Source organism: Schistocerca serialis, chromosome 8 (genome assembly GCF_023864345.2).
Source record: "Schistocerca serialis cubense isolate TAMUIC-IGC-003099 chromosome 8, iqSchSeri2.2, whole genome shotgun sequence".
Classification (NCBI taxonomy): domain Eukaryota; kingdom Metazoa; phylum Arthropoda; class Insecta; order Orthoptera; family Acrididae; genus Schistocerca; species Schistocerca serialis.
In genome coordinates this window covers 469,445,275-469,733,632 of record NC_064645.1, presented here as the reverse complement: position 1 = coordinate 469,733,632, position 288,358 = coordinate 469,445,275, and the positions used below count along the sequence as shown (strand labels likewise).

The 288,358-nt window shown below is 43.5% G+C and overlaps 1 protein-coding gene and 1 pseudogene across 1 annotated transcript; both read left to right on the top strand.

Annotated features, from left to right (window-relative positions):
- Positions 1-141,355: 141,355 nt before the first annotated feature.
- On the top strand, positions 141,356-142,240 carry LOC126417075 (piggyBac transposable element-derived protein 3-like). Its single transcript, XM_050084970.1, has one exon. It carries the CDS (start codon positions 141,356-141,358, stop codon positions 142,238-142,240), a length of 885 nt encoding a protein of 294 aa, XP_049940927.1.
- Positions 142,241-191,753: 49,513 nt separating this feature from the next.
- LOC126417926 (5S ribosomal RNA) lies at positions 191,754-191,871 on the top strand (annotated as a pseudogene).
- Positions 191,872-288,358: the final 96,487 nt, after the last annotated feature.

Here is a 288,358-nt window from a genome sequence, read left to right as displayed (position 1 = left end):
ACATATGCGTGTTTCCCTTGTTTCACGGTAACACAAAACTACGTGCCTTTTCTTGAACTTTTTCGATGTCCTCCGGCTGGGAAGTATTCCATACCCCACAGCAATATTCCAGAATAGTAGACGTGCTGCATCTTTTAAATGTTCTGCCAGTAAAATGCAGTCTTTGGTTTGGCTTTTCCATAAAGCTATGTGTGTGTTTGTTGCAGGTTAAGTTGTTCGTAAGTGTAATTCCTGCGTATTTAGTTGAATACATAGCCTTTAGATTTGTGTGATTTATCGTCCAACCCTAACTTAAAGGAATCGTTTTTGGTAATATGTGAATGACTTCGTACTTTTCATTATTTAGAGTCGGCTGACTCTTTTCATACCTTACAGATATCTTGTCTAAATCACTTTGCGATTAGTTTTAAACTTGTGACGACTTTGCAAACCGGTAAATGACAGCATCATCTAGAAACCATCTAAGAGGGCTAATCAGATCGTCTCATAAATCGTTCATACAGTGCTTCATTAAGGTGTCATTTCTTAAGGGTAAACCAAATGTACCGTATACCGGGATAAAGCGACACAAAACTATTCCAAATCCACCGTATCCATATTTTAATGAGACTGGTAGGTCTGTTTTCCAGATCAGAGTTTTTAAAAATGTAGCGCGACATTCGAAGTGGTAGCTCCATGTTCTGAGTATTTGGCACAGCGAACAAGTAGTTGCATAATAATATTAAAGATTCTTCTCGTTTCACTCTCGCATGGGAGTACGATTTTATGTCTGCGTGGCAGCTATTATTTGTCTAATTTTATCTTCGCGACCTCTACAATAGCGACAGACTCAAGAATATTTGCAGTTTCCGCCCTGAAATCCGGTTGCTCGAGTTTTCTGAGCATGTTTCCACGATACATTGTCTTTCTTGTAGTGCCTTTCAGTTAAGGACTGTCTCCGGTTAGTGTAGCCTAGGACCATACGCACCATATTCTTATGTTAATGCTAGATGTCCTCTAATAGTATGAGCAGATAAGGATCACACACACTTGCGTAATATTCCAGTAAGTTGCTTCTTTCGTTGGCAAGTTGCGGTTTCCACAGTATCTTACAACGAAATCGAAAACTTACACTTGCTTTACCTCCAACTGAGCTTGTGCGATCTTTCAAAGTGTTCCCCTGTTCTTCATGGAAGAAGTTATTTGCTGTGAGATCAAAGTTACCGATGTGGATCCAAATTCTTAGAAGCTGCTTGTATACCGATGAGACGTGCAGGTCCACACAAAGTTAAATTTCTCTGTAGACAGACGACTGACGACTGCTCTGAGGAAGACATTCGTGCTACACTCTGCGACGGACCCTAACGTTTGCTGCTAGCGTAGTTGCTCTTCCAAACAGCATTCCATACGCGCAATTTCCGTCTAATTACCTGCAAATAATAACCTGTAGGTGTGATCCTGCAGTCAAATCGTCTGTGCACTGGCTAGAATTGCGAACTAATAAAATACACAGAAATTCGAAATAAAAGTTAAAGGAATAATTCAGTGACAAAGATCTTATTGTAACGTGTGCACTTGATGTAGACAACAGAGAATTATGTTGAAAAATGTCTGCCGGTCCGTGTGGCCGAGCGATTCTAGGCGCTACAGTCTGGAACCGCGCGACCGCTACGGTCTCAGATTCGAATCCTGCCTCGGGCATGGATGTGTGTGATGTCCTTAGGTTAGTTAGGCTCAAGTAGTTCTAAGTTCTAGGGGACTGATGACCTCAGAAGTTAAGTCCCATAGTGCTGAGAGTCATTTGAACCATTTTTGAATCAGTAAAGTTACGTTGAGAACGTTACGAGAATGGTAGCAAAATCCGCAGACTAAAGAGTTATCAAAGATACGCCAAAAACTAGCAAAATCCCCAGACTAAAGAGTTATCAAAGATACGCCAAAAACTAAGTCCATTTCGTAATCACAGAACACGAAATATTCACCAGCTCATCACCAGTTAGGAGTTGAATATGACGATTCACAGTTTAATATACGCGATACAAAGAACATTAACTCATATTCTGTCTATGCTTAATTCCGTGAATCAAGCTGCAAAAGTTAAGAGTCCTACCCTGCGCACATTCAAATCTCTCAAGTTGAAGTATACTAGCGGCCGTTCACCACTCAGAATCCATCACCTATACCACTGTATCGCTCACGTCATTCTAGACAGGTCTGTCTTCTTGCAGAACTCACCACCAAGTGTCCAGAATCGATACCTTGAGCTCTTCACTCGAAAAGTCCCCATTTCCGCTTGACTCCAGCAGTGTTCCACCTCTGTCCAATTCTCACTGGCTGAACGCCATCCCCATCAAACATAAAACATACATCGTCCTTAAGCTCTATATACATTATCTGACTCAAGCTGACCACTTCCAGGACTAAACTAATATATTACATCAATATTTAAATAAAGAAATCTCATAAACATTGGGCTACACTCAGATCGTTTTCAAAAAATATAAATAATAGTTGGTTTATAAATAACTAAGCTGTCATTCTTGCGCAAGTGTTCTCTCCATAAATGCCAACAGATTTTCGCTAATTGCTGTGTAAATGTGGAGAATACGATGTTCTGGCAAACATTTGCACAATGGAAAAGATATAAAAGATGTCGTGAATCAATAAACAAAATAGATGCAGATACTTAGCTTTCAGGGATGATAGCTGTAGTGCAATGCTATCAGCTGAGATAATGTTGTTCGAAATCGCATGAAGCTATTACACTACTGCTGGCCGGAGTGGCCGTGCGGTTCTAGGCGCTACAGTCTGGAACCGAGAGACCGCTCCGGTCGCAGGTTCGAATCCTGCCTGAGGCATGGATGTGTGTGATGTCCTTAGGTTAGTTAGGTTTAATTAGATCTAAGTTCTAGGCGACTGATGACCTCAGAAGTTAACTCGCATAGTGATCAGAGGCATTTGAACCATTTTATTACGCTACTGGCCATTAAAATTGCTACACCACGAAGATGACGTGCTACAGACGCGAAATTTAACCGACAGGAAGAAGATGCTGTGATATGCAAATGATTAGCTTTTCAGAGCATTCACACAAGGTTGGCGCCGGTAGCGACACCTACAACGTGCTGACATGAGGAAAGTTTCCAACAGATTTCTCATACACAAACAGCAGTTGACCGGCGTTGCCTGGTGAAACGTTGTTGTGATGCCTCGTGTAAGGAGGAGAAATGCGTACCATCACGTCTCCGACTTTGATAAAGGTCGGATTGTAGCAAATCGCGACTGCAGTTTATGGTATCGCGACATTGCTGCTCGCGTTGGTCGAGATCCGATGACTGTTAGCAGAATATGGAACCGGTGGGTTCAGGAGGGTAATGCCGAAAGCAGTGCTGGATCCCAACGGCCTCGTATCACTGGCAGTCGAGATGACAGGCATCTTATCCGCATGCCTGTAACGGATCGTGCAGCCATGTCTTGATCCCTGAGTCTATAGATGGGGACGTTTGCAAGACAACAACCATCTGCATGAACAGTTCGACGACGCTTGCAGCAGCATGGACTATCAGCTCGGAGACCATGGCTGCGGTTACCCTTGACGCTGCATCACAGACAGGAGCGCTTGCGATGGTGTACTCAACGACGAACCTGGGTGCACGAATGGCAAAACGTCATTTTTTAAGATGAATCCGGGTTCTGTTTACAGCATCATGACGGTCGCATCCGTGTTTGGCGACATAGCGGTGAACGCACATTGGAAGCGTGTATTCGTCATCGCCATACTGGCGTATCACCCAGCGTGATGGTATGGGGTGCCATTGGTTACACGTCTCGGTCACCTCTTGTTCGCATTGACGGCACTTTGAACAGTGGACGTTACATTTCAGATGTGTTACGACCCGTGGCTCTACCCTTCATTAGATCCCTGCGAAACCCTACATTTCAGCAGGATAATGCACGAGCGCATGTTGCAGGTCCTGTACAGGCCTTTCTGGGCACAGAAAATATTCGGCTGCTGCCGTGGCCAGCACATTCTCCAGATCTCTCACCAACTGAAAACGTCTGGTCAGTGGTGGCCGAGCAACTGGCTCATCACAATACGCCAATCACTACTCTTGATGAACTATGGTATCGTGTTGAAGCTGCATGGGCAGCTGTACCTGTACACGCCATCCAAGCTCTGTTTGACTCAATGCCCAGGCGTATCAAGGCCGTTATTACGGCCAGAGGTGGTTGTTGTGGGTACTGATTTCTCAGGATCTATGCACCCAAACTGCGTCAAAATGTAATCACATGTCAGTTCTAGTATAATATATTTGTCCAATGAATCATCTGCATTTCTTCTTGGCCTAGCAATTTTAATGGCCAGTAGTGTAAAAGTTGTTAATTCAGAGGGTCATTATGAAAACGTTACTCGCTGTGAGATATTAACTTCTGTAGTTTAAAGGCGTAGAAATATTATTATGTCAATGGATTCAATTCATTTTTCTGAGACTGAAAATGGGTTCAGATTTGCTTTAATATTTGATGTGAGCTATTCTAGAATCTCCAAGAGCTGCAATACTTGATGTGAGTTATTCTCGATTCTCTACGAGCTGCAACTCGGCCATCTTTACGAATGTCTGCCATTCCGCCATTTCCTGGAGTATATTCTGCACAAAGTCCACTCGAGCACCAGCCGTCGAAATTCCCAGCTCTGGGATTTCCCCGTTTCCGGTGACGCGCTCATTGTCTCTGCACCTGGATGACCGGAAAAGGTCAACTAGTCGGGCTGACCACGGCGCGCTGTGTGCCCTGGATCCACGAGCATCAGCAGTGCAACAAACTCACTTTACCTCGTACTGATTCTAGGCGGCCGTTAGCTCGCCTACAGACGCGTTACGCTACGTCACGCTAGCGCGGCAGATAAAACAAATGTACGACGTGGCTTTTGGCTGCACATAAGACACGTTAAATACAAGAAAACAATGCAGAAGTTGTATGAATCGTTGTGCTGTTAGGTAGTCTTCAATCCGAAGACTGGATTTATGCTCTGTGCATCTCTCTACCCTGTCAAACTCTCTCCAGCTCTGAACAACTCTTCCACCCTAAGTCCACTTGAAGCTCCTCACTCAAGTGACACCTTAGATTGCTCTACAATTTGTCGTCGTCCCCCCCCCCCCTTCACTCACACACACACACACACACACACACAAACACACTGTAAATACTAGCGCCACCACATAACCAAAGATGACCGCCGCCATAGGTTATCGATCGTGAAAATTACTAAAGGGCGGATTACGTTAGCATTATCTTTGACGTTTTGTTTGTTTGAGACGGGAGAGAGCAATATTCTACGCAGAATTTGAGTAAAAGCCTCCATCTCTATTTACAAGATTACTTGCTAATTTGATTCCAACTGCTTTCTTAATGACACTATCTATCCCAATAGATGGAAGTACGTGCCAAATTCTCCGTCCTGTTATATTCCATAGGATGGCTAGCGCCAGCGTTCTGCAGTAGACTGCCGATATGCTCGGCTGTTATAAGTGTGCCTGACGCTTATGCTCAGTACTTCGGTCTTCCACGGTCCTGGCAGTCTGACCGATGTATGACATGCCACAACTACAAGGAATACGATAGACACCCAGCTTACGCAAACCAGCATCATATTTAACGGGACCTAAATGGACCCTAATCTTAGATAGAGGTGGGAAAATACATTTCACATCATATTTCGGCAAAATACGGCAAATATCGATGGAAATGCTCGATGCGTGGGGGCAGAAAGCCTGTACGGTTCGAAGCGCGTCGCCGAAGTGGCGTCAAATCGAAAGATTTGCACCCGGCGAACGGTCTACCCGACGAGAGGCTCTAGTCACACGACATCACTCACCCGGTGCACTTCTGGTCGATAGTGCAGCGCACGTCTGCTCTGTCTTTCACTATATCCATTCTGACGAATGGTAAGCTCAAGATCGGCTAACGCAGCTGACAAACTATCAGCGTTTACAACGACTTGGGCCCTGTGAACCAAAGTACGATGTACCCCTTCACACAGAGCCGGGTGGTGACAAATATCAGTATGTGAGTAGGGGGGTTGCTATAAACGTCATGTCCCAACATACCATCAACCTTCCCTCTGACCGAGCGAGATGGAGTAGTGGTTAGCACACTGCACTCGCATTCGGGAGGATGACGATTCAAACCTGCGTCCGGCCATCCTGATTTAGGTTTTCCGTGACTTTCCTAAATCGCTTCAGGCAAATGCCGAGATTGTTCCTTTGAAAGGGCACGGCCGACTTCCTTCCCCATCCTTTTCCTAACCCGATGGGATCGATGACCTCGCTCTTTGGTCCCCTCCCCCAAAGTAACCAACTAATCAACCTTCCTCCTGACCAATACGTCAAGGAAGGGAAAGCAGCTATCCTTTTCCACCTCCAGCGTGAAACCACTATTGGGGTATACTGAATTGAGGTGTTCTAAAGAAACTGTTCAAATTCTCACTGGCATGATGTAGGGTGGTTTTGGTCATCCTATGGAACATAACAAGGAGATTCTGGCATCCACTTCCAGCCATCGGTATATATATATATACATATTAAGGAAGCATCTGAAATTAAAGTAGCAAGTAAACTTGTAAATAGAGGCGGAGGTTTTTGCTTAAATGCTACGTGGAATCCTGCTCTCTCCCTTGTCAAAAAAAAAAAAAAAACAAAAAAAAAAACAAAACTGAGGGACAGAACTGATGCTACCTGACCCGTTTTACAGTAAGTTTCACTATCTATAACTTATAGCAGTGGCGCTAGTGTTTACAGTGTGTATGTATGCGTGTATGTGATCTTTCCGGAATTGTTCTGCAAACCGATGATTTAAATTCACTTGCGCGGCATTTAGTTGCTGCAGTTTTGCGTTGAAAAGGACAGAGTGGTCACCTGTAAAAATATTGGTGGTTGTCGACAACCTCAACCAGCTGCGTACCCGTTAAATTATTTGAAGATTGTATACGCCTGGAGAAACATAGGTCTGACAATTCCTTGTTGCCCTAAGGGTGTGTCCTATCAACTGATCCCTTCGTTTATTCAAGTTACGCCATGAATATATGTTCTCCTCATTTCGATTCAGTATCTCTTCGTTCGTTATCCAATCTACCTATCTTACCTTAAACAGTCTTCTGTATCACCACAAGTCACCGCTTCGCTTTTGTTAATTCAGGTCAGTGCTGAGGTGCTGCTGCCGTCGGAAACTGCGGTCGCATTCCGCGAGTTGCCCCGGCGTTCTCCGAGGAATTGCCGGGCCATCTGCTGCGGTTTGCCCGTCTCTGTAGAATCGCTCCACCCCCTGATATCTCAGAATAAACGGCTTGTTTTCCAATTACGCACAGCGCCAACCATGTAGTCCGCGGTCATCTGTTAGGAATCTCCGTCTGTGTGGAGTAACTATCAGTTTAACGTTTCATAGTAACGGAACTACTGAAGAATTCTCGGCATTCGGTGTACGCGTGACGACCAGCCCCATAGCGTACCTGCCATATTTAGTTGTGTACCGGCAGTCTGCTGTTCTCTCTGTGGAAAAGAACGAACGAGTTTCTTTTAGGAGGAATGCAGTATCCGCCCTTTACCAAGATCACACGACTGCATTTTCCCGATGACTTTGTTACTGACTCGCGAAATGGGTGACGGATGGGCTACGATCTGTCTATCAGACATTTTACAATCGGAGCGTTCGTGAGGACGACGGTTCAGAGCCGCGTCCGACCATCCAGATTTACGTTTTCCGTGATTTCCGTAAATCACACCAGGAAAATGCCACGACGGTTCCTTCGAAAAGGGCACGTCCGATCTCCCTCCCCATCCTTTCTAAATCCGAGATTGTGCTGCAATGACTGAGCTGTTGATGTGACCGTTAAACTGTACACTGACGTGTCAAATGTAATGGGATACCCCCTAATATCTGGCGGACCTCGTTTTGCCCAGAGTAGTGCAGCAACTCGACATGGCGTGGACTCAACAAATAGCTCGAAGCCCCTGCAGAAATATTGAACCATCCTGCCTCTATGTTGCTGTTGTGGTCTTAATCCCTGAGACTGGTTTGATGCAGCTCTCCACGCCACTCTATCCTGTGCAAGCTTCTTCATCTCCCAGTACCTACTGCAACCTACATCCTTCTGAATCTGCATAGTGTATTCATCTCTTGAACTCCCTCTACGATTTTTACCCTCCACGCTGTCCTCCAATTCTAAATTTGTGATCCCTTGATGCCTCAGAACATGTCCTACCAACCGACCCCTTCTTCTAGTCAAGTTGTGCCACAAACTTCTCTTCTCCCCAATACTATTCAATACCTCTTCATTAGTTATGTGGTCTACCCATCTAATCCTCAGCATTCTTCTGTAGCACCACATTTTGTAAGCTTCTATTCTCTTCTTGTCCAAACTAGTTATCGTCCATGTTTCACTTCCATACATGGCTACTCTCCATACAAATGCTTTCAGAACGACTTCCTGACACTTAATTCTATACTCGATGTTAACAAATTTCTCTTCTTCAGAAACGCTTTCCTTGCCACTGCCAGTCCACATTTTATATCCTCTCTACTTCGACCATCATCAGTTATTTTGCCACAAATAGCAAAACTCCTTTACTACTTTAAGTGTCTCATTTCCTAATCTAATTCCCTCAGCATCACCCGACTTAATTCGACTTGATTCCATTATCCTCGTTTTGCTTTTGTTGATGTTCATCTTATATCCTCCTTTCAAGACACTATCCATTCCGTTCAACTACTCTTCCAAGTCCTTCGCTGTCCCTGACAGAATTACAATATCATCGGCGAACCTCAAAGTTTCTATTTCTTCTCCACGGATTTCAACACCTACTCCGAATTTTTCTTTTGTTTTCTTTACTGCTTGCTCAGTGTACAGATTGAATAATATCGGGGATAGGCTACAACCCCGTCTCACTTCCTTCCCAATCACTGCTTCCCTTTCATGTCCCTCGACTCTTATAACTGCCATCTGGTTTCTGTACAAATTGTAAATAACTTTCGCTCCCTGTATTTTACCCCTGCCACCTTGTTTCGACTCAGGTCATTCAGTGCTCTGTCAAACTCTTCGCGCAGTATCATATCTCCCATTTCATCTTCATCTACATCCTCTTCCATTTTCATGATATTGTCCTCAAGTACATCGTCCTCGTATAGACCCTCTATGTACTCCTTCCACCTTTCTGCTTTCCCTTCTTTGCTTATAACTGGGTTTCCATCTGAGCTCTTGATATTCATAGAAGTGGTTCTCTTTTCTCCAAAGGTCTCTTTAATTTTCCAGTAGGCAGTATGTATCTCACCCCTCATGAGATAAGCCTCTACATCCATACATTTGTCGTCTAGGCATGCCTGCTTAGCCATTTTGCACTTCCTGTCGATCTCGTTTTTGAGACGTTTGTATTCCTTTTTGCCTGCTTCATTTACTGCATTTTTATATTTTCTCCTTTCATCAATTAAATTCAATATTTCTTCTGTTACCCAAGGATTTCTACTAGCCCTCTTCTTTTTACCTACTTGATCCTCTGCTGCCTTCACTACTTCATCCGTCATAGCTACCCATTCTTCTTCTACTGTATTTCTTTCCCCCATTCCTGTCAATTGTTCCCTTATGCTCTCCCTGCCTCTATATCTGACCATAATTGCGAAAGTGTTGCCGGTGCAGGAAGTTGTCGCCAACCGATATCTCGATTATGTCCCATAAATGTTAGATGGGATTCATGTTGGGCGATCCCGGTGATAACCTTCCCTTGAATTGTCAAGAACGTTCTTCCAATCAATTGCATACATTTGTTGACTGGTCACCTGTCGCATTGTCATCCATACGAATACCACATAAACACAGCTCACACCATTAGGTTGCCACCACCAGCTTGTACAGTGTCTTGTTGAGAGCTCGGGTCCATTGCTTCGTGGGGTCTACGCCACACTCTAAGGCTACCATCAGCTCTTGCCAACTGACACCGGGACTCATCTGACCAAACCACGGTTTTCCTGTCATCTAGGGTCCAACCGATATCGTCACGAGTCCAGCAGAGGCACTGCAGGCGATGTCGTGCTGTTAGCAAAGGCACTCGCATCGGTCGTCTGTCGCCATAGCCCATTAACGCCAAATTTCGTCTCACTGTCCTAGTGGGTACGTTTATCGTACGTCCCACATTGGTTTCTGCGGTTATTTCACGCAGTGTTGCTTGTGTGTTAGCGCTGGCAACACTAAGCAAACGCCGCTTTCTCGGTCGTTAAGGGGACCCGAACGACCTATACCTCCAATGTTAAATGTAAGGAACATTTTCTTATGAACTATTAACACCAGAATGATGAAACTTTTACAGTATAATATTACATATATTTAATACCATGTACGATATGGATTTTAATTTATTGGTGTTTTTTGGGAAGATATTAATTATTTTGTTACTGAAAATAATTGACACATTTTTTGGTATATTATCTTTGAAATAAAATCTGTTATCATTTATGTATCACAAAAAGGCTATGAACAAGGTGTACATTGGCATTGGTTACATTCCTTGAAAATTTTAAGTCTTTATCTCTAATAGTTTAGCAGAAAATGTTCCTTACATGGCAAAAAAGTGAGCTTGTGGAAAACGAGTTTCAAAGTTTCACTAACATTTTAGTGGAGTCCAGCTCCATAAGAGGGGTTTTCACTGTCACTAGACATCTCCCCATCTAGCCTTCTTTTCACACCTTTCATTCTTTTTCTGGCTTGCCTCTCACACTCCTTTTCTTTCCTTTCAGCATCCCGTTTCCTCTCATTGTCTATCGACTTCATTGCACTCACCGTGTACTTTCCGGGCATCACATCCAACTTATGCATCACATTGCACTTTATAATGTTACCTTTGTTGTACGTAGCAATGGCATCATATACTCCAAAATGAAGAGTATGAATTTCCGCAAACACATTCTTTGGGATTCTGGTCCAAATTACATTATTCACACTCTCATTTTGATTTTGTGTACGTCCATGGAGACATTTCTTCAAAAGTTCAGTTGCAGAAAGATCTCTGAAAATTGGTTTTATAGCCTGCATGACAGTTTCTGGTAGACTGTGATGATGCTTGTATACACGTTCAGATCCCTGATATTTGTTGTACTTGCACCAGGAATTGGGTCGCTGTGGGCATAGTCCATGTAGTGGTTCCTCGTCAGTCGATAAGGTGTGTTAGTAAAGTGCCATTACAGCCTTTTCCATTGCATCAACACTGTGAGTATTTTGTCTTATTGCCACTCCATAGTCTCTCTGAAATCTGTTGATTACCTCGTCTGTCAATCTTTTAGCTTCACCCAAGGGTTTTCCAGCACTGAGTACTTGGCCTTTCATTTTGGTCTTCAGTCGACGCAGTCTTGTTCCCATACGTTTCTGAACGTGACCTATGTACTCCTGTTTAGTAATGGTAACATCATTTCCATAAGGTTTCAGCTCAGATACAGCAGCAAAAGACTTCGAATCACCGTCATCCAGGAACTGTAGGTATCTGACCTTGTACCACAGAAGAGAGTGACTGAAAATGTCTTTCACTCCAGAAACTTCCATGGTCCCACTAGACCCACTCTAATCCCTTCGACAGTTTTCTGCATGCTCATCCTTCACTCTTTTAGGACACCTACAGTGCTTGGGTTTAATTACAACATCTATAACTTTTCTAGTATCAGCACTTGTTGCCGTTATTACCCCATTATGTGAAGTGTTCAAAAATGGTTCAAATGGCTCTGAGCACTAAGCGACTTAACTTCTGAGGTCATCAGTTGCCTATAACTTAGAACTAATTAAACCTAACTAACCTAAGGACATCACACACATCCATGCCCGAGGCAGGATTCGAACCTGCGACCGGAGCGGTCGCTCGCCTCCAGACTGTAGCGCCTAGAACCGCACGGCCACTCCGGCCGGCTATGTGAAGTGTGCCCGCGCTTCTGCCACGTACCATCTAGTGCAACAGTCAGGTCCCGAGGATTCTGAACATCTGTAATTTCTTCATTCACCGCCACAGCCTCCTCCATTGCTTCTTTCATGGATTCTTGGGCAATATCTTCAACACAGGAACCAACAACCTAGCTATATTTTGAGAATTTCGTTGGTGGTGGTGGTAGATTCATTACACCACAAAACATTTGACGAGCCGAGTATCCCTTACCGATTGACCTTAGAGCATAAACACATCTAATATATACACCATAGTACTTCCTTTTCTCACTATCAGTTTCACCTTGGCCTATTTCGACATACTCTGAGTTCCAAAATGAATCACTGTAATGACAACTAGTACAATGGAGACAGATTTCTGCTGCAAGTCCTATGTGTCGCTTGACATTTACTGACATACTCAATTTGCAACATTCGTTACACAGTACTGACTCTCAATCACATTTGAGAGGAATGAAATGTTAATTATTTCGTTCACATTATCCTCACTACACTTCTCCAATAAACTGCAGTATTTTTCAGTTGATCCTTGCCACTTCTTGTTTGTGCTAGAGACAGGAGTAGATTTCACTTTATGAATAAGCTCACTGTTTTCAGAATCATTTCCCAAGGTCGCAGAAATTGTCACAGTTCCACTAGTGTACCTCGGAGGAGGCTTCTTCCTCTTGTATACTCTGTTACTAAATCGAGGCACATTTGATAAGTTCCAGTTACGCAATAGAAATACGACACAAGTCGTGCAATAACCACCAAATGCTCAATGTAAACAACGGTATCCAAAGACTACAATACGCAGACAAAACAATTGCCTATCACATCGTGTTGCCAACATAATGTAAAGTCTTTGGAAAGACCGGAAGTTTTGAAAAATCATGTTTTCAATGAACATGTATCCATGTAAATTCGATGTCGCGACTTGCCCTCTACAGCACATTATTGAAAATAATATTTTCAATACTAGGAGTTGAGCTACAGGTAAGATTAATATGTCATTTTAAAGAGGAAGATCTGTATTATTTTATTTCACAATAAACTGAAAACCCAAAATTTCATCATTTTTAAGTACCGGGTTCCCTTAAGTGAAGGCCGTCGGGCACTGTGTTGTCCGTACTGAGAGGTAATGCCTGAAATTTGATATTCTCGGCACAGTCTGGACGTTGTGGATCTCGAAAAATTGAATTCCCAAACGATTTCCGAGATTGAATGTCTCAGGCGTATAGCTGCAACTGCCATTCCGTTTTCAAAATTTCCATCGGGCGGCCGTAACATACTCACGTCGGAAACCTTTTCACATGAATCACCTGGTACAAATGGCAGCTCCGGTAATGCACTACCTTTCTATACGTTGTGCACGCGATACTACTGCTACCTGTATGTGTGTAAATCGCTGCTCCATGGATTTGTAGCCTCAGTGTACGAGGGTGAGTCAAAAGAAAACCTTAAATTTGTAATAACAAATCCAAATTTCACGCCATTATCCTGTAAGTTGGTAAGCGTGCAACAAACAGTGTGCAGAATGGCCTGTAGGTGGCAGCATAGTGCAGATGCACGCATACCGTCGCAGTATCAGTATAAAGACGGCCGCCCCACTTGCGACTTGCACCAGGGAAGAACAGCGTTCTGTTATTCGGTTTTTGCGTAGTGAAGGTGTGAAACCTATTGAAATTCATCGACGAATGAAGGTTCAGTATGGTGATGCATGTTTGTCACAGCAGCAAGTCTACGAATGGAGTAGGAAGTTCACAAATGGTGTGACTTCAGTGGAAGAAGCTCCTCGTCCAGGTCAGGCACAACGAGCTGTGTTGTGTACATAGTTCCGCGTAGTCAGCGCGTACACAACTTTCCCACTAGAGCGCGCTCTGCTAAGCACAACAGCGCAGACGCAGCGCTCGTCCATCTCCGCACTACGAGATGGCGCTGCCTTAGAGACAGACCGAATTCTGCTTCCGCTGATCCATGTATTATTATTTAACGCAGCCAATTAGATTGCTGCTAACGTAGAACCTTTTCTCCTCGCGGATCACACTCGCGCAGTGATACATGAACACGCGAGGTATTATAACGAGTGTACAGACCTCCGATTAGTCAGTCTGCATTAGTCTGCACCAGTCTGTACCAGTCTGCATTAGTCTGTACCAGTCTATAGTCAAGTTTCAGTCTGCACCTAAGAAGATTATCATATTCCTGTACATAGCCATGAAGATAAATGTATAGACACTTTGTCAAGTATCAGAGATATGTGAGAATAAGGTTAACATACAAAGACCAAAGGAACTTCAGATTGTCAATTGTAAACAGCATCCAGAATTAAGTTATGTAATGCCTATGCTTTTTATTATTTTAATAAATGTGTGTGAAAATTAATCAAGTTTTGTTTAAAGTTGGTCACCATCAATCTGCTTCTCTAAGCGTGCAAGTGGCATTTCTATCGTCTGACCTAACGGCAGAAGATAAACACGCCATGATAAGACCACGAGACATACTGCTGACACTCCCCTACTTCGTTAGAGCGACAAGTCAAATAATCAGATGGTGTGTGTACAGAAGGTCTTACAGTACCCACACCACAAGCTGTGACTCCACAGAACATTGCAGCAGTTGAAGCCATAGTGAAGGGAAACCGCCGAGTGACACTGAATGACATTGCAGCATGTTTGCAGATTATTCATGGGTCAGCACACAACATTGTGCATGATGTGCTCCAGTTTCACAAAGTGTCTGCAAGATGGGTGCCACGGCAGCTGACTCCTGAAATGAGAGAACGACGTGTTGATGCTTGTGAAGAGCTTCTTCGGCGCTTTGAACCAGAAGGTGATGGTTTCCTTGCTAGAATCGTTACTAGGGACGAAACCTGGGTTCACTTCCACCAAACGGAAACGAAGAGAGCCAGCAAGGAATGGCGCCATTCCTCATCACCAAAACCGTAGAAGTTTCAAACAGAACCATCAGCAGGGAAGGTTACGCTGACTCTCTTTTGGGACGAAAGAGGCGTCATTTTGGAGCATTACATGCCTAGAGGGACCACTGTCAGCAGTGCATCATACACAGATTTTCTAAAAAATCGTCTGCAGCCTGCAATCAAATCAAAGCGACGTGGATTGCTGTCGGCAGGTGTCCTTCTGCAACATGACAGTGCAAGGCCCCACACTGCCCGTACAACAGTTGCAACAATCACAGGCCTGCATTTTGAGTGTCTTCCTCATCCACCATACTCACCAGATCTTGCGCGAAGTGATTTCCATATGTTTGGAACACTCAAAGACGCAATGGGAGGAAAAAAGTTCCGTTCTGATGAAGAGGTACGCCACGCGGTGCATGAGTGGTTTCGCGGACTACAAAAAGAATTTTTTTCTAAATTAATTTATGCACTTTGTAAGCGCTGGAGGACTTGCATTGAGCGTGGGGGAGATTATGTTGAAAAATGATACAGCTTTGTACCACTTCAACACAATAAATAATATTAAAAAAAATATTTAAGATTTTCATTTGACTCTCCCTCGTATATTAAGCGTTTCACTTTTTTTCTCTAGAATTATTTCCGGCAGATCCACAATAGCCATGGGTGACGGTGTAATATACAACTTCCTAGGCGAGGCTGTGTGCTCGGCCTGTGGCTACAGTACACGCCAGAGCCGGTTTCCAATACCTGGGGGAATGGAGGCGGTGAGCTGCACTTCCCTCAGTTCCCATAAACGGTTAGTGCTGGAGACCGACAAGGCTGGCACAAGGGTGAATGATTTTCCCAAGATGACGGGTGTTTCCTAGCACCTGTTGGGGAATCAAGTTTTGAAAAGCCCTGTCAGCAGGTAGCATTTTGTAGTGGATTCTTGTTAGCGCGAACGGGAAATGGCCGATGAAATTGCTTGCACGTGGCTGCTCCGTCCGATCGTCTGAAAGGCCTAAATATTCAAACATCCGTCGTAGAGTTGTATGGATCCCGCGAGGAATTCGATCGGCAGCCATCCTGTGTGTTGCGAACGTGAGCCTTCTGGTGCTGGTTCTAGAGTGGAAATTTTGGAATGTTGTGGTAAGATCTTAAGGGACAAAACTACTGAGTTCATCGGTCCCTGAGCTTACACACTAATTTATCTAACTTAAACTAACTTACTCTAGGGACAACACACACACCCATGCCCGAGGAAGGACTCGAACCTCCGACAGAGGGAGCCGCACGGACCGTGACAAGGCGCTCCAGACCGCGCGGCTACCCCGCGCGGAGGTTCGAGTATATTTCGGGTTTGGAGATTTAGTGATCCGCCGTTATCCGCGAAGCGTCCTGTGGTGACTAAACTCATGGGGTAGCGATATGTCCCTATACAGACAGTGGTAGTCTCGTGTATACATGGTATAAAAAGGCAGAGCATTGGCGAAGCTGTCATTAGTACTTGTCAGCTGATTCATGTGAAAAGGTTTCCGACATGATTATGGCCGCACAACGGGAATTAACAGACTTTTAACGCGGAATTGTAGTTGCAGCTAGACGCATGGGCATTCAGTTTCGAAAATCGTTCGGGAATTCAATTTTCCGAGATCCACAACGTCAAGACTGTGCCGAGAATATCAAATTTACCTCTCACCACTGACAACGCAGTGACAGACGGCCTTCAATTAATAACACAGTGCAGCGATTTTAGCTTAGAGTTGTCAGTGCTAATCGACAAGCAATACTGCGTGAAATAACAGCAGAAATCAATGTGGCACGAACGACGAACGTATCGGCCAGGACAGTGCGGCTATGTTTGCCTTTAATGAGCTAAGGCAGCAGACGACTGACTCGAGTGCCTTTGCTAATAGCAAAACATTGCCTGCAGCACCTTTCCACGGTTCGTGACCATATCGGCTGGATACCTGACGACTGGAAAACTGTAACCTGGTCAGATGAGTCCCGATTTCGGTTGGTAAGAGCTGGTGGCAGGGTTAGAGTGTGGCGCAGACCCCACAGCTAAGGAACTGTGCAAGCTGGTGGTGGCTCCACAATGGTGTAGACCGTGTTTATGTGGAGTGGACTGTGTCCTCTGGTCCAACTGAACCGATCATTGACTGGAAATGCTTATGTTCGGCTACTTGGAGACCATCTGCAGCCATTCATGGACTTCACATTCCCAAACAGAGATGGAATTTTTATGGATGATAATGCGCCATGTCACCGGGCTTCAGTTGTTCGCGATTGGCTGGAAGAAAATTCTGGCCAGTTAGAGCGATTGATCTGGCCACCCAGACCGGCTGACATGAACACCATCGAACGTTTATAGGAAATAATCGAGAGGTCGGCCAGTGCATAAAATCCTGCACCATTAGTGGCTCTGAGCACTATGGGACTTAACTGCTGAGGTCATCAGTCCCCTAGAATTTACAACTACTTAAACCTAACTAACCCAAGGACGTCACACACATCCATGCCCGAGGCAGGACTCGAACCAGCGACCGCAGCGGCCGCGCGGCTCCAGACTGTAGCGCCTAGAACCGCTCGGCCACTCCGGCCGGCGCACCATTAGTAACTTCACAATTATAGATGGCTGTACAGGGTGGTCCATTGATCGTGACCGGGCCAAATATCTCACGATATAAGCGTCAAACGAAAAAACTACAAAGAACGAAACTTGTCTACCTTGAAGGGGAAAACCAGAAGGTGCTATGTTGGCCCGCTAGATTGCGCTGCCATAGGTCAGACGGATATAAACTGCGTTTTTTTTAAAATAGGAACCCCCATTTTTATTACATATTCTTGTAGTACGTAAAGAAATATGGATGTTGTAGTTGGACCACTTTTTTCGCTTTGTGATAGATGGCGCTGTAATAGTCACAAACATATGGCTCACAATTTGAGACGAACAGTTGGCAGGTTTTTTAAATTAAAATACAGATCGTAGGTACGTTTGAACATTTTATTTTGGTTGTTCCAATGTGATACATGTACCTTTGTGAACTTATCATTTCTGAGAACGCACGCTGTTACAGTGTGATTACCTGTAAATACCACATTAATGCAATAAATGCTCAAAATGATGTCCGTCAACCTCAATGCATTTGGCAATACGTGTAACGACATTCCTCTCAACAGCGAGTAGTTCGCCTTCCGTAATGTTCGCACATGCATTGACAATGCGCTGATGCATGTTGTCAGGCGTTGTCGGTGAATCACGAAAGCAAATATCCTTCAGCTTTCCCCACAGAAAGAAATCCGGGGACGTCAGATCCGGTGAACGTGCGGGCCATGGTATGGTGCTTCGACGACCAATTCAATGCTACTCAATACCGCATAAACCGTACGCGAGGTATGTGTCGGACATCCATCATGTTGGTAGTACATCGCCATTCTGTCATGCAGTGAAACATCTTGTAGTAACATCGGTAGAATATTACGTAGGACATCAACATACATTGCACCATTTAGATAGCCATCGATAAAATGGGGGCCAATTATCCTTCCTCCCACAATGCAGCGCCATACATTAACCCGCCAAAGTCGCTGATGTTCCACTCGTCGCAGCCATCGTGGATTTTCCGTTGCCCAATAGTGCATATTATGCCGGTTTACGTTACCGCTGTTGGTGAATGACGCTTCGTCGCTAAACAGAACGCGTGCAAAAAGTGTGTCATTGTCCCGTAATTTCTCTTGTGCCCATTGCAGAACTGTACACGACGTTCAAAGTCGTCGCCATGCAATTCCTGGTGCATAGAAATATGGTACGGGTGCAATCGATGTTGATGTAGCATACTCAACACCGATGTTTTTGAGATTCCAGATTCTCGCGCAATTCGTCTGCTACTGATGTGCGGATTAGCCGCGACAGCAGCTAAAACACCTACTTGGGCATCATCATTTGTTGCAGGTCGTGGTTGACGTTTCACATGTGGCTGAACACTTCCTGTTTCCTTAAATAACGTAACTATCCGGCGAACGGTCCGGACACTTGCATGATGTCGTCCAGGATACCGAGCAGCATACATAGCACACGCCCGTTCGGCATTTTGATCACAATAGCCATACATCAACACGATATCGACCTTTTCCACAATTGGTAAAAGGTCCATTTTAACACGGGTAACGTATCACGAAGCAAATACCGTCCGCACTGGCGGAATGTTACGTGATACCACGTACTTATACGTTTGTGACTATTACAGCGCCATCTATCAAAAGCCAAAAAAGTGGTCCTACTAAAACATTCATATATCTTTACGTACTACACGAATATGTAATAAAAAATGGGGGCTCCTATTTAAAAAAACGCAGTTGATGTCCGTCTAACCTATGGCAGTGCCATCTAGCGGGCCAACCATAGCACCATCTAGTTTCCCCCTTCAAGCTAGGCGCGTTTCGTTCTTTGTAGTTTTTTCGTTTGATGCTTATTTCGTGAGATATTTGGCCCGGTCACTATCAATGGACCACCCTGTAGAGGTAGCATGGTTCAATATCTCCCCAGGGGACTTCCAACGACTTGTTGAGCCCATACCACATAGAGTTGCTGCCTATGCTGGACGAAAGGAGGTCCGACACAACATTATTAACTATCCCAAGACTGTTATCATCTCAGTGTATTTCTTCCGCCGAGAAAGGTTTCCGAGTTAATTTGCGGGGCAATAAGTCGCGTAATTTCTCCCCACCACTCTGTGTGTGCGTGGATTTTTGCCTTGGCCATCAAATGAGGCTTCTAACGACGTCACGGGAGCTACGACCACAGGGATCGTTTCAACGATTCAGTGGTCATTTATCAGATGGGTGGTGCATTGCTTTTGGTGTCTCGTAACTACTGGGTACATCTCTAATTGCTCGTGAATATACAACCAAATGACTATTCAAGCTGGTGTGTATTATCTATGAGTCTGCAGACGTACCATCACACTTACTGGAAAATATGGTCCATACATTGCTGAAGATAACACGGCAGATGAATGTGAGAGGTATAGCATAATCAGCTTAACGGCTCATACATCCAGGTTGCTGACAACAAGTGCATGCAGAAGAACTGAAAAGAAAACTGAGGGTCTGTTACATGATGATCAGTTTGGGTTTCGGAAATTTAGTAGCAACAGACGGGCAGTTCTGGGATTGTGAGTGGTGTGGAAGCAAGACTTACGAAAAACCAAGGCACGCTCTTAGGATCTGTTGAACTGGAAAAAACGTTCGACACTGTAAAACGGTGGAATATGTACGAAATTCTGAGAAAAATAGCAATAAGCTATAAGTAACGACGAGTTATATACAATGTGTATAGGAACTAAGAGTAAAAAATAAGAATGGAAGACTAAGAACGAAGTTCTCGATTGAAAAGGGTGAAAAACAGGAATGTACTTCTTCGCCCGTACTGTTCGTTCTATATATCACAGAAACAATGATGGAAATAAAAGAGAGGTTCAAGAGTGGACTTAAAATTCTGAGTGAAGGGATATGAACAATAAGATTCGCTAACGACATTAGTATCCTGAGTGAAACTGAAAAAGAACTACAGGACTTGTTGAATAAAATGAACAGTCTAATGAGTACATAATACGAACTGACAGTAAGCCAAAGAAATACGAAGCTAATGAGGAAAAGCAGAAATGAGATTAGCGATGAATTGGGACCCAAGAGTTAGACAAGTTAAGGAATTATGCTACCTTAGAAGCAAAATAACCCATGACCGACGAATCTAAGAAGGACATCAAAATCAGATTAGCACAAGCAAAGACGGCATCCACGGCCAACAGAAATCTGCTAGTACCAAGCATCGGTTTTAATCTGAGGATGACATTTCTGAAACAACACGCTTGAAGCACAGCATTGTGTGGTAATGAATCATGGACTGTTGGAAAACAGGAAAAGAAGAGAATCGACATGTTTGAGATGTGATGCTGCAGAATGATGTTGACAATTAAGCGTATTGATAAGGAATGAGGAGTTTCTATGCAGAATCAACGAAGAAAGGAACATAGGAAGGAAGAAGCCACAGAACGATAGGACGTCTGTTAAGATTGCAGCGAATAGCTTTCATTGTACTAGAAGGAGCTCTAGAGGGTAAAAAAGTGTAGAGAATGACAGAGATTGAGAACATAAGGTGCAAGTGCTACTCTGAATGAAGAGGTTGGCACAGGGGAGGAATTTGTGGCGAGCCGCATCGAACAGTTAGAAGACTAGCGTTTAAAAAAACCGCTCGCTGTGCGGAATGTGTGGAAAGGTTACGGTGTAAATTTCCACCATCCCAAGCTGGTAACTCCTTTTAAATGACAAGCGAAGCATCAGAGTAACGAACATTCCTTCTGCTGCTATTGTGTGTTAGCAGTCAGGCGAAGATGAAACATTCTACGACAGTATCATTTAAAACAGCCTTGTGGAATAGGAAGGGGCCTCGTATTACATAGTCTTCGCTTGATTAGTCATTGTGACCACCGAACTAAAAGAAACGTCAAGATTGCATTCCTTCTTTCTGCGCAGTCAACTGCACTTAAGGCCGTATCTGTAGCGAATCAACAGAAGAGCTCTTCAAAGAGGCATCTAGGACAAGGCTGGAGCCGTTATCCCGAGTAGAACTATTCACAACAGAGGGTGACCCCAATAACAACTACCTGTTCCGGTGGCTAATTGTTAAAGCACTCTAAACACTTTGCACTTATTTTTATAGTCTTAGAATGCATACATGAACAGTAGCAAGACAAAATATTAGGGAGGAGCATTCATCTTTTCCTTCACCAGTACCTAAACAAATGTCAAGCAAATTAAATTTCACGCCCTCAATGCCACGAAGCCATGAGACTAACACCCGTGCCTACGAAGTAGTAACGTCTATCAAAAGAGACGTATTTGACAGCAATAAACCAGGGATGGATTCAATTGGTATTTATTCAAAGAGAAATAAGACATTGGAATTCCAAATCCAAAATATAATATTGATCGCCGGCCGGAGTGGCCGAGCGGTTAAAGGCGCATCAGTCTGGAACCGCACGACCGCTACGGTCGCAGGTTCGAATCCTGCCTCGGGCATGGATGTGTGTGCTGTCCTTAGGTTAGTTAGGTTTAAGTAGTTCTAAGTTCTAGGGGACTGATGACCACAGCAGTTGAGTCCCATAGTGCTCAGAGCCATATAATATTGATCAACAGAAAGTTCTGAACACAATTAAAGACGTTACCTATAATGTTCTCATACACTCCTGGAAACTGAAATAAGAACACCGTGAATTCATTGTCCCAGGAAGGGGAAACTTTATTGACACATTCCTGGGGTCAGATACATCACATGATCACACTGACAGAACCACAGGCACATAGACACAGGCAACAGAGCATGCACAATGTCGGCACTAGTACAGTGTATATCCACCTTTCGCAGCAATGCAGGCTGCTATTCTCCCATGGAGACGATCGTAGAGATGCTGGATGTAGTCCTGTGGAACGGCTTGCCATGCCATTTCCACCTGGCGCCTCAGTTGGACCAGCGTTCGTGCTGGACGTGCAGACCGCGTGAGACGTCGCTTCATCCAGTCCCAAACATGCTCAATGGGGGACAGATCCGGAGATCTTGCTGGCCAGGGTAGTTGACGTACACCTTCTAGAGCACGTTGGGTGGCACGGGATACATGCGGACGTTCATTGTCCTGTTGGAACAGCAAGTTCCCTTGCCGGTCTAGGAACGGTAGAACGATGGGTTCGATGACGGTTTGGATGTACCGTGCACTATTCAGTGTCCCCTCGACGATCACCAGTGGTGTACGGCCAGTGTAGGAGATCGCTCCCCACACCATGATGCCGGGTGTTGGCCCTGTGTGCCTCGGTCGTATGCAGTCCTGATTGTGGCGCTCACCTGCACGGCGCCAAACACGCATACGACCATCATTGGCACCAAGGCAGAAGCGACTCTCATCGCTGAAGACGACACGTCTCCATTCGTCCCTCCATTCACGCCTGTCGCGACACCACTGGAGGCGGGCTGCACGATGTTGGGGCGTGAGCGGAAGACGGCCTAACGGTGTGCGGGACCGTAGCCCAGCTTCATGGAGACGGTTGCGAATGGTCCTCGCCGATACCCCAGGAGCAACAGTGTCCCTAATTTGCTGGGAAGTGGCGGTGCGGTCCCCTACGGCACTGCGTAGGATCCTACGGTCTTGGCGTGCATCCGTGCGTCGCTGCGGTCCGGTCCCAGGTCGACGGGCACGTGCACCTTCCGCCGACCACTGGCGACAACATCGATGTACTGTGGAGACCTCACGCCCCACGTGTTGAGCAATTCGGCGGTACGTCCACCCGGCCTCCCGCATGCCCACTATACGCCCTCGCTCAAAGTCCGTCAACTGCACATACGGTTCACGTCCACGCTGTCGCGGCATGCTACCAGTGTTAAAGACTGCGATGGAGCTCCGTATGCCACGGCAAACTGGCTGACACTGACGGCGGCGGTGCACAAATGCTGCGCAGCTAGCGCCATTCGACGGCCAACACCGCGGTTCCTGGTGTGTCCGCTGTGCCGTGCGTGTGATCATTGCTTGTACAGCCCTCTCGCAGTGTCCGGAGCAAGTATGGTGGGTCTGACTCACCGGTGTCAATGTGTTCTTTTTTCCATTTCCAGGAGTGTATATGCTCTCGGAGCAGGAAAAGCACCCGTCAAACAATTTTAATGAGAAAATATGACGCTTTTAAGCAGTCACACAATACTTTCCACACGAAGCGATGCGGCGCAGTGGTTAGTGCACTGGCCTCGCATTCAGCAATCCTGTTTTACGTTTTCCGTGATTTTCCTAAGTCGCATCAGGCAAATGCCGGGATGGTTCTTTTGAAAGGGCTCGCTCGATTTCCTTCCCTAATTCGATGGGACCGATGACCACGCTGTTTGTCCTCCTCCCCGAACCAACCAATCAATACTTTACACAATGAATAAAGGGTTGGAAAATTATGCATGATGCTTTCTTGTAGGTTTCACTGGCGTAGTTGTAAAGTGGTAATTTTTGTGTAGAATTCAGAAAATCAGTAATGCTCGCAAATCAGGAGGAGAAAACAAATAAGTCGCCAGGCCCAAATGGAATTCCAATTCCATTTTACAGAGAGTATTCTAACGTATTGACCCCTTACTTAGCTTGCGTTTATCGCGAATCTCTCACTCACCACAAAGTCCCAAGCGGGTGGGAAAAAGCGTACATGACTCCTGTATATAAGAGGGACAAAAGAACGGACCAGAATAATTACAGACCAAGAATTATTGAACATATTCTGATTTCGAATATAATAAATTTGTTTGAGTCTGAGAAGCTTCAGTACAGAAATCAGCACAGTTTTAAAAAGCTTACCCTCTTCTCACATGATATACTGCGAACTATGGATGAAGAGCTATAGGCAGAATCCTTATGTCTAGATTTTCGAAAAGCATTGACACGGTGCCCCACTAAAAACTGTTAACAAAGGTACTAGCATAGGAAATAGGTTCCCAGATACGTGAGTGCCCCGAAGAGTTCTTAAGTAATAGAACTCAGTACGTTGTCCTCGACGGCGAGTGCCTCAGGGAAGTGTGATAGGGCCGCTATTATTTTTTATATAAATAAATGATATGTCAGACAAGGTGAGGAGCAATCTGCGGTTTTTTGCTGATGATACTATGATGTACGGGAAGGTATCAAAGTTGAGTGACTGTAGGAGGTTAAAAGATGACTTAGATGAAATTTATAATTAGTGTGATGAATGGCAGCTAGCTTTAAATGTGGCAAAATGTAAGTAAGATGAACAAACCCATTATGTTCGGATAACACACTTGACACAGTCACGTCGTTAAAATATCCGCGCGTAACGTTGCAAGCGATGTGATATGGAACGAGAGTGGGACGATTGTGGTAGAGATGGAGGATGATTGACTTCGGTTTATTTGAAGAATTTCGGGAAAGTGTGGAAACCAGATATAGGATGTAAGTGCGACCTGTTCTCGAGTATTGCTCGAGTTTTTTTTTGCTAATAACTTGGTAAAAAAAACGAAATGTCAATTAGTCATGTGCAGCAGTGCAAAATCTTTTTATTCTTAAATAAGCTGTTTTTAAAGAACGAGTAGTTTTCATTCGTAAAACTTGCATTGCTTTGAAATATTGTGTTATTATGGAAAATGTGAAAAGCGATCAGTGCTATTTTAATAACAATGCCGACAGAACGAGAAAGAAACACGTGGCATAAGAATTGGCATACCACTGCTGAGACAATATTTTGCCTGTTACCCTGCCGCGTGGCCTATTAGGTGGTATGCATGTACTCGCACATGCGATGTTCAAGATTTGTTCATCTGGTCCATGTGGTATTTCCTCACTGTCCTCGTGGATCATCAGTTGCATTACAGAATGGCACCATCTCCAGACTGGAAATATTTTACAAAGTGCCGTATCAGTGAAGTACAATGATCCATTTTCTTTAAAAGTTTAAAAGCAGGAGGAGCCACAACAAAATTGTAACACAATATAAGAAGAAAGCTTGAAACTTAACACTTCACTCATAGTTTATGATAAAAAATAGAAAGCAATGATCCACTGCCTGTAGCTATATAACGTTCCCTTATCTGCTTGTAGCCCTTGAAAACGGCGTCTTCAGTAATTAAAACTTCCGGGCTAAGAGGCCGTGGTCCAATAGTAGAAATGCTTCTCCCTGACGTTTCGTTGCCAGCTGCAGTCGTAGACTCACCTCAGATGATGTTGCCCGCAGCTGGCAACTAAATGTCAGGGAGAAGTATTTCTACTATTGGACCACGGCCTCTTAGCCCGGAAGTTTTAATTACTGACGAAAAATACATTTCCTTAATCTCAGTTTGCACTCTTTAGCATTGACTATTCGTCGTGTCAACACAGTTGTATGATTCCCGATTACACTATGACTTTTGAATAAGTTTAAAAACATAGTGCCACTAAGAGAATACTGTTGATATTTTGTAGTAGTCAACCTCTTATCCAGAACAGCAGCGAACGGTGGAGGGACCAACTTTTCTTCTATTTCTCTATTTAATTTAATATTTTGATTCTATATATCATGAACTGAGGGAGTCAACTTTTGTCAGTCTTTCTTCGATTCCTACGTTTGCTACAGGAAATACCAGAAATAAAAAACCGAAAGTCGATCATTTCAGAAAAGGATTATTTTGAGCGGCTTTAAGAGTCCGGTTCAACTGGCGTTGAAAAAATCGATTAACCGAAAACCTGTTTTTTCAGTGATAATCGCCATCCCTATGGGGTAGGCGACGTTCTATTCGAAGAACACTACTGAGAAAACATAGAGAACCGGAATTTGAAACTGACTGCAGAACGCCGGCCGGGGTGGACGAGCGGTCCTAGGCGCTACAGTCTGGAACCGCGCGACCGCTACGGTCGCAGGTTCGAATCCTGCCTCGGGTATGGATGTGTGTGATGTTCTTAGGTTAGTTAGGTTTAAGTAGTTCTAAGTTCTAGGGGACTGATGACCTTAGAAGTTAAGTCCCATAGTGCTCAGAGCCATTTGACTGCAGAACAATCATACTGCCGCCAACGTAGTATGCGCATAAGGACCAAGAAGACGAGAAACGAGAGACTAAGACTCACACGCAGGCATACAGATGGCCGTTTTTCCCTCGCTCTATCTGCGAGTGGAAGAGGAAAGAAAATCACTAGCAGTGGTAAAAGTACCCATCGCCACGGACCGTCCAGTGGCTTGCGCTGTATGTACTGTATGTAGATGTAGGTAAGTGTCTGCTCTGGTGTCACGGCCTCAGTTACGGTTCAGATAAAGATAATGCAACATTCGGAAATGCGCACCATAGAGCGAGAACATTAAGTTGTCGTGTGATATGTTAAAAAGAAAGAGGAACGGAAGACGGTAGATGGGAAGGGGAGGGGGGGTTCTGGCTGGCTTACCGGGAAAAATCACGTCATCAGCCTCAGCTAGAGAGGACGAATGTAATTAGTCTTCTCCGCGAAGTTCAAAGAAATCTCTTCTCGAGGTCACAAAACATTAGTATTTCTTTTTTAAAGAAACTCTTCTATGTGTCTTACACGAAATTCATAGTTTCGAGAATAGAGAGAACAAATTGTTCAGGCTTTATTGTCTAATTAGCCGTATGCTGCCGTGTAACTTCGTTATCAAAATTGTAGGACGTTTTCAAAACTATGGTGGCTATCCAAAGCTGTTGATTTTTGTGAACATGCAACCTCTTATTGTCAGTAGTGTAGTGATATGTTATAACGTGCGTATTTCAGATTGAGCTCTGAGTCATAAACTGGCAACTCCACGCCAGATGTGAAGTTACTTTCATTTATTTAATCGTCAAATACACGCATCAAAAAAAGTGCAGAAAATTGGAATAGAGATCAACATAAACATCATTTCCGCCCTTTTTATTGCTCATGAAAACCATACATTGCATGTTGTACCACCATACAGCGAGACCCTCGGAGGTGGTGGTCCAGATTGCTGTACACACCGGCGCCTCTAATACCCAGTAACACGTCCTCTTGCATTGATCCATGCTTGTATTCGTAGTGGCATACTATCCACAAGTTCATCAAGGCACTGTTGGTCCAGACTGTCCCACTCCTCAACGGCGATTCGGCGTAGATTCCTAAGAGAGGTTAGTGGGTCACGTCGTCCAAAAACAGCCCGTTTCAATCTATCCCAGGCATGTACGATAGGATTCATGTCTGTAGAACATGCTGGCCACTCTATTCGAGCGATGTCGTTATCCTGAAGGAAGTCATTCACAAGATGCGCACGATGGGAGCGTGAATTGTCGTCCATGAAGACGAATGCCTCTCCGATGTGCTGCCGATATGGTTGCACTATCGGTCGAAGGTTGGCATTCACGTATCGTACATCCGTTACGGCGTCTTCCATGACCACCAGCGACGTACGTCGGCCCCACATAATGCCACCCCAAAACAGCAGGGAACCTCCACCTTGCTGCACTCGCTGGACAGTGCGTCTAAGGCGTTCAGCCTGACCAGCTTGTCTCCAAACACGTCTCCGACGATTGTCTGGTTGAAGGCATATGCGACACGCATCGGTGAAGAGAACGTGGTGCCACTTCTGATCGGTCCATTTGGCATGTTGTTGGGCCCAACTGTACCGCGCTGCATGGTGTCGTGGTTGCAAAGATGGACGTCGCCATGGACGTCGGGAGTGAAGTTGCGCATCATGCAGCCTATTGCGCACAGTTTGAGTCGTAACAAAACGTCCTGCGGCTGCACGGAAAGCATTATTCAACATGGTGGCGTTGCTCTCAGGGTTCCCTCGAGCCATAATCCGTAGGTAGCGGCCATCCACTACAGTAGTAGCCCTTTGGCGGCCTGAGCGAGGCATGTAATCGACAGTTCCAGTCTCTATGTATCTCCTACATGCCCGAACAACATCGCTTTTGTTCACTCCGAGACGCCTGGACACTTCCCTTGCTGAGAGACCTTCCTGGCACAGAGTAACAACGCGGACGCGATCAAACCGCGGTACTGACCGTCTGTTGAACTACAGACAACACTAGCCGTGTTCCTCCTTCCTGGTGGAATCACTGGAACTGATCGGCTCTCAGACCCGCTCCATCTAATAAGCGCTGCTCATGCATGGTTGCTTACACCTTTGGGCGGGTTTAGTGATATGTCTGAACAGTCAAAGGGACTGTGTCTGTGATACAATATCCACAGTCAACGTCTAGCTTCAGAAGTTCTGGGAACTGGGACGATGCAAAACATTTTTTGATGTATTTATTAATTTGGGATCTAGATCGACCATGTTTTGTAAAAATCGTGTCCGTTGGCAAAGTTACTGCATAATTCAATAGCATATACTCTCTGCCTCCACGCAAACTTCCTTCTCTTCACTGGTTCAGAAATTAATTTTGAAAAATATCGTTGCAGGTTCTTGTTTTACTGACACGAGAGAGAAAATCTGGCAGGAGATTAGCGGGGTGGACGACAGTGATTAATTTCTTCATCTGGTACTGTTAACACAAAAATCCGTCGCCGATCGACAAAGAATACATATTAGATAGGTGCTTCCAAAACCTCACATTAATAAATACCTTTCCTCACTCGACATATGATCAAACTCTTCTCAAAACCAACCATCACTTCCACTTAAAATGTTATTCGCAATATTAAAAATTTTTCCGATGATCTATCATGTAACTGCGCAGAAATAATTATCGCCAACTTACGACCAACCTTTAACTTTTATTCGTATCATGGCTCAATAACTGAATGAAATACGCGCATCAAAGTACAACAAAATATACAAATTCATTGCTAGAAATAACATTTCTCAAGCTTCAACAACGAACGTAACATCCGAGGACAATACGCGAACGCTTCTCCGAGGAGAGACGGCCTTCGACTCGTTGGATCTAGTGGTTAGCCCCTCGGAGCATCTCGGCCTTGTGAGGTGTCATATTCTCCCGGTAATCGCCAGTTACATGAAAAAGAAACAGGACACAGTGCTGTGTAGTTACAAAAGATACATACATCTGCTTCGAAAACACAATAAATCGTGTTAAAAACCGTAATACATACACTTCGTCGGCTCAAGCAGTAAATGAGTGCTGCAAATGAGTTTGTGATACTACAAGAGTCAGGGCTGCAAAGATAATAGCCGGCAACAAATCTGGTAAATATGGCAGCGAAGCATTACATTACAGACCCATACCACTACTTAGTGTACTTTATAAACTACGAGAAAGAATGCTGCTAAACCATTAGTTGACTCAGTAACTACACTGCATGAAGCTGGTTTTCGAAAGAATCGCAGTCGCTGTGATCAGGTATCGGCACTAACATCTTTCATAGAAGCAGGGTTCCAATGCAAATTAAAGACTACAGTAGCATTTCTTGATCTCGCACTCGCATTTGACACCGTATGACACCATGGCCTGCTACTTAAATTTGCAGAAATCATATGATGTAAAACGTTGGTTAATTTAACGGATACCGCGATCAGCAACGGACGATTTCAAGTATTCCTTGGAGACAACGGAAGCAGATGGCGAAGGCTGAATGATGGACTACCGCAGCGCTCTGTGTTAGCACCAACCCTTTTTAATCTTTATACCAGCGATTTGCCCGTGACTAGCACTAAAATGATATAATTAGCTGACGACCTAGCACTAACTTATCAAGCAAGAAAACTGGAAGGCTGTGAAGCATCTTTAACCACAGATTCACACATAATGGAAGGCTATTTCAATAACTGGAGACTAAAGCCAAATCTGTCTAAAACAGAGGTAAAGACACCACCTTAGTAACCGTGAGGCAAATCGCAAGTTTAATGTGGTCTTCGAAAATGTCGTCCTGGAATATAGCCCATATCCAAAATACTTGGGTGTCATTTTAGACTAGGGTCTTACCTTTAAGAACGATTTAGAAAAAGTTGCAAAAAGAAAAAAGTGAACACTAGAATTGATATTGTCAGATATTTGGCTGGGTCGGGATGTGGTGCAAATGCAGGTATTGTTTGTGCTGCTATATTGGCATTAGTTTACTCCACTGCAGAATAATGTGCTCAGTATGGAAAAATAGTGCACCTGCATGCATACTTGACTTCAAATTTCATCAAGCAATGAGGATTATCAGTGGCAATACTAAATCTACATGACTTCCATGGCTGTCTGTATTACGTAATATTGCTCCACCATCAATAAGACGAAAAGCAGCAGCAATAAGAGAGTTCCACAAGTGTTTCACACACCTGAACTCACTTATACATAATCTGCTACGGAGTACACCTAGCAGCAATTCGACTAGAAAACCACCCTGGCCAACGCAAGATGCGCTTCTTTTATATGAGGGATGTCAAATCAAACACCTTTCACCTGTCTAGTTTCCAAACTTATTTTATTTGGCTACCAGTTTCGACGATTTACTACGCCATCTTCAGGCCCCTAACCGACGTGTAGGAAGATTCCATCTACATCCACGTCCATACTCCGCAAGCCACCTGACGGTGTGTGGCGGAGGGTACCTTGAGTACCTCTGTCGGTTCTCCCTTCTATTCCAGTCTCGTACTGTTTGTGGAAAGAAAGATTGTCGATATGCCTCTGTGTGGGCTCTAATCTCTCTGATTTTATCCTCATGGTCTCTTCGCGAGATATACGTAGGAGAGAGCAATATATTGCTTGACTCCTCGGTGAAGGTATGTTCTCGAAACTTCCACAAAAGCCCGTACCGAGCTACTGAGCGTCTCTCCTGCAGAGTCTTCCACTGGAGTTTATCTATCATGTCCGTAACGCTTTCGCGATTACTAAATGATCCTGTAACGAAGCGCGCTGCTCTCCGTTGGATCTTCACTATTTCTTCTATCAACCCTATCTGGTACGGATCCCACACTGGTGAGCAATATTCAAGCAGTGGGCGAACAAGTTTAGTGTAACCTACTTCCTTTGTTTTCGGACTGCATTTCCTTAGGATTCTTCCAATGAATCTCAGTCTGGCATCTGCTTTACCAACGATTAATTTCATATGGTCATTCCATTTTAAATCACTCCTAATGCCTACTCCCACATAAATTATGCAATTAAGTGCTTCCAGTTTCTGACCTGCCATATTGCAGCTAAATGATAAAGGATCTTTCTTTCTATGTATTCGCATCACATTACACTTGTCTACATTGAGATTCAATTGCCATTCGCTGCACCATGTGTCAATTCGTTGCAGAACCTCCTGCATTTCAGTACGATTTTCCATTGTTACAACCTTTCGATATTCTACAGCATCATTCGCAAAAGGCCTCAGTGAACTTCCGATGTTATTCACAAGGTCATTTATATATATATATTGTGAATAGCAACGGGCCTACGACACTCCCCTGCGGCACACCTGAAATCACTCTTATTTCGTAAGACTTCTCTCCATTGAGAATTACATGCTGCGTTCTGTTATCTAGGAACTCTTCAATCCAATCACACAATTGGTCTGATAGTCCATATGCTCTTACTTTGTTCATTAAACGACTGTGGGGAACTGTATCAAACGCCTTGCCAGAACCTCGGTTCTGGTCAAAACAGGGGCCTGCAATATTGGTATTAGTAGATTTATGCTTGCAGCAAGCAGAAACCTACTAATACCAATATTCGAATGCCGGCCCGTGTTTTGACCAGAACCGAGGTGGAATCTTCCTACACATCGGTCAGGGGCCTGAAGATGGCGTAGTAAATCGCCGAAACTGGTAGCCAAATAAAATACATTCGGAAACTAGACGGCTGATGTTTGATTTGACATACCACTCAAGATGTATGGGTGTTGGAGGCCAAGGGAGCTGGTGTCCACTCCCTCGACTGAGCCACAGGCTCTGAACTGTGACTAGGGCCAGGATCTGGAATATCGTCATCGTCGTATTAGGTTCAAAGTTGCCTGTTGACTCGGCATTTTCATTTCTTCCCGTTATATTTTGCTTTCAATAGATCCCGATATTTATTCTTGCAATACTTCACGCGTCTCTGCTATTCTCAACTTCGATTAACCGATATAAGCACTGCGAGCAACCTGTTTGCATGGTCGCTGTACGTTTTTTCGCATTTCTGGGAAGCCAGTTTTGTTTCGACCAGTGGGAAGCCTCCATGGGTTGGAAGCCACGAGACGAGCCCAATTTGAAAGAGCATTCGGTGTTATTCTGGTTTCTGGTGCCGTGTTTGGAGGGGTCTTGTTCAGTGTTCCGTCTTTGGAAGAAGACAGCATATGTCTGGTGACGATCTCTGCTGGTATCGAGATTCTACAGTGATGAAAGAGTTTGGTGAAATCATTTCAATTATTTTCTGTGATGTAGCTTAGGCAAAGTGGTTACAATGTTTCGCCATTGCTTGGTCACGACTGTTCCGCGACTACGGAGGCAGTAGTGCGCTTGCGCGTGGCAAAATGGAAACGTGAAGGTTTTTCTTACTTGATTGAACGGAGTCTGATTATAGCGCTGTATACCACTCTTTCAGTTTGTTGTGCTGTACATTCAAAGTTAAAATAGTTGTTTCTTTGTTCAAAGTCGTGATCTCGGAACCTGATGTTCCGATCACTTGTCGTGAATTTTAATTTTATATCTGTTGCTTTAAGGGCCCATGTACGGTTGTAAACGATTTACCGACGTATATTATTATCGGTCTACTTCTCCCGGAGTTATTTCGATATAACCCATATCAGCCCTTGTTACAGTTGCATAATATAATGCCCCGTAGCATGGCCACCATCTTGTTGTACAACGTGCATTTGGCTCACAGTCGATGACTCTTCGGGCGTATCGGAAACCACATAATGAGTCGCAGTCGCAAAACATTATTAATAAGTAAGTTTTCTTTGCAGCTGCAGATAAGGTAGGTCGACAAATGCTGTTTCGGCGATTGCTGCTTGCTAGATATTGTGCGGTGTGTTCCCGCACATTAAATGGTGTTACGTGAAGAAGATATCCACCGCACATTAAATGGTGTTACGTGAAGAAGATATCCAAGAATTATGCGTTAAGGCTGAGAGTTTAATTATTCTGTGTATTTTAAGTCGGGAGCGAAAAGCTATTTACGATTTGTACGGAAACCAGATGGCAGTTATAAGAGCCGAGCGGCACGAAAGGGAAGCAGTGGTTCAGAGTATTCAATCTTTATTTTGAGCAAGCAGTAATGGAAACAAAAGAAAAATCTGGAGTGGGAATTGAAGTCCAGGGAGAAGAAATAATCATTTTTGAGGTTTTCCGATGATATTGTAATTCTGTCAGAGACAGCAAAGGATTTGGAATAGCAGTTGAACGGAATGGACATTATCTTGAAAGAAGGATATAAGATGAACATCAAGAACAGCGAAACGAGGATAATAGAATGTAGTCGAATTAAATCAGGTGATGCTGAGAGAATTAGATTAGATTCAAATGGCTCTGAGCACTATGGGACTTAACTTCTGAGGTCATCAGTCCCCTAGAACTTACAACTACTTAAACCTAACTATCCTAAGGACATCACACACATCCATGCCCGAGGCAGGATTCGAACCTGCGACCGTAGTGGTCGCGCGGTTCCAGACTGTAGCGCCTAGAACCGCTCGGCCACCCCGGCCGACAATTAGATTAGGAAATGAGACACTTAAATTAGAAAATGAGTTTTGCTGTTTGGGAACAAAATAACTGATGATGGTCGAAGTAGGGAGGATATAAAGTGTAGACTTACAATGGCAACGAGCGAGGTGGCGCAGTGGTTAGCACACTGGACTCGCATTCGGGAGGACGACGGTTCAATCCCGTCTCCAGCCATCCTGATTTAGGTTTTCCGTGATTTCCCTAAATCGTATCAGACAAATGCCGGGATGGTTCCTTCGAAAGGGCACGGCCGATTTCCTTCCCCGTCCTTCCCTAACCCGAGCTTGCGGTCCGTCTCTAATGACCTCGTTATCGACGGGACGTTAAACACTAACCACCACCACCACTTACAGTGGCAAAAAAAGCGTTTCTCAAGAACAGAAATTTGTTGACATCGAGTATAGATTTAAGTGTCATGAAGTCCTTTCTGAAAATACGTGTATGGAGTGTATCCATGTATGGAAGCGAAACATGGACGATAAACAGTTTAGGCAAGAGGAGAATAAAAGCTTTTTAAATGTGGTGCTGCAGAAGAATGCTGTAGATTAGATGGGTAGATCACGTAACTAATGAGGAGGTACTGAATAGTATCGGGGAGACCTGAATAAAAGAAGGGATCGGTTGGTAGGACAGATTCTGATGCATGAAGGGATCACCAGTTTAGTACTGGAGGGACGCGTGGGGGGTAAAAATCCTAGATGGAGACCAAGAGATGAATACAGCACGCAGATTCAGAAGGATGTAGGTTTCAATAGTTACTCGGACATGAAGAGGCTTGCACAAGATAGAGTAGCACGGAGAGCTGCATCAAACCGGACCACAACAACAACAACATTTAAAGTCAATGACTACAAAACTGAGGAGACAACTTCATTGCACAGCTGTCCGCTATAGGCAGAAAGCTAACACTTGTTCGAATTTGGATGAAACATTACTCACTAGACAGTATATAAATTGTAGCAACGCAAGCCCATTTTTTCAGTTGCGCTGAATTATAAAACTACATTTGTATTTGGTTATTGCTGTTAAACTTTACGAGTCAGATAACGCTTCCAGATAGTTTTTTTGGCTTAAATATTATACTTCTTGCTTAGCTTGAAGGTTTCCGTGCTTAACTGTCAGTAATTATACTTTTTAAGACAACACGTCTTTTAAGGAGTGGATTTCGTTACTGTGTTCGCAAAGTTTGATGACATGCCAATGGGTGGACTGTTCAAACTCTTTTTCCCAGCATACTGATATGGCGGCGATCCCAGCGTTTCACATTCCTGGATCTTCTTCTCCCATATGAATACTGTCCATGTCGGCGAACGAAAAGAGTTCAGTGCAGGGTCATTCGCAAGGTCTGGCGTAATGCGGTGCCCTTCCGCCCGCCCCATAAGTAGGTTCAATATCAGAAGCGCATATGTCCAAACCTCAGGCACCAAAAGCATCTCATAAGTAGGGCAAAAATGGTTGTAAGCTATAACTCTAACCTTCTCGGTAAAACATCTCTGTCGAAGGTTAGGGTAAATAAATCATTGTGCATTCTAGTATTTTTAGCGGCGAACGAAACGTACCGTGCGCTGCTGTAAATTAGTGGACCGTACATCGACTGCTATGTCTGGTCGCGATGGACATCAGATCATGATCCCTGCTGACGGCGATTGGTATATTTGCAAGCAGGCCTGAAGTGCCTGTGATTGGCTAGCACAGAATACCTCTATCAACAGGGATCAATTTCTCATTTCCTCTACTGCAATGGCTATGACTTAGTTGTTACAAAAGGCGTACCCAGAACTGGTTGAACTGTCCCCAATTTCTCACCGCCTGGCTTTCACACAATGGCGTGCCAAAAGAAGAATTGCATTGTGATAAGACGTCCATGTTGGGGCAGCCATCGGATATGGTATGGATGAGTTTTATCTGTTTCACTGCGGATCGTCCGCCCTGTTGCCAGTCCTTCCGCCACAGCAATGTCTACCTGGAATAGTAGCCATTGTCTGGAGTGTCAATGTCCTGAACTGAACGGCCATACGTGAAAAGTTTGCAGCTCAGTCGTCAGAAGCGAGATCCCTAAATTGTCATGGACCGTGAAAGTAGGCCACAACCTCTCGCTCCATGACGGATTCATACCGCAATGGATTTCGGGTGTGAACATAAATCCACTCGAATGAGAGGTGGATGGGATCTTCATGCACAGCGGAAACATTAAGCACCATGTAAGACGTATCGCCCCAAATGACTCGCACTTACTGAAAAAAATGGACCATAAGTAATTAAGCGAAATAGCTGAGAGTGATTTAGTAAAGGGAGTTAATGTAATACCCTAGGTTGTCGTGAAAATAGCCGTCTCACAAACGCGATAGCTCGACTAGGGACAGAACGCCATTCGGTCAGCTCTTACGACAGAGTTACGACGAGTCTGTTCTAGCTACCAGTCTGGCAGATGGGAAATGTAGAGAATTCACGCAGTTCTTACTTGCAGCACGGAAAAAGAAGTAGTACCGCGAGGGATGAGACCTCGTGTTTACCGGTGATGTGGTCACAAAAGAACCATCGGAACCTGGAAGGAGAGGAGGGAAGGGGAGGGGGGGCGGGGGAGTGTCGCATGATAGTTGTGAAGATGTGCGTTGTAAGTCTTGCAATTTAGCATTTTCCATTTTAGCTGGAAGTGAAGTGAAATATTAGTAACATATTAAAAAATTTTCTCAACCACATAAAATTCGTGCTAGAAGAGATCGTCAGACAGCGTGTTTCGAGAGCAGGCTCTCTGATCTTCAGACAAGATAAACAGAAGTATTCTAAAAAGGTTAATACTTTAACAGCCAAAAGACAGTAAAATTGGGTAATTTGGCAGTCTCCGTCTTGATTTACATTCACTCGTCTGCATATAGATTCGCAATCGTTGAAACCCCACACATGTTTCTTGCTCAACTTGGTCTTCTCACATCAGCTGGCACAAGCATTTCCTATCGCTTGTAAAAACACCTCACTGACAGTAACCCTAGGTTATTAAACTCTTGCAAAATTTAAGATTGCAGTATGTTGTAAAACAGAACATGTGGTACTTAATTTGGTATGTAACATACCATTGTAGATCTAATAATATTAATTAACTAATGCATGTCTTCCTATGAATAAAATGTGGAGTAGTAAATTTTACGATGGCTTAGTAGCAGTGTAACTTTCCCCCCTTCAGTGTTCTTGGGTTAATGAACATTTTCCACGATCATTGATTTGCACCAATTCTATCTAGAGGGGCGAATAAACTATCAGTTTATCTGACAGACATCCCTGTTCTATTCTTGGACTGTGCTTACTCTTTTTACATCATCCCAAGGCGCTGCCATAATAACAAGCAGCTCAGTATTGCTCGACCACGATATTATTGCACATGGGAGTGATGGCGCTTCGGTCGGCTTATCGTGAGTTTTTATCGTGATATTTCAGGAAGGCACGCTGACCCACTTGATAGTATACGCCCAGCTGTCTCGAAATCAACAGCACGATGCTCTTTCCTTAGTCACCGGCGTACTTGTTTACTGCAAGTTTTTCCGATAACGGCCATTGAAGGCCAAGTGCAAAAATATTGTGGCAGTGTAGTACGTTGCTGACACGTGTCGTGGGTACACCAACAAACACGAAGCAGAGCAAGCGATACGAATAGGTTGTACCGCTCGATGTGCAGGAGGAGCAACGATGTCAGTAGAATTTGAAGAGGACTGAAGTTAAAGCAAAACGGAAACTGTTTTGTCCAACGGTTTTAATTTCTTTACGTTGTTAAAGTGTTCGCCTGTTTAAAGATTATTGTACATTTTATCTCATGATTAGAACCTGCTCTTGAAACACGTTGTGGTACTTGTAACCTTATCACGACTTTTGTGTGGTCGTGCCAAAAATTTTATTACTGTACTAAGTTTTGCAATGTAGTACTAACCACTGTACAGTTAAGAAATGTAACTATAGTACAGTACAGTGGCTCTATAATGGAGCCGAAACGAGCAGTCAGACACAACAAATGATTGCAGTTAACCACCACAAGTGTTACTAATATAAACGGTTTTAAATTTAAGAAGCAGTTACCTATTAGCTGTGCATGTCGAGACCTGATACCTCATCATCAGGCTTTGCTTCAATCAAAACTGGCCAGGAGCAAGCAGAACACACCCACTGAGGATTGCGTACAAACTTAATTATGTACATACAGACAGTTCATCCATTCGGAGAATCTAGAAGCTCGACGATTTTTGCTGTTCTCGACATCGATACTGCCAGGATATCGGTCCCGCGGGTTCCAAGAATTTCGAGAATGTTTTAATTGTTTTAATTTGAAGTTTAATATCGGATAACAAATGACCAATGAGATATTTTTTCGTATAATAGAAATATAAATTAACAAATTCTTGTTTTCTTTTCTTTCACTTGTAGTGTGAAACCTTGGTCTGTGCCAAATTTTATGATTCTAGGTCAACGTGAAGAAAGCTATATGTGTTAATGAAAGAGTTTACGAGAATCAAAATGTGTGACATAAATGGCCGTATCTATTGAATGCATTGGCTTTGAAGCTTAACGTTTTTGTACAACAAAGATACCATAGACATCAGTATGTGACATAAATTTCAACTTTATACGTCTACCCGTTCCAGAGAAAAGGGGTTTTCAACAACCGGACAGATAGGCAGACGGATAACAAAGTGGTCTTATTGGGGTTCCGTTTTCACCGATTGATGTACGAAACCTGTAATGTCCCCACAGGAAATACCTTCTACCACGCACCAATTAATCATTTTCAATCAAACCATCCACATTCATTCACTTTGGAAAAGTTATGTGATCTGATTTTCTCGTAATATATGCGGCGACAGCTTGTCGACGCCAAAGAATTTTCTAGGGCATTTATTCTTTGAAATAACAGAGATTCATATATGCATTCTCCATGGTTGTTAGGGGGATAACTAGGACAGCTTCTGGAGTATCTGTTGAGGGATTGACGTGTTTCTGAGAGATACATATTCTGCTTTTCTTCTCGCTAAAGCGAGCCAGTTAACATTTGTGCCGCTAGCGGTTTGTTTTGAAGAGAAAGAGATTGTAAAAGGAAAATAATTAAGGCGTGGAATCACCGGAGATCTGGACATGTAATGGAGATGGATTTAATACACGATTTCCTCCATAAATAAGGTTTGTGACTTTTTTATTCTGGAGTGAATGAACGAATGAGTTTTTCCTGAATCATTTGTTGATCACGTTGGTCCTGTAATTAGTGGGGAAGTTTCAGCTGTGTCGAAGAGAGCCTGCAATCACTGAGTCTATGTTAAATCGTCCAAAAAGGCTTCGTACACATCTGGAATTCGCAATCTGTCGTAAAAGGAACAAATTGTCCAAACGATTGATTCTCCCGACTGACTGCAGTGTTTAACAGTAATAATAAATGTAAAGGTCTCTTATAGCAAGCCAGCCGCTGATTACCAAGACGGAGGACTCCACCAAAGATTCTATTTGGCTAATTCTTTTTATCACTATATCACGTAATGAAATCTCATATCAAAAACTATACATAGATAAAGAAGAGAAAGAGAGAGAGCGAATGAAAATAGAGATAATACTAAGAATCCTCCATTAGTCTAATTTTTCGCCTGTCTTATCACGGATCAGCCAAGAACTGGGAGGGCCTTACTTTACTGTATAGATTTATGTGTGAAGGTGAAGGGATCTTAAAGACAACAGATACACGTCTATACAGACAAGAAATTACACAGAGATGGCGGCTAGCTGCATTGATCATCTATTCTTAGATTAAAGAGACGGCAACTTATTATCCGAACATTAAAATGTTAAAAACCCTAAAAATGAAATAACTACAACAATACTTAATATGTGTGAATCGTAGCGTCATTTTGGTGCTGTCAGTAGTTTAGAGAGAATTCAGTGATATGCTGCATGTCATCTGTGTGGTAAGAAACAACAGAGTTGTTAATGACCAGATGTACCAACGTGTATATCCTGTACTACTGCTCTGTTCTGACCATAAAAAATTATCCACGTACTCTTTTTTAATATTTCAATAGGAGCTGCACGCAGATGTAACTAAGTACCTTTCTAAATACTGAATGCATCCATTGTCGGCGGTACATTTAATATTCGTTGCAAAAGAACTCATATGTTATGATTACCTCGACTTCACATCCTTCTCAAATTTGCACTAATCAACACGACGTAACATGGTACATTAATTTTGCTCTTACCTAGAGGAGAGTAAACTACACAAAATGAACGCAGGTGGGGCCTGTCAAACATTTACAGCCCCATTTCACTAACAGATCAGTGAGTGTGTAGTAGTTAGTAGGGTCAAGGACACAGAATGTTCAAATGTGAACTGTTGAGAAGCTCCATACGTATAAATGTTGCACTACGAAATTATCTCATTAACCTCGTGAGAACGACTCAGGTAGTGGTTTGAAAATGAAAAAAACAGGCTTGAAACTAGTCACCATGAACTTAAATGAGAGCGCAACAAAGACAGAAACTTAAACAAATAGTAGTATTAAATAAAACTGCTGTTCCTTCTGCCAACGCAGTGGCGGAGTTCCACAAGTAAATTGTCGTACCAATGTAGTGCGTATCTTCGTTATGAAACAATCTGCACCCTTATTGTTGAGACTGCTATTCAAGTAGATGTACTTCCTCAGAAGAAAGACAAGCATGACAGTAACAAACTGCTTCGCAGTATTTAGTTGCTATATCTATATTAGTAATGCATACACTAGTTTCATAGTGATTCTCATCGTGCACAAACGAACGAATCTGACATTAGTCATCTTTCACCTTCAGATCGCACTGTGTTCATAACACGCACATATCCCCACATCACGTGTCACACTGCTGTACTAAATGAAAAATTCAACACAACGCCCCGTTGCGACTCAAGGGATTGTTCCTGTCCTTTGCTTTCTGGAGAGACATAGCACTTTGCTGGAGATAGTAATACTGTATTTTACTGTCGCTAACAACAGGGCACTACGTATAAATGTTAGTGACGAGATGATTATGGAACAAAACTCGCGTTTGCATGGGAACTGCAAGGCCAGAGACGCCTGCGTGGATTCTATAAATCGCTTGAGGCAGGTGTGGATCGATGGTAACTTTCAAAAGGACACGACAGATTTCTTTCCGCACGATTTTCCTCTGCGAACTCGTTGTCGCCCTTTATTGGGATCATAGTCGACATGTCATTATACCACAGTTCTCCATCCTCCTACATCTCTTCTTATTTGCATTCCACTTAGGTGTTGAGCAAATTGACGGATGTTGTGCTGCTCCACGGTGTAGAATGGATCAGATAAAACGCTTTTCAAGTCATCACTCTTTATGCTGATATTATACTGCCTCCGTCTGCAAGCCGTCGCTTGCCTTAATCATAAATATAAGTCCGTGTGATGCTAAATCTTATTATCTTTACGTAAAGATAAGTATTATCTTCTCAATAACCTTCAAATCGTGAGCTACACCCTAATTTTTATATATGAAATTAGCGAATTTATTCATGGCACTTTTGTTGCCTATGCCTGTGGTCACTTTCAGAACTCAAACTAATAATTTAATTAATTAATTTAATAAGATTGAACATTAAATTCCTGGTGTACTCATATACCACCACAATAAAATAAAAACAGTGAATAGTTAAGGGAGTGTGAGTGAGAACAGTAGCATATTTAAGTTTACAAAATAATGACAACTTTTATTAATCGTTTTCTAGCTGCAACTAGCTAATATATCTTATACAAAAATGACAAACACAGATCAGAAAAAGGAAGGGTGTTTGACTGACAAAGCACACGTTGGGGTGGAAGCTATACAAATTCTCCCCTGAATTAATCCCTTTTAAAAAGCAGTCTGACTTTGCTTACATGAATCCACCACGAGGCCCAACTCTGTTCAGATGGAATCAACTACGATTAAGTACATCACAAGCTATGGTTCACGGGAGAACAGGGAGCTGTGAATCTCATTTAAGAACCCTACGCTGGTGCAGCAGTATTTTATCCTTTCACCTTGACTCCGGCGCGCATTGTGCGAGGAGCGGTGCGCTGCGGCAGCTGAAATATTCTGACGCGCCCACGAAAATTTGCAAACTACATGAACTGGCGTTCTGATTATCAGCATGTGGGGAACTTCCCTCTCAGAGCCCTGAAATCCCGGCAGATTTCAGTGTGAGGTGCACCCGTTTGCTGGTATGCGCAAACCAATTTGAGTCACAGGCACGGCGGTGCGTACTAGAATTGTCAAAAGTCAGACAGCCGACTTAAGACCAATAAGTTCACTCTCACGACACACGATATGTCCGAGATGACGTGCAGTTTCACAGCTGTACAGTTGGAAACTGCCACTGGCAGATTATTTGCAGTTCCATAGCTGTACAGCTGGAAACAACAGCCAATCCGTTTTTCCGCAGTGTATTTTCTTCTAGGAATGCTAATCTCAGAAGGTATGGAGGAGAATTGTGACGATCGAAGGTTGGAGAGAGATGTTGAGAGAAACGAAGCTGTGAGTGCGGGTCGTGAATTGTTTCCAGATAGCTGCGGTGTTGAGAGAATAACTACGAATGGCAATGTGCCGGGTTCTAAATCTGCCAGTATGTTTCCAACCAGTGAACATTACGCTGCAGAGTTAAATAGTCATTCAAGCTACAAAGGAAGCCGGATGCAGTAGTTACGCAGAGATGAAACGATTAACGCAAGCCAAGAAAACGAGGAGAATAACACTGAAGCAGTCGAGAAGCTGATGACTTTAAATAAAGCAGATAGATCAGAAACGAACGGGATTTCAACGGTCTAAGAGTACACATCCGAGTTATGCTCTGCCACAAAGTTTTAATTTGCCAGGAAATTTGATGTATTGTTGCTGATTACTTGACTAAGTATGCACTGAAAAAAAAAAAAAGAGGAGAGAACTAAATGGAACGTCAAAGATTGAGAAGGTATGTGATTTTATTTCATTGATTACAACATCGAGTCAAATTTACAAAAAACTTCTCGTTGGCTTTCAAGCCGCTTCAATTCGAATACAATTCTTGAGCTTTCGGTGACCATCTCTGCCATCGTCGTCAGCAGTAAAACCACTGACTGTCTGGCTTCTCTGCCACACCGTGGGACAACGAGCAGCAAGTTAGGACGTGTACTGCACATACGTGGACTGAGTCTAGGTTTCCGGCCCGCCCCCAAGATACGAGATATGCTGCGCTCCGTTAAAGGCTGTGTGTATTGTGTCGCTTGAGAATGCGGCAGCATCTATACAGGCCAGACAGTTCGCACAATTGCAGAGCGTTGTACCGAGCACAAGAGACATATTTAATAATGGGAACTTGACAAGTCGGCCTTAGCTGAGCGTTGTCTGGAAAGCGGACCCAAAATACAGTTTGAGAACACGAGAGTCTTGGCTCATGCGTCAACATACTGGGATTCCGTTATAAAAGGGACAGCTGAGACTAGAATGAACAGCAACAATTTCAACAGAGGCCAGGGGTACACACTGAGTAGGGCGTGGGAGCGGGCTTTTGAAGGAAGCAACGACGGATACTTGACTCATGTAGGTTAGCAGGAGCGGCAGTTTCGAACGTGGCGCCGGCCCCTCGCACCACCTGACGTCACTCGGTTCCGAGGTGGGTCGGAACTACTATGAGCTGCCCAACTCACGTTCTGTGCACGCGTCGTTTCGGCCCTCTCTTATTGGTGCCAGCGGCCTTAACGTGGGTATATAAGAGAAAAACCATTCCAGCCCTGCCAGTCAGTAGCTTTACTCCTGATGACAATGGCGAAGATAGTCTTCAAAAGTTCGAGAACTTTATTCGAACTGACGCGGCTTGAAAACGGAGATTATTTTATTTAGACATGCCACCATGAAAGATTCCGAGGCTACAAAGAACTTGCCAGTATGAGGCAGATTATCAGTATCACGCTGCACCCCCTCTGGGCCCAGACTCGGTTGGGCAAGGAGTCATAAAGCATTTGTATCCACACCTGAGGCAAGTGACCTACAACTGTAGTAACTGGTCCGTGATGTGCTGAATGCTGGCGCTGGGGCGGAGCTGACGTCCGACCTGGCCGCATACATGATAATCCAACACATGTTCTTTTGGAGACAGATCTGGGGAACTTCATGATCACTGGAGGAGGTCAATAACATGTAGAAAATTCAGTGAGATAAGAGCCTTGTATAAAAGAGCATTGTCCTGTTGCAAAAATGCATCACAATACTGTGTGGTGAGGGGTGACACTTGACGACGGAAGATGTCCGTGATGTATAGTTGTGCCATCAGAATTCCCTCAGTCACTGCCAGCCATGACTTCAAGTCATACCTGATGTCTGCCCACACCAAGACGCCAGGAGTAAGGCGGTTGTGCCTCTCCAAAACATTGGAGAATGGGATCTCTGCCTGGGCCGACGCCATACTCGCTGAAGATGGTCACGCAGGGCAGTACAGACTTCCAATTAGTTGCTGAGAACAGTGCTACGCCATTCATCGGCGGTTCATTTTTCCTGATTACGACACCACTCCGAATGCGGCCGTTTCTGTTGTGCTGCTAACAGTACCTTAAGTATGGGACTGGAACTCCCTAGTCTGGCTGCTACTAATCTCCAACCAATGGTGTGAGATGACACAGAATTTTTCAGGGACTCCATAACTTCTTGTCAGATGGCAGGGTGGAGATGAGAGGGAGTTACAGCGTGTTTGGCGCACGACGTGGCGAGCCTATCTTCCGTCGTCGACTAGAACCACGACGAGTATCACTGGCCTCAAGTTGCCACGAAGTCCACCATCGTTCCTCTGTTACATGCAAATGCCCCACAATTCTGGATATTACACAATTAGATCACCCTGTCAAATGGAGACCCACAATGAGACCTGCTGCAAACTCTGTTAGGTGCTGATAACGCTGTAAGAGACGAGTCCACAGTGGGGCCTGGTGGTCTAGCAGTAAAGCACTTGACTGGACACCTAGAAGTCGCGGAATTTGGATATTTCACTCTGCGTTTTAACTCAACCTTTACCTCCCAGCAATTGAGTAGTCGCCAGTTGCAGAGTCATAAAGCATTTGTATCTTCACCTGAGGCAAGTGGCCTACAACTGTAGTAACTGGTCCGTGATGTGCTGAATACTGGCGCTGCAGCGGATAGGCACTTGGTGCAGGGAGTGGCAACTGACCCTTAACATAGACAAATGTAATGTATTGCGAATGCATAGAAAGAAGGATACTTTATTGTATGATTATATGATAGCGGAACAAACACTGGTAGCAGTTACTTCTGTAAAATATCTGGGAGTATGCGTGCGGAACGATTTGAAGTGGAATGATCATATAAAATTATTTGTTGGTAAGGCGGGTACCAGGTTGAGATTCATTGGGAGAGTCCTTAGAAAATGTAGTCCATCAACAAAGGAGGTGGCTTACAAAACACTCGTTCGACCTATACTTGAGTATTGCTCATCAGTGTGGGATCCGTACCAGATCGGGTTGACGGAGGAGATAGAGAAGATCCAAAGAAGAGCGGCGCGTTTCGTCACAGGGTTATTTGGTAAGCGTGATGGCGTTACGGAGAAGTTTAGCAAACTCAAGTGTCAGACTCTGCAAGAGAGGCGCTCGGCAGGTATCGAGAGGATGCGTTTCTGGATGAGGTATCGAATATATTGCTTCCCCCCACTTATACCTCCCGAGAAGATCACGAATGTAAAATTAGAGAGATCAGAGCGCGCACAGAGGCTTTCAGACAGTCGTTCTTCCCGGGAACCATACGCGACTGGAACTGGAAAGGGAGGTAATGACAGTGGCACGTAAAGTGCCCTCCGCCACACACCGTTGGGTGGCTTGCAGAGTATAAATGTAGATGTAGATGTAGATGAACGACACGTGGTTCGGATTCGACATTAAAAAGTAGGTGTCCTTTCCCCAGTTGGATAAGTGGAGTGGGTTAGGGTCACCCAATTCGCCGAAGTAGCGTCCATTTGAAAGACTTCCACCAGGTTAGTGAATCACACGAAATTACAAAGCGTACACAGCATGTCTGAGTCCTTCACAGCGATCACCTAACATATGACGCTGTTCACGCCCCTTCCATACCCTAACAGATTTCGAAAGACAACACTATAAACAGACAAGACCAATCCACTCTGGTGACCGTTCCACGTGTCGCAGGGCGTTCTAACTCTAATCTTGTAAAGACCTGGCAATAGTGTGTGCTTTTACGAAATTAGTGTCATCTGACCATCTCTTCTGGGTGCTTCACGTTTTTTCTCAGACAGTGAACATATTGCTCATTGTACACTAAAAACTAAAACTAAACTCTGCCCCAACAGGCCATATGGGCCCAGCGGTACCCACAGGCCTCCATGTCATCCTTAGCCCACAGGCATCACTGGATGTGGATATGAAGGGGCATGTGGTCAGCACACCGCTCTCCTGGCCGTATGCCAGTTTACGAGACCGGAGCCGCTACTAACAATCAAGTAGTTCCTCAGTTTGCCTCCCAAGGGTTGAGTACACTCCACTTGCCAAAAGAGCTCTGCAGACTGGATGGTCAGCCGGCCGGAGTGACCGAGCGGTTCTAGGCGCTACAGACTGGACCAGCACGACTGGTATGGTCGCAGGTTCGAATCCTGCCTCGGGCATGGATGTGTGTGATGTCCTTGGGTTAGTTAGGTTTAAGTAGTTCTAATTTCTAGGGGACTGATGCCCTCAGCAGTTAAGTCCCACAGTGCTCAGAGCCATTTGAACCATTTTGAACCATCCAGGTCACCCACCCAAGTGACAGCCCAGCCCAACAACGGTTGACTTCGGGGATCTGCCGGGAACCGGTGGTAGCACTGGGGCAAGGCGGTATTCATGGTACACAGCCATAAATTTATCAAATATGTCCGCGTAGGTTGTTTTTACTTACACTTCTTCTTCGCAACGCAGATAGTTTGTACTTCTCAAGCCATTATGCAATGTTCAGTTAGAAAAACGTGCCGTACGTATAAAAGTGGTAGTAGAAAAGTGCCGCTTTTGCGAATATGATGTCGACGGCAGTGGTTTGGCCCGTGCCCCGTGCCTCGGACCGCCTGCGCTCCTGACTGACCACAGTAACTCAGCAGCCTCCGGCCGTTCGTCACGCGGGCGGCCGCGGCAGTGCAGTGGCGCTGTGCTGCTGTCAGTTCTTGCCCCGGCAGGCGGGAGGCCGTGTTATGGTAATGCAGGGCACGCTGATGGGCTGCACCGCGGCGTGTGGAGTGCCCTATAAGGCGGCGGCGGCGGCGGCCGCGCGCTGCCCGCTGGCGGGGCACTTCCTGGCCGCCACCGGCTGCTGGCTCGCTGGTTCATTCACTGCGAGCACCAGGGTCGCCGACCCGCGCGGTCGCCGCTCCAATCACTGCTCTGACAGCCGCCGAACGTGAGCCGTATAAGACAGCACTGCCAGCGAGGGGGCACTCCCCAAGCTTGTTTCTCAGCGTAGCAGAATGTTCACTCTTCGTCAGTTTACTTCATTAACCTTGTTGTTCTGTTCGGGCCTGTATGACCCAAAATGGCTATAAATTTCGTTTCTTATTATTTAAACATCAAAAAACTTTATGAAATTTGCTCACTTTGTCTGAAAATGCAAGGGCAGTATGTGGTTCAGAAATTTTTAAAGTATTTTAAGTCATCTGATGATAAATCTCAAGAGTTACATACGTAATGATCGGATCATTGTGACCCGACATTAATATGAAATATAGTTTCTGGTTGTCCTATATTTTATAATAGTAATGAGTTTCATTGTTCGTACTTACTCTCAACATTCAACAAGTCAACAAAGGCTCTACCTTCACAACAGTGGACTTGTCATTACGACTTGTCAGCTGTTCGATTTATCCATTGTTCCTGCTCAGTTTGTATTCTCTATCGTTTGTCATCAGTCTGAATTGTGACATCATGGCGATTACATCTTTGACTGACGCTGAGTTGGAAGAATGAGTAAATAGCTCAACAGACGAAGGATCGCTTTCCGAGTTCTAAGATCATGTCAGTAATGCATCTGAAAACGAGTGTTCTGATGACAATGACGTCCGCCCCCGGTAGCTGAGTGGTCGGCGCGACAGAATCTTAATCCGAAGGGCCCAGGTTCGATTCCCGGCTGGGTCGGAGATTTTTTCCTCTCAGGGACTGGGTGTTGTATTGTCCTAATCATCATCATTTCATCCCTATCGACGCGCAAGTCGCCGAAGTAGCGTCAACTCGAAAGACTTGCACCCGGCGAACGGTCTACCCAACGGGAGGTCCTAGTCACGCGACATTTACATTTACATGACAATGACGACAGTCCACAGCCTCTTCAAAGTGGTGTACAGACTTCTATTTCTAAAAACGGGAACACAGAATGGCAGTTGCAACCAGCAGCACAACACGGCCACCTACCTGCTTCGAAAGTCATCAGGACTACCCCGGGAGATACCAGCTATGCAAGCAGCAGAAGTTCATATGGTTCAAATGGCTCTAAGCACTATGCGATTTAACATCTGAGGTCATCAGTCCCCTAGACTTAGAACTACCTAAACCTAAATAACCTAAGGACATCACAAACATCCATGCCCGAGGCAGGATTCGAACCTGAGACAGTAGCAGGAGAGCGATTCCGGACTGAAGCGCCTAGAACCGCTCGACCACAGTGGCCGGCTAGCAAAAGTTAATTTGAAGTATTAATTTCTACAACATTTCAGAATGAAATAAAAGAGATGTCAAATATTGAGTGGCAACTAGTTTACTGTAAAGAATTGACAAACACTGATGATTCTCCTTTCCAAGCGTACTTAGGACTTATCTTCCTTGCAGGTGTATATCGCTCACATGGGAATGTACAAAAATTTTTGGAATAAGGATACTCGTGGAACAGATTTCCAGCAGCCACGTCCCTAGACACATTCTGTAAAATATCGCGCGTCTTGCAGTTTCATAAGAAATCCACAAGATAGGAAAGACGACGTACTGATAAACTCGCAGCAACTCACAGTATTCCTGATACTGCGAGTGGTTAGAAGCCCTTCCTGAACTCTATAATCCAGGGAAAAATGTAACCGTCGACGAGCAGCTGGTAGCATTTAGAGGCCGCTGTCTAGTCAAGCAGTATATCTCAAGCAAACCGGAAAATGTGGGGTCAAGATATGGACTCTGTGGGACAGCAAAACTTCACATGTACTGAAAGCCCAAATTTATACAGGAAAGGAGAGTGCAGCGGCACCTGAAAAAAATCAAGGCATGAGAGTAGCTGCTGATCGTTCCTCTGCTTTGCGAGGTCAGAATGTATCATATGATAATTTTTTTACGTCATACAATTTTGGACAGCTGCTCCTCAAGAGTAAACAGACAATTTTAGGGACCACACTTAAAAATAAGCCAGAGCTAGCACAAAATGTGACCAACAAGGAGGTTCGACCATGGTGGGGAAATAAGTGACAGAGCTGATAACAAGTCAAAAATGATTTTAGATTATAATTCAACCAAAGACACACTAGATCAGCTAAAAGTTGCATACACATGCATCATGGCCTGTGATAGGTTTTTGCAAATTTCTTGATGTTGCTGCTTATAATGCATATGTCTTGTGGACTTAGACTGGCCCTAACTGGAATGCAAGAAAATTGACTGGATCGAGAATATTTTTGGAGAAACTTGGAAAGTCACTGGTTGCAGAGCACATTGTATCAAGGAAGCATTTTCCAAGAACAGCTGGTTGCAGAGTACATTGCATTAAGGGAGCATTTTCCAGGAACAGAAGGTTCTTTGAGAGTGATAAGGAGCATCCAAGACCCTGAAGGAGTGGCAGGTGTGGCTAAATCAGTAACACCCTGTAAGTTCTGTCCTTCAACCAATGACAATAAAACAAACATGTTGTGTCGAAAGTGTAATAAGCATGTATGCAAAACACACGTAATCTACTTGTGTCCAAACTGCAATGAGTAAGAAGAGTGATATGGGCAGACGGATGGATGGTTGTTGAAAATGACTTTTTGGTGGAAATGTCTGTTGTCCCTAACACATCCTGCATGAATATTAAAATAATATTTTTTAATGAAATTCTGAGTATTATTATTATTGTCACCATTACTGTTATCGCTATGATCATTAACAACATACTGTAATATAACAACAATGGACATAGTTCTTGACAGGGTATGTGACCATCTTGGATGGCAATCATGCCATCTACTAGGTGCATCCATGCCAGCCATAAGGACGACATGGAGTTTTTGTGGTGGGGCGTGCCATTCCTCCACTGCGGCGCTTAGCAACTGCTAGATGCTAATTCGTACAAGTGAACGTTCTGTCATACGTCTCCCCAACACATCCCAAACCTGCTGGATGAAATTTACGTGGAGGGGACGGGCAGGCTAGTCCATTCGGCAAATATCCTCTCGTTCCAAGAGCGCCTCCAACTGCGCTGTTCGATTCGGTCGCACATTGTCATCCATAAAAATGAAATCAGGGCCCATGCAGCCCTGAGAGGACGAACATGGGGAAGGGGTACCGTGTCACATTTACGATGACCGGCGACTGTATTTATTTACTACCAAATTGCAGACCTGTTCTCTGATGTTTCAAAACAGGTCGTACATCTTACAGCCTTCGTTTTTCATATTTTCTGTAACTTTATTTTTTTCTTATCTACAACAGTTTACAAAGAACAATACTTTATGAAATAACGAAAGAAGGATTTGATAGAGGGGAGGTTTACCATTACTGATTGTGACAGGCTGTAAATACCTCGGAAAGGTTTCTTAGAGCTGCTGACCATCAGTAAAGTAAAAAAGGTTTGTTCGGCAGAAGAGAAACAGTATTGCTAATTCCGTGTATTGCTAATACAAAATATTAACTTTAGGTGCTGATATGTACACAGCATTTGTGCTTTCTTGGCTAGATCGCCAGTATCTTATGCTTATTTAATGCCACATCTCGTCTTCCTCCTATTGTTCCTCTTCAGTGTCATTGTTTTCTCTGTCCCTGTGGACGTCGTCGTCCACCCTCTGGAGATTCTTCTTACGTTGGTTATAATCATGTCTGTTATGTCGTGTCTGCAGGTACACTTCATATATTGTTTTTGAAATACTATGCGTCAATGTGTTAAGTTCTTACCATTGTTCTTCGTCCCTTATTGCTGTGTATATATCTATGTTTCTGTGTAGTCTAAGTGTAGTGTATGTCAATGTTGCGCATGCTGCCCGCAGAAAAAACAGTGTGTTCTGGGAACTCTTCTTCCCAGCATGTGCATGTATATGCCTGTCTGGCCGGTGAGTACACCATTTTCCAAGATTTGGAGGTTAGAGTTAGCACAACCATGCGAAATTGTGCCTGCCGACACCACAGAACCTGGACCACCAAAACGATATTGCTGGACCATGTTCCTGGGTGAATTACGTGCTTCCATCTCTCTTGATACGAGGGTACGTCCAGAGTCACTACTCAAACTCAAATCTGCTCTCGTCAGAGAAGAGCACGTGACCGCACACCACGGTCGTTCGGTCTCTATGTTATCACTAATAATAACAACAGACAGAACCAACATGGAGTGCCGTCGCGTGCTCTTCTCCGATGAGATCTGAGTTTTAGTAGTGGTTCTGGACATACAATCGTATGGCGAGAGTTAGGGAGACGTAATGCACCTAAAAACAACAATAATATTAAAATACAACAACAGTAATAAAATATTCGCAGCTGTCGGATCCAAATTCATACTGAACCGTCTGTCTAATAAACACACTAACCAAGGTCCATGAGATGCTCTTGTGTGGCCGCCTGCATGCATACAGTCCCCTTCGTGTCCTTTGCTCGCAACCATTTGGCTTCCGGGAAGGCAACTCAGTCGATGACGATTTAAACAGCGCAATCACAATAGTCTCAGGAGCCACACGTAAATATGCAGTTGCAATAACCGTAGACATTGCAGGCCCCTTTGACAGTCTCTCCTGGCCTGCAATGTTCGCGAGACTTAAAGAACTGGACATACCTTCACCCTTCTTAACACCATCATTCTTGCCACCATAGGCGTCTCCAACGGGAGGCAAGAGGAGTCACTTGTCACCTCCTGGAATCTGGGTACTACTGTAAGTAGGCTGTTTATGTTTTCTCTATGTAAGTAGGCTGTTTAGGTTTTTTTATGGTAACGCCACCTCTGTATGAAAATCACTGGCTGTGCTGTGTGCAGTCTGCGGCTGCTTTGCATTGTTGTAATACTCGCCATTGTAGTGTTAGGCAGCTGGCTGTGAACAGCGCGTAGCGTTGCGCAGTTGGAGGTGAGCCGCCAGCAGTGGTGGATGTGGGGAGAGAGATGGCGGAGTTTTGAAATTTGTCATGAACTGCTATATTTATATATGATGATATCAAGGTAAATACATTGTTTGTTCTCTATTAATATCTTTCATTTGCTAACTATCCCTATCAGTAGTTAGTGCCTTCCATAGTTTGAATCTTTTATTTAGCTGGCAGTAGTGGCGCTCGCTGTATTGCAGTAGTGGGAGTAACCAAGATTTTTGTGAGGTAAGTGATTTGCGAAAAGTACAGGTTAATGTTAGTCAGGGCCATTCTCTTGTAGAGATTATTTGAAGTCAGATTGCGTTGCGCTAAAAATATTGTGTGTCAGGTTAAGCACAGTCATGTATAATTGTTCAAAGGGGACGTTTCATATGTCGACCCTTAGCCGAGGATACCTCACTGGAATCTTCTGATTTTTTTCTTGTAGTTTGTGTAATTAGTGTAGCTATTGTTTATTGCTAGCGCGTAATTGTAGAGAAAATCTCCTTTGTAGTTGCAGTCTTTCATTGTTGTACAGTGAAACAGTTGTCGCATGCATGTAGATTTGCACCAAGTATTTCGCAGCTGCAATTAACTAGATATTATTTTCAGTGCTATGTTAATGTGTTCTCTTATTTTTGATCTTCAAATTTTGTTTTTCTGTGTTGTCGTGTGAAATACTGTGACAACAATGGCGTGCGAAAAACGTAATACTAGGCTCCAAAGTAAACTGAGAAATGACAGTGAAAATGAAAGCAGTGTGTTAGCGCCACCGAGTAATGAATTAACTGATGTTCAAAGTAGTAATTTGGTAATTGTGCATAGGGAAATGGAGCGGGCTGCAAACAATGGTGTAGACAGTAAACAGGTAGTGAACAGGGAAGCATTATCGATCGATCGGTCGGCAACAGCTCGCCTCAGGAATCCGAAATGACAGGACACAATTTCGCAAATACTGTAGATTCAGGTTTTGGGTCATCACCGTTTACTCAAATAAGTCAAGACACATTTTCTGCTTGTCAAAATGTGAATGTTGCCGGTGCAAATGCACTGCCGAAAAGCGTAGAGAAACAGATTCCAGACACTAATACATTATTATTGCAATTAATGCAACAAATGGAACAAAATCAGAGACAAACACAGCAAAAGCTGCAAAAGTTAGACACAATGGAACAAAATCTTAAAAAGTTAGACTCATTGGAGCAAACTATTGAACAAACACGTGAGGATTTAACTACTGAGTTACATAACATTGAATCGAAATGTCAAAAAGTCTGTAATGACGTAAAAACACAAATTTGTGAGCATTTTCAACCTATTTTTTCGCGGCATGAAAATGCATTACAGAATCACGAAGCAGCCATAAAAGAACTGCAAGCCATTGTTCATGAAAATCATGAGACCTTGTGGGCTAAAATTGACTCAGTTGCATCTACCGATTCGGTTACGCAACTTGCAAAAACTCAGGAAAACTTAAAGGACACAGTAGATTCGATTTCAACACAAATGGACACTCTGAAACTTGGTTCAGAAAAACACACTGAGGAAATGTGTTCACTATCGGAGACAGTAGCCGAACTTTCGGATCAGGTCACTAACTTATCTACAGAGGTAGATGATGATCTGAATGACACAAGACCTGTAGCCTTCACTGACACAGAAGAGTATGAACAAATTAGAAAATTCAAACAGAATCAAAATCAAATCAATACACAGTACAAAAGAAAAATCCGGGAAGTACGAGATCAGCTGACACAGGTAAAGAAGAATTACGTATTTCAGAGGATACTCGCGCCCCAATACGGGAAGAGGGACACAGAAATACGGAGCAGCCACAAAATAATAACACAGGGCATTTTGGAAGTTATGAAAGAAATTGGCAATGTGCACCGAATTTTGATATGGAACGGCCGACACGACCTAACAATGACCGATATGCGACTCGCCGACATGATGATTTTGACTATAAGCTGTTCATTACTACACGTAAATTCAAAACATTTAAGAATTCTGGCAACGACATTCATCCACAAGCATGGCTCCATCAATTCTCGCATTGTTTTCCTCCCAACTGGTCGTTAGAACACAGATTAGAATTTATGTGTGGCTACTTGGAGAATGAACCAGCTGTAAGAATGCGATCGGTAATTCACGATTGCCACAGTGAAGGAGAGTTTTACCATGCCTTCCTCTCAGCATATTGGTCTCAAGCTACACAAGACCGAGTAAAACATAGCATCATAATGATGAAACGTTTCGAACAATCTGAATTTTCCAGTCTTATGAAATATTTTGAAGACATGTTGCACAAGAATCAATATCTTTCAAACCCATACAGCCCCTCAGAACTCATCCGCATTTGCTTAATCAAACTGCCTGAACATTTACGACATATTATTTTAGCAGGACGTTGCAAAGACGACATTGAAGCTTTTCAGGGACTGTTACAAGAATTAGAAATTGACACAGACAGTCGCGGGATGCAAAAACAGGAAAACAATCACTACAGGTCACATCCGTCACAATTCCGTGACGACAGAAATAATAACTGGACCCGACAAGCCTATTCTTACAACGTAAATCGTGACCAAAACAGACACCACCCGTATGACTACCATTGGCAGAGCAGTAATAATTACAGGGAAAGATCACCTCTCCGCGGTAATGACTATCACAGAGACTATCAGAGAAACAGGCAATATGGGAACCAAAATAATTATTATCAAGGGAGACAGAATAACTTCAGATGCAACGGTCCAGCGCGCAGTTACGATTCAGGGAGAAATTCTCCACCACTTAACCGACAAGAAAGAAACTACAGGAACTACTGACATGACGACAGACGATATATTCGTAACGACAGACCTGAATTGCATCAGAACTGGCGGGATTCAAACAGGGCAGGGCCTTCTCGTCAGAGTGAATATGTAGAAGTTAGGTCTCCTAATCCCAATAACGGCGCGCGCCAACAAAGAGACAGACAATGACTCGCACAGCAGGCAGCCGCGTGCGCCCACTGGCTCCGAGAAAAATAACATAAGACGCTAGCCTTGAGAAAAATTTTAGCATTCTTTACCGATGTATACAACATGATAATTGCGTTGAAGTTGAAACTCTGCGTACTAGGAAGAGTAAAGGTTTACACCACATTTCACATGTAAAACCGTTTATTGAAAGATAATCTGCTTTTTAACTTTGTCTTTGCCATAAAACTTTTCACTTCACATTTCTAGTATGCTTTGTCAGATTTAGAATCTGTTAACATGTAACAATGTTTGAAGTGAAATATCCAGTCAAGAACTAAGAGAACTTATTTAAACAGAAATTACGAATGCATTGTTATAATGAACAGACAACACAGTGTTGTTAATTGTACATTCTTGCTTGTTAGTTGCACGATTACGTAACGACTATCAGGCTTACATACTTAGGACACATACTGGTACTGCTAATGAGATTTTAATGCAACTTTTGCTTTACTTGAAAATACATGCTGGGTTTAAAGTACTTTCTGTGAGATACCAGAGGACACAGTGGTTAGTTTATGTGACAGGTACACGATGTTATCATGACGCTACTAATGAGTGACAATTCACAATGTTGCTTTTGCAGTGTATCTGTTTTATATCTGCACAATTTTCTGAATTCTTCTAGGAAGAAAAACATGTTTTAGTAGTAACTTTTATGGTATAGCAACAATGAGACAGCCTTTTTTGTGGCATAACAATACGTTACTGTACAGTACTTTCTTCATCACGCCAATAAGCATAATAACTACGATATCTATACGCAAAGCATTTCACTTTTGTTTATCATGTGCTAAGTACATTGACTTCTGCAGAACTTAGCTTTCGGAGGACGATAACTACGACACTTCCACAGAGATTATGTTGCGACAAGATGCACAGTTTAGCGCTACAGTACACGCATTTGAGTGATTAATCTTATACTTAAAACACTTATTTTTAAAGATTTTTTTTAATTACAAAGAAAGTTTTCCGTGATACATTTCATTCCATTGCTGTAATTTGTAACACCTGGGAGTATAATTACATTTATCCTCAGGGGGGTACATGCTTACTTTGTGTACCATGTGTGTGGCAACCACAAGGAACCCTAGCTAATATGGTATTTGCTTATACAACTTTACACATCGGTACCATATTTCTCTAACACACAAATTACACATCTATCTGATCATTTAACTGAGAGATAAACTTTTTTTATTACATCAGTGACATATGTTTACGCAATTACAGAGTTGGATTACTTCACACTTACGAAATTGTATTTTGTCTGTACTGTGTGAACTGTTCATATTTTTTTTGGAACCATTGTGATACTATGAGAGCTTTGAATGATGTATTTGGTATGGATTCATGATTTTTAAAGTACGTTTGAGGCAGATGACACTTTTGACATGAGCAGAGAATTTTTTTTAATTATTGGAGGAAGCTACGACGATTTTGAGATTTGACTGAGGTGTTACGATATTTTTACGACGACGATGTGTATTATGCTGCTGAGGTATGTTTATGATTAATAGGCTGATGCTATATGAGTTATTTGATTATGATACTTATCTGTTATGATGCAATATTGAAGAAGTGTCGACGAATAAGGTAAGGAGTAATGAATAGTGGTTAGGGATGCTGACTTGTGAAAAAGGATGTTGGAAACCAAGAATCGTACTTTAGAATTATGAAATGTGTGTACATGTGTGAATGTATTACAATGCTGACGAAAAATTTTTTGGACACTGTTATATTTATAGGGTTTTGTTTCTACAGATTTGCAACGCTAATTCTTGACCTGTGAAATATTTTTATGTGAGACTGTCACTGTAGCGGAAACTGCTGTCGTAAATATTTCCGTAAGAAAGTTAAGTGACCACCTGCACGTAATGCGTCGCGGGCATCCACCTGGGCGACAGCCGCCCGAAAAAAAAAAAAAAAAAAAAAAAAAAGAAAAGCCATTAGCCTTTCAGCGGCACAGGTAGGAAAAAAAAAGGGGACGCCATTAACCTCGCTTCTGACATTCCTTTGTAGAAAGCATCGCAAAAACGACAGGGTCGAACTTGAAAACATATGATTACACTAGCTCTTAATTTATGATATTTACTGAAATGCCTAATGAAATGACGAGAAATATTTTTACATCTGCACACCTGATTATGACAAGCGTCTTTCTACGAGAGTTGAGAGAGTTTCTACTGACTTACGAAATGCCACATGACTATTGAATGATATTTTTATGCTTTGGTTTGCGTAATTGCTTATTTCATTTGATACCTGTTTTCCAGCTGTGTTACAGCATTAGTTTTATAAAATGAACTTAGATGCATTTGCTAATGTGAACACTTTCTGTCAACAGATCTATTAAATGATAATTTTGTGATCCACATTCTTTAAAAAAAAAGGAGCACTTGGAAAGGAAAGAACAATAAGAAGGGACTAGTAACAGTAACTGGACACATAATTTTCTTTTCAAGTACATGGTAATATTTTTTTTACAATAAGTTGTTGTGGTGCACCACTTTAATTACTTAGACATTAAGATGTGATTATACATTTCCCTTATCTGCATTGTTATCTTTAGTGTACTATTTTTTCTGCTTGAGCTATGTCATGTTTAGATATAAGCTGCTGTTTGCCAGGCATAGTGCTACTGAACTTTAATTTGTGTTACTCTGCTAAGCCAGATTTATTTTTTGTTTGCTGCGCATTGCCTCATATTAGTTGTAATGTTAAATTGCTTGGTAATTTAGATTTACTGTAGCTTGTTTTGCAATTTTCCATTTTTTTTATTGCTGTTTATATTAATTGTTTTATGTGCTGCTGCATTGCCTCGTTCCTTAGTTTAGCATCTGAGCTCAGTAGATTTAAGTTAGCTTAAGAGGAGGTAGACTATATAAGAAACTGAATATGGACAATATGAAAAATATTTGGGCCAAAATGAGTATTGTACACTGAGAAATAATTATATTGAAAGAAATATGAATAGAATACAGAAAGCAGGTATAGATAGGACTTTTTGGGAATAATGATGAATGAAGGGAGATCTCCAAGAAGTAAAGAAAGTTTTGTTTGCAAAATACTGCAGTACAGCAAACCCTGTCCTTTCCTTTTGTGTTATCCCACTATATGTTTGTGTACCCTTGTGTATTTGTTTTCTTCCTGTCTCTGTGTAGTTTCATAGAATTTTTTCTTCTTTTAATATTAAGCTACATTCACTATGATGAGGAATACTGTTATCCTCGAATATAATTGGCATTAATAATATGTTATTTACTTTGTAAAGATGTTAGACATTATTAATTCCGTTCTGTTTAATGCTCACATGTGAAGGTGATGTTTCAAAAGTTCTTGTGATCTTTATGTATTTACTTATGTCATAATTCCTGTAACACTGATGTATATGTCTATTTCTACTCTTTTGTAAAGCCTGTACTACAAATGTTATCTGTATTATTATGTTCTTTAATGATGTATTTTGTACCTTTGTAATTGTATTTTCATGTTGTAAATTTATAAAATTGTAATTGACACCAGTTCATCTTATTATTAACTTGTAAGTTACATTTCACTGCACACGTTTCTGTTGGTCATAGTATATGGACAATATGTGAGAAGTAGGGACTGTTAGTGTTTGCACGTGTGTTAATAATTCAGCAAGGGACTGGATAACAGCATTGCTGGTTCTAAGGACAATTCCAAAAACTTTGTGAGTGCACAAGTGGTGGTTATGGACTTGCTATATTATCCGCAAGACTCTTCAACGGTGATTGTGCACCTGCACAGTCACAACAGATGGCTGCTGGCTATCTCTCCAAGGACTACAGTGGGTCTGCATCTTTGATGACCCACCAGTACCATTATCTCTACAAGGACTGCAGTGGGTCTGCACCTCTGGTGGCCCACCAATACCGTAATCTCTACCAGGACTACAGTGGGTCTGCTCTGTGATGACCTACCTACCAATACTCTTCAAAATTTCGACTGACTCTGCTGTGGGTTTGCTCTGTTGTGGCCCATTACCTGTCTGCATGTCGAGAGTCAGCACTGTCTTTCCATTGGAAGGACAACACTACTTCTTCAAGACTGCATGGAAATCCACTACTTCTGTGTGCATTTTCTTTTACTGCTCAGACTTTGAGAAAAACACTGCTATTCTCCTGTTATGTACGATTAGGACTATCTTTATGGACTGTGAGAAAATTTTAGCTTTTGACCAACATTGTATCAATAAGTGTGTGCATTTTATATCTTTGTTACTGTAATTGTGAAAAATTTTTGCCAAATCTGTATTGGCCAGTGCCCAACACCATTTGTAAAAAATTTTTTGTGGGGAGCATGGGGGCTATGTAAGTAGGCTGTTTATGTTTTCTCTATGTAAGTAGGCTGTTTAGGTTTTTTTATGGTAACGCCACCTCTGTATGAAAATCACTGGCTGTGCTGTGTGCAGTCTGCGGCTGCTTTGCATTGTTGTAATACTCGCCATTGTAGTGTTAGGCAGCTGGCTGTGAACAGCGCGTAGCGTTGCGCAGTTGGAGGTGAGCCGCCAGCAGTGGTGGATGTGGGGAGAGAGATGGCGGAGTTTTGAAATTTGTCATGAACTGCTATATTTATATATGATGATATCAAGGTAAATACATTGTTTGTTCTCTATTAATATCTTTCATTTGCTAACTATCCCTATCAGTAGTTAGTGCCTTCCATAGTTTGAATCTTTTATTTAGCTGGCAGTAGTGGCGCTCGCTGTATTGCAGTAGTGGGAGTAACCAAGATTTTTGTGAGGTAAGTGATTTGCGAAAAGTACAGGTTAATGTTAGTCAGGGCCATTCTCTTGTAGAGATTATTTAAAGTCAGATTGCGTTGCGCTAAAAATATTGTGTGTCAGGTTAAGCACAGTCATGTAGAATTGTTCAAAGGGGACGTTTCACTACAAGCTTTTTATTCATTATTGCCTTCTCGCACATGATGAGAGAAAGGTACCTTTTATAGTACTCCTACTTTCAGCAAAACATTCCTCATGTTTTTGTTTGTCACGCAACTTCTAACCCATGCTGCAATTAGCAATAGATGCTCTCCTGATATCACCGTCCAGCCGTTAATTTATATACAAGTGATGCCCATAACGGAGGCGACGAGTGTGTCCATTTTCTGTTGGTGAGCGGCTCCAATACAGATGCAGAGTGACTCTTTACTTCCAGCATGCGAAGACAGGACCCAGCTGCCTCTCTAGGGTGCAAAATACGACCTCTCTAAGTTTCTTAGCTTTGGAAACTCTGCTTTTTGGCACCATACTGGCTTTTTTAAAGCGCTCATTAACCCAGTATGGTGCGCCAAACAACACACCCTTCATTCAGTAAGACAAATAAAGTGGTTATGGATGCAGAGTTTTGTCTCTCAAAGTGTCTTGACTGGTAGTCTATCAGCATCTCGCGAAAATATTCTGTCTGAATCCCATCGTTCAAGGCCATAGTTTTAATCTTTTCCAATATTAAAAAGGAAGGAATGTTAGGATTTATCGTGCTATCGACGACGAAGTGATTAGAGACAGAGAACAAGCTCAGGTTGGAAAAGGATGGCGAACGAAATCGGCCGTGCCCTTTTCAGGGAACCATTCCAGCGTTCAGGTTAAAAGATTTAGTGAACTCAGGTGGAAGCTAAATGTGGATGTCCGAACGGGCATTTCAACTGCTTTCTGCCCATGTCCTACAATCGCGCTATCTCGCCCGGTATTTTCAGTGGTGTATGTACGAGAGATCGTTCAACATGTAAATGCCTCAAAAAAATTTTACAGCCATATATATATAAACTTCCCTTTAGGTGTACCAGACTTGATGTTTTTTCTGTACAGGTGGGAAGCTTCGAATAATTCCGACAGATGGAAGAGTCGCAGTGAACCATCAAAATGGCGTCTACGCAAGATGTCACAAGCAAAGTGCTGTAATTTAATTCTTAGCTGCGGAAAAAGAAGCCGTGGCGAAAATCCATAAACGTTTGTTACTGTATATGGTAATGACGCGGTTGACAGAAGTACTAGGGGGCTATAGGTAAAGAAGATTACATCGTCAAAAAGTGCAGAAACTGAACTCCATGATTGTCCACATGGAAAAATGCACGAATGCCATTATTGGTGGAGTCTGGCGCGTCACGACTCAACAGTTGGCTCTGCCGCTATAGATGAGCACTAGAAGTGCGTCTGTAATGATTGAGATTCATGGATATTCAGCAAATATTCGCGACAGACGACAAGATTCAGAGAAAAGCCATTTCGGTTGAACTGTTGGAGCACTTTGAGGCCAGTAGAGAGGCCTTTCTGTCACGGATCGTTATACGTGACGAAACCTGACTGCATCAGTTTCCGCCGGAAACAGAAGGGCAGTCACTGGAGTGGCAGCAGCCGCAATCGCTAAACAAGGAGAAATTCATTACAGCTTCAACTGCTGGCAAAGTCATTAGCACAGTCTTTTGGAAAAATTATGCTTTCATTCTCGATGGGCCGGCCGTTGTGGCCGAGCGGTTCTAGGCGCTTCAGTCCGGCACCGCGCTGCTGCAACGATCGCAGGTTCGAATCCTGCCTTGGGCGTGGATGTGTGTGATGTCCTTAGGTTAGTTAGGTTTAAGTAGTACTAAGTCTAGGGGACTGATGACCTCAGATGTTAAGTCTCGTAGTGTTCAGAGCCATTTGAACCATTTGAGCTGTGGTATCCAAACTAATTTGGAAACCAAATCGAAGAATGTAAAGGTAATTTCTGGAGTACCACAAAGAAGCATTGTAGGGCCATTACTGTTTACAGAATACAGGGTGTCCCAGAAATGTTGCGACAAGCTTCGAGGGTTTGTAGAGGGTATCTTGAGGAAAACATTGAGGATAAGAAATGGTGTCTGGAATTGATATACAACGACGCTACAGAGCATCGCATTGATAGGCGCCGGCGCCTGCCACTAGGCTACCCCTTCGGCAGAAAAAATGACTCTGTACAATGACGGACTGCAGGCGGGACATCTCGCAGTGTTGTTTTTCAGTGATCCCGACTGATTGACACATAGCCAGTGAAGAAGATGGAGCTAAATGCTACAGAGAGACGCCTCATCTCCTATGAATGCGATGTGCTATTCCCTTGGTGGATGACAGTTTCGGGTATGGGTTTCCATCTGCAGTTTATTTTCTTCCCATATACACTCCTGGAAATGGAAAAAAGAACACATTGACACCGGTGTGTCAGACCCACCATACTTGCTCCGGACACTGCGAGAGGGCTGTGCAAGCAATGATCACACGCACGGCACAGCGGACACACCAGGAACCGCGGTATTGGCCGTCGAATGGCGCTAGCTGCGCAGCATTTGTGCACCGCCGCCGTCAGTGTCAGCCAGTTTGCCGTGGCATACGGAGCTCCATCGCAGTCTTTAACACTGGTGGCATGCCGCGACAGCGTGGACGTGAACCGTATGTGCAGTTGACGGACTTTGAGCGAGGGCGTATACTGGGCATGCGGGAGGCCGGGTGGACATACCGCCGAATTGCTCAACACGTGGGGCGTGAGGTCTCCACAGTACATCGATGTTGTCGCCAGTGGTCGGCGGAAGGTGCACGTGCCCGTCGACCTGGGACCGGACCGCAGCTACGCACGGATGCACGTCAAGACCGTAGGATCCTACGCAGTGCCGTAGGGGACCGCACCGCCACTTCCCAGCAAATTAGGGACACTGTTGCTCCTGGGGTATCGGCGAAGACCATTCGCAACCGTCTCCATGAAGCTGGGCTACGGTCCCGCACACCGTTAGGCCGTCTTCCGCTCACGCCCCAACATCGTGCAGCCCGCCTCCAGTGGTGTCGCGACAGGCGTGAATGGAGGGACGAATGGAGACGTGTCGTCTTCAGCGATGAGAGTCACTTCTGCCTTGGTGCCAATGATGGTCGTATGCGTGTTTGGCGCCGTGCAGGTGAGCGCCACAATCAGGGCTGCATACGACCGAGGCACACAGGGCCAACACCCGGCATCATGGTGTGGGGAGCGATCTCCTACACTGGCCGTACACCACTGGTGATCGTCGAGGGGACACTGAAGAGAGCACGGTACATCCAAACCGTCATCGGACCCATCGTTCTACCATTCCTAGACCGGCAAGGGAACTTGCTGCTCCAACAGGACAATGCACGTCCGCATGTATCCCGTGCCACCCAACGTGCTCTAGAAGGTGTAAGTCAACTACCCTGGCCAGCAAGATCTCCGGATCTGTCCCCCATTGAGCATGTTTGTGACTGGATGAAGCGTCGTCTCACGCGGTCTGCACGTCCAGCACGAACGCTGGTCCAACTGAGGCGCCAGGTGGAAATGGCATGGCAAGCCGTTCCACAGGACTACATCCAGCATCTCTACGATCGTCTCCATGGGAGAATAGCAGCCTGCATTGCTGCGAAAGGTGGATATACACTGTACTAGTGCCGACATTGTGCATGCTCTGTTTCCTGTGTCTATGTGCCTGTGGTTCTGTCAGTGTGATCATGTGATGTATCTGACCCCAGGAATGTGTCAATAAAGTTTCCCCTTCCTGGGACAATGAATTCCAGGAGTGTAGCAAAAAACGTTGGAAATTTTACAGGTTTCCAGGAGAAAAAGAAAATGGGGATAAAAACCTGTGTCTGAACCCGTCACCTACCAGGGCAGAAGAGTATTACTACATTCATAGGAGACAAGGCCTTCCTACGCAGCAGCTAGTTCCATATTCTGCTCTGGCGATCGTGGCAATTAGTCACGATCACAGAATAACAAAAAATATTGCGAGCCGTTCTGCCTACGATCTGTCAGTACACAAAGTCACGTTTGCTGCCAAAGGGCTGGCCTGGTGGCAGGCGCGAGCGCCTATCAATTCGACGCTCCGTAGCGTCGTTGGATGACGTTTCCGGACACAGGTTCCTATCCTCAATTCGATCCTCAAGACATGCTCTACAACCCCTCCAAGTGTATACGAATTTCCAGCATGCTGGAGTGGCTGTGAGTCAGCAACTTTTTTTAATCAACAGACTGAAAAACCAGTTCGAAGTGACAAATTTTACTTTTTTATTCATTCGATGACTAATTTCGGGCTGAGACTCATTTTCAAGTCATGACCCGAAATTAGTCATCGAGTGAATACTTCAGACTGGTGTTTCATTGCACCCTCTAAGTGTATCGCAACATTTCTGGGGCACCCTGTACATAAAAAATCTGTAGGATAACGTCGGAAGTTCTCTGGCGCTGTTCAGAAATGATTCAGTTGTCTATAAGAGGGTAGCAATGTTGAAGATAGTAGTGAAGACCTGCAGAGGAGTGGTGATTCATTCAGGGACTGGTAGTTGTACCTGGGTCCGCATCTCGTGGTCGTGCGGTAGCGTTCTCGCTTCCCACGCCCGGGTTCCCGGGTTCGATTCCAGGCGGGGTCAGGGATTTTCTCTGCCTCGTGATGGCTGGGTGTTGTGTGCTGTCCTTAGGTTCGTTAGGTTTAAGTAGTTCAAAGTTCTAGGGGACTGATGACCATAGATGTTAAGTCCCATAGTGCTCAGATCCATTTGAACCATTTGAACCTGCCTAGAGTTGACTGGGTGTTGTGTCTTCTTCATCATCATCATTCATTCCCATTACGGTAAGAGGAAGGAATTGACAATCCACGTCCGCTAGGACCTTGCCTAGCCGGCGTTGCGGGTCTCCCGTATCGTCCTCTATGGTCCTCGGAGTATGGGGACCTCATCATCATCATTCGTTGGAACTGGACAAAATGAATTTGACTTATTGCTCATAAGTAGGAGAATAATTCGACTACTATACGATTTAACTATAACTGAGAAATCAGTGGGAACAGTAACTACAGTAAAATATTTAAGGATAACCACCCGCAACGACCTGCCACTGCTTTTGAAATTGTATCTGAGTGTTCATACACTGGGAAACTTACGCAAAGCACAACGACAGAAGAAAAAGCGGGGGTGGGGAGTGGGAAGGGGGGGGGGGGTGAATTCAGGAGAGAGAGAACACTGAGAAGTAACATAGCCGAGCTTTGAACTACAAGCGTCTCTGGTTTGTGATTTCTGGACAGTTGAAGTCGCCGGCCGCTGTGACAGAGCGGTTCCAGGCACTTCAGTCCGGAACCGCGCTGCTGCTACGGTAGCAGGTTCGAATCCTGCCTCGGGCTTGAATGCGTGTGATGTCCTTAGGTTAGTTAGGTTTTGATGTGTCGACAGAAGTGCCGACACAGTGTGGTTTGAGGGGACCGCAATGCACGCTATAAGCTCACGAAGGATGGCGTGAGGTCTGAAACAGGATACGTAATGAATGCTATAAAGAAAAGTACGTAGCTGCTGGAATACTTAACTTTAATCCATCCTTGTTGTACATCGCTATTGACGATACCAGTGAGACTCTGTAGATTCAGGCAATGAACTACTAATGGCGCCTTGCTAGGTCGTAGCCATTGACTTAGCTGAAGGCTATTCTAACTATCTGCTCTGCAAATGAGCGAGGCGTCGTCAGTGTGCGTCGCTAACTACGTCGTCCGTACAACTGGGGCGAGTGCTAGTCCGTCTCTCGAGACCTGCCGGGTGGTGGCGCTCGGTCTGCGATCACTGACAGTGGCGACACGCGGGTCCGACATGTACTAATGGACCGCGGCCGATTTAAAGCTACCACCTAGCAAGTGTGGTGTCTGGCGGTGACACCACAGGTTTAAGTAGCTCTAAGTCTAGGGGACTGATGACCTCAGATGTTAAGTCCCATAGTGCTTAGAGCCATTTGAACCATTCTCGATGGTACGTTGAGCGAGAGGGGCAACCATTAATTAGAGATGTATGTGAAGACTCTGAACAAATTTAAGGACTTTTTCCGAAGTGTGCGGTCTTATAAGAATCCAAATGAAATCTTGCTCCAACACGACAATGTACGCCCACACGCAAGTTTCAGAACCTGGGAAAACGTCGCCAAACTAGTTTGGGTACCACTGCTCAAATGGTTCAAATGGCTGTGAGCACTGAGGTCATCAGTCCCCTAGACTTAGAGGTACTTAAACCTAACTAACCTAAGGACATCACATACATCCATGCCCGAGGCAGGATTCGAACCTGAGACCACAGCAGCAGCGCGGTTCCGGACTGAAGCACCTAGAACTGCTCAGTCACAGCGGCCGGTGATACCACTGCCTGATCCACTCTATCAGACCTGGTTCCCTCGGACCTCTATATGTTTGGGCCACTTAAAAATTGTTCACGTGGGACACGCTTTGGGGATGATGCGAGCGTAATGTTCGCAGTGAGAACATGGCTACCGGCACAGGACGAGAGCTTTTAACAATAGGGAATACCTGATCTTACATAAAAAGCTTGCGTGAGGGTAGAGAACGTGATAGAGACTACGTAGAAAAATATTACATGTAAAAGAAATGTCGATTTCACCAAATGCTAACTCTTAAGGATAAACATGTTTTAAGAGAAAGAGTTGTGGGTCGTTATTAATTGAACGACGTTTGCACTTACACAGTGATGGCTTGCACATTAGGGTGTGTCAAACGGAACCACTCGCAGTACAAGATTAAATAGAATTGTCCAGACTTCTGCCTTTGACCTTCTCGCTAAATACATTCTAAGACAAAAGAAGACGCACCACGAAGGCATTATCCGAATCCCTTTGACTGGAGTAGAACTGTCCTCAGTGATGAGATCCGCTTCGAATAGAGCCTTAGAGACCCGCGAAGAAGTGTCTGGAGACGCCGCAGACAGCGATGGGGTACCAACACGCCTGTCGCCCGACAACCATGAGTGGTGGTCTGTGGTGCCATTTCATTTCTTAGCTGGACGCTTTCGGTTGTCCGCCGGCGTCACCATTACAGCACATCGGTACGACGACGATATTCTACCCCTGTTTTGTTGCCCTTCATGACAAGCCGCCCTGGGCTTACATTTCATCGAGCTTGCTGAACCAAGCAAGGTTGCCGGATCTCTCCCCAACTGAGAACGTTTGGCGTTACGGGCAGGGCCCTCTAACCAGCTTGGGACTTTGACGATCTAACACGCCAATTGCACCGAATTTGGCACGATGTCCCTCATGAGGACATCCAACAATTCTATCAATCAGTGCCATGCGAAATAACTGCTTGCCTAAGGGCGAGAAGTGGACCAACGTGTAGTTGACTTGCTTAACTTGTGAAGCTCTTTCTCTTGAATAAATCATCCAGTTTTTCTGAAATTGTGATCACTTGTTTTTCTCTACATTCGGATAATTCCTTCATGGTGCATCATGCATTTTTTTTCTTTTTTTGCGTGTAGCTGTGACAGATCTCGGTAAACTGTGAAGCTGTGGCCTTGCAAAGCGGGTGACGTAGTTGCGATGTCGCGGAGCCTTGGGAAAGAAATCAGTGTATGACTGGAGCGACGTGGGAACGGAGCGTCCATTTTTAGAAGCGCCAGGTTAGCTTGCGTGCTTAAACGCGCGGGAACTTCCGCGATTTGTCACTGGCGCGACCGCACGTTTTGTTGCGTGCGTTGTGTGTTACGGCAAAGGAAGCAGCGGCCGACTCAACCACTTCCTGTTGATTTGCGGGCAGGCTGCTGGGGGCCGATTCATACACTGACCTTAGACGCTGGCGAATTTTGAAATAGTCGTATTCCGGGGAACAATAGCGCAAGAATATCACAGGGAGACATGAATCAGACAGCCATACTTGTAACCAAGATAACTTGAATGTTCTATACATTACCAGACCCTGGTGTCTACCAGCGTATCCCAAAGTTTTAGGGTCAAGGATCCGATCTGATTCCACTGAGATAACGAACTACTGGTCGGAAACGAATAATTTTTTTACATAAAAAATAGTAGATTGGGAATCAGCAGAAGTCGCTGTAATGAAACAAGGGCCCAGAATATGATGGAATCTCTCTTAAATTTTATATAGAATTTTCGACTGAGTTAACTTCCATTGGTTCCTTGAACGAAAAAACTGTGCTTTGTGGTTGGGAGAAAACACGTCACACACCCGTCTCCAACAAGGGTAGCAAAAGCGATCCACAGAACTACCGTCCAGTATACTTGACATCAACTTGTTGTTGAATCTCATAACGTATTCTGAGCTCAACCATAGTGCCGTACCTCGAACAGAATGACCTACGTCACGGCAACCAGACTGAGTTCGAAAACATCGATCATGCGAAAACCAACTAACATTTTCTCACATGACATCTTGAAAGCTCTGGACCAAGACAGCCGGGTAGATGCAGAATTTCACGCCTTCCGAAAAGCATTTGACTGAATACCACATATACGCTTATTATAAAAATTAGGATCATGTGGGGTATGAGGCAAACTTGGTGACTGGACTGAGGATTTCCAGATAGCGAGCGTATAGCATGTTATCTCGGACGGAGAGTCATTAACAGATGTGGGAATAACTTTGGGTGACCCCCCGGAATTTCGTTGGGTCGCTTGCTGTTCGTGTTGTATATTGATGGTCTTGGGGACAATGCTAGCAGTATCTTCAGGATTTTTGCGGATGATGCTGTCATCTATAATGAAGTTCCGTCTGAAAGAAGCTGCATAAGTATTGTCAGATCTTCGTAAGATTTTAAAGCGGTCTAAAGATGGGCAATTTGCTTTAAATGTTCAGTAATGAAAAAGTGCACTTCACAAAACGAATAAACGTGGTATGGTACCACTATAACATCAATGGAACGATCGCAATTGCTAAACCGTGGATAAAGCTGGTAGCAGACTTCGGTTAATTGGTAGAATAGTGGGTAAATGCAGTCAGTCTAAAAAAATGGCTCTAAGCACTATGGGACTTAACATCTGAGGTCATCAGTCCCCAAGACTTAGACCTACTTAAACCTAACTAACCTAAGGACATCACATACATCCATGCCCGAGGCAGGATACGAATCTGCGACCGTAGCAGCAGCGCGGTTCCGGACTGAAGCGCGTAGAACCGCTCGGCCTCAGCGGCCGGCTTCAGTCTACAAAGAAGATTGCTTACAAATCACTCATGCGGCCAATCTTAGAATATCGCTCAAGTGTGTGCGACGCGTAACACATAGGACTAACAGAGGATGTTGAACGTATAGTGAGAACGGCAGCACGAAATGTCACACGTTTGTTTGACTTGAGAGAGTGTGTCACTGAGATTATGAAAGAACTGAACTTACAGACTCTTGAAGGTAGACGCAGAGTATCACGAGAAAGCCTAGTTATAAAGTTTCAAGAACCAGCCTTTTTAAAGGATAGCTAGTAATATACTACGATTCCCTATTTATCGCCCACAAAGGGTTCGTGAGGGCAAGATTAGGCCATAATAACTGGTACAATGAGAAGTACCCTCTGCCACGCACTTCAGTCGTTTTCAGAGTACGGATGTAGAGGTAGAAATGGAATGATTGGGTAAGCTCTGGTAGGATTCTCTGGTAGGACACTGCGAAAACGCAACTGCTCTACAAAGGTGATTGCTCACAAAAAAGTCACTCGATCTATCCTAGAATATTGTCGAAGTATGTGGGATCCGTGCTCATAGGTGGTATAAATAACACCTTATACACTCTTCTAGTTCTAGCCCACAAATTGGTAGACTACCGTTGTTGGTGATCCGAGACAAGTGTCACGTGGGGGTCTTCAGCACTCCAGGTATGGCTACTGCAGATTTTGAAAAAAACCATTCCGGTCGAAAGAGGGCTCGTCTATGAACAATATATGCTGTAGGAGTTTCGACTGTGACAGTGATACTGCGCTGAATAATTCACTGACAACGCTCAACTCTCGAAAGCAGTTGGTACTACTCCTTACGGGCTTTGTTTATAATGGGGATATAATTTGTATAACTTCTGCACTGGATTGTTTGAAATATCCACTTCACAAGTAAGTTGGCGACTTCTTATTCATGAATCATCTTCTCTGCGAATAATTCTTCTCGAGAGCCTGCGCGCTGAATGTCCCAATTTCTTCTAAGTTTTTGTCCGTGGCGATAAATTTCTTGCATTTGGGAGCATTTAGTTGAGCATTTATTAGGTTTCTCGGGAAACACGACGCGGTGCAACTGCTATGTCCAGTGTTGTCGCTGGAGGCTCCAAAGTTTGCGGGCCTCTTTCTGGGGACAAGGCAGGCCACAATGATGGTTGCGTTACCTTACAGTCCATTGTGCTCCACACCACCAGGTGTGAGCAACATTTCGAACGGATTTTGATACCTCAATACATGCACAAACCCCAGAAAAGAACATGCTGATGGTGAGAGACGTATATGGGAAATTAATTGAGTGAAAACAAGGGTACAGTATAGAAGAGAAATATAAAGACTGTGACTGGCTGACAATATGGCAGAACATAAATCGAAATCTTCTGACCTAAATTAGAGCTCTGTGGTTCTGCGCTGTGAACATGAAAATCACAAGTAATTTAAAGGTGAGTGGAATGCAATTCTTGAGATCAATGAGGCAGTAAAGAACAAAGGAATGTGGGACAGCGTCCCGAAAACTATATGGAACGATAAATAGAACTAGGCCCAACACCATCAGGCCAGCACACTTCTTAGGTCCGAACAAGAAACCTCATCCCAAGTCAAAAATGAACGGTGTGAACTGGATGAAGGGGCACATAACCTATTACATTCTAAAAGAAGAAAGCGGAAGTACCTGATTTATGATGCTACATAACGTGCCAACACCATAACGTGACAAACTGCAAGAAGATACATGCCTACTTCCTTAATGGGAAAACTACATCAAGTAGGCCACAAAACTGTTACGCAGCTATTGAACGAAATCGTTGCCTTTGTTATGCTGTATTTAACGTCAAACTAAGATTTTTTTACTGTCTGTTGTTGAATACATTCAGTACTTGCTGAGAAAAAGTGTTGTATGGTGAAAATCGCAAGAAAAAGAGGAAGAAGCACTTACGTGAACAATAAGCGTCGGGAAAGTGGAAGGAAAATCAGACGACATGAACTATGCTAATAGACAATTCGCGCCTAGAGGAAGCAACAGAAGTGATAGGAGGACTCCTAAGACAAGTCGCCAATCCCAGGTACAAAGGAAGAGCGGAAAAATGGTTCGACTCAGAGTGTTACAGTCTAAGGAAAGATGTACTAGAAAGCCTACATCAAGTAAAACAGTGCGCTGAGAACCCTATACTCCTGAGAACTTACGCCGAAAAACGAAATACCTATAAGAAAATTCTAAAAGAAAAGAAGAGAATATTCCGGGCAAGAGAAGGAAACAAACTAGTGGAGGAATCCTCAAAAGACCCATCTATTGCTCTATGACGCTGAAAACGAGCTAAAACACATTGCCTCGATATAAAATATGGGAGACGCACTTCGACAACTTACTGAACCAGAAAGGACTAAGAAGGAGACAGAGGGCAGAGAGGGTACAATGCCACAGACAACCATCGAATGGGTCCCTATAGTCACAGAAGAGATCAGATATCAGAGATGTCATTAAAAGCACTAAGGACAAAAAGCTGCTGCCCTGACAGACTTTTTAGTGAATATTTAAGACAGTACCCAAATACTAACGCCAATGGGGAAGAGACTGCAATAACTGCACAGAAACAGCCTCCATTACAGAACAGTGGAGACAGTCAACAGTAAAAGTGTTATACTGTATAAAGGGAATGGAGACCCCAAGGACCCTAGCAAATAGAGGGAAAACTTACCTTTCAAAGGGTTCACAAAAAGTAATAACAGAAAGAATAAAGAAAACAATAATAACGAACACCTTCCCGAAAGCCAAATGGGATTCAGGAAGCGAAGATCAACTGTGACTGCAACAGAACTCCTGCTAAAGAGCGCATGGAAAGCCCTTGAAGACAGAGAATGGTTTTATGTGCTATTTATAGGTATCATAAAAGCCTTTGACTTATAAACAGAAAATTAATGACCAAAAAACAAGAGGAAACCATAGGAGAAAACAATATATGGACACGAATCATAAGCGCAATACTACGATGGAACGAAATAAGGATCTCAGACAAACTCTTCCAAGCGCAATACTACGATGGAACGAAAAAGGATCTCAGACAACCTCTCCCTGTCGGAGCCGATACTCCAATCAAACCGAGTACTACAGGGAGACCCACTCAGTCATCTGTTATTTAGACTTGCAGCGGAAGAAATTGAAAGAATACCTCAAATGGAGGATGTAATCTCATATGTATACGCAGACGACATTGTAATAGGCGGAAAGGACATTGCAAAGTTACGAGAAGCGATATGGAAGATTGGTGTGTCGAACACGGCTTGGAAATAAATGTGACGAAAACAGAAATGATGTTACTCAGAAATGGAAGGAGAGCACGTGCATCACCTGATATCTTTACACGGAAGAGAAAACAGAAGATTGTACCAGGCTTCAAGTACCTAGTGGTCACAATACCAACAACTGCAAAATGTTTCACAAAACATGTAACAGAGAAAGCAATGCAAGCAATAATGGCAATCCATAAGATACAGTACATCAGATCCGTTAGCCTAGAGGCTGCAGTGGCACTATTCAGAACCAAAATCTTCCAAATACTGACGTGCGGCATAGAAATTATCGGACCATATCTTACAGTGAAAAACCTAACGACACTAGAAAGAGTGAAGGCGACCTATGCAAAGAAAGCAATAGGAATATTCAAAACAACACGACCCAAACTTGTATAACTGTTGGCGAGGGAACCCTTCCTCATTGAAGACCTGCGGACAAACCTGATGCTACCCATCGGCAGCTCTTTGGAAAGTCTACTTAAAACATTGAAGGAGAATAGGGAAGACGTACCTCCAGAATTTTACAGCACAGGCGCCATGATTGACCGGACATGGACAAAGGAAAACTCCGAAATAAGACACGTGATCACCAGAATGGCAGTCCATGGTTTCCACCATCTTGTTTGCAACAACACGTTATATCACGAACTAAAAGCAATATGTGAGTGTAACCCGTGTTATCAAATATACAAACGTTACCATATAGAACTCTGTACCGAAAGATCATGGTCAATAAGTGACCATGCAAATGCCAATATGTAAAATTTCTAATTTCGTTCATTATTATTGAGCTTTGAATTTGTATGGCTGTTTGATTGCAATAAACTTATTATTATTATTAAAAAGTCTTGTCGCACTGTTCCTGAGAATATTTGTCTCGCAGCAAACAAGTCCATTTCCTTTCTGAAGATACACGATGTGGCTGTCCGGTCCTGCAAGGCCGAGCGAACAGTATGTCTGCCTTCTCTGGCCCCAGTCACGTCTTGCATGGCTCTGAATACGGCGTTCTTGAATCCATCGAGTGTCATGCAGACCAATGCTAACGCCAAGAGAACGCGGAACAATAAGCTCAAGTATCGATAGGTCACGATCCTGATGCTGTCGAAATCCGACACTTAGTGTAGATGATTCTCCTTTCTACACAAGCATGCTATCATCTTCTCACAAACAAACAACATTCAGATGAGATTTATGAGGGAGAAATCCGCTGGGTGATCGTCCGTTACAGTTATAAGGATGCAGACGGCCTTGCTGCTACCTATTTTGTGCAGCTGTTCTTAAGCAGGCCTACCATTTACTCGAGTATCCTAGCATTTGAGTATACAACCAGTTTAACGTATTTTGAATGGCGCCTTGGTGGAGTTGCAATGTTAATGACCATCAGTGTAGTAGGAATGCATAACAGGAGACGGAAGTGATAACAGCATCTTGAAATGGGTGGTTGCGGCAGCGTGGATAATCTTTACCGCCTGTTTCTTGACCAGGTGCCGTTCGCTAGCGTCAAGGGGCGTGTCCCCTACGCCGCCCCTCTCCCCCCCCCCTCCACGCTGAAAGTTGATACACTGACCTGTACCTCATCGTTGGATATGAAGGACACACCCGAAAGCATAAAAAAAATGGTTGAAATGGCTCTGAGCACTATGGGACTCAACTGCTGAGGTCATTAGTCCCCTAGAACTTAGAACTAGTTAAACCTAACTAACCTAAGGACAGCACAAACATCCATGCCGGAGGCAGGATTCGAACCTGCGACCGTAGCGGTCTTGCGGTTCCAGACTGCAGCGCCTTTAACCGCACGGCCACTTCGGCCGGCCCGAAAGCATCAGTGGAGCATTAAACTTGTGCTTCACGTTGATAATAGCGATCTGGTGTCATCATTGGATATGAAGGACACTATCGGTTAAGATTAAAGTTGTACCTTTAGCAGAGGGACCTCACACACTGTTAGTGACATTGCTGAATGAAACGGAACTGTGTAAACTTTGGCCATAGACTTCTAGCCATTAAAACTGCAGTAACATGAAGACGATGTACAACAAATGGCAAATTGGCATGAAGGAGATGCAGATGATTAGCATTTCAGCACAGCCGCACAGATTAGGTAGGAGGAAAGTCATCTGCAAAGATTACGCAGCGAGTTTTCATAAATCCTTTTGAATTCTTGTTTATTTGCGAGACGATCGCGTTATGCCTCGTGTAAGAAGGAGAAACGCCTACCAACACCTGTCGCATTTCGACTGTAGATCGTCGTTCGTGACATGAATTCTGGCATCAGTCGGAATCGCACGACTGCCATCTAAACACGAAAACTAAGGGTTTAGGAGAGCCACACTCAATGTCACGAAGGATCTCAACGGGCGCCCCCAACTAGCGCCCGAGAGGACAGATATATCGTTCGCTTGGCCGTGCAGGATTCTACAACCACTGTCTCGAGCCAGGAAATGGGGCATGGTTTACAGTCATGCATACGCCACATCATCTGGAACACCATGCAGCTGTCAGCAGGGACACCATTGTTACGGCTAGCTTCAAGGCGGCAGCAGAAAGAGGCACACCAACTTTGGTGCAGAGTGCGGTGATGCAGGCACGAACACTGGACGCAGGAGTAGCAGAACGTCGTCTTTTGAGACGAGTCCCATTTCTGCATGCAGCATCACGATGGACGTATCTGCGACTGGAGACTCTGACGGGATCATACAAAATCCCCTGTTTTGGGTTTTGTATTCTCTGCCCAGATAACTAATTGTGGGAAGGCCACTTCCTTAAGATCTACACAATTAAGCGCTGCAGTAAACAGAATTTTACGAAAGACCAGCCATGCTATTGTGAAGGAGAGGATACGTCATACCAGGTATGAACTAGACATGAACGCTCGCCTGTTATTTAGTTGCCATTTATTTCTGGCCGAAGTCCTCTCACCATTGGACTGGGAATGGGTGGATATGACTTTGGCGGCACACCAACGAGCCAATTTAAGCAGGACTACGGCGAAACAGGCCGATAAATTTGAGCGGCTTAACCGTGATCAAGGAACTACTGGGTCCAACGGCATGCACCGCACTGTTATCAACTTCTCTGACAAGGAACTTGATGAAGCTACCATCTCGGCTCTCAGTAAAGGATTGAACTTTGCCCCAGCTCCACGTAAGTTACCGGTGGTTGAGATCATTAGTGGAGTGGAACAAGCAGTTCGTCATCTTCCTCAAGAAGCAGCGAATGACGTAAGGCTTGCTACTAGCCGGATTTTAGCGACATCCAAGCCGCCTAAGTCAAATATCAGCAGAGAGGAGAGACAAGGACTGAAATTGTTGCAGAAGGATGAAGATCTAGTTGTTTTATCTGCTGACAAGGGGAACGCCACGATAATCCTCAATGCTACAGATTACCATAAGAAAGTTGGATTATTACTGGAGGACAGCACATACCGGGTTCTCAGACGGGATCCCACATCGGCGCTCAGCAGGAAGACAAGGGAGCTACTAAAAAACTCTGGCCTCTCCGACGAACTGGTGAAGAACTTACGGCCGAGAGAACCTAGGCCACCAAGACTGTACGGTTTGCCAAAGGTTCATAAGGAGAACGTCCCGTTGAGACCGATTGTTAGCGCTATTGGCTCTCCTACGTACAAGCTTGCAAAGCACTTAACTAAATTGTTGGCGCCTATAGTTGGTCACTGCCCACATCATATTAAAAATTCAAAAATGTTTGTTGATATCATAAAACAGATGAAGATAGGCCCAAGTGATATCATGGTCAGCCTCGACGTGGTTTCTCTGTTCACCAAAGTACCTGTGGATGTCATATTACAATTGTTGTCTGCTCATTTCTCCTCAGAAATTTTGAAGTTGTTCCGGCATACCTTGACGACCACTTATTTTTTATACAGTGGAAATTATTATGAAATGACGGATGGAACAGCCATGGGTTCGTCACTGTCACCAGCAATAGCGAATTTTTTCATAGAGGACTTTGAAGAACGAGCCCTGAGCAGTGCTCACCTCCGCCCATCATGCTTCTACAGATACATCGACGAGACTTTTTTAATCTGGCCACACGGCAGCGACACGCTGCAGCAGTTCGTCGAACATCTGAATGGTGTACATCCAAACATAAAATTTACATTGGAGGTAGAGAAGGAAGGGAAGTTACCTTTTTTAGATGTGTTGGTAGAGCGAAAGCCGGATGGACGACTGGGCCATTCTGTGTACAGGAAGCCAACCCATACAGACTTATATCTGCATAGCCATAGCTTCCATCATCCGTCTCAGAAGAGAGCTATGCTGAATACTTTAGTACACAGAGCCAGGACTATTTCTGACAAGGACCACCTCGGTCCCGAGAGCAACCATTTGACGACTGTTTTCAAGAGGAATGGTTATTCTGCCGGTGAAACTAAATCAGTATTGTCCAAGAAAGTAAGACACGATGCCGGCCACATACAAGAAGAGGACCAACACATAGCGCGGCTTCCTTTTTGCGGTGCTACAACGAGCAAGATAGCCAGAGTCCTGAAGAGGCAAGGAATAAAACCAGTTTTCCGACCACCTAGGAAAATTAAGGAAATGTTGAGACCAGTCAAAGATAGTCTCGGCTTAAGAGTGCCGGGAATTTATACTATTCCTTGCGAATGCGGCAAGAATTACGTGGGCCAGTCTGTAAGAACCGTTGCCGACCGCTGCATCGAGCACCAACGCCACCTGAAATACAGGTATTTGGAAAAATCAGCGGTGGCTGAACATAGCCTGCTTAACAAGCATAAGATTTTATTTGAAGAAACCAGAGTAATAGCCCACACATCGAATTACTGGGACTCTGTGATCCGGGAAGCAGTCGAAATTAGACTTAGCGATAATAACTTTAATAGAGACAACGGCTATGCACTTAGCAACACTTGGAAGAGTGCACTGGATAAAGAAAAATCGCAGAGAAAAACTTCCCGCACTTTACCTCCTGATTTAAGGGATGGCGCTGCAAGCAACGCGGGATAGCAACTACATCTATGGAAGTAGAGGGCACCACTTCGCTACGCGCCATATCGCTGACGTATTCCAGCCAATAAGAAGCCGTCCTTTGCGTATAAAAGTGGGAACCTCGCTAGTTCACGACAGTCAGTTTTAGCCCTGACGACGACCATGGAGGTAGTGGTCGAAAGCTTGGAGATTTATCCTGATTTGACGCGGCATGTACACCGAGAAATTTTTACTCAATTAATTTACTTGTCCGCATATTTAGGTGAATGGCGCGATTTTTATAAGGCCCTAGCCATAGGTCTGTGCTATCACGTATCTATACCACCCCACAGGCGTCACAGCAACGGAATTGCAAGTTTCCATCTGACTCCAATAGCAGTCGCGCGGGACCTGGTGGACCCAATGGTGTGTGTCGGCTGAGCCACGCCTCCAGCAGCTCTGGTCTACAGACACCCTCTGCCGCTACAATACATGAGGGTTGGTGGCAGCAAGATGGCCTACTTGTCCTAGGAGCCACTTCATTTTGGTACCCTATGCAACCAATTGCATCGTTGTTACTGTTGCGATAGCTGGACTCTTATTCTTATTACATTATTTGTAATGTCTTCGTTCGCTTTGAGAAATACGAGTTAAGTAAATCTCCTGTTCCTTATGTTAGTTGTTCAGTAATCATTTCTGTTCCTGTCCAGCTTTCCTGCGACGACATTTGCCACTCTGAAGCCCACCTCCTCTTACCATTGTGTACAAAGTCGTACACAACAAAATGCTAAAATTGTGGATTTGCATAACAAATAATGATAGGAGAATTTCTAACAAAAACAATCTTTCGTTGAAATACACCTGTAAAACAGTGATTATCACCCTTATTACAAGAAGCAGAGAAACAATGAATACTGCTATCTGTGCGAAACTAATGATTGCTGTCTATTTTGAGGAACATAACTACCCTCCTGTCTCCCAATAGGCTAAGTGAATTCAATTGCGATCTGAAACTTACATTCACCTCACGAGTTCCTGACAGAAACAGTGGCTGGAAGCTTGGTGACTGCTAACGAGTACCGCGCACTCAACACATGTACTCTGATCCTGAAATTGTCGATCGTATCGAATCCCTCCAGTAGCGGACAAATTGACCTGTTTCACCAGTGCCACCTGCAAAGCACATTGTCAATTCTCGTGCGCCGTGATGAACAGTGCTGAAGTGGATGTGCTCTACAGAGAAGACGAGAGCGCATCGCGATAGCTGCAACTGCGTACCCTGCTGGTCTCCTTAGCTGGACTCCCGTCCACCTCAAGTCCGCAGTCGAATCTGCAACTTCTCTCTGCCCAGTCCAGGTTCAAAACTCTGGCTTCTCACACTTACAGTCAGTGAATGAATCTTTTAAGAAGTCTTTATTTCTTTTCTGTCCTCCATTCTGTTTCCCATTGAGCAGTGTCTTTTGCCAACAGAAAAACTGAAAAGGCACTATGGCCCAATAGCGAGGTTTCCCTCCACATTAGAGTCCTACCAAAAACAGCATGTCGTTTTCAGATGGAAATTGTCATACAACGCTCCCCAACTACCAAAAACCGTGCGCCTATCCCCCCGCCCCCTATGTGCTCATGGCATCACATTCAATAACTTCATTCCTGCACATTCGTGCTCATGAAACTAGCCTCACATCTGAGGATCCCGAAATGAACATAAATCCTGCTTGTGAAGCTAACCCATTATTTTATGAGCCTCGTGTTTTTGAAAGTGACTGGTGGCTCTCTCCAAAGCCACTCTTCAAAATCTTGCGGATACAGCCCCGGCCGCTTCCTCGTCATGCCTCTGCCCTGGCGTCCCACACGCAGCTAGAGATTGTAAACCAAGAAAATTCCTGGAGGACTCCTGGAACGCCTTGGCAGCTGACCTTCCTGTCTCCCCTCACAGTGCTGCTTCCACTAACGTTTCCTGTTTCCAAAGTCTCAGCTTCATTGTACTCTGTCTTGTCACAATGCCAAAATCATACAAAACGGTTGAGTCCTTCACCATGATAGAGGAAAGAATATGTACAAAGGGCACCGTACAGCCAGTCACTATGGTACATGCCCATTAATAAAGTATTGTTGGCAATTCTAATCACTTTCCTTCTCCGAATTATGGAATCGATGGCAGGGTAATAGTGAATCAGGTATGAGAATCTGCCTGTCTATTTCAAACAAACCTTGCCATTTTGCATTCCTGATCGTCACATGCTCCCAGCACATGGCATCATGGTATGGCATGCTGTTTGATACACAAAACGAACACCACAGGTCTGCACAGCTGCTAATTTGGAGAGAAGCCATTAAATTTATGATGAATTAAGAGCGGTGGCTTGCACTATGTCCGAGGTCTCTGTCGTGGTAACTTTAAATTCGATAACACAAGACCACCAGCTGCCCTTGTCCTTGCTCTCCTGACGATGCAGAGGGAGTTTGACTGTTGCCCTGGCCAGCACTTTCTACGTGATTATGCCCCACCAATTGAAAACATCTGACCATGCGTTGCCGAGAGACTGGTAGCCACATCTTGCCAGCCACTATAATCGATGAACTCTGCCACAGAGTTGGGGAAGCGTGAAACGAAATACACGTATCTGTCATCCAAATGCAGATTGACTCGATACCCAGGCAGGAGAGAACTGTGTTTCTGACAGAGGTAGCAACTCTGAATACTAAATATTTACCCTCTACATGCTTAAATTTTAAATATGTATTCTTCTTGCTATACTATATGCTCACCCTAAGTAAAATTTCGTTATTTGCTACCCCTCGTTGTGTCGAAATTTATTATTCAATTATTGGGCCAGTAGTATGCATACCTGTCAGTGGCAGCCTTCTTTGACATAGCAATTACTACATTCTGCTTCAAGTCTGGGTGTGTTTCCCTTATCTCACATATCTTGAAGGCCACGTGGAAGAGTTTTCTCAATGCTGGCTCCCCCAAGGATCTCAATAACTTTGAAATAATCTCACCTACACCAGAGGCCTTGATTCCGCCTCAGTCTCTCAGCACTCTCGATAGAGCGCTTTTCATAGTATCACATTTCCCATCTCATTTTCACCTTTTTCCTCTTCTCTTTCTGTAATATTCTCCTCCTGTATTGAACCTGTACACATCCCTTCCACAATTCAGCTTCCCCTTCTTTGCTTATTACATCCCATCTAATTTCTTGATATTCATGCAGCATATTTTAAACATTTATTCTTCTTGTTATACTATATGCAGACAATAAGTAAAATTTCGTTCTTTACCATCCGTCCTTGTGTCGAAATTTATTATTTATCATTAAATTGTTGGGCTGGTAGTATTCATAGCTTTCATCGCCAGCCTTCTGTGGCACAGCATTATTACATTCTTCTTGAAGTCTGAGGCTGTTTCCCCTGTCCCGTGTCTTGAACACTAGATGGAAGACTTTTCTCAATGCTGGCTCCCCGAAGGATCTCAATAATTTTGAGGGCCTTGTTGCCACTTATAACTTCCAGCACTCTTGACAGAGCGCTTCTCGTAGTATCGTATATCTCATCCCATCTTAACCTTGTTCCTCTTCTCTTCCTGTAATATTGTCCTCAAGTTTATTTCTCTTGTATTGACCCTGTGCACATTCCTTCCACCATTGAGATTTCCCTTCTTTTGCTTAATACATGCCATCTGATCTCTCGATATTCATACAGCTGATTCTCTTTTCTCCAGTGGTTTCTTTAATTTTCCTATATCTATCTTTCCATTAGCTGTGCACGCTTCTACAGCATTGCATTTGTCCTCTAGATATTCATGTTTACTCATGTCGCATTTTATGTCGGGACCATTTTTAGGTGTCAGTTCTTCCTTGTAATTTTAACAGCCGGTAGTATACAAGAGCTGCGCAAACGTAAGTTGCGCAGAGCACTCGTCTTATCGCTACATGCTCTTTCCTGGAACACTTCGCTAGCTACGAATCTTCTTTCGGGCATAACATTACGCGTCTTGCCCAGCGTCACACGTTCACGGTAAATACTCAGGGTCTTCTCTACACGGTTTTACGCATGTAAACTGTGATTTCTGCGGAGCTAATGTGAACTCCATGCAAGTGGATCAAACTCACTGCAAGCCACACACGGTATGCTGCAACGAGAAACCTGTCGTGGTGAATGGCGCTGCACCTTCGAGCGTTTCGCAAACGTCTCCTGCGGCTTTACATGTCACTGGCTTGGAGTGCTGAGTCAATGGATATGCCGCGAATAATAATGAGACAATGACACAGCTCCAAGGTCTGCAAACCCGACAACGGCCGGACGAGCGGTGTACTGGCCCCTGGGCCTCCGTATTTACATCCAAATGACGCCACTGGTAGACGATGACACGGCAGTCGATCGGCCCTCTGTATACACAGGGTGAAGAAAAATTCGCACACTCGTACTTCGCGCACGATTCCACACATACTAGCTATACAAAAACGTCTGTCGCAAAATTTCGTCCTGCGCATATTTCTGGCAGAAAATGGACGTTAAAGGTTGCGAATCTGGCAACACAGTCATCACATGAACGGTAACTACCTCTGACAACATACAGCAACAGTGTTGTGCAGATGATAGAGTGGAAGGAGTTTTTGGTTAACCTGCAAGAGGTCAAGGGTTTGATTCTGGGTCGAGGCGTTTTTGTTTCTATTTGCCAGTTTCAGAAAAGTGGTTCAAATGGCTCTGAGCACTATGGAACTTAAAGGTCATCAGTCCCATAGAACTTAGAACTACTTAAACCTAACTAACCTAAGGACATCACAAACATCCATGTCCGAGGCAGGATTCGAACCTGCGACCGTGGCGGTCGCGCGGTTCCAGACTGTAGCGCCTAGAACCGCTTGGCCACCCCGGCCGGCTGACAGTTTCATTTTGCCATACATTACTGTAGTATATACCGTTTCTTAAGCCACATCTATCAGACATTTACATAACACATGTTTGGAAATTATTAAGAAATCACGTTGTTAGCCCCACTGGTGACGTAGGGGCATAACGAGATGTAGTGGACCTGAACGTGTCAAGAATGATATCTAGTACTAACCGATGGGACCATTGGGGAGGGTATACAGAAAACAGGTTTGGAATCTGGTAGATCCAGTGGTGTGAACAATTCGCGTCTACGACGTGCAAAAGGCTGCTTTGAAAGCTGACCAGTGAAAACGATTGTAGTTCCATTTCTGTGTTCGTAGTATGTAAGTGCAAATGTTCAGTGGAAGACCAGCTGTAATCGTTGTATGACGATTAAGACACCGGATACCGTACCACGCAGACTACAGTTAGCAAATAAACACAAATACGCCTCGACCCAGAATCGAAGTCTTGACCTTCTGCCTAAAACGCTGTCCACTGCACCAACTGTACAGCATTATTCTGACCTGCTGACAGAGGTAGTTACTGTACATGTGATTACAGTGTTGCCAGATTGCCAATCTTTGACGTCCATTTACTGCCGGAAATATGCGCAGGACAAAATTTTGTGACCGACATTTTTGTATTGCTAGTATGTGTGGAATCGTGCTGCAAAAATTTTTCTTCGCCCTATATATATGTATAAAAATTTTCGCACTCAGAAACGTTTTCGCAGCGCGATTCCACACATACTAGTAACACAAAAATGTCTGTCACAAAATTCCGTCCTGCGCATATTTCTGGCAGTAAATGGACGATATATATATAAACACCTGCATGCGATTTGTGATCTCTAGTGACTCGTTACAGAGTACTAATGTAAATATGATCTATTCCGGTTGTTCAGCAAACGTGCAGTATAAGAATATGAAATAGGTATTACAACTTGGAGAGTGCATTAAGTAGATTCCACATAGAACCGTCACACGATACCGCAGAACCGCGCCCACAACACCGCACATAATGGCACACCAGCAGCAGACTACGTACACAGCGAAACGACTTGCATCCACATATAGCACCAAGAATCTCAAAGGGGCATCAAAATATGAACCCACCACGCAATAATAGTTACATCCTACTAATAAAACTTTATCTTTACGAGTTCTTCAAGTGCAGTTACTCACAGATGTCCAGTGGAGGCCGTAATTATCGCATGGCATCGAAACTTGGTAGATATGCTAACGATTTACGCAAAAAAATTGGTTCCAATTTTGGCCACCACGTGCAAATCTGGCGCTCATATTGAAAAAATTGTGTAAGCTTCGATAAATAATAAAATCAACATTCTGCGTTTCTCACTTCTTTGGCCCAGTCTGCCCATTCCCAATTCATTACATATGGAAGACGCAAAATTTACTGAACGTGCAAATAAATCTAAGGGAAAAAAATTTACTTAACTGTGCAACTTAATTGGCAGAATGTTACAGGTATGCAAGCTAATTACTAAAATTGTACCCCTTCTTACTACTTTAACAGAAATTCTATGATATGTATTAAAATAAGGTATATCCAAATTTATCCATTAGTTTATGTTTATTGATACACATAGAACACAAAAATGCTCATTAGTTTTAAATGAAAATTGGTTGCTTATATTTCATTATGGCAGTTGGAAGGTTTCTAGCTAATTTTTGGTATTCAGTGACAGTGAAGTGAATTATATTTTTATTCGATGTTTCATACTTTGTATTTGTACCCTAGACGTTTTCAAACAGAAGTTTTGAATAGTCGATCTGTTATGCCACAGAGTTCTGAGTACAAGCAATGTGATCCTTGACTGTCAGTTGCATCGTCCTTGGCAGTGAGCATTCAGAATTGAGTGAGGGAGTCGCCTGTTGGGCATGCCACTGAGCGGTCCGAAAGTAGCTAGCAGAGCACAGAGATGCAAATGCAGAGGATGTTGAATTTTGAAAATATGACTTTGTGAAGATTAATTTGAGAAGTATGAAGATTTTCACGTATTGTTGTCGCTCCATTGCTTGTTTGTGAGTAGTTTATGATGTGTTTAAAGGCCTAATTTTCGTCGATTCTCTTTATTGGCTCGGTTAGTTTGATTGTCGAGACAAGATCAAGTAAAAGTATCTGTTCATATGGCTTGCGCTAGGAGTTATTGACACATGCTTCTTTATCATTGCTGCAACTAATTTCTTGGAAGAATAATTTTTTTGGTTAATAACAAGCGATTATGGTTGATGGTGAGATGGTTTTAATTGTTAAGGTATTAGAATTCTGCAGTATAATTTTTGAATGCTATTCCCTTTTTAATCATTCAGTAAACTTAATCAGCTTAATTTCTTCCCTCGTTTCCTCCAAAAAGTTTGTTTTTTCAATTGTGTAGGACTACGTAGAATACAGCCACTAAAAATAAGGCATTATCTACTTAGCATAGCCGCATGTCCCTGCACTGCCCTTGCGTAAGGCATTCTTTCCTTTAACTCGTTTGTAGCTGTGCTGCGTTTTTATTTTGAACGCTTTCGAGCAGTCATCAAAATTTGTTACAACCATTTAACATCACAATCAGGACAGAACAAGTTCATTTGCAACTAAGCTTTGATTTCGAAACTGTTATCAGTTTCAGTTTGCGTAAAGTTCAGTTCAGATTTCAGTTCCTGGACAGACAGTCTTATTCTTACAGTGCAGTCTTACATTCACATCCGTGCATCATTTAATGTTTGTTATTTTATCTAGTTAGTTTCTGTACGAAAATTCAATGGGCATTTTAATAAAAGAATTTTCGACATTTATTCATTGAAAATTCGATTTGTAATTTTCTTAGTACTTTTACTCTGCTAGTTTTGTGTGCTGGAACGGCAAGTCATGCACTGTGAAGTCACGCACTGTAGCTCTATTCTCTGAATGTGCAATACAGAATCTTACAGAACAGCTTTTTTAGGGTACACTTCTACGTTGCCTAATAATTTTTGGTAAAAGTAAATTGCAACACAGCTATACAATTTCAGACATTTGGCGACTCTTCAACAGATAGCGTTTATGTAATTACACCACTTGCATTGTTCAGGATTACAATGCGGACAAAAACGAAATTAAGAATAGAAAACCAGTCTAGTTCAGTTCAGTTTAGACTACAGCTAACCCATCCATTTACATCATATTTAAGGGAGAAACTACTGATGTATGAATATTTTGTGTATGATCGTTAATAATCACACCATGGATTAAACAAAATAATTTCTATTGACTGTAGCAACCATCATTTTATCGTATCACGTTGTCACAGGCGAACATTCACCTAATTTTAAGCTCTGACTATGTAGCCAATAGGGCATAAAATAGTATTTTATCGTATCTTAGCGACCTTTCAGAATCATATTGAGTCGTATTTAACACGGACATTTCTTTTTAATGGCATAAATGGTTAATGATTGTGGAAAGTGGCGTAGAGCCTCCCACTGCAACTTTTATTTTTATTTATTTATTTATTTATTGCTCCGTGGGACCAAATTAAGGAGAAGTCTCCATGGTCATGGAACGAGTCAATACATGAAATTATAACACGATAGTAGAAACAGATAAAATGAAATGTAAGTAACATATTCAGGCGACAATTCGTAAGTTTAAATAAAGAAAATCAACAATGTAACACTGGAATTTGCTTAATTTTTCAGCTCTTCCAGGAGCTCCTCGACAGAATAGAAGGAGTGAGCCATGAGGAAACTCTTCAGTTTAGACTTAAAAGTGTTTGGGCTACTGCTAAGATTTTTGAGTTCTTGTGGTAGCTTATTGAAAATGGATGCAGCAGAATACTGCACTACTTTCTGGACAAGAGTCAAGGAAGAGCATTCCACATGCAGATTTGATTTCTGCCTAGTATTAACTGAGTGAAAGCTGCTAACTCTTGAGAATAAGCTAATATTGCTAACAACAAACGACATTAAAGAAAATATATACTGTGAGGGCAATGTCAGAATTCCCAGACTATTGAATAGGGGTCGACAAGAGGTTCTCGAACTTACACCACACATAGCTCGAACAGCCCGTTTTTGAGCCAAAAATACCCTTTTTGAATCAGAAGAATTACCCCAAAAGATAGTACCATGTGACATAAGCGTATGAAAATATGCGAAGTAGACTACTTTTCGTGTTGAACTGTCACTTATTTCAAATACTGTTCTAATGGTAAATAAAGCAGCATTTAGTTTCTGAACAAGATCCTGAACATGGGCTTTCCACAACAGCTTACTATCTATCCGAAAACTTAGGAACTTGAACTGTTCCGTATCGCTTATAATATGCCCATTCTGTCTGATCAAAGTATCGTTTCTTGTTGAATTGTGAGTTAGAAACTGTAAAAACTGAATCTTACTGTGATTTAGCATCAAATTATTTTCCACAAGCCATGAACTTATTTCATGAACTACATTATTTGATACTGTTTCAGTATTACACAAAAGATCCTTCACCACCAAGCTGGTGTCATCAGCAAACAGAAATATTTTTGAATCACCTGTAATACTAGAAGGATTATCATTTATATAAATAAGAAACAGCAGTGGCCCCAGCACCGACCCTTGGGGAACGCCCCAATTAACAGTGCCCCATTGGGACTGAACATCACTACCACTCTCAATATTGCGGAGAATTACCTTCTGCTTTCTGTTCTTAAAGTAAGAGGCGAACCAATTGTAGGCTACTCCCCTTACTCCATAATGGTCCAACTTCTGCAGTAATATTTTGTGGTCAACACAGTCAAAAGCCTTCGTTAAATCAAAGAAAACACCTAGCCTTCGCAACCTTTTTATTTAATCCGTCTAAAACCTCACAGAGAAAAGAGAATACAGCATTTTCAGTTGTTAAACCATTTCTAAAACCAAACTGTACATTTGACAGCAAATTATGTGAATTTAAATGCTACAGTAACCTTGTATATACAACCCTCTCGATAACTTTAGCAAACACCGATGGCATAGAAATAGGTCTATAATTTTCAACATTATCCCTGTCTCCCCTTTTATAAAGTGGCTTCGCTTCCGAGTACTTTAATCGGTCAGGAAACCGACCACTCCTAAAGGAAAAGTTACAGATATGGCTAAGTACTCGGCTAAGATACATAGAACAATACTTCAGTATTCTGCTAGATACTCCGTCATATCCATGAGAGTTCTTGGTCTTTAGTGATTTAACTATTAACTCAATCTCCCTCTTGTCAGTATCATGGAGGAGCATTTCAGGTAACAGTCTCGGAACACTTTTTTCTACGAGCGCTATATGATTCCCTGTTGGGACTAGGTTTCTATTTAGTTCACCTGCTATATACAGAAAGTGATTATTAAATACTGTACATATATTCGACTTATCAGTAACACGGACATTCCCACTACGCACTGATTCTATATCCTCGACCTGTCTCTGCAGACCAGCCACTTCCTTTACGACTGACCATATGCTCTTAATTTTATCCTGAGACTTAGCTATTCTATCTGCATACCATATACTTTTTGCCTTCCTAATAACTTTTTAAGCACCTTACAATACTGTTTGAAATGGGCTGCTGCATTTAGATTTTGACTATTTCTAGCGTTTTGATATAATTGCCACTTTGTTCTACAGGATATCCTTATCCCTCTAGTCAGCCACCCAGGTTGCCTGTTTGCGCTAGTACCCTGTTTTGAACGTTCTAAGGGAAAGTAACTTTCAAGAGCACGAGAAAAGTCTTGAGGAAAGCATTATATTTATCGTCTACTGTATCAACACTATAAACATCTTGCCACTCTTGTTCCTTGATAAGGTTTACAAAGGTCTCTACAGCAACTGGATCAGCTTTCCTAAAAAGTTGGTAACTATATTTAACATGTGTTGCAGCACAAAAATCTTTTAGAGTTAAAATTTGTGCATCATGATCTGAAAGGCCATTCATCTTTTTGCTAGTGTTAATTCGAATGTAAATTGTTTCCAACAATAGACAATGACATTAACATAGGTAAGATAGAGAATATTATTGCCTTCATATTTGGCCTATGGCTATGACCGATAGTAATTTCATACATAATATGAAGACTTTTAGCCGAATCTTAAGACTGGTAGGTTTGAGAACTTGTAACATACAGTATACGAGTAGTGCTGTTGTCTTGTATTTACACTGATGTAATTTTTCGAAAATTTTGCTACATGAAAAGGTGTTTCTGAAGAAGGGATGGACAGTCCCGAAATCGATTATGCATTAAATAAATTAGAAAATTTATTTACAAGTATTCAATAGCCGTGTGAGAGCTGGCATTGTCATGATATAGAATTATGCGACGTCTTCGGTTGTGTTTGTCATTTCTTCGATGACTTGAGGGAGCAAGTTCTTGTTTAGCGTTAGGCATCACCTTCGGTGGTTTCATTTCATCTTGAAACACTTGACTGCTGACTGCTGATTAGTTTCCAGTTTGTACGGGTAGATCCTAGTTTGATATGCTGTAAAGTGCTGTGTCTGGAATTTTAAGCTAAGTGTTCATGCAAAATCGTACTTAATGCAGTCTTCAGAATGACTAAAGATGCATCTGTCTCGAGGTAAGTCAAATAACGATCTTCTTTAATCATGTTGTACGTATTATCCTTTTTTTTTTTTTGACATAACTGATTTTGATCGACCTCAACGCAGCGCTGTAAACCAGTAGTGACAGTCTTGTCTGTAGGTGATGTCTGATTAATAAAAGTTGATCGAAGCGACTCGAGGCACTGTTGTTTGTTAGTGCTTTACGGCAATCTAAAAAAATCATCAACCGATAACCACTTTTTGAGAATATTGTTTCGTTAGTTAGTAACTGTTAACAAATTACTCAGAAAATTTTTCAGCTGCCACTGTTTTAACATTAACAATTGACAACTTTGAAGCCATTAGTTGTATCATACCTCAGCAGGCTATCTAAACTGAAGCGCCAAAGAAACTGGTATAGCCATGCATATTCAAATACAGAGACATGTAAACAGGTAGAATACGGCATTGCGGTCGGCAACGCCTATGCAAGATAACTAGTGTCTGGCACAGCTGTTAGATCGGTTACTGCTGCTACAATGGCAGGTTATCACGATTTAAGTGAGTTTGAAAGCGGTGTTATAGTCGGCGCACGAGCGGTGGCAGAGAGCAAAATGGTTAAAATGGCTCTGAGCACTATGGGACTTAACATCTGAGGTCATCAGTCCCCTAGACTACTTAAACCTAACCAACCTAAGGACATCACAAACATCCATGCCCGAGGCAGGATTCGAACCTGCGACCGTAGCAGCAGCGTGGTTCCGAACTGAAGCGCCTGGAACAGCTCGGCCACAGCGGCCGGCAGCTCAGAGCACCTCCGAGGTAGCGACTAATTTGATTTTCTCTTATGACCAGTTCACGAGTGTACCGTGAATATCAGGAATCTGGTGAGACATCAAATCTCCGACATTGCTGAGGTCTGAAAAAGATTCTGCAAGAACGGGACCAACGACGACTGAAGACGACTGAAGAGAATCGTTCAACGTAATAGAAGTGCAACCCTTTGGCAAATTGCTGCAGATTTCAGTGCTGACCCATCAACAAGTGTCAGCGTGCGAACTATTCAACGAAACGTCATCGATATGGGCTTTCGGAGCCGAAGGTCCACTCGTGTACCCTTGATGACTGCACGACACAAAGCTTTACGCCTTACCTTGGCCCACCAACACCGACATTGGACGGTTGATGACTGGGAACTTGTTAGCTGGTCGGACGAGTCTCGTTTCAAATTGTATCGTGCGGATGGACGTGTACGGGTATGGGGACAACTTCATGAATCCATGGACCGTGCATGTCAGCAAGGGACTGTTCAAGTTGGTGGAGGCTCTGTAATGGTTTGGGGAATGTGCAAGTGGAGTGATACGGAAACACTGATACGTCCAGATATGACTCTGACTTTTGACACGTACAGAACCATTGTGTCTGATCACCTACATCCATTCATGTCCGTTGTGCATTCCGACGGACTTGGGCAATGACAATAGGACAATACGACACCCCACATGTCCAAAATTGCTAAGGAGCGGCTGCAGGAACACCCTTCTGAGTTTAAACACTTCTGCTGGATACCAAACTCCCGAGGCATGAACATTATTGAGAATATCTGGGATGCCTTGCAACGTGGTGCTCAGAAGAGATCTCCACCCACTCGTCTCCTATGGATTTATGGACAGCCCTGCAGGATTCAAGGTGTCAATTCCCTCCAGCACTACTTCAGACATTAGTCGAGTCCATCCACGTAGTGTTGCGCACGCGGGGGTCCTACGGCGGGTATACCAGTTTCTTTGTCTCTTCAGTGCAGTTTTGTGAACACGTTAAAGGCACTCAGCAAAAATTTGCGCACTCTGGCATCTCAGCGCTATTCCTTGCATACGCACAACACAAACATATCAGTAACAGAATTTCATCTTGTGCACTGTGTCGGTAGAAAATTGACGTGAAAGAATTACAGCTGAGAAATCCTGTTTGCATTAAAGCTGTTATACTTTATCGTGTTTTTCCTTGTTTCCCTTGGTTACAGCAAGAGACCGGAAATCCGTGAATTTGCATCTACATCAATAGTCTGCAAACCACTGTCAAGTGCATGGTAGAGCGAACTTTCCAATGGTTCCTACGTATCAGCGTGTCTTCCTGTTCCATACACGTATGGAATGCGGCAAGAAAGACGATAATTAGTCAAATGTTGTCTTCGGGGTCCCTATGGGAGGGAAGTGTAGGGGGTAGTAATCTGCTAGATTCCTCGCTTGCTAAACGTTCTTGAGGCTTAGCAAGTGGTCTCTCACAGGAAAGATTGCGTCTGTTCTCAAGCCAGGTCAGGTTTCTTCAGCATTTCCGTGACGTCCCCAGGAGAACGAATGTTGTTTGCAAGCCCTTCCCCCAGCCTCTTCTTCTGAATCTCTCGCTAGCGCTGTTGCTTACTGCAACAGTAAGGATTCAGTCTCTTTGCACCCCTGCACTCTTTTGGCATGCTGGAGCGAGTGTGAGTCTCCTTGAGGCAAGGTCGGCTGCCGCGGCACGTCAGTAGCCGCAGGCAATAGAACCGCGAGGCCGGGCGCCTTTACGTAACGTTATGCGCCGGCGAGCACGGTCCATAGCGCTAATAGCAGCGCGCCAGGAAGAGGAGCCGGTGGTTAACGTGCTCGTGTCCCCGTCCGGCAGCCGACCGAGACGTCCCACAGACGCCCACAATCCGAGACCTGATGCCTTACAAGCTCCCCGCTAAGGCGCCTCTGCTGCTACAGATTCCGCCTGTGGCAGAGTGTGGTAGCGTACTACAGTTCCACGCTAACGTTCAACGGAAAAAATACGAGCTTATCCAGTGTCGCATCAGATTTGTGACCGAATTCAGGAATGCCTTGCAGACAGAACTCAACACGTCACTCTTCACGAAAAAAAATCGAAGGATGGAAAGGTAATTTCTGGAGTACCACAAGGAAGCATTATAGGGCCATTACTGTTTACAGAATACAGGGTGTCCCAGAAATGTTACGACAAGCTTGGGGTTGTAGAGGGTATCTTGAGGGACAAACTGAGGATAAGAACCGGTGTCTGGAACTGATATGCAATGACGCTACAGAGCGTCGAATTGATAGGTGCCAGCGCCAGCCAGTAGGCCACCCCGTCTGCAGAAAACGTGACTTTGTACACTTACGGACTGCAGGCGGGACATATCGCAGTGTTGTTTGATATTCAGCGATCCCAACTGATTGAACATAGCCAGTGGAGAAGATGGAGCTAAATGCTACAGAGACAGGCCCCGTCTCCTTTGAATGCGATGTGCTATTCCCTTGGTGGATGACAGTTTCGGATATGGGTTTCCATCTGCAGTTTATTTTCTTCCCATGCAGCAAAAAACATTGGAGATTTTACAGGTTTCCAGGAGAAAAATAAAATGGGGATAAAAACCTGTATCTCTACATTCACAGGAGACAAGCCCTTCCTAAGCAGCAGCTAGTTCCATCTTCTGCTCTGGCAATCGTGGCAATCAGTCGCGATCATTGAATAACAAAAAACATTGCGAGACGTTCTGCCTACGATCTGTCAGTGCACAAAGTCACGTTTGCTGTGGCAGGAGCGAGCGCCTATAACTTCGACGCTCTGTAGCGCAGTTGGATGACGTTTCCGGACACAGGTTCCTATCCCCAATTCGTTCCTCAAGACATGCTTTACAACGCCTCTAAGTGTATACGAACTTCTTGCGTGCTGGATTAGCTGTAGGTCAGTAATCAATAAAATGAAAAACCAGTCACAAGTGACAAATTTTACTTTTTTATTCATTCGATGGGTAATTTCGGGCTGAGACCCATTTTCAAGTCATGACCCGAAATTAGTCATCGAGTGAATACTTCAGACTGGTGTTTCATTGCACCCTCTAAGTGTATCGCAACATTCCTGGGACACCCTGTACATAAAAAAATCTGTAGGATAACATCGGATGTTCTCTGAGGCTGTTCACAGATGATGTAGTTGTTTATAAGAGGGTAGCAACGTTGAAGATAGTAGTGAAGACCTGCAGAGGAGTGGTGATTCATTCAGGGACTGGCAGTTGGACCTAGGTCCGCAGCTCGTGGTCTTGCGGTAGCGTTCTCGCTTCCCGCGCACTGGGTCCCGGGCTCGATTCCCAGCAGGAATCCTGCCTCGAGATGACTGGGTGTTGTGTCTTCTTCATCATCATCATTCATACCCATTACGGTCGGAGGAAGGTAATGGCAAATCACCTCCACTAGGACCTTGCCTCGGTGTATGGGACCTTATCATCATCAGTTGGACCTGGACAGAAATGAACGTGACTTATTGCCCATAAATAGGAGAAGAATTCGACTACTATACGATTTAACTATTACTGAGAAATCAGTGGAAACAATAACTACAGTAAAATATTTAAGGATAACCACCCACAATGACCTGCCACTGCTTTTGAAATTGTATCTGTGTGATCATAAAGATTACGAGCCTGATTTCTCCCTAGACACTGAATATGACCCATCAATTTGTCTTGGAGATGGGAAAACTTTAGCAAAGCACAACCACAGAAGATGGAGCGGCCGGGGGGTGGGGGGATGGGGGGGGGGGGGGCAGGAGAGAGAGGACACTGAGAAGTAACATAGCCGAGCTTTGAACTACAAGCGTCTCTCGTTTGTGATTTCTGCACAGTTGAAGTCAATCCAGTGACAGTTGTCCCTACAGTAAAAACCGCAGAAGACACCATCGGAGTGTCAACACAGACAAGTCCACATCTGCAACAGCGCTCTAGCGGTTCCTTACTGCTAAGCAGACGTGATGGCGGCTATCCTGTGCTGCGTTCACATTCTGTGGTCGATTTACTCACTCTTCACAGCATATGGTCACTTCGTCATATATACGGGGTCGACACAAGCACCATTGTCTTTGCAACATATCTTGTGCGAACCAAAAGTCACATATGTCTGACAAACTAACGTCCATGACACATTACTCCGACGTTGTGCCCTTTGACGTCTCTGAACCCGATTCTCACTTGCTCTCTCGTTTACAGTTCGTTTAAGAGTTATTCACACTCACAGCTGTAGTGCAGTGCATCGCTGAAATTTCACTTCACTATAGAGAGGCACTCGCTATGTTTATGTACTCCATGACTCTTCTTATTGTTAGTGTACTGTTGTACACAAACTCCTAGTTTCACCTCACACGGTCATTTTTTCTGTCGCAGTGTGTATCACAATATCCTATTTCAACAAGGTCTTTTTTTAAGAAAATTCAGTTGTTAGGCTCTGAAGAGACAAAAGATCCCTCTCAGAGCATTATGATGAAACGGGAATATCCTCTTCCTTTTTATGGATGTGGTAAAGCTACACCTGTCACAAAAACATTAAAAAATATATAAAATCTACTACCCAAAGAAATTCACATCGGCCAAGAAGTAATCCCCTGCAGTTTTCAGCAATAATATACGGAGTGATCAAAAAGTCAGTATAAATTTGAAAACTTAATAAACCACGGAATAATGTAGATAGAGAGGTAAAAATTGACACACATGCTTGGAATGACATGGCGTTTTTTTAGAACCAAAAAAAAACAAAGTTCACAAAATGTCCGACAGATGGCGCCTGAAAGATCTCTTGCGCGCGTCGTTTGGTGATGATCGTGTGCTGAGTCACCACTTTCGTCATGCTTGGCCTCCCAGGTCCCCAGACCTCAGTCCATGCGATTATTGTCTTTGGGGTTACCCGAAGTCGCAAGTGTATAGTGGTCGACCGACATCTCTAGGGATGCTGAAAGACAAGATTCGACACCAATGCCGTACCACAACTCCGGACATGCTTTACAGTGCTGTTCACAACATTATTCCTCGACTACAGCTATTGTTGAGGAATGATGGTTTACATATTGAGTATTTCCTGTAAAGAGCATCATCTTTCCTTTGTCTTACTTTGTTACGCCAATTATTGCTATTCTGATGAGATGAAGCGCCATCTGTCGGACATTTTTTGTACTTTTGTATTTTTTTGGTTCTAATAAAACCCCATGTCATTCCAAGCATGTATGTCAATTTGTACCTGTCTATCTACATTATTCCGTGATTCATTCAGTTTTCAAATTTGTACTGACTTTTTGATCACCTGGCACATGGTATAAATAGGAAACAGAAGTTCAGAGCACCCAGAAATTAAAAAAAAATGTTCAAATGTGTGTGAAATCTTAAGGGACTTGACTGCGAAGGTCATCAGTCCCTAAGCTTACACACTACTTAACCTAAATCATCCTAAGGACAAACACACACACCCATGTCCGAGGGAGGGCTCGAACCTCCCAGAAATTAAAACACACTTAAATACAATGCTGTTTGCTGATGACCAAGTTATTATTTAACAAACTTATGATGACTTTCAGAAATCTGTGTATTGTCTTCAACTATAAGGCTGCGTTCACACTGCCGGCCGGGCCGAACCGGGATGACGCGCACTGGCTCGGCTCGTGCCTAGCCAGATCAGGCCGACGAGTAGTGCATTCACATTGCGCGCCGCGCCGAGCCGGGACGGCGAAATGGGGGAAAAATCCACTTCTCCGATTTTCATGTTTTAAAAATTCTTAGCGGTATATAAGACTTCGCCACATCGTTTAATGAACTTATTTTCTCCTTAAAAGCGTTACTTACGTCGTGGAAAAAGAAAAAGTCTACTTTTCGTTTCGCGTGATTTCTTAGTTTCGTAACGCTTCCCAACCGATTTTGAAAAAAGTATGCGACTAAAAAATCTGATTTTTGTACACGTGGTAGTATAACATCTTAGCTTCGTATTGAACCATTTATCTTTCCATATTTCTTAACAGTCATTGTGAAATGATGCTATTTGTCAACGTTGTGCACTTGATTTACAAATCTTGCAGTGAAAAAGTTATGTAGCGGGTAGCTTACTGTTAGATCCGTTTTGGACCGTACATTGTTGGGTATGAAATGTAGCTAAAAGTACCAAAAAGTTTTTGAAATGATAATGATACTGATATCTGTCTCTGGTCACAAGTAATGCGAGCTATTCAGTGGTGTCAGTGCCGCGTCCGCAAGCCACGGAGTTCGCGCGGTTACGGCTTGGTTTAGTACATGTGCAGGTAGAAGTGTCAATGACATAGGTCTGATAAAATTTGGTGTAAAACTAATCACAAAAACAAACTGGAGATTTGTGATACGTTTACTGCAGAAACTGAACCGCAATTCTGTAGTCTCTTTGTCTACTTTGACAGAAAAAAATAATGGAGAGTTAATGAAACTACTGTAGATCGACACAGATGTGCGTTTCATTGTTCTTCATTGTTTTTTTCCTTCCTTGGCGGGCTGCGCTGCACCGTCAAGGTAATCCCCACTCTTTGGCTAAATGGCTGTTAGTTGCCGAAGGCCAAATAAATAAATTTAAAAAAATCCCCATCCTTCGACAGCTGACAAGCAAGTCAGTAGAAAACGCAGCTGCAGTCAACAGTTGCTCGCCTTTAGCTAGTCTGTGCTGTCGTGTAGAACAATGTCTTCACTCTTTTGTTGGTATTGTTTTGACTCTGCAGTAACTCGTCGAGTTTTGAAGTACAGAAGAACTAGGAGGTTATGGATTCATCCCATAAATAGCGACTGACATTTAGGAGAGTTTTTTTCTTTACATGAAGAACTTAAAAACTATCCTGAAAAATTTTATTCATATTGCAGAATGAATCATAATACATTTCAGTATGTGCTGCAGAACATTCAAGACAAAATTTCGAAACAGAACACAAACTTTCGCAGAAGTATAACAGCAGAAGAGAAATTGTGTATAACGATAAGGTAAGATTCGTTAGTACACACTTTTTGGTTTGCAGTAGAACTTTGTGCAGCAATTACTACCTCCAATTAATTGTAGTCATGCTTTTGTATTTTAAATTTCACAAACGCTTACGTCTGAGGGGAAGAGAGTTTATGGGACCCCTGAGAATCATTAGTAAGTAATTAGCTTCGTCATTTTGGGTAATGTCTTGCTGTGCCTTCAACGAAGAATCGCAGATACACTCCTTCAGAATTTTCCAACTATTTTCTTCTTTTTTCTTCATGATGCAGCGCTTGGCAGTGGTGATGGTTCATCATGTGGAGTCACTGATGACCTCACAGAATTCTTTTCATTACCTTGTAAGTTAGACAGACTGATATGCCCTTTGACTCAGTGGTTCTATTTCCACTGGTAAGGAACTGTGGATAGCTCTTGGAACTTAGGAAAATCACATGTCAGAACAAAGCCCGAGTGGAATTGCATTTTAATATACTATTCCCTGGATCACATGACTTTATTTTGCCAAGTTATACAAGTTATTCTCTGTAACTGTCTCTCAGATCTTTGCATTTCGACTTCATTATTTTAATTGAAAGAATGTAGAAGGGTGCAAGAAAATGTCTCTTTAATTATTTATTGTTGTACAACTATGAAATGAAATAGACTAAGTAAATATCTACTGTGCAAACAAAACTGTAAAAACTTCGCCCAACACCACACTTGAGTAACACATTTTACGATTTTTTTCCTCAGGTATCTGTCCACTGGCATCTCCTTTCATGCACTAGCATCGTCATTCCGATTAGGGGTGTCCACCGTATCAGTGGTGGTGAAAGACGTTTGTATGGCCATATGGGAGTCACTTGCTCCCATTCATTTACCAACGCCAACTGTTTCTCGATGTAAAGAAATTGCCAGTGAAATGCATACGAGATGGGGATTTCCAAACTGTGTTGGATGTATAGACGGGAAGCACATACGTGTCCAATGTCCTAAACTTTCTGGCAGCATGTTTTACAATTACAAACAGTATTATTCGATTGTACTCCAAGCAGTTGCTGATGCAAATTACAAATTTATAGCTGTAGATGTTGGTGCCTACGGTAAACAGTCTGATGCAGGCGTGTTTAAAGAAAGTATGTTATATAAGAAACTTACAAATGGGGAGCTGTTATTACCGCCACCAAGAAGACTTGAAGGAATGTGTCAGGAACTACCGTACGTCATTTTGGGAGATGAAGCTTACCCCTTATTAGAGAATTTGATGAGACCTTTTCCTCGCAGAAATTTGGACAACGAGAAGATTCTATACAATGATATGCATTCCAGAGCAAGAAAAGTTGTTGAATGTGCATTTGGTATAATGACCAATAAATGGAGACTACTGAGGAAGTAAATTGAAACATCCGTTGATGTAGCTGATCACATAGTCAAGTGCATTTGTCTACTTCATAATATTGTCATTGACAGAGAAGGATGCAATGTTGAAGCTGAAAAGTTTTGTAACAATGCTGATATGCAGACAGCTGGTGCCACATTCAACAGAAATTCCACATTACGTTCGAAAACTGTCAGGAACACTTTTGTTGAATATTTCGTTAAAAATGCAACTTAAAATAATTAAAAAACCTTTCAAAAATAAATTTTGGAATTGAAAGTACTTAGCTATTTACTGTATTTTTTTGTATCTCATTTCACTGTAAATAAAACAAATAAAATTATCTGAAACACACTCCTTGGTTACTTCGTTCCATAATCTGGAAACTGCATCATTACTGTCATACTAGCCGAATTTCTGATACCAAATTGATGGACACAAGTTAATGTCATGTATACGTTATTCTGCATCCATTAAAGTAAGAACATAGCAAAAAGATGTCACAGACAACAGCTTATAGTAACGTGCCACAACATGACTTTACAATGCATTGTCATCTGGTAGGGACACATTTACGTCCCTCAGTGACACTCATATCTGCCTCCGTTTACAAGTAAATGCGAACTATTCAGTGGCGGCAATGCCGCTATCGCTGCCAAGCTATTGTTGTAAATGCATGTAGATTAAATAAATGAAATAAAAGTAATTTCGCATGTATCATTACAATAAACCTAATTTTTCCTCACTGATTGTGAAATGTGAGGTAACACTTTAAAATAAAAGACGTGTGCAGTCACACTTGTGATGAAAGCAGAAGGGAGACGTGTGATGCGTGTACTGCAGAAGCTGTAGTGCTGCTCCACAGGCTCGCGCCTGCGGTCGGCTCGCGCCGGCAATATTAAACACTCGGGATGTCGTCGGCTCGGCTCCGGGAGGCTCACGCCGTGTCGGCGCGGCCCGCCCGCCAGTGTGAACACCGCAATTCAAAACCATGTGTTTGATACGGAAGCGGGCGGCGGCCCGGCCAGGCTCGGCTCGGCCCGGCCGGCAGTGTGAACGCAGCCTAATGGGAAGTATCCAATGTGGACAAAAACAACTCTTGATAATATAACTACTGAACAAATTTCAAAATTCCAATACTTCAGTTGTGAATTAACGTAAGTCACATCAGTCAGACTGAACAAATACCAGGCAAGATGCACCACGCAAGGGGCACACAGAAAACAGCTGGACAGGCCGCCACCATAGAGGCACAACCGCTCGCCTGTCGCCTCTCAGTGCCGTACAGAAGCCAGCAGATGGCACTCACAAACACGGCCCTCTTCCTGTCTCTGCGCCACTTCCTCCAGCACATCGTGTGCATCTGCGGATAGTGCGGTCAGCCAATAGTGAGCGCTGTCAAGCGCAGACTACTTTGCTTCCGCCTCGTGCTGGCGGATCTGCATATTCTTCCGCCTACACGCCCAAAACACAACAATCTGCGGACACTCTCTCAGTTCTGCAGCAGCCATCAGACAGTTAACTTCAGTGCCTGCATTTGGCTCAGCACAGTACTCTCATGACCATCTCCTCAACGAGCACTTGCTGTTTACAGAGAACTTGAATCATCAACAGATTATCCGCGAACATTATTGTCAATGATGTTTAAAATATCATACACTGCCAAGAGAAAGCAAAGTTACTTAGATACCATTGTATTAGGTTTAGGACACAAAGTGCCATGTGTCAAATTGTACCAAAGTTAATAATCATTTTATAACATACTTTTAATAAATGTTGTTTGTTATTTATCACTGTATTGCCACATATTTGTTACAGTGCCGCTGTATCAGAGAGGTGTTTAATGATCTTAGCAGGCAACGACCAACGTAAAGGAACTGTACCGGAAAGAAAATATTTCTACTACTGTGGATGTTTGGGCTGAATTAATACCCTACTGGCCATTAAAATTGCTACACCGCGAATATGACATGCTACAGACGCGAAATTTAACCGACAGGAAGAAGATGCTGTGATATGCAAATGATTAGCTTTTCAGAGCATTCACACAAGGTTGGCGCCGGTAGCGACACCTACAACGTGCTGGCATGACGAAAGATTCCAACCGATTTCTCATACACAAACAGCAGTTGACCGGCGTTGCCTGTTGGAACGTTGTTGTGATGCCTCGTGTAAGGAGGACAAATGCGTACCATCACGTTTCCGACTTTGATAAAGGTCGGATTGTAGCCTATCGTGAGTGCGTTTTATCGTATCGCGACATTGCTGCTCGTGTTGGTCGAGATCCAATGACTGTTAGCAGAATATGGAATCGGTGGGTTCAGGAGGGTAATACGGATCGCCGTGCTGGATCCCAACGGCGTCGTACCACTAGCAGTCGATATGACAGGCATCTTATCCGCATGGCTGTAACGGATCGTGCAGCCACGTCTCGATCCCTGAGTCAACAGATGGGGACGTTTGCAAGACAACAACCATCTGCACGAACAGTTCGACGACGTTTGCAGCAGTATGGACTATCAGCTCGGAGACCATGGCTGCGGTTACCCTTGACGCTGCATCACAGACAGGAGCGCCTGCGATGGTGTACTAAACGACAAACCTGGGTGCACGAATGGCAAAACGTCATTTTTTCGGACGAATCCAGGCTCTGTTTACAGCATCATGATGGTCGCATCCGTGCTTGGCGACATCGCAGTGAACGCACATTGGAAGCGTGTATTCGTCATCGCCATACTGGAGTATCACCCGGCGTGATGGTATGGGGTGCCATTGGTTACTCGTCTCGGTCACCTCTTGTTCGCATTGACGGCACTTTGAACAGTGGACGTTACATTTCAGATGTGTTACGACCCGTGGCTCCACCCTTTATTCGATCCCTGCGTAGCCCTAAATTTCAGCAGGATAATGCACGACTGCATGTTACAGGTCCTGTACGGGCCTTCCTGGATACAGAAAATGTTCGACTGCTGCCCTGGCCAGCACATTCTCCAGATCTCTCACCAATTGAAAACGTCTGGTCAATGGTGGACGAGCAACTGGCTCGTCACAATACGCCAGTCACTACTCTTGATGAACTATAGTATCGTGTTGAAGCTGCGTGGGCAGCTGTACCTGTACACGTCATCCAAGCTCTGTTTGACTCAATGCCCAGGCGTATCAAGGCCATTATTACGGCCAGAGGTGGTTGTTCTGGGTACTGATTTCTCAGGTTCTATGCACCCAAATTTAGTGAAAATGTAATCACATATCTGTTATGCTATAATATATTTGTCCAATGAATACCCATTTATCATTTGCATTTCTTCTTGGTGTAGCAGCTTTAATGGGCAGTAATGTAGTAGAACTGAGCTACTGTATTCACAAAACCTTACGTGGAATAGTCCAAAGAATATTGTCTAGTAATATGAGGAAAGAAACCACGATGAAATGGTGGCTATGCCATTTTTGCTGTATGTCCCAGAGTCAGGGGTAACGAATGCAAACGTGAGAAATAAGATACCTCAGAACCGTGAAAGGGAGCACGGAACTTAACTGAGAAATGGCACTGTGCGGCAATACTGAACCTTCTTAATGTCGAAGAGATAATTAAAGACAATGAAGATAGATGCTTTTAGGATCTGCACGGGGTAGCAAAGACGTATATGAATCGATTGACAGAAGACATTGGAAGGTCAAGGAGACGTCGGTAATAACTTCCTCTGTGACCAGAACAAGTGTGTAACTTCTACTCGAAAGAAAGGAGATTCTGCTATTTAAGAAAAAGAATCATACCACTGAGCGGTAATATTGATTTACATTTGCCTTGATTCGTTAAATCTGATCAGACCAGTACTAAAATGATTCCTTCACTTTATTTTTACATCACTGCCCATCTGAATTAAAGCTCCACCGCTAACGACCCTGACGTCAACTATGACGGGTATTTAATATCTAGGAATGTCATCATAGAATGAGAGATCACCTATGAGAGGACTAGCGCCCTCGTTTTCCGACACCAGGCCACTGTTGTCTTGTTGCATGTTATATATTGGCATTCAGTAGTGCAGACTGACAGAAAATTCTTCGTTAACACACATGGCATACAAGAAATACGTAAGTTGCAAGGAAATTTCTCATGTCATGGTTTCATTCTATAGGACAATGCTCTTCTGTCAAGCCGGCCGGGATAGCCGAGCGGTTCTAGGCGCTACAGTCTGGAACCGCGCGACCGCTACGGTCGCAGGTTCGAATCCTGCCTCGGGCATGGACGTATGTGATGTTCTTAGGTTAGTTAGGTTTAAGTAGTTCTAGGGGACTGGTGACATCAGATGTTAAGTCCCATAGTGCTCAGAGCCATTTGAACCATTTTTTTCTTCTCTTGAAAAACCGTTGCGAACTTAAGACTCCGAGGCGAGTCTGGAAATGCTGACTGTTTGTAATGTTACAATACGCGTCTGGAAATACTATAATTGAGCCACTCACGGAAAGAACTATACTCGTTCTCATTCATTACAGAGATTGAAGTCAACTTGATATTAAGAATGGAACGAAGGTCGGACTGAAGACTCACGATATTTTCTTTTTCAGCTGCCTAAAATGAAATAAACACTTTCATCATATCCAGAAACAGTGTACATGTGCAATTGTGTGCGCGCTGCTGTAAACACAAAGAGAGGAAGAGCAACGAAAATCGCTCACCTGTTGGATGATGACGCAGATATCACACTGGGCGCTTAATGTACTCTACAGTCAAACTTCTGTGGGAGAATCTAAAGAAAATTTGAATTTCCTAACCAAAAAAGCATTACAATGCAATTATATATTGTAATGTAACATGTTCTAATAATTGTCCGCTTCCGGTATTAAAACTTAGTCTGAGTTCGGTAAGTAATCTTAAATTGAGCAGTATCGATTACTTATGAAGTGTGTTTTAACTGCCTTTTTAAACAGATGTTATCCTAAATCTTCGATATTTCCTTCAGCAATTTATTATATATATTTTTTACCTGTTTACTGCTAAGGTTGGCAACGATTTCTAGGAAACATTCTTTCAGATGACGGTAGGTTATGCAGTCGTGACTGGGAGTAATATTCGTTTTTTGTGACGAATTAAACTTCGGATGAATTTTCGTTAGCGATAAATCGTTCAAAATTGAGAGTTTTTTTAAATGAAACTGTATGGGTCCAGAGCCCTTTTCAAGTCTGAACCGTCTTTGATGCATATATGCAGACTGAAGCGACGAATAAAAATTTCTACCAAGGCTGATGTTTGAAGCCAGGTCATCTGTTCACTAGGCAGAAAGGCTAACCACTACACCACCCTGGCACAGTGTGTTTGCACGACTGCACAGAGTACCATGGTATGGCTCCCTCCTCAATCCAAATTTCCATTCAATCCTCATCCCATTTGGTACTGGTACAAATTTTCATTCATCTCTTTAGTCTGAAAATCCACATCATAGATATTTGAGACTTGAAAACGTCTCTGGAACCATACAGTTTCATTTGATTAAAGCACTTGTGTTTGGTTTTCGGGCAGGATTCCCCGTTTAGTTCGATGATGAGGTGCTGTTCCAATACAGCTGGAGACCCTCTGCAGTGCTGTTCGAGTTTAGAGGGAATGCCAAGTGGGCTTTGAATGCCGATCTTCGTACAAATTTGCATTCGTCGCTTCAGTCTGCATATATAAGTTTCTGATGGTACTGTATTGTCATTTTTCCGTTTGGTCGAAAAATTCACCCACTATACGAGTATTTCAAAAAGCCGTATATTCAAAATTATTCCAGCCAGGCAACGTCTTCGGCAACCCCGCATATGTTACGACAGCTACACACCTCGTCATTTTCAAGGCAGAAATGCAACGAGAGAGCGCTGTTTAAGGAAGGTCAAACGATCGATAGGCGGGCTACAACGACCGAGAACCGTAATACGGCACAATATGCAGAAACACCAAACACACACACACGTAAACGACTAGCGCCACTGCACGACCAAAGATGACCAACGTCAGAAGCTATCGACAGTGAACGGTAGTTACCAACAGGTGAGCAAATGGCAGAACTCTGTCTCACTGTTGGCCATGGAGGATGCCAAGCGCAACTTAAGCAGAAACCTCCGTCTCTGTTTATAAGGCCACTTTCTAATTTCATCTTACACCCTAATCTCCAGATGTCAGACACAGATCGGTACCAAATGTTGTATGTAGATAGAGTATCAACCAAAACTCCAATTTAGTTCGTTCTATGTGCTTTCGTCCAGTAGAAGATGAGTAAACGGCAATTAAAAGTAACACCAGAAGCACGGAGAGCAGGAAAGGCGTATCTGTGAGGATGAGTAGGTAGAGTGTAAGTCGTCATGCCAAAGGTCCTGCGTTCAAATCCCACTGATGAAAATTTTAACATTACCCGTGAAGCAGTTACATGGGTGAACATTTTCCTGACATGTAAAAGGACTTTTTCGAGTTTGTAGCAATATTCTCTAGGCGGTCTGGATTCACTTCGTGTTGAAACTAGCAAGCCTATAGAGTTTATGTTTGTAGATGGTGTGCTGTTCTGTCGGACATTTCACAGAATAAACATGAACAATTGAAATGGTAGAATGAAGAAACAATTGCACCACACTTGCGGAAGTATTAATAGTTCCATATCACACTTTCACGCATAATACAGTAAAATGATCTACCAACTTCCCCACCGAAGGTATGCATGTTAGGTACAGTTATGCTATTCCTTTGCTCCGTAGTTCTGGTGTTTCTTTTAATTAACGTCTACGCCCGTTATACTGGACCACACCACATAGTAGAAGCGAAATCGGAGTTATTGTTGATGCTCTATCGACTTACAGCATTTGGCACTGGTCTGAGTGTCTGACATCTGGAAGTTTCGGTGTTAGCTGCTTTCTTACTAACATTTTCCTAATAGCTAGAAGTGCACGCCAGTATCTCTACATGTACATCTACATATTCATGATTACTCTGCATTTCACAGTTAGGTGATTGGCAGGGGGTTCATCGTACTAGCTTCAAGCTATTCCTCTACCGTTCTACTCTCGAATAGCGCGCCGGAAAAACGAACACTTAGATCTTTCCATGCGAGCTCTGGTTTTCCTTATCTAATTACGACGATCACTTCTCCATATGTAACTGAACGCCAACAAAATATTTTCACACCCGGAGGAGAAAGCTGGTGGCTGAAATTTCATGAGAAGATAGTGCCGCAACTAAAAACGCCTTTGCGTTAATGATTGCCACTCCAATTCGCGCATCACATTCTGTGCCACTCTCTCCCTGATTTCGCGATAATACAAAAATAGTTGCATTTCTTTGAACTTTTTCGATGTCCTCCGTCAAATCTATCTGATGCGGATCCCATACCGCACAGCAGTACTCCATAAGGGGGCGGACAAGCTAACTGTAAGCAGTCTCTCTAGTACGCCTGTCACATTTCCTAAGTGTTCTGCTAATAAACCGCTGTCTTTAGGTTCCTTTGCCCAAAACATCATCTATGTGATCGTTCCAATTTAACTTTTTCGTAATTGTAATCCCGAAGTATTTAGCTGAATTTACAGCTTTTAGATTTGTGTGTTTTATCGTGTAACCGACATTTAGCGGATTTACTACACATGTGGATGTCTTCGCACTTTTCATTATTTAGAGTCAATTGCAGATATTTCGTCTAAATAATTTTTCAATTGGTTCTGATCATCTGAATACCTTAAAAGATGCTATATCACAGCATTATCTGCAAAGGAACTAAAATGGCTGCTCAGATTGTCACTTCCTTGGGAAACAGCGGATGTTACATCTGTTTTACTCGATGACTCTCTATCAATTACTACGAACTGTAATCTTCCTGATACGAAATCACGAATCCAGTCACACAACTAAGAGCAAAGTCCATAGGCACGCAATTTGATTAGAAGTTGGTTGCGCGGAACGGTATCAAAAGCCTTCGGGAAATGTAAAAATATGGAATCAATTTGACATCCCCCTCCGATAACACTCATTACTTCGTGAGCATAAAGTGCTAGTTTTGTTTCACAAGAACAATATTTTCTGAATCCGTGTTGGCTGTTCGTCAATAAATGGTTTTCTTCGAAGTAATTCATAATGTTCGAATACTATATATGTTCCAAAATCCTACTGGAAATCTTTAAAGGGTCTGTAATTCAGCGGATTGCTCCCGTTTCACCGGCCGCAGTGGCCGAGCGGTTCTAGGCGCTTCAGACCGGAACCGCGCTGCTGCTACGGTCGCTGGTTCGAATCCTGCCTCGGGCATGGATGTGTGTGATATCCTTAGGTTAGTTAGGTTTAAGTAGTTCTAAGTTCTTGAGGACTGATGACATCAGATGTTGAGTCCCATTGTGCTCAGAGCCATTTGAACCATTTGCTCCCATATCCCTTTTTGGGTATTGGTGTGACTTGTGTGACTTTCTAGTCTTTAGGTACGGATCTTTAGACGAGCAAGCAGTTGTGTATGATTGCTAAGTGCTGAGCTACTGTGTCAAGATACTTTGCGAGGAACCTGACAGGTATACATTCTGGACCGGAGGCCTCGGCTCTGTGTTTAATTACTTTGCATTTAGCATACTAACTGAAGTGTAACCAACATACATGAACAAAATAAATACAATTGAAACAGTAAATCTACAAATTAATATCTAAATTTTCAATCCATTCGAGGGGTTGCCTCTGTTACTTCAAAGAAATCCTCCCCGTTGCCTGGGTCAGTTCGTCTGCTACAGCTGGTTACAAGGTGTTCGATAGTCTGGCCACAACGACCTTGAGTAGACAAAGCTTTCCCCATCGATGGCGGCTTTCCGCGCAGATACCATGACCCGTACGAGTCCTGTGAAGGAAGAGCGTGGTAGTGTTGCACTTCTTGCGCCCAATGAGGTACTACTCAGCTTCTATATGATGGTATTGCGCGATATATGCTTTGGTGTGGTGTTTTGTATGTGCTTCTTGTAGGACAAGGTTGTATCAAGTATTACATCTAAATACACTAAAGGGGAAAAATGCAACACCTAGAAGGAGTTGTCCGACATAACGAAAATTGATAGGTGTGTTTCTACATCTGAAAGATGGTGTCTGTTAATATTTCGCGCCAGTTGCATAAGAGTGCCGCGAGTAACGCCACTATGAGGATGCAAGTCAGGTTTACGTTAAATACACGCTGTAACGGTCATGAGAGTTAGCTTTGAGATTGGACGTGGTGAGTTTAGATTAGTCAAGAATGCCTTTAAAGCGACAAAGATACTGTTATCAGCACCTCACTGAGCTTTAACGAGGTCGTGTTTCTTCCGCGATACTGCAGAGAGACTTGGCAGGAATGTAGCCACTGTACATGACTGCCAGCAGCGATGGTCACGAGAATGTACAGTCGCAATAAGACCGGGCTCCGGACAGCTACGTGGCACTATTAAGTGGAAAGACCATTGTTTTCAGCGTATGGCTCTGCCGTATCGTGTCGATTCTGCAGCAGCAATTTGGGCAGCATTTGGCACCACAGTGACACAACGAATTGTTACAAATCTGTTACGTCAAGGACAGCTACGGGCCAGACGCCCTGTAGTGTGCATTCCAATGATCCCAAATCACCGCCGTTTGCGGATTCAGTGGTGTCAAGCGAGAGCTCATCGGAGGGCAGGGTGGAGGTCTGTTGTATTTTGTGATGAGAGCTGGTTCTGCCTCGGAGCCAGCGATGGCCGTGTGTTGGTTAGAAGGAGGCCAGTTGGAGGCCTGCAACCAACCCGTCTGCATGCTAGACACACTGGACTTGCTCTCGGAGTTAAGGTCTCGGGTGCGATTTAGTATGGCAGCAGGAGCGCTCTCTTGGTATTGCCGCGCAACCTGACAGCAAATTTGCACGTCAGTCTGCTAATTCGACCTGTTATGCTGCCATTGATGAACAACATTCTAGGGGGTGTTTTCCAGCGGTATGACGCTCACCCACATGCCGTTGTTGTACCCCTACATGTTCTACATAGTGCTGACATACCCCTTGGCCTGCTCGATGACCAGACCTGTCTGCAATCAAACACATATGGGACATCATTGGACGACAAAATCCACAGACAGCATTAACCATACCCGTATTGACCGACCATGTGCAACAGGCATGGAATTATATCCCACAAACTGACGTCTGGCACATGTACAACACAATGTATGCTTGCATTCAACTTACTGATGCTTACATCGGTTGTTAACATACTAGCATTTTACATTTGTAATGACTTATCTCATACTTACATTGATCTGTGATCTTGCAATGTTAATTACTTAAATATGTTACCTGTTGTTGTTGTTGTGGCCTTCAGTCCTGAGACTGGTTTGATGCAGCTCTCCATGCTACCCTATCCTGTCATCTCCCAGTACTTACTGCAACCTACATCCTTCTGAATCTGCTTAGTGTATTCATCTCTTGGTCTCCCTCTACGATTTTTACCCTCCACGCTGCCCTCCAGTACTAAATTGGTGATCCCTTGATGCCTCAGAACATGTTCTACCAACCGATCCCTTCTTCTAGTCAAGTTGTGCCACAAACTCCTCTTCTCCCCAATTCTATTCAATACCTCCTCATTAGTTATGTGATCTACCCATCTAATCTTCAGCATTCTTCTGTAACACCACATTTCGAAAGCTTCTATTCTCTTCTTGTCCAAACTATTTATCGTCCATGTTTCACTTCCATACATGGCTACACTCCATACAAACACTTTCAGAAACGACTTCCTGACACTTAAATCAATACTGAATGTTAACAAATTTCTCTTCTTCAGAAACGCTTTCCTTGCCATTGCCAGTCTACATTTTATATCTTCTCTACTTCGACCAATATGTTACCTAGACGAAAATATTTCTGAAATTTGGTAACTCTACATAATTATTTCTTAGTGTTGCGATTTTTTCTCCGTCAGTGTATTTTCTAAAGTCTTGGTTGTGGGGTACTTGATCACTAAAGACTACATTAACTTTGCATAGGTCATTCTGGGGGTAAGACGAAGACAACTACCATGAGTCTTCGTTGAATTTCGAGTTACCCTCCACTTTTTGAAGCATTCATCCACTGTACTTAGATCTGTACGGGGTACCTCCTCACCTGCTTCAAGACTTCTCTGTCGAGTGACCGAAGCCAGACCGTCCTCATGAATGACCTTCCTCGATCCTGTTACAGGGAGATCAGATGTGTGTAAGTTGAACAGAACTGGTGACAAAACTGAACCCTGTGGAGGACCATGATTAATGGTCTGCGGTACCAAAGCAATGTTCTGCAATGGCAGGTATGCTCGGCTGTTGTAAGAGTGTGTGATGCATATACTCAATACACTGCGCTCCACGGTCCTTATTGTCTGATCAGCTTAGTACATGCCACAATTGCAACGGATACTTTACAGTTATGTGTGACTTTATTGTGAAAGATGTCCATAATAAAACAAAGTTTCGCGATATTAGTCCTCTCAGCGCCAGACGCGGGTTCTCGCCTTCGAATTTACCGCACGAGTATGCGGAGGACGTAAACTGGGTTAGGGATGGCTCACGAAACCGCTGCCAGCTCATCGGGTAAGCGCGGCCAAGCGGCCGCCTCTCTTATCCGCGGCGGACTCGCCACAGCTGAGCGCCCCGACCTCGGCGTGCCAGCGGCGCGTGCCGAGCCAAACGCCGACACCTCCACCAGCACCTCTGCCACCTGCCACCTGCTACTTGTTATTTTACCCGCCGCCTCAACGGTGCCGCCGATCCTGCGAGCTAACACCCCAAAGATGTTCGGGCTCACATGCGGTTCCTCTTCGTCGAAATGCCTTGGCTCAAACTCGTCTAGGGATTGAACCGCACGTGTCGCATTATACGCCCTAAATTTGACACTTGTGACCCTTTGGTTAAATTGTCTGGCTGATGGCAAGTTTGCGAAACACACAGTTCACATATAATAAACGTAATAATTATATCGGGAAATACCCTACTGGCCATTAAAACTGCTACACCAAGAAGAAATGCACATAATAAACGGGTATTCATTGGACAAATATATTATACTAGAAATGACACGTGATTCCACTTTCACTCAATCTGGGTGCATAGATCCTGAGAAATCAGTACCCAGAATAACCACCTCTGGCCGTAATAATGGCCTACATACGCCTGGGCATTGAGTCAAACAGAACTTGTGTGGCGTGTACAGGTACAGCTGCCCGTGCAGCTTCAACACGGTACCACAGTTCATCAAGAGTAGTGACTGGCGGATTGTGACGAGCCAGTTGCTCGGCCACCATTGACCAGACGTTTTCAGTTGGTGAGAGATCTGGAGAATGTGCTGGCCAGGGCACAGTCGAACATTTTCTGTATTCAGAGAGGCCCGTACAGGACCTGCAACATGCGGTCGTGCATTATCCTGCTGAAATGTAGGGTTTCGCAGTGATCGAATGAAGGCTAGAGCCACGGGTCGTAACACATTGAAATGTAACGTCCACTGTTCAAAGTGCTGTCAATGCGAACAAGAGGTGACTGAGACGCGTAACCAATGGCACTCCATACCATCAAGCCGGGTGATACGCCAGTATGGCGATGACGAATACACGCTTCCAATGTGCGTTTACCGCGATGTCGCCAAAAACGGATGCGACCATCATGACGCTGCAAACAGAACCTGGATTCATCCGAAAAGATGCCGTTTTGCCATTCGTGCACCCAAGTTCATCGTTGAGTGCACCATCGCAGCGCTCCTGTCTGTGATGCAGCTTCAAGGGTAACCGCAGCCGTGGTCTCCGAGCTGATAGTCCATGCTGGTGCAAACGTCGTCGAATTGTTCGTGCAGATGGTTGTTGTCTTGCAAACGTCCCCGTCTGTTGACTGAGGGATCGAGACGTGGCTGCACGATCCGTTACAGCCATGCGGATAAGATACCTGTCATCTCGACTGCTAGTGATACGAGGCCGTTGGGATCCAGGACGGCGATCCGTATTACCCTCCTGAACCAACGCGAGCAGCAATGTCGCGATACGATAAACCGCAATCGCGATAGGCTACAATCCGACCTTTATCAAAGTCGGAAACGTGATGCTACGCATTTGTCCTCCTTACACGAGGCATCACAACAACGTTTCATCAGGAAACGCCGGTCAACTGCTATTTGTGTATGAGAAATCGGTTGGAAATTTTCCTCATGTCAGCACATTGTAGGTGTCGCCACCGGCGCCAACCTTGTGTGAATGCTCTGAAAAGCTAATCATTTGCATATCACAGCATCTTCTTCCTGTCGGTTAAATTTCGCGTCTGTAGCACGTCATCTTCGTGGTGTAGCAATTTTAATGGCCAGTACTGTAAATTAACGACCCATAAATGATGTAGTTCACACATCTGCTGTATAGTTAGAATAATGTAAAATCACAAAGCAAACTAATAGCGAAAGTGGTCGTAGTTAGAATTACTGTTACACTCGAGCGCATATCGATTTCACACTTCAATCATTCAAATCTCATCGCAAAATACAAGTTATCTACGCGAAAAGTTAGAGTTCACACCAGGCGCGCGGCTGCTCACCGCTCAGAGACTAAATCCCGGGATACCACACAACGCGAAATTTTCTAAGTCGTTTCACTCCCTAGCTGCCTAATGACCGACCGTCCGCTTTCGCGCCTGCATCCGAACCCTTTTGTGTCTCCAGCCGAAATGTCCGATTTCGAGTCTGCACCAGCACTGTCTCTTTGCAAGTCCCCGGCCGCGTTGCCCGCGCGCCGAATATCTTCGCTCAACTGACTAGGGCAGTTCCCTTTCCTGAAGCCGTCTATCTGACTGGCTAATGCTTATTCTACATTATTTTACATTTAGCGTATTTAAATAATCAAAGCTTGACCACTTTCACGTTTGAAATAAAGTAACAATAATATCCATTGTTAAATTCATTCACATAAAACCAATACAATTTCCTTCTTAACTTTGAATGTCACAGCCAGTAGCCTTGCATCAATGTGCTTTCTGATAAACAAACAAAGAATAAAAGTAACTATTACGCACTAAACTTTACAACAAATATTCTATTACCTAATGATTCAATAAGATGTCATGCTGTCATCGTTCAATGAGTTTTGTGTTGAGGAAATGACGAGCTGATGCTTAACTGTAAATACTGATAATTTAAATTTACTATATCTTTTAAACAAATAAAGTTACAGAGTTGATATTTACAACGTTATATTTTAATGATGCGCTTCTATATGAAATGTCGATCGTTAAGATCGACCAAAGCGTTCAGATTTTAGCATTCAGGTGTTTGTTTCAAAACTCGTTAATTTCACTTTAACAGTAAATCCTAAACTATTATAGAGATGATCAATATTCAAGTTTTATTGCAATCATCATGAAAATTTATGAAGGATGGTAGGTTAAAATTACTGTAGCTTCATTCCCTGCACTACTACAGAATTAACTAGTTTACATAAATGTTTCCCTCTATAGCCTATCTTAGGTCCGTCATATTTATCGCTGCTACGTCTCGTCGGCCACAAACGACTTCTACTGGGTTTCTCTATGACGTAGGTTCTCGTCTGTCTCACTCGGACACTACAGCACTTAGGCCTCAATATACAATAGATGCCTGTGAGTTTCCCCATTTCGTGGTGAATCTGCGCCCTTTGTGGCACGCGGTCCTGGACGACAGGGTTCGTTTTACAATTCCTGTACGCTGACGCTTTCGACCATATATTTAAATGATAGCGCAATGCTTGTTAACTCACAATCCCAATCGCGGCCTCCTTCCCAGAAGCTGGCAACACTGTAGTCGCTGCAGAACCTTCTGGTCGCCGCCCAGAACTACAACGGCTTCATCGGTACAGTCGTCGGGCCTGGACGCCAGGACGGTAGTTCAGCGTGTTTGGTCAGTGAGCTGCGTGTCCTCTATAATAAAAAAATAATAAAAAACTGTGTGAAGTATTCAGTGACGAACTTGAACGGGTGTCATGTGACGTCCGTTCAGACCAAATGAGGCAAAAGAAAGCAAAAATGGAAAAATGGAAACCATGAAGTCGCGGGATCGCATCCCCGTTGGACCTTGTATTTTTCAGTCTGCGCTTTAACCCAGTCTTCGCCTCTCAACGGTGTGAGCAATCACCAGGAACGACACGTGGATCGGAGTCCACGTTAAACTGTGTATCCCCTTTCATCTGTTGAATAACTGGGGTAGGTTAGGGGCAGGCAAGTCACCGAAGTGGCGGCCAATTGAAAGACTTGCTCCAGGCCAGTGAGCCTCACGAAATTATTATTATCATCAGTGCAGTAAATTAACGCAGCCTCTTTTCGTAAAAAGCAAGTCTTGCTACTGCTAATGTCAGCTGTGTCTCATTAAACCTTTAACAGCATCTGTCATCGCGTGTAGACATTGTATCATTTTGTAGAGAAAGCGTGATGGGAACAACTTTCTGGGGAACAAATGGAAAAAATATGAGAACACTTCTCAAACTACAGAAAAGAGCCATAAGAATAATAACCGAAATAATAGTCGCCCTCATTCGAAAGAGCCGTTCAAGCCACTAGGGATTTTAACTACACCTTGTGTGTACATTTACCAGTCGGTCTCTGTACGAAGCCATCGTACAACTGCCTCAGGAATCGGTACTGAGAGTGTTATGCTCCAGTTGTAAAACATATATTTTTACCACATGTTTCGAGACTACGTTATCCCATTATTAAGTCTTACAAGGAAAGGAAACGAATCAGTACATCGCAATACTACACGTACTGACTCGTCATATAAAATTCTTATATGGTCCTGTAGTATGACATACCTTGAAGCTTTTAAGCCATTGGACACCTTGAAAAGCTTTTGTTTTCAAGCTGGTATATGGGAAACTGTGAAACCCAAAATGAAATGACATCTTCGCTATGGCCCTGACATCAGTTGATAGTGTGCGTAGTGTTATTGTACGGAAAACGTATATGTAGTGTGAACAGTGATTGGGATTGAGAAATGAATTAACACCGTAGCAACAGCCTTTTACATTATTTAATACGTTCAACGTAAAACAGTATTTTCCACTAGGGATAAACCGAAAGAGCACTGTGTTAAACAGACTGGCTTCATATTCGGGATGGTGGAGACTCTAAAAAAATGGTTCAAATGGCGCTGAGCACTATGGGACTTAACATCTGAGGTCATCAGTCCCCTAGAACTTAGAACTAATTAAACCTAACTAACCTAAGGACATCACACACATCCATGCCCGAGGCAGGATTCGAACCTGCGACCGTAGCGGTCGAGCGGTTCCAGACTGAAGCGCCTAGAACCGCATGGCCACTGCGGCCGGCGTGGAGACTCTATTCTGCATCCAGCCAACCTGATTAGGATTCTCAGTGGTTTCCTTAAATTACATGAGGAAAATGCCGGGACGGTTCCTACTATAAGACCACGGCCTATTGCCTGTCCCATCCTTATCAAACTGGACTGGCAAGTATGCAAATGCTTCTATAAATAATTCCTTTACTTCCGTTATTCTTAAATTTTAATACCATGACGTGCCCAATATCCTTCTAAAAGATATCTACAGGTAAATAAAATTATTGCTGCTGCTACTTGAAATGCACCATTACCTTCACCTGCTGGTCAACTTTACATCAAGTGGCAGACATGAAGATATCAATACTGCCATCATCCAGAAGAACCTGTCTTCAGTGCTCAGACAGGCGTAAGATGTGAACTTGAAATGAAAAGTATTCAAATCCCATGTAATTTTAGTATTTCATCAGAAGTTACAAGTCCCTGAATTTCTTGAAGACTTGTCGCTCATTCTTTAGGACGGTGCTCCAATAGGAGATCAGGAAACGGCGAAGAATTTGAGATGTAGCTCTCGACGAGTACCTCAGCTAAGCAGCAAATTGCATTGGCAACTGCATGACTGCCACTTTCCTCTGCGTCCTCGAGAAATTTCGAAACATATTTACACAGGATTGAAACGCAAATTTGCGCAGTTACTCGTAAACTTCTCTATTGCGATGTAATCCAACACAACGTGCATGCACCAAACTGTACAGGGTTAGAACTAACTATGACTGCTTATGACCGTTGCGTCTGCTTGACCAGACAAGCTACGTGTTTTTCATCGACCCCTCAGTGTGCACACCTTCCAGCTCCTCGCATCATAGACGAAGTATTTACCGTCTGATCATAGACGTAGGACGAGTTTTCACTTATCTAGTATCTGTTGCCATCTGTAAAACAAAAACAAAAACAACGACATAGCAACAAACTGCTCTGCATTCTGTGCACTGTTCAGTACCCTGCTGCATTTACGAGAGACCTCAAGCACTTCGTTTTATCATCATCATATATTCGTATTTCTCTTTGTCGAACAGCAAGTGCTCATTTTTTCCCCCAATTGTGCCCTTTTCTCTCTTCGTTTTTCAGTCTGTCACTTCCTTTTGTTTTTTTTATTTTCTTCTTGCTCCAGTACCTATTTTCTATGAGATTCCTCTTTTTCTCCAATTTCAATCTCTTCTCTTAGGTCTCTTACCACAGTCTAATTCTATCTGCAAGTAAATTATCTTTCTTCTTGTATTCTTCGCAAACAAACATAAACTGTAATATTTTCTGCTATAGCTGTTAAAGTTCTTACTGTTTCTCCCACAACTACATCCGAATATTAGATTTTATACTAAATGTGAAAGTTCATGCAACAAGAGCCATAATGAACAATAATATAAAATTTGCAGAATGCCTTAGTCTCCTAATTTTTCCAGAGAAAATAAATAAATACGCTACGAAAACGGCAGAGCCTCTAACAATCGACGGAGAACACGCATTGGAATTGTGACACATGGTAAGCACCGGTTCAGTGGCAGTGTATGAACTCATTAAAACCAAACTAAAACCATCCTGCGCTTTCCCTCTACTCAGTACCGCCCTATGCCCCCACTGGTTTATTACCCACTGAAGTGGCCCAGTGATTAAGGCAGTGGATCTACATTCAAAACACAGCCATGACTTCGTTATCTGTTATTTACCTAGATCACTTCCTTTGCGAAGGAAAATACTGCTCATATTATATTCCATCTTTGTTCTATCTGAACTTGTCCTCTATATCTAATTACAGGGTGGCGCACGAAATGTGTTACCATTTTGTTTTTGAATATAAACTTTATTGTCAATACAATCTGAAAGGAACATATACTACAATGAAGAGCCGTCCATGGACATTTGTTCTAACTCAGCACATGCTCAATATTTCCACCATTTCGTTTCCTAACTTCCTTCAAACGAACACTGAAGTTAGTGATTACACTATGGCACATGTCTTCCTTAATTTCACTGCAAGCTTGAAGAATAAGTCTTCTAAGTTCCATTAAATCACGTGGACGTTTCGGGAAAATTTTTTCCTTTGGGTACCCCCAAAGAAAAAAGTCACATGGATTGAGGTCTGGACTGTTGGGGGGCCAATTTTGTCCGTCATTGAAGCAACCTGGAAACCTGAGTGAAATGATCCGCATGTCGAAATGCTCGTGTAAAAACTCCAACAGAGTGTTTGCAGTATGTGGCCTTGCTCCATCTTGCATGAACCACTGCTTGTTGAAGGGCAAGGCAGTAGCAGGAAGCTGTGGAATGAAGCTATTGCGAAGCATGCTCAAATAACGCTCGGTGTTCACAGTTTCTTCAAAGAAAAAGGGTCCAGTAAGTCCGTGACTGGAAATTACTGCCTACGCTGTAATCCTCGGAGCATAGTGTTGTCGTTCATGAAGCACTCGTGGGTTTTCAGTGCCCCAAAAGCGTACATTTTGTTTGTTAACCACACCGTCTAAATGAAAATGCGCCTCGTCTGAAAACCAAACGTTGCTGAGAGTTTCTTCCATAACCTCCGCCCACTGAGCAAACAATAGTCTCTGCTGCTTGTGTTCTTCAGTGAGCTTCTGTGCACAGGTCATCTTGTATGGGTACATATGGAGGTCACTTTTAAGAATGCGTTGAACGGAGCGTCTGGATATTCCCAGTTGCACTGCTGCCTTTCTACACTATTTCCCGGGACTTCTCTGTACAGTAACTCGTACCGCTTCAATATTCTCCGGCGAACAAACAGGCTTACTGTAGGCCGAGGTCGCTTCAGGTCGCCTCGCTTCCAATACTGTTCCTTCCTGTACAAATTTATCGTACAACCTGTGGATGGTCTCCTTGAAAGGGACCCATCAGGTGGTCTCCTTGTAAGGGACCCATCGGGTATTAAACTGTTGTCGAAAACGCCTCTGAGTCACAACAAGGCTTTTCGTTTCATGAAAAAGTAACACAATTGCCGATCGTTGCTGTGTCGTCAGTCTTCCATTGTCAGCCATTGCTGCTTACTAGTCTCCTAGCGGCAGTATCGTGAATTACACGTCATTTCGTAACTCATTTGTTTTTCCAAGCTCTGCTGGTACTGCTGTAGAGATCCCAGCGGGATATCTAATGAGCGTCGTAAATTGTGAAAGAAACAACATTTCGTGCGCCACCCTGTACTTTGCCGATGATAGGCTGTCAAACTCAGTCCTCCAGTGACTCTTTACCTCTTTTCCTGTAACCATTCGGCCTTCAAACTTCAATTACGTGATGAGAAACGTGAGTCAGATGCCTGGCAACATCCAGAAAAAGAAATTCTCCTTTAATCCAAAGAGAGTGAGAGTGTAGGCTCTCGAGACACATGTTGGAAGAAAATAAACGAGCCTGTCACAGGTAGCTGTTTTGATTTCTCTCTTCTACCATAAACAGTCGCTATTTCCACATCAACCTACTACGGAAGACATGTAGCACGCTTCATCATCGTCGTTTAGAAGACTTTACTAAATTGCCTGCACGAACAACGCAGCATATGTATACACGCGAGGTCTAACTCTTTCATTAGATAAAGGCGACGATGAATTTCGCTCGCCGCATGTGTCCTCAAACATATAACCTCAGACCTTAACCGTGCAATTAGTAGGTAAGAGAAATGCAGCCTTCATTGGCATCGATTGAAAAGTGGTGTCTGTCATATATGATACCCATATATTTCTCGCATTTTCTTATGTCCTCTAGCGGTCACCTGTCTGGAGGCTCATAATATGGTGCTAAGTGACGGAAGCTTTCTGCAAAGTCACAGGCTCACTCCTTCGTACTTGCTATAAAATACTGATAACCTTCTTACTTCAGGAAGGTGACCTGAATTTGTGTGACTCGGCGCATCTCGCCTTTAGTACGTAGGATAGTGCATTTATTACCTTGTATCGGTGCCTACTAGAAGCGTGATAAGCTTTATTTCATCTCCCGTGTTCGGTTATGTCCTGTATCGGATATATTGTTTTGTTTGAAAAACAGTCGAAAACTCATAGCTCTACTCTCTGGCAAACAAGGCTACCGATCGCTTATAGAAGTCTCCGTCCTCGCTTCTTCTTCCAAGTGGCCTTGCGAGTGGAACCTCGGACACTGTTGAGCGCTCATAGCGCTGCTTCGAACACTTCTTCCAGGGCTTCTCGATCATCCGCGGCCTCGTGCAGAAAAGTCTCCGGAAGCAGTCCGCGGAAGTGATATTTTCGACTGAGTGCTTTGTTTCGCAGTGGGCACAGTCCCTATGACTGGCAGTCCCATCTTGTACATCAGTACTTCATCACTAGTCTACCGAACACCAGGTAGAGGTTAGGGCTACAATGACGTAACAGTTATTACACTACTGGCCATTAAAATTGCTACACAGAGAAGAAATGCAGATGATAAATGGTTATTCATCGGACAAATATATTATACTAGAACTGACATGTGATTACATTTCCACGCAGTTTGGGTGCATAGATCCTGAGAAATCAGTACCCAGAATAACCACCTCTGGCCGTAATAACGGCCTTTATACGCCTGGGCATTGAGTCAAACACAGCTTGGATGGCGTGTACAGGTACAGCTGCCCATGCAGCTTCAACACGATACCACAGTTCATCAAGAGTAGTGACTGGCGTATTGTGACGAGCCAGTTGCTCGGCCACCATTGACCAGACGTTTCCAATTGGTGAGAGATCTGGAGAATGTGCTGGCCAGGGCAGCAGTCGAACATTTTCTGTATCCAGAAAAAAAGGCCCGTACAGGACCTGCAACATGCAGTCGTGCATTATCCTGCTGAAATGTAGGGTTTCGCAGGGATCGAATGAAGGGTAGAGCCACGGGTCGTAACACATCTGAAATGTAACGTCCACTGTTCAAAGTGCCGTCAGTGCGAACATAAGGTTGCCGAGACGTGTAATCAATGTCACCCCATACCATCAAGCCGGGTGATACGCCAGTATGGCGATGACGAATACACGCTCCTCCAATGTGCGTTCACCGCGATGTCGCCAAACACGGATGCGACCATCATGATGCTGTAAACAGAACCTGGATTCATCCGAAAAAAATACGTTTTGCGATTCGTGCACCCAGATTCGTCGTTGAGTACATCATCCCAGCGCTCCTGTCTGTGATGCCGCTCCAAGGGTAACCGCAGCCATGGTCTCCGAGCTGATAGTCCATGCTGCTGCAAACGTCGTCGAACTATTCGTGCTGATGGTTGTTGTCTTGCAAACGTCCCCGTCTGTTGACTCAGGGATCGAGACGTGGCTGCACGCTCCGTTACAGCCATGCGGATAAGATGCCTGTCATCTCGACTGCTAGTGATACGAGGCCGTTGGGATCGAGCACGGCGTTCCGCATTACGCTCCTATACCCACCGATTCCATATTCTGCTAACAGTCGTTGGGTCTCGACCAACGCGGGCAGCGATGTCGCGATACGATATACCGCAATCGCGACAGGCTACAATCCGACCTTTATCAAAAGTCGGAAACGTGATGGTACGCATTTCTCCTCCTCACACGAGGCATCACAACAACGTTTCACCAGGCAACGCCGGTCAACTGCTATTTGTGTATGAGAAATCGGTTGGAAACTTTCCTCATGTCAGCACGTTGTAGGTGTCACCACCACCACCAACCTCGTGTGAATGCCCTGAAAAGCTAATCATTTGCATATCACAGCATCTTCTTCTAGCACGTCATCTTCGTGGTGTAGCAATTTTAATGGCCAGTAGTGTACATTGACGAAAAAAATAAACATAATTAATGTAGAGTAATGAAGTTTCGGGAATACAGTTTGTCTAGGTAACATATGTAAGTGAATAACGTTGCAAAATCACAGGGTAATGTAAGTGCAAGATGAGCCGTTGAAAATATGAGATGCTGGTACATTAATAACCGGTGTAACCGTCAGAATGTTGAGTGCAAGCATGAAAACGTGCATACATTGTGTTGTACTGGTACCAGATGTCAGTTTGCGGGATAGAGTTCAGTGTCTATTGCACGTAGCCGGTGAATATAGGGACGGTTAATGCTGTTTGCGGATGACGCTGCAGTTGTTGTCCGATGATGTCCCATATGAACGCGACTGGAGACAGATGTGGTTATACAGCAGACCAGGGCAACATGTCGACACTCTGTAGGGCACGTACAACAGCGGTATGTGGGCGAGCGTTATCCTGTTGAGGAACACCCCCAGGAATGATGTTCACGAATGGCACCACAACAGGTCGAATCGTCAGACTGACGTACAAATTTGCAGTCAGAGTGCGTGGGATAACCACGAGAGAGCCCCTGCTGTCATACGAAATCACACCCCAGACCATAAATACTGGAGTAGGTCCAATGTGTATAGCACGCAGTCCGGTTGGTTGCAGGCCCTTAACTGGCCTCCTTCCAACCAATACACAGCCAACACTGGCACCGAGGCAGAACCAGCTTTCATCAGATACAGAAGACCTCTACCCTGTTCTCCAATGAGCTCTCGCTTGACACCACTGAAGTAACAACTGGCGGTGCTTTGGGGTCACTGGAATGCACGCTATAGGGCGTCTGGCTCGGAGGTGTTCTTGAAGTAATCGGTTTGTAACAGTTCGTTGCGTCACTGTGGAGCCAACTGCTGCTCAAATTGCTGCTGCAGAATCAACACGATGTTCCAAAGCCAAACGCCGAACACGATGGTCTTCCCTCTAGGTAGTGCCACGTGGCAGTTGTTGTTGTTTTTTGGGGAAGGAGACCAGACAGCGACGTCATCGGTCTCATCGGATTAGGGAAGGACAGGGAAGGAAGTCGGCCGTGCCCTTTGAAAGGAACCATCCCGGCATTTGCCTGGAGCGATTTAGGGAAATCACGGAAAACCTAAATCAGGATGGCCGGACGCGGGATTGAACCGTCGTCCTCCCGAATGCGAGTCCAGTGTCTAACCACTGCGCCACCTCGCTCGGTGCCACGTGGCAGTCCGGAGCCTGGTGGTGCTCTTGAGACCGTACATTCTCATGACCATCGCTACCAGCAATCATGTATAGTGACTACGTTCCAATCTCGAATGAAAAACAGCCCACAGTTGCACTAAATTATGTTTATTTTAAAACTTGTCCATGGTTTCTGCTATAATAATATAGCATTCTTCATAAATCCTAAAAATGATGAAAATAACATCTAGACCAGTGATACAATCTACACATAAGTTTCAGAATTAGGTAAGTGATAACATATTACTTACATATACACTAATAAATGAAAAATATCTTAAGCCCAGTCGCTGCGTCAAGACCAATATAATACCTTCAACAGACATAAGCCTGTTTTGAACATAAGTAAAATTACGTATGACACCGTATGTCCTCCGCCACTACCTGCGTTATACTGGGCGCACGGTCGTCATATGTGTCGCACCCCGCGTATCATAGGAGGCGCTCACCACAGTGAGATACATCGCACCGTTTATCAGGTAACTAGTCAATATACACGACAATAAATTAATAAAAAGCCTACATGTGGATATGAAGGACCATATACTTATTAACACGCAAGTCCAACAGATGAAACACTGTTGCATACGATCATTAGAGTGTTATATGAAATTGTTAATGTTCTACCAAAGTTTGTCGTCTCACTATTTGATGCATGATTCATAAACGAGACCATCATATGCAAATATAACTTCAGCTTACATTATACGCTCTAATAACTTACAGGGCTAATTCTACCAGTCGACTGTAGTCGTTGTAACATAGCTACACTACCAATGATTGACATTAGTTCTACGACTAGCACACTAGTGGCTGGCTCTGAGCACTATGGGACTCAACTGCTGTGGTCATCAGTCCCCTAGAACTTAGAACTACTTAAACCTAACTAACCTAAGGACATCACACACATCCATGCCCGAGGCAGGATTCGAACCTGCGACCGTAGCAGCAGCGCGGCTCCGGACTGGAGCGCCTAGAACCGCACGACCACCGCGGCCGGCAGCACACTAGTGCATGAGTGCGGTAACATCGTACAAGATGACAAAGGGCACATTAACATATCTTTCTCAACACGAACCACTGTTAACATAAAAGCAGCTCATGACTCTTTATGATAAATCCCTATTGGAGCATTGTCCTAAAACATTAGTTTATATCAAACCATAATCACACAATCATTGGCACAATCGAGTAGCGACTAGCACCTATCTGCCACGCCCAGTAAGGGCTGAAAACCTTCAAGGAAGCTGGAACTTTTCAGACAACACTGATCATTCTGTAAATTCCTATTGTCAAACTTTTTGTGCTTGTATATCTGCACCTCCTCCAATAAATCTAATTTCATACCCTTTGCTTCTTTACACATTAGTTCGGTGTCGTTAACAGGTTGGGGCGTATGTTCTCCGATGATGCGTTCAGCAAACGTTGACCCATTCTTATTCATACCCATCCTCGACGGCATATGTTCTTTTTATCTTACTGCTATAGACGCACCTGTTTGTCCTATGTTCTACCACTTTAATGATCGTATGCAACAGTATTTCATCTGTTGGACTTGCGTATTAAGTATATGGTCCTTCATATCCACATGTAGGCTTTTTATTAATTTATTGTCGTGTATATTGACTAGTTACCTGATAAACGGTGCGATGTATCTCACTGTGGTGAGCGCCTCCTATGGTGTGCGCATATGACGACCGTGCGCCCAGTATAACGCAGGTAGTGGCAGAGGACATACGGTGCCATATGTAATTTCACTTATGTTCGAAACAGGCTTATGTCTGATGAAGTTATTTTATTGGTCTTGACGCAGCCGCTGAGTTTAAGATATTTTTCATTTATTAGTGTATACGTAAGTAATATGTTATCACTTACCTAATTCTGAAGTTTATGTGTAGATTTTATCACTGGTCTAGATGTTATTTTCATCATTTTTAGGACTTCTGAAGAAGGCTATATTTTTATTGCAGAAACCATGGTTCAAATGGCTCTAAGCACTATGGGACCTAACAACTGAGTTCATCAGTCCCCTAGACTTAGAACTACTTAAACATAACTAATCTAAGGACATCACACACATCCATGCCCGAGCAGCCGCGTGGTTCCGGACTGATGCGCCTAGAACCGCTCAACCACAGCGGCCGGCCAGAAACCATGGTCAAGGTTTAAAATAAACATAATTTAGTGCAACTGTGGGCTGTTTTTCATTCGAGATAATTACGTAACGGTTGCTGTTGTCGTTGCCATGATGAAAATAATAAAATAATGACTACATTCCTGCTAAATCTTTCTGCAGTATCGCAGAAGGAACATTCACCTTCTAGTAGCCCTATGAAACGACCTTGCTCAAACTTGGTGAGGTGCTGATAATACCGTCTTTGTCGCTTTAAAGGCATTCTTCACTAACACCAACTCACCAAGCCCATTCGCAAAGGTACCTCACGCTCACGGCCGTTACAGCGTGTATTTAGAGCAAGGATATGCGTCATAGTTGCGCTACCAGCTCCAGTCTTACGCGACTGGGGCGAGATATCAACAGAGAAACACGCCTGCCAACTTTAGTTTATGTCGCACAGCTCCTTCTTGGTGCTGCGATTTCTTTTTGTCAGTGTATTTTGCTTTGATCAGCAGGTAAGGCGCTCTTTCAAGTTGCAGCATTAGAAAATTGTAGCGAAATGCAGGAAGATCTGCAGCGGATAGGCACTTGGTGCAGGGAGTGGCAACTGACCCTTAACATAGACAAATGTAATGTATTGCGAATACATAGAAAGAAGGATCCTTTATTGTATGATTATATGATAGCGGAACAAACACTGGTAGCAGTTACTTCTGTAAAATATCTGGGAGTATGCGTGCGGAACGATTTGAAGTGGAATCATCATATAAAATTAATTGTTGGTAAGGCGGGTACCAGGTTGAGATTCATTGGGAGAGTGCTTAGAAAATGTAGTCCATCAACAAAGGAGGTGGCTTACAAAACACTCGTTCGACCTATACTTGAGTATTGCTCATCAGTGTGGGATCCGTACCAGATCGGTCTGACGGAGGAGATAGAGAAGATCCAAAGAAGAGCGGCGCGTTTCGTCACAGGGTTATTTGGTAACCGTGATAGCGTTACGGAGATGTTTAATAAACTCAGGTGGCAGACTCTGCAAGAGAGGCGCTCTGCATCGCGATGCAGCTTGCTCGCCAGGTTTCGAGAGGGTGCGTTTCTGGATGAGGTATCGAATATATTGCTTCCCCCTACTTATACCTCCCGAGGAGATCAAGAACGTAAAATTAGAGAGATTAGAGCGCGCACGGAGGCTTTCAGACAGTCGTTCTTCCCGCGAACCATACGCGACTGGAACAGGGAAGGGAGGTAATGACAGTGGCACGTAAAGTGCCCTCCGCCACACACCATTGGGTGGCTTGCGGAGTATCAATGTAGATGTAGATGTAGATGTAGATCACACGCCAGTCGCATTTTTGTAATTTTTCTTATTTATGGTACGTGAGGTTCACAACTAAAATGTCGATCTCCGAAATCAGTACAGTGCAACTGTAAAAATTATCGAGAAAATCGACTTTGAAGTCTTCCGAGTGCTTTCAGTTCCCTAAATCGTGATAATTTTTCTCAAACGACCGCGTAGTTTTGTGGCAGAATGCTCCCTTGCCATGTGAGTGCCCCGAGTTGGATTCCCGGTTCACCAAAATTTTTAAACAAAGATGCATGTTCTACTATCTTTTCCGTGAAGTGTAAAACACGTAAAAATTAAGAAAATATATAACTCGTAAAGATTTTTCAATTTAAACAACTTTTCGTAAAGATGGGTAACTAAAACTTTATATTTGCAATGAAAACTGGATTTTTGCGTGCGATACATACTTATAAATAAGAAGACTTGGGTTTTTTCGTAAAAAGTCAATTAGTTATTTAATAATTTGCATTTATTTAATGAATTTTGTATTTAAATGACGTAGGTCTTTGAACTGAACGGCAAAAAGAAAGAAAAGAAACGAAAAAAATAATTGCCAAAATGAAAGTCAGACTACTGATTACTAGTCTCGAGGGCTACCGACATTTTTTTCCGTCTTTATGTGTTTTAAGCCTCACGGAAATGTTCGTAGAACATGCACTAGCGTTTAAATTTGCATCACCCAGGAATCGAACCTAGGCCGCCCACATGGAAGGCGAGCATTCTAGCACAGATCTACATGGCTGTTGAAGTCGACCTCGATTTAAGGAATTCAAGATGTTTGGAAAACGTCAATGCTGATTTCTACGAGAATTTTTGATAGCTGCATCGAACTGCTTTGTCACAATAATATTTGAGTTCTGAACTTTTCGTACCAAAATATATTAAAAAAATACAAAAAGAGGACTGTTGTGTGGGTCTCCTTGTTAGTCGTTGTGATGTCTTGCTGTACACGTTCCTTGCTGTACTTTTGCCAGATGAGTTTATTCTAGAGAACAATCCCAAAGTACTTTGCTGCTGCGGCCTATTGTATCGGTACTCCAAATAGAAGGATGGCGGGTGGCGCTAATATGTGGCTCGTCAGCACTTTTAGGGCTACTTGATACTGTGCCACGCGTGACCATCTGCTCCACGTGTCTGTGTCCTTAGTAAGCCAAAGATATAGAGGAGGTATAACATTGGGCCATGAACTGATCCATGAGGCAGTTCATCTATGATTCTTCGTACAGCGGATTCAAAGGGAAACGCTGGTGCATCTTCTTTTAAAACATACCGCATCCCTCCCAAATGTTTATCTGAAACAGGGATAATGTCGCTGCAGCGATAGAAAGTCCGGTAGCTGCTTGCTTCTTAAATTCTAAGCATATGTGGCAAAGCCCCGTAGTGTCTGCCGTTTTCGCAATGTTCTCTTACACAGCTATGTAATATTCACGGCTTGCTCGCTACGTAGCAAATGAGAATGAAGTCGTATGTGGTCCAGCAGCGAGTGAACGAGCAAAATATGCATCAGTAAAGCAAACATGCTTGATCTCCTTTACAAAAACTTATCAAGTTTTGATTGTATGGGAAACTTACTTTCTGATAGTTTTCGATAGTCGTTTTTTGACTGATATTACCCTGTCCTCCATCTTTTCCAGTACATGAACAAGCCTTTTCATCTTATCCTCGTTACAGCTTATCTGATTTTCATATTCTTTTGCCTGTACAACTTACCTTCCTACAGCTCTTTCCATAGTCGCTTTTAACTATCATAGAATGCCCATGTACTCACCCAGTGACCCAATCTATTCTTCCCATTATAATTTACAGCATAACTCTGTCCTCGCCTTCTCTTTTTAGTGCCTCTTCATTAAATTCTTATCTGTTCACTAAAAATTTTAACACTTTGAATCCTGGAATACTGGTGGAGGACGAAATTGTCACCGGTCGCATTTGGCCAGTAGTAACGGGAGAGGTGTTAGTTCAAAGCCCCCGAGCACCATACTTAGTCCCGATGTCTTGGATTAAACTCCACAGCTCTCCGCAATGCGTCATGGAGGGAAAGCATCTGGCACTGTTATTGGTGATCCGTATGTGGAAGGACGGCCCCCTTAGTGCCGCTCACGATGGGTAGGTTATGTGACGACACCAGATATCACCTTCTCCGTTGCTTTCATCCATAACATCACAAAAACAACGCTACACTGCACAAGCACTGACACTTCGTAGCAGGTCGCTGGCAGACAATGGCGAAGCACCTCCTGTAAGAACTTGATCAGGATGGCAATGAGGGACTTCCGCATCTGTCCCCAACCATCATTCCCAAAATATTGGAGTAATTTTGGCCATGTATTACCACACATTAAGTGATGCTGTCTATCTTAACGTGCATGAAAACAGTTCCTACTGCATCCTTGTAGAGGCTGTAGAGGGCACTTGTTACATGATGTTCTGCATAGGAACGTTATCCGGAAATGGTCCTTGTCCATGCTACGAAGAAAACAGTTGGGGTAATATCGACATTTCTTACGTAGCTAAAACAGTTCATGTAGAACACTCCAGAAACGTTGTAAACCACGTTCATAACATGTGCAATGTTTTTGGCACTCGTGCTTGGATGGTTTTATGAGGCTCTACGTCCATCCAATCGAGCTCAGTCGTATGCACCTTCCCGAGACGAAGCATGGCCCGCGCTCGTCGAATATCTAGCAGTGGACAGTCATGGAGGACAGCGGTTTTAACATAATGGCAATCCATTACGCTTTATCTCTCCCATCTGAAACTGTAACAGAGGCCACATCGAGAACATTTTCCCACAAAAGTGGCATACCATTTGGTGCCACCCGTCCCTCACCCCCCCCCCCCACCCCCTACTCCCAAACTCCGACGAACAGACAGTACTCGCTTTTTATTGTCATTTCAATCATTTTGTTCATTTCGTTAGTACAACAGGACCTCCGTAGCTGAGTGGTAGCGCTCGCTCTTTAGATGCTCTGGGCCTTGGTTCCTTGTGACAGCACCAATTTAAACTGAAATTGCGTCAAATAAAAACATTTGCTCCAGGCTATGAGCCACAGTAGATTTATTATTTGTGTACAGCAAAAAGTTGATAGACGGAAGGCTTTCACCATCGGATGACGTTGCTGCTGTAAACCTCTCAGGGTCTGAGGCCGTGGTCCACGAAACTCTTCTGTTCCTAACGTTTCGTCCAGACCTGCACTGGACATCTTCAGATGTGTTGCCCTTCCATTCAGTCTTGTCGAGGGAAGTGTGTGACCAAGGAATCAAAAACGTTCAGTGAACACGTGTGCGCAAATGAGCCCTTTGTATGATACTTTCGAATGAGTAGTTACGAGCCGCAACTGATTTTAGGGTGAAATTTTGTCGCAATTGCTACAAACGTATTTTTTGTGTAAACTTTTCGATTAAGTCCACATCTCACTTGACTCAGATTTCACCCATGGCCAACGGTACCTCGACCAACGCTGGGGAAAGTGATACATACACGATGTCGCACCGGCATCCAATGCGGCAGTACTGCTCAGTGTGGAGAGGTCGAACATGGGGTGCATCTAGGACTCCAAGGTCACCTCACCTCAATAATATGCATTTTTCTGTCTGATGTTACCTCCTTGACACGACTGAAGGACTGGACCAGCAAACTATACAGTCTTGCCAGTATGTGCGAGATGATCTTGACGACTGCAACATTGTTTCCATGTGTGAGGACGACAAATGTAACACCTCCTTTAGCAGATGCGAATGTATAGTGCAAGATACCTCATGTTGGAGGGAGAAAGAGGTGAGAATTTTATTTAAATTCTATAAATGAAATGCAAGGAGTGCTGTTCAACATATAAGTGGTTTACTCACAAGGGAACCTCCCCATCGCACCCCCCCTCAGATTTAGTTATAAGTTGGCACAGTGGATAGGCCTTGAAAAACTGAACACAGATCAATCGAGACAACAGGAAGAAGTTGTGTGGAACTATGAAAAAATAAGCAAAATATACAAACTGAGTAGTCCATGCGCAAGATATGCAACATCAAGGATAATGTACCCGGGAGCGCCGTAGTCCTGTGGTTAGCGTGAGCAGTTACGGAAGGAGAGGCCCTAGGTTCAAGTCTTCACTCGAGTGAAAAGTTTAATTTTTTATTTTCAGTTTATGTGACAAACTCTTATGTTTTCATCACTTTTTTGGGAGTGATTATCACATCCACAAGAAAACCTAAATCGGGCAAGGTAGAAGAATCTTTTTACCCATTCGCCAAGTGTACAAGTTAGGTGGGTCGACAACATATTCCTGTCATGTGACGCACATGCCGTCACCAGTGTCGTATAGAATATATCAGACGTGTTTTACTGTGGAGGAATCGGTTGACCTATGACCTTGCGATCAAATTTTTTCGGTTCCCATTGGAGAGGCACGTCCTTTCGTCTACTAATCGCACGGTTTTGCGGTGCGGTCGCAAAACACAGCCACTAAACTTATTACAGTGGACAGAGACGTCAATGAACGAACGGACAGATCATAACTTTGCGAAAATAAAGAAAATAAACTTTTCACTCGACGGAAGATTTGAACCAAGGACCTTACGTTGTGCAGCTGCTCACGCTAACCGCGGGACCACGCCGCTCCTAATTTTACGCTATCCTTGAAATTGCCTATCTTGCGCATGGACTACTCAGTTTGTATATTTTGCTTCTTTTTTTATAGTTCCACACAACTTCTTCCTGTTTTCTCGATTGATCTGTGTTCAGTTTTTCAAGGCCTATCCACTGTGCCAACTTATAACTAAATCTGAGGGGGGTGCGATGGGGAGGTTCCCTTGTCAGTGAAACTGCATTAAACTACATGTGCAATAATTATTGAAATTTTATCAGATTCATTTAACAATCACTAACAAATTTTTCAAATAATGATAAACAAAAATAAAAAAATTGGGTCGCCAGATACTGTAGAAAGTATTAAAAAAACAACAAATAGAACTGAACTGGCGCCAAGAGCTCACAATAAGTGAATTATATAAGGTGCCTGCCCTGGTATTTGCCTTTTAACATGAGCATTGTATGATTTCATCCTAATTTAACATATAAATAAATTACACGAGACGGGTTGACATGGTGTAATAAATGAGGAAGGAATAAAAACAAAAGCAGCTGAACATATGACTCTCTTAACGATCAAACGGTGAATACTATGCCTTGCGTAGCGTGGTCGGCGTGGCGGTGGAGTCGGCCGATTGGGTGCGGCTGCATTAAGACTCTGCCGGCGACATAGTTGATAGCGTCTAACATGCCCTACGCTGAAAATAGTGACTGAAACCTGCTACTGGAAGTTATCATTACTGGACGACGGTATGCGTCCATCTACTAGTGAAAACCTGAGTGAAACTGAATTAAACAAAGCTCAAAACTGTTCTAACAGTACTACCGTCAGCTGGTCGGAGTGGCAGAGCGGCTCTAGGCGCTACAGTCCGGACCCGCGCGACCGCTACGGTCGCAGGTTCGAATCCTGCCTCGGGCATGGATGTGTGTGATGTCCTTAGGTTAGTTAGGTGTAAGTAGTTCTAAGTTCTAAGGGACTGATGACCTCAGCAGTTAAGTCCCATAGTGCTCAGAGCCATTTGAACCATTTAGTATTACCGTCATCGGACATGTAGTAAATAAAAATGTGATCCTGAGTTAAGCTCTTCATAACGCGCACATTAAGTGGAGCTTGCCTACTTGGATCTAACAAACTTTGCTCTCTACGCTGTTTGCGAGGAATGCAAGGTGCATCGTCTCATGACGAGCGATAAGAGAATCCTTGCGACTTATCGGAAGCAGTCAAGACTGAAAAATGGCTCTGAGCACTATGGGACTCAACATCTGAGGTCATAAGTCCCCTAGAACTTAGAACTACTTAAACCTAACTAACCTAAGGACATCACACACATCCATGCCCGAGGCAGGATTCGAACCTGCGACCGTAGCAGTCGCGCGGTTCCGGACTGCGCGCCTAGAACCGCTAGACCACCGCGGCCGGCTAGGAAACACATCAGAAGAATTCCTTTCATGCACAAAGTGTACCACGTTTGCAAAGAGAAGAATCATAGTCCTTTACCGATGCTTAATGACACAATAATTCACCTCCATCACACTTCATATATTCCAATAAACCAATGACTGATTTTAAAAGCAATTACCTCCTTTAATTATAAACATGAAAAGCTTTGACGCTTTTCAATAGTAAAGTTTAACATGGAATGGGCTGACGTGATATTGTATTTCATGTTAAGGTAAGCCTTGGCTGACATTTTCTTCCAATCAGACCGTGACTTACCGGAAAGTTACTCGTTCCAAATACATTCATACTAACAAGGACGATATTTGATACTGAAGTCATTGGCAGCATATAAACACATATTTGCAATTTTTTCGCGAATGTCTCATCTGCTGACTCACGTTGATTGGGACGTTTTTGCTTCTATTATCGTATACTTATACCATTCCATTTTTCGCTATTGTATACAAATTTTGCACTTGGGGCTCCTCTTTCGCCTGTACTGTGCGAAGAGTAGTACGCCCTGTTTCTATCCAAAACTATTGCCCTTCTTCCCAATACAAATTTTAGTTGCTGCATGTTCAGGCAATTTTGACCGCAAGAACATCTGACGTACACGTATACTAAAAAAATTCCAGGCTACTTTTAAGAGATTGCTTGTAACTATATTTTATCTAGTCCTACTATATAAAAACTACCTTCGAAGTGTGTAGATACTCTGTCTAATCTGTACAGCGATCTAGTAATGGCTGACACAATTCACGCAAATGTGGTAAACCCTATAAGCATATAATATACGCCGGTATTTTTTTAAAGATCTTTGCATCAGTTATACTGGCTGACAACCACGTCGAATCAGTAGGTTCCCACAACTCCGAAACACGCTGTAAAAATATCTGCTTAGTTCAAGAGACCACAACTCTCACGTAATAACTGTACACTTCGTATTCAAGAGTTAATTACGTAAGTTCACTAGAACATACGCCCCATTAAGCTTAGAATTCTGTCACATGTAATGGGCAAATAAATTCATATATCATTTACAGCTCAAACAGCTGACAAGTTGCATCGATCAAGCGTAACCAAACGAACCATTATATCTCTGACTCTTACTTACTTTGTTCTCAATGTGTCTTTTCAAATAAGACTGTTTTCCCACACAAAAGGCTGATATACTAATTACGTTGTTACTTACTTTTCTCGTTTACGTACATTAAACCCCGTTATTCTCTATTCTTTGTTCTGCGCTTTTGCTGCTAAGAAAGCAAAAAAACTTCTAATTGCAAAGTCAGTGACATAACTACTGCACTCCGTTAATATTTTTAAGTACGGTAAGTAAATTTTTCCTTGTTTCCTTCTTTCTTTCGCTTACTTATATTTTACAGTTATTTTTTTTTTACAGGCGAAAGGTTCAACCTATTCACTATTTTTTTGTTTAAGATTCTTTTGAATCACAACTACATCGGTACACCCTAACTCGGTGACGTTTTTAAATTCAGTCTTTGAAATATTTTGCGCTGTACGTACTCTCTATAGAGATTACCAATGTCTTTGCTTCTGAACACTTTACGTAATAACTGAACTGATAAAATTTGTCTTTTCTTTTTCTCTATATTTCTTTTCTTTTTATATTTATATTTTCTGTAATACTGATTCTAACCCATTTGGATTAAATAATCACATAGAATGAAGAGTCAGAAGCTTAGTTTTTGGCTTTAATGTAGCGAGGTTGTATTCATGAAATTTTTGTTTACACTAATATAGTCGTTGAGAACGAGTGCCACTGCGATCCAAAATATTGAGAAAGCTCACAAAAAAGAAAGAAAAACTGATGTCAGCGCCAATTTCAACCTATCATTTAAAATATACAAGCAAATCTCTTGCTCTTCAAGCGTTGGCGACTAACTACCGCTCTTTCACAGTTTGTTACAGTATGTAACGGTCACTCGTCACAGTCTTTCCCTTTAAGTGTATGATAAACGTGAACGTAGCGTAATGTTGTTGCTTTAATTTGTGGTGTAAGCGGTGCTGATGGACAATAAAAACGGGTTAAAAGGTGTGAGCTGTCTGGGGAAGTTAACCTTGCACTACTGAGCAACTGTTTCACCAGGTATCCAGTCTAGCTTACCAAATTCCCAACCAGACTAACATTAATTATAATCTTATAATAGTCATACGACAACCGGTGATATATATGCGTAAAAGAGAATTTAAATAAAAAGAAATAAATCAGTTTATATTTGGGAATTTATTTTAACATTGATCATTGAAATTTCAGCATATTAAACTTGAGTCATAACTAAGCTGGTGCCTTATTTAGGATTGTGAAAATGTGAGATTGTAATCTTACAGAACACATCAAATATGGAGCCAAGATAGGGAGACTGCATACAACACTGCATTCATAAAATAACACACAAAGAACGTTGAAACATATGCAAGAGCAAATTAACCACAACCAACCGATTCAATTTTCACCCAAAGAAGTTATGTTCATAGCGCAATCCTGTCCGTCATGAAATTACCACACACTGGTATACTAAATTCATACCAACTATCTGTGAAATCTTCCCGAAAAGAATAGCTGAGGGCTACTTTGATGCTTACACCACATGCTTCACGTGGTCAACTTGGTTTACACAAAGAGTGTAACTCCACAATAATTTTGATAATTAAAATAAATTACATCGAAACGCAATTTACTAAAGAAAAACCTCGAACTGGTTGCTATCGTCTTACTATTAACCTGATGGGTCAAACAATTGTATAAGCACGTGGTACTGGTCTCACAAAGTAGACCCCACGTGGGTTGAACATAAAGAAAAGTTGCTATATTGAAAAATATTGTCAAGACGAGACGCTATAATCTCACGCACATTCGCGTTTAAGATTGATGATCTTATTAGAGTTACTGATCAACACGTGGTTCCACTTTACTCACAAAGTAGTGACAAAGCAACTACTGGAATATTCTGAACTGTACACTCGAATCACACTGCGTTGCAATTTAAGATAACATTAGATATTTTATAGCTCAACCTGAAATAAAGGTGATTTAATTTTCACTTAGGCTGAACTTAAGAAATCCATTGTCCTACGGACTTAGCAGACACGCGCTTAGCCGGAGATCTTACCACTTCAGACGCTCGCCGCGGACAGACTGCCGTGGTCCCTTCCTGAGGGTGGCTCACAGATACAAACGGAAGTGGCCAGAGAGGCAGCTTCCTATATCAACATGACAAGGGAAGGACAGGACCATACTAAGAATAGAAACCTCTCTGCTTTTAGAAAGCGTAGCTACCTGTTCCGACGTTGGTCCTGCTGTTCTCTAGCAAACAGGCTTGTCTGCTACCCTCAAGCATGCAACTAGAAATACATTGGCTCATTCATCCTCTCACACAGAAGGGAAGGGGGATAACAGTATCTTATCATATACAGTATATAAAAGAAAGCGGATGTAGGGTCCGTATGAGACTGTGTGACATGAATTACATGTAAACTGTGTTTTAAAGTGTAGTAGTGTGACAGATCGTTCTTGTTTATGTGTAAAAGTAACACGTTTCACTGCTCAGTCTCCTCCCAGATAGTCAGAAACGCCACAGTAAATTTAGAAGAGGAATTTATGCCGTAAATGACAACAGATTTAAGAAATTAACATGAAAGGAATCCAACAGAGACCTTTCAGTATCTTAAATTAATTATTCTTAAGTAATAGAACTCAGTACATTGTCCTCGACGGTAAGTGTTCATCAGAGGCAGGGATACTGTCGGCAGTGCCCCAGGGAAGTGTGATAGGACCGCTGTTATTTTCTATGTACATAAATGATCTAGTGGGGAGGGTGGGCAGCAATCTGCGGTTGTTTACTGAGGATCCGTGGTGTACGGAAATGTCTAGTCGTTGAGTGACTATAGGAAGATACAAGACGACTTAGAGAAAATTTCCAGTTGGCGTGAAGAATGGCAGCTAGCTCGAAATTTAGAAAAATGTAAGTTAATGCAGATGAGTAAGAAAAACGAACCCAAATACAGCAATGGTTGCGTGTTGCCTGACACTGACATATCTATTAAATATCTGCGATAAATGTTGCAAAGCGATATGAAATGGAATGAAGGGAATGCGAATGGTTGACTTCGGTGTATTGAGAGAATTTTTAGAAAACTGTGCTTCATCTGTGAAGGATCCACATAAAGGACACTAGTGCGAGCTGTTCTTAAGTACTGCTCGAATTTTGGGAACAGCACCAGCTCGGATTAAAATAAGATATCGAAGTAATACGGAGATGCTAAATTTGTTACCGGTAGGTTCGATTAACACGCAAGTATTACGGAAATGCTTTGAGAATTCATATGAAAAAGTTTAGAGAACTGTCGTTCGAAGCTGACTGCAGAACGATTCTACTGCCGCTAACATGCATTTCACATAAGGACCAGACAGCTACGACAAGAAATGGCTCTGAGCACTATGGGACTCAACTGCTGAGGTCATTAGTCCCCTAGAACTTAGAACTAGTTAAACCTAACTAACCTAAGGACATCACAAACATCCATGCCCGAGGCAGGATTCGAACCTGCGACCGTAGCGGTCTCGCGGTTCCAGACTGCAGCGCCTTTAACCGCACGGCCATACGACAAGAAAAATTAGGGCTTATGCGGAGGCATATAGATAGTCGTTTTTCGCTCACTCTTTTTGCGATTGTAACAGGAAAGGAAATGACTACTGATGGTACAGGGTGCCCCGGTCACGCTCTGTACGGTGGCTTGCGAAGTATGTATGTAGATGTAGATGTGGATGTAGAAGACAAACTTTCTCGTAATTGGTTAAAGATTTTTCCAACTATAGGGCAAATTAGGATGCACGGCGAATCTCACATTCGATAATTAACTAACTAGTACCCGCTAACAATATACTATGCACCTGAGTCTACTTCACGAGCTCAGTGCAATTTACCAACCAATCCCATACACAACCAGAAACCACGTTTCTTCGCAAGACGGTTCCTTACAGGCCTACTAATACAATAAGCCCGAATAAAATCGTTGCCAGTACTGATTCCAAATGATCATCAAACCAAATATCTGCAAACAACATTTGGTTCGTTAAAATATAGCTATCAAAATACAGTGAAATCCTTCCCGGATTCAACATCTATTGAAGCCCACTAAACACTCTTGTGCTGGTAAAGATCTGAAAACGCTGTTCGACTCCAACCAACAAGCGCCTGCGCGGGGTAGCCATGCGGTCTAGGGCGTCTGCGGATCCCCCCCCCCCCCCCCCCTCGTCGGACGCCGGAGGTTCGAGTCCTCCCTCGGGCATGAGGGTGTGTGTGTTGTCCGATGACCTCAACAGTTTGGTCCCATAAGATCTTACCAAAAAAAATCCAACCGCTGTAAACACGCCTAGGAACTGTTCTAATATCTCTCGAAATTTGCAAAATTCTGTTACTGAATCACGAAATCCATCAGTAGTCAGTCTGTCACGTTGACTTAGACAACCTGGTAAACTGAAGCCTGAGTCACTCAAGGTCAGACAACCTTTCTATACTCTGACTAGAATCGTATTGCCTATTAAGACTATATAATTTTTTTGACCGATTAATATGAACAAACGAACAGCGCTATCACCACTTTTAACAATTATCATATTGTAATCGCTTGCCGTTGTGTCTTTTCTCAGCTGCCAGCTCCAGTTCGATGTAATCTCTTGGGCGCTCAGGATGCTGTTTGGCTGAAGACAATCGATAGGCAACATTTAGCAGCATTCTCCTCTCGCCTTACGTCCACAACATTTTCAAACAACAATACATCACAAGATAACAACACTACTTAAGAACAACTACTTATTTAACGGCCACAGTACAGTACACTTTACTATGGTGACAACCACCACATACTTTGACACGTCACATGCCGCTCTAAACTTGGCGTCCCAATCGGCGGCTTGTTTTGGTTGCGCCATAAACCGGCCCCGACTGTGACGACACTACGTTCTCTTAAGGTGGACAGGTCAAGGTGAACATGGGCGTGACCCTGAATATCCCTGGAGTTGTGTATCTTTTTTCTTTTTAGGGTCCCGTGTCTGAATCTGTAAAAACGGAACCCTATAAGGACCGCTTTGTTGTCTGTCTGTCCGACTGTTAATAATCTTTTTTCTCAGGAACTAGTAGACGCCTCAAGTTCACCATTACGGTCTATGGTCCTTTGGCGATGTAAAAATTGTAAGCCTCTAAGTCAATTCAATGAAAAGCAATTCATGTAACATATTTTGATACTCGAAAACTCACTCATCAGAGGCTATAATGTGCTTCCCACTGATATAGAATTACCAAATTTGGCAAGAAGCAAGGTTCCATAGTAAAAGTAAAGGCAAAAAATCCCAAGAGTGTTCATTTGAAATTATATGTCTGTTAACACGCTTTTTCTCCGGAACAGATTGGTGTGTCAAGATCAAATTTATGTCACATACTAAGGTCAATGGTCTCTCGGCGGTGTAAAAATTTTAAGCTTCTAAGTCAATGCAATATTAAGATACGGCCACTGATGTCACATATTTCGATAAAAAAAGTCGCTCATCAAAACCAATAGGGTACTTTCCGTTGACATAGAATCACGTAATTCGGCAAGAAGGAAGGTTCCACAGTGCGAGTAAAGGAAAAGAACCTGAAAACTGTCAATTTGTAATTACAACAATATTACGAAAAGGAAAGTTGCTACTCACCATATAGCGGAGATGCTGAGTCGCAGATACAAAAAACTGTCACAAATAAAGCATTCGGCCAGTAAGGCCTAAGTCAAATACAGAAGACAGAGACATACACTGTCACGCAAACGCAACTACCATACAGATGACTGCAGTCTCAGGCAGCTGAGGCCACACTGCCAATTGTTCAATTTTTGATTATTCTTCTTCTCCTTTAGCTAGTGCCTTGTCCCGCGGATTCGCAGGGTCAGTGCGGTTGAGATCGGATCTGGCAATGTTAATTTTGAAGGGGTGGCCAGATGCCATTCGTGCCACCACCCCGTACCCCCGGTGACGGAATTAGTGTACCCAAACTGTCTGCGTCTAGTGTAATCCATGGAATAGTGTGAACATGTTTGCGAGTCTTGTAACTACGGCGGAACGTGGGGACCGGCCCGGTATTTACCTAGCGGAATGTGGAAAACCGCCTAAAAACCACATCCAAGGTGGATTCGATCCAGGGCTGGCGTGCCTACCTGAGTCCAGGAAGCAGCGCATTAGCGCTCTCGGCTACCCTGGCGGGTTCAGTTTGTGATTGTTGTTGTTGTGGTCTTCAGTCCTGAGACTGGTTTGATGCAGCTCTCCATGCTAATCTATCCTGTGCAAGCTCCTTCATCTCCCAGTATCTACTGCAACCTACATCCTTCTGAATCTGCTTAGTGTCTCCCTCTACGATTTTTACCCTCCACACTGCCCTCCAATGCTAAATTTGTGATCCCTCGATGTCTCAGGACATGTCCTACCAACCTATCCCTTCTTCAAGTCAAGTTGTGCCACAAACTTCTCTTCTCCCCAATCCTATTCAATACCTCCTCATTAGTTACGTGATCTACCCACCCAATCTTCAACATTCTTCTGTAGCACCACATTTCGAAAGCTTCTATTCTCTTCTTGTCCAAACTATTTATTGTCCATGTTTCACTTCCATACATGGCTACACTCCATACAACTACTTTCAGAAACGACTTCCTGACACTTAAATCTATACTCGACGTTAACAAATTTCTCTTCTTCAGAAACGCTTTCCTTGCCATTGCCAGTCTACATTTTATATCTTCTCTACTTCGACCATCATCAGTTATTTTGCTCCCCAAATAGCAAAACTCCTTTACTACTTTAAGTATCTCATTTCCTAATCTAATTCCCTCAGCATCACCCGACTTAATTCGACTACATACCATTACCCTTGTCTTGCTTTTGTTGATGTTCATCTTATACCCTCCTTTCAAGATACTATCCATTCCGTTCAACTGCTCTTCCAAGTCCTTTGCTGTCTCTGACAGAATTACAATGTCATCGGCGAACCTCAAAGTTTTTATTTCTTCTCCCTGGATTTTAATACCTACTCCAAATTTTTCTTTTGTTTCCTTTACTGCTTGCCCAATATACAGATTGAATAACATCGGGGAGAGGCTACAACCCTGTCTCAATCCCTTCCCAACCACTGCTTCCCTTTCATGCCCCTTGACTCTTATAATTGCCATCTGGTTTCTGTACAAATTGTAAATAGCCTTTCGTTCCCTGTATTTTACCCCTGCCACCTTTAGAATTTGAAAGAGAGTATTCCAGTCAACATTGTCAAAAGCTTTCTCTAAGTCTACAAATGCTTGAAACGTGGGTTTGCCTTTCCTTAATCTTTCTTCTAAGATAAGTCGTAAGGTCAGTATTGCCTCACGTGTTCCAACATTTCTACGGAATCTATTCTGATCTTCCCCAAGGTCGGCTTCTACCAGTTTTTCCATTCGTCTGTAAATAATTCGTGTTAGTATTTTGCAGCTGTGACTTATTAAACTGATAGTTCGGTAATTTTCACATCTGTCAACACCTGCTTTCTTTGGGATTGGAATTATTATATTCTTCTTGAAGTCTGAGGGTATTTCACCTGTCTCGTACATCTTGCTCACCAGACGGTAGAGTTTTGTCAGGACTGGCTCTCCCAAGGCCGTCAGTAGTTCTAATGGATTATTGTCTACTCCCGGGGCCTTGTTTCGACTCAGGTCTTTCAGTTTGTGATTATATGACACGAAAAAAATACTTTTTTTCTCATTTTTTATCTGACTACAAATTTGAAATTAAAACATTCTAGAACGTCTTGGCCTACCTGGGACCGGTATCTTGCTAGTATCAATGTCCATAACAGGGAAAATAGTCAATTTTAGCGATTCCCGTAATGGATAACCCTTAGTGCGCGAGTCCTACTCGCGCATGGACAATCCCCCCCATCCAGCCCCGCCCTTGCGGAGCTGGGGAAGACTCACGTTTGCGAAAAGCTCGTGCACTTGGAGCAAGTCCTTGTTGCGCTTGGGACGGGTGAATGGCGCGTCTCGATAACCGCGAGAATGTCGCCGAGCGAGACGGCAGAGGTTCAGCTGTTGCGGCCTGCCCGCCGCAGCCGGGGTCGCGGCGACCTTGCCGGCCGCCCACGCGCAGCGCAGCGCAACCGCGCCGTACCAGGCGCGGGCGGCACCTGCGGACACGAGCCGCCGCGTCCGTCCAGCTGTCCCCGCCCAGAGGGCACGCGGAGCGCCGCCACACCTCGCCCTGTGCCATCCACGGATCGGTAAATTCACTGCCTTCGCGCATGTGCTTACCGGTTTCACCCCGGACCTCGTTCGCATAAACCTTTCAGAGCCGATCCGCACAAGTGTGTGGGTGCGGTTTATTTGCGTTGCAGCATCGCATTATTCCGCTATGCAGTTGAGTCCCAAGTCACACGAGTGTGTAGGAATCGCTGTTTCGCATACAACGCGATTTATATCGATATCTCGTCTTAATCTTTGGTAATTTTCAAGATGGCGGGTCGGAAGCATGTCTGTCGAGGTAAATGTTTATTGTGCTTTATTTATTGCGTTTTGACATTTGGAAAAATGTGTTTGAGATTCCAAAAGGTGTACAGAAGTAAATAAAAATACGTCCGCCACAATTATTTGAATACTTTCATAGCTACAATGACTGTAACATCCACACGCACAGTTGTGCGTGTTGGGACTATTTTACCGGCATATGGTCGTTTTCGGTCGATGTTTGAGGTTACGATTCGGAACAGATTACGGAATAGATAAGTCATTTTACTACTGTATTTACGCATTATTTTCACAGTTCGTTTGTTTGTTTCGTTTTAGGGCTTACTGACGAGGAAATTCTAGCCATATTAAATGACTCTGAAGTGGAAGTCTTCAGTAGTGATGACGAATTGTTAGATACAACTCGGACTCTTCCAACAATCAAGCCTAGACTTGGAGAAAGCTCTGAATCTTCTGACGAGGAGGAAAATTGTAACAATGCTTCTGCAACACTACTACCAGTTGCTCCAGAAGTTCAGGACAATTTTCCCAGTCAACACAGTAGAAAGAATTCTAAAAAAACAGTGGAAACACATCGTCGTTTGTCCACTTGGAGAAAAAGACCATTCGCCTCCAAAATTTTTGCGCACTCAGAGAGTGAGTTAGGACAGGAAATTAAAACTCCAATGAGCTATTTCAGCGAGTACTACCCAAAAGATTTTTTTCATTTAGGATCTGACTGCACTAACAGTTACTACTCCTCAAGAGATAAAAAAGCTGTATGGCATGCATGTACTTATGGGATGCATTAGATATCCTCGTACACGTATGTACTGCAGAAGTCATTGCGTATGCCAGCTATTGCAGATTGTATGCCTAGAGACAGGTCCTTCACTCTCAGAACAGCACAGCATGTTGTGGACACTAACAACATTCCACATGAATCAGAAACTAATAGATTATGGAAAGTACAACCTGCAATTAATGTTGTACGCAGTGCTTGTTTGAGACTTCCAAGCCCCTCTGAAAATGATTATTCCATTGATGAGTAAATAGTACCATTTACTGGACGCTGCACATTGTCTCAGTATGTTCCAAACAAACCGCGCCCATGGGAATTAAAAACTTTGTTTTGGCAACAACGAAAGGTTTAGTACTTGATTTTGAATTTTATCAAGGTAAATCAACTCCTCTGCCAGATGTTGGCCTTGGTCTTGGGCCATCTGTAATACTTCGCCTTGCTCAAACATTAGCTCAAGGTGCAAGACTATATTTTGACAGATATTTTACAGCTTTGCCATTATTGCAACAGTTACTTGACCTAGGGCTGGAAGGAACAGGAACCATAATGAAAAACAGAGTGAAACCAGTTCACCTGACAGAAGAAAAAAGACTGAAGAGAGGAGATATGGAAGAATTCTGCAGGGACGATGATAAAATAGTGATTGTCCAGTGGAAAGATTCAAAAGCTGTGACCCTTGCCTCTACTTGTACAGGATGTGAACCTGTAAGCAATGTTGAGAGATGGAGTAAACCAGAAAAGAAGTACATCTTAGTGCCATGTCCTGCACTTGTAGTGAAGTACAACCTGTGTATGGGAGGAGTGGACCTCTGCGATCAAATGATGGAGACCTACAGGACTTTCTTGAAGACAAAAAAGTGGACTTTAAAAGTTTTGATTCATTTACTTGATTTGGCTTGCATCAATTCCTGGTTACAATACAAAGTTGAATGCGAAGCCAATAAAGTACAAAAGAAAAACACTTTAGATCTTCTTGGATTCCGACAGGTGATTGGGGAAGTGCTAATTTCTTCTTCTTCAGGACAGGAACATGAAAATGAATCCGACGAAGAGCCACCAAATAAAATGTACAAACCAGCAAACACACCATGTGATGAGAAGCGGCTAGACGGATATCATCACTGGCCAAATGTTGATGATTTGCCTTCCGCTTTTGCTGCAGGTAAAAAAAATGCAAGAAGAGGACGAGAATAAGATGTCTAAAGTGTAATATTTATTTGTGTTTGTCAAAAGACAGTAATTGCTTTCGCGAATATCACTGCAAGAAATGACATAAATATGTAAGATAATCCCGACCCACACAATCGTGTGGGTTCAAAATTTGTATCAAAATTAAAAAATAAAATTCTCTAAGCAATTGGTTCACGATTCTATATTTTGTTCAGTTACAAAAATGCATTTATTTCAAAATATTCATTTCAAGTTTGGATGGGGTCTGAAAGGGATAAGCCTTAACTTACATACTCAACAACAGATCACGCGATGCATGACGCTGGGTATATAGATGTTCAGGAAGTTGGGAAGAGGTCCAACTTGACAAATTTGTTATTTCTTCGTTAACTCTGCAAATGATACTAATCTCCAATCTCTTTCCCATATAGAGCAAACGTTCAGACGTAGTCGAGAATCTGATTTAGACGACTCAAAGACTCCTTAAGACTGCGAGAGGCAGATTACGTCTGACTCGTGATGTTAAACTTTGTGCATATAATGTGGAACATTACGTGTACAACGGACTGACTACTTCTGATTTAGAATTGCGCATAATAGGGTAGCAGTGGAATTGTACACTACTGGCTATTGAAATTGCTACACCAAGAAGAAATCCAGATAATAAACGGGTATTCATTGGACAAATATATTATACTAGAAATGACATGTGATTACGTTTTCACGTAATTTGGGTGCATAGATCCTGGGAAATCAGAACCCAAAACAACCACCTCTGGCCGTAATAACGGCCTTGATACGCCTGCGCATTGAGTCAAACAGACTCAGTTGGCGTGTACAGGTACAGCTGCCCACGCAGCTTCAACACGATACCACAGTTCATCTTAAGTAGTGACTGGCGTATTGTGATGAGCCAGTTGCTCGGCCACCATTGACCAGACGTTTTCAATTGGTGAGAGATCTGGAGAATGTGCTGGCCAGGGCACAGTCGAACATTTTCTGTATCCATAAAGGCCCTTACAGGACCTGCAACATGCGGTCGTCCATTATCCTGCTGAAATGTAGGGTTTCGCAGGGATCGAATGAAGGATAGAGCCACGGGTCGTAACACATTGAAATGTAACGTCCACTGTTCAAAGTGCCGTCAATGCGAACAAGAGGTGACCGAGACATGTAACCAATGGCACACCATACCATCAAGCTGGGTGATACGCCAGTATGGCGATGACGAATACACGCTTCCAATATGCGTTCACAGCGATTTCGCCAAACATGGATGCGACCATCATGATGCTGTAAACAGAACCTGGATTCATTCGAAAAAATGACGTGCCGTCAATGCGAACAAGAGGTGACCGATACGTGTAACCAATGGCACCCCATACCATCAAGCCGGGTGATACGCTAGAATGGCGATGACGAATACACGCTTCCAATATGCGTTCACAGCGATGTCGCCAAACATGGATGCGATCATCATGATGCTGTAAACAGAACTTGGATTCATCCGAAAAAATGACGTTTTGCCATTCGTGCACCCAGGTTTGTCGTTGAGTACACCATCGACAGGCGCTCCTGTCTGTGATGCAGCGTCAAGGGTAACCGCAGCCACAGTCTCCGAGTTGATAGTCCATGCCGCTGCAGACGTCGTCGAACTGTTCGTGCAGATGGTTGTTGTCTTGCAAATGTCCCCATCTGTTTACTCTGGGAGATGTGGCTGCACGATCCGTTACAGCCATGCGGATAAGACGCCTGTCATCTCGATTGCTAGTGATACGAGGCCGTTGGGATTCAGCACGGCGTTCCGTATTACCCTCATGAACCCACCGATTCCATACTCTGCTAACAGTCATTGGATCTCGACCAACGCGAGCAGCAATGTCGCGATACGATAAACCGCAATCGCGACAGGCTACAATCCGACCTATATCAAAGTTGGAAACGTGATAGTACGTATTTCTCCTCCTTACGTTTCACCAGGCAACGCCGGTCAATTGCTGTTTGTGTATGAGGAATCGGTTGTAAAATTTCCTCGAGTCAGCACGTTGTAGGTGTCGCCACCGGCGCCAACCTTGTGTGAATGCTCTGAAAAGCTAATCATTTGCATATCACAGCATCTTCTTCCTGTCGGTTAAATTTCGCATCTGTAGCACGTCATCTTCGTGGTGAAGCAATTTTAATGGCCAGTAGTGTATGTAACTGTAGATGTAGATTCATTACTCCACATAACTCTTGTGCGGTTATGCACTGTCCAGTCTCGTCGCTTAGCGCTGACTACAGAAATCTGTGGCTTTTGAGGAGCTGCTCGAGCACTGTACCCCATTCTTTTGAATTCTCTACGCACAGTCACTGTGCTAGGTGCGCTGCTGGTAACACTTCGGAGTTTACGAGTGATTTTTTCCCACTTATTTCTTTCGATGATCTACAACCACCCACCGCAACGCTCGACGATCCCTGACCGTCAGTACACGAGTTTTGCACGGTTTTGGTGTTGCTGCCGTTGTTCTTTCACATTTCCAATACAATCACATCACCAACATTTCAGTCGGGCAGTTTTAGAGAACAAATGTCCCTGACGCTTCATTCAGGTGACATTGAATGTCTGATCCACGTTCGAAGTCACTGAGCGCTCCTGACCGAACCATTCTGCTGCTACTGCTTTGCTACTGACAATATATGATTTTCCGCCTCTTTTTATACTGGTGGCCCTGCTTCTAGTGACATCTAGTGCTCAGTTCCACTTTACAAAGGGGTGTCCGGAACTTTTGATCATATAGTGTACTTACCTGCTTGACCTCTGAGCTCGATGTTTCATTAACAGACGCATCCATGTATTTCTTGAGGATTCGAAAATAATAGATTGCTATACAGGGGAAGGTAGCTACGACAGGCCATCAAAAACACACCCATAAACCAAAATATTATGACCACCTCGTGCTTAATATCGTGTTGGTCGTTGGTCAGGCTTTAAAACGCAGTACAGTAGCGATTACGTGTGACATGTATTCGACAAGCCCTCGGCAAGTTCCCGAGGTTTGTGGCACCAAATGTCTACGCACATGGTCACAAATGACCGTAAATCACGAGTTGGCGCTTTGTAGATGCGGCTCTGGAGCCTGATAGCGCCCGAGTGTGTTCCATAGGGTTTAGATTAGGCAAATTTGGTGCCCAAGACATCAAAATGAGTTCATGATCTCGCTACTCAAACGACTGTGGCACGATTCCTATTGGAAGGCGCTATCACCCTTGGTGGAAGATATCAAACATGAAGGGAAGCTGATGGTCCCCAATATGGTTCACGTAATAGACAGGCGTCATGGTGCCTTTGTTTACTGTCATAGGTCCCACATGCTGGCTAACATCCCCAAAGATATTCGGGTTCACATGCAGTTCCTCTTCGTCGACATGTCTTGGCTCACACTCGTCTAGGGGTTGAATCGCACATGTCGCATTATACGCCCTAAATTAGATACTTGTGACCCTTTGGTTAAATTGTCTGGCTGATGGCAAGTTTTCGAAATACAAAGTTAACATAACATATATAACAGTAATACTAATATCGGGAACTAAATTAACGACCCATAAATGATGTAGATCACACAGTTGCGATTTGGTTAGGATAATGCTTATTCAGAAAGCAAACTAATAGCGAAAGTAGTCGTATTTAGAGTTGCTGTAACACTCGAGCGCATATCCATTTGACACAGTTCGATCATTCACAATCTCATCGCGAAAAACAAGTTATCTACGCGAAATGTTCGAGTTCACACCAGCCGTGCGGCTGCTTACCGCTGAGAGACGAAGTCCCGCGGTACCACACAACGCGAAATTTTCTAAGTCGTTTCACTTCCTAGAAAGACCGACTGTCCGCTTTCGCGCCTGCACCCGCACTGTCCCTCTGCCCGTCCCCAGCCACGTTTCCCGGGCGCCGAATATCCTCTCTCAACTGACTAGGGCAGTTCCCTGTCCGGAAGCCGTCCGTCTGATTGGCTGCAGCTTATTCTACATTATTTACATATTTAAATACATATTTACACATTTAACCCTTCACTGCGTTGCTTTGCAGATGTGCAAAGCAACGTTTCAACTCTCTTTTCGCCGTTGTTCTTGAAGTTTAACGCTTGAAACTGCTTTGCTGATGTGCTATGTGGTATTATGACGGTAACTGATAAGATTCTGCCACTAGAATGCGCAACTGAGTGTATGACGCGACAATGTGTGAGTAGCATTGTAAGTCAGGCTGACATTGCTCTCTCTCGGCGGTGATTGTTAGTAGTTGAATGGAAGAACACGTGAATGCAAAAAAATTTGTAGTGCTTCTAAAACCTTTGGAGAGTACTCTGCTCCATTCATCTTGTATTTCAGCTAACAAAGTTTCCCACAGTTTTGCATAAATGCAAACTGAATAAAAATAAATTTTTATTCTGAATTAAAAACATCTTATTTTTTCAGCGTTTTTCCTGACATCCTTGAACAATTTCAATTACAAAAAAAATACTTTTAACTTATAAAAAAAAAGTGTGTAATGAAGGGTTAAATAACCAAAGCTTGACCACTTTCACGTTCGAAATAAAGTAAAAATAATACCCATTACACAATAAACGTTAAATACTTTTACATAAAACCAATACAATTTGCTTCTTAGCTTTGAATCCCACAGCCAGTAGCCTTGCACCAATGTGCTTTCTGATGAATAAATAAAGAACACAAGAACTATTATGCACTAAACTTTGCAACAAATATTCTGTTACCTAATGATTCTATAAGGTGTCATGCTGTCATCGATCAATGTGTTTTGTGTGGAGGAAATGCTGATCTGAAGCTTAACTGAAAATGCTGATAATTTAAATTTACTATATCTCTTAAACAAATAAAGTTACAGAGTTGATATTTACAACATTCGTCATTTTAATGATGTGCTTCTATATGAAATGTCGATCGTCTCAGGTTTAAGCATCCAGGTCTTTGTTACAAAACTTGTTAATTTCACTTCAACAGTAAATCCTAAACTATTACAGATATGATCAATATTCAAGTTGTATTGGGATCACCATGAAAATTTAAGGAGGGTGGCAGATTAAAATTACTGTGGCTTGACTCCCTGCATTACTACAGAATTAAATAGTTTCCATAAATGTTCCCCTTTATAGCCGATCTTCGGTCCGCCAATTTAACACTGCTACGTCTCCTCGGTCACAAATGGTTTCTACTAGGTTTCGTACGATGTAGGTTCTTTTCTGCCTCACTCGCACACTACAGCGCTTAGGCCTCAATAGACAACAGACGCCTCTGCGTTTCCCGATCCCGTGGTGAATCTGCGTCCTTTATGGCACACGGTCCTCGACAACTGCGTTCATTTCACGATTCCACTCGGCTGACTCTCTCGGCCGTATATTTACACTACTGGCAATTAAAATTGCTACACCACGAAGATGACGTGCTACAGACGCGAAATTTAATCGACAGCACGAAGAAGCTGTGATATGCAAATGATTAGCTTTTCAGAGCATTCACACAAGGTTGACGCCGGTGGCGACACCTACAACGTGCTGACATCAGGAAAGTTTCCAACCGATTTCTCATACACAAACAGCTGTTGACCGGCGTTGCCTGGTGAAACGTTGTTGTGATGCCTCGCGTGAGGAGGAGAAATGCGTACCATCACGTTTCCGACTTTGATAAAGGTCGGATTGTAGCCTGTCGCGATTGCGGTTTATCGTATCGCGACAATGCTGGTCGCGTTGGTCGAGATCCAATGACTGTTAGCAGAATATGGAATCGGTGAGTTCAGGAGAGTAATACGGAACGCCGTGCTGGATCCCAACGGCCTCGTTTCACTAGCAGTCGAGATGACAGGCATCTTATCCGCATGACTGTAACGGATCGTGCAGCCACGTCTCTATCCCTGAGTCAACAGATGGGGACGTTTGCAAGACTACAACCATCTGCACGAACAGTTCGACGAAGTTTGCAGCAGCATGGACTATCCGCTCGGAGACCATGGCTGCGGTTACCTTGACGCTGCATCACAGACAGGAGCGCCTGCGTTGGCGTACTCAACGACGAACGTGGGTGCACGAATGGCAAAACGTCATTTTTTCGGATGAATCCAGGTTCTGTTTACAGCGTCATGATGGTCGCATCCGTGCTTGACGACATCGTGGTCAACGCACATTGGAAGCGTGTATTCGTCATCGCCATACTGGCATATCACCCGGCGTGATGGTATAGGGTGCCATTGGTTACACGTCTCGATCACCTCTTGTTCGCATTGACGGCACTTTGAACAGTGGACGTTACATTTCAGATGTGTTACTACCCGTGGCTCTATCCTTCATTCGATCCCTGCGAAACCCTACATTTCAGCAGGATAATGCACGACCGCATGTTGCAGGTCTTGTACGGGCCTTTCTGGATACAGAAAATGTTCGACTGCTGCCCTGGCCAGCACATTCTCCAGATCTCTCACCAACTGAAAACGTCTGGTCAATGGTGGCCGAGCAACTGGCTTGTCACAATACGCCAGTCACTAATCTTGATGAACAGTGGTATCGTGTTGACGCTACATGGGCAGCAGTACCAGTACGCGCCATCCAAGCTCTGTTTGACTCAATGCGCAGGCGTATCAAGGCCGTTATTACTTCCAGAGGTGGTTGTTCTGGGTACTGATTTCTCAGGATCTATGCACGCAAATTGCGTGAAAATGTAATCACATGACAGTTCTAGTATAATATATTTGTACAATGAATACACGTTTATCATCTGCTTTTCTTCTTGGTGTAGCAATTTTAATGGTCAGTAATGTAAATGGGAGCGCAATGCTCGTTAACTTACACGCAGATCCCCAGGTGACTTCCCCTCACAGCTTAACACTGTCCCAGTGGCTTGTGTACCTGGCACGGTGCATCTTCCACACAGCTGGTGGCCTGGGTAAAGGTGCATCTGGACACGATCATCGTCCTAGAGTAGCAAGAAACGAGATCATCCGAGCAGATGACACGTTTGCATTGCTCCACGGTCCAATCCCGATGATGCCGTTACACTGGAGTCGTAACTGACATTGTCTTTACGTCATCATAGAAACACGTACGGGTCGTCTGCTGCGAAGTAGCATGTTCAACACTTTGTGCTGAACGGTGTACTCCGAAAAACTGTGCCTGCAGCAGAATTTCCTCTGTCATCGGTTCTACCACAGATCGGCGCCTATCCTGCTTTGCAGAGCAGTCGAACCTCCTACATCCACATTCGGTAATATCACATGGATGTCCAACAGCTTGTCGCCCACTCCTAGATTCATCGTCCTTCAACCACTTTCTAAAGATGCTCACGGAAGTAGCACGCGAACGGCCAACCAGCTTCGCCGTTCCCGAGATACGCGTCCCAAGCACCGTACCACAACAATCTGCCCTTTGTTATAGTCGATTATGTCGGTGGATTCCCCATCTGCGACCCTTATCGTCGTCGAACGATTCCACATTTCTCTCTGCTGCTGTTATATACTTTCCCCACCGCGTCGCTTGTCCGCAACGCTATCAGGGGGCGTCCAACCTCGCGGGCTGCTGTGGTCATAAAGTTTAGATTTGACAGCTTATTAGCGGGCCTTCGGCACGTCCTGCGATGAATCTACTGAATAAGCGTGTTCTTGAAAGACAGTGTGGCTCGAGGCGATTATTGACCCGGTCAAAAGCGACCATGATTTCCAGAACGAGATTTTCGGTCTGCAGCGGAGTCTGCGCTGCTATGAAACTTCCTGGCAGATTAAAACTGTGTGCTGGACCGAGACTCGAACTCGGGACCTTTGCCTTTCGCGGGCAAGTGCTCTACCAACTGAGCTACCCACGCACGACTCACGCCCCATCCTCACAGTTTTACTTCTGCCAGTACCTCGTCTCCTACCTTCCAAACTTTACAGAAGCTCTACTGCGAAGTAAAGCTGTGAGGACGGGGCGTGAGTCGTGCTTGGGTAGCTCAGTTGGTAGAGCACTTGCCCGCGAAAGGTAAAGGTACCGAGTTCGAGTCTCGGTCCGGCACACAGTTTTAATCTTCCAGGAAGTTTCAGCGACCATGATTTATCTAAACAAGCAATTCGAATGTATTTTGAAAACACAATTCGAGGTACCTATGGAGGCATTGCTTCACTAAGCGAGCAGAGAAAGGGGGGAAGATGTTACACTGTTACTTAACCATCATAAAGTTTACTACTCCACATTTTATTCAAAGGAAGACATAATTTACGGGTTATGGATTACTTGATTACAATTATTTCAACTACAGTGGTATGTCACATACCAGGTTAAAACAAAATGTTCTGTTTCAAACCCTGCTGGAATCGTAAATTTTACGAGGCTTTAGTAACCTAGGCTTACGATACAGGAGTCGTATTGCAGAAGGAAGGATTCATATTGCTTTCTGGTTATCCCAGTATGCGTTTTTGTGGTTACCGTAAAGGGCTTGAGGGAAATGGCGAGATATTTTTTTCGAACCCGTTCCCTGGTTCAACTGAGCAAGTGCTCTGTCTCCAGAGAGCAGGTCGTCGACAGGCCGTCGAAATGCAGTTTCCCTCAGCTTTCCTTCTTTCACAAAAATGCCGTAAATGAACAGCACCAACACACATTTTTGTTTCCCATTGGAGTCACCCGTCACCGCTCAGAATACTTCAGCCAAACATCGCCAATCTTTGCTTTCTAACATTACTTACGTGTAGAAACAGTCTCAGCGAAAGAACCATTGCATATCGAATTTTCCATTTTTGTGCAAACTAATATTTAACAATATATACCATTATGCATGTACGTTAGTTTTCAAGACGATGTAAACTTGTAATGCATGGAAAATTAACATGTTCGTCTACTTTTTAGCTTGTTGGTAACTTGAACGGGCGCCCCTAAAGAAACAAAAATTTGTGTCCCGTTTCTCTTACTGTTGTTGTTGTGGTCTTCAGTCCTGAGACTGGTTTGATGCAGCTCTACATGCTACTCTATCCTGTGCAAGCTGCTTCATCTCCCAGTACCTACTGCAGCCTACATCCTTCTGAATCTGCTTAGTGCATTCATCTCTTGGTACCCCTCTACGATTTTTACCCTCCACGCTGCCCTCCAATACTAAATTGGTGGTCCCTTGATGCCTCAGAACATGTCCTACCAACCGATCCCTTCTTCTGGTCAAGTTGTGCCACAAACTCCTCTTCTCCCCAATTCTGTTCAATACCTCCACATTAGGTATGTGATCTACCCATCTAATCTTCACCATTCTTCTGCAGCACCACATTTCAAAAGTTTCTATTCTCTTCTTGTGCAAACTAATTACCGTTCATGTTTCACTTCCATACATGGCTACACTCCGTACAACGACTTTCAGAAACGACTTCCTGACACTTAAATCTATACTCGATGTTAACAAATTTCTCTTCTTCAGAAACGCTTTCCTTGCCATTGCCAGTCTACAATTTATATCTTCTCTACTTCGACCATCATCAGTTATTTTGCTCCCCAAATAGCAAAACTCCTTTACTACTTTAAGTGTCTCATTTCCTAATCTAATTCCCTCAGCATCACCCGACTTAATTCGACTACATTCCATTATCCTCGTTTTGCTTTTGTTGATGTTCATCTTATACCCTCCTTTCAAAACAATGTCCATTCCGTTCAACTGCTCTTCCAAGTCCTTTACTGTCTCTGACAGAATTACAATGTCATCGGCGAAACTTAAAGTTTTTGTTTCTTCTCCATGGATTTTAATACCTACTACGAACTTTTCTTTTGTTTCCTTTACTGCTTGCTCAATATACAGATTGAATAACATCGGGGAGAGGCTACAACCCTGTCTCACTCCCTTCCCAACCACTGCTTCCCTTTCATGTCCCTCGACTCTTATAACTGCCATCTGGTTTCCGTACAAATTGTAAATAGCCTTTCGCTCCCTGTATTTTACCCCTACCACCTTTAGAATTTGAAAGAGAGTATTCCAGTCAACATTGTCAAAAGCTTTCTCTAAGTCTACAAATGCTTGAAACGTAGGTTTGCCTTTCCGTAATCTATCTTCTAACATAAGTCGTAAGGTCAGTATTGCCTCACGTGTTCCAACATTTCTACGGAATCCAAATTGATCTTCCCCGAGGTCGGCTTCTACCAGTTTTTCCATTCGTCTGTAAATAATTCGTGTTAGTAGTTTGCAACTATGACTTATTAAACTGATAGTTCGGTAATTTTCACATCTGTCAACACTTGCTTTCTTTGGGATTGGAATTATTATATTATATTATATTTCTCTTGTTGGCAACACCAATAATATGAAGGACGGATCCTGTGGGGTCTTGCCCACTCGTCTCTTATAGGGCGCCTGAAGGATTCTGCCTTCTCAGATTCAATTCAGGCAAATCACATTAATAGTTTTTATTACCATAACGAGGATTGACAATACTTAAATTTGAAATTACAAGAACGTGTCCCAAGCGATGAGCGACATGCAAACAATCAAAATCCTTTGCTGTATACAAGGTCCATGTAAGCAGCTGATATGGATCACACGTCACTGCTGTCGTAGTGCTCTCCTAGAACTGTGCCACCGAGCGAGCTGGCGCAGTGGTTTGCACACTGGACTTGCATTCGGGAGGACGACGGTTCAATCCCGTCTCCGGCCATCCTGATTTAGGTTTTCCGTGATTTCCCTAAATCGTTTCAGGCAAATGCTGGGATGGTTCCTTTGAAATGGCACGGCCGATTTCCTTCCCAATCCTTCCCTAACCCGAGCTTGCGCTCCGTCTCTAATGACCTCGTTGTCGACGGGACGTTAAACGCTAACTACCACCACCAGAACTGTGCCGCCAAGGCTGGCAGGTGCGGCGCTTATATTCTCTTCAGCTAGAGGCCGCTCCTGTCGTGGTGCGGTCCTAGTCAGCAGGCTATTGTCTGACGTCGCCTCACAGCCTTCTCTGCTCTCGTGTTCTTCATCTTCGTGCCGGCGCTTGTGATTACGCAGGAACAGATCGCATCACACGTATCATTATCCCCTCACTGTACAAGTATCCATTTCAACTTCGCTTAAATTTATGAAATTTTTATAAGTAATTAATCAATTTTTATATTTCTGTAAACGATTCCTTGCAATGTTGACCCAGACATAATATCGCTGGTGCAAGTTAGACTCCGAGCACTTCTTTTTATTCTATCTTTAGACCCAGGTCTGGTCATGGCGCTGTAGCATCTCCACAAATCCCACATTTTTATTCCCATTTCATCCGTCAGGTAAAACACAGAAACACTTCGTTGCGGAATCATCAACAACGTGGAAAGTCTGTTATTGAGTCAAATAAAACAAAAAAAGGAAGGAAGCGCCGGAATTTTACGCTCTGGAATCGTCCCACACCCGTAACCTTGAGATTTTTCTTATTTAAGTAATTTTGCTTCATCAGATGACTAAAGCAAGAAAGATGTATGATTAACAGGACAGAAAACAATATGCTTGCATAAAAAGGCTAATTTTGGTTTTGTTAATTTTTGCTTTTCGTTACGCCAGCGTGTAATGGAAACCAGCTGTGCTGCATCGTCGTTCTAGCGAAGAACCTCGGTAATCATTGTGTTCTATAGAGGTAGCTGTAATTCGATGTGCTAATTTCAAGAGTAATAGTCACTGTGTATTGCGGTTTAAAGCAAAATGCGCTATCCTTTAAGAAACTATGTCTTGGAAACTGTCATTAACTTTCGTGAACAATCATTCAAGGTATTATGTCTCGTACTGTGCCATTTCTTGTTGCATAAAGAGACAGGTGTGCTTGTACTATGTATTGAGCTATTGGTTGGAAATAAAGATATATTACTTGCAACAAATTTCATTAGGAAATAAATATACTGAGAAGCAGTGGTTAGAACACAAAGTTCCTTGAACAGGTTTCTACATGATCTTGAATTTACACCACAAATGATTCTTATCACACTCTTTTGCACCCTAAAAACTTTTGCTCGGTGTGATGAGTTATCCCAGAATATGATCCCATGTGACATAATAGAGTGAAAATAACAAAGTATGCAAGTTTTTTATGTTTATATCTGCTACATCTGACATCATTCTCACTGCAAATACAGACTTTTTTTAGGAACTTAAGCAGTGCTATGGTATCCCCTTCCAAACTGAATTTATTATCGAGTTGTAATCCCAGAAATTTAATTCTGTCAACCTCTTCGATCTGCATGTCTTCAAATGTTATACACATGCTGGCAGAAAATGTCATACAAGTTCTGAACTGCATATAGTTGATCTTCTCAATGTTTAATGACAGTGAATTAGCTTTAAACAACTTATTAATGTCAGTGAAAATTTGATTAGCAGCTATTTATAAATCTGTACTTAACTTGCTACTTGTTCCAATGTTTGTGTCATTTGCTAGCAAAGCAAACTCAGCATCTGGCAATGTAACAGAAGAGAGATCGTGAATGTCCACAAGAAAAAGCAAGTGACCCAAGATGGAACCTTGAGGAACACCGCATGTAATTAACTCCCAATCAGATGAAGACTGACTGCTTACTAATCAGGTATTTTGCAACGACACCCTTTGTTTCCTGTTTGATAGATAAGACGCAAACCATTTTGCAGCTTGCTGGTGACACCATAATATTCTAATTTACTTAAGAGAATTCTGTGGTTCACAAAGTCAAAGGCTTTTGACAGGTCACAGAAAATACCAGTAGCCTCTAATTTACTATCTAATGAATTAAGTACATCCTCACTGTTAAGTGTAAATAGCTTTCTCTGTATCAGAACCCTTAAGAAATCGAAACTGTGACTTGGACAATGCATTACTTTAAGGAGACGCCTGAACACAACCTTTTCAAGTATTTTTGAGAAACCTGGCAAAAGCGAAACTGGTCGATAGTTTGATGCTATTTTTTATCCCTCTTCTTGTAAAGAGGCTTAACTTCAGCATATTTTAGCTAGTCTGGAAATATTCCGCTGATAAGAGCACTGACTAAATGTTAGAAGTGTGGCATTGCACTTTGCTGCAGCTTGATTAACGTATCTATGTCTCATTATAATTCGTAGTTAAGGTTAAGACATATATAACATAGTACACTGTATCGTTAGGATGAAATTTTTCTATGGAACTTCAAAGCATACGCTCAATTACTGGAACTCATTCTGCCATATACAACGTGTAAGCAATCCCCAGACAGGTGGCCGAAGAAAGGGACAACCGTCCTGTCGTTGTCACTCAAACTGAAATGTTTATAACGAGTGTGAATGGTTCCTATGGACGACCGACATGCTTTCAACCGTCACTGACGTACATCATGGGAGACCGTGTTGGAACAGGAATATTTTTAGGAAAGATTCAACGATCGTAAGTCAATTTACAAGAAAATCCACGTGCTCAGACGATGTACGTCGGCTCTTCTGCTGGCGAACATCCAGAAACTGTCAGTACCTGCAATGCTTGTTTTACAGACGTTTCCTGCGTTTTCACTGCCCAATTAAATAATTCCAAGACATTTTGGTTTAAATAGTGGCCAATGTCAATACAAATTGTACGAATGATAACATTTTAACACACTGGTTACACAGGATAAAGAATTTTTCTTTACTTATAATTCACTCTCATCAATACATACATGGTGCTCCATTGATCATGACCGGGCCAAATATCTCACGAAATAAGCGTCAAACGAAAAAACTACGAAGAACGAAACTTGTGTAGCTTGAAGGGGGAAACCAGACGGCGCTATGGTTGGCCCGCTAGATGGCGCTGCCATAGGTCAAACGGATGTCAACTGCGTTTCTTTAAATAGGAACCCCCATTTTTATTACATATTCGTGTAGTACGTAAAGAAATATGAATGTTTTAGTTGGACCACTTTTTTCGCTTTGTGATAGGTGGCGCTGTAATAGTCACAAACATATGGCTCACAACTTTAGACGAACAGTTGGTAACAGTTAGGTTTTTTTTAAATTAAAATACAGAACGTAGGTACGTTTGAACATTTTATTTCGGTTGTTCCAATGCGATACATGAAGTTTGAACATTTTATTTCGGTAGTTCCAATGTGATACATGAACCTTTGTGAACTTATCACTCCTGGGAACGCATGCTGTTAAAGCGTGATTACCTTTAAATACCACATTAATGCAATAAATGCTCAAACTGATGTCCGTCAACCTCAATGCATTTGGCAATACGTGTAACGACATTCCTCTCAACAGCGAGTAGTTCGCCTTCCGTAATGTTCGCACATGCATTGACAATGCACTGACGCATGTTGTCAGGCGTTGTCGGTGGATCATAATAGCAAATATCCTTCAACTTCCCCATAGAAAGAAATGCGGGGACGTCAGATCCGCTGAACGTGCGGACCATGGTATGCTGCTTCGACGACCAATCCACCTGTCATGAAATATGCTATTCAATACCGCTTCAACCGCACGCGAGCTATGTGCCGGACATCCATAATGTTGGAAGTACATCGCCATTCTGTCATACAGTGAAACATCTTGTAGTAACATCGGTAGAACATTATGTAGGAAATCAGCATACATTGCACCATTTAGATTGCCTTCGATAAAATGGGGGCCAATTATCCTTCCTCCCATAATGCCGCACCATACATTAACCCACTAACGTCGCTGATGTTCCACTTGTCGCAGCCATCGCGGATTTTCCGTTGCCCAATAGTGCATAATATACCGGTTTACGTTATCGCTGTTGATGAATGACGCTTCGTCGCTAAATAGAACGCGTGCAAAAAATCTATCATCGTCCCGCAGTTTCTCTTGTGCCCAGTGACAGAACTGTACACGACGTTCAAAGTCACCGCCATGTAATTCCTGGTGCATAGAAACATGGTACGAGTGCAATCGATGTTGATGTAGCATTCTCAATACCAACGTTTTTGAAATTCTCGATTCTCGCGCAATGTATCTACTACTGATGTGTGGATTAGCCGCGACAGCAGCTAAAACACCTACTTGGGCATCATCATTTGTTGCAGGTCGTGGTTGACGTTTCACATGTGGCTGAACACTTCCTGTTTCCTTAAATAAAGTAACTATCCGGCGAACGGTCCGGACACTTGGATGATGTCGTCCAGGATACGAAGCAGTATACATAGCACACGCCCGTGCCCGCATCTTGTGGTCGTGCGGTAGCGTTCTCGCTTCCCACGCCCGGGTTCCCGGGTTCGATTCCCGGCGGGGTCAGGGATTTTCTCTGCCTCGTGATGGCTGGGTGTTGTGTGCTGTCCTTAGGTTAGTTAGGTTTAAGTAGTTCTAAATTCTAGGGGACTGATGACCATAGATGTTAAGTCCCATAGTGCTCAGAGCCATTTGAACCACACGCCCGTTGGGCATTTCGATCGCAATAGCGATACATCAACACGATATTGACCTCTTCCGCAATTGGTAAACGGTCCATTTTAACACGGGTAATATATCACGAAGCAAATACCGTCTGCACTGGCGGAATGTTACGTGATACCACTTACTTATACGTTTGTGACTATTACAGCGCCATCTATCACAGAGCGAAAAAAGTGGTCCAACTAAAACATTCATAATTCTTTACGTACTACACGAATATGTAATAAAAAATGGGGGTTACCATTTAAAGAAACGCAGTTGACATCCGTTTGACCTATGGCAGCGCCATCTAGCGGACCGACCATATCGCCATCTGGTTTCCCTCTTCAAGCTAGACGCGTTTCGTTCTTTGTAGTTTTTTCGTTTGATGCTTATTTCGTGAGATATTTGGCCCGGACACTATCAATGGACCACCCTGTATAGGAGGGCAGAGGAAGTGGGGACTGTCAGTGGTACAATCATCCTGCTCTACAGCCAAATGGTTATGAAGTAGATAAAGTCAATATGATACAATTAAAAAAGTGAAACACATGTGGACCTAATTATCAAAAAGATTATTTTCATTGATAATATGAAATACATTGGCAGATGCGAATATGAACAACCGTCACCTGTATAGTGGAATGACGACAGTAAAATTTTGTGCTGGACTGGAACTCGAACCCTAATTTCCCATTTATGACGAGGGGTCACCTTTTCATTAGGCCATCGGACCACGCATCACGGCCGGGCCCAAACTTCTTATGTCGTCAACCATGTGTCTACAATCTACACTCGTACCATACATTACGTATATTACGGTCCAGGGGAGACATTTTAATTGACAGTCACTTGCTCGGTGTCGGCGGATAAATACTGTATTGCAGTGTCTGTGTTGTTCAGAAGTCTGATGCAATGTTTCTTCGGTCATGCATGCATGTCCGAAGGTATAGGCACTGCAACGAATGCAGACGTTATGAAATACATGAAATGTACTCGCAGTTGCGAGTATGGACAACTATCAGCTGTGTGTACGAAGGAACATTTGCATCATATTTGTGAACAACGCCGGCCGTTGTGGTCGAGAGGTTCTAGGCGCTTCAGCCTGGGACCGCGCGACCGCTATGGTCGCAGGTTCGAATCCTGCCTCGGGCATGGATGTGTTGATGTCCTTAGGCTAGTTACGTTTAAGTAGTTCTAAGTTCTCGGGAACTGATGACCTCAGATGTTAAGTCCCATAGTGCTCAGAGCCATTTGAACCATTTGAACAACGCAGGCACTACAATATCTTATTTATCGGCCGACACGGGGCAAGCGACATTCAATTAAAATGTCTCTCCTGAACGGATGTACGAGTGTAGGTTGTAGACATATGGTTGACCACTTGTGGAAGTCTGGCTCTGGTCGTGAGTCGTGCTCGGATAGCGTAATGGTGCCGGCACGGCAGCTCAGCATGTTCGATCAGATGGCTAGCGGTCTTCGGTAACAAAAATACTGAGTGATGCATTGAACGATGAACTTAAGGGGCGATCTGTGTCGTCCAACCAGATCGCATGACGAGAACAATAACGAATAAAATGAAGAATTTAAAGTAGGAAAAAAGGAAAGAAAAAATTACGGCAACGGCTTGTGATAAGCGGAAAATCCGGGTTCGAGACCCGGCCCGGCACTAGTTTTGATTGTCGTCATTACATTATACAGCTGATGGTTGTCAATATTCGCAGCTGCGAATTAATATCATGTATTTCATAACGGCTCTAGTCCCTAGAGTGCCTGTTCCTTCAGATATCCGTGCATATCTGAAGGAACTTTGCATTGTACTTCTGAACAATAAAGGCACTGTTATAATTAGAAAAGAAATTGAAAAATAAGAACATTGGAAACGAGAGGGAAACAATTGCGTTGTTAGAGTGGACTTTGCAGATAATGTAGTACATACGGAAGAGTTCAATGTGAACTGTGGAAGACCTTAAAGGCAATCATCGCATGTTCAGTGAATTGTATAGTACCTGCACAGGGAACGAATAGAGTTAGGAGGGGGAAGGTTAGAAGCTGTGCTGGGTCGTAAGGGTGAGGTATATAGGAGCCCGGTAGGTTTTAACGCGAAAATCTGGGTGTATGGTAGGAGGCTGAAGTGCAGTAGGGGGCTAGGGCGTGGGCCGAGGCCTGGTCTGAAGATGAAAGGAGTAGAGGGTAGTGGAGAAAGAGGTACAGAACCCTGATGTAGGGAAGGATAGGATACGATGGATAAATAAGTCGGTTAAGTTTGTTACTGGAGGGTTTAAATAGAGAGCACTGTTGGCAGCTCAGAAGAATAACTGCGAGCGTTCTTCCCATCGCTCCCTTGCACCATGCAGACGCCTGTACTTAGTCTTAATGACCGTCCAAGAAATTATGGTTCAAATGGCTCTGAGCACTATGGGACTTAACGTCTTAGGTCATCAGTCCCCTAGAACTTAGAACTACTTAAACCTAACAAACCTAAGGACATCACACACATCCATGCCCGACGCAGGATTCGAACCTGCGACTGTAGCAGTCTCGCGGTTCCGGACTGAAGCGCCTAGAACCGCACGGCCACCGCGGCCGGCCCGAGAAATTATACATAGCAGACTTCACCATCCGTCTGGATGTGTTGTGTTTCATTGTTGGCCGTTAAAAAGCTACAGTTTGCTTTCGCTACTGCATCATATTTTTCTAGCTTTTTTTTTACGTCCATGTTGTTTTGTTTCGTTGTTGTTTCTCATTTTCGAAGAAAAATACTTAACTCAGTCATATGAATAGCCGAGACTAATTCTTCTGCCTACACCAGTGTCGTCAGACTACGAGAAGCGACAGCGGAAATAGGAAAACAGTAAGGAATATTATAAAATCGTGTGGTCAGGAGGCTAGCACAGCAAACTTTAAATGTCTAGTTAAACAAAATAATTTCCTTTCTGCCAGATATATTTGTATATCTTCAAGAATTGTTCCAAAAATTAAAAAAGAGGGAATTTCTGTCGGCGAACATTCTCTTCGTACTCCTGGAAAAAAATGTGCAAGGTCTGTAAAAGTTTCACAGCGATAATTTCAACAGTGGTGTGATGCGAAACACTGCAAGTCGCAAGACATTTCTACTTAGTGGTGAAGAGAATCTCTTCAGCGTAAACGCTCCTCAAAGCAATTAGAAAAATAAATGAAACAGAAAATTCCATGAACCGTGCAGACATCAAATTCTCGTTATAAGCAAGAAACAGATGAGAAATCCCACCACACGCGATGTTTTACCTGAACAAGAGAAAACTTTAACGTGACCAAAACCTATATTTCAGCAGCTGCGAGCACAACAGCAACATCAGTAAACTATTTATTCAGAAACTACCGATACCATGAGCACACGAATGAGAAGTCTGCACGTTGTTATCCAGAAGTATCGCCACACTGAAAATGTTGTGATGACATAATATATTTATTGTTGAATTAAACCCCAAATAGCCAGTAACTGATAATTTATTCACGAGCAGTTTCGCTACGTTAAAGCAGCATCTTCATGTGTTTCTCTATTGAAAGGAAAGCATCCTTCAATTCACAATGAAGTTAAGCGCCTGTGGCTGCCTATATTACAAAGTTGTTCGTGTAATGTAGTTATGTTGTTTGCTTGTAAATAAATCAAACCTTTTCGACGCATTTGGATTACTGATAATATTTTAGAATGGCGCATGATATTCTGCTCTGGAGTTCATCACAATGCATACCCTACTTGCTGCTGCATACCTTGCGTAAACGCTCTCCTCAGCAGCGGCCAGTACATGTACCTTCGGTGGGATGTGTCGGTACAGTTATTATTATTATGCAGTACTTTAAAAATAAGTTCACTGGTGAAAAAACAACTCAACTTGAATTACTATTATTCACTTTGCTAACGTAGTTTTTCTGTGTCGTACGAATGATCACTTTAAATGATTACAGTACGCAGTGTCGAAGTTTGGCGATAACGCTGGTTTATCAGATCGTAAAAAACAAATACAGATACTATAAGTATTTTCGTATTTCAGTTTCTATACAGATTCTGTTGGTCAAGCAAATTAGTTCACTTGAGTTTCCCCTTCTCTGTCTTGGAAGAAGATAGATGTAAATTCAACGTGCTTAAACTTTAATGCATTACAAACAATATTTGTCAAAAGAATGTAGCAAAGGTTCTATAATACCAGCAGACTGACTGGTTTAAAAGGAAAAGCTGCAGTTCTTTATGAAAAGAAATATGTTGTCATTTGATTTGCAAAGTGAATAGCTCTGATTTTACTGGAATATACCGACTTCCTTCGCACGTTTGTTCGGTGTGCCTACAAAAGATGGTTCCAAGAAATGATCACGGCAAATTTCACCATGTATCTGGGATGTGATACGATGGGCAGTCCAAGGTACACTCCTCACTGCGATTGTTTCTTCCGAAGGTGCTGATAGTGCATTACGCAAGCTGTGCTCGTTACTGCATCACACTAAGTCCACCTGCCGAGGCGCCATGTTTACTCACACACTAAGACAACTGCATGAAGGTAGAGCTTATACAGGGTGTTTCAAAAATGACCGGTGTATTTGAAACGGCAATAAAAACTAAACGAGCAGCGATAGAAATACACCGTTTGTTGCAATATGCTTGGGACAACAGTACATTTTCAGGCGGACAAACTTTCGAAATTACAGTAGTTACAATTTTCAACAACAGATGGCGCTGCAAGTGATGTGAAAGATATAGAAGACAACGCAGTCTGTGGGTGCGCCATTCTGTACGTCGTCTTTCTGCTGTAAGCGTGTGCTGTTCACAACGTGCAAGTGTGCTGTAGACAACATGGTTTATTCCTTAGAACAGAGGATTTTTCTGGTGTTGGAATTCCACCGCCTAGAACACAGTGTTGTTGCAACAAGACGAAGTTTTCAACGGAGGTTTAATGTAACCAAAGGACCGAAAAGCGATACAATAAAGGATCTGTTTGAAAAATTTCAACGGACTGGGAACGTGACGGATGAACGTGCTGCAAAGGTAGGGCGACCACGTACGGCAACCACAGAGGGCAATGCGCAGCTAGTGCAGCAGGTGATCCAACAGCGGCCTCGGGTTTCCGTTCGCCGTGTTGCAGCTGCGGTCCAAATGACGCCAACGTCCACGTATCGTCTCATGCGCCAGAGTTTACACCTCTATCCATACAAAATTCAAACGCGGCAACCCCTCAGCGCCGCTACCATTGCTACACGAGGGACATTCGCTAACGATAAAGTGCACAGGATTGATGACGGCGATATGCATGTGGGCAGCATTTGGTTTACTGACGAAGCTTATTTTTACCTGGACGGCTTCGTCAATAAACAGAACTGGCGCATATGGGGAACCGAAAAGCCCCATGTTGCAGTCCCATCGTCCCTGCATCCTCAAAAAGTACTGGTCTGGGCTGCCATTTCTTCCAAAGGAATCATTGGCCCATTTTTCAGATCCGAAACGATTACTGCATCACGCTATCTGGACATTCTTCGTGAATTTGTGGCGGTACAAACTGCCTTAGACGACACTGCGAACACCTCGTGGTTTATGCAAGATGGTGCCCGGCCACATCGCACGGCCGACGTCTTTAATTTCCTGAATGAATATTTCGATGATCGTGTGATTGCTTTGGGCTATCCGAAACATACAGGAGGCGGCGTGGATTGGCCTCCCTATTCGCCAGACATGAACCCCTGTGACTTCTTTCTGTGGGGACACTTGAAAGACCAGATGTACCGCCAGAATCCAGAAACAATTGAACAGCTGAAGCAGTACATCTCATCTGCATGTGAAGCCATTCCGCCAGACACGTTGTCAAAGGTTTCGGGTAATTTCATTCAAAGACTACGCCATATTATTGCTACGCATGGTGGATATGTGGAAAATATCGTACTATAGAGTTTCCCAGACCGCAGCGCCATCTGTTGTTGACAATTGTAACTACTGTAATTTCGAAAGTTTGTCTGCCTGAAAATGTACTGTTGTCCCAAGCATATTGCAACAAACGGTGTATTTCTATCGCTGCTCGTTTAGTTTTTATTACCGTTTCAAATATACGGTCATTTTTGAAACACCCTGTAGCTTCACGTATCCTTATGAAATGAAATGTTGGATAACACGCTAATGAGAGTAGATAAAGTTTGGTTCTTGTGTTGAGTGAGCCTCAGTGAAGAATTTACCTTCCCAGTCTGCAAAATCGTAAAAGTCTTGCACGGCTTAAAACGCCGTTCACTGACAAGAGAATATGACGTTCTTCGTGGAGTGGAGAGACAATTACGAGATAACGACAGCTGTTAGGAGTTGAATGCCGTTGTGCCTAACGTCGTTAGTGATTCACCTAACAGCTTTCTCATGAGGTGTAAACCTGAGACAATTACAGCATACGTGCCGGTAGTCACTGGGAGCCAGCGCGTCTTGACTCATCTCTGTTTGCGCAAGACACAGCGCCAATTGCAAAACTCTGCTTAAGTTTACGACTGCTAATGTATTCTGCATCTATACGACCTGATAAAAATGTGAAGGATCTATAAGGAGGAGGAGGAGATTAGTTTTTTACGTCCCGTCGACGTCTAAGTCATTAGAGACGGAGCACAAGCTCGGATTAGGCAAGGACGGGGAAGGAAATCGGCCGTACCCTTTCAAACGAACCATCCTGCCATTTTCCTCGAAAGATTCAGAGAAATCACGGAAAACCTATATCTGGATGGCCGGACCCGGGTTTGAACTGTCGTCCTCCCGAATGCGAGTCCATTGTGCTAACCACTGTGTCACCTCGCTCACCTGTAACGAGAGGAGGAAAACAAAAAAGAAACATCGCAGAAATAGAGGGTACGTGATGTTAAATTCATTGACTACAGAATCACGTTAAATGTACAGATTTCGGCAGTATGAGACCACCCACCAGTGCGACGTTGCAGCTCCTGTGGCGTGAATGCCGGTAATAGTTCGGTTGAGAAGGATGTTGTACAGCCGCTGTATACCCTCCTGAGATAGCTGGCCCACATCTGTTGTAACTGGTCCTTGACATCTTGGACACTGGCACTGTGACAGAGGTGATGTCCGAGCTGGCCCCACGTATGTTCTATCGGGAACAGATCTGGGGCCTTGCTGGCCATGAGAGTACCTCAGCATCAAGGAGACTTTTCACAGAGACACGGGTCACGTGTGGACGAGCATTGTCCTGTTGAAAAATGCAAGCACGATATGTTCGCATGAGAGCTAACATGTGATGACGCAGGATGTCTGACGTCATAGTTCCCTCAGTCGCGCTAGCTGTGAGCTGAATTCATACCCGATCACTCCCCACACCGGATGCCATGAGTAATACCTCTGTGACCCTTCAAAACAATGGAGGGATGCGTCCTCTCTCCAAGTCGTCATCATACTTGTCGATAACGGTCATCCGGTATCGTACAGAACCCCGACCAGTCGCTGACCACAATGCGATGCCATTCATCAGCGGTCCATGCTTCACAGCCACGGCAGCACTCCAAGGGCAGCTGTTTGCTATGTGGTGATGGTATGGGACGCTAGTTTCTTGGCCCAGCTGTTGCTCGTCTCCGACCAATGGAGCGGGATGTCGTAGAATGTTACAGGGAGACCATTACTTGTTCTCCGATAGCAGGCGCTTATGTGAAGAGGTCAGAGTGTGGCAGGTGGGCAGTACAGAATTCTTCCGCTGTAGTTATCAAATGTGATGGACCGGAAGCTTTACAACGAGTAAGCCTGCCGTCACGTTCCCATACAATTCTACAACGCGCTACTGTCACATACGGGTGCCGCACAAATCTCGACACTGCGCTATTTGGCCAGCCGGCCGGATGGAGACTCACAATGCGGCCCTTTAAAGCTCTGTCAGGTGCTGATAACTCTGCCTCAAAGGAGTACCCAGCATCTCCGTATCGTGATAACAGCTCGCTGTTAAGCACATCTACATTTATATCTGCACTCTGCAAACTACCGTGAGGTACACGGCAGAGGGTACGTCCCATTGTACGAGTTGTTAGGGTCTCTTCCCGTTCCATTCATGTATCGAGCGCGGGAAGAATGATTGTTTGAATGCCTCTGTACATACAGCAGTTTCTCTAATCTTACCCTCGCGATCTCTAAGTGAGCGATACGTAAGGGGTTGTAGTATCTTCGTAGAGTAATCATTTAAAGCCGGTTCTTGAAACTTTGTTAACAGACTTTCTCGTGGCGGTTTACGTCTGTCTTCAAGAGTCTTCCAGTTCAGTTCCTTCAGTATCTCTTTGACACTCTCCCACGGATTAAACATACTTGTGACCATTCGTGCTGCCCTTCTCTGTATACATTCAGTATCCCCTGTTAGTCCTATCTGGCACGCATCCCACACACCTGAGTAATATTCTGTAATCGGTCGCACGCGTGATTTGTGAGCAATCTCCTTTGTAGACTGATTGCCTTTCCTCAGTATTCTACCAATAAACCGAAGTCTGCCACCTGCTTTACCTACGACTGAACCTATGTCATCATTCCGTTTCATTTCCCTACAAAGTGTTACACCCAGGTACTTGTGTGGATTGGCCGATTCCAACTGTGGCTCGCTGATATTATAGTCATAGGACACTACATTTTTCTATTTTCTGAAGGGCAAAATTTTATATTTATGAACATTTAGAGCAAGTTGCAAATCTCTGCACCACGCCTGGTAACAACACTAGAAGCAACCAGTACTAAACTCACTGCAGTATTCGTTTTAACAGTCACTTCTAATCATTTACGTATCCGCCTGTGGAGTGCGAGTGTACAATGTTACATCGCCATACGACTATGTCTTCTGGGCGCTTCACTTTCTGGTCATCAGTGTGTTTAGGGGGCACACGGAAAGTTAATAATGTCTGCGGAGCATCATGTTATAATTCGATATGGAAGGTGTTTCAAAAAGAATATATGTGTATCGAATGAACATATTTGTTAAACGGAAAGACACACAGTTACGAAACATGGGACACATATTTACGAATCTCTCGAGTTCAGTTATTCAATACGTCCTCCACCATCGACACGATCGGTATGACATCGATACCCGAGTTCTTTCCATACACAGGTACGCCTATCCATCCTTACTGATGGTGTGGCACTATGAATCCGGTGCTTCATCTAACTTCAACAATTTTATCTTCGAACACTTCCATTGGTCCACTTTTGCATACAAAAAAACCAACAATATGGGAACTGTGAGTCTGCCTTCATGCAAAACACTTTTGTCATTTGTTTATTTATTCCCCAAATTAGTTTCAGCGACAAACATCGCCATCATTTGTGGGTCCTTATTTCTGAAACATGCAGAAATAGCATAGTTATAAAACATTGTAAAACAGTATTTCATGTATACTGTTTGTTTTTTTAAATGTTGTTTTCTGTGAATACTTTCATAATACCTTATCTATTATACGTCACAGCAGGGTTTTAGGATTGCTGACGCTGTTTGAAGAATATTATTCTTCGTGTTTTGCTGTTGCCATTTTTCTCGACATCGTGCATGAACCACATGTTGTGTCGTACTTGTAAAGGCACATGTTCTAGCAGCACAGGTAGAGTATCCCGTATGAAATCATGATAACGTGCTCCATTGAGCGTAGGTGGAAGAACATGGGGCCCAATCAAGACATCACCAACAATGCCTGCCCAAACGTTCATAGAAAATCTGTGTTGATGACGTGATTGCACAATTGCGTGCGGATTCTCGTCAGCCCACACATGCTGATTGTGAAAATTTACAATTTGATCACGTTGGAATGAAGCCTCATCCGTAAAGAGAACATTTGCACTGAAATGAGGATTGACACATTGTTGGATGAACGATTCGCAGAAGTGTACCCGTGGAGGCCAATCAGCTGCTGATAGTGCCTGCACACGCTGTACATGGTACGGAAACAACTGGTTCTCCCGTAGCACTCTCCGTACAGTGACGTGGTCAACCTTACCTTGTACAGCAGCAACTTCTCTGACGCTGACATTAGGGTTATCGTCAACTCCACGAAGAATTGCCTCGTCCATTGCAGGTGTCCTCGTCGTTCTAGTTCCTCCCCAGTCGCGAGTCATAGGCTGGAATGTTCCGTGCTCCCTAAGACGCCGATCAGTTGCTTCGAACGTCTTCCTGTCGGGACACCTTCGTTCTGGAAATCTGTCTCGATACAAACGTACTGCGCCACGGCTATTGCTAATCCATACATCAAATGGGCATCTGGCAACTCCGCATTTGTAAACATTGCACTGACTGCAAAACCACGTTCGTGATGAACACTAACCTGTTGATGCTACGTACTGATGTGCTTGATGCTAGTACTGTAGAGCAATGAGTCGCATGTCAACACAAGCACCGAAATCAACATTACCTTCCTTCAATTGGGCCAACTGGCGGTGAATCGAGGAAGTACAGTGCATACTGACGAAACTAAAATGAGCTCAAACATGGAAATTAAGCGTTTCCGGACACATGTCCACATAACATCTTTTCTTTATTTGCGTGTGAGTAATGTTTCCTGAAAGTTTGGCCGTACTTTTTTGTAATACCCTGTATATATCCTGAAACAGAGCAACAGTTTCTACCGACAACTAAGAAAAGAAGAAAATTATTTCATAGGTAAGGCTATATAAACGGAAACACAACACTTTGCAACAACACACTCTTTACCGCTCTGAGAGAACTGACACAGAACAGAAAACCCACACAATCAAAGGACCACTCCCCCATCACACACAGAGATATAAATAAGAAACAACAGTCGTCAGAACTACCACTACAATTTTCATAGCCTTCTCGCAACGTGCGATACATTTCTCACAACACGCGAACAGCAAGATGGCATAATGTTTTAGATTGTGAACCAAGTGCGAAAGTTAAGTTTCCTGTGTGTAAAAGTAGCTGCAAGCATTCCAGCGAACGTGAGTAAACGATAAACTACGTAACAACCTAGTACACCCTAAAACCCTACCCACAACACTACCGAGCGGCGCGTTCTAGGGCGCCTTGTCACGGTCCGCGCGGCTCCCCCCGTCGGAAGTTCGAGTCCTCCCTCGGGCATGGGTGTGCGTGTTGTCTTTAGCGTAAGTTAGTTTACGTTAGACTATGTAGTGCGTAAGCTTAGGGACCGATGACCTCAACAGTTTGATCCCATAAGACCTTACGCCAAATTTCCAATTTTTACAACTCTACCGCAATCCCACTTGTGTAACGCTGTCATACTTAAGTTCACGTTTTTGTGTTTGTTTACTAACAACCGCTCACCCAGTTGCACAGTACATGATGTGTGCCGAGAAAAACGGTAACAGTATAGTAAATTAGGTATAATGAAAGTATTCACAGAAAAAAATATTTAAAAAACAAACAGTACTGATGTAATAATGTTTTACAATGTTTTATAACTATGTTATTTCTGCATGTTTTAGAATTACAGGCCTGCCGCTGTGGCCGAGCGGTTCTAGGCGCTTCAGTCGGGAAACGCGCTGCTACTACGGTCGCAGGTTCGAATCCTGCCTCGGGCATGGATGTGTGTGATGTCCTTACGTTAGCTAGGTTTAAGTAGTTCTAAGTCTAGGGGACTGATGACCTCAGATGTTAAGTTCCATAGTGCTCAGAGCCATTTGAACCATTTAGAATTAAAGAACAGACTGGTGCTGGCTATATTTGTCGCTGAAACTAGTTTGGCGAACAAGTAAACAAATAACAAAATTCCCATATTGCTGTTCTAGCTTCTGTGGTAGTATTGGTGCGTGAACGCCGTCCTCAATGAAACCTCACACGAAGACATCACAGAGCGTCAAATCCTGTGACCGTAGATGCCACGTGAGAACTTTAAAAATGGACTGAAAAGTCTCGACCACAGTAAAATATTTATTTACAATGGTTAGCGGTTTCAGTCAGAATGTGACCACTTTCAGACGATTTGTACGATGATGGTAGGAAGTGGCGGCGAACCTTGAACAGTTAACGTTCGTGGAGTCGTAAGACCTGTTCCATTCAGCGCCACCGCCCACCATAAACATGGTCTGAAGATGGTCACATTCTGACCGAAACCGGTAACCATTGTAAATAAATGTTTCACGCGTATTGCAGTCGAGTCTGTTTTTAATACATTTTAAAGTACTTTTATCCAGACCACATCTACATCTACATCTACGTGATTACTCTGCTATTCACAATAAAGTGCCTGGCAGAGGGTTCAATGAACCACCTTCAAGCTGTCTCTCTTCCGTTCCACTCTCGAACGGCACGCGGGAAAAACGAGCACTTAAATTTTTCTGTGCGAGCCCTGATTTCTCTTATTTTATCGTGATGATCATTTCTCCCTATGTAGGTGGGTGCCAACAGAATGTTTTCGCAATCGGAGGAGAAAACTGGTGACTGAAATTTTATGAGAAGATCCCATCGCAACGAAACCGCCTTTGTTTTAATGATTGCCACTCCAATTCACGTATCATGTCTGTGATACTACCGCCCCTATTTCACGATAATACAAAACGAGCTGCCCTTCTTTGTACTTTTTCGATGTCATCCGTCAGTCCCACCTGATGCGTATCGCACACTGCACAGCAGTCCTCCAGAATAGGGCGGACAAGCGTGGTTCAAATGGTTCAAATGGCTCTGAGCACTATGGGACTCACCTGCTGTGGTCAACAGTCCCCTAGAACTTAGAACTACTTAAACCCAACTAACCTAAGGACATCACACACATCCATGCCCGAGGCAGGATTCGAACCTGCGACCGTAGCAGCAGCGCGGCTCCGGTTGGTTGGTTGTTTTGGGGAAGGAGACCAGACAGCGAGGTCAACGGTCTCATCGGATTAGGGAAGAACGGGGAAGGAAGTCGGCCGTGCCCTTTGAAAGGAACCATCCCGGCATTTGCCTGAAGCGATTTAGGGAAATCACGGAAAACCTAAATCAGGATGGCCGGACGCGGGATTGAACCGTCATCCTCCCGAATGCGAGTCCAGTGTCTAACCACTGCGCCACCGCGGCTCCGGACTGGAGCGCCTAGAACCGCACGGCCACCGCGGCCGGCGACAAGCGTGGTGTAAGCAGTCTCTTTAGTAGGTGTTGCACATTCTAAGTGTTCTGCCAATGACTCGCAGTCTTTGGTTTGCTCTACCCACAATATTATCTATGTGATCGTTCCAATTTAGGTTCTTTGTAATTGTAATGCCTAAGTATTTAGTTGTGACTTATCGCGTAATCGAAATTTAGCTGATTTCTTTTAGTACTCATTGAATAACTTCACACCTTCCCTTATTCAGGGTCTATTGCCACTTTTCGCCCTATACAGATATCTTACCTAAATCATTTTTCAAGTCGTTTTGATTATCTAATGACTTTACAAGACGGTAAATGACAGCATCATCTGCAAACAATCTAAGACGGCTACTCAGATTGTCTCCTATGTCGTTGATATAGATCAGGAACAATAGAGGGCTTATAACACTTCCTTGGGGAACGCAGTTTATTACTTCCGTTTTACTCGATGACTTTCCGTCTATTACTACGAACTGTGACCTTTCTGACAGGAAATCACGAATCCAGTGGCACAACTAGGGCGATATTCCGTAGGCACGCGGTTTGGTTAGAAGACGCTTGTGAGGAACGGTGTCGAAAGCCTTCTGGAAATCTAAAAATATGGAATCTATTTTACATCCCCTGTCGATAGCACTTATTACTTCATGAGTATAAAGAGCTAGTTGTGTTTCACAAGAACGATATTTTCTGAATCTATGCTGACTATGTGTCAATAAATCGTTTTCTTCGAGGTACTTCATAATGTTGGAATACAGTATATGTTCCAAAACCCTACTGCAAATCGACGTCAGTGATATAGGCCTGTAATTCAGCGGATTACTCGTACTTCCCTTTTTGGGTATTGGTGTGATTTTCTAGTCTTTAGGTACAGATCTTTCTGTGAGCGAGTGGTTGTATATAATTGATAAATATGGAGCTATTTTATCAGCGTACTCTGAGAGTAACCTGACTGGTATACAATCTGGACCGGAGGCCTTGCCTTTATTAAGTGATTTAAGCCGCTTCGTTACTCCGAGGATATCTACTATGTTTCTCATCTTGGCAGTTGTTCTGGATTGGAATTCAGGAATATTTACTTCGTCTTCTTTGGTGAATGAGTTTCGGAAAACCGTGTTTAATAACTTTGCTTTAGTGACACTGTCATCAGGGGCTTCACCGTTGTTATCGCGCAGTGATGTTTCTACACGACAGACGTTCTCAAAAATTACAGCTGAGAAGTGCCAATTCGCTAGCTGTTTGGTCAAACGTCTCGACAGAGTCTCATTCCGATATTCAGGCACTTGGCGACTCCGGCGTCTCGGGCCAGAATGCCACTCCGGCCCGAGATGCTGGAGTTGGCGGTCACGTTTGCCTGACGTGTGCTTGCTTGTGTGTGTGTCCTTACTGATGAAGACTGTGGCCGAAAGCTACATGCGAGTAGATTAGATTAGATTAGATTAATACTAGTTCCATGGATCATGAATACGATATTTCGTAATGATGTGGAACGAGTCGAATTTTCTAATACATGACATAATTAGGTTAATTTAACAACATACTTAAGTTAATATAACAACTTTATTTTTTTGTGTGTTTTGTTTTTCTTTATTTTTTTATTTTTATTTTTTTTATTTTTTAAATATATTTTTTTCTTAATTTATATCTAAAAATTCCTCTATGGAGTAGAAGGAGTTGTCATTCAGAAATTCTTTTAATTTCTTCTTAAATACTTGTTGGTTATCTGTCAGACTTTTGATACTATTTGGTAAGTGACCAAAGACTTTAGTGCCTGTATAATTCACCCCTTTCTGTGCCAAAGTTAGATTTAATCTTGAATAGTGAAGATCATCCTATCTCCTAGTATTGTAGTTATGCACACTGCTATTACTTTTGAATTGGGTTTGGTTGTTAATAACAAATTTCATAAGAGAGTATATATACTGAGAAGCTACTGTGAATATCCCTAGATCCTTAAATAAATGTCTGCAGGATGATCTTGGGTGGACTCCAGCTATTATTCTGATTACACGCTTTTGTGCAATAAATACTTTATTCCTCAGTGATGAATTCCCCCAAAATATGATGCCATATGAAAGCAATGAGTGAAAATAGGCGTAGTAAGCTAATTTACTAAGATGTTTATCACCAAAATTTGCAATGACCTTATTGCATAAGTAGCTGAACTCAAACGTTTCAGCAGATCATCAATGTATTTCTTCCAATTTAGTCTCTCATCAATGGACACACCTAAAAATTTGGAATATTCTACCTTAGCTATATGCTTCTGATTAAGGTCTATATTTATTAATGGCGTCATACCATTCCCTGTACGGAACTGTATGTACTGTGTCTTATCAAAATTCAGTGAGAGTCCGTTTACAAGGAACCACTTAGTAATTTTCTGAAAGACAGTATTGACAATTTCATCAGTTAATTCTTGTTTGTCAGGTGTGATTACTATACTTGTATCATCAGCAAAGAGAACTAACTTTGCCTCTTCATGAATATAGAATGGCAAGTCATTAATATATAATAAGAACAACAAATGACCCAAGACTGACCCTTGTGGAACCCCATTCTTGATAGTTCCCCAGTTTGAGGAATGTGCTGATCTTTGCATGTTACGAGAACTACTTATTTCAACTTTCTGCACTCTTCCAGTTAGGTACGAATTAAACCATTTGTGCACTGTCCCACTCATGCCACAATACTTGAGCTTGTCTAGCAGAATTTCATGATTTACACAATCAAAAGCCTTTGAGAGATCACAAAAAATCCCAATGGGTGGTGTTCGGTTATTCAGATCATTCAAAATTTGACTGGTGAAAGCATATATGGCATTTTCTGTTGAAAAACCTTTCTGGAAACCAAACTGACATTTTGTTAGTACTTCATTTTTACAGATATGTGAAGCTACTCTTGAATACATTACTTTCTCAAAAATTTTGGATAAAGCTGTTAGAAGGGAGATTGGACGGTAATTGTTGACATCAGATCTATCCCCCTTTTTATGCAAAGGTATAACAATAGCATATTTCAGTCTATCAGGGAAAATGCCCTGTTCCAGAGAGCTATTACACAGGTGGCTGAGAATCTTACTTATCTGTTGAGAACAAGCTTTTAGTATTTTGCTGGAAATGCCATCAATTCCATGTGAGTTTTTTTGCTTTTAAGCAAGTTTATTATTTTCCTAATTTCAGAGGGAGAAGTGGGTGAGATTTCAGTTGTATCAAATTGCATAGGTATGGCCTCTTCCATTAACAGCCTAGCATCTTCTAATGAACACCTGGATCCTACTATATCCACAACATTTAGAAAATGATTATTAAAAATATTTTCAACTTCTGACTTTTTGTTCGTAAAGTTTTCATTCAATTTGATGGTAATACTGTCTTCCTCTGCTCTTGGTTGTGTCTTTTAATCGTGCCTGTCTGCAATTTGACATGTCTTTTTATGGTACGTAGCGATCTATCTTTCTCGTACATTCTCATAGTATTTAATTTGTATTAATCCGTCTACTTGATGCTGGCTAATTCGTACAGCGGCTCTTGACGGATACCGCTGTAGGCTGCCCTTACTCTCGCAGAAGCCGTTAGTAACAGGACTGAAATTTTCCGCGCATCCATTTGCTATGCGTTCAGATGCGCCTGTGTTTGCGCTACACGACCCCTCCTCAGAAGTTCGTGTCCGCTTCATCAGCTCTGTGTCAGGCAGGTCAGGTCGGCACACCTGTGCCCAGGAGGCAGAGCCTTTCATTTCCGCATAATCGGCGCCTTCTGGCAGCTTCCACGTTGTGTGTCTTTTTTTTTTCGACGCAGGTGAGGTCGGCTGTGGGTGATTCATCCGCCAGCACAGCCTGACGGGTGTTTCGTAACAGCTCACAGCGACAGGACGTACCTCGGCTCACGCCGACAGCGCCTCGCGTTTAATGGCTTGCTGTGACGCGAATCGCTAACGACGAGAGCTTGTGCGCTCAGCAACGACATTTTACGCTCCTTTTACACCGAAGCGAACACAAGCGAACGCGTGCAGCAGTGAATTCTCTCTGGTGTGAACAAACGGCGTTCGTTCGCTTTCGGTTCGCATTCGTTTGTTTTCGCTTGTGTTCCGCTGACTGTCGGTCTTTTAACGAATCATAAGCAGAAGTTCACGTCCTCTCCGCCTCAGCGTTACAAGTACAGAGCTCTTTCATCTGATAGCGTGTTTCCTCCCGACACGAGTCGCGTGAGCGGTAAAGTTGTCCGAAGAGAATGTAATGTTCTTGCTGGAAGAATACAGATATCATAGGTGCTTCTGGGATCCAACAGATGCTCACCACAAATGCGAAAGGAAAAGAAGTGTTATTGGTAGAAAACTGACGGAGTACTCACAGATCTCACTGGGAACATGATGAACAGTGTAAATTCATTAGATGTTCGCATGTGGTGGAAACGGAGTGAACGAGCATAAGTTTTTTATGAAAATGGAGAAGCACAATGAATTTCCTTGAAAACAAACAAGTGCTTATACAGATATAGGGTGGTCCATCGATCGTGATCGGGCCAAATATCTCACGAAATAAGCGTCAAAGAAAAAACTACAAAGAATGATACTTGTCTAGCTTGAAGGCGAAAAAAGTGGTCCAACCAAAACATTCATATTTCTTTACGTACTACACGAATATGTAATTAAAAATGGGGGTTCGTATTTAAAAAAAAACACAGATGATATCCGATTGGCCTATGGCAGCGACATCTAGCGGGCCAGCGATAGCGCCATCTGGTTTCCCCATTCAAGGTAGACGAGTTTCGTTCTTTGTCGTTTTTTCCTTTGATGCTTATTTCGTTAGATACTTGGCCCGGTCACTATCAAAGGACCACCCTGTATACCATGCTGATTAAAATTACAAGTATACCGAAGAAGTGATCATTCTCGTTGCTTACGTCTGTGGTATCCGTAATTGCACGGCTGATGTAGCCATCTCTGTCATGTTAAAAGTTGTCATAATAGATAAAAATGGTTTACCTGGCATCATGCTATCTGCCCTGTAACAAACTGTATAGTAGATTTTATTATGTAACCCCTCTGACAGGCCGTATGCGTATTTCACATTGTAATCTCCCCACTACACTTGTTTCTGTCTGAAATTTAGCCCAACTTTACCTCCCACTCTGTAAAAGCCTACGTTTTACCAGAACTATGACCCTCAAAACTGTTATCCAACTCAACTCGTATGTTAACTTTAAGTAAACAGAACCTAAGTTGAAGTGTACTGCCGGCCAGCGTGGCCGAGCGGTTCTAGGCGCTATAGTCTGGAACCGCTGGACCGCTACGGTCGCAGGTTCGAATCCTGCCTCAGGCATGGATGTGTGTAATCCTTAGGTTAGTTAGGTTTATGTAGTTCTAAGTTCTAGGGGACTGATGACCTCAGAAGTTAAGTCCCATAGCGCTCAGAGCCATTTTTTTGAACTGTACTGTAACTGATCTGAATGCAACTTTTCTTATATTAAAGGTGCGATTCTAGTACAGCAATTATCTGGCCCCAATCAAAATTTCCACTTACCTTGTGTGTTGACAACATGGCTGTAGATTCCTCGGAATCACAACAGCAAACAGCGAGTAGGCAGCGGCTAAGTCAGATTTCTGTTTATAAATTAAATTTGCATACCACATGTGTTAATGCGTAATGATTAATAGTTGGGTGGGAAGAGTAACTATTGCTATGAAATGATACTCTAAGACAACGATTTTAGAAAGAAGTATGTATTCAAAAAGCCAGAGCAAAACTTTGCGTGATTTTCACACATAACATAGCTCTGAACAATACTATGCTCAACAAAGTGAACAATGATTTAAAGAGGGCACAATGTTAACAGAGAATTAATATACAAATCAAACAGTTTAATGAATCAATATGTTAATGCATGATTCAGGAAAGTGGAATGATCCGTCTTTCAGCTCTGAACAAGTGAACAAAATTAACTAGCTCCCAATCATCATTTCTACAAATTAGGCGCGCAGTGGTGTAGTCTTACCTTAAACTTCCTCTCTTCAAAAAATACTAATATTATTCAAAATTTATATTCCCTTCGCTTTCCACTATACGGGGTGGTCCGCTGATAGTGACCGGGGCAAATATCTCACGAAATAAGCGTCAAACAACGAAACTCGTCTAGCTTGAAGGGGGAAACCAGATGGCGCTATGTTTGGCCCGCTAGATGGCGCTGTCATAGGTCAAACGGATATCAACTGCGTTTTTTAAAATAGGAACCCTCATTTTTATTACATATTCGTGGAGTACGTAAATAAATATGAATGTTTTAGTTGGACCACTTTTTTCGCTTTGTGATAGATGGCGCTGTAATAGTAACAAACTTATAAGTACGTGGAATCACGTAACATTCCGCCAGTGCGGACGATATTTGCTTCGTGATACATTACCCGTGTTAAAACGGACAGTTTACCAATTGCGGAAAAGGTCGATATTGTGTTGATGTATGGCTATTGTGATCAAAATGCCCAATGGGTGTATGCTATGTATGCTGCTCGGTATCCTGGACGACATCACCCAAGTGTCTGGACCGTTCGCCGGATAGTTACGTTATTTAAGGAAACAGGAAGTGTTCAGCCATATGTGAAACGTCAACCACGACCTGCAACAAATGATGATGCCCAAGTAGGTGTTTTAGCTGCTGTCGCGGCTAATCCGCACATCAGTAGCAGACAAATTGCGCGAGAATCGGGAATCTCAAAAACGGCGGTGTTGAGAATGCTACATCTACATCGATTGCACCCGTACCATATTTCTATGCACCAGGAATTGCAAGGCGACGACTTTGAACGTCGTGTACAGTTCTGCCACTGGGCACAAGATAAATTACGGGACGATTGCAGATTTTTTGCACGCGTTCTATTTAACGGCGAAGCGTCATTCACCAACAGTGGTACCGTAAACCGGCATATTATGCACTATTGGGCAACTAAAAATCGACGATGGCTGCGACAAGTGGAACATCAGCGACGTTAGTGGGTTAATGTGTGGTGCGACATTATGGGAGGAAGGGTAATTGGCCCCCATTTTATCGATGGCAATCTAAATGGTGCAATGTATGCTGATTTCCTACGTAATGTTCTACCGATGTTACTACCAGATGTTTCACTGCATGACAGGATGACGATGTACTTCCAACATGGTGGATGTCCGGCACATAGCTCGCGTGCGGTTGAAGCGGTATTGAATAGCATATTTCATGACAGTTGGATTGGTCGTCAAAGCACCACACCATGGCCCGCACGTTCACCGGATCTGATGTCCCCGGATTTCTTTCTGTGGGGAAACTTGAAGGATATTTGCTATCGTGATCCACCGACAACGCCTGACAACATGCGTCAGCGCATTGTCAATGCACGTGCGAACATTACGGAAGGCAAACTACTCGCTGTTGAGAGGAATGTCGTTAGACGTATTGCCAAATGCATTGAGGCTGATTGACATCATTTTGAGCATTTATTGCATTAATGTGGTATTTACAGGTTGTGGTGTCACCGCCAGACACCACACTTGCTAGGTGGTAGCCTTTAAATCGGCCGCGGTCCGGTAGTATACGTCTGACCCGCGTGTCGCCACTGTCAGTGATTGCAGACCGAGCGCCACCACACGGCAGGTCTAGAGAGACTTGCTAGCACTCGCCCCAGTTGTACAGCCGACTTTGCTAGGAAAGGTTCACTGACTAATACGCTCTCATTTGCCGAGACGATAGTTAGCATAGCCTTCAGCTACGTCATTTGCTACGACCTAGCAAGGCGCCATTACCAGTTTATATTGAGGTTATAACATGTACCGTCTAGAGCGATGTACACCAATTGTGGATTACAGTTAGGTATTTACCAATTACCTCCTGTTTTGCTAGTCTTATTTCTCTGACCTGTTCCAGACCTCACGCCAGCCTGCGTGGGCTTAAACGCGTGCCTTTCGGCTACCAGTCATAGTGGATTGGCTGTCGGGACAGTGCACTACACAGGTAATCACGCTGTAACAGCATGCGTTCTCAGAAATGATAAGTTCACAAAGGTACATGTTTTACATTGGAACAACCGAAATAAAATGTTCAAAGCTACCTACGTTCTGTATTTTAATTTAATTGCCTACCTGTTACCAACTGTTCGTCTAAAATTGTGAGCCATATGTTTGTGACTATTACAACGCCATGTATCACAAAGCGAAAAAAGTGGTCCAACTAAAACATTCATATTTATTTACGTACTACACGAATATGTAATAAAGATTGGAGGGTCCTATTTAAAAAAAAACCAGTTGATATCCGTTTGACCTATGGCAGCGCCATCTAGCGGGCCAACCATAGCACCATCTGGTTTCTCCCTTCAAGCTAGACGAGTTTCGTTCTTTGTAGTTTTTTCGTTTGACGCTTATTTCGTGAGATATTTGGCCCGGTCACGATCAGTGGACCACCTTGCTGTCCTTTACAGTCCATCTTTCTTCATCTAGCGTATAGAATCACAAGTGAACACAGTACTACTGACTACATCCATCGCCTACCACACTACAACTAAGAATGTGTCAGAATGCGCAGAGGCAAAGACTGTGCCACGACAAGTCCAAAAACTGTTTTATCGTAATGTAACTTACGAGCACCTTACTACACTTCATTAAACATACTTTATTGGCATTACATTTCTTACACGTACTTTAATAAAATCCTTGAACTGGGTCGCAAATGTCTCCGAAGACATCAGAAACGATCTGAATATATCAGCTACTCAAATGCGAAACAACCTCTAATGTAAATATCTCCAGTTTGTAATAAGCAGAGTGCTCTCGCCGAAGTCGCTAGCGACATGACTGAAATTTTCAGCGCAACCATCTTTCGTACGTTCCGATGTGCTTGAGTTTACGCTACACGTACCTAGCAGACGTACGTGTCCGCTTCTTCAAATCTAAGGCAAGCTGGTCGGCACGCCTGTGTTCAGAAGGAGTCTCTCATTCCCGCCTTCCTTCAAATTATGTTGGTGGTTGGAGGTTGGTGTTCTAGCTTTAAATTTCCCCCTCCATTGTAATGAGAAGCCAGCGAATAGCGGCGACTGACACACACTACGTGATCAAAAGTATCGAGACACCCCCAAAAACATACGTTTTTCACATTGTGCTGCCACCTACTGCCAGGTACTCCATATTGGCAACCTCAGTAGCCATTAGACATCGTGAGAGAGCACAATGAGGCGCTCCGCGGAACTCACGAACTTCGAACGTGGTCAGGTGGTTGGGTGTCACTTGTGTCATACTTCTGTACGGGGGATCTCCACACTACTAAACATCCCTAGAGCCACTGTTTCAGATGTGATAGCGAAGTTGAAACGTGAAGGGACACGTGCAGCACAAAAGCGTATAGGCCGACCTCGTCTGTTGACTGACAGAGACCGCCGACAGTTGAAAAGAGTCGTAATGTGTAATAGGCAGACATCTATCTAGACCATCACACAGGATTTCCAGATTGCATCAGGATCCACCGCTAGTACTATGACAGTAGGGTGGGAGGTGAGAAAACTTGGAATTAATGGTCTAGCGGCTGCTCATAAGCCACACATAACGCCGGTAAATGCCAAACCACGCCCCGCTTGGTGTAAGGAGCGTAAACATTGGACGACTGAACGGTGGAAAAACGTTGTGTGGAGTGAAGATTCACGGTACACAAAGTGGCAATCCCATGGCAAGGTGTGGGTATGGCGAATGCCCGGTGAACGTCATCTGCCACCGTGTGTAGTGCCAACAATAAAATTCGGAGGCGGTGGTGTCATGGTGTGGTCGTGTTTTTCACGGAGGTGGGCTTGCACCCCTTGTTTTGCGTGGCACTGTCGCAGCGCCGGCCTACGTTGATATTTTAAGCACCTTCTTGCTTCCCACTGTTGAAGAGCAATTCGGGGATGGCGACTGCATCTTTCAACACGATCGAGCACCTGTTCATAATGCACGGCCTGTGGCGGAGTGTTTACACGACAGTAACAGTCCTAAATGGACTGGCCTACACAGAGTCCTGACCTGAATCCTATAGGACACCTCTGGGATGTTTTGGGACACCGACTTCGTGCCAGGCCTCACCAGCCGACATCGATTCCTCTCCTCAGTGCAGCAGCTCCGTGGAGAATGGGCTGCCAAATGGTTCAAATGGCTCTGAGCACTATGGGACTTAACATCTGTGGTCATCAGTCCCCTAGAACTTAGAACTACTTAAACCTAACTAACCTAAGGACATCATACACATCCATGCCCGAGGCAGGATTCGAACCTGCGACCGTAGCAGTCGCGCGGTTCCGGACTGAGCGCCTGAACCGCTAGACCACCGCGGCCGGCAATGGGCTGCCATTCCCCAAGAAACCTTTCAGCACCTGACTGAACGTGTGCCAGCTAGTGTGGAAGCTGTCATCAAGGCTAAGGGTCGACCAACACCATATTGAATCCCAGCATTACCGATGGAGAGCGCCACGAACTTGTAAGTCTTTTTCAGCCAGGTGTCCGTATACTTTTGAACACATAGTGAACGTGTAAATTTTAGGACTGACGCTAGGGAAATCTGAAGCTGCAGTTCAGTGTTAAGTGCACTACCACCATGCATGTCACGTTTACGTGCAAACTGAGACACATGGAGTTCCCTTTCCTACCCAATTATGCTTACTTCGTCAAAAACAGCGAGGTCACCATGCAAAATAATCCTCTCTGAATACGAAAGTTTTGGATCTCGGCTCTAACTATATAGTGTTGTATTCTGTATGCCAGTTATTAGCGCAAAAAAACAATATCGCTGCGCTCAGACGCTATGATCGTTATTTTTCTGTTCTCTGCCGTTCCGTCCGGTGTAAACGCTCATTCACAGACACAAGCAAATGGTAGTGAACATCGGCGAATTGTCTGCGAATGTGCATACGCTTGAGTTAGCTTCCATTCGTTCCAGTGTAAAGGCGACTTCACAGAAGAACGCAAGTCAGTATTGGCTGATTAGAGATATACCGAAGGCCGTTCTGCTTTTACCGCTGACGTCAGCGTCGGCACTATTTTCTTAAATGTAAGTCATGGTGACACACTGATCTGTAGCGTAGCCTGAGATCTACGTTAGGCTGACAGGTCGCAGTTTAGTTGTGAGTACACGAAGCCAACGAATGTCTCTTTAAAATTATCTATTTTCTTTCTTACGTTTTGCGCATTCCGTATGTCTATCTAAGTCACTCCTGAAATGTGGTCTCATATATTACAGTTGTAATATATTTGAAGGCGTCAATAACAAAAACGTCCCGTCTGAACCAGCTATATTCCCTCGTGGTTGACTACACTTCTACAGATAAAATAAGCGTTTGTATAGATTGTCGTAGTTGCCATCATGATAACAGCATCGTTTATTGAGGTTTAACGCAGAGATTAAAATGGTATTTCGTTTACAGTTTCAGTCATATATAAAATTATTAATTATAAATTTACTAGATTAGTCCAAGCAGTCACAACATAGAAAATAGTTCTTGCCTACTGATTTCACCGGCGCAACTAATATTTGCGTATAGTGTGTCGTTTTTGATTGGTTGGTTGATTTGGGGGGACGGGACCAAACAGCGAGGTTATCGATCCCACCGGATTAGGAAAGGGAGTCGGCCGTGCCCTTTCAAAGGAACCATCCCGGTATTTGCCTGAAGCGATTTAGCTCTCGTTCTACAAATACTTGAAGATTGTTCGTCAGTCTGGGATTCGTAACAAACAGGATTGTTGGATGAAATAGAAAGGCTCCAAGAAAAACACTTAAAACTTATCTATACTTTCCCCCGAGTAGGCCATGAAGGCCGAACGATACCGAACGGCCGCCGTGTCATTCTCAGCTCACAGGCATCACTGGATGTGGTGCACTCAGCCCTTGTGAGGCCAACTGAGGAGCTACTTGATCGAGAAGTAGCGGCTCCGGTCTCTTAAACTGACATATGACCGGGAGAGCGGTGTGCTGACCATTCGCCCCTGCATCTCCGCATGCAATGACGCCTGTGCGCTGAGGATGACACGGCGGCCGGTCGGTACCGGTGGGCGTTTCAAGGCCTGTTCGGACGGAGAGAGAGAGAGAGAGAGAGAGGGAGAGGGAGAGAGAGGGGGAGAGAGAGTATTTACGAGTGGAACAGGAAGGGAAACGACTAGTAGTGGCACAAGGTAACCTCTGCCATGCACCATACGGTAGCTCGTGGGCTATTTATGTGGATGGCGATGTAGAAGATGCTCATCCTTGACCAGTGGTGGACAGTACAAGAGATGCATTATGCGTCAAGGAGTGGTTTACTGTTAAATTTCGGAGGGCAGATTCAACCAGTACATTGCTGCCTACTATGTGAATCTTGCGAAAAGACCACGAACGTAAAATAATATTCGAACTCACACAGAGGCTTACCAAAATTTTATTGTTCTTTCCGGAGACCATTCGCGAGCAGAATAGGGAAAAAGTGACTGTGGTCCACAGTATACTCTCCGCCACACACCACAGGGCGGCTTAAGGAGTGTGGATGTGTATTGTTTGGACGCAAGCCACCCCTGCAGACTCAGCCGCTATATCCATTACTACCTGTCGTGCCGCCCGCTGACCATTGGTAAAGGTATTTCCATCCCGCACACTTTCATCCCCTCGCGGGGTCAAACTCTGCGACGTGGCATGTTCTCCCTTGACGGAGTCCCAGACGCCGCACCCACTCTCTGTGATTATGCTGGTCGGACGTGTAGTGCCACAATCTTATCTTCGTGATCCATTACACAGCAGCCGGCTCGGCTGGCCGAGCGGTTCTAGGCGCTACAGTCTAGAACCGCGCGACCGCTACGGTCGCAGGTTCGAATCCTGCCTCGGGCATGGATGTGTGTGATGTCCTTAGGTTAGTTAGGTTTAAGTAGTTCTAAGTTCTGGGGTGGGGTCGGTCGCTTGACGGCGCGTTCGGCGCGGGCCCGCCCGTTACCGGCGCGCCGTAAGGCACGGAAGCTCGCACTGGGGCGTATCGCTTCCAGTCGGGTGTGCCGCGGCAGTCCTCACAGGGGAAGTGATGCGTCTCTCATAGCCTCTCCTTCCCAAGTGGCTCTTTCCGCCTTCCCGTGGTGCCAGATGTTAAGCTTGGCATTCTGCCTTGCGACAAAAGGGAGAGCTGCGACCCAACCCGATGCGAAAGCAGGGGGAGCTGTGTCAAGGGACCGAACATCAGTCCCTTTCTGTTCGCAGGGCACAGACCATCAGGTGTTCTGCATGCCGGAGACCTCGTTCGTCGGCGTGGGATCGCGGCGCGATTCGGCATGGGTGCTTTGCCGCGCCTCTGGGTAACCGGGGCGTGTTCTGCCAAACCCAGGAGGTGGTAACATCACCTGGGCTAGGTTAGATGGGTCCAGACCGTTGAAAGACTGGGTGACCGACCCACTACCTGAGTAGGAGTGGGTCCTTGGCCGAGAGGTGGAAGCTCAGACTAGTAAGCAGCGAAGGGCGAGAGGTGCATCCGCCTCTCCGGAGTGCGGGGTGCACTTGCCGAGGAGCGTCGGGTGAAATCGACGATGACGGAGCCACCGATGGGGACCAGTGCGCTGGCAATGGCGCGCTGAACCCTGCAGTTCGAAGAGTGCCCTTGGCCTTGGGGCAAGGCCGGTGGGCGAGCTGCCTCATGTGTCCCCCCCCCCCCCCCCCATGCCAGGGGAGCCGGTCCGGGGCAAGAGACGGGCTCCCATCTTTTATCACTCGTTTACTCATCATGGCGGCAACTGAAACGAGTGATTCTTGTGCGTCCAAACGCGCTTCTGTTGCGCCTGATCCCTCTCCCCAGGAAGAGCTGGGACAGGCAGAAGGCGATTCTGTAACACAGAGACACGCTAGAATTTCACTGCTCCTAGAGCAGAATGTCAAAAATGGAAAAATAAGCCAAGCGGCTTTATCAATCATAAAAAATGAACTCACAGCATGGGCTATCGCCCATGTGAAACTTGAAGGCCGGGTGGAAGAATTAGAAAAAGAAGACAGTAGACTGAGGAACCAACCGGTCAAGACCTGGGCGGCGGTGGCTGTGCAAGCGCCAACCAAGCCGCACACACCCAAAGAAACCATAGATAAAGTTGCCAAAAGAACAGATACTGCGGTCTTTCTCAGGACACTGCCTGGGCAAGATACCAGTGTAAAGAAAATTCAAGAGCTGTTCACAAAAACAATAAACCCAGCCAAAGATAAAATTAAGATAAAAAGAATTAAACCTAGCAGAAACTCGGTAATTGTGGAAGTAGCTTCGGAGGAAGACAAAGACAAATTATTAAACAACCAAAAACTAAACCCACTTGTTAAGTGTGAACCTCCGAAGAAACGAAATCCTTTAATAATCCTTTATGACGTGCCTACTATAATGACTGATGACGAACTGACGAACATAATAAAAGAACAAAATTTTGATGATCTAAATGAGGAGGAATTTCGAAATGGTTTCAAATTGAGATTCAAGACGGGGCCTCAGGGGCGTGATGTGGATCATCACGTTGTTGAGGTCACGGCACCAATGTGGAGGAAGATCACAGCAATGGGCAGACTATATGTAGGATTCCATTCAGTCAACGTTAGAGACTACATCGTGGTACCTTGCTGCCACAATTGTGGTGACCTGGACCACATCCTAAGGCTTTGTACCAGGGAGTCGGCTTGTACGAAGTGTGGCACAAATGGACACAACCGCAAAGACTGCAAAGCAGCAGCGGTCTGTATTCCCTGCAAAAGCCGTGGGAAAAAGTCATGCGGAGCCACGGGACATAATTGCCCAACATATAGAATGTTAGAACAACGATTGATCTCCAAAATCGATTATGGCTGATCACAGCCCACCAAACAGGATGCCACAGCGTAAATCCCCGAGCAAGAGGAGGCGGGACGCTATGAGGGCAACCAGGTTTAAGAACTTCTTGATGGCGCTTTCGGGTACCACTAAGACAGTAACAATATACAAGGCCATCCAAACAGAGCCTTATACGATTGATATAAGTATACAAACAGATTTCCCTGTACTGAGCACAGATCCCGCCCCTCAACGCCGGGAAACGAAGCCGACAGTCCATCTGAAGCGGCAAGGGGATCCTATGACTGCAAAAACCCCGACAAAATTCAAAGAAAACCAACCCATCCAAGACAATGCTATCACCACAACGCAGAACACTCCAGTGGTCAGATTGCCACCTGTGGACCCGGTAAGGGTGTACCCTAACATCGAGTACACGATGCAACTGGCCAGGCTGGAAGAGCTGATTACCCTGACCACTGCCTTACGACATGTGGTCCGTGTAGGACACGAAGAGGGTAGAAAGGTAACCTTCTCGGTAATGGAGGCTGTGGACAGAATTCAGCTCAAGTCAGTGAATCTCCCCACTGATTTCGGAGCCCTGCGAGACCTACTGAAAAAAATTTTTGAGAGACGTGGTGAGAAGTTTGACCTTCAAGACATTTATGAACAGGCCGTACTGGCAAACGGACGAATTGCTTTTGACAGGAGTAAGACCTGGCCGGCCGACCGCTTACACACATACTTCCCATGACGACTGAGATAACAATTGGACAATTAAATACGCACAACAGCCGACTTGTTATGCAGGAGCTCCGCAAAGAGATGGAGGAGAGGAGACTGGACGTGCTCTGCCTACAGGAGCCGTACTCCCAAGCTGGGAAAATAGCTTTTGCTGCCACAACTTGGCAGATTGTCAGCAGAGGTGAGGACCCTAGAGCGGCAATAGTAGTTACAAACAAACTCTTGAGGGTAACCACGCTTTCACAATTTACAACTCGTCACTGCAACGTCGTGGAGCTTCAGTCCCCGATGGGAGTAATTATTCTCATAAATATGTATTTTCAATACGGAGACGAGATTGAACAACACCTAGAACACCTGGCAAGACTTACCACGGCGTTGCGGGGACGGAAGATAATCATAACAGCTGACATCAATGCAAAATCCCCCCTGTGGTACAGCGGCACCAGAGACACAAACGGTGATAAAGTGGAAGATTTTCTTATGGCTTCGCAGCTCGTGGTGGCCAACAGGCCGGGCAATCCTCCTACCTACACAGCAGGAGGAGGACAAGGCACGAATATAGATGTAACCCTAACATCACATAATGCAGCAAACCTTATAAAGAGTTGGAAAGTCGTAAGCAATGCCACCACGAGTGACCACAACTTAATAACCTTCACTTTAGGTGACAGAGAGTGCCGCTGGACCATGGGGTGGGAAGTACAATTCAACTACAACAAAGCGAATTGGGAACTACTAGCAAGGGAGTGCGACATTCCTGCGTTACCGGAAGGTGACGTACATCAAGACCTAGACATAGATGAAAGAGCTGAGGAACTGGTGGGTGCAGTACATAGAGCGGTGAGGGCCGCTGTACCAACCAGGAGCAAGGCCGTGGCGGCCTCGCCGTCACCATGGTCGGCCGAATTAGAGGAATTACGTCAGTCTGTCAGAAGGCTAAGAAGGAACTACCAGCGCAGTGTCGTCTGGCTGGAAAGGCAAAGATGGCAGTTGCGATACAGGGAGGCCAAGCAGAATTTCCAGAAGGAGTTACGCGAAGTGAGAATGCGTAGCTGGGAAAGCTACGTGCTGAACCAGTTGACTTTAGATGCGTGGGGTCTCCCTTATAAATTAGTAAGGGAAAAAATCCGCTCTCCCCTGGAGCTATCAACAGTCAGGCGGGGGGATGGGATGACAGAATCTTGGCAGGAAACTGCCGAGGTCCTTCTCCAGTCCCTGCTGCCTGACGACAATGCGGATGGAGAAACCGAAAGCCAGAAGCAACTGCGAAACGCATATCTAGTAGATTACAATAACAACACGGCAGTCTACCCATTCTCGGAAGAGGAGGTGGCTGCACATATAAGATCCCTAAAAAGAGGGAAAGCTCCAGGACCAGACGGCATTGTGGCTGAGGTGGTGCAATTTCTGGCACCCCAGTTCGTCGCGCCGCTGACCCACCTATTCAACAAGTGTCTTAGACAGAGGAGGTTTCCCAAGAGGTGGAAAACCGCGAATGTGGTAATAATAAAAAAAGGACCAGAAAAAGGTCCGGCCGAAATTAAATCTTACAGGCCAATCTGCCTATTGGACCTGTTCGGGAAGCTTCTGGAGAAACTGCTGGCTGACAGATTGACGGCTCACCGGGTGCTGTGTGGGATGAGCAGCAGGCAGTTTGGCTTCAGGCCGGGGCGGTCGGCATCTGATGCTATCGGTCTGGCAGCTGAGGTCTGCGGCTCAACCCCGCATAAGTACGTCGTCGGCATCATGGTGGATATCAGTGGCGCCTTTGACAACCTGTGGTGGCCTTCGCTCTTCTCCTGTTTACAGGAGAAGGAGTGTCCAGGGCCGTCTGAGGAGCTATTGTAAGAACAGGGAGGTTTGGCTATCATCTCCTAGCGGGAGAATTGGAAAAGTAATTACCAAGGGGTGTCCCCAAGGCTCTATTCTGGGGCCCCTTTTCTGGGATATCCATATGGAACCATTACTAGACGGATTACAACAAATTGAAGAAGTGCTAGAGGTGATAGCCTACGCAGATGACCTCCTCCTGCTGGTCGGCGGTCGTAGCCGAGAGGACATCGAGCCAAAAATCGAAAGGGCCATTGAAAAACTGCACCAATGGTGCCTTAACACGAAGATGAAAATATCTCCTAGTAAATCCACATACTTACTGCTAAAAGGTCAGCTTATCAGGAATCCTACTGTCAGAATCGATGGCTCACCAGTTCTTCGGCGACGGGAGGCGCGATATCTGGGAGTCATAATTGACGAGAGATGGAACTTTGGAAAACACATAGAAACCGTAACCCAGAGAGCCCTCCAATTATTAAATAACCTCATTTCCATTGGACATAAACGATTTCATCTCCCCCCTCATCTCATCAAACTCTATCACAAAAGTATCATGACCTCAGTAGTGGGTTACGGCTCGGGAGTCTAGGCGCACAGGCTCACGCGGGTCTTGCCCGCCATGATAGTGAGAAGAGTCCAGAGAAATATGATATTAAGATCAGTAGGGGCCTACAGGACATCACCAGGGGGAGCTCTGTTAGTTATAATGGGGCTCTGCCCGCTAGATATCAAGATACGTGAGCAAGCAGCTTGGTACTGGGCTAAAAAAGGGAATGGGGAGAAAATAATAGACATCATGGGTGTGAGAGTAGGGGATAAGAGGGAAATAAGAAACAGAGGGGAAGAACTGTGGCAGAGGGATTGGGAGGAAGATGAAACGGGGAGAAGAACGTTCCAGTTCTTACCTGACGTTAAAGAACGCGGGGCCTTGAAATATTTTGAACCTACACGAGGACTCATCCACTTTCTCACTGGTCGTGGACCCTATCCGACATACTTATGTCGGTTTGGGAAAAGGGCAACCCCCGAGTGTGACTGTGGCGCGGCGGAAGGAACTCCTGATCATGTGGTTTTCGAGTGCCCTCTCTTCAACGACGTTGCGACAACACTCCGAGACAGACTTCCAAACAACGAGACATACAATCTCCTAAGACAAGAAGACACTTTCCATACTTTGAATGCTCTGGCAGATGAGGTTTCGCGAAAAGTGTTAATAGAATACTTGAGGGACCAAGAATAGACACCAAATTAATAAACCAACCGATTAAGACCTGATCCCATTCCCATACTGCCTGTGCGTGGAATGGCCGACTTCCATCAGTTGGAAACCGCCACGTACGGGATTAGGGGGGGGGGGGGGGGGGTCAATCACACCGATTGCGACTAAAGCACCAATGATGACGTAGGTTAAGTTAGTAGTAGTAGGACTTAGTTTAGAACACTAACATAGGAAACTGCAGCGAATACTAACCATGGCCGGCCCAGTGCCAGGGGCATGCTCCCCGGGGTTAGCTCGAGAAGCCTGGCCACCCTAAGTAGGTTTATATATTTACTGGCACACCTGTGACGCTGCAGTTAGTAGTCATTTCTAGGTCAGAAGTAGATAAAACTAAACTGCCCATTGTTGTTGTAGGAATCTAACCATACATTAGTAACTTAAACTGTAGTTCACTAACATAATTGTAATATTAAGCTGCAATAACTTAGTTTTATGTAACAATGAATGGCCCACTAATCATGTTAGGAGGAGGGCTAAATATGTATGATTAGTATTGTTGTGTCAATAAAGAACTTTAAAAAAAAAGTTCTGGGGGACTGATAACCTCAGAAGTTAAGTCCCATAGTGCTCAGAGCCATTACACAGCAGTACATAACGGCATGACGAACAGTCGGGTACTTCTAAATGCCTCCTTGAAATCGACTTCTTGAAGATTTCACACAGATTCCCACGCTTTACTAGCTGACTTTCCTCAAATATGTACCACTTTTTCAGCATCCCAAGAAAATATTCCTTCAAACCAAGTACGATTGCATATATTCGATGTCCCAGTCTATCGATGCCACATATTCGGGAAATATTTGCGTGTCACCGAAACAAGTTCTTGATAAGCAGGTGCTTTGCTAGACAAAGTTGTCTCTTCCAATACTGCACAGTCAGTTCCACAAGAAAGTGTATGCCATAATTTTAAATGTAACGTCCGCAGTGACATCTCTGGTAGTGGTCTCGAATCTGTAATCAATGCGATTTTGCGCAATGTGTAGATAAAAAGTGAGACAGTTGAATGTTTTGTTTTGTCGGTTGCAGTCTAAAATGAGTGCACAGTATCTGAAGCGTCAGGAGGCAATGTTCCTTGTAAATCATCCAAAGGGACAAAAGCTTTCATATGCAGTTGCCGCTAAAATTCTTACAAAGTCAAAGACATTCGTTGCGACGTGGGTCAAACGATATTTAGAGTTGGAAACGCGGATGATGAACCGGAGAGAGGGCAAACGTGCGATACGTGGCTGTTTGCACTAACTTACGGCCAGTTTAAGCGATCTGGTTCGAACTGGGTGCTTCAAGACGATAATGATCCGAAACATAGCAGCCGTCTCTATACAGCTTGGAAACAAGACCATGGGGTGTCCACGATGGATTGGCCTGCAGTGTCTCCGGATGCAAGTCCGGTCACAGATTTTTGGTCGTATATTAAGGTGAAGCTTAAAGGAAAGCCAATAAATACTTTGAAGCAGCTGATATATAAAATGAAGATGATATGGAGATCGTTACTGAGAGAGCATACAGTAAATCTCGTGAAAAGCATGCCAAAAACGTGCCAAGTTATAATCGATAATGGCGATGACTGGATAAACTACTAGATAACTGTGCAATTAGTAATAACGTGTATTTTCATGCAAACATATATTTATAATAGTGTCTTTTACTTCATACATATAACAGCGTACAGCCGGCTGTGGTGGCCGAGCGGTTCGAGGCGCTACAGTGTGGAACCGCGCGACCACTACGGTCGCAGGTCCGAATCCTGCCTAGGGCATGGATGTGTGTGATGTCCTTAGATAAGTTAGGTTTAAGTAGTTCTAAGTTCTAGGGGACTGATGACCACAGAAGTTAAGTCCCATAGTGCTAAGAGCCATTTTTTGAACAGCGTACACTTTCTTGTGGTAATGAATGACCAGTTGTTACTAACAGATATTTATACTTATTGACTGACTGTAGGCCTGACTCGTCAGCCTTTTACGTTTTTATTTTCTCTACTTTTAGAGTCAGTCGTCGGTCTTTGCATCAGAGTGATATCATGTCGACATCTCAATAGATGTTGGTGCAATTTTTCACAGCATTAGGACATCACCGTTCAGCGAGTGAGGATTCAGCAACGTGCCAGCTCGTTGTGGAAGAACACTATGAGCAACGCCTTAAGACACGCACTGCTAGTGACGGCAGTACTCTAGGAACGGACGTCACTGGTGACGTAGTGCGCGGACACGTCACTCCTACCGTTTTGCCAAATGCGGCGCGCCGGGCCCTCGCCGCGAGAGCGCCTGCCTCACTAGCCTGCTAACGGAAGGATGGGCACCGCGTCACTGCTGCCAGTGGGGCGCGGATGAGTAATCAGCACTGAAATAATCGTACCTGCACTGCATATGACGACGGCCGACGCAGAATCGGCGTGGGGCAACGCTATTCGAGTCCAGTCAAGTCAACCGCTGAAGGAAACTTTAAGAAATCACCGTCGCCTTGACGTGGAGGTCATCGGATGCGAAGGAATACGAGGAGCTCAGCATCTCTAGGAATCCTGATATCCTAGTTCTCACGTGACAACGGCCTTGCCGCAGTGGTAACACCAGTTCCCGTCAGATCACCGAAGTTAAGCGCTGTCGGGCTAGGCTAGCACTTGGATGGGTGACCATCCGGTCGGCCGAGGGCTGTTGGCAAGCGGGGTGCACTCAGCCCTAGTGAGGCAAACTGAGAAGCTACTTGACTGAGAAGTAGCGGCTCCGGTCTCTTAAACTGACATACGACCGGAAGAGCGGTGCGCTGACCACATGCCCATCTACATCTACATCCATACGACGCAAGCCACTTGACGGTGTGTGGCCGAGGGTACCTTGAGTACCTCTATCGGTTCTCCCTTCCGTTCCAGTCTCGTATTGTTCGTGGAAAGAAAGATTGTCGCTATGCCTCTGCATGGGCTCTAATTTCTTTGATTTTATCCTCATGGTCACTTGGCGAGATATACGTAGGAGGAAGCAATATACTGCTTGACTCCTCGGTGAAGGTATGTTCTCGAAACTTCAACAAAAGCCCGTACCGAGCTACTGAGCGTCTCTCTTGCAGAGTCTTCCACTAGAGTTTATCTACCATCTACGTAACGCTTTCGCGGTTACTAAATGATCCTGTAACGGAGCGCGCTGCTGTCCGTTGGATCTTCTCTATCTCTTCTATCAACCCTATCTGACACGGATCCAACACCAGTGAGCAGTATTCAAGCAGTGGGCGAACAAGTGTACTGTAGCCTACTTCCTTTGTTTTCGGATTGGATTTCCGTAGGATTCTTCAAATGAATCTCAGTCTGGCATCTGCTTTACCGACGATTAAATTTATATGGTCGTTCCAATTTAAATCACTCCTAATGCCTACTCCCAGATAATTTATGGAATTAACTGCTTCCAATTGCTGGCATGCTATATTGTAGCTAAATGATCTTTCTTTCTATGTATTCGCAGCACATTACACTTGTCTACATTGAGATTCAATTGCCATTCCCTGCACAGTGCCATCAATTCGTTGCAAGTCCTCCTGCATTTCAGTACAATTTTCCTTTGCTACAACCTTTCGATATATTACAGCATCATCCGCAAAAAGCCTCAGTGAACTTCCGATGTTATCCACAAGGTCATTTACATATATTGTGAATAGCAACGGTCCAACGACACTCCCCTGCGGCACACCTGAAATAGTGACGCCTGTGGGCTGAGGATGACACGGCGACCGGTCGGTATCGTTGTGTGTTCATGGTCCGCTCTGGCGGAGTTTAGTTTAGTTTAGTTTTCACGCCAATGTAAAATCCAGTCACTGTATAACAGTATCCAATGGAATCAATAAATTTCGATCCTGTTTACAAAAACGATCCTACATGGTTACAATTACTGAATTATACAAAAAAAGTAGATTCGTTACAAACTACGGCGTTTACACACTTTATTCAACATATAAACGTCACTCGAAATAATCGGATTTACGTTATGACATGTTCGATACGCCTGCCGTCATTGGCGATGATGTGGCGCAGACGAATAGCGAAATTCTGCATGACCCACTGAAGTGTCGTCACATCGACGCTCTCAATGACCTCCTGAATGGCTGCTTTCAGATCAGAAATGGTTTTGGGGTTATTGCTGTACACCTTGCCTTTAACATAGCTTCACGAAAAGGAGTCGCCTGAGTTCAGATCTGGAGAATATGGCGGCCAATCGAGGCCCATGCCCGCGGCCTCTGGGTACCCCAGACCCAGAATGCGGTCTCCAAGGTGCTCCTCCAGTATATCAACCACTCTCCTGCTTCGCCTTGCATGAACCACATCTTGTCGAAACCAGGGTCACTTTGGATAATGAGAATGATATCATCCCCTAAAACCTTCACATACAGTTCGGTAGTCACCGTGCCATCAAGCACCACACAGTCACCTGTTGAGGGTGAAGAGACTTCTCTATCGCAATATGCGGATTCTCAGTCCCCCAAATGCGCCAGTTTTGCTTATTGATGAATCCATCCAAATGAAAGTTGGCTTCGTCGCTAAACCAAACTATACAGCGCATACTAACTCCCTCGTGACCAACCGTGCAGTTTGAACGTCCTAACACAAACCATTCAGCAGTTATGACCATTTTATTTCATACAGTTGAATAACTGTCACCATGTAAATACTGACGCCAGATTGGTAATAATGTTACATCAACCATCTGAAAGATGGGAAAACGTGTCTTTGTGTTATAATTAATGTAGAAAGTCTCATTTACTGTTAATAAAGGAGCCGAAAATACATAAATTACGAAAGCATCAAAGCACTCTCGCCAAATAAACTCACACTAGCCGTTATAATGCCCACAAATAAATGAAAAAGCAAGTAAGTTAATCCTTGACTTCAGGAGGCTACGGTATGACAAGTGTCCGTCGCCGACTAGCCGTCGCTTTCATACTTACTCTGAATAGATTTTCCTCCAATAACAAATAACCTGCTGTGCTGTTATTCGCCTATGTCGAAACTCCTACGGCGGACCCCACAGTCTGTAACAAAGAGATGCGTGAATTTCACTAACAACATTACAAAAACACACACACACTGTAAGCAGCCTGTTTATATGTGTGTATGTTGGCAGCGCTCTGCATTAATATCACTGGCAGCGCTGTGAGCCCTCTGTAAGTGACTCGTTGGCTGATTGGACTCGCAGTTAGAATTGTTAGTAGTGATGGCAGTTAGAAGTTAATAGTTAGCAGTGATGGGATGGAGATTAGAAGCAGTGGACATGGATTGTAAACTGAGGCTAATGGAACTATTGACGATTTTATAATTTTTCTAACTGTATGTCACATGATTAAGGTAAAATCTGCTAAATACATTGTTTTCACTGCAACAAAATCTTTCCTTTCCTAACCACATGTCTATTAGTAGTTAAGAGTTTACAATAGTTAGAATCTTTTTATTTAGATGGTTTTATACTTGCTGTATTTGCTGTAGTTCGTGTCATGAAGAGTCAAATGGGTCAAATGGCTCTGAGCACTATGGGACTTAACACCTGAGGTCATCAGTCCACTAGAACTTAGACCAACTTAAACCTAACCAACCTAAGGACATCACACACATCCATGCCCGAGGCAGCATTCGAAACTGCGACCGTAGCAGTCGCGCGGTTCCGGATTGAGGCGCCTAGAACCGCTCGACCACAGCGGCCGGCTATCATGAAGATTTTCTGTGAGGTAAGTGACTTATGTAATGTATGGGTTATTGTTAGGATTTCTTTTGATTCAGGGTCATTCTTTTGTGGTAATTAATAGTCAGATTGCGTTGCGTTTGTATATTGTGGGTCATAAATGACTAGAATAAGTTTGAGCTGTATTTGTCAGGGAAAATTCTGTAGGTCAGTGTTGAAACGATAAAGACGAGCAAATTGACAGTACGTTTAGTTACACTCAGCAGTTTTAGAAGGTTCAGTTGCATTAAGTAATTTAAGTAAAAACATAGAAGTTTCACCGTCTCAGTCATTTCAGTGTAAGTATAAAATTACATATATTAAGAAGTTTCAACACACACACACACACACACACACACACACACACATGTAACCTCACATCTCCCAAAAGACACAAGAAGAGACGTATAATGACAAAAAAGTGCAAAACAGCACAAATCGGAAATTACTCTAAGTAGGCTGTTTAGGTCTTTATGTTGGTAACGTCACGTGGCGGGCTGTATGAAAATCACTGGCTGTGCTGTGTGCAGTCTGTGGTTGGTTGACATTGTTGGAATATTCGCTATTGTAGTGTTGGACAGCTGGATGTGAACGGCGCGTAGTCGGCAGGACTGGTAGAAGAGATAGATAAAAATCCGACGAAGAGTGCTGCGTTTCGTCACGGGTTCGTTTAGTCGGCGCGAGAGCGTTACAGATATGCTCCACAAACTCCAGAGGCAGACGATACAAGAGAGGCGTTGTGTATGACGGAGAGATGTAATACTGAAATTTAGAGCGAGTACTTTCCGGAAAGAGTCAGACAACGTATTACTTTCTCGCAAATACATCTCACGAAATGGCCACGAATAGAAAATTATAGAAATTAGAACTAGTACAGAGGCCTACAATCATAGTTCCCACGCGCCATTCGCGAACTGAACAGAAAAGGAGAGGTAAGTTAGTGGTACCGTTTAAGTACCTTCCGCCACACACTGTTACGTGACTTGCGGAGTATGATTTGGATGTAGATGTGCGAGTGCTTATCAAGGTTAAAATTAAGTCGCACCAGAAGCTGTTACGGTCTTACAGACCATAACTGTCTTCTTCGTAAAAAAAGGATTGCCGAGAAACCACCATCTTTTCTCCACTCCAAGCCAGACACCCAAAACGTTCAACTTTAAACTCCGTATTTTAGCTCCAGAACAACTTTCGAACCTACTTCTGTATTCATCCTTTCAGTAAATCAGCCTTATAGTTAAGGACGACAGATTGGCCTTTGTCCCGGGAATTGATGTTGTCATTGGTTCTGGTCCGTTCTGCTACTTATTCGAGGAGTGGTCATAAAGTTTTAATTACCACTTCTAAACCAGGGGTGGTCATAAAGTTTTAATTACCACTGCTAAAACAGTAAAGTCATGATTTTTTTACAGGTATATATCTGCAGTCCTCGTACACAGTGATATCCCCAACCCACAGTACGGCAGCACTAGAGGATCCGAAACAAAATGTCGCATTGATAAAGTAAGTAAAGCTATCAATGTACAGGTTAGTTTACACACCGCAATGCTGTAACAAGGATGGTCCTATTAGACAGTTTACTGTCCGACCTTCCAACTGACTTCCTCAGTAAGCTATAGGGGGATCTACACTTTAACGTGGACGCCGAGTCACGGTGCAACTGAACATTTTCATCAACGGACATTCTCAGCGGCGAAAGAAGTGATACGTGGCAGAAAATACACTACTGGCCATTAAAACTGCTACACCAAGAAGAAATGCAGATGATAAATGGGTATTCATTGGACAAATATATTATACTGGAACTGACATGTGATTACATTTACACGCAATTTGGGTGCATAGATCCTGCGAAATCAGTAACCAGAACAACCACCTCTGGCCGTAATAACGGCCTTGATACGCCTGGGCATTGAGTCAAACAGTGCTTGGATGGCGTGTACAGGTACAGTTGCCCATGCAGCTTCAGCACGATACCACAGTTCATCAAGAGTAGTGACTGGTGTATTGTGACGAGCCAGTTGCTCGGCCACCATTGACCAGACGTTTCCAGTTGGTGAGAGATCTGGAGAATGTGCTGGCCACGGCAGCAGCCGAACATTTTCTGTGCCCAGAAAGGCCCGTACAGGACCTGCAACATGCGCTCGTGCATTATCCTGCTGAAATTTAGGGTTTCGCAGGGATCGAATGAAGGGTAGAGCCACGGGTCGTAACACATCTAAAATGTAACGTCCACTGTTCAAAGTGCCGCCAATGCGAACAAAAGGTGACCGAGACGTGTAACCAATGGCACCCCATACCATCACGCTGGGTGATACGCCAGTATGGCGATGACGAATACACGCTTCCAATGTGCGTTCACCGCGATGTCGCCAAACACGGATGCGACCGTCATGATTCTGTAAACAGAACCCGGATTCATCCGAAAAAATGACGTTTTGCCATACGTGCACCCAGGTTCGTCCCTGAGTACACCATCGCAGGCGCTCCTGTCTGTTATGCAGTATCAAGGGTAACCGCAGCCATGGTCTCCGAGCTGATAGTCCATGCTGCTGGAAACGTCGTCGAACTGTTCGTGCAGATGGTTGTTGTCTTGCAAACGTCACCGTCTGTTGACTCAGGGATCGAGACGTGGCTGCACGATGTGATGGTACGCAAATCTCCTCCTTACACGAGGCATCACATCAACGTTTACCAGGCAACGCCGGTCAACTGCTGTTTGTGTATGAGAAATCGGTTGGAAACTTTCCTCATGTCAGCACGTTGTAGGTGTCGCCACCGGCACCAACCTTGTGTGAATGCTCTGAAAAGCTAATCATTTGCATATCACAGCATCTTCTTCCTGTCGGTTAAATTTCGCGTCTGTAGAACGTCATCTTCGTGCTGCAGCAATTTTAATGTCCAGTAGTGTAATTCTAGGACTGACCAGTGATCAAACTTTACCAGTGGCCTTCCGAATTTAGTCTTTTACATTGCCACTGGCCACCGAGCCTCACCCTGCGGCAATTCAGTTTCTTAATTTGAAACGAAACAACACTGCAACAATCCATGCTGAGTTGGCAGAAGTGTACGTCAAGAATGCACCGTCATTATGACATAGTGGTTACGTGGCGCGAACATTTCCAGTGTGGTCAAAGTCTGAATGACGAAGAGCGAGTCACAGACCATCTATTTGTGGCGAACCGGGAATCGTAAGAAAAGTGGTTGAGAAAAGTAGGTTGCATAGTGTTCGAAGAGCGGCGTATCACATTAGAGGCGACAGAGGAAAAAGTGAAAATCACACATGGACCAGTTTCTAACATCTTTCACTACTTGATGAACATCAGAAAAGTCGACCAGGTATACTTCCAATGATGACACTTGGCGCAGATTAGACAAATTCTGCAAAAGCATTCAGTATCCACCGGAAAGCTTCCTAAAAGTCAGCTACACTTCGTATCAGTGAGATCTACTCTCTCCGAAAGAGGTACCAAAAGCACGTGCCTCTATTTAAAAAGACTCGAGGGCCTTCGTGCCAAGCATTACTAACTCTCACTATAGTCGATATAATCGTCTTGAGATATTCGGCAACTGTATAGATATATAAGATAACTATCATTTATTGTTGCATCTCAGTTGCACATTTTTAATTAGATTACATGTTTCGATCACTCTAGATCATCTTCAGATACAAACCGAAGTAGAACTATTTATTTACCATTTAATATTTTACAATAATCAGAAAAGAATAGAATTTTACATTAATGTAGAATTGACATAATTTGCACTTTTGTAATCTACTATTTTATCCTTCTTTTACAGTTTTACTCATCCATTCTGGTATCTTAACAGAAGGATTTCTTACATTATTGACTTTTTGCAGTTTCAATATAAGACCCTGTGTTGTTAAACTCATAACATCACTGCCACTATCCATCCCTCCCCCTCCCCTCCATTCCCTTCTTTGTCCACTCTCAATTATCCCTCGCTCCATTTTATAATTTCACTGTTTTATGCCGTTTACGTTTTACATACCAATTATTCTACACTTTTTACAAGTTTTACGTAATTATACGTTTCATAATTTTAGCAATACCTCTCCTGTTAAACTCATCACATCGCCACCACCCCTTCCCTGCTTGCTTTCTCCTCCCCCAATAAGCCGCAATCCAGTTTCCCTTCCCTCCCTTCTTACCTCCAACATATACCTACTTAAAATACCGTCCGCAGTTGCAAAACACAGTACTCTGATTTGTGGTTCTGAGTAGACAAGACGGGTGGCTGACGCAACTACTTGGGTAAATTCTACATTTATCTAGAATTTTTTCTTTTGTACTTATTGTAAAATGTTAGATGGTACATATAGAATTTTACTTTCTTTTGATCTGAAGATGATGCAGAGTGATCGAAGCATGTAGTCTAATAAAAAAATGTGCAACTGAGACGCAACAATAAAAGAGAATTATCTTGAAGTACTAAGTCTATGGCAGAGTGTTTATTGGTGCAGCAGCATTCAATCGCACCACCTTACTAAATGTAAAATGCCTCTCCAGATAGAAATATAAATGGAATAGTTGTCACAGTAAGCCTCTTCCCTAATACTAAGTGTAACGGCCTATCACAGACTGCCACTTAGACCAGTGAGCCACGAAGCGTTGACAGCGCTTGCCTTTCTTGCGCTGTGTATGTGGTCATCCGCTGCCAGCTGACCACACGGGTCGCTGACTCTACCAACTGGGCCCTCGCGGCCGCACCCGGAATTCGCTGACACAGATGAAATTGCGCCGCCTGTGTCTGGTGAATACGGCCGTCAGCGAGCCGAAAGGGAGCAGACTTTGGTACTCAGGCGTTGCGGTGGCTACGGTCTCTACCACCCTTTACATAAGCAAAGACAAAACTCTCAGCATACGGTACTTCAATTTATCAACACTAGCTCTGTTCTGTTACACCTGAAAGCTCAATTTTTTTCAATGTGTTGACCACAGAAATCATTTTATGCTGTTAATAGAAAGAATGTGTGAAGTATTAGTAAAAACAGGGGATATGTGCAAAATGTAAAAAAAAAGTGTTGTGATTTTATATAACGATAAAAAGTCTTTGGTGTAGACGATAGTTTTATGTATTCGTTCAAAATAAACAGCTGGGCGAGACATAAGTACCATTTGGTTCACTTTTTTAATATTTATGAACATTATGTGATGTGGAATTGACAATTGCTTGACATTTGAGGGTGCCATAACAACCTAGCGCTTCGTTTAATCAAGTTGTGCCAATTTTTTTGTCCTCATTTGATTCAGTACCTCCTCATTAGTTACCTGTTTAATCTTCAGTTTCTTCCGTAACACCACATTTCAAAATATTCTATTCTGTTCTTGTCGTACTGTCTATCGCCCACATTTCACTTTCATAGAAGATTAGACTGCAATGATTTTCAGAGAAAGCTCCCTAACACTTAAATTTAATTTTACTTCTCTTTCTTAGGAGCGTTTTTTTTTTTTTTGCCATTGTCAGTCTACATTTTACATCCTCTCTTCTACGGTAGTTGTCAGTTATTTTTCTGCCTAAATAGAAAAACTCGTCAGTTACTTTTCGTCTTTCATTTCCTAATCTAATTACTTCAGCATAGCCTGATTCAGTTCTACCACAGTCATTTACTACTGTAGAGGAAGTTTCTCCCGGTGACATTCTTCTATAAAATATCCCCGCATTTTTTATCGAGTCAAAGCGAAGTAGAAACTTGAGCTCTCGCCTTCGCCTTCGTCAGTCAGTTGCTTCTGATGGATATGTTGGAAGTGGTCTTCGAAAACTCGAATTTTTACTCAGATCTGAAACGACAAGAAATCCGAGAATGTTCCATCTCTCTTGTTTTACTTTTGTTGATACTGACCTTGTAATCTCGTTTCAAGACACTATCCATTCAATTCAGCTGATTTTCCAAGTCCTTTTCCGTCTCTACCTTTCACCGCACTAAAAATAAATACAGAAGCAATTCTAAATGGTGCTGTGACTCTAGCTTTACACAGATCATACCGTAGGCTGTGGGCGGCATAGTTAATGAATAGAGTTAATTTATTTCAGAACTTGCAACGGATTATATATGCCTATTATTATTATTATCGTACTGATTTATAATACTGCAGGTGACATGCTGTGGAACAGAAAGATATATTTACTTAATTAGTTGAATATGAGAAATGATGATGTATTTCAGTGCCCTCAATAAATCTTTTAAAGATGTATGAGATCAGTACTATTACGGAAACTAGCAATTACGTCTTTATATAAATAGAATACGCTGGTTGTGCGTTAAGAAAAGACGCAAGGAAGGGAGAGAAACGTGGTGCATGAACATGATGCGGAAATTAGTTTATGATTGTCGAAACGTGTGGAATTCTGTCTACTTGGAAAAGTTAAATCGCAGTTAAAATTTACAACAAATGATCTTCGCATACTGACATTTGTTTTGCCATGAACATTCCGTTCTGTTTGAGCAAGACAAATGCTTGCAAGTACTTTTAAGGCTGATTTAAATTGTGCAAAGCCACGTTTTGGATGGTAATCATTACTGCTGAAGGCCTTTGAAATGACAGAAAACATTGTAACTGTGAAGAGGTATGGAGTCGAATGGACTGAACACGAATAATCGCCTAAGTCTGAAGCTGTACTAATTAATTTCTTACCCTTCCATTTTTTCTGCTTTGTCACATTGTTACAAAATATCAAATGCAAATCTCCAATCGTTCACAAGTTTTGAACTAGGCAAGGCAGACAAAGAGAACGAAGTTTGTTTTAGACTATGTTATCGAATTTAAATTACATTTTCGTGAAACTTCCTGGGAGATTAAAACAGTGTGCCGAGCCGAGACTCGAACTCGGGACCTTTGCCTTTCGCGGGCAGGTTTCATATCAGCTCACACTCCGCTGCAGAGAAAAAATCTCATTCTGGATACATTTTCATGCTTGATACAGTCCTCGTACCGTATTTTAATTTGTCGGAAATGTTGACGCTTCTGTTTATGTTCTTATGAAAGAAATATCTGTGGATGAGTTTAATCGATTGTCACTGGCGGATACCAAACAGCTTACGGCTGGCGTTGACCAAACACGGGACGACTCTCGTGACGACTGCAAACGTCGACTGTACGCAGCAGCGTGGTCCGGAAGCCTAGTCGTAGCTCGCTGGCCGTGGCCAGGTGTGGGGACCAGCTAATCGCGCAGTAATCGCGAGGAGGCGGGTCTGGCGAGGGAATCTTGCGCAATGGACTCTCCAGGCAGTCCGACTGAGGAATTCTGGTCGACCTTCGCGGAGCATATAACAGAGGAGGCTGCGTTGTTGTTAGGAGACGGTACAACATCTTGCTCTTATATTGTCTTGGCCCACCACGAACTTCTCCATTGAGTTACCAAATTGTTCAAATGTCTCTGAGCATTATGGGACTTGAGGTCATCAGTCCCCTAGAACTTAGAACTACTTAAACCTATCTAACCTAAGGACATCACACACATCCATGCCCGAGGCAGGATTCGAATCTGAGACCGTAGTAGTCGCGCTGTTCCAGACTGAAGTGCCTAGAACCGCTCGACCACTCCGGCCTGCCATTGAGTTACCACTCTCCATAAGAAGTAAATGTAAAATATTCATTCGATCATGTTCACGATCATCTTTGCCGTAAATGGCAAAACATACGAAGTGGCTCGAGTGGTAAAAGTCAAGAGATATTTTGGGATTCGATAATAGGGGTGCGACGACACCTATGGTATAGGAACTTCTCGGCTAAATTAAAACTCTATGGCGGAACTCGAACACGGAACGTGGCCATTAGAGGGCTAAACTCTTCCCGTAGAGTTACCGTAGATAGATCAGTGGGTGAGAACGTCGCCCGTGGAGGGTACGGTGCCGGGGATGATGCCCTGTCGCGGACACAATTTCTGTCTGCCAGGAAGTTTCTAAACAGAGACCACACCACTGCAAAGTGAAAGATTCGCCGTGAAAACCTCCAGTACCACTGCCGCACGCCTCATCGTCGGGTAAAATCCGTGTGAGTATTGTTATGTCGGCTGAAAAAGTGAAGATATTACGGAAATCTCGACGCAAAAAGTGTGAGTCTCGCTGGTGTTCAAAAGAAAGAGTGAAGAGTTAAAAGAAGTGCTGCTGAGTTAAATTGAACGCACTGTCTCTTTGCTGTTTTATCATTTCAACACTGACCCACATTATTCTAGCACAACGCAGTCTGACTGCTCAAACAATGATAACCAGAATTCAAATAATTAATGCAAAAGAATGGCCCTGAATTAGAAGAAATCCTAACAATAACCCGTACATAAGTCACTTACCTCACAGAAAATCTTCATGACACGAGCTACAACGATACAAACGCCATTACGGCCAGCTAAATAAGAGATTCTAGCTACTGAGGGCTCTATTTAACTACTAATAGGCATGTGGTTAGCAAAGGAAAGGTTTCATTGCACAGCAAACAATGTATTTAGCAGATTTTACGTTAATCAAGTGACAACCAGTTCAAAAAAATTATATAATCAAAAATGGTTCAAATGGCTCTAGGCACTATGAGGTCATCAGTCCTCTAGACTTATAACTACTTAAACCTAACTAACCCAAGGACAGCACACACACACCCATGCCCGATGCAGGATTCGAACCTGCGACGGTAGCGGACGCGCGGTTCCAGACTGAAGCGCCTAGAACTGCTCGGCCACAACCGCCTGCTATATAATCATCAGCAATAAATCTCCATGATGGATACACATTCAGGCCGTCCGCTTGCGCTAAAATTGCAACGCTCCAACACTGCAAATTATTAACATCTAACCTCCATCATTGCTGACTACTCATTCCCAACTTCCACCACTGCTGGCTGTTCACCTCCAAATGAGAGTCTGACCAGCCACAGAGTCTCTAACAGAGTGCACACAGCGCTGTCAGAGTTATTAATGCAGAGCGCTACATAGCGCTGCCAACATACAAACACATAAACAGCCTACTTACAAAGTGTCCGGAAACGCACCGTTGCTACGATAGATGGTGCTGACGAATGACAGTCCTCTGACCATGTGCCGTGCATTCCTTGTGTGTTGCATGGCTGTGTGACACGCAGCGTACTGTAAGCAGCAGAATGGTCCATTATTCATATCGGGAACAACCCAGATGGTGTTTGTGTACCGCCAAGCATATGGAAACCGTCGGGAGGCAGCACGGTTGTGCCGAAACAAGTACCCTCACAGACAGCAACCACATCAGACACCGAAACCTCCTGGCACATTAAAACTGTGTGCACAGCCTGGGAGATGTCTCCAGGCTGAAATTTTGACTCTGCAGCGGTGTGTGCGCTGATGTGAATCACATCAGCACACACTCCACTAAAGAGTGAAAATTTCAGTCTGACCACATCAGACGCCACTTCAAGCCCTTTTTAGGCGCTTGTGTGATCATGGGTCTTTTCAGACAGAGGAACGTGCAGGGAGGCGGTGGACTGTGCGTACATCAGATTTGGAGGACCGGCTTCTACAGGACATTGAGACGAATCCTAGTACAAGCTTCAGGCATGTGACCCGTCAACACAGGGTAAGCCAAAGTGCAATTATGTATATCCTGCATGACAACCGCTGTTATCCCTATCCTATGGACGCCACTTTGAACATCTGTTGTGACGTGTATGCTATGCTGCTCTGTACTGTATGCAAGACCATTTGTTTTGTTGCCATTGCACCTACACCGCGCATTTCCGGACTCATGTTCAAATGATCTTTTTTCCTCCATTTCCAGTCAGGAATCCGCCCCTGCAGTTTGTCAAAAATGTTCAAATGTGTGTGAAATCTTATGGGACTTAACTGCTAAGGTCATCAGTCCCTAAGCTTACACACTACTTAACCGAAATTATCCTAAGGACAAACACACACACACCCATGCCCAAGGGAAGACTCGAACCTCCGCTGGGACCAGCCGCACAGCACATGACTACGGCGCCCGAGACCGCTCGGCTAATCCCGCGCGGCGCAGTTTGTCGGTTTTATTAACGTTCACCATATATACATACAGGGTTATTACAAATGATTGAAGCGATTTCACAGCTCTACAATAACTTTATTATTTGAGATATTTTCACAATGCTTTGCACACACATACAAAAACTCAAAAAGTTTTTTTAGGCATTCACAAATATTCGATATGTGCCCCTTTAGTGATTCGGCAGACATCAAGCCGATAACCAAGTTCCTCCCACACTCGACGCAGCATGTCCCCATCAATGAGTTCGAAAGCATCGTTGATGCGCGCTCGCAGTTCTGGCACGTTTCTTGGTAGAGGAGGTTTAAACACTGAATCTTTCACATAACCCCACAGAAAGAAATCGCATGGGGTTAAGTCGGGAGAGCGTGGAGGCCATGATATGAATTGCTGATCATGATCTCCACCGCGCCGAAAATTCAAAGCGTTTGACTTTGTCATCGGGTGTCAGGGCTTGTAGCAATTGTAAACGGTAAAAGGCTTCTGCTTTAGCCTTTTCCGTAAGATTTTCCAAACCGTCGGCTGTGGTACGTTTAGCTCCCTGCTTGCTTTATTCGTCGACTTCCGCGGGCTACGCGTGAAACTTGCCCGCACGCGTTCAACCGTTTCTTCGCTCACTGCAGGCCGACCCGTTGATTTCCCCTTACAGAGGCATCCAGAAGCTTTAAACTGCGCATACCATCGCCGAATGGAGTCAGCAGTTGGTGGATCTTTGTTGAACTTCGTCTTGAAGTGTCGTTGCACTGTTATGACTGACTGATGTGAGTGCATTTCAAGCACGACATACGCTTTCTCGGCTCCAGTAGCCATTTTGTCTCACTGCGCTCTCGAGTGCTCTGGCGGCAGAAACCTGAAGTGCGGCTTCAGCCGAACAAAACTTTATGAGTTTTTCTACGTATCTGTAGTGTGTCGTGACCATATGTCAATGAATGGAGCTACAGTGAATTTATGAAATCGCTTCAATCATTTGTAATAGCCATATATATATATATATATATATATATATATATATATATATATATATATATATATATATATATATGTGTGTGTGTGTGTGTGTGTGTGTGTGTGAAAGAGAGAGAGAGAGAGAGAGAATCACGACCTCGTGATCATACGCTCTTATATACATCAGGTGTTTAATACTCAACCCAGTTCCATCCAAAACCAGGCAATATTCTTTCATATTAACAAAAAGTATAATAAGAGTATGTAGCACAATATAGCGACCAATGCAATAGTACTGCTCATAATACTTTTATTAAAACGTTAGTTCTTCGTTAAATATAGTTTATTAATCCGGAAACTTTATTAGTTTCTTTGTCTTATTTTTCTAGGATGTTCGCAGAACTATCTACGGCGGAAATAATCCATAGCCTGCTGAATCACTGGGAAAATGTAATTTCCCACGAGGTAACGCAAACCATAAGCTGTGAGTAGCCTTTCTTTTCGTTGGAAGAGAGATAAAGAGAGCTCTCTATTACGTCTCCATGCTCGTCGTCACATATGTGGTGTCTATGAAACCTGCACACTCGGTTCGCTAGACAAACAATTCAAACAATCATTTTAATGAGTTTTATTACAAAATGAAAAGAGACAGTACTTAGCTTTGCAATTACACAGATGTGTCACATGCAAAGGGCGACATACAAAATAAGTAATCTTCTTCAGCATATACAGTTCCAAGTCTGTGTCACATAGACAATACAAGTGAAGTAACTAGAGTTGACACTTCCATATAAGTGCGTTATCTTGAAGCTGCTGTTCAACTGGGGCGTCCCCAGTCGGTCGCGGCGCTTATGTCCTCTTCACACAGTAGCCGCTGCTGGCACGTTGTCGTCCTGGAGAGAGGTCGGTCAGTGTGCGATTGGCTGACGTCTTCTCACAGCCATCTCTTTTCTCTATCGTTCCCGGCTGGCGTGTCGGCGCTTGACTTGACGCCGTGACACACTCAGCAGATAAGGACCTATGGACAGATTACTACCATTACCCAATTTCAGTGAGTCAGTTATAAACACCTTTATCGCTGAGAAATATGGCAGTGCCTCTTGAATAAGGAGCATCGGCGCTGCTGTACGATGCCCGAAGAACACCTGTATTTGGTGATATCTTAGAGAAATGCAGTCTTTCGAAAAACACCACAGTGCTACGGCATCAGAGGTAGCAGTGTCAATTTTTCCACTCAGTCAAGAGATACATACCCACAATCCGTAACAAATTAATTCTGCTTTCGTGTGCTAAACGAGCACACGACAAGAACCGAATTAATGGAATAACACGCTACGGCTTCACCATTTCTTAGAGCTGTGCAATGTTTTCTCACTATGTTGTGAGACTAGTATACCCGACAGAGGGTTTTTCCTTCCATCACCCTCGGTGATCGATATCACTGTTGTCTCAAATTGTCGTGTGATTTTGGTGAGCGAGGGAGGACGCGGGGGAGGGGCGGGGAGAGTCGCGAAATGTTTTAATCTATGAGTATAAACACTGATCAGTCAGTTTCCCCAGAATGTCTTCAAAATCCTAATCTATAACCGTCAGGACGAACACTGTCGATCTCCTATCGTCCAGTGTATCAGTTTCCTCTGGTAACCGTAAACACCGAATTAGAACTGTTGCAGGTCTACGAGTAAAGTGAATTCTCTACTGAACTTATTGTTATGTAATCAAATGTTGTAAGTACACCACTATAGTCGACGGGTATATATCAAATGCTCAGATTATAAATAACAATTATTACTGGTTTTTTGTCATAAACTTACTGTTGTTGAAGAGTACTTTTCACCAGACATTTTTACCTTTTGTTTACAAAGCATTTTCAGTTGTCAGTCTGGAAATATGATAGACGTAAAACGCGAACATTTTTGGTTGGATTTTATCGTTACGCTCATTGGTATCGAATGTAATAACAAGTTTACTGTTGCCAGCCACTGTTTTCTCCACGATGCGTTTCATAGGTTTAAATCTCCATAATCAGGTGCATGAATGTTGATTAATATGGCACTTACGTCTTTTGTGACGGCTATGGCGTAACCTGTGACAATGTCGAGAAGAAGACGATAAAAAACAAAACGTTACTCCAGTTCATAGAAAAAACCTCTGATGGTTAGAGTCTCCTTTTTCTGTAGTGTAACACCACATAAACATCACACAATATAAAAACTAAAAGAAGCATAGATGGCGTCTAGAATCCAATATATGCAAAGAACATACAGCAAAACATTATTTCGGAACAAGTATCAAAGCAATGTGGAGATCTTAGGATCCATAGATGCACACAAAGATAAGTGTAAATATCTCAGCCGCGCGGGATTAGCCGAGCGGTCTACGGCGCTGCAGTCATGGACTGTGCGGCTGATCCCGGTGGAGGTTCGAGTCCTCCCTTGCGCATGGGTGTGTGTGTTTGTCCTTAGGATAATTTAGGTTAAGTAGTGTGTAAGCTTAGGGACTGATGACCTTAGCAGTTAAGTCCCATAAGATTTCACACACATTTGATCATTTTTGTAAATATCTCTAGTAGTACAGTGGTTTCTCTGCATCTACGTGATTACTCTGCAATTCACAATTAAGTGCCTGGCAGAGGGCTCATCGACCAGCGTTCAAGCTACTCTCGAGCAGTGCCCGCGGGAAAAACGAACACCTAAATCTTACCATGCGACGTCTGATTTCTCTTACTTTATAATGATGATCATTTTCCGTATGTAGGTGGGCGCCAACAAAATATTTTCGCAATCGGAGGAGAAAGCTGCTGACTGAAATTTTATAATATCCTACCGTGACGAAAAACGCTCTTATTTTAACGATTGCCACGCTAGTTCGGTTCTTATATCACTACCGTGGCACTGTCCCCTATTTCGTGATAATACAAAACGAGCTGCCCTTCTGCCTCTGTCAATACTATCCCACACCGCACGGCAACACTCCAGAAGAGGGCGGACAAGCATGTCTTAGGCAGTCTCTTTAGTAGATCTGTTACATTTTCTAAGTGCTTTGCCATGGTTTGCTTTCCCCATAGCATTATCTACGTATATAATCATTCCAGTTTACGCTAATCGTAATTTCAACCCCTAAGTATTTAGTTGAATTTACAGCAGTTAGATTTGCGTGATTTATTGTGTAACCGAAAGTTTTGCAGGTTCGTTTTAGTACTCACGTGGATGACTTCACACTTTTCATTATTTAGAGGCAATGCCATTTTTCACACCACACAGAAATGTTGTCTAAATCGTTTTGCAATTGATTTTGATCATCTGATGACTTTACAAGACTAAATGACAGCATCATCTGCTAATAATCTAAAAGAGCTGTCCAGAGTCACACTCTGAACGGAGCTGTATAAACTCTTAAATCGTTTATACAGATCAGTTCCTTGGGGAACCCCAGATATTACTTCCATTTCAGTCGATGACTTTCCATTAATTACTGGGAACTGTGACCTTTCTCATAGGAAATCACGAATTGAGTAGCACAACTGAGACGATACTCGACAGGGACGAAATTTGATTATAACTCGCTTGTGAGGAACAGAGGTCTCAAAATATGGAATCAATTTGACATACCCTGTCGATAGCACTCATTACTTCGTGAGAATAAAGAGTTAGTTGTGTTTCACAAGAAAGATTTTTTGAATCTGTGTTGGCTGTTTGACAAGAAATCGTTTTCTTCGAGTCACTTCATAAAGTTCGAAGACAGTATACGTTCCAAAAGGAACCTGACTGATAAACGATCCGGATCGCAGGCCTTGCTCCTATTAAGTGATTTAAGCTGCTTCGCTGCACCTAGGATAGGTACTTGTAAGTTATTTATGTTGGCAGTTGTTCTTGATTCGAATTATGGAAAATTTACTTCATCTTCTTTTGTGAAGGAATCTCAGGAAAACCATATTTTGTAACTCTGCTTTAGTGGCATTGTCTTCAATAACATCACCATTGTTACTGCTTAGTGATGGAATTAATTGCGAATTGCTGCTGGTGTACTTTAAACACGACATGAATCTCTTTGGGTTTTCTGCCAGATTTAGAGACAGAGTTTTGTTGAGGAAACTATTAAAAGCATCTCGCGTTCAAGTTCGCGCTAAATTTCGAGTTTCTGTAAAATTTCACCAGTCTTAGGGGTTCCGCTTCCTTTTAAATTTGGCATGCATTTTTCGTTGCTCCTGCAACAGTGTTTTGACCTGTTTTACGTACCATGGGGGATCAGTACCATCTCCTATTAATTTATTTGGTTCATTTCTCTGAACTGCCATCGATACTATTTGTTTGAATTTCAACCACACGTGGTCTACGCTTACATAATCAGACTGGATGGAACTGAAGCTGTCTCTTAGGAAGTCGTCACGAGAATGTTTATCTGCGTTTTTAAATAAAGTACTTTGCGCTTATTTTTAGTGGGTTTGGATGTTAACAGAGTCTTGTGTCGGTTTTTGGTAGAACAACATTTTGGATGTTACGGCAGTCAATCTCGGTACAACAAACTTGTGTCCACTAGTCCCTGTATCCGTCATGATGCTCCATGTTTCGCTCAGGATTATTTGTTGCTAAGAGGTCAAGCACGTCTTCGCAGTCCTTTACAATTCGGGTGGGCTCCTGAACTAATTGTTCAAAATAATTTCTGACATCGCGTTCAGTACGATGTCGGACGACATTTTATGCTTACCACCGACTTTAAACATGTATTTTCACCAACATATTGAGAATAGATTGAAGTCACCACCAATTATAATTGTATGAGTGGGATACCTGTTTAAAATGAGACTCAAGTTTTCTTTGAATTGTTCAGCAGCTATATTATCTGAGTCGGGGAGTCGGCGAGAGGAACCAATTTAAGAAAGACCTTACTGCGAAATCATTTTTCAGGAACCGAAAAAAGCTTATATCTTATATACGAAACAATTTGAACAGTTTTTAATAGAACCAAAAATAAGTTAATAGTAAGGCAAGTGTTAGAGAACACATAAGCCTTAGAACATACGTATTTCCTACTAAAAATTGGTCATCCGAAATTTGTAATAACGTCCTTTTGTCAATGAAATGAATAACACAAGTGACATGTGTTACGGTTTGCTTTCAACTCGTGGTTTTTTTTTGCTATTTTCTCTGGATTTACAAAGAAATAAGTATCTACATAGATAGTGAACAAGTTATTACAATTTAAAGTATGAAAATGCAAAATGCAAGGTATGTGTGAAATGTATTGAATCAAATGTGGGCGAAAGAACGCCGGAAATCGGACAACTGGAGCATGGAGACTAATGAACACATCTCCAGGACAACACATATGGGCTAACAACGCTGGAAATCGCCACTGAAGATGTTTCACGAACAAAAGAAGCGAAACACCTCCACGAACTTTTTGAACGACGGAAAAACAGAAAAAAATGACGATGAAGTTACTTGTATATGTGTGAAATTCAAACGAAATCTATCATTCATTATAAAAATTCCTTTCTCGGAAACTTACTAACAGAGAATTGCATCGTACACAGATTTATATTCTTCAGGGATGTACCTAATTAGGCCAAGTATATTACTGAGTTTCAGCACATTAACAGGAACTTGGACGTGGTATGTTCTCGTTAATGAGAGCTGAACTTGAGTTGCAGGGAGTCGCAAGTCAAAAGAATGCATTCCAAGGCCTCCAGTGTAAGGAGTGGCCGTAATCTGATGATTTGTAGAACAAGCGCTCAAAATACACGAAAGCTGTTGATTGAAAGGATGTCTTACCTTGTAGCAGAACACCTACCACTTGACTCAAGAAACAACCCTCCTTTCATATAGATTTTTGGCCACCATTTGGAAAAATCATGGATATCATCATCTTCAACAAGTTTCACTGTATAGTGACAATTTTGCAGCGTGCGCAATCAATTGACAGCATTCCTTCACAATATATATATATATATATATATATATATATATATATAATCCACACTCCTTACTGCACTTTTTATCAGAGCAAAACCTCTGTTAATAACATTATAAGAGGGGCCCCTGACGGGAAATAACAGTTTCACATTCTGAAATTTTCCAGTGTCCACTAGTGCAGCACACAGCCTAATCATGCAATGATTCTTGTTTTGACAAATGCATCCATCTGAAAACAATTTCAACTTCTTAATAATATTGTTGAATGAATTTTCTTCTATATACTTTAACACGAATCGACGTACATCAGCCCCATTTTTTTGTTGTTCCCTCAAGGTATAAAAACAACACAGAAGAATTTGTTTTCATATTTTTGATACAAAAAACATTAACCCGAGATAAAATACATCCTGGAAAGGAATGTGTGGTGATGGCAAATTTCGCATAAAATCAAAACGCCGGCCTCTGGCTCGTACACGACTTCCGTGCCTGGCTGCCTTGGAATCGGAAGGACTGGAAAAAGAGGGTACTCAACATCATTCATGACCCAACCAATTTTTAATTGCATCTGTTAAACATTGCACTCGGGCAAGTTAATACAAAACATTCATCTTCCCTTTGAAACAATCATAAAACTCATTAACCCCTTTTCGGGTCAAATATTAAAGAGTCACACAGATTCCTACTTCACAGTAACGTACAACAATATTAATCTTTTATTTAAAAATAATTATTTAAAGTGGTTACTACTCCTCTGAGCAAATTGTAAAAAAATTCAATGCTTACTGTAGGGAAATTTAATGAAAAGCATTTATTCTGGTTTTAGAACAATTTGTTCAGAGACATCAATACTTGTCTAAACGTATTATTAAACACCAATGTTTGGGACAGTGAAAATTACTAGTAAAGGGACATCTTAACAGGAGGAAAGCATTCACACATGCAACTATGCCACTAACTCTGTTAATTAACAAGTGATCCAGTGGCTGATAACATGCCCCGGCGTCTCCAGAAAATTCAGGACGTCTCACAAAAGGCTCCGTCTCTCTAGAACACAGACACAATCAGGCCTTCACGGACATGAACGTTTACTGGCGTTGCGGATCCCGTCTCAAGATCCAGTTACCTTTAAGTGACTAAAGAGAGAACAAAGTAAGAAATTTAAGTCAAGAACAAACACCTGAGTTGGTTCGCATCTGAATGTTTTACAGAGCCACGCAATAGGTCTACTGGTGGGACTGCCCCCAAAAGTGCAGGGGAAGCGGGAATTATTTCACCGACCGAATGAAGAGCGCTAAGAAATTTGACGACAAGGGAGCTATTGTGATAAATCACTACGAGGGCCCGCAGTTACAGGGTTAGCTTCACACGCTCTCATATGTACAAGACAACACTCTGCAATAATTATCTGAAAACACCAGCTTTTCAAAAATTTAATAGAGCAAAACGTATCTTTAGAAGGCAGGTGTCAGACCCAGGTGAATGCTCCTCCCATAAAAGAATGGCTCAAGTTGCGGGCAAATAACAATATCGTACAAGTGATCATTAATTTAAATGAAGGGGAAGCTCAGTACTCTTAGCAAACTTAAGCACTCAGCTAAATTCTCTAGAGAAAAGAGACTTTAACTTCTCTCCCCCTTAAATAGAAGTTAAATTATTATGGCTCAAAAATATGTAGTCACTAGAATGGTACGTTTTGCGCAAGAGAAGTCGCTTCCCCAATATCGTACGTAACACAAATACCTACCAGACTCCCAAGTATACATTTAAGTCCTAATGTAATTCTCAAGTCTATAAAACGTAATGATTAAACAGCTACAGTTCATAATCATACTGTGTCTGCCTCTCGATGTCGAAATCAGAACCTGGAATAAAATATCTGTGGCTCTGCAGAATTCCGACGACCATCGACTCTGAAAATTCTGAAAATAGAGGCACAGTCATATGCCTTGGGGAAGCCGTCTTGGTTACTATGACGTACTCACTCAGCAACATGGGAATCAGTGTCAAAGTTGCGTATTAATTTCGATGAAAGTATAAAAATTAAACTCTCAAAATAGAGCATAAACGACCGTGGTGCAGGCTCTACAGATTTCCCAGTGTGCAGAATTCCTTACAAGTTACAACACACCAAATTATGTTCCGAGCCACAGACAAGGGAGAAGTTAAAATAACCAAATAACTGAACGTACCTTTTCCATTCATGAAATTATATTTTTACATAAATGATCTTCGTAGCTACATTTCAAGATAAATTCTGTTATGATGACGACGAACGAGTCGTCGCCAATGTTGACTGGTGGCCAATGCTAAATAGAAACATATAAATCATAGCAGGTTTGCCAGTAACGTCGATAAGGTGCTGGCTGCATGGTCTGGATCTGCAACGACTAAAATAATTAGAAGTCGTTGGTAAAAAATAATGTATTGTACTTAACTGGTTGTACAGGGTTCTTCTTGGCTGCTTACATATAATTATAAATAGGTAGCTATTGCGGCCTCACTTAGGCCATATGTTACTAAGCGCCTTGTTAGAAGTATCTTCCTATCAGCTGAAGGCTATGCTACTTTACTACACTCTAAACATTCTGCGTGGTGTCTGTTTGTTCTATATCGTGTCTCCCTACCACTTTCGCGCAACGACGCTCTGAGCGTGTTTTTTAGGGAATTGACTAGTTAGAACCTGGGACCTGTTGCTGGTAAGGAGACGCCAGACCACACATGACATGTAGAATTCAGAAGAGTTCAGTGAGACTAGCGATGATGTAACCAAATACTTAATGATTTCAGCGTCAGCTCCACTGCACTCCCTGTAGAAGAATCTTAATACTAACTAAATTTAATGGAAGGGGTTCAAGGCTTTCCTATTTTTAGTTGGCTAGTAAAATAACGTCGAAAAAGCAGTTACGTTTACCATTGGAAATTTTATTCTACTCACAAAACATCGTTTATAAATTGCACTATTGATAAAAGGAAATGTTTTAATACAGGATGGTAAAAACCAACTGTGTTCAACAAAAATGTGAACGAATACTCCCTGAGTGGGTTTCCAAGTTCTACAATGGATCGAAGGATGACCTATGCCATATCACATCTATAATCTAGGTTTAAATTAAGTTTCACAAAAGAGAAAACTATCAAAATGGTCTACAGTGATCCTCAATTATCTTTAATTACTTATCTAACTTGTCGTAAATTACAGTGGCTGATGCGGCTTCTCAATAACTATATAACAGAAAAATCTCAATAACTATACAACAGAAAAATCATCGCGTTTCAGATTTTTACTTCAAGTGGCAAATGTGAACACCATGAGCTTTAATTGACGATCAGTACTAGTATTACGCAAAAAGGGGATGTAATAGATGAGACTTCTGCAGTTCCGAGTGAAGCCTTATGCGCTCAAAAATGCGGCATCGCGTGTGTTCATTACCTTGTCGGTGTTCGTCAGAGGGCGGCGGCCGGCGCAGCTCCGTCCAGCTCGCCCTCTCGGAAGCAACTACCTTCTAACTTCGCCTTACTACAATTTACCGAAGTTGGTTTAAAAAAAAACTATCTGGCTGTGTTTTCATCTGACCAATCAGGGTCTCAATGTTAACCTTAAGCTCCGCCTACGAAAATTCTGTCTATCCAATGAGAGACGTTATATTTTTCGTGGTGGGGCAATGTTTTTAAAGTTTGCAACGTAACAGAGAAGCGAAATATTCTCACGCTAAAACTTGCGGGTGGTGTAGCCCTTTTTGTGTTATCGTAAGATCTATACTGTTCTTCTGGATGGCTCTAGCTTTTAACATGGGCTTGGGGGTGGTCCTAACGCAACAGAGACGCGAAAAAGTCTCACGCTAAAAACTTGCGGGTGGTGTGATCGTAGCGGTTAGCTGGCGACGTGGGTGTCCGTCCCTTATCGTAGGGCCTTCTCGCTTAACACGGTTCTGCTCTCGGCATCTGTTCTCGTTTCTCCCCTCGGAACTGAGTCTGTCTCACGGTGGGAAGGTATGACATGCATTTAGGCATTGTTGTGTTAATCTGTGGTATTCCATTTGCTCACTCGTTACTCATATTACTTTGGTTAATTTAATGTCACGATTTATTCGGAGCTATGTGACATACTACTGGATTTGCTTATCATGTCAGGGTTTTCATGGAAGGTGTTGGATTTGCCTGACACCTTACAGCACTACTGGCCATTAAAATTGCTACGCCAAGAAGAAATGCAGATGACAAACGGGTATTCATTGGACAAATATATTATACTAGAACTGACATGTGATTACATTTTCACGCAATTTGGGTGCATAGATCCTGAGAAATCAGTACCCAGAACAACCACCTCTGGCCGTAATAACGGCCTTCATACGCCTGGGCATAGTGTCAAACAGAGCTTGGATGGCGTGTACAGGTACAGCTGCCCATGCAGCTTCAACACGATACCACAGTTCATCAAGAGTAGTGACTGGAGTATTGTGACGAGCCAGTTGCTCGCCCACCATTGACCAGACGTTTTCAATTGGTGAAAGGTCTGGAGAATGCGCTGGCCAGGGCAGCAGTCGAACATTTTCTGTATCCAGAAAGGCTCGTACAGGACCTCCAACATGCGCTCGTGCATTATCCTGCTGAAATCTAGGGTTTCGAAGGTATCGAATGAAGGGTAGAGCCACGGGTCGTAACACATCTGAAATGTAACGTCCACTGTTCACAGTGCCGTCAATGCGAACAGGAGGTGACCGAGACGTGTAAACAATGGCACCCCATACCACCACGGCCGGTCGGGGTGGCCGAGCGGTTCTAGGCGCTACAGTCTGGAACCGCGCGACCGCTACGGTCGCAGGTTCGAATCCTGCCTCGGTCATGGATGTGTGTGATGTCCTTAGGTTAGTTAGGTTTAAGTAGTTCTAAGTTCTAGGGGACTGATGACCTTAGAAGTTAAGTCCCATAGTGCTCAGAGCCATACCACCACGCTTCCAACGTGCGTTCACCGCGATATCGCCAAACACGGATGCGACCATCATGATGCTGTAACAGAACCTGGATTATTCCAAAAAAATGACGTTTTGTCATTCGTGCACCCAGGTTCGTCGTTGAGTACATCATCGCAGGCGCTCCTGTCTGTGATGCAGCGTCAAGGGTAACCGCAGCCATGGTCTCCGAGCTGCATGCAGCTGCAAACGTCGTCGAACTGTTCGTGCAAATGGTTGTTGTCTTGCAAAAATGGCTCTGAGCACTATGGGACTTAATTTCCGAGGTCATCAGTCCCCTAGAACTTAGAACTACTTAAACCTAACCAACCTAAGGACGTCACACACATCCATGCCCGAGGCAGGATTCGAACCTGCGACCGTAGCGGTCGCGCGGTTCGAGACTGTAGCACCTAGAACCGCTCGGCCACCCAGGCCGGCCTGTTGTCTTGCGAACGTCCCCATCTGTTGACTCAGGGATCGTGACGTGGCTGCTCTATCCGTTACAGCCATGCGGATAAGATGCCTGTCATCTCGACTGCTAGCGATACGAGGCCGTTGGGATCCAGCACGGCGTTCCGTATTACCCTCCTGAACCCACCGATTCCATATTCTGCTAACAGTCATTGGATCTCGACCAACGCGAGTAGCAATGTCGCGATACGATAAACCGCAATCGCGGTAGGCTACAATCCGACTTTTATCAAAGTCGGAAACGGTACGCATTTCTCCTCCTCACACGAGGCATCACAATAACGTTTCACTAGGCAATGCCGGTCAACTGCTGTTTGTGTATGAGAAATCGGCTGGAAACTTTCCTCATGTCAGCAAGTTGTAGGTGTTGCCACCGGCGCCATCCTTGTGTGAATGCTCTGAAAAGCTAATCGTTTGCATATCACAGCATCTTCTTCCTGTCGGTTAAATTTCGCGTCTGTAGCACGTCATCTTCGTGGTGTAGCAATGTTAATGGCGAGTAGAGTACTTGACGTCCCGACCAAGAGTGGACGAGAGCTCGCTATTAACTTGATACAAGCTAACAACGCTGGTCGCGACACGGAGGTCCAACGATACTATACGGACCGCGGTCGCTGCAGCCCCTAACAAGTGTGGTATCACATGTCGATACCACATATATCATCCTCTTGTGTGAGATGAAATGTTATCATAATTAATCAAATTACATTTCGTATTCAAAATGGCAGCTTACAACAATGCCGCTAATGACAGTTCCGCTCCAATCCCACTATCTGCAGTTCTAAATGGGCGAAGTAAGTTAGTCCACAGTACACGTAATGTTCCACATTCTATCCGCAGGGTTGTTATATCACGAGTCAGAGATAATCTGTCTCTTGCAGTCGTAATGAGACTTTGATCCATAAGGAACACTTGTGCAGTTACTCGTGAACATTTGCGCCAAAAGAGAATAAAAATAACAGAAAAAGGATGATACTGCAAGACAACTCTTAATTCCTAATGGAACTTTCAATCATGAATGCTGATATAACAGATGTTTAACCGACAAGGCAACACAGTGTAATGGTTTACTCAGATACCTCAAAAGAGCCCAATAAATATGTCGCATAGCACCGCGTAACGGCGGCAAACATGACGAACAGGTGGTGGCAATAATTTGGGGGTCCGGCGTGATTAAATAGAACTCGTGGAGCCACAGGAAACGCACGATCAGGATACAAACATCTTTTTACGAAGCTCATTACCAAAAAAATAAACTACCAGCAAAATTTCTTCATGAGCTAAAGTATTTAGGAAACACAATTTAAAATACTCAGTCAGAAATATACAATTCGCACAACAGCAGCCTTTAAAAGAGGAACACGCCTTTGTGCAGATGATATCAGAAAAAGCAGGCGCACACACACACACACACACACACAGCGGTGCTACCACGGACTTTGATCCGGTGAGCACGGAGTATTAGCGGCAACGACAGTTCTCAGAGTTGCTCACCCGGCGTAATGCAGAAAAGGTCACGGAGGCGATGACGCAGCTGGTAGCGGGCGGCGTCCTACCCTGGGCGACGTCTGACGGAAGAATCCTACCGAGACTAACAACCGATGTCTTCCTGCTGGCCGGGCGGTTCCACCTTGATCCGTTTACTTTGCCGTCACTAACCGACATCGAACCCCGCGCGCTCGGGCTACACACGTGGCACGAACCTCGGGATCAACGTAATGGACCGACCCGAGAACCACTCTCTGTCGCCATTTAGCCGCCCTCCTGCCCCCGTCCTCACTCCCAAACGGTCTCAACGTCTTAAGGTGGATTCACACTTGACGCAATATCACAGTCACGTAAGCGTCACGTTTTTGAACATCGACGACCAGAGGAATTCCTGAGCTTTCATACTGCACGGCACGTCAACGTCGAAAGAACGTCGTGACGTTATAGCTGGTTCATAAAATACTCACCAGAGGCGCTATTTCGTAGTTCATGGCAGATCGTCATAAAATGCCGAAATTTAGTGTAAAGCACTTTGTGATCATTGCTGTTGCACTTGATGACGAGGACAGAGAGCAAAAATAGTCTGGATTAGAAAAATGTTAAAAAGTCGAGACTGTGAAGGAGAGTTGCACACTCTTTTCAAGGAGCTGAAAGAGGAGGAGTCATTGTTGTATAAAATTTCAGAATGTGTAAACAACAGTTTTTTATCTCTTCAGCAAAATACAAATAAAAATTACGAAGAGAAGTTCAAGATATAGGGGTCCAATATCACCTCGACAGAAGCAGACGGTTTGACTAATGGTATGTCTAGATGGGCCATTTTGTGTACTTGAACTGCGTTTGCGTACTTATTTATTTATTTCTAATTTCTGCTACCAGTCCCTCTTTAATTTATGTTTAATCTAACATAATACAACGCGTTTCGAACATGTTCTGTTCATCTTCAGGCGTTTATACATACATACATACACACACACATACATACAGAAACGCCTGAAGATGAACAGAACATGTTCTAAACGCGTTGTATTACGTTAGATTAAACATAAAATAAAAAAGTGACTGGTAGCAGAAATTAGAAATAAATAATTATCCCACACAGTCACGGTTCACAAACATAGCCATTATGGCCGAGAATAATGTTCGTGTATGTTTCTGCTACCTGGTGTTCGTATTTAATTTATTACGAATCTTATTTTAAATTTCTACATGGCGCATCAGCTTTACTCTCGGTTTTCCTTTTCGCTATTCCACTAGAAAAATCGCGAGTATAGGACTTTGTGCGAGCTGTATATCGTCCATTAAGTTTCGGGCATGTAGCCGCGCAAATAAAATTTCTTCCACTTATATTTCGGCCGCGTATTGTCTGGCCATCTTCAGAGTACGCCATAAGACTGTCAGAGTAAGTCACAAGACAGTCTTGTGACTTTCTCTGATGATGGCCGGACGATACGTCGCCGAAATATAAGTGGAAGAAATTTTATTTGCGCGGCTGCATGCCCGAAATTTAATGGACTATTCATTACGCCGCGAAAACTTGAAAACTCACATTAAGCTGTGTATCGTTTATTTTGCAATGTATTCCTTCAGTATATAAAATAAAATACTTTAACTTAGTATTGTCTTCCAGTACATGATAAGACATATTCACGATAGATTCTCATTCTGAAAACATCCCCCGGGCTGTGGCTAAGCCATGTCTCCGCAATATCCTTTCTTCCAGGAGTGCTAGTTCTGCAAGTTTCGCAGGAATGCTCCTGTGAAGTTTGGAAGGTAGGAGCGAGGTACTGGCAGAAGTAAAGCTGTGAGGACGAGGCGTGAATCGTGCTTGGGTAGCTGAGATGGTAAAGCACTTGCCCGCAAAAAGCAAAGCCCCGAGTTCGACTCGGAAGTTTCATATAAGCGCACACTCCGCTGCAGAGTGAAAATCTCATTCTGGTTCACGATAGCTGTCAGTGGGTTTTCATTCTGTTAGGAGGGCTGTCAGTGGGGACCACTTTCGTATTACTTCACACTATGTTCTTAAAATAACAGTTGCTCGCCAAGTAAGCTACGCTATGGCCCGTCGAAACATTCTTCGCGAGAAATCTTGACGTGACGTGACGTGTCGATGACGTACCGTTGACGGCGTGTGTTAATGCCACCGTTTGAACTGCAGAGGAGAATCTTTTCACGTGACGGGCGTGACAGTGACGTTCTGTCAAGTGTGAATCCACCTTCAGTCGTTTCGCGCCGTCTCGACCGATCACCCCTCGCGACCGTTCCCTCTTGCCAAAGATAACCACTTCCGGGGCGTGACGCGAGGTATCGAAACGCGTCACGGCTCACTGGCAAACTTCTTGAGTTTATGTGCGGAATAAAACTTTTTGTTACACCGTTGATGGGCCATTAATTAAGCAACAGCCACCCTTTTTGCAACTTCATCGAGTTAAGAACTCGATATCTTCACTTTCAACCTTTCAAACATTACACAAGTGTTCCCACTTGAGGATGGCCAAAGGCAAGACTGAACTTTTCTCTGAAATATTTAGCGTGATATTTGTAGGTAAATCTTGATTCTGGATACTTCTCCAGGAACTAAACATGCGTTCCTTTTACTGACGATCGAGCACCAAGATATTGTACTAACGTGAACTTTCGTGAGAAACTCGCATTCGGCGAGGGGGGGGGGGGGGGGAGGGGGGGGGACGGTTTAAGCCCGCGTCCGGCCACCCTGATTTGGGTTTTCCGTGATATGTCTGAATCGCTTCCAGCAAAGCTGGAATGGTTTCCTTTGAAAAGGGCACAGCCGACTTCCTTTCCCATCCTTCGCTAATCCGATGAGACCTATGACCTCGCTGTTTGGTTGTCTCTTCCAAATCAACCAACCGACCAATTCGGTGAGAAACATGTATTGCAAATGAGTCTATGCGGTAATGTATCAGTTTCCACCGATCTGGAGACAAAGAACGATCTTTATTTCCTATAACTCTCACATCTTGAGGAGATTTACCTTGAAGAATACGGCCCTGCAATCCCTACGCTGATTTTTCATTTGTTGCAAATGCGCTCAGGAAAGTTTTTCTGCATAATTCAACACGCTTAGCGCTAATTATTACAAAATCCTTGTAATGGCACATTGCGATCTTTTGCGAAGAGACCCATCTACTCCTGTCAAACTACACATTTAGAGTTAATAAGATCGTCGAAAAGATGTCTTGTTCATTTTTTGTACTGTACATGTAAAATTTTGTGAAAACACTGATTTGTTCCTACTCCAATATCCTGTTAAGGCATTCTTTACGGCACCTAAAACAAAATAAGTAAAAACTGTAGAATTATTATGCAAATAATAAATCCACATTTTATACTTGACAAAAATTAGGTTATGACACAAAAATGCAAAACTCCCGAGGTTTCTTGGTGATTACAACTTTTCTAGAATAAGTTGTGCAATCAGAATCCGTGAAACTGATTCATAATTTTTTTAAACACTGGTGTATTTGTAATTATTGCTTGTTGTGCTGAAGGACGTACGGAAACATGTGATGTAGCATCTCTAACAATAATGGTATTCTACATTGTTTAATAATGGAATTCTGATTGAGAATAAAAAGAAACCGAACTTAACTACATTTCCTACAAATCATAAACAAATCAATTCTCAAGTATCTGACTGCGAGTTAGAATATTCTCTAACTCCTACCAACTGTTCTGCAATGCTCCTGTACACAACAAACAACTTACCTCGTCTTGCCGCTGCAACTGCGTGGTCAGCAACATGCTAAAAATAGGGTCGCAGAAAAAGCTGTGTAGCGCAGTCGACGTGGTGTAGTGGTTACGATACTAGATTGTTGCATGGACGGACCTGAGTTGAAAACTCACCTGAGGTGCAACATTTTAATTTTTGTCTTCGGTTCGAGTGCATTCTAGAAGTAGGCACAAATGGCAAGAATCATTGTACTGGAATGTTCTGTAGCTGTATATATACCGTACGTGTTCTGGCCGGAGGCAGTTCGCTCCGCACTCTTGCATGTGCAAGTGCTGAATAAACCTTCGGTAAGTGAAGTTATTGTTCGTCATTCATCTACTTACACCTTCCTCTACGTGACATTATTCTGGTGAAGACGCTGGGTATTGGAAGTTGCGATGCCGCACATTATCGACGACACAGCGGCTCCCATCACGCCACGACAGAGCTGCCGCTTACGTGGCGAGAAACTTGAGTTCGAGTCATATTCAACAGATCACAATCTATCGGTGACAGCAGAAGAAGAGGACGTCACGATGACAGCAATGTGTGCCACCACATGAGACATCCTTCCGGGTTCTCTGGTGACGATGGCCAAGATCCAAACAAGTGGCTGAAGGTATATGAGCGTATCGCCAAATTTAACAAATGGGATGACACCGCGTGTTTGGCTAGTATTTTTCTACTTGGATGGCACTGCCAAGCAATGGTATGAGAACAGTGAGGAGAAGTTCAGAAGCTGGGAAGTATTCCAGGTGGAACTGCGCAAGTATTTCGGTGACACACAACGACAGAAGTGCATGGGTGAAGATAAATTAAAGTGCAGGGCACAGCGTCCAGGAGAAACGACAGCATCCTACATTCAAGACGTCTTGGAGCTTTGCAAAATAGTGGATCCTCGAATGAAGGAGGAAGGTAAGGTTGCACATCTCATGAAGGGTGTTGCTGAGGACACGTATCAAGCCCTACTCTAGGTTTCGACAGCAGACGACTTCATAAATTGGTGCCAGTACATCGAGACAATGCATCAAAAAAGAATTACACGCAAGAAGTTTGAACGGCTTCCAAACGTCGTATCGATGTCTGTGATAGAGGAAGAAACTAATTTTACAAGTTTTCTTCGTCAGATAGTGAGAGAGGGAGTTCAGAAGGCACTTGGATTGCACGGTGAACAAAAAACCGAGACGCTTCAAGAGGTCATAAGGGAGGAAGTGGAACAGACATTGAACCCAATCTCTCGTCCTTCATTTCTTTTTAAAACGGTAAAAAAGTCCAGACCGAGGCAAGGTTACGTTCCTACAATGCCGCATGAGGACCCTGTTTGGGCACCAAGGAAGAATGATGTCTGGAGGACCCAGGATAACCAACCAGTATGTTTCCACTGCGGACGACCCGGACATGTGGTGCGCTATTGTCGAGAAAGGCGGCGGATATTTGATGACGCCCCCCCGCCAGAAGGCAAAAGACCCACCTTAGCCGACGCCAACTCCGGGACGACGAAGATGAACAAGAAGTTGTGGGTGCAGGACGACGTTTAGAAGCTCCAGTCGATCACCTCGCAGCCGCAACTTGGAAAACTAAAGGGTGCGACCTTCCTTGGAGGTGAGGCCACCGAAGAGAAAATCCTCCACCGTCGATCACTACAAAAATGATAGGAAACTACATCGATATCCTCATGGATGGCCGGCCAGCCCAAGCTCTTGTAGACTCTGGAGCATCATATTCAGTCATTTCGGAAAAGTACCGTCGCCAGCTGCAGAAAACCGTATTCGTCGACAGCAAAACATCTCTGCTGAAGGTGGCTAATGGAAAGTAAAACCTACAGGAAGATGTGTCATTCGAGTGGGTATAAGTGGTCATACACAGCCCTTAGAATTCATCATCTTACAAGAGCGCTGTCATGACGTCATTCTCGGATGGGACTTTTTGAAAGCTTCTCAAGCAATTATAGATTGCGGTCGCTCGAAGATTGTGCTAGACGAGATGAGATACTGTGGACAGGAAGATGTGCATCCGAGTGTGTGGAGACTATGTGTGCTGGATGAAGTGATCATTCCTGCAGTCAGCGTTAGAAAGGTAACTGTCACGCGTCATGCCATGCATCAACCCATAGATCTTGTAGTGGAATGTAAGAGAAGCATACCACTGAAGAATAACTTGGTCATCCCAGCCTCTGTCGTCTCGTTTAAGAACGGAAACGGTGAATTGTGGATAGTTAACTGTCGCCGAGAACCGCAGACCCTTGCAAGACGCATGTGCGTAGCAAACGCTGAGCCGTTAATTCCAGAACAGCTGAGCGTCATAGAAGTCACCCGCGCCGAGTCTGTGGGGGAAATTAGTGCTACCACTACAGGATCTTCTAGCTCGACTATCACTAGATCTCACTAAGGAACAACAGAAGAAACTACTTGCCATTCACCAAGAGTTCTCTGAATGCTTCAATCCACAGGTGAAGAACAAATTAGACAAATCGACGGTGAAGCACCGGATTGGCTCTGGAGACCATCAACCAATAAGCCAGAGAGTATACCGTATGTCAGCAACGGAACGTCGAATAATTCGCGACGAGGTAGAGAAGAATGACATCACTCAGCCTTCGCAGAACCCATGGTCGTCACCAGTGGTTCTGGTCAGGAAGAAGGATTGCAGTTGGCGCTTTTGTGTTGATTACAGGAAGCTTAATAAGATAACTAATAAGGACATTTATCCTCTTACACAGACTAGATTGTCTGAAGGGGGCAAAGTTTTTCTCAACCATGTACATGTACTCGGGTTACTGGCAAATCGAAGTAGATGAGGCTGATCTTGAGAAAACTGCATTCATCACCCCTGAGGGCCTTTATGAGTTTAGGGTAATGCCGTTTGGTTTGTGTTATGCACCAACAACTTTTGAACGGGTGACGGATAATCTTCTAAGGCACCTGAAGTGGATGATGTGTCTTTGTTATTTAGATGACATTATAGTGTTATCAGAGACATTTGATGAACACATAAAAAGACTGAGGGCCGTTCTCAAGTGTCTCCAACAAGCCGGACTGAAACTTAATCCAAGAAAGTGTCTCTTTGGAGCAAAAGAAATCAAAATTCTTGCTCACCTTGTGTCAAACGAAGATGTGCGGCCAGACCCAGGAAAGGTGAGAGCTATAACGGAATTTCCAATTCCTGAAAGTATTAGAAATGTGAGAAGCTTCCTCGGATTGTTTTCTTATTACCGTCGTTTTATTAAAGACTTTTGTATCAAAGGCAGGCCACTCCAACAGTTGTTAAAAGCCAATGCTAAATTTATCTGGGGTGGTGCTCAACAAGATTCTTTCGATGTGCTGCGAAAAGCTCTGACAACTGACCCTGTACTTGGTGTGTATGATGAGAGAGCACCTACAGAACTACACACAGATGCCAGTGGGTATGGGATCGGTGCTGTTCTGGCGCAGATTTCGGATGGAAAAGAGAAGGTTATAGCCTATGCTTCTAGGACACTTACAAAAGCCGAGGGAAACTACTCAACTACAGAAAGAGAATATCTTGCTGTGATCTGGGACATGTGCAGATTTCGACAGTATCTCTATGGAAGGCCATTCACAGTTGCTACAGACCATTATTCACTTTGTTGGTTGACAGGTCTTAAGGATCCAACAGGACGACCGCCCGGTGGGCACTACGTCTTCCAGAGTATGGTTCAAATGGTTCTGAGCACTATGGGACTTAACATCTTAGGTCATCAGTCCCCTAGAACTTAGAACTAATTAAACCTAACTATCCTAAGGACATCACACACATCCATGCCCGAGGCAGGATTCGAACCTGCGACCGTAGCAGTCGCGCAGTTCCGGACTGAGCGCCTAGAACCGCGAGACCACCGCGGCCGGCTCCAGAGTATGACATTACCATAGTGTGTAAAAGTGGAAGAAAACACCAAATTGGCGACTGTCTCTCAAGAAAACCCTGTGCCAGACCATCAAGACTTTGATGAAGATAGTGACTGTCTCGCTGCACTCCAGGATCTCTTTGCTGAGCAGAAGAAGGACGCCAAGATATCTCAAATTATGCTTGCCTTAAATCGGTCAGAGGATGTGAAAGGACAAAGGTAGTTAGTGGATTCCTTTGCAAGAAAAACTTTGATCGGTTTAGAAAGAGGTGGCTACATGTGCTTAGATGTTCTACATGTGCTTAGATGTTCTACAGAAATTCCATAACATACCTGAGGCCGGACATTTAGAATTTATTAAAACATACGATAAGATCCGCAAGAGATTTTTCTGGCCAGTTTTCTTAGGAGTGTCCGTCACTATGTGTCGCACTGTCGAGAGTGCGAGAGGAGAATGAATGTCAGTTCCTCAGAAACCACCTGGCCGACTCATACCAATTCCACCAGCCGAAACGCCTTTCCAGCGTGTTGGGATTGACCTCGGACGATTTACAGCGTCTGCTAGAGGCAATAGATGGATTATTGTTTGCACTGATTGTCTGACGCGCTATGCCATTACAAAAGCCGCGAAAGCAACCGAAGTATTCGAGGTAGCCAAATTCATCGTAGAAGACCCTGTATTAAAACACGGTACCCCAAGGTCGTTAATTACGGATCGAGGGAAAGTTTTTCAGTCGAATCTTGTGACAGAGATAAACCGTCGGTGCAACATTACTCATCACATGACGACTGCCTACCATCCGCAAACGGGATTACTGAACGCCTTAATAAGACCTTGGCCGACATGCTATCTATGTTCGTCAATATTGAGCAGAGCAACTGGGATGAGGTGCTACCTTTCGTGACATTTGCCCACAACACCGGCAAACAAGACACCACAGGAGTTACGCCATTTTTCCTGCTGTATGGGCGTGAGGCGACGACGACGATGGACACTGTGTTTCCGTTACATCCTGATGACGTGGACGACGACTACATAGGCAGGTGTTAACCAGAGCTGAGGAAGCTGCAGGCTCAAGAAAACGATCGCCGAAGGTATAACGCGAGCCACCGCCCAGTTGTCTACCAGCCTGGTGACCTCGTCTGGATCTTCATGCCAGTTCGGAAGGTTGATCTCTCTGAGAAGCTCCTCAGGCGCTACTTTGGACCTTATAAGGTTGAAAGACAATTGTCTGATGTCACTTACGAAGTTGAAGATTTCGACCCCGACACAAGACGACGAAAGATCAGAGATACGGACCACATCCTTCGAATGAAGCCCTATAAGGATCCTGCAACCCAGGGTAAATTCGAAGCTCCAGCGACAGGCAACAAGCGGAAAGGTAACGAAGAACGTAGCGGCAAGGGAAGTTCTGAGAAGATCACCACCAGGGCGAACATCAGTCATAGGGAGTCTGAGTATGCAGGACCGATGACTTGTTCCCGGACTAGGAGGACGTAACTTCGCTGTTCTCTTAAGGAGGGAGCAATGTCGCAGAAGAAGCTGAGTAGCGCAGTCGCTGTGGTGTAGTGGATACTGGCCTGTTGCATGAACGGTCGTGAATTCAAAACTCAGCTGAGCTTCAAAATTTTAATTTCTATCTTCGGTTCGAGTACATTCTAGAAGTATCCACAAATGGCAAGAATCATTGTACTGCGATGTTCTGTAGCTGTATATATACCGTATGTGTTCCGGCTGGAGGCAGTTCGCTCCGCGCTCTTGTATGTGAAAGAGTGTTGAATAAACCTTCGTTAAGTGAAGTTAGTGTTCGTCATTCATCTACTTACACCTTCCTCTACGTGACGATATTTGAAAAGCAATACTGCGATCCACACAGAATGCAATGAATGGTAGTAATGATTGCCATTTTCTTATAGAGAAATTGAACTATCAGGAGGAGTCTGGTCTAGCAGGACGACGCCGGGCTGCGACCTCTCACGTCGTGCGGCTTCCCTCCACCGGAGGCTGCGTCCGACCACTTCCGACAAAAATATCTCAGACTCAGAGTTTGTGTATGCACACCACAGCGGAATCACTGGTCAACTTTGCAAACAAGTATGACGTCCAACTTTCACCCTTTAGTCGTGCATGTTTGATAAATTTTCACTTCCATTCATTACTATTCCTCAACCCTCTTTTCCTCTTTCTTACACATGGAAGGTCACAGCTGCCTGCAGTAGACATTCCCTCCATTTTGACAAACTGTAGTTAAAGAAAATAACATTAGGAGCGTGATTATAGAAAAGACTTTGCTCCAGGAAAGGAGACCTCGCGAAAGTAAAATATGAAACTATGTGGTCGCTGTGTCCGTTAAGATGGCTACAATGGAGCCCACTGTGTACAGAAATATGCAAATACGCTTAGACCCGTTTCTAGTGTGAGATCTCACTTTCGCCGGTTTTGGAATAAAGCCCGTTCTACAGGTATAATGGCTTATTCAGTTATTAATTTATTCCGATTGCCAAGTATAACCTCTACCCATTCTAATACAATCTCACTGCAACGTAAACTACTTCTGACAGCAATAAACACTCCACCACCTATTATATTTAATCTATCCTTTCTGAACACGATTAGGTCCTTTGTAAAAATTTCGGTTAAAATTATTTCCAACTTCAGCCAGCTATCCGACCCGTAAGCAAGATGTATGAGATAGGTGAAATACCCTCAGACTTCAAGAAGTATATAGTAACTACAGTCCCAAAGAAAGCAGGTGTTAACAGGTGTGACAATTACCGAACTATCAGTTTCATAAGTCACGGCTGCAAAATACTAACACGAATTCTTATAGACGAATGGGAAGACTGTTAGAAGCCGATCACGGGGAAGATCAATTTGGATTCCGTAGAAATGTTGAAACACATGAGGCACTACTGACCCTACTAATATTCTTAGAAGATGGATTAAGGAAAGGCAAACCTACATTTATAGCATTTGTAGACTTAAAGAAAGCTTTTGACTATGTTGGCTGGAATACTCTCTCTCAAATTCTGAAGGTGGTAGGTGTGAAATACAGGGAGCGAAAGGCTATTTACAGTTTGTACAGAAACCAGATGGTAATTATAAGAGTCGAGGGGCATGAAGGGGAACCAGTGGTTGGGAAGAGAGTGAGGTAGGGTTGTAGGTTATCCACGACGTTATTCAAACTGTATATTGAACAAACAGTAAAGGAAACAAAAGAAAAATTTGGAGTAGGATTTAAAATCCAGGGAGAATAAATAATAACTCAAAATGGTTCAAATTACTCTGAGCACTATGGGACTTAACATCTGAGGTCATCAGACCCCTAGAACTTAGAACTACTTAAACCTAACTAACCTAAGGACATCACACACATCCATGACCGAGGCAGGATTCGAACCTGCGACCGTAGCGGTCGCGCGGTTCCAGACTGAAGCGCCTAGTACCGCTCGGCCACTGCTTCCGACAAATAATAACTCTGAAGTTTACCGACGACACTGTAATTCTCTCAGAGACAGCAAAGGAAGAGCAGTTGAACGGCATGGACAGTGTCTTGAAAGGAGGGTATAAGATGAACGTCAACAAAAGCAAAACGAGGATAATAGAATGTAGTCAAATTAAATCAGGCGATGCTGAGGGAATTAGATTAGGAAATGAGACACTTAAAGTAGTAAATATGTTTTGCAATTTGGGAAACAAAATGACTGATGATGGTCGAAGTAGAGATGATATAAAATGTATACTGGCAGTGGCAAGGAAAGCGTTTCTGAAGAAGAGAAATTTGTCAACGTCAAGTATAGATTTAAGTGTCAGGAAGTCTTTTCTGAAAGTATTTGTATGGAGTGTAGGCATGTATGGAAGAGAAACATGGACGATAAATAGTTTAGAGAAGAAGAGAATAGAAGCTTTCGAAATGTGGTGTTACAGAATAATGCTGAGGATTAGATGGGTAGATGATGACGTAACTAATGAGGAGGTACTGAATGAAATTAGGGAGAAGAGGAATTTGTGGCACAACTTGACTAGAAGAAGGGATCGGTTGGTAGGGCACGTTCTGAGGCATCAAAGGATCACGAATTTAGTATTGGAGGAAGCGTGGAGTGTAAAATTCGTAGAGGGAGACCAAGAGATGAATATACTAAGCAGATTCAGAAGGATGTAGGTTGCAGTAGTTAGTTGGAGATGAAGAAACTAGCACCGGATAGAGTAGCTTGGAGAGCTGCATCAAAACCAGTATCTGGACTGAAGGCCACAACAACGACAACCGTTCGAGCTTCAGTGTTTTCTATTAGCGCTTGGAGCACTGGTTCTTTTCCAACACAGTTACTAGAATTTACGAGTACAGTACCGATTGTTGCAAGTTCTACCTTCCAGTGCTTGCCCTGTGCCATTTTACACGGGCGTCACAGATTCTTTTCTGCCATGAGATATTTTTGTTCATACTTTTAAAATAAAACGAAATGCCTGTGCTGAAAGCTATTCGTAAACACATGTGATAGAATTAAAATCCGAAACAGAAATATTTCCTAACTTGGATATATTGGAGAGGTACGTACCGACTACAGGTATTTATATTGGTATTTATATTAGTATAACCAAAATTTATTAACTTCCCAGGAGAAACAGTACTGCAGTTTCATGTGTTCCACATTCAGCATAGTGCTTACGTTTATTCATGTTTTCTGTGTAGGATATGAGGCTTGCGAATATATTTTCTTTTCTTAGGTGTGTGTGTGTATGTATGTGTCGGTGTGTGTGTGTGTGTGTGTGTGTGTGTGTGTGTGTGTGTGTGTGAGTTAGAGAGGGTGGGGAGAGTGACGACAAGTTTAATTTAAATGGGCCAGATGGATTTCAGTATTATTGGCATGATCTGAGAACGGATCAGCAGATAAGAACGAGCAGAAATTTTGGTGGTGAAAGTGTTATAATTTGGGCAGGATTCTGTACTAAAGGTAAATCACGCATTACTTGGCTGAACATTAAAATGAACTATTAACATGTACACTGAAAAGACAGTATTAATTAACTGTATGAGAGGGACGGAAGTCCAATATTTCAACAAGATAATGCACCTGTGTACTTTCTGTTACAACCAAAAGCGGTTTGAAGATGAAACTATCGATGTCTTGCTCTGACCTGCACGTAGCCCGAATCTGAACCACGCGAAAAACTTTGAGAAAAACAGTACTTGGAAGTCGTGTTTATCGCAATGGGAGGCAATCTGAGGCCATATGGGAACTGAAAAGAGCGATACGAGAAGAGTGGGCGACAATTTCACTGCAAGAATTGCAAACATATCAAGATTAATGCTGAAGAGAATTTTTGCGGCACTTAGGAAGAACAGAGGTTGGACAAAGTACTAACAATACAATAACACAACAGGACAATGAATGCTTTTATTCCAGTTTCCCTCCACGAAACGCAAACGCCTCATTTTATTACTTGTGTTATAAAAGAAACAGTGTAATTCAGTCGAGGCTATCATATATGTACAAGTATCTACTATTTCCATAATAAATTTCATATATGTATACTTCAGACATTGTACTATTACTTTCGAAGGAATCCTGCCTTTATACAGATTTCCACAACTGGACATAAAAGACAATGTCCCGACTGAGTGACTCACTCACTCACTAACTCATCATCGCCCAGCCCAAACAGCTACGGACAGAAACTTTAAATCTGGAGAGGATGTAGGTCTTACACTGTAGGTATCGTTTAAGAAGGGTTTTCTCGAAATTCTTCTCCTAAGGGGGTGAAAAAGGGAATGAAAAGCCCGTTGAAAATATGTCGCTATTAAGGCAATTACGAAGTTAGAAGTAGGAAAATTGGTTTTTGGATTCTCAGTCAGAAATTAAAAAAATACACTTTTCAGCATTTTTGGAAATTCAGCATTAAGGGGTAAAATAATGGGTGAAACGTTTTTGGAAATAAATCATTGCTAAAGGGCTACAAAACATTTTTAAAACAATATCTATGAAAACTGGTATTTGACACCTCGGTTAGAAATAAGCAAAACGTGTTTCAGTGTTTTTGGAAATTCAGCCGCGTAAGGGAGTGAAATAGGAGACGAAAAGTTTTATGAAAACATTTCATTATGAAAAACATTTTCAAAGCTAAAGGAAAATTTGGATTTGGCTTCTCTGTTAGAAATTTAAAAATACATGTTCCACTGTTATTGAAAATACAACCCCTTAGGCAGTGAAAATTTTTAAGAAAATATGTTGTTATATTTAACAAAATGTTAGAGCTAAATGTACGAAAATTTGTATTTCTCTTCTCGGTTAGACATAAAAATATATGAGTTAGGTTATGAAAGTTCCTATGGAAATATCACCACAAGAATGCAAACGGCATGATCTGCAAAAACCGTCGACTCGAGCTACCAGAATCGCTTTTTGGTCAGAATTACATTCGGAAAAGACCATGCGTCTATGGCCTTAATTTGTGTAAGAAAGTTTAGAAGGTGCTGCAGTTTGTGAACAACATAAAAATTTGATTAAAGAAAAACAAAAAAAGTCTGTGCAAACCACACAGTCTCTGCGAGAGAAGCAACGGGCGATAAGTTCGTAATTTAGACGTAACAGCTGCTGTGGAAGACGGCCATATCAGCTACTGTGGAAGACGGCCATGCAAACAAACAGTTAAAAAACAAAAGCAGGCAAACAGTTAAAAATCAAAAGCAGGCGAAGTTATTGCTGTTGATAGCTCTTTTCTTTACTCGCTGTATGCGGACGTAATTGTTTTACGTAATTGAGCTGTAATAACACGCCGCAACGAATTACGTAATTCTTGCATCTGCTATCAGGGCAAAGCATCATTTTCCTGCTGCAGACGTTCGTCGACAGTGAAATCTACAAGCTACCACAATGGCCTCACTGGGAGATGCTAATGCGAGTTTCGTTAGTCTGATGTTATTCCTATTCGGCCGTCTCGGGATCATTAAAAGAACAGTGCATACATTTTCATCTTTCCTACACTCTTTTCGTTCCCCCTTCAACAGTTGTAAATTTCTTCACTTGTTTTTACTCCGGCTACCTGTAATTCTTTCCCTTCTCCTTAATCTACTCGAAGTATTATGTCAAATTAGTAAACGTAGTGATCTTTTGTGTTGCGTTATCTCTCTCATCTATTTCTCTAATCTTTTCTTTTATTCGCTGAATACACTAGATGCGATTTTTTCTCTTGTGACATAAATAAATGAAACATCCTGCGTACAAATATGAAGAACGACTTATTATTATTCGATTACACTATTGGTGATAAATCTTTTGACACAGCGGCAACCATAAAATATCTGGGAATAGCCGTTTGGAAGGATCAAAAATGGAATGTATAACGCATGGTAAGCAGATGTCAGACAAAGTCATTGGAAGATTCCAAACGAAACACCTACGAAAGTGACAGTTTACGTAACCCTCATCGACAGACTCTTGAGTATTTGTCATTAGTCTGGGACCCTTACAACGTAAAATGTGAGAGAGAGAACATCGAAAGGAAAATGGCGCATTGCTATACAGGCATGGCCATGGAAACCTAGAATTTGACTTCTCTGTCACTGGCCTCTCTGAGCTGCAATGGTAGCCCTTTGAAGTGCTCGATAGGCATAGAAAGGGGTACCCAAAAGAAGCCGAACTTTTTTTTTAGTCATTTATTCACATTGTAAGCACAAACCTCCAGTCCCCTTGAAAGTACATTCCAATTCCACTAGTACACTTGTCTCATCTTTTATTCAATTTTTCAAACCATTATTTAAATTTTTCTTTTGTGATGTTTTACAGCGCCTCCGTCGTTTTATTCTTCACCTCAGCAACATCAGCAAAATACTTTCCTTTCATGTCCCTTTTCGTTCGAGGAAACAAGAAAAAGGTCGCACGGGGCAAGATCAGGTGAGTATTGGGTGGGGGGAGGGACAGGTTTCATACTATTTTTCGTCAGGAACTGTGGTACACACAAATCCATGTGAGCAGGGGCATTGTCATGATAGAAAAACCAACCACCCGACTGCCACCAAATCTGGCTGCTTCCGCCGCACACTGTTGCGCAATTTGTTCAAAACTTGCAAGTAGAAAGTCTGGCTAACTGTCTAACCCTGCGGAACAAACTCTGAATGGACGAGTCCTCTCACGTCAAAAAAACAAAGCAGCATTGTCTTAATGTTTGATTTCTCCTGACGAACTTTCTGGGGCAAGGTAAACTTGAAGTCTTCCAATGGCCGGATTGTTGCTTTGATTCAGGATGGTAAGCGTAGCACCAAGTTTCGCCACCAATGATAATTTTTGAAAAAAAAAAGTTTAGATTATTTCGGGACTCTTCTTTCAAAACACGACATGCTTCCACGTAACCCTGTTTTTGTTCAGCAGTCAGCAGTCATAGCACGAATTTGGCAGCCACTCTGTTCATTCCCAAACCTTTTGCCACAGTTCGCTGCACTGAACTCCAAGTCACTCCAGACAGCTCCACAATTTCTTCAATGCTTCGTCGCCGATCTTCGTTGACGATTGCACGAAAGTTTCCAACATTTTCAGGTGTTAAGGCCGTGGAAGGGCGACCAGAACAAGGTTTGTCATCAAATGGCACTTCATCTATTTTGAAACAGGAAGGTTACTTAAACACTTGAGTTGTCCCTCATAACATGGTTGAACGCAGTTTTTAGCATTTCACGAGTTTCTATTCCAATCTTTTTCCGAGTAAGAAGCAAAATTTCACCACCGTACGTTGTTCACGAAAAACAGCCATTGTAAAAACGACAACCACCCAAAGCAGTAGTCAACACAAAACCTTCTTCAATGACGGCACTCGGCTTACTGACTTTGTAATGTTTGCTCTATCTATGTCTTCATGGATACTCCGCAAGTCACACTTCTGTGTCTGGCAAAGGGTTGACCGAACCACCTTCACATTAATTCTCTATTATTTCAGTCTCGAACAGGGCGCGGAAAAAATGAACACCTATGTCTTTCTGTGCGAGCTCTGATTTCCATTATGTTATTATGATGATCGTTTCTCCCTATCTCCCTATGTAGATCGGCGTTAGCAAAATATTTTCGCATTCACAGGAGAAAGTTGATGATTGAAATTTCGTGAGAAGATGCTGCCGCAACGAAAACCGACTTTGTTTTAATGATGTCACCCCAAACCCTGTATCATGACAGTGACACTCTCTCCCCTATTCTGGGATAGTACAAACGTGTTGCTCTTCTTTGAACTTTCTCGTTATACTCCGTCAATCCTATCTGTAGGTATTCCAAACCGCGCAACAGTACTCCAAAAGAGGACGGACAAATGCAGTGTAGGCAGTCTCTCTAGTAGAGCTAATACATTTTATAAGTGTCCTGCCAATAAAACACAGTCTTTGGTTTGCCTACCCCACAACATTTTCTATGTGTTCCTTCCAATTTAAGTTGTTCGTAATTGTACTTCCTAGGTATTTAGTTACTGCCTTTAGATTTGACTGGTTTATTGTGTAACCGAAGTTTAACGGATTCCTTTTAGCACTCATGTGGATGATCTCACACTTTTCATTATTTAGCGTCAATTGCCAATTTACATCTACATCTACATGGATACTCTGAAAATCACATTTAAGTGCTTGGCAGAAGGTTCGCCGAACCACCTTAACAATTCTCTATTATTCCGATCTTGTACAGCGCGCGGAAAGAACGGGCACCTATATCTTTCCGTACGAGCTCTGATTTCCCTTATTTTATCGTGGTGATCGTTTCTCCCTGTGTAGGTCGGTGTTAACAAAATATTTGCGCATTCAGAGGGGAAAGCTGGTGACTGGAATTCTGTGAGAAGACTCCGTCGCAACGAAAAACGCCTTCCTTTTGTTGATGTCCAGCCCAAATCCTGTATCATTTCACTGACACTCTCTCCCATGTCTCGCGATAATACAAAACGTGTCGCCCTTCTTTGAACTTTTTCGATGTACCTCGTCAGTCCTATCTGGTAAGGATCCCACGCCGCGCAGCAGTATTCTAAAAGAAGACTGACAAGCGTAGTGTAGGCAGTCTCCTTAGTAGATCTGTTACATTTTCGAAGTGTCCTGCCAATAAAACACAGTCTTTGGTTAACCTTCCCCACAACATTTTCTATGTGTTCCTTTCAGTTTAAGTTGTTCGTAATTGTAATTCCTAGGTATTTAGTTGAATTTATGGCTTTTAGATTAGACTTATTTATCGTGTAACCGAAGTTTAACGAGTTCCTTTTAGCATTCATGTGGATGACCTCACACTTTTCGTTATTTAGGGTCAACTGCCAATTTTCGCACCATTCAGATATCTTTTCTAAATCGTTTTGCGGTTTGTATTGATCTTATGATGCCGTTACTAGTCGATAAACGACAGCATCATCTGCAAACAACCTAAGACGGCTGCTCAGATTGTCTGCTAATTCGTTTATATAGGTAAGGAACAGCAAAGGGGCTATAACACTATCTTAGGGAACGCCAGAAATCACTTCTGTTTTACTGATGACTTTCCGTCAATTATAAGGAACTGTGACCTCTCTGACAGGAAATCACGAATCCAGTCACACAAATAAGGTGATATTCGATAAGCACGTATACTACTATCGGCAAAACGCTGTACTACTACTCGTACAGTTCTGTCCACCAAAAAATTATTCCAGTTGTTTTCAGGTACCCCCAGTGTATATCACGAGTGGTTCATGCCGCATATTTCACAGACCGGTAATGCCTCTTCAGTTAATCGTTTACATCTGTCAGAGTACTGAGTGCGTGTAGCCGTCACGGATCGCTATGCGTGTTTAAGCGGCATTTCCGGGACACGGACGTGCGCCGATCCCGGTTCGAATCCGCCCAGCAAATTAATGACGACGGTCGGTGTGCTGGCCAAATTGGTTTTTTGGAGGTTTTCCACAGCGCTGTAGACGCATACTGGGCTGGTGCCCTAGGCCCACATCAGTTAAACGGTTCACAAACACATTCAGAAACTTGTGCTCACTTTCGTGTGAATAATACTCTACGCGGACAATTGGGGTACACATATTTAATCTCTGGGGGATTCAGGATTAGACGTGAGTGTCACCCGCGCACCCCGCAATGTAATGAAGCCAAATCCATAAATAACCATGCCGACCCTGCGCCGATGCGAGACAGAGATTCAAGAAAAAGAGAAAGAGCATTGATTACGTGTAGTGGTACGCTGGCGACAAAATTCACAAGAACGCTACAAATCAAGGACGTCGGGAAGAGTAACAACTGCAGAAGCTCTCTGACTCAGAGTCCTAGTCGTTGGGTTGTCCTACTCTACTGCTCCGTTTGAGGTAGCTGAGTTCTCTACGTTGGTTCCTTCTGACAGAAGAGAGCTGTGCAATGTTGACGTTTTGGTCCTTGATACGTATACCCCACATACATAGAGGATTCTCAGTGTGGTGTCTTTGGAATTTATGCGACGTAATGTACACTCCTGGAAATGGAAAAAAGAACACATTGACACCGGTGTGTCAGACCCACCATACTTGCTCCGGACACTGCGAGAGGGCTGTACAAGCAATAATCACACGCACGGCACAGCGGACACACCAGGAACCGCGGTGTTGGCCGTCGAATGGCGCTAGCTGCGCAGCATTTGTGCAACCGCCGCCGTCAGTGTCAGCCAGTTTGCCGTGGCATACGGAGCTCCATCGCAATCTTTAACACTGGTAGCATGCCGCGAGAGCGTGGACGTGAACCGTATGTGCAGTTGACGGACTTGGAGCGAGGGCGTATAGTGGGCATGCGGGAGGCCGGGTGGACGTACCGCCGAATTGCTCAACACGTGGGGCGTGAGGTCTCCACAGTACATCGATGTTGTCGCCAGTGGTCGGCGGAAGGTGCACGTGCCCGTCGACCTGGGACCGGACCGCAGCGACGCACGGATGCACGCCAAGACCGTAGGATCCTACGCAGTGCCGTAGGGGACCGCACCGCCACTTCCCAGCAAATTAGGGACACTGTTGCTCCTGGGGTATCGGCGAGGACCATTCGCAACCGTCTCCATGAAGCTGGGCTACGGTCCCGCACACCGTTAGGCCGTCTTCCGCTCACGCCCCAACATCGTGCAGCCCGCCTCCAGTGGTGTCGCGACAGGCGTGAATGGAGGGACGAATGGAGACGTGTCGTCTTCAGCGATGAGAGTCGCTTCTGCCTTGGTGCCAATGATGGTCGTATGCGTGTTTGGCGCCGTGCAGGTGAGCCCCACAATCAGGACTGCATACGACCGAGGCACACAGGGCCAACACCCGGCATCATGATGTGGGGAGCGATCTCCTACACTGGCCGTACACCACTGGTGATCGTCGAGGGGACACTGAATAGTGCACGGTACATCCAAACCGTCATCGAACCCATCGTTCTACCATTCCTAGACCGGCAAGGGAACTTGCTGTTCCGACAGGACAATGCACGTCCGCATGTATCCCGTGCCACCCAACGTGCTCTAGAAGGTATAAGTCAACTACCCTGGCCAGCAAGATCTCCGGATCTGTCCCCCATTGAGCATGTTTGGGACTGGATGAAGCGTCGTCTCACGCGGTCTGCACGTCCAGCACGAACGCTGGTCCAACTGAGGCGCCAGGTGAAAATGGCATGGCAAGCCGTTCCACAGGACTACATCCAGCATCTCTACGATCGTCTCCATGGGAGAATAGCAGCCTGCATTGCTGCGAAAGGTGGATATACACTGTACTAGTGCCGACATTGTGCATGCTCTGTTGCCTGTGTCTATGTGCCTGTGGTTCTGTCAGTGTGATCATGTGATGTATCTGACCCCAGGAATGTGTCAATAAAGTTTCCCCTTCCTGGGACAATGAATTCACGGTGTTCTTATTTCAATTTCCAGGAGTGTATTTACTTGGAACAGCCAACCATGACAAAAAACTTCCATCTGCTGAGCAATATGTATGAGACAGGTGAAATACCGTTAGACTTCAAGAAGAACATTAATTCCAATCCCAAAGAAAGCAGGTGCTGATAGGTGTGAAAATTACGAACAATCGGATCAATAAGTCACGGTTGCAAAATACTAACACAAATTCTTTACAGACGAATGGAAAAACTGATAGAAGCCGACCTCGGGGAAGATCGGTTTGGATTCCGTAGAAATGTTGGAACACGTGAGGCAATACTGACCCTACAACTTATCTTAGAAGATAGATTAAGGAAAGGCAAACCAATGTTTATAGCTATATAGATTTAGAGAAAGCTCTTGACGATGTTAAATGGAATACTGTCTTTGAAATTGCAAAGGTGGCAGGGATAAAATACAGGGAACGGAAGGCTATTTGCAATTTGTTCGGAAACCAGATGGCAATTATAAGAGTCGAGGGGCAGGAAAGGGAAGCAGTGGCTGAGAAGGGAGTGAGACAGGGTTGTAGCCTATCCCCGATGTTATTCAGTCTGTATATTGAACAAGCAGTAAAGGAAACAAAAGAAACATTTGGAGCTGGAATTAAAGTCCAGGGAGAAGAAATATCAACTTTGAGGTTTTCTGACGACATTGTAATTCTCTCAGAGACAGCAAAGGAACAGCAGTTGAACGGCATGGACAGTGTCTGGAAAGGAGGATGTAAGATGAACATCAACGTAAGCAAAACGAAGATAATGGAATGGAGTAGAATTAATGAGATGATGCTGAAGGAATTAGATTAGGAAACGAGACACTTAAAGTAGTAGATAAGTTCTGCTATTTGGGGAGCAAAATAACTGATGATGGTCGAAGTAGAGAGGATGGCGATGGCAAGGAAAGCATTTCTGAAGAAGAAAAATTTGTTAACATCCAGTATAGATTTAAGTGTCAGGAACTCTTTTCTGAAAGTATTTGTATGGAGTGTAGCCATGTATGGAAGAGAAATACAGAAGATAAAGAGTTTAGACAAGAAGAGAATAGAAGCTTCTGAAATGTGGTGCTACAGAAATTAGATGGGTAGGTCATGTAACTAATGAGGAGGTACTGAACAGAATTGGGGAGAAGAGGAATTTGTGGCACAACTTGATTAGAAGAAGGGATCGGTTGGTAGGACACATTCTTAGGCATCAAGGGGTCACGAATGTAGTATTGGAGGAAGCGTGGAGGGTAAAAATCGTAGAGGGAGATCAAGAGATGAATACAGTAAGCAGATTCAGAGGTATGTAGGTTTCTCGGAGATGAAGAGGCTTGGACAGGAGAGAATGGCATGGAGAGTAGCATCAAAGCAGTCTTTAGACTGAAGACCGCAACGATGTATTTACTAAATGTACAATATTAGATTACTTTGAGAGATTTTCCTCACATGGTGTGTGGTATTTCGTACGGGCCTCTGTTTGTTTTGGTGTTCTGGACCAACCCGCAAACGCAGCTGAGCTCATTGACGCGCGCTTGTGTAGTAGCACTTGGCTCGGAGGCAGCCTGTCTGTAAGTTGGAGGTGGAAGGAATTTTCGGGCCAGTATTTGGCTACCGATGGTTTCGATCACCAGACTTTACGAGAATGCCCTGAATTAAATTGGCAACCTCTGTGCAATCTCTCGTGGTGTGAGGGCCTGAGGGGGTGGCGCTGTTCATGGTGATCCGTCGGTCGGTACCCAGTCTCAGTTTTTTGAATGCTGAGAGGGTTACAGTAGGAAAAAAAGAGTTTGTGACGAGATACTTCAGACTCTTCCTATAGAGCTGGTCCTGTTTGTCGTCAACTAATACTCTGAGATAGCCTGCTTGCTCAAATTTATGTAATGTGTTTTTCACATTTTGATTTAAGTAAGCAACTTGACACTCATCCGAAATGCTCGACGGAAATTACGAACACTTTAAAATCACGTATCAGACCGGAAATATTAATTTCTTTTGTGACAGCATTTGTTTAATAATAAGACGAAGAACGGTATAAAGAATTTGTGCGAGAAGGAAAGTATTAATATGTTCTTTTCATCTGATGAAAGCCATTCGCTGGGCACAGAAACGAAACTACCGCTGTCGCCGGGAGAACGTCAGATTTGCTGCTCTACGTCAGGCTGCCAGCTTTCTTCACTCCAGGTGCCAGGCAGACTTACTTCATTTCCTCATTCGCCCAGAACTCTAATGAATCCTGCGATGTCATTGTCCAGTAAGCAAAGGAAAGCTACAGAAATGTTCTTTAGTTTCGAACGGTAAATACTGAGAGATGGGCAGTGGTAGTGTATTTAACAGCCATTATTTTGTAACTAACTAACGTGTTACGTACGGAAGTTGCTATCAGCCCATCAGGTCTCATTGCAGACGTTGTACAGCAGTATCGCAACATCTACATCTATATGCCACAAGCCACCTTAAGGCGTCTGGTGGAGGGTACTTCGTGTAACAATGGCACTTTTCCAGCTGCGATTGGCGCACAGAAAGAACGGATGTTGGTAAACTTCTGTATCTGGCCGAATCTCTCTTCTTGTACATTCATGATTCGTTTGCAAAATATACATAGGAGGAAGCGATACATTGCTAGACTCCTCTAGGAACATACTTTCCTGGAATTTTAGCAGTAAAACACATCGTGGTGGCGAACGTTTCTCTTACGACGTCGAACCTGTGATGAAACGCAATGGTCTTCTTTTGACTTTCTCTGTTTCCTCTTTCAGTCCTATCCAGTAAGGCTCGCAGACTGCCGAGCAGTACCCAAGTATTGGTTTGCAAACTACCTGATTTGTTGGTGACTAAACTTCCTGAGGATTTTTCCCACGAATCTCTGACTAGCAGCTGTCTTTCGTACGATTAGTTTTATATGGTCACTTCTCGCTCCGTACGTCTCCTCCCAAGTACATAGTAGATGGGATTACTTCCAGTGACTGTTCAACAATCATGTCAGCATACAATAAGGCGTCTCTCCGACTGTTAGTTGTCAGTTTGTTGCATTTGCTAATGTTGAGGGCCAATTACAAATGCATGCCCCAAGCGTCGATCCTCTTCACGTCTTCCTGCATTTCGCTACAATTTTCTCGCGTTTCTTTTTCTCAACATACAACAGCACCAACCGTCAATAGCCCTATAGCGCCTCCTAAGTTATCCGCAAAGCAGCGACGTATTTTGTGGACAGTAATTTTCCTATAACAGTACTGTTACAACAAACATTGATATACATTCTTTATCGCCGACATTACAGTTATGCAATGTCCACTGTATTCGACGGGAATGAAGTGCATATTTCTCAGGATTTGCGGGAGTATGAATTAGGATGATGACACAGGCGCGACTACTGCTTATGTATCAATTGAGAACGACCTTTCGGCGGTCGCCCTACTGTCGCGCAGGGTGACAAGTGACGACCAGAATTGGTTCAAAGAACTAGCAAATGCGGCGCCACCACACGAGAGCAGTTTGTAATTAAGACCCTAAATGTCAATAGATTACAGCGCCACCTGCACGATTTAGAACACTACAGCGCTTCTAGGCTTTACAGTCGTCAGTCTTTAAGAATCTTTAGCTTTTTGTCCCACGAACAACAATGTTCTTAGAGACGGGGAATTAAATCAAATTACTGCAAAAAGAACATTTAGTTTAACAAAACTTACATATAATACAAAGAAAAAGTGAATAAACAAGCAAGAATAAAACTTTTAGGAACAAAAAATAAGAAATTTAAAAATTAACCAAATCAAGAAAAAAATGAAAGATACAAATATTTAAAGAAAAAGAAAGAAAAAAATTAAAAACATTAACAAAAAAAAAAGAAACATGCCCCCATGTGACCACAACAACTTCTCTATTACATATAGATAAAGATAGATATGGAACATGTATAACAATAAATGTATTATATTCTTTCTTATTTAATCTTTCTATTCACTAATAATAAAGAAAGATTAAATAATATAATAAATATATTAGATATAAATGTAATATATTAATATAAATTTTATATATATATATATATATATTAAACAAAACAAAAATAACCAAATCGAAACAAATTAATTCAAAATAATACACAACCTAATTTCAAAAAAAAACTTTTAATTTGTATATTAAATAAATGAAGTGCCTGATTAAAAGGTTACCTTGATATGGTAAATTAAGTACCTAAACATTACCTTCATGAAACAAATTAGATAAGATAGAATTAAACTACCTCCTTTAGTATCAAAACCTAACGTGCATCATACACCTTAATGTAAAAAGGTAAGCTAACCAAGCTAATCGGTTCATACCCCATTTATAGAGGTATCAATCCTCTCCTTTTTAATGACCAACAACTCCACAAAACTTCTCTTCCTATCAACATTAATGATAGGAACGCTCCTGTCCATTTCATCAAATTCCTGATTTGGAGTTTGAATAGGACTTGAGATCAACTTACTTTCATTTATTCCGCTCCTAACAAGAAATAAAAATATAATGATAAACGAATCATCAATTAAATATTTTATTGTCCAAGCAATAGCATCAACAATACTATTATTTTCAATTTTGTTGATTCAAATAAAGTATCCAATAAGATACTGCAGTGATTTCGGGAAAAGGCCACTCTCCATGTGATCCATGGAATATGGCTAATGTGATGTAAACTAAGGATAGTCTCCAGACAAATTCTTTCATAAAAGCCTTTCCGACACTTACATTTATATTCTATGACAATAAATTTGTATTTCTCGGCAATGTTTTTCCTGCTATTGCTAGTCTGCATTTTATATCCTTTTACATTCGATGACAACAAATTTGTCTTTCTTAGAAACACTTTTCCTGCTATTGCTAGTCTGCATTTTATATCCTTTGATTTTCGATGGCAGCAAATTTGTCATGTCAGAAATGCTTTTGCCGCTATTGTTAGTCTGCGTTTTATATCCTCTCTATTTCTATCGCCAGCTATTGGGCTGCTCAAGCAGCAAAACTCGTCTATTTTTAGTGTCTCATTTTCTAATCTAATATCTTTAGCACAACCTAATTTAATTAAACCACTCTCTGTTACTGTAGTTTCACTTTTGTTGACGCCCATTTCATAATCTATTTCCAAGCTAACATGTATTCCATTCGATTGATCTTCCAGGTTGTTGCCCGTCTCTGAGTAAATTAGAATATAGTGAAGAAAACTTGCAAGTTTCTATGTATTTTGCAGGAAGGTGAATTTCTTTCCTAAAATTTTCCTTCTTTCCTTATTCATGCTCATGTTGAGATTGAATAATACGGAAGGTAGACTACAATCCTGTCTCACATTTTTCTCAGTAATTACGCTTCAAATCTTATGAATGCAGTCTTTTTCTTTGCAAGTTGTAGATAAGTCTTTGCTCGGTGTTACAAAGAACGTATTCGTGTTAATGTTTTCAGTGCTTTTGCTAAGTGACTGGTACACAAAGCACCCTCCACCACAAACCGAAAGGTGGAATGTGGAACGTAACTATAGACATAGGTCGGCTTCTGCCAGTAATTAAACTCTTCTAACAGATCATTCGTAATCAGAACACTGTTTGACAAAAGCCGTGGAGTACCCGGAAGACGTGATATGATGTCAGCATAACTTCGTACTCGTACAGATCATGAGCGGGTATGTGAATGCTGAGAGTTGCAAGTCCCTGTTACAGGTAGTGCGTTAGTCTTGGTCATGTTTCGTGGTTTTGCCAGGCCCGGTAGAGTATATAAGCAGACTGAACAGCGTCAGGTGTTGTGTGGCCACTGTGGAGAATACGGAGATGCGACGTACACGTGTGAGACAGCTTTATCAGCACCTGACAGATTTCGAAACTGGCGTCACTGTGTGTCTCCATTTGGCCAGCTGGTCTAATCGTACGATATCAATACCTGTAGTCCATTCGGATGTGACAGTCGCCCGATGGTGGACAGCAGGGAAATGGATGGGCAGACACACGTGTCGTCGAGGTTCCGGTGGATCATGTATGATCACCACACGGGAGGATCGCCTTGCGCACCAAGCGCATCAAACCACCTGCTATCCGAGTAAAGGGTATCGACTTCCTTCAAAATTCTATGTCACCCTGCACCATTGGTCGGAGACTAGCAACAGCCGAAGTAGGTAATCACCGCATCATGCGTTGGTTGCCGTCAACACCAGGTTACAAACGTCTGGGTTGGGAGCAGTGCCGTGGCCGGGAACCAAGGTCTGCTGACGAATGGCGTCGCTTCGTGTTAGGCGATGAATCGCGGTTCTGAAGCACCCTCAATATCCATCGTGAGCGGATATGGCGGCGACCTGGAGTGAGGTCCCATTCTTCCAATGTTTAGGAGAGGCATTGCAGTCTTGTTCCTGGCCGCGTGGTGTTGGGAGCCATCGGGCAAGTCACGACTGGTTGTGGCTGATGGAACTGTCACGGCATAACGGTGCTTCGCAGACGCGTAACCCCTCATGCAACAGTATAGTGGTTCCATTTTTCAGCAGAATAATGTTCGTCCACACATGGCACTTACCTCTATGAACAGTTTGCGTCATGCTGAGGGACGCTCGTGGCCAGCAAGATCCCCAGATTTTCCTCCGATTGACCATGAGTGGGACATCTCGGGCGTCAACTTCATCCCAGTGCCACTACCGAAGATATCGACGACTCGTTACAATGGTTGTGGGCCAGCTCGTCTAAGCACAGATACAACGGCTTCATGACACTCTTTCCAACCGAGTCAGTGCACGCATCCGGGCCACAGAGGATGCAACTTCATATCTGAAAATTTGTCTCGATTTTGTAATCACCGAAGTGACATCACAACCCGTAAGTTTCATTTCTGTTCCTCCTCCGCTTTACTTTTTTTTTTTTTTTGTCAGGCAATGAACCGTGACTTATCAAACTCCTATCAGAATGTGCCTTGTGTAGTTATTAGTACATTCCTTTTGAGTCTCAGGGTACTTCGCCTGTCGCGTCATCTATATCGTTCATTCGAGTTAGAAGAGTTTTGTCATGGTTGTTTCTCCCAAGAATACGAATAATTCTGAGGAATTTGAGTTCATTGTTTCGACATGGATATTTCAGTGCTCTTCCAAATTCTTCTCGATGTATCGCGCCCACCATGTCGATTTCATTCCCTTCTTCTTCCCATTCCATAATATCGCCTTCCTTAACAAAGTCGTTCTGTACACTTCTTCCACATTTATGCTTCCTGTCTGAGCTCATGATCTTTGTACAGCTACTTGTCTGTCTTCTAAACAGCCCCTAATTTTTCTGTACGCGATATCTTCATTTCCTAAAGCCGTGCGTGCTTCTATAGAATTATTAGCCTTTTCTGCTTTGCCACATTGCACTTTCCAGTGCATATTAAGTAGTGATGAGTTTTATGTGAATTGTAAGTTAAAACATTATGAATTCATCATTATTATCAAGGCTTGAAGACTTTGCAACTAAACTTCTAAGGAAACGGTGGGTGGATTTCCTGCGCATAAATGGATAAACCAAAATGACAAAAAACTTGTCGAAACACGCAAAAATTTTAACCTTAAAATCATATCAACAAATTTTAAAAAGAAACCTTCTAAACAAAAAACTTGGCGGGCACCCAATACTTTATTGAGGAATTTCAAATCGACCATGTAGCAATTTCATACCCTAACTGCAAAGAAATTTAAGTGACCAAGTTAGGAAAGGGGCTAATATAAATTCTGACCATTATTTAATGCGAATAAGCGTAACACTTCAACTTCAAAACCTCTTCAAAATAAAAAATTTTATCCCAAAATTTGACAGTGCTAAAATAAACCCATCTCTAACAAGTTAACTTGACAAAAAACGATTCAACAATTGGCAAAGCCTAAAAGAAAACTTCATCACAACAACATAAAATTTAATTCTGCTTCGAAAGAAATAAAAATACCCTAGGTGGAAAGCAGATTATGAAACAGCAGTTAAGTCTAGGCATGAGGCATTCAAAAATTTGAGTAGTAACAAACCTCAAAATGTGTACGACACCTTTCTAATCGTAAGAAAAGAAACATCTGAATTAATCCCACACACTAAAAGAAACTATGAAAATGCCGAACTTTTAGAAATCGAAAAAGATTTCCAAAAGAACAACTCAAGAAACTTTAACAAAACATGCAAAACAAAACTAACTGGTTACCAACCTCAAAGTCTTTGCTTCAAAAATGAAGATGGCTGTTTGCCTCTTAACAATCAGGAGAATTGTACTGAACTTGCTAATTATTTTGAAAAACTATTAAACGGTCCAGAACCAGCGAACAAATTCCAACCACAGCAAACCAATAATATCAACCGTAACTCTAACAAACACAACACAATCGAAATAATTAAACAAATTAAGAAATTTAAAAACAATAAAGCATACGGAGAAGACGGCATAACTGCAGAACTACTAAAGTCAGTTGGCCCTAACACTATAAAAGAGGTCACTCAACTAATAGGGCATGTCTGGCAAACTGAGAAAATGCCTGAGGTCTGGAAAACTGCCCTAATTAATTCATTGCATACAAAAGGGGATAGAAACGATGTAAATAATTACCGAAGAATCTCTCTTCTCCCGGTCGCATACAAAATTCTCCAGCATTGTTCACTTGATCGAGACCAAAAACAGTTAGAACCTAAAATTGGTGAATACCAAGCAGGCTTTAGACCACACAGATCGTGTTCGAAACAAATTCTTAATTTAAAACCAATCCAAAGTAAACGCTCTAGAAAAAGCTGCAAAGAAAAATCACTGTCAAAAAATGGCAACTGCATTCAGATTAACAAAAAATATTTATAATAAAAAATCACTTTCTAAATTCAGTAAACTTCATTACAGCACTTTAATCAAACCTGAATGTCTTTATGGAGCAGAAACTTTAATTTTAAATAGAAAGAGGGATACTGGAGAAATTCAAAAGAAGGAAGGAAAGAGTATTAGGAAAATAGTAGGCCCCAAAATTACTGATGGAGAAAGTTACAGGCTGAGAAGTAATAATAAAATAGAAGCATATGAGACATGCATGGTGACAAGAGAAAACGAAGACTTAAATTTTATGGGCACATTAAAAGAATGGCACCCACTAAGCTGACAAAACAAATAGTAGAATTCTGCGAAAGGAGAATTAAGGCCAAAACTGAGCCAAGTAAATGGATCGCTGCGATTAAGGAGGATCTTAAAGTAGTCGGTATAGCTCAGGCAAACGTTACAGATAGAAAAACATACAGGCAAAAGATATTTGGTTGGAAAGTTTGTCACAGGGAAATTAGAAAACGAACGGGAACACCGTGGTCTGATGAAAGAAAGAGACTTCATTCTGAAAGGGTGAAACAAATTTGGATACAAACGAAGGCCAACATCAAAAGTGACATTGATGGATTGTACCTCGTGTGCTCCTATTGGGCCCATATGTGAATAATAATAATAATAATAATCATTATAAAACAAATAACAGGTAACAACGGATATTATATGAGCGTAATGAATCACGTTATCAACAGGGAGAAAAGGAATAAGAAACAGGAACTAGCTAAGGATAAAAAGATGATTACTGTATCGTATTTTGGGAAAATATCAGAGAGACTGGCGAACATATTTAGGCCAGCATTATTTTTTTTTAAAAAATGGTATATCTAAAGTTCAATGTGCATCATGTGGCGCGGAATATATAGGACAAAATTTTCGGTAGGTTATAAACAGCACACTGACTCTTAGAGAGTGGACAACTACATTGGATCGGTAGTGGCCAAACGTATATACGAGACAGGTCACCCACTAAAAGGCACTGAAGGGTATTTAAAGGAGACGCACGTAGAGAAGCAAGGAAGAAAGCTTGACCTTCTTGAACTGCTCAAAATAACAATTCACCAAGACAGATTCTATAATGTGCTTAATATCATAAACGGGAGAGAGCGGTAATGCTTTCTTCTACGCTTTCATCGATCTTTTTTTATGTTAGCATTAATAAGTTATCTACGAGCATTTTGATTTATTTTGGTTTATTCGTTTGTTGTTTCTTCACGTTCCCCATGACATCTCTGGAATACTATGGAATGGGTGATGGCTCACTGGTATCACTATTGCGAACAAGGGGAACTCCAGTATTGATTGTATAAATTTGAATCCGTATTATATTATTGCATATCATCTTTAACCACAGAATGAACATCTTCACTGCTACACTAAGTCCAGTGGACTCATACGATCATGCACAAAATATAGCTTCAAACATAGGTGTTCATAGTGAAGAACATGCCAACTAAGAGTTAAGATTCAAGCTAAATCAAATTGAAGTTTTAATGTTACCTGCTGGTTGGCATGTTCTTCTCTGTGGACATCTAAATTTGAAGTTATATTTTGTGCGTGATTATGGACTTAGTCTCGTACTGAAGATGATCTCTCAGTGATGGAAAGAGATTTATAATAACAAAAAACGATTTCAAATTGATACGACCAATACTGCAGTTTCCCTTGTTTGCATTGCTTGTTGTTTGGTCGTGGTGCACAAATTTCCTAATGAAATCCAATCTCAGTGGAACCAGTTGGCGCCGTACACTTGTTTTCAGATCTAGCCAATGCATGGAAAGGCAAGTATTATGATTTAAAGCAGATGTAGGCGATGTTATCACTACGGAAAGGAAGAAGCAATAGGAAGAAGCGAAACGGAGAATCAGGCATCGCTTATTTTAAAGTAAGGCGTGGAATTTTGTCCGAATACTTATATTAGGTTTTTATTTTAAGACTACTTCGTGCTTTTTATGAGCGTGTGAATGAAGCCTTGAATGTAGGTAACCAGACGATGGGAGCATGACTCCCGAAAGGCATGGCTCTGAATTACATTCCTCACGCATGCGTGGAAAGCGTCTGTTACCTGCTAAACAACGAAAACTATCAACTTCACAACAGCTCCTCCTATGCTCAAGAGGGATAATATTACAGTGTAAGAGACAATTTAAGTAATATCCGAACATTGCACTTCTCTTCACATAGTGTTGCGTGACAAGTGAAAGTGGTTGTTTGAACATGGATGGCTGATTTGCTACACCTGACACTGCAGTAGGCATACTTCTCACCAGGACGTGAGCTGCTCGTCGCTGCGGCTGCAAGTATCTTCAGCGCATGGATAACGGCATCAATAGGCTTATCTTTCCACTAGCCAAAGCTACTCTGCGATGTGCCTCTGCACCACGGTGGGAAAGATATCGACGGCTAACGGTGTTGACGGAATGTGAAGGCTGATGGGCTTGGACCCAGCTCCAGGGTAATGTGACCAGTTCCGGTTTCATCAAACCATCTTCAGATGCGATAATGTCAGCTATTGTAGAAACCCCTCAGTGCTGTTCGCCAGTTACGTCATAGAAGGAACGAAGGACGGAACATTATGGCTTCTCGTCCCGTCGATATCGTGGTAATTAGAGACGGAGGACAAGCTCGCATTGTTTCTAAGATGGGGGAGGAAAACGACCGTGCCATTTCAGAGGCACCATCTCGACATTAGTCTGGAGAGATTTAGGGAAATCACGGGAAACCTAACTCAGGATGGTCGGAGGCCGATCTGAACCGTAGTCCTTCCAAATGTCACTGCGACACCTCGTTCGTTACTACGTAGTAGAACATCATTGTTCTATGACGTAGCGTGTAAATTTGTGTCTAGAAACTACTCAGATCTGAAGACAATCTGATTAAACTGGAACTGGTCACAATTTTACAAATATATGCAATCTGGGCGGACAATGAAATCTGTTGCACAACCATTGATCCCGAATTTTCTCCAAACATGTCAGTTTGGTTAAATGATACAAGGGCAGAGAGCTACTGAGTTAATGCTGTGGTAACCACCAGTGTAAAAAATAGATGGACATATAACGAAGAAGGCAGCTCCGGGTGAACTGATAGTGTTTTATTTGGTGGCCAGGGAATAATAATGTAACCTGGAAGAATCGAATACGTCACCCATCGTCGGGTCGACCTAGTCGCAGTTAACCCAGAATTAATCTTCGAATATGCGGTGGAATGGAAAATTTGAGTCAGCCTACTATACCCAGAACTCCTCATCATTATGCTATGTACACGACAGAAGTTTACCTACTGCATAGCATGGCGATGAGTAGGTCATCCCACGCTCTACTTCCGGAAGCACAAGCTACTCCGACACCTTGAGATATGCGTTCACCTACCACATCAAAATGTAGATCATTGAAGACGTACCTTCGCTATTTCTCTACGCCAAGGTCCCGCTTGCATTCACTACTGTGCGATTAGTCTCTGTGCCTGTTGCAGCTATTGATGCTCGTTTTAATTCTGACGCCGTTTTTGATACGCGAATAAACCTAAATTGTACTTCCTTGCAGGGCTACTGTTGAGTAGAGCGTTCTAAAATGATACTAATAGGCGTCTCCCCCTCTCACATGGACTTTTAGCACCAGAAGCTCTAATACCGTTATTTTTAGTCTGGGTCTGAAACTAATACTCTCTTTGACAAAGTGCATCTTCTCTTTTATTTGACCAGATTCTTGAAAATCGAGTCTTATCCGCAACTTTCCGAACTTTGATCCGTTTTATCCTGTTCTGCTTCGAAGAAGGGATGAATAATTGCTGCATTGTTTTTGGATCCTGTGTATCGCAGCATTTGCAGCTTTATCATTTTCATTACGTCAGCGCAAGTTGGGGTTGTGCGATCTATGATCGTAAGTCTCCTTCTGGTGTAAGACCATATCTTACATGCGGTTTCACGGGTGAACCTGTGAATAAATGTATCGACGAGACCATATGTTTCGCATGTGAAAATTTGGCAGTGGTGAATGTTGTTTAATTTTCAGTTAGTTGCAATTTTTTGTTCACGAACATGTCCCACATGACTTTGACATTAATGACAGAACATTGCTGTGTAGATTCCTCCCCATGAAACTCCACTTTAAGTGAGGGTGGATTTCCTCTAGGTGATTTTGTTTGTTGTTCTTCGTTAAATAGCCATAGATATGTTTGTTAAGATATGATGCCGATTGTGGTTCTTGAACACATAGCGGAATTCGAGACAATACGACCAAATACGTTATAAAGTTCTTGGTAGAATTGTTATATCGACCTCCGGCTCCATGCCTACTGGCTCCCATTTGTTGATTTAGGTCTTCGAGGATACTCGGCTTCATCTTTAGGAACCTCCAAGAGATTCATTGTTTAATGAATTTCCGTAAAAATATTTTCTCGGTTGTATTAATGATTTTTAAGTTAGGGTCATCTATATACAACTGAATAAAACAAAGATTTGTTTTTCCAGGGGCCTTTGCCTCAGTTTACCTGTTTGTTATCAGGTTAACAAGACGGAAGGGCGTTTTTGCGGTCCGTGACCTGTGTTGAAAACTGTTTCTAGTTTCACAGGTGGAACAACAATTTTACCAGTAATACAGAAAGATCTCGCGTAAAGCACCATCAACATACACAGCCACTGACGATGCCTTAATAAATTGAGGTAAGACACGTCAAATGAAGTAAACGTTGCCTTCATCCACTTGCATAAAAACGGTACTAAGTTAAAACTCATAAATATAAATAGCAACTGGAGTTTGGAAGACCCTTATCATTAAAGATAAGAGAGCCACTAAATTCCAGAGCCTTATAACGAACATTCCCCAGCCCCTGCTCTGCAGTCCCTTGTCAGTGTACCTACTAAAGTAAGAAAAGTGACCTTTTTCGAACTGAGTCAGACCGAGCAATTGTCTCGCTTTTGTAACGCACAATCAATCACGAGCTCGCTAGCAGAGATAATCAGTAAGCAAAGAAGAGCATTATCGAAGGAAAGAGCTCACGTTAACGCCGATCGCACAGACTGGTTTCAACGCGGAATTCCAGGAATATTCCAGTTACAACTGGAACCGCGAATGCCACGAATCTCAGAAGCATACAGACTGACACAGAGCGTTGATAGAACCAAGCACATCTAGTAGAACGTGGATCGATTGTATGAAATTTACAGAACATCATATGGCGTCCTTATCTGCTTAAAGTTGGGACAAAGCTTCTATGGTGTAAATTGCATCGCCCAAAACATTATAGGCTCTGCACGTTGTCACCAGGTCCAAAATAATCATAAAACAGACGTTAATCATACAATACTGCCACGCAAGAAGCATGAGCAAGCACAAGAATGATTGCACGAGAAACTGACTACAAGTGGAATTCGTTTACCTGCAAGTATTTCTTATGTACACTAAAGTTTATGATATAATTGCGAAATACAGAGTCCCGCGGACTAAGATATGTCAAGATGGTAGTTCGACTTTAGGAATTCTTACGGTCCATTTCTGTACAACACATAGAAGGTATGGCCAACGAGTTTGTTTGCGTGGCCATCCTCCGTAGCAAGCACAGAAATATTTGTTTTGTAAATGAAAAACGCCTCTCTTGCTGCACTGTATTTTATTCTCCCACACGCGTTTCGTCTTTTTTCGTTTTAAGGCGTCATCAGTGGAATCTAGAATGATACAGTTATGTTGCACTTTTGTTTGGTATGTATTATTCTTAAATTATAAAACAGTCCCCTTCTCGCTTTTTATATAAGTAAGTGATTACTTTCGTTTGTTCTCGTTTATAGTTGGCATCGGTGTTTCCTCACATCTGGTCACATGGAGGTCGTACTACCGCTCCATTCACGTAATATAAGTATGTTTTTGTGTTTCGAACATTTTTTTTGCTGTGTTAGAAATACAAAAACATGCTTATGTTTCGTAAATAGAGCGGTGGTGAGACATCCATGTGACCAGATGAGAAGAAACACCGGTGACAACTAAAAACATGAAGAACCGTAAGTAATCATTAATTTACATAAAAAGCGAGAAATGAACTGTTTTATAATCTACGAATAATACATTTCAAAACAAAAGTGTATCATAACTGTATCATTATAGATCCGGATGCCTTAAAGTGAAAAAAGGAGAAACACGTCTGGGAGAAGGAAATACACTGCAGCAAGAGAAGGACTTTTTTATTTACAAAGGGTATAAACAGTGTGACGATGTTTCTGTAAATAAGCTTCTACCACTCTAAAAGTAGTTTCAAACTTAATCGAATCTGATACTCTATATCAACCTACTCCAAAAATGATATGTTTGTAATTTGAAAATCTAGTCTGTGGTAGAGGTTACACCCGTCATTATTCAAATGGTTCAAATGGCTCTGAGCACTATGGGACTTAACTTCTGAGGTCATCAGTCCCCTAGAACTTAGAACTACTTAAACCTAACCAACCTAAGGACATCACACACATCCATACCCGAGGCAGGATTCGAACCTGCGACCGTAGCGGTCGCGCGGTTCCAGACTGTAGCGCCTAGAACCGCTCGGCTACTCCGGCCGGCACCCGTCAGTAACAAAGGTACCTGAAGTGATCCACAAAACTGCCGTCCAGTATCGTCCCTACATCGATTTGTTCTGGAATCTTTGAACATATTCTGAGCCCACACATAATGAGATATCTTGAACAGAATTACACCCTCCATGCCAACCATCACTGACTCCAAAACATCGATGAATCGATGACGTGAAACACTGTTCTTACTTTTGGGTCAGCGCAGCAAATTGGTATCCGAAGGGGCCTGAGTTCGATTCCCGACATGATCGGAGGTTTTCCGCGATCGGGGACTGGAAGTTGTCGTGTCCTTACGATTCAGATCGTCGTAACTGACAAGACAGTTGTCTGCTTACACTGTCGTACCGACTTTCCATTACCCAGATGGCTGAATGGGCACGACCCGAAAACCAAAAACTGAAAAAGAGCCTCTCAGTTTTCTCACATCCCATGCTGAACACCACCAATTTAGACAGTCAGGTAGATGATGTATTCCTTGATTCAGAAAAGCGTTTTATTGAATGCCACAGTTATGTTTCCCATCGAAAGTACAGTAACTACAGTTCTATGGAGTTTCAACGAAATTTGATACTTCAGTGACTATTTCCTAGCAGAGAGGATGTAGCACGTTATCTTGAATGCAGAGTCATCGACAGATGTAGAAGTGACTTCAGCTGTGACTCAGGCAAGTTCATGTAGTATGTTAATGACATTGCGCAGCCTTTCGCAGATGATGCAGTTATTTACAATGAACTACAGTCTCAACGAAGCTGCACAAATATTCTATCAGACCTCGATAAGATTTCGAATTGTCAACTTGCTTTAGAAATGTGAAACTGTGCACTAAAGAAAACGAGAAGACATAGTATCCTTTGTCCACAACATCGAGTCTCAACTGGAATTGGCCAAGCCATAGAAATACCTGGGTGTACCAGTTTGTAGCGATATGAGATGCATCTAGAACATACGCTCAATCGAACACAAAACAGGTGATAAGACTTCGTTTCATTAGCAGAATACTAGATAAATGCAGTCACTCTACAAAGGAGATTGCTTTCAAAATAGTCGTACGACCCACCCGAGAGTATTGCTGAAGTCTGTGGGACCCGTAGCAAACAGAACTAACACGGGATATTGAACGTATACAGAGAAGGGCAGCACGAATAGTCACAGGTTTGTTTGGTCCTTGTGAGAGTGTCACGCAGATACTGAAGAAACTGAACTGGCAGACTCTTGAAGAGGGACGGAAACTATCCCAAGGAAGGCTAGGCTCTTACAAAGTTTCAAGGACCAGCTTTAAATAACGAATTTAGGAATACACTACCACTCACCACCTATCGCTCCTGTAGGGATCGCGAGGACAACGCTAGATTAATTGCAACGCAGACAGAGGCGTTTAAACAGTCATTCCTCCCGCCCTCCGTACGTGAATGGAACGTGAAGTTCTCACTGCCGTGCACTTCGCAGTGTTTTGCAGAGCATGGATGTAGATGTGGAGAATTGTGTGTCACTCTGTCCTTACGACGATTCTCCACTCACCGACGCGTTTACCAAACACGCCGCAAAGTGATGTCACCTATGACAGCATTTCCTCTCCTGATGTTACACATTATTCTTTCGATTTCGCTGTGTCTCCTGTTTACTCCATAGCTCCCAGGAGACACGCTGCATCTCCTATGCAAATAAGGCTTCCACCTGGCTCGCTGCCAAAGTCCGACGCTCCTTGTGTGCAGTTCATTAGTTGGGCGGGCGATGGAACATTCCGCTGAATCAAAAAACAGTTGGCGCTGAGCACTGGCTTTCTTCTCTTACGATGTGGGAAAACGATTTTCGTGCCTTTTTGGCCGCTTGTCACTTTCCTAGTACTAAATTTTTATGTGAAAAAGACATGAAATTTCAGACCTAAAAACAAGAAATTGGGAAACAGTGGTGCCAACGTGAATGAAGTTTTATCCACATATTATTACTTTATTGAAAGTTTTGTGCTTTGATTTCTACGGGTTCGTTCTTGTTCCTATGGCGCTTCTTACGAGGAACAGACACATGATTGAGACTTGAATGTCTAATTTTTCATCTGGCTTATGTACTTCCATAATACTTTTTCCTAAAGTAGTTCTAAAGGTGTTCTCAACCTGAAGAATGGTGCGCACACCTCTGTGATTTAAGAGGCATGGACCTGTTCAATGTGGTATTCATTATTTTATTACCATTTAATCTTTCTCATTGAGTAGCTGCAGAATGTCTTCTCTCTTTCCTCTTCAGTGCATACGACCTTCAATAGTTTCCAATAAAATATGCCAAAGGCTTTTAATCGCTTTATTTCTGTTTCCCTAATCTCCAAGCAGACTCACTTTTCGTTAATCCTTTTCTTGTGTTATTATTCATATTTTTAGATGTTGGCAATAGCTTTTTCTTATGGAAACTTGTTTAGACATACGGAATCAGAATGCGAAATTCGTAGAGATAAACACTGTATAAAAATGGACGTGTAAGTGTATGTATGTTCCTTATCTCTTCCTAACCACTGCATCGATTTAACATAAATTTTTACACATACACTACTTAGGATCTAGAAAGAAGTACTGTGAGGATAGGAACCATTCCCATAGGGCCATAGGGTTGGGGTCAGGGGTAAATGGAATATGCTTCTAGAATATCAGCCAACTAGTAATGTTGTTTCTAGAACTTCAGAGAGCCAGTCTCTGTGTTAACTAACACTCTCTCAAAGAAGTCCATCAGTTCTCCTCGTCAGTGCGACAACGAGAGCCGCTCCTCCGTGATCATCTGTGTGTGGTGATATGACTGCTTCCGTTATGATCTATACATTACAACAAACATCCCTCAACAAGTTGTCACAAAAGGAGGAAACAGCGCGGAAATCTTTATTCCTAGACGGCAGCCGACAACCGTATGATAGTCTCTATTCAAGATCACTGGACTGCGTGGTAGCAAGAGAGGACTCTACAAGGTACTTAAATTGTTGTACAGTTTACCCATCTGTCAACAGGAACAGGACCCTACGATGACGATTATATACAGTGTGTTATCTGTACAATACGTGAATAAAACGGCAGTCATGTGGGAGCATTACATTAGGTTGTGCATTTTTCATTCTACGCTAGTGTATATGAGATAACGATACAAATATTCGCCACTTGTGCTCACAGTCACACGCAACACACTAGTCTACATCCACATCTACATACATACTCCACAATCCACCATACGGTTCGTGGCGGAGGGTACCTCGTACCACAACTAGTGTCTTCTCTCCCTGATTCACTCCCAAACAGAACGAGGGAAAAATGACTGCCTATATGCCTCTGTGAGAGCCATAATCTCTCTTATCTTATCTTTGTGGCCTTTCCGCGAAATGTAAGTTGGCGGCAGTAAAATTGTACTGCAGTCAGCCTCAAATGCTGGTTCTCTAAATATCCTCAGTAGCGATTCACGAAAAGAACGCCTCCTTTCCTCCAGAGTCTTCCACCCGAATTCCTGAAGCATTTCCGTAACACTCGTGTGATGATCAAACCTACCAGTAACAAATCTAGCAGCCCGCCTCTGAATTGCTTCTATGTCCTCCCTCAATCCTACATGATAGGGATCCCAAACGCTCGAGCAGTACTCAAGAATAGGTCGTATTAGTGTTTTAAAAGCGGTCTCCTTTACAGATGAACCACATCTTCCCAAAATTCTACCAAAGAACCGAAGACGACTATCCGCCTTCCCCACAACTGCCATTACACGCTTGTCCCACTTCACATCGCTCTGGAATGTTACGCCCAAATATTTGATCGACGTGACTGTGTCAAGCGCTACATTACTAATGGAGTATTCAAACATTACGGGATTCTTTTTCCTATTCATTTGCATTAATTTACATTTATCTATATTTAGAGTTAGCTGCCTTTCTTTACACCAATCACAAATCCTGTCCAAGTCATCTTGTATCCTCCTACAGTCATTCAACGACGACACCTTCCCGTACACCACAACATCATCAGCAAACAGCCGCACATTGCTATCCACCCTATCCAAAAGATCATTTATGTAGATGGAAAACAACAACGGACCTACCACACTTCCTTGGGGCACTCCAGATGATACCCTCACCTCCGATGAACACTCACCATCGAGGACAACGTACTGGGTTCTACACTCCTGGAAATGGAAAAAAGAACACATTGACACCGGTGTGTCAGACCCACCATACTTGCTCCGGACACTGCGAGAGGGCTGTACAAGCAATGATCACACGCACGGCACAGCGGACACACCAGGAACCACGGTGTTGGCCGTCGAATGGCGCTAGCTGCGCAGCATTTGTGCACCGCCGCCGTCAGTGTCAACCAGTTTGCCGTGGCATACGGAGCTCCATCGCAGTCTTTAACACTGGTAGCATGCCGCGACAGCGTGGACGTGAACCGTATGTGCAGTTGACGGACTTTGAGCGAGGGTGTATAGTGGGCATGCGGGAGGCCGGGTGGACGTACCGCCGAATTGCTCAACACGTGGGGCGTGAGGTCTCCACAGTACATCGATGTTGTCGCCAGTGGTCGGCGGAAGGTGCACGTGCCCGTCGACCTGGGACCGGACCGCAGCGACGCACGGATGCACGCCAAGACCGTAGGATCCTACGCAGTGCCGTAGGGGACCGCACCGCCACTTCCCAGCAAATTAGGGACACTGTTGCTCCTGGGGTATCGGCGAGGACCATTCGCAACCGTCTCCATGAAGCTGGGCTACGGTCCCGCACACCGTTAGGCCGTCTTCCGCTCACGCCCCAACATCGTGCAGCCCGCCTCCAGTGGTGTCGCGACAGGCGTGAATGGAGGGACGAATGGAGACGTGTCGTCTTCAGCGATGAGAGTCGCTTCTGCCTTGGTGCCAATGATGGTCGTATGTGTGTTTGGCGCCGTGCAGGTGAGCGCCACAATCAGGACTGCATACGACCGAGGCACACAGGGCCAACACCCGGCATCATGGTGTGGGGAGCGATCTCCTACACAGCCCGTACACCACTGGTGATCGTCGAGGGGACACTGAATAGTGCACGGTACATCCAAACCGTCATCGAACCCATCGTTCTACCATTCCTAGACCGGCAAGGGAACTTGCTGTTCCAACAGGACAATGCACGTCCGCATGTATCCCGTGCCACCCAACGTGCTCTAGAAGGTGTAAGTCAACTACCCTGGCCAGCAAGATCTCCGGATCTGTCCCCCATTGAGCATGTTTGGGACTGGATGAAGCGTCGTCTCACGCGGTCTGCACGTCCAGCACGAACGCTGGTCCAACTGCGGCGCCAGGTGGAAATGGCATGGCAAGCCGTTCCACAGGGCTACATCCAGCATCTCTACGATCGTCTCCATGGGAGAATAGCAGCCTGCATTGCTGCGAATGGTGGATATACACTGTACTAGTGCCGACATTGTGCATGCTCTGTTGCCGGTGTCTATGTGCCTGTGGTTCTGTCAGTGTGATCATGTGATGTATCTGACCCCAGGAATGTGTCAATAAAGTTTCCCCTTCCTGTGACAATGAATTCACGGTGTTCTTATTTCAATTTCCAGGAGTGTATTACTTAAGAAGTCTTCGAGCCACTCACATATTTGGGAACCAATCCCATATGCTCGTACCTTAGTTAGGAGTCTGCAGTGGGGCACCGAGACAAACTCTTTCCGGAAGTCAAGGAATATGGTATCCGTCTGATACCCTTCATCCATGGTTCGCAAGATACCATGTGAAAAAAGGGCGAGTTGCATTTCGCAGGAGCGATGCTTTCTAAAGCCGTGCTGATGCATGGACAGCAAGTTCTTTGTCTCAAGGAAATTCATTATATTCGAACAGAGAATATGTTCGAGAATCCTGCAACAAACCGATGTTACGGATATTGGTCTGTAATTTTGAGGATCCGTCCTTCTACCCTTCTTATACAAGTGTCACCTGTCCTTTTTTTCCAGTCGCTCGGGACTTTACGTTGGGCAAGAGATTCGCGATAAATGCAAACTAAGTAAGGAGCCAATGCAGTAGAGTACTCTCTGTAAAACCGAATTGGAATCCCATCAGGACCTGGCGATTTATTTATTTTCAACCCATTCAGCTGCTTCACAACCCCACGGATGTCTATCACTATGTCCTCCATACGGGAACCTGTACGAGACTCAAACGGCGGTATGTTTGTACGATCCTCCTGCGTGAAAGATTTCTCAAATGCTAAATTTAATTTTCAGCTTTCGTTATGCTGTGTTCTGTTGCCAGGCCAGACTGATCAGTGAGTGACTGGATGGAAGCCTTCGACCCGCTTACCGATTTTACGTAAGACCAGAATTTCCTTAGGTGCGTGAAGTTCGGTGAAGTGAAGACACTAGTGTCGCTGAAGCGAAGAGACCACTTCATAAGAAACAGCAGTAAAGATGAAACATACACTAAACTGTAGATTTTCAAATAGTGAAAGCATTGACAAAGTCTTCTCAGGTTACCAGCCGAACAATAGAGCAGTGTTTCGACAATTTTCTTCAAGGATATAATGAGTACGAAACTTGTCGAAACGTTGCCTTAAAAACATTTTCTCTGTTGATAATACCAGAAGATATAATCAGTGAAATCAGCTGTTAAACCTGCATTGTGATATGGTTAGAATGTTTTTAGTGTCATTATTTACATTCCAAAATGCACAGCGATCGATTCTTTCAGTATAGTTTTAAGAATATATCATCCTTCAGCAATAGTGTCATTATTGGAGTCAAATCGGAGGAGGTTTTTTTTCTTTGTCTGAGACGGCCGTAGAGGCTGCATCTAAGCTCTGGCCTTGCGACGAAGACAAGAAATAACTTGCCTTCTGGCTGCAGTCGGACAAAAAAAAGGGCTTCCATGACAAACATGTCCGTGACCCGTATTACGGCGTCCTGCAGTCGTGCGCTGCTCGTGGAGAAGGCGACTGATTCAGATGCGATTATCGCAGAGACTGTTCGAGCTGGTAGCTGGTCACTTCATCACTAACGACGACATCACACGACTTTCGGATTTCTGCAATCCTTCATACCTACGTTGCGTGATGTTCAGAGCTCAAACATGAATCGACCAAAGCTGACCAATGCAACTCTCAAAACCTTTCGAGGAAACTGACTTAAGTATTTTCCCAGTGTCTTGAATACCTCGAATCAAGGACTTTTTTTTTCAACGACTTGAGTGGCTGTGTATTAGAATGCTCGACTGCCAGCAGGATGGCACTGGTTCGATTGCTCGTCACGGTAAATTTTAAACGGAGGCGCATGTTCTACGATCACTACCGTAGAGCGTCAAATACTTAGGGACGAAAAAAATTAATTTGTAAAGTTTTTTATAAATTTGACCAAACTTCATTAACTATCTCTTAAAAAATATCACTAATTAATAATTTATATATGCAACGAAAACTGGATTTCTGTTTGCGCTACGTAACTAGAAATAAGATGACGTTCATTTTTCATAAAAGTAGCAGATGAGTATTAATTTTGTATTTAAATGACCTAGGTATTCGAACTGGAGTGAGAAAATACGAAAAAGATAATGACAAACGAGACTCAATCCAGCGATTACATACTTTTTTCCATCTTTATGTATTATACGCTTGACGGAAATGTTCGTAGAACTTGCAACTTTGTTTAAAAATTTGCATATGTTACGAATCGAACCTAGCCTTGCCAAATGGCAGACGAGCATTCTATCACATAGCCCCACGGCCTGCTGAAAATCGATCTTTCTATACGGACTCTAGGAAAACTTCAAAGTCGATTTTCTCCAGAACTTTTTCCAGTTGCATGGAACTGCTTTGGCAACTGGCTATTTGCGTACTGAACTAGATATACCACAAATACAAAAATTACGTATATCCCATTCCGCGTGCGGTCCTTGTGAGTGGGAATACCTGTGTCTGTCAACACATAGTTCTGGAATTCGTTTCATAGCACAACCGATTCCGCTATGTCGTACTTAACATTATACCATCTATTTTGCACATTAGTTCCTTTCGTGTCATTGGTCGGTACACCGACGGATTTTCTACTTGTTTATAAGTGAGACAGTTGTCTGTTAAAGAGTAGTCGCTGACTCCACTGCGTGCACATGAGACAATGAAGACATACACCTCGTTCTAAAGGCACTGTTGTATTTGCGTACAGATAGCAAAAAGGTTAATGTGAAGAAGGACGATTTCTGCATTTCATATCACAAGTAAACAAAAAAATCATCTGCGGTGGCTGTTTGAAATGAGATAACTGCAGGAATCGTCAGCGTGCGGCATTACAAGTTCTTGCGAATGCATGATGCAATGTTTCAGTGATGAGATTTACCGGAATCTGTGGTATGACGCGACTTCAATATGACAGAAGGTAATGAGCCTTCAGTATCAAGTAATACATGCCACAGGAGTGTCTTACAATTCAGTTCGATGGGTAGAAGTCACCTTCAGGCATTCGGAGGTATTTGAAGAATACCACATGTGGTTATCACAAGAATATTATGCTCTACTCTGCCTACAACCTGTGCTTCAGACTTTTAAAATGTATATGACAAACTCGCAGAATACCCAATGCAGCTACGCCAGTACCTCCCATGATTATTTTCTCATGTTCTCAGAACTACCCGGTTTTGGAACCAACCACTACATACGTAATTAAAAGCATATAGAATTTAACAAAACTTTAAATTTTCTGTGATATGTACACTACGGGAAGTATCAAAAAGGAGCAAAAGGCTCTAAACTACTACGAAGGGAGATTTTCTCTGCAGTTTGGACGCTACGCTAGATCACCTCTACTCTGTCTGATTTCACCATTAATGTCTTGACTGTCTGTAGGTATCAACTCGAGTCCCATTTCATACAGACAGCGTACTTTCCAGCCAAGGTACTGGGAAACAATAAAACAGGCATAGACAATATCGTCAAGGTTTGCTCTTCAGCTGAAAATCACAGGGAGAGAAAAATGTGTAGTGGCCTATCTGGCAATAAATCAAAAATATTTACATTTACAGGAATCAAAGCAGTTGTCATATCTCAATGTGCATCGAAGGTCTCAGATCGAAAGTAATGATATGTATGCTAGTGTAAGACACGAGAACGAACGGAAGGTCAGTGCTCTACATACATAAACACTTTCTGTGGGAAAATAAAGCTGTAAGTGATTTATCTGAATTTTGCAAAAGAATTAGTAACCACATCTTGTCAATAGTTGTCAAGGTATATAAAAATTTATTTCACACACGATAGTATGGAAAACGTTAATGAAATACTTAATTTGATTGTAACTAAAGGAAACAAGCATGATGGAGGCTCAATTGCATTTTAAATCGTTGGAGGGTAAACACTCCCACGATTATGACGAAATGTCAACCAGGCTAATGAATACAGCTTAGGGCGTATTGATGTTGTATTCGATCACCTGCTGATCATTTTCTACAGATTAAAATACTCATATTATGAAAAGGGATAAAGAAAGGTGAATCAGTAGTGGTTTTTTTTTAATTTCTAATTCGTTTGGCTCTCCCTTCTTCCCAGCTGCCTTTGCTCTCTCAGGTTCTTTTTTCCGTTTCTCAAGCAGCCCATGCTCGATTTCTTGCACAAAATCTGGCCGTCTTTTCAACTGTTGGTTGATCAAAAACTGTTTACCTTTTGCAATAGTAATGGCATTTAAAGTATTAGCATGTGGTACGTGCAAAAGTCATCAAATCTTTCAACGAAACCTGTTTCTTTTCGCTGATGAAACTCAGAACTTTTATTTGTGTTTTTGTAGTTGTCTCCATTGTTGATGCAAAGGTTCCAGTTTTGGCACTATGCAGTTTCTCAAACCTTGTGCTATAAATCGAGCTTTTCCCCAGTAAATACGTCAACGAATGAAAAACAAAGACATTGTCCTTGCTAAGACTGCTACCCTTGCTCGAACTCGAAAGACTACTGGGGTGGTTGGGGGGTGGGGGGGGGGGGGTCGAGCAGCGAAAGGGAATGGCTCAGCTTGCTCCGCTCTTCCTTTACCTGTCTTAGGATCACTGACCCATCACGACACCCAGCCAGTGCGGTCTGTAACACGAGAACGGAAACAAGTAAAAAAAAAGCTTCCTACACTGGGTAATGAATGAATTTGTCATGCAGAAGTAACATTTCGCCAAGTTGATCATTTTATTTTTATGGATTTTCGAATTTCAAGTCTCTCGCCCTATTGAAAGAAAATTTTATACAAAGTTCATTTTTATATGGAGTGACACCAAACTGAAAGGTAGCCCTGTATAATGTGTGTGTGTGTGTGTGAAATTTTAAAAGGAGCCACCATAAGAGCCATCCTAATTACTTACATAAATGAATGTTTATCGTTCCACAGATTATTGTTCTTTGAGACATCTATATTTAACTAAAATTATCTGTCATACTCACAGAAGACAGGCATCGGAATGAACAAACTATATTTGAGCAGTCACACAGTAGCAGTAGTAGTAGTAGTAGTAGTAGTAGCAGCAGTAGTAGCTTTATTCATCTGTAGATCTCTTTTTACAAGGATTAGGACATGTCAAAGTATTTACAAGTTTAGACCAATTTAAAATAAGCTAATTCGTACACACATACATTTACAGACTTCTAGTTAGAGACAATCATTAGATTTACTCCTGGTATACAATATTTTTTTACAAACAACTTATTAAATAATGTAATGCCACATTGTTCACTCATACCTCACTATCAGTCACTGCACACACTGTACACACAATGTTTCATAACACTTCACTCACTACACACACAAACACACACACACTGGTAATCTCTGGGCCATTTTCTATACCTCAACTTCCCATTTGCTACCCTGAAAAACTGAGTCAGCATCCCTGCATAATGAGTGAGATGTTGGGCTCGGAAAGAGGAAGAGGTGTTAGTATTGTGCAATGCATAGCTTGGGGGTAAGTTTTTCTGGAAAAGGAAAAACAGAAGGAAAAAACATAGTGTGAAGGTGTTATGTGCAATGTTGGATGTTTTACAATCATTATTATTATTTATTTGTATAACTTTTTTTTACCAAACCCATATTCTGTTTTATTGAAGTAATCCTTCAATGTATAAAATGTATTGCATAACACGTACTTTTTAACTCCCTTTTTAAATAAGCGCATTTTTGCAATTTCTTTTACCTCTTTTTTGGTAAATTATTGTGCAGTTTTATTCCTTGGTTGAAAATGCTGCTTTGAGATTTATGTTTATTTTTACTTGGCAAATGTAAGTTGAGTGTAGCTCTTTTTCCATATTCGTAGACAGAACTGTTTGTGCAGTAATTACCAATGTTATTTTTGATGCGTACAACTGACTGGTAAACGTATTCACACAGAGCAGTTACAGTCCCCGGTTTTTTGAACAGATCTTTACAATGAGCTCGACTACCATTTTTGATTATGATTCTTACGGCTCTTTTCTGGAGTTTGAAAATTGTGTTCATTTTTTGTGCATTTGTTCCCCAAAAAAGAATGCCATAGCTAAGAATTGAGTGTACATACGAATAGTATGTAAATAAAAGACACTGCATGTTACACACTCATGATACGATTCTAAGGGCATAACATGCTGATGACATTCTGTTTGCATGTACCTTTGTGTGTTCCCACCACTTCAACTGAGAATCAATATTCATTCCTAGAAATTTTGCATTTGTTACACTGTCTATAGATGTGCCATCTACATTTAATTTAACATTGTCATTTTCGATCTGCAAACTGAAATTCATGGTATTAGTTTTGTTTACGTTCAGTGTCACTTTATTGCAATCGTAAACTTCCCTGAGAGCTTAATTTGCTTTCTCTGCAAGGAGTTCTCCTGTTTTCTCAGTGACTATAATATTGCTGACATCAGCAAAGAGAATTTTTTCACCATGAGTAACACTACTGAGAAAGCCATTGACGTATATCATATATACACTCCTGGAAATGGAAAAAAGAACACATTGACACCGGTGTGTCAGACCCACCATACTTGCTCCGGACACTGCGAGAGGGCTGTACAAGCAATGATCACACGCACGGCACAGCGGACACACCAGGAACCGCGGTGTTGGCCGTCGAATGGCGCTAGCTGCGCAGCATTTGTGCACCGCCGCCGTCAGTGTCAGCCAGTTTGCCGTGGCATACGGAGCTCCATCGCAGTCTTTAACACTGGTAGCATGCCGCGACAGCGTGGACGTGAACCGCATGTGCAGTTGACGGACTTTGAGCGAGGGTGTATAGTGGGCATGCGGGAGGCCGGGTGGACGTACCGCCGAATTGCTCAACACGTGGGGCGTGAGGTCTTCACAGTACATCGATGTTGTCGCCAGTGGTCGGCGGAAGGTACACGTGCCCGTCGACCTGGGACCGGACCGCAGCGACGCACGGATGCACGCCAAGACCGTAGGATCCTACGCAGTGCCGTAGGGGACCGCACCGCCACTTCCCAGCAAATTAGGGACACTGTTGCTCCTGGGGTATCGGCGAGGACCATTCGCAACCGTCTCCTTGAAGCTGGGCTACGGTCCCGCACACCGTTAGGCCGTCTTCCGCTCACGCCCCAACATCGTGCAGCCCGCCTCCAGTGGTGTCGCGACAGGCGTGAATGGAGGGACGAATGGAGACGTGTCGTCTTCAGCGATGAGAGTCGCTTCTGCCTTGGTGCCAATGATGGTCGTATGCGTGTTTGGCGCCGTGCAGGTGAGCGCCACAATCAGGACTGCATACGACCGAGGCACACAGGGCCAACACCCGGCATCATGGTGTGGGGAGCGATCTCCTACACTGGCCGTACACCACTGGTGATCGTCGAGGGGACACTGAATAGTGCACGGTACATCCAAACCGTCATCGAACCCATTGTTCTACCATTCCTAGACCGGCAAGGGAACTTGCTGTTCCAACAGGACAATGCACGTCCGCATGTATCCCGTGCCACCCAACGTGCTCTAGAAGGTGTAAGTCAACTACCCTGGCCAGCAAGATCTCCGGATCTGTCCCCCATTGAGCATGTTTGGGACTGGATGAAGCGTCGTCTCACGCGGTCTGCACGTCCAGCACGAACGCTGGTCCAACTGAGGCGCCAGGTGGAAATGGCATGGCAAGCCGTTCCACAGGACTACATCCAGCATCTCTACGATCGTCTCCATGGGAGAATAGCAGCCTGCATTGCTGCGAAAGGTGGATATACACTGTACTAGTGCCGACATTGTGCATGCTCTGTTGCCTGTGTCTATGTGCCTGTGGTTCTGTCAGTGTGATCATGTGATGTATCTGACCCCAGGAATGTGTCAATAAAGTTTCCCCTTCCTGGGACAATGAATTCACGGTGTTCTTATTTCAATTTCCAGGAGTGTAGTATTGGTCCTAATATGTTACCTGGCAGTACCCCTATATTAATTTATTTAGGTTCTGATAAATGTTTTACTATATGTTTAGATCTATTCGAGGTATGTGTTATCTCTGCTCTTTGTACCCTATCTGCTAGGTATGATCAAAACCAGTCATTAGCTATCCCTCTTATTCCTAATGTTTCTAATTTAGAAAATAGAATCTTGTGGTCAACTGTATCAAAGGCCTTAGAAAGATCCAAAAATATGCCTGTAACACACTCACCTTTGTCAAGAGCATCAAGTACAACCTTTGTGAATTCTAATATGGCTGACTCCGTAATTTTGCCACTTCAGAAACCAAACTGTGATTCGCTTAAAATATTGTATTTATTCAGGCGATTCATTAATCTGTTTTTCATAATTGCTTCCATTTTTTTGAGAATGGTGATAGCAGGGAAATGGAGAACACAGAAAACGTACCTACACAGGGAAACCCGAGACCCCAGTGTAGAAGGAGGAGAAGAAACAAAAATCCCAGGAATAACACGGGCTCACCAGAACAACCACACCAGCAACAGAACACCAACACAAGGGAACACAACCCGGACAGACAGACCAGTACACCCACGACACACCCATTCACCACAAATGCAACACAGGCGCCAATTACAGCTACAAAAACAAGCAACACCCAAGCCAGCTCACCCCCAGCACCAAGACGTTTACCAGCGGCCGCTAACACAGCACCAAACTCACAGGCCGACACAAACAGTACCCTCACCAACATTGGGAGAATATTGGAAACAGGATTCCCCCAAAACGCGATCGTCGGCTACCTCGTAAGAGCGATCCCGATCATCAGTACACTCATCTCACAGCTTATGTCAGCCCAACCGGGCCAGCATATGACTCACATATTAAACGCTGTAACAACGCTCTTTACTACCTACAATGGCTAACACACCACCACCGCCCCCACGCTAACAACCAAATACCATCACAGATCCTGTTCTGGAACGCAGACGGGATCGAAAACAAAAGAACCGAACTGGCGGCGCTAATGGAGAGGAGGGGCATCCCCATCCCTCTCATAAGCGAAACTAAACTCAAACCGCACAACAACTTAAACTTCACCGGCCAATGCGTCTATCGTACCGACCGAATGGACGGCAGTGGTGGTGGCGGAACGGCCATCATTGTACACAGAAGCACAGAGCACACGAACATCGAGCTCCCTGTACTTGAAAAACTAGAGGCTACGTCCGTCAGGGCCAAGTTCAACGGAGCTTACACAGTGCTGATATCGGTCTACAACACACCTAGGAAGATGAGCACACGAGATATCAGCTCACTACTCAACATAGCACCGCGAGTAATCGCCGCTGGTGATCTAAACGCCAAACACCCCGACTGGAATTCACGTATACGAAGCGCCAACGGCAAAAAACTATACGAACATGCACTAGATAGAAACTACATCACACTTGCACCGGTTGAACCGACTTATGTTCCTTACCAAAGGAATCATAGGGCAGACATGCTAGACATGGCCCTCATCAAGGGCATAACAGTAACTCTCAACCTTGAGGTTGTAAACGATCTGCCCTCAAACCACACGCCTGTAATACTGCACACGGAAGAGACACTGCAGAACAACGAACCACGCAGGATACTGAACTACAAGCGCGCGAATTGGACTCTGTTCAAGTAAATGCTTGATAGTTGTATTCCCGAAACTCACGAGATTACACAAAGAGAACGAATCGATGAGGCTGCTGTAGCTCTTACCACTGCTGTCCAAGACGCAATGGCTGACGCCATACCAATTCGACCACCATAACATCATTCAGCGGTGCTGCCTCAGGAGATACTGAACACTATCTCATTGAGAAAGCGTCTCAGGAGACATTGGCAAAGGACCCGGCACCTGCTGTATAAACGGCACGTTGACAGGCTCCAGGGAATCATACGGGAAAAAATACGTAAATTTAAGAACACACAGTGAGATCAAAAACTCGCTGGGATGGATACCACACGTCCTGGAGTGTAGCAGCTAGCCCGACACTTCACCAGGGAAAAACACTACACCCCAACGCTACGGGGACCGAACGGCCCCGCCTACTCCGCGGAGGAGAAGGCGGAGCTCATGGCCACCGCACTAGCAGCGTCTTTCACACCGAACCTGGCTCCTTCCGACCCAGCGTTCACACTTGAAACTGACCAGGTGGTTACACAGCTTGTAGCCCAGCCAGCGCGCACCGAAATCAGACGCACAACAACAAATGAAATCACATGGGCTATTATGCACTCCACCCCTAGAAAAGCCCCTGGTCACAATGGCGTTCAGAACCGCGTTCTCCAGGAGCTCACGGTCAAAGCCATAAAATATCTCACCTACATTACAAATGCCATCCTCAAACACCAACACTTCCCTGCCTGTTGGAAGGCGGCCATAGTCCTGACGTTCAGGAAGCCAGGGAAAGACAACTCCCTCCCACAAAATTACCGACCCATCAGCCTGCTGAGCACGCTCAGTAAGGTTGCTGAGAAGGTGATTCTAAAACGATTCACTCGGTTTTGCATTAACAATGACACCCTGCGCCCGGAGCAATTCGGATTCAGGAACCACCACTCGACAACACAACAACTACTGAGAGTCGTAGAATACATAACACACGGCTACAACACGAACAAAGCAACTGGGTCAGTGTTCCTTGACATCGAGAAAGCTTTCGATCGTCTCTGGCACAATGGCCTCATCCGCAAACTCACGGACGCTGGGTTCTCCGACGGACTCGTATGTCTCGCACACTCATACCTCACCAACAGAAGTTTCAACACTGACATTCAGGGTAAACAATCGATACAACATATTATCCAAGCAGGGGTACCCCAAGGTAGCATCCTAAGGCCCCTCTTGTTTAATCTCTACATTAATGATATTCCAACGACACAAAACACGACGGTTGCCATCTACGTGGATGACAGCCATCCTTGTGCAAGACTGGAAACCGTCAAACATTAATAACAGACTATAGACAGCACTCAGAATTGTCGAGCCTAGGATGGAAAGTGGCGTATTAAAGTAAACGTCGACAAGTGCGAGGCAGTTCTGTTCACTCGCAGGCCGAAATTACTGCGCAAACACCAAAATTGCAGAACAATAACACTACATAAAAGCCCAATACGCTTCACTCCGAAAGCCAGATACCTCGGTGTTTGGCTAGACCGGAAGCTTACACTGGGGGGACCACATACAATACATGACCAACAGGGCAAACTCGAGGCTTAAACAACTCTATCCTATGCTCAACAGGAACAGTAGACTGAATAGGAGGGTGTCTAGGACATTATACATGAGACTGATTAGACCGCTGATGACATACACAGCTCCTATCTGGGGATACGCAGCGTCCACACACCTGGACCGCCTCCAGAAAATACAGAACAAGGTATTACGTATCATAAGCAATGCTCCCCGATACACACGGACAGCGGACCTTCACCGAGAATACCGACTGGAGACTCTCCAGGAGGTATTCAAAAAACTCACCACACGACTGTACATGAAATCAAGTCACTCGAACAGTCCTCACATCCTACACCTGGGCATCTACGATCACAACCATAGATGGAAACACAAGCGCCCAAAGACACTGCTTAGGGACTAACCATCTATGGTAACTTCGTAAATACGCAAATGACACAATGAGGCGAGCCCTGCACTTCAGTGACTGACTAGCTTGCTAGCTGAGCCTCTGCCATGAGAACTGGCAATCGCAGGAAAGCCATACACGACTCACAAGCAAACCCCCAACACATATCACACTGTCAGATCTTTTGAGAACCATCGAACTGACAAACCTACAACGACATGGCTATGTTACAGGAGCAGCAGCAGCAGCAGCTGGCCCAGGAGACATCGTCGGCCCAGCAGCAGCAGCGCTCACCTACTCGACAGGACTGGTCATTCCATGACAATCTGGCATTGCTTCTATGGTACTGATGCATGATACCCAACCACTAACATAACCTTACCTTGCACGATCTGTCGCAGATAGCAAGAAACCGCTACTGCCCTTACTACCCAACCTGACACTGTCGCAGAGGTTTTTTCCCTTGGCACTTGCCTTGGCACTTTTTTCCCTCTACCCTTTAAACCGATCTTCTTTCAAGCTTGACTCTGTCGAGCTTTTTCGACCACTTCTATCACCCAGATGCGCCCGTATTAATGGGTAACCCTACCCAGACGTACGGATAACATCGCAGTGCCTCGCTCCTGCGATCTCCTCGATTCTAAACACTAACAATGCAGAGGTGACAGTAGACCTTTTGAGTTGGTCATCATGCTTGTGCGAGCGTGGAGGGGCTCACACCGAAAGGTAATTTTCTATGTCTTCTGCATTATCTTTCTTAAGCAAAGGTACAACTCTTGCCTGTTTTAACTGCTCTGGAAATGTCCCTGATTTGAAGGATTCAGTTATTATATTTGTTAAGGGGTCTTGTATAATCTCTATGCATTGTTTCAGTACACACATTGGTACTTCATCTAAGCCTAATGACTTCTTATTTTTTCAGTTTTTGAACAGTTTTGTTGACTTCATTCACTGTGGTTGGAAGCAGCATCATTGTATTTAGTGCAACATTATTTACAGGTGTTATAATTGTTTGGGGGAATTTTTGCTGTAACTTCTTTGCAATACTTGAAATATGTTCGTTTATACAGTTTGCAAAGTGCTGTGGATCATTTATTACTTTATCCCCCTCCCTTAGCAGTATGTTATTCTGCATTTGTTTGCCTCTCCCCGTTTCCTTTTTTATAACACCCAAGACTGCTTTGCTTTTATTCTAGGCATTAAATATTATTTTGTCATTAAACGACTTTTTTGCAGCAATCAGCACCTTCCTTTAAATCTTTTTGTATCTATGATAGAAATTTAAGAATTCTGGATCATTACGAGTCTTTTTCATTGAACTGAGGTATTTAGGTGTTTGGCAGGGCTTCTTAATACCTGCTGTTATCCATCTGTTTTTGTGAGATGTTGATTCAGCCATGCATACTTTTGGAAATGCCTTTTCAAAGTACACTTTAAATAATGTGGAGAATTTAGAGAATTTTATATTCACATTTGTTTCTTTATACACTTCAGTCCAGCTTTGTTTTGCTAGCTCCTTTGAAAAATCTTTTATTTTGGTTTCTGATAGATGTTGTTTGTAGGCTTGTAGTTTAGGGAATGATTCGAAGCCTGATTTTACTGTTGTTATTTGCCAGAGATGGTCTGATAGTCTGAGATCTTTTACAGCTAAATCCCTTTTTTCCCTGTCCATATTTGTGGCCACATGGTCAATTACTGATGCAGTCGTAGTAGTAACCCTTGTCGCACTATTGACCAATAGGTACATGCTAAAACTTTCAAGGATATTTATAAGGGTGCTGCTGGATTCATTTATGATATTAGTGTTGATGTTAATGTCCCCACACAGAATTATGCTGACCTTTGTTCTTGAGACTTTATTTAGAACTTCTGCTAATTTATTGAAAAAAGTGTCCACACTACCACTGGGAGATCTATACATACATAAAATGATTAATTTCTTGGTGATATCAAGCCCTGTTAATTCAGCAGCTGATATTTCACAGTGCTTGTCTTAACTTGCTATACTGAGGTCATGTCTTGATTTGAACTGTGTTCCTTTTCTGATTTAAATGCATGATCCTCCACCCCTTGAAGCAGTTCTGCAGTAATAGTTTGCCCTTTCATACAATGATAAAACTATATGCTGGATTTCTGTCTCTCTACACCAGTGCTCAGTAACACAAACTACTGCGCAGTTCAAAGATTGGAGCTCAACTTCTAATAGTTGTGTTTTATTTTTTATTGGGTTCATGTTTTGATGGAGGATTGTTAAGTCTGTGAAATGCCCCATGTTACTCTTTTGGGGTTGTTTGTTTTTCTTTGTGACATCTGATATGTGTGATATTTGGAGTTTTAAAATCCGTCTTGTGAGTGACTGTTTCAGAATTTTTTAAAGTGCTGGACATATTCGTTAGTGAGCGGAACCTGTTTTCTGGATTTATCCTAAGAAAGACTTACTTTTCCTACCCATGACAACAGGTATTTGACCATGTGTGGTGCGAGATCCACCCTCTATACTTTCGTGAATCAGCTCTACCAATCTTCCCTTCCCAATCCTGTTTAGGAGTAGGCCATGCCTTGTGAAACCCCATCTGTTGATAGTTCTGACAGGCACCAGAGAAACATGAGCAAAGCTGGCTGCCCTCAAAGCCACCCATAACCTCACATTGATTCTCCTCACAGCTCCATCAAGGTGTGGCCGATCGTAACGCTGGAACAACTCAACAAAGTGTATGTTGGTGTCATGAGTCAGGGAAGCTATCCTGTCCAGGTCACCACCTATGTCATATGCCCCACCCCTGTCCAAATTGTTTCTCGCCCCACCCACTATCACTACATGGTCTTCTTTTTTAAAATCCTTATATAAAGACCTTAAGTCCTATATCACGTGGCTTAGGCCTGGATTTGGCTAGAAGATACTGGTGGCCTGGTACGCTGAACCTAAACTTTCCTATAACTGAGGGCTTACACCTCGCCCATGGCCACCACTTAGCAGCAGCACTTTCTTCTTCCTAACACTGTGTTCACTCCTAGGCTTCTTTGCCTCAGTCGAAGTGTGCACCACATTTTCTGCTCCTCGTTCTGCCTGAGGCTCTTCTCCATTTAACTCTGGCAGTGGCAGATACCTGTTTGTGGTGTTGATGATAAAACTGTCAGATCGCGTTCTTTTTCTTCCTATCCTCCTACCAGCTGCCAGTTCCCAACCACCCTCCTCCCCCATACTTCCCCTCGATCCTTATCAGTTCCTTCCTTGCTACCTCCAACTGTGCCTGAAGGGCACAGATTTTCGTTTCCTGTTCCCCAATCAAAACGTTCCTACTGCATATTCTGCAGTTCCAGGAGAGAGCCTCTTCTGTTCTCCCAACATTCTCCCCACTGCTTCCCGCTCCCCTCCACCCCCCACCCCCCCACCCTCGTGAAAATATTTCCTACAAGATTGGCAACAAATCCCTCCACTCACTACCCTATGACAGCTCCCACATTTCTCACTCACGGTCAGTTTCAAAAGAAAAAATAAGTTTAAAGAATGCTTTAAATTTGTCATGGACGCGAGATTGTCTGTATGGAAGCAAAAAACGACACAAATGTCTTATGTGCGGTTGTTGTTGTTGTTTTTGTACTGATTTAGAGATACAATGGCAGAAGAATGAATTAGTAATTACTTTGCTTTTAGAGAATTTACGTATCAAGAGTGTTTGGTCAAATTTTTAAAGTTTGGAAAATAGGCCTAGATCGCGTCTATCTAATTAGTAAACAATGCGAAATGTTTTAGTCAAATACGGAAAATGGTTCAAATGGCTCTGAGCACTATGCGACTTAACTTCTGAGGTCATCAGTCGCCTAGAACTTAGAACTAATTAAACCTAACTAAGTTAAGGACATCACACAGATCCATGCCCGAGGCAGGATTCGAACCTGCGACCGCAGCGGTCGCTCGGTTCCAGACTGTAGCGCCTAGAACCGCACGGCCACTCCGGCCGGCTTTAGTCAAATACGATTTAGAAACGTTTAATTACACTTTTATTACGACAACAGACACTGAGGAAACTAGCAGCTGTCTTTTTTAACGAATTTTGCACTATGAAGGAAACTTGAATAGAATGTTTTGTGTTTATGTCACCCAAAATTTCGGGTTCTTCAGTAAACGAATTGAAAATGAAGACATTGTTCTTGCTACAACTGCTACCTTCCCTCGATCGTGAAAGACTGTTGGGGTGGTCAGGCCATTGCCCTATCTTCCTCAGTGATCCTCATGGTCATTATCTAATCCAGAAACATAAGATGCGTAGATTTTCTGTGCTGAATACAGAAGCAAACATGAATATAAAAGGAACCAATTATGCACTAACTGCAGCGCTTTCTGCAGGATGTAAGGATATAGCTATTACATATAAGGAAAACTGCTCTGGTCTTACTCGTGTTTGGAACTTCTTTGGTTTGTCAGTACGAAGTTGAAATTGGTATTCTTTTGTGTTGTATTTCTAAAAAAAATACGTAATCGCCCTTATATTTCTCAGTTCCCAATGTATGGTGTCTCACATAGGAAACAATGAAGACTCAGCATATAAGTGCATCTATCTACCTGTCTACCTTGTTTCTTCTGTAGTGACATTTGCGTCTCGCAATCCCACGTCCTAATTATTACGACTGGCAGCCTAGCTTCTGTGCCTCTGCTGTGCTCAGTCCGGAGGTCACACCCACTTGGTTATTGCGCAATGTTGCATACGTCGCTCCCAGAACCAGTTCCACAGAAAATTGCCCTTGACCTTGTATCTCCAGTGCCTCCAATCTCTCGAGCCAGTGTTGTAACCACATCCCGTCCTTAGATTTAAACACAGACATAAACGTTTATGTAGACTCATTAATCCTGCTGACTGTAAGCTAATATATCAGTGTTAAACAGCTTCTTTAGAAGTAATGGGCTACAACATATGTGCAAAGTTTCGGATATCGCTTCATATCACGTTCTTGGGGTGCCGCCTGATAAAGGTGCGAACAGAATGCTTATCGAATTTGCTCCTGAGCAGTGATCGCTGATGCGAAAAAATATAACATCGAAAGGAGTTTATGACGTACAATGGTCTAAATAATCATCCATTCAGGTGAGGTAGCGTCCACTACACGATGATGAGTTTTTAAATACAATTTTAAAAGATTCTGCCTTCTTTTAGCTTTACATATTTCGGTGAGATATAACCAAAGCAAGTAAATTTCCTTTATTTTTCTGTTGAACTATACGTAAAATATTAGTATACGATACATAAGTTTGGGGATTTTGGACATTATATTCAAAATGTTTTAACGAAGGTACACACCTTAATAGTACATGTAGCTTTGTGTTATCTGCAGTACAGCTTCCGGCAAAGTTTCTCTTCCGCAACTAACAAGTATCTCTCTAAACTATTGTTCTTTATATGCAACGAAAAATAATTTTTAGCCCTCAAATAACACTATTGGTCTTGGGTTCTTTTACGCTTTGATAATATCACTTACTACGTTGATATTATTTGTTAATTTCTGCTGCCAGTACTGATATTTTGATTATGTTTATCGTTTATATAAGTTCTTATTGTAAAAAGATTGGAAAACATGTGCTAGCTGGTAAGATCTTGAAGGAGGGAAAAGGTATGTAATATAAGTTAGCTTTTTGTAGTTTTTACGTTGTCAAGACTCTCTGAAACTGTACTCGCTAACATTGGCTGTATCACCGTTTACGAAATATTCAACTCTTTCGCCATCTTGGTTTATGCGTCCGTAGCAAGTATCTTTAACAGTAACCTTTGACGGGCGGAGGGGTGTGAGTATGTATGTGTGTATATGTGTGTGTGTGTGTGTGTGTGTGTGTGTGCGTGCGTGCGTGTGCGCGGGGGCGCGCGCTTGCGTGTGTGTAGCAGAGAGACAGGAGAGCTTCAGTTTCGTTTCATGGTATCTGAATTTCTATCTTCATACAATTTTTGAAATTCTATTCAATGTAAGACATAAAAGACTACAACAGCATAACAAATGGTGTCACAAAACATTGAGGTCAAAATTCTGCAGACGGCAGCGGAACTTAAACGAGGTATTTTGAGATAAATAACTAGTGGTCATAAATGACTGTTTTAGGCGGTACGAGGTCTTGTGGGTGCAACAAGTGTGAGGCACTGCTGATTTTCCATAACAAAAAACTGTCTGCTACACCCACGCTACCTGCGCCTACCTTGAAACTGAATACATGATCGTCCGTTATATGTGCACGGTAGAATTTGCCACTGATTACAATTCACGACTGGTTCTCGAAGACGGGCCTTTTTTCGCTGCAGAAACTTGCAGACACGCATTTTCTGTATGGTGGAGCATGATGTAATTCTCAGAAAGGTGTACGAATGCACAGAGGAAATAGAAACTTATGAGACTGTGGGTCTTTCACACCGCAAAGTTCTGGTCAAGATTCTCGACAAAGAATTGCTCGAACGGCACAATTTTTGGAGATGATGTTGAGTAGTGTGGCTTCAGATTCATTAACAAACCCCACTGAACTTGTCCGTGATATGAACACTTCGACGTATAGAGTTTGGAGAGTAGAGACAGAACAGAAAGTACGCCCTGAGACGTAGCAGGGAGGGATAACTGAACTTGTTACAGTTCTGCTCCTTAAGCACATATGGTTTTTCTTTTTTTTGTATCATACACGTAATGCATGTAGCATAGTCACATAAAATGAACAACTTCTTGTCGGTGAAATATTTCATTTGACTTCAATATTCACAATATACACTCCTGGAAATGGAAAAAAGAACACATTGACACCGGTGTGTCAGACCCACCATACTTGCTCCGGACACTGCGAGAGGACTGTACAAGCAATGATCACACGCACGGCACAGCGGACACACCAGGAACCGCGGTGTTGGCCGTCGAATGGCGCTAGCTGCGCAGCATTTGTGCACCGCCGCCGTCAGTGTCAGCCAGTTTGCCGTGGCATACGGAGCTCCATCGCAGTCTTTAACACTGGTAGCATGCCGCGACAGCGTGGACGTGAACCGTATGTGCAGTTGACGGACTTTGAGCGAGGGCATATAGTGGGCATGCGGGAGGCCGGGTGGACGTACCGCCGAATTGCTCAACCGTGGGGCGTGAGGTCTCCACAGTACATCGATGTTGTCGCCAGTGGTCGGCGGAAGGTGCACGTGCCCGTCGACCTGGGACCGGACCGCAGCGACGCACGGATGCACGCCAAGACCGTAGGATCCTACGCAGTGCCGTAGGGGACCGCACCGCCACTTCCCAGCAAATTAGGGACACTGTTGCTCCTGGGGTATCGGCGAGGACCATTTGCAACCGTCTCCATGAAGCTGGGCTACGGTCCCGCACACCGTTAGGCCGTCTTCCGCTCACGCCCCAACATCGTGCAGCCCGCCTCCAGTGGTGTCGCGACAGGCGTGAATGGAGGGACGAATGGAGACGTGTCGTCTTCAGCGATGAGAGTCGCTTCTGCCTTGGTGCCAATGATGGTCGTATGCGTGTTTGGCGCCGTGCAGGTGAGCGCCACAATCAGGACTGCATACGACCGAGGCACACAGGGCCAACACCCGGCATCATGGTGTGGGGAGCGATCTCCTACACCGGCCGTACACCACTGGTGATCGTCGAGGGGACACTGAATAGTGCACGGTACATCCAAACCGTCATCGAACTCATCGTTCTACCATTCCTAGACCGGCAAGGGAACTTGCTGTTCCAACAGGACAATGCACGTCCGCATGTATCCCGTGCCACCCAACGTGCTCTAGAAGGTGTAAGTCAACTACCCTGGCCAGCAAGATCTCCGGATCTGTCCCCCATTGAGCATGTTTGGGACTGGATGAAGCGTCGTCTCACGCGGTCTGCACGTCCAGCACGAACGCTGGTCCAACTGAGGCGCCAGGTGGAAATGGCATGGCAAGCCGTTCCACAGGACTACATCCAGCATCTCTACGATCGTCTCCATGGGAGAATGCAGCCTGCATTGCTGCGAAAGGTGGATATACACTGTACTAGTGCCGACATTGTGCATGCTCTGTTGCCTGTGTCTATGTGTCTGTGGTTCTGTCAGTGTGACCATGTGATGTATCTGACCCCAGGAATGTGTCAATAAAGTTTCCCCTTCCTGGGACAATGAATTCATGGTGTTCTTATTTCAATTTCCAGGAGTGTAGTTTGCAGTCTGCTATGACAATAGTACGAGGAGCGTTCTATAAGTAAAGCAGTGCCTTATTTTTGACGGTAGATTCGTTTTATTCAGACTCCAATACAGCATATTATCCCCCACTACTTTTGGGTACAAAACCCTATTTTTCAACATTATCACCGTTCAGTCCGATGGTCTGAGGCCACCTTACTGGGAGGGCCTCTATGCCCGCATGGTACCCCTCTACGGGTCGATGCCGGAGCCAACATCTTGCTGCATCATTAACCTCCATATCATCCAAGAACTGCTGCAAGCAGAGTGCATCCTTCATTGGGTCAAAAAGATGGAAATCGGAAGGTGCGAGATCCTGGCTGTAGGGTGGATAAGAAAGAATATTCCAATGAAGTTTTGTGATCTCCTCTCGTGTGTGCAGACTAGTGCGAGACTTTACGTTGTCATGGTGAAGGGAAAGTTCGTTTGCAGTTTTGATACGATGAACACAGTGCTGTTGTTTCTTCAGTTACCTGAGGGTAGCACAGTTACTTCAGAGTTGATCTTTGCACCATCAGGGAGGACATCATAAAGAATAACCCCTTGGTCTCAGAAAACCGTCGCCACGACTTTGCCGGCTGAGGGTGTGGATTTAAACCTTTTTCTTTTTGCAGGAGGAGAGGTGGTGTGACGTCACTCCATGGATAGCTGTTTTGTTTCCGGTTCTAAGTGATCAGCCGATGTTTCATCGCCTTGACAATGATCGAAAAATTTTTCCACGATTAGCCAAGGAATGCGCAAGCAGTTGCACACACATGATCCTTCGTTGCTCGTTATGGTCTTTTGTTAATTGGTGAGGAACCCTGAGGGCACGCCCCTTTGAGTACCCCAACTGGTGGACGAGTGTGTCAGCACTATCAACAGAGACGTCGAGTTGTTTGATTGTGCTCCATCGACCCTCTCTAATGAGAGTGTCCGCACGTTCCAACATTGCAGGAGTCACAGCTGTGTGCGGCCGGCCGGCACACGGGAGATCGGACAGGTTTGCGTTACGCCTCGCCCAACGACTTAACGTGCTTTTGTTCGCCGCCAGGTCTCCGTAAACATTCTGCAAGCGCCTATGAATACCTGTGATGCTCAGATTTTCCACCAAAAGAAACTCAATGACAGTGCTCTGCTTGGATCGCACCTCCGTTGCAAACGCCATTTCGAAGGCTACGTGTAGCCCCGCCACCTATAGGCGCTGAAGCAGGAGTATTCCACGATGACCCGCAACAAATTCCCCATTTTTCAACCGAAACTGGCCGAGGATAAATGTGTTGCATTATTTATTGAACGGCCCTCGAATATATAGTTCATCAGACAAGAGTTTATTTAAAGAAATATTCATAATTAAAGGTACATCTGCACTATGTGCGCGTCAAAATTCAATATTGCTAAAATCATTGGTTTTAAGATTGACGTAGCTTCTTTAAAAGCCCTCATTCTTCACTTTTCAACAAACGTTTAACTTTTTCCAAAACTTTTTATTACAAAAGTTATTTGTATTCAAAATTTTCGTGTTCTACAAGGTTCCAATTTCATACTTCTTTCCAGAATCTAGTATTACAGTATAGCAGCCCCGATTTTTCTGTTGCTGAAAACGTATACATTTTTAATTATTCAAATTATAAAATTTTAGTTTGTCAGAAATTTCCGGCACACTTTGGGAACCTCTGTGCACATTGAAACTTATCTCCCATTAAGTAGTGCGTACTATTTTACTATTTTCCAGTTATGCAGCTTTTGATTAAATCAACTTACTTCTCTGCCTATTGTATCTTTTATTGTTTCCGTCTTTTATATTTACAACCCAAAATGTATAAATCCGATTTTTACCAATTTCTAATTTCTGTAATATGCGCGTCTATATATATATGTCTCTTACATAGCCTGAGTCAATCGTGCTTGAACAAAGTGTATACTTACTAAATGTCAGTTCCAAGGCGTCCGGTAATTGGAACGCAAAATTCTAAGACTGTCAGTTAGTGCTCATTAGAAGCACGCCAGTTAGTGCTCGTTAGAAACACATCTCGGTTACTGCCACTTATGAAATTCTCTTGAAACATCTGTTATTAATGTAGCTTACTGATCCGTGTTAAAGTATCGAGACTCCTACATTTTACGCCGGCCGGGGTGGCCGAGCGGTTCTAGGCGCTACAGTCTGGAACCGCGCGACCGCTACGGTCGCAGGTTCGAATCCTGCGTCGGGCATGGATGTGTGTGATGTCCTTAGGTTAGTTAGGTTGAAGTAGTTATAAGTTCTAGAGGACTGATGACCTTAGAAGTTAAGTCCCATAGTGCTCAGAGCCATTTGAACCATTTGAACCTACATTTTACAAAGCTGATCGCTAATATGGAACTTAGTGTCAATAAATGTGGAGAGACTGAAGAAGAATTTCTGCAGTGTTCTCTATGTTTTTGACAACTGTTCACCAAATCCAGCAATCGCAGAAGAAGGATTAAAGAAAAAATTTCATGAGACCTAAGAGGTAAAAACCACGCCAGCGACATTGCGATCCCCATCATAAACAAAGTAATCGAAATAAATAATTTTAAGTTCAGTGTTCAGTTCTCTGAATGGATTACCGTACTGCAGTGCCAGAATTGCTTTCGTTTGTGATAAAATTTACTGCAGTCAGGTACTCGCATAAAGTATTTATGTTGAAAAATGACCTAGCCGCTGTTCTCCGCCTGTAAAACGGCAAAAATTACCAACTTCCTTCACTTCGTGCTGTACATGGACGAGACTCTTAACAACCGTGATAGTGTTTTCAACTGCTGCGGTACCAGTGCCTAAGGAGACAAAAACTGAAAGACGCGCTTATGTCAGATCACCAGCAATTCTCTGGGTTGTAAGTTTACCAGGTAAACTATGTGCTTTGATTATTGTATGTCACCTAGCGTTAATTCGAAATATGCTGCCACAGTTGTCAGAGGCTAACCTCATGCTGTTCACGAGATGTGGTTTTCGTTTCGTGGCCTACGGCAGCGCCGGAACACAGTCCAATGGGCTTTTTTTCCTTATGAGATACGGTACCCCAGTAGAAATTGAAACGAGTCGGTTTAGAGGGTATTAACTGTCTGTCTCATCGTGCAACAAAGAACGGGATATTTGAGAAAAAAGGTAACACCTGTATTGAGATTGACTGTCGTCACCTTAAACAGTTTTTATGAGCTGCTGAAATCATTGTTATAAGGTGCAGGGTGTTTGTTTTAATAATGAATTAAATATTCATTTCCGAACATTAGCTTCTTTCCTAATTAGTTCCTTACGCAGTTTAGATCCTCTACCACATGTATCATTTTGACCGCCCTTGTGGCGCAGTGCTCATCAGTTCAAAGACAGATCTGATGCAAATCTCCATTCTAGTCTATAGTGCGCAGTATTTTTCATCTCTCCATACCCATGAAACCTACACTCCTGGAAATGGAAAAAAGAACACATTGACACCGGTGTGTCAGACCCACCATACTTGCTCCGGACACTGCGAGAGGGCTGTACAAGCAATGATCACACGCACGGCACAGCGGACACACCAGGAACCGCGGTGTTGGCCGTCGAATGGCGCTAGCTGCGCAGCATTTGTGCACCGCCGCCGTCAGTGTCAGCCAGTTTGCCGTGGCATACGGAGCTCCATCGCAGTCTTTAACACTGGTAGCATGCCGCGACAGCGTGGACGTGAACCGTATGTGCAGTTGACGGACTTTGAGCGAGGGCGTATAGTGGGCATGCGGGAGGCCGGGTGGACGTACCGCCGAATTGCTCAACACGTGGGGCGTGAGGTCTCCACAGTACATCGATGTTGTCGCCAGTGGTCGGCGGAAGGTGCACGTGCCCGTCGACCAGGGACCGGCCCGCAGCGACGCACGGATGCACGCCAAGACCGTAGGATCCTACGCAGTGCCGTAGGGGACCGCACCGCCACTTCCCAGCAAATTAGGGACACTGTTGCTCCTGGGGTATCGGCGAGGACCATTCGCAACCGTCTCCATGAAGCTGGGCTACGGTCCCGCACACCGTTAGGCCGCCTTCCGCTCACGCCCCAACATCGTGCAGCCCGCCTCCAGTGGTGTCGCGACAGGCGTGAATGGAGGGACGAATGGAGACGTGTCGTCTTCAGCGATGAGAGTCGCTTCTGCCTTGGTGCCAATGATGGTCGTATGCGTGTTTGGCGCCGTGCAGGTGAGCGCCACAATCAGGACTGCATACGACCGAGGCACACAGGGCCAACACCCGGCATCATGGTGTGGGGAGCGATCTCCTACACTGGCCGTACACCACTGGTGATCGTCGAGGGGACACTCAATAGTGCACGGTACATCCAAACCGTCATCGAACCCATCGTTCTACCATTCCTAGACCGGCAAGGGAACTTGCTGTTCCAACAGGACAATGCACGTCCGCATGTATCCCGTGCCACCCAACGTGCTCTAGAAGGTGTAAGTCAACTACCCTGGCCAGCAAGATCTCCGGATCTGTCCCCCATTGAGCATGTTTGGGAGTGGATGAAGCGTCGTCTCACGCGGTCTGCACGTCCAGCACGAACGCTGGTCCAACTGAGGCGCCAGGTGGAAATGGCATGGCAAGCCGTTCCACAGGACTACATCCAGCATCTCTACGATCGTCTCCATGGGAGAATAGCAGCCTGCATTGCTGCGAAAGGTGGATATACACTGTACTAGTGCCGACATTGTGCATGCTCTGTTGCCTGTGTCTATGTGCCTGTGGTTCTGTCAGTGTGATCATGTGATGTATCTGACCCCAGGAATGTGTCAATAAAGTTTCCCCTTCCTGGGACAATGAATTCACGGTGTTCTTATTTCAATTTCCAGGAGTGTATATCCATTCGTGCCAATTTATGTGTTGCCAAGCCTCGATCTCTCTCTAAAATTTTTACCCTTCTCCCATATTTCACTCCATTATCTAATATACTGTGACGTTTCTGTCACATATCTGCCACTATGCTGCGGTGGCCCGCCCGGTTGGCCGTGCGGCTAACGCACAGCTTTCCGTATTGGGAAGGAGCGCCTGGTCCCCGGCACGAATCTCCCTGGCGGATTAGTGTCGAGGTCTGGTGGATGGTTTTTAGGCGATTTTTCATCTGCCTCGGCGAATGCGAGCTAGTTTCCCTTATTCCGCCTCAGCTACACTATGTCGGCCATTGCTGCGCAAACAAGTTCTCCACGTACGTGTACACCACCATTACTCTACCACGCAAACATAGGGGTTACACTCGTCTGGTGTGAGACGTTCCCTGGGGGAGGGGGGGGGGGGGAGGGGTCCAGCGGGGGTCGAACCGCACAGTAACCCTAGGTTTGGTGTGGGGCGGTGGAGGGGTGAAGTGGACTGTGGTAGTCGTCGTCGGGTTTTGGACCACTGTGGCTGCGGTGGGGACGGAGCCTTTCCGTCGTTTCTAGGTCCCCGGTTAACATACAATATATACATACAATGCTGCGGTTATTTCAGAGAGGATTCTTGAGCAGTGTGCGTGGAAAGCCAGCCTCGTTCTCACCACGGTGGCGTGACGTGATGCCGAAAATACCTATATACCGGTGGAAGGCAGTCTTGTGTACCTCAATATGTCAAGAGACCCTCATCGGAGGATTTGCGCAGTTTTGCGGAAGTCGGGAAGCGACCCGCTCTGAGGCTATCGAATGCCGAAAAAGGATGTGCACCCAGTGTGATCAGTAAACGCCGTGGCCGCTCCACAGTCTACAAAGCAGACCTTTTCCTTTATCTGCATACTTCAAAGAGCCAGGTGCCACGGCACATTGATCCAGCATGGGAGAGTCAGCTGCGTTTACTCTAAAAATTTGGTTCAGCCGATACTATTGCGTCGCTTTGGATACTGTTCTTGACATTTAAGGTTGACCAACCATGAAAAAACTGCTTGAACTCAGTAGCAACTTCTTGATTAGAAGTGTGCGTCTTTTACACAAAAGAAGAGAAATAGCCTGTGCTTTCTCGCTTTTTCATGAATTTAGCAACAATCCTCACCCGTCTCAATGGCAACAGCATGCAGTCATCCCCTCCACATTTTTGAAAGTAAAGAATTGCCGGTTAGGAGTTTAAGATTCTGGGCATTCAACTCCAGGTCACCCCAGAGAAAGCATCATATCCGGCCGTCATGTAGTGCTGATAGCTGAACAGGGGAATGTAAGCGTCGCAACTAGAGTAGCGCAATGCTGTACAGTTCGTTACTTGTTTACTTTTCCACGCAACTTGTGTTGCTTAATTTGGTTGTAATTTGTGGTTTCCTGCTGTAAGATTAACTTTGATTTCGTGAGCTGCCCAGATAAGAAGAACTTGTTGCCATTAATCTATACAGTTATCCACCCTTTGTGGTATTTCCCCAATGTGTTAGCATCATTTTGTAATTTGATTTGAGTTATACGGAACTTCGCTCTCTCTTAATTTCATTGTGATATATGTTAATCGTTATAGTAAATAAATAACTGTCAATCTCAGGCTTGACTTAGAATTCAAAATACTTTAACGTCTTATACAACTTTTCCTGGTTAGGCGGTCCATTAAAAATTATCATAACCTGTTGTATACCCAGATGGTTCACTCCACTGTGTTGGCATTATCCTTGTGCACAGTGACCGACTACGAGGCTAATTTACTTACTATTATGTGAAAGCAACGAGCATAGCTCTCGCTCATCTTGCGTCAGTGCGATTTGGTTTTACGTGTTAATTTGTGACAGCAATGAGCATTTCGCTCGCTATTCTTGTATTACTACAAATGGGTTCCTGTAACCGGGGCCGATGATTTTCAATAACATTCCTTGCTATCTAACAAGGTGTCCTTACAACGAATTCCGTCTTTTGGGCAAGTTGTACCATAATTTCTTTTCTACGCTATTCGATTCAGTCTCTCTTTCTCCGTTATTTGATCTAGCCATCTTACTTTCATACCTCATTTCAAAAGCTTCTGTTCATTACTTGTTAGCAATGATTGTACGTTTCATTTCGTACAAACCTACACACGAGACAACTACTTTCATAAAAGACTACCTAACTCTTAAATTCATGTTAGAAGTTAATATATTTTCCTTTTTTAGAAAAAGGTTTTTCTTGTCGTTGCCAATATAAATGCTATATCCCCTTCATGTATGCCCTCTTCAGTTATTTTCCTCTAAAGTCATTTTCTAATTTAATTCCCTCAACTTCATCTGATTTAATTCGACCACATTCCATTATCCTTGTTCTACTTTGGTCATGTTTATCTTATATCATCTTTTCGGGTCACTGGCCATTCCTTTCATCCATCCCGTTCATCTGATTTTCAAAGCATTTTGCTCTCTCTGACAGTATAAAACGTCTTCGCTAAACTTTAAAGTTCACGGAGAAGAAATAAAAACTTTAATTCTCTTTCATATTTCTCCTTGACTTCCTGGGCTGCTTGCTCAGTGAATATATTGAATGAGATGAGGGATGGGCTTCAACCCTTTTTCATTCCTTTCTTCAAGGCTTCCATTTTCTCATTCGTCTACCGTCTCTTTGTGATGTCCTTTGGCACTTGTAATTACAGCCTGGTGTCTATACAACTTGTATTAAACATTTCAGTTTCTGTGTTTTGTCACTGTTGCCTTCAGAATTTTAAAGAGTGTATTGTACTCAACATTGTCAAAAATTTTCTCTGAACCTTTAAATGCTGTAAAAGTAGGTTTTTGCTCTTTTTTCAATTTATCTTCTAAGATACGTTGTAGAGTCAGTATTGTGATGCCTATTCCTGAATTTACCCAAATTCATCTTCCGAAAGTCGCTTTTACGAGTCTTTCGATTCTCGTGTAGTTAAATGGAGTTAATATTTCGTAACCATTATTTATTAAACCGTTGGTGCAATAATATTCACCCGCTATCAGTAACCGCGTTTTTGGAATGCCTGCTGTTACTTTGTTCTTGAACTCTGAGGGAAGTTCATCTGTTTCATGCATCTTGCATACCTGACGGAATAATCAAGTGCTTCTTCAAGGCTTCCAAGAGGATGGAATTTTCCATCATGTTTTGGTCGTGCATCCGCGATAGCTATATTTCTTCTTCCGATATCTGGCAGTGACCAAACACTATGGAATAGTTTTATCATGGTCAGTACTCTCAAAGACGTTAACAATTCTGAAGGAATGTCGTCTATTCCAACAGCCTTGTTTCGGCCTAAGTCTTCCAGTTTTCTGTGAAATTCTTCTCGTAACATGACACACCTGCTCATATATTGCTTTCACTTTTCAGCTTTCTCTTCTCATTTGAGTTCTTGATATCCGTAGAGTTGATAGTATTTTCTCCAAGATTTTATTGAATTTTCGTATACGCAAGTTCTACACTTTCCATAGTCATGCCTGCTTCTACATGTTCGCAATTCACCTCTACGAAGTCTTGCTTTGCGAATTTTCTCTTTCTTTCGGTAACATTTCTTATAGGTTGTATTCCCCCTTGCCTTCTTCATTTTCTTCATTTTTGTATTTTCACCTTTCGTTAATTAACTTTCATATCTCGCGTTTATTCAAGGATTTCTATTGCCCTTCCTCTTTTTGTCTAGCTTTTCCTTTGATGCCTTCACTAATAAATGTCTCAAACCCTTAGATTCATATTCTGTTGTTTTCCTTTCCCTTGTTAAACCAACAGTTACCTAATGCCCCCATTTGACGCCCTCAGGAACCTCGAGTTGTTACAAATTGTATTGCCTCATTACCTTCATTTTGCACCTCTCTGCATTTTCTCCACTTTTAATCTGCTGTGCAGAA

What these genes read in the sequence shown, in the direction of transcription:
- LOC126417075 (XM_050084970.1), top strand. Translation starts at nt 141,356, where the DNA reads ATGGGAATTAAAAACTTTGTTTTGGCAACAACGAAAGGTTTAGTACTT.